General features: G+C 34.3%; 13 protein-coding genes and 2 non-coding genes across 21 annotated transcripts; 8 read left to right on the top strand and 7 right to left on the bottom strand.

The window, feature by feature from the left end:
- Positions 1 to 51,571: 51,571 nt before the first annotated feature.
- On the top strand, positions 51,572 to 93,162 carry LOC149908077 (uncharacterized). The gene is made up of 4 exons (XM_090102643.1): positions 51,572 to 51,655; positions 81,044 to 81,722; positions 87,913 to 88,117; positions 91,211 to 93,162. Exons 1-4 carry the CDS (start codon positions 51,620 to 51,622, stop codon positions 93,006 to 93,008), a joined length of 2,718 nt encoding a protein of 905 aa, XP_089958769.1. The 5' UTR covers positions 51,572 to 51,619; the 3' UTR covers positions 93,009 to 93,162.
- On the top strand, positions 59,172 to 60,547 carry LOC149908078 (uncharacterized). Its single transcript, XM_090102423.1, has one exon. It carries the CDS (start codon positions 59,172 to 59,174, stop codon positions 60,108 to 60,110), a length of 939 nt encoding a protein of 312 aa, XP_089958549.1. The 3' UTR covers positions 60,111 to 60,547.
- Positions 93,163 to 114,465: 21,303 nt separating the features above from the next.
- LOC149908076 (uncharacterized) lies at positions 114,466 to 117,320 on the bottom strand. The gene is made up of 3 exons (XM_090103204.1): positions 116,932 to 117,320; positions 116,602 to 116,848; positions 114,466 to 115,753 (listed from the first exon to the last, which is right to left on the bottom strand). The coding sequence occupies exons 1-3, from the start codon at positions 117,208 to 117,210 to the stop codon at positions 115,500 to 115,502; spliced, it is 780 nt and encodes a 259-aa protein (XP_089959330.1). The 5' UTR covers positions 117,211 to 117,320; the 3' UTR covers positions 114,466 to 115,499.
- On the bottom strand, positions 117,245 to 118,997 carry LOC149908075 (uncharacterized). The gene is made up of 4 exons (XM_090102641.1): positions 118,301 to 118,997; positions 118,038 to 118,209; positions 117,318 to 117,666; positions 117,245 to 117,252 (listed from the first exon to the last, which is right to left on the bottom strand). The coding sequence occupies exons 1-4, from the start codon at positions 118,306 to 118,308 to the stop codon at positions 117,245 to 117,247; spliced, it is 537 nt and encodes a 178-aa protein (XP_089958767.1). The 5' UTR covers positions 118,309 to 118,997.
- A 12-nt stretch (positions 118,998 to 119,009) lies between these two features.
- Positions 119,010 to 150,728, top strand: Gli (carboxyl ester lipase-like protein Gli). Of its 2 annotated transcripts, XM_090103203.1 has the most exons (15): positions 119,010 to 119,692; positions 120,686 to 120,835; positions 121,220 to 121,357; positions 121,755 to 121,901; positions 125,742 to 125,898; positions 126,391 to 126,602; positions 126,963 to 127,133; positions 127,517 to 127,718; positions 127,967 to 128,154; positions 132,475 to 132,767; positions 139,560 to 139,755; positions 147,603 to 147,718; positions 148,406 to 148,441; positions 149,515 to 149,665; positions 150,218 to 150,728. In XM_090103203.1, exons 1-15 carry the CDS (start codon positions 119,387 to 119,389, stop codon positions 150,389 to 150,391), a joined length of 2,637 nt encoding a protein of 878 aa, XP_089959329.1. In that variant the 5' UTR covers positions 119,010 to 119,386; the 3' UTR covers positions 150,392 to 150,728. The 2 variants fall into 2 exon arrangements, with proteins under 2 accessions (XP_089959329.1, XP_089959328.1); XM_090103202.1 differs by lacking the exon at positions 148,406 to 148,441.
- On the bottom strand, positions 129,215 to 129,294 carry TRNAL-UAG (transfer RNA leucine (anticodon UAG)). Its single transcript has one exon. It is a non-coding gene; the product is annotated as a tRNA-Leu (tRNA).
- On the bottom strand, positions 136,618 to 139,114 carry LOC149908073 (uncharacterized). The gene is made up of 5 exons (XM_090102413.1): positions 138,926 to 139,114; positions 138,550 to 138,762; positions 137,395 to 137,514; positions 136,706 to 137,115; positions 136,618 to 136,635 (listed from the first exon to the last, which is right to left on the bottom strand). The coding sequence occupies exons 1-5, from the start codon at positions 138,972 to 138,974 to the stop codon at positions 136,618 to 136,620; spliced, it is 810 nt and encodes a 269-aa protein (XP_089958539.1). The 5' UTR covers positions 138,975 to 139,114.
- Positions 150,729 to 158,257: 7,529 nt separating the features above from the next.
- Positions 158,258 to 174,734, bottom strand: LOC149908071 (armadillo repeat-containing protein 3). Its single transcript, XM_090103220.1, has 17 exons — positions 174,580 to 174,734; positions 174,010 to 174,237; positions 173,648 to 173,809; positions 168,213 to 168,437; positions 167,249 to 167,449; positions 166,726 to 166,885; positions 166,189 to 166,338; positions 165,561 to 165,688; positions 164,994 to 165,095; positions 163,272 to 163,393; positions 162,389 to 162,518; positions 161,679 to 161,829; positions 161,055 to 161,172; positions 160,253 to 160,303; positions 159,661 to 159,808; positions 159,125 to 159,286; positions 158,258 to 158,487 (listed from the first exon to the last, which is right to left on the bottom strand). Exons 1-17 carry the CDS (start codon positions 174,721 to 174,723, stop codon positions 158,302 to 158,304), a joined length of 2,568 nt encoding a protein of 855 aa, XP_089959346.1. The 5' UTR covers positions 174,724 to 174,734; the 3' UTR covers positions 158,258 to 158,301.
- Positions 174,735 to 175,633: 899 nt separating this feature from the next.
- On the top strand, positions 175,634 to 178,381 carry LOC149908070 (17-beta-hydroxysteroid dehydrogenase 13-like). Its single transcript, XM_090103200.1, has 6 exons — positions 175,634 to 176,108; positions 176,439 to 176,576; positions 176,913 to 177,104; positions 177,352 to 177,481; positions 177,717 to 177,893; positions 178,176 to 178,381. Exons 1-6 carry the CDS (start codon positions 175,875 to 175,877, stop codon positions 178,319 to 178,321), a joined length of 1,017 nt encoding a protein of 338 aa, XP_089959326.1. The 5' UTR covers positions 175,634 to 175,874; the 3' UTR covers positions 178,322 to 178,381.
- A 311-nt stretch (positions 178,382 to 178,692) lies between these two features.
- Positions 178,693 to 180,639, bottom strand: LOC149908069 (uncharacterized). Its single transcript, XM_090103201.1, has 2 exons — positions 179,547 to 180,639; positions 178,693 to 178,999 (listed from the first exon to the last, which is right to left on the bottom strand). Exons 1-2 carry the CDS (start codon positions 180,554 to 180,556, stop codon positions 178,696 to 178,698), a joined length of 1,314 nt encoding a protein of 437 aa, XP_089959327.1. The 5' UTR covers positions 180,557 to 180,639; the 3' UTR covers positions 178,693 to 178,695.
- A 383-nt stretch (positions 180,640 to 181,022) lies between these two features.
- LOC149908068 (oxysterol-binding protein-related protein 1-like) lies at positions 181,023 to 197,411 on the top strand. 2 transcript variants are annotated; one of them, XM_090103195.1, is made up of 15 exons: positions 181,023 to 181,347; positions 183,011 to 183,171; positions 185,121 to 185,318; positions 188,342 to 188,486; positions 188,872 to 189,017; positions 189,602 to 189,750; positions 190,043 to 190,103; positions 190,465 to 190,585; positions 191,032 to 191,168; positions 191,966 to 192,076; positions 192,187 to 192,279; positions 192,551 to 192,620; positions 193,158 to 193,277; positions 193,688 to 193,871; positions 196,565 to 197,411. In XM_090103195.1, the coding sequence occupies exons 1-15, from the start codon at positions 181,206 to 181,208 to the stop codon at positions 196,671 to 196,673; spliced, it is 1,947 nt and encodes a 648-aa protein (XP_089959321.1). In that variant the 5' UTR covers positions 181,023 to 181,205; the 3' UTR covers positions 196,674 to 197,411. The 2 variants fall into 2 exon arrangements, with proteins under 2 accessions (XP_089959321.1, XP_089959323.1); XM_090103197.1 differs by lacking the exon at positions 196,565 to 197,411 and adding an exon at positions 195,488 to 196,398.
- A 1,391-nt stretch (positions 197,412 to 198,802) lies between these two features.
- LOC149908067 (oxysterol-binding protein-related protein 1) lies at positions 198,803 to 219,596 on the top strand. 2 transcript variants are annotated; one of them, XM_090103199.1, is made up of 10 exons: positions 198,803 to 199,212; positions 202,373 to 202,519; positions 214,283 to 214,503; positions 215,058 to 215,173; positions 215,704 to 215,846; positions 216,216 to 216,416; positions 216,785 to 216,980; positions 217,241 to 217,357; positions 217,550 to 217,764; positions 218,026 to 219,596. In XM_090103199.1, the coding sequence occupies exons 2-10, from the start codon at positions 202,485 to 202,487 to the stop codon at positions 218,132 to 218,134; spliced, it is 1,353 nt and encodes a 450-aa protein (XP_089959325.1). In that variant the 5' UTR covers positions 198,803 to 199,212; positions 202,373 to 202,484; the 3' UTR covers positions 218,135 to 219,596. The 2 variants fall into 2 exon arrangements, with proteins under 2 accessions (XP_089959325.1, XP_089959324.1); XM_090103198.1 differs by having other exon boundaries at positions 198,803 to 199,295.
- A 2,898-nt stretch (positions 219,597 to 222,494) lies between these two features.
- On the bottom strand, positions 222,495 to 262,511 carry LOC149908065 (17-beta-hydroxysteroid dehydrogenase 13-like). Of its 2 annotated transcripts, XM_090103193.1 has the most exons (8): positions 262,397 to 262,511; positions 257,048 to 257,116; positions 234,737 to 234,896; positions 231,267 to 231,418; positions 229,536 to 229,713; positions 226,153 to 226,338; positions 224,566 to 224,748; positions 222,495 to 224,256 (listed from the first exon to the last, which is right to left on the bottom strand). In XM_090103193.1, the coding sequence occupies exons 1-8, from the start codon at positions 262,486 to 262,488 to the stop codon at positions 224,182 to 224,184; spliced, it is 1,095 nt and encodes a 364-aa protein (XP_089959319.1). In that variant the 5' UTR covers positions 262,489 to 262,511; the 3' UTR covers positions 222,495 to 224,181. The 2 variants fall into 2 exon arrangements, with proteins under 2 accessions (XP_089959319.1, XP_089959320.1); XM_090103194.1 differs by lacking the exons at positions 257,048 to 257,116; positions 262,397 to 262,511 and adding an exon at positions 248,437 to 248,596.
- On the top strand, positions 243,709 to 243,796 carry TRNAY-GUA (transfer RNA tyrosine (anticodon GUA)). Its single transcript is given in 2 exon segments — positions 243,709 to 243,745; positions 243,761 to 243,796. It is a non-coding gene; the product is annotated as a tRNA-Tyr (tRNA).
- A 9,921-nt stretch (positions 262,512 to 272,432) lies between the features above and the next one.
- LOC149908064 (venom allergen 5-like) lies at positions 272,433 to 286,790 on the top strand. Of its 3 annotated transcripts, XM_090103215.1 has the most exons (8): positions 272,433 to 272,544; positions 272,647 to 272,762; positions 274,674 to 274,755; positions 281,168 to 281,289; positions 284,166 to 284,247; positions 284,510 to 284,688; positions 286,044 to 286,141; positions 286,621 to 286,790. In XM_090103215.1, the coding sequence occupies exons 1-8, from the start codon at positions 272,478 to 272,480 to the stop codon at positions 286,724 to 286,726; spliced, it is 852 nt and encodes a 283-aa protein (XP_089959341.1). In that variant the 5' UTR covers positions 272,433 to 272,477; the 3' UTR covers positions 286,727 to 286,790. The 3 variants fall into 3 exon arrangements, with proteins under 3 accessions (XP_089959341.1, XP_089959344.1, XP_089959343.1); XM_090103218.1 differs by lacking the exons at positions 281,168 to 281,289; positions 284,166 to 284,247; positions 284,510 to 284,688; positions 286,044 to 286,141; positions 286,621 to 286,790 and adding exons at positions 275,343 to 275,521; positions 276,431 to 276,528; positions 278,199 to 278,524; XM_090103217.1 differs by lacking the exons at positions 272,433 to 272,544; positions 272,647 to 272,762; positions 274,674 to 274,755 and adding an exon at positions 280,675 to 280,770.
- The last annotated feature ends 1,568 nt before the right edge of the window (positions 286,791 to 288,358 follow it).

Below are 288,358 nucleotides of genomic sequence, written 5' to 3'. Positions count from 1 at the left end.
TACCTATGTATGTAGGTACTCAGTTTTCAAATCGTAGGAAAGTATTAACATATTTCAGTGTTACTATATGACTTATGATCGGATTCCTACTTTACATATCTATGTAAAGTATCTATGTAAGTACCTAAAAATTATATATCTATATAATTTTTATTTTCAGAACGTCTGATGCATACTACTTTTTTGTATTTAAACTTTTTCAAACCTTACTCAAATCAATTTATTTCAGAAACTATAGTGTTTAAACGATCTTATTGCCTCTATAATAATATAATATCTGCTAAACAAATGTTTGATTTAGCACGAGCACAATATTCTAACTAACCGACCTGAACTAACTTGAGTATCAAACAGGAGCAGTCAGTAATGAAATAAAGCACGGCACAAACACGGCACTAACTCTGTTTTCCCTTTACTTGATAACCGAATCCGCTTTAATCATGTTATTTTAGATATGTGTTTAAACTAGTTCTTCATAGAGAAACAAATTAGGTGCCGTACTTCTCCTCATAGATTTTTATTTTCTTGTTTTTTGTAAGCTGTTGCTTGGTGTCTTTGTACTCATAGATTGTTGTTTAAATTATCTAGTTTTTTTTTGCAGCTGTTGCTTAGCTAGTAGCTTTAATGTGAAATAGAACTGCTTCAATTCATTGCTTATATTTGAACACGAGCTCAGAATTATTATGTAAAGTAAATTAAAGTGAATTATAAAGAAAATTTTATGATTTTCTTATTGGTAGGTAATAACATATACTTATTTTGATGGGTATATTTAGAAACCTATTAATTTCGTATCCAGTTTAATGACTTGATGTATATAAACTTAATATTCTTTGTTTTATCAATATTAAAAGCATGTTGAAGCATCAGTCTGCAAGAAATTAACAAAGTTTTATCTCACACACGAGTTAGTAAAATATTCTTAATAGAAGTAAGTTTAAATTTAAATCTCGCTTATGGTTCGTTTACACGAAGCTAGTCCAAATGCTTAGTAGACAAATTAATTAGCTACACAAAACGCTTGATAATAACTTATCAAGTATTTGTAAACGTTATCAAGTGATGGAAATATCTTAGAAACTAATACAATATAAAATTTTGTCCCATGTGACTCCGACTTCTTCCGTACTTGTTTGTTTAAGGAGCGTGCTTCGAACGCGCTAGAAGAAAAGGGGTATCCAGTAATATGAAATCGATTGTAAGGGAAGACATAATCGCAATTAAAGAACATTCATTCAGCAAATTAGAGGAGTAAGCTTTTATTTATTTCCATCTTCCTATCTTACAAACTCATTAATATTCACGGTTTTCGTAAGATTCGCAACGTCTCTACAATTAACTATGGTTCTGTGACCATAGCAGAAACGTATATTGTTAATTACATATACTGTAGCAGCTAGTCATTCTATTTTTTTCAATTTATTTTCGCAAATTACTGAACTACTCTGTTAGTATGCATATTATTTCTAGGAGATAATATAATCTGTATTTTATTAGTTCTTAAACACAGTTTAATAACCTGTAGCCCAGGTGGCTAATAAATAATATTTTCTTACATTTACTGGTGTATCAATATAAGCAAAAACGACACCTTAGCTCCATCATATATTATAATACTGAGCGAATGAGTGTAAGTATAAATTATTATTAGCCCCTCGCGACCCGGTCAAGCTTCGCACGCTATGTACAATGAATATAATTTTTTGTTGTCTTGATTGATGAGTCTCAAACGTTTTTATTATTTGCACATACATGATACAATATGCGAGTATTAATACAAATGTGAAATACCTTTCTGAAATAAATTTACATACCGATGATTTTCGTATCATTTTTTTTATTGCGTGTTTTAGAAATGCGAATAAAAAAAGCACATAGACGTGGAGAATTATTCCATCATTATTTTGGGATTAACTTTTTTATGAACAGGTATAGATAGACGAATACATCCATTCTAAAGGAAAGTATAAAGTGTACTAATAGCCAGTACTGTTCCCATCTAAACGCACCTCGCGTAGATATCATAGTGACGTGTAACTTTGTCAAGGACTACGGAACAGAATTAAGTAATCAAGGCGTCGGCTTGTAACAAAGTTCTGCCGTGTTACGAGATAATGAGAGGGAAGTTATTGCGGTTCTTTGTGAAACTGTAGCATTTTTATACTGGGAAATGTAGTGGGATATGACCACGTGTAGAAGTTGTTTGGTAGTAGGCGATTTGTTTTTGTTTTAGATTGATTGTTGAAAGAAAACATTGCAGGTGTAACTGGGTCGCAGCTTATCCAGTTGGTCTTCTATCTATACTTTTTAACAGAGGAATAAAATGTAAGCTACATACACACTACACAGCTGCAAACCATTGATTTAGAAAAGTTGTTGATAAATATTAAATGGATCGTTAGGTTAAAATGACGTGTACATACATCATGTTACAGGAATTGAACTAGTAGAGTTCTAAAATTATCATCAGCCGTAGACTTGAGATTGGCTTAAGTAATTCACACAAGGATCACAGATTTTTCCAAAAGCATTTTTGTATTGTTACAAAAACTTCAAGGTAAAATTTAACTAAAAAGCTCAATAGTTAAACAATTGAATGAGATACAACACAATTTCAACAAGTCCCATTCATCCCCACGTGACCAGAATACGCGAAGACATTGCAATTTATTGAATTAAGAGCCGTGTGCAGCTGACGCGAACCTTCTGGAACAATTGGAATCGATAGCGGGGAAATGTGGTTTCGTGCTTTCGGTGAATGGAGTATTTTTTTAAGGGTTATATTGGTTATTATATATTATTATATTATAGTATTTTTAACATGCTTTTATTAGCTCATTGTACACTTCATTTATCAAAAATTGAAGGATTGTAATGTTATAGTTTTGTGCTGTTAGCTTAGCTTTGTCGTGAATATGCATATTAACTTCACTTGTATGTTTGTAAGACTGTATGTTTTTTGTAACCGACTCCTATAGACTCGATTTTGGCCCATTTTAAACGGACAGATTTAATTCAAACTTCGTACATTATCATGGATCTGTGACAATGTAATAATTTTATGATTTTTTAACTAGTAGGTATTTATTTGGAACCAAACATTAGAGGACTTTTAAATATGATAAGCTTTATTTAAAAATTCTTACACAACGCCCAAATGTTTCCTAATTTAAATATTTAATTGAAATTCACTTTATAAACTAAAAATGTTACCGTTCTGATAAAGTAACAATACAATGTTTTACATTTTTAGTAATAAAGATGTTTTTTTTCTTAATCTTAACATAATAATTGAGAAAGCTTAGGGATTCAACTCAAAATTAAATATTGTACTTTTGATCCTATTTTCAGAGCGCGGGGGTCTCACCGGAAAAACCGTGACCCAATTTACGCCACTCGCACTTCCATCTCGCTGTAAAATATAAAATTAGTTATTTAGACGTAATATTATCATTCTATTATATCTAGAAAGCATTAGGAGATCAGAAAATATCTTATTTTATTTAAGTTATCTTGTAAGTTTGTGAGGATGGGTGGACGTATGTGTCTTCTTTCTCGGGAAAACCACCGAACGGATTTTGATAATACTCGTTAGTGATATAGTATATGTAGCAGAATAACACATAAGCTATACTAATACCTACCTTTACCTAGTGTCCGTGGTTGAACGCATACATATTTGCAATACCTTCACATTACTCCTTGAAATAATAGAAATTAAACGCTATTACTCCAAAAATATGTAAAAAATGACGCCCAATTTATCCCGAAAACAAACAAAGGCGAAACGTTCATTTTAAACATCACTATACCATCCATTAAAATGCCATGACAGTACAAGCCGAGAATAAATTGGAGCCTGCGTAGGACGAAATATAGCCCTACAAAATCGCCCGAACCCTCCAAGTTTTTAGATCACATACTCATAAAGTACCAGGTAACTTGTTGCAGGGTTGAATAAAATTGTGTGCTTTAAAAGGGGTCGTTTTGGCACCTGTGTCTTAGATTATGTAGGGTCCTGGTTTATTTTATTTTGTAGGTTGTAAATTCGATGAGTTTTAGTGTGACAAAGAAGAACAATCGGACGTTGTCACGTTCAACTATCGTTAGTAAACCGACTTTACAGACAACCAATTTTTTATTTAGCAACATAGGTACCCTTAAAACAATTCGTACATTAAGAGCCTACAGTCCACTAAGTATATTACCATAAAAAGTATATACCATTTGAATTAATATAGCTAAAGAGATCACGTGACTACAAATATTTGCAACAACATTCTCATAAAATATTCTAGTAAATCCATGTAATTCATCTAAGTGTACTTCGTATATTTACTTGGCGTAATAAAACAAGGGAAACACAGCATTTGAATAATTCTTTATTAAATCTTTTATAAGATATATTAGAATATGATATTATGTTTATTTAAAGCAAAAAAGATATATAATAAAGCTCGAAGTATTTGAAAAGTTTTTGGGTTACAAGTTACGCCTGCTAGACACGTCCAAAAGGTAGACGTTACATCTTGGTATCTATCTATACATATAATAAAATCGTAGGAAAGTCAAAACTGTACATTGAATATTTTTTTAAAAGAATACATAATCCATGATCTATAATCGATATAGAAGCCAAAAACATAGTTTTTAGAATTTTTGTCTGTTTGTCTGTTTGTCGGTTTGTCTGTTTGTCTGTTTGTCTGTATGTTTGTCCAGGCTAATCTCAGAAAGTACTGCACGGATTTACTTCAAATTTTGCATGAATATTACTAACAGGTCGGGTCAGGCTGTTATATACATATTATCATGCTATCACCTTCGGGGGAGGAGCTGTGAACCTTTATTTTTCTTACGTATTCCGTGTACTACGACAGCGTACAATATAAAGACTCATGTTTAAATGTTGTTTTTGAGTAAGCCATGCTATTGTCTACCTTTACACTATAAAAACTACATCATTTAAGTAATTTTGGCAGAGAAACAGTATAATGAATCTTAGTAGTATAAAGACAAATTTAAAACAGCGCCATCTATGAGATTTCATTAAAATTAAATCAATTTACATAATATTAACGCTCCTTGGAAATTCATAATTTAAATATTATGATGTTGGTGAGTTTGTTTTTTTTTAAAGTTAAATAAATCTATACATATAATAAAATCGTAGGAAAGTCAAAACTGTACATTGAATATTTTTTTAAAAGAATACATAATCCATGATCTATAATCGATATAGAAGCCAAAAACATAGTTTTTAGAATTTTTGTCTGTTTGTCTGTTTGTCGGTTTGTCTGTTTGTCTGTTTGTCTGTATGTTTGTCCAGGCTAATCTCAGAAAGTACTGCACGGATTTACTTCAAATTTTGCATGAATATTACTAACAGGTCGGGTCAGGCTGTTATATACATATTATCATGCTATCACCTTCGGGGGAGGAGCTGTGAACCTTTATTTTTCTTACGTATTCCGTGTACTACGACAGCGTACAATATAAAGACTCATGTTTAAATGTTGTTTTTGAGTAAGCCATGCTATTGTCTACCTTTACACTATAAAAACTACATCATTTAAGTAATTTTGGCAGAGAAACAGTATAATGAATCTTAGTAGTATAAAGACAAATTTAAAACAGCGCCATCTATGAGATTTCATTAAAATTAAATCAATTTACATAATATTAACGCTCCTTGGAAATTCATAATTTAAATATTATGATGTTGGTGAGTTTGTTTTTTTTTAAAGTTAAATAAATAATTCATATCTTCCCAGAGTAAATTTCAGGTGCGCTTATATTTCATGTGAATATACTAAATTTTTATAAGTGAGGGTAGATGTTTATTATTTGATGTTAGTTACAGTTATATAGGTAATAGACGTAGTATTTGTATTCTCTTTGGGTAATAGTAGATAACAGTGATTGTGTTCATTGGTTACATTTTTAAAAATCTTCGGCTTTTTTTTAATTTTCGCCTTCTTGCGTTCCCACAAAAGGTAAGTTGTAGCTTTTATATTTATTGTTTATTATAATTATATAGTTAGACTGTGAGTTAGACTCATGTTTTTAATTAGTTAAAGTTATGACAAAATAAGAAAATGATGAAATTTTATTTTTATCATGTATAACTTTTACAAGACTATATTATACGCCCAAAGAAGGTCACTTTAGTTCTTGATTAAACTTTATTTGTTAGTAGCTTTTTATTAAAATTAGGTACACTTATCTTTTGATTTTTTTTTTTATTTACAGATTCAATGTTCATAAAAATTGACGATTTGCGTGAGGATGTAGTGGAAATTAGTAACCTTGCGCGTGGTCAATCAATATTCAATACATATTATAATAAAATTCTAGAAAAGTGATGTCTGTACAATAAAAATATGTAAAAAAAATAGCAGGGGTTATTATTAAATCGATCTCAAACCCAAAACTGTAGTTATAATTTTTTTTGTCTGTTTGTCTGTATGTTTGTGCTCGCTAATCTCAGAAACGGCTTATCCGATTTAGATGCGGTTTTCACTAATATATTGTGGTAATCTTCATTTAACATTAAGTGTTTATTTCATGTTAATCGGTTTGTAAATAAAAAAGTTATGACCATTTAAGTATTCACGGCGAACATTTGCAAAGGCATTCTATTGTACACTATACAGTGTACGATAAAACGTAAGTTATCTGTTATACGCTACAGTAATTATTCCTTATAAATGTCCAGGTGATCATATCGAAAGTCCCCAAGGGTGGGGGGGTAAGCTGAGGTAGTAGGGGGGAAGGGGTCAAATTAGAATTATGCTTACTTCTAGGTAAATTTTATACATAAAATGTCCTTTAAATTATGTCGTATTATATTTTTAACCCCTTTTAACCATTTTTAACCATCAAAAAGATGGGTGATAAGTGTTTGACCGCTATGTTTGTCTGTTTGTGCCACCGTAGCTCGCTAACAGGTAATACGAATTAGATGCGTGTTAGGCAGCATATTTTCCGACGCTGGTTCTTAGATAAAGTGTATCAAAATCGGTTCATCCATTTATTATACCTAGGTAAATAGAGGTAAAAGTGGGAATGTGGGAAAAAATATTAGTTATATTTTTATCCAATTCGGTTTATCCATTTATTAGATTACAGCGGTGAAAGTGGGAATGAACAATAATCGAATGTGGTCAAATAATATACTCAAGCGGCATATCAAAATATAAAAGAGCAACGTGTTTTATCGAAATCGGTTCATCCGTTTATAACATTTAGGGGTGACAGTGGTTAGATAAATAAACCAAATGGAGCATCAAACGACAGGATATGACGTGTACATATAGGTATAATTAGATAATATGGTTTACATCAAAATCGGTTCTGCCATTTACTAGGTGTGGAAAGAGAAGGGTTGAAAGTCTGTGAAAGAAGAGGGGGATATGGGAGCGAGAGGATAGCCACACCCTGGAAATTTTGAACTCTACTCAAAGCCACATAGGCCTGGCTCTTGGCAATTTTTTTTCCTAAAGATACCACTTCTTTTGCCACTGTGATCCATTACAATTTGTGCACGGTTACGGCCCAACTTAAAAGATGTCAAGGAGCCAAACTTATAGATATCAATATGATGTAGGAATGTATGTAGAGGTAGGTCTCGCTCACTTGAAAATATCACATGAAAATAAGAAACCGAAGTTAAAAATTAAAAAGAAAAACCCAACGCAACGAAGGAAAAGGAATAAATAATAATTTTACAAACTTCCCGACGATCTTTAAAATTAAGTACCATTATAAAAAAAATATAATTGTATATGATATGATAATGATGGTATGGCAGCCCCGATGACTTTGTTTTTTTATTTTTATAAATATTTAAAATGGTATTTATTTTTAAAGATCTTCGGGAAGTTTGTAAAATTAGTGAAACTTTTATTACATCGTCTCAAACTTTTTGGTCTGTGTAGCGCATGTCGCGTGACGGTCGGCTGCCGAGTAGGTATAAAGCAGTGTTCGGAGTCATTAAATCGTACAAATACGATAATTTTGTGCCTAAGTTTCACTTTTACCGTGGTTTCATAAAACCACACAACATTTTTTCCTTTTTCTATGCACTTTTCTTCGTTGCGTTGAGTTTTTTTTTTATTTAATTTTTATTGTACGGTCTAAACGGTTTAGTTACTACGGCGTGAGACAGGAAAGATCTGAGCGCTGAGACAAACGTCAAAACGCAAAGGAATAGAATCCGCTATCGATACTAATTATTGTCTTAAGCGTATGATGTTTTGATAAGGATTTGTTCACCTTACCAACGACGACGACGACCACGAACAAAATTTTCATCCAGTCGTAATTTAACAAAATTGTGCAAAACACAATTAAAAATAAATTATTAAAATTTCCTGTCGTTCTGGTGATTGGAATTTTTATTTTTGAGATCAACGAATGAAAAAATAGATTTTTCGTAGAAACGGTTATATATATATTGTCAAAAACATCCATACAAGGAAGGAATTTATTTTTATTTTTTAGCTCAGTTTAGTAATAAATTTTACTAACAGTTCGTTTAATTATTTATGGTAGTACGTGTTTATTCAATAAAAGTTAAGTAGTAACTACCTACTATGCAGTCACTATTCCACGCGGACGAAGTCGCGGGCACAGCTAGTACATATAATAAATCTGTAGAAGGGTCATTTCCGTACATTGAAAATATTGAAAAAATAAATAGCAGGGGTGTTACTGGATCGATACCAAACCCAAATATGTGATTAAAAAAATTTTTGTCTGTCTGTCTGTCTGTATGTGAAGACTTCATGTGAAAACTACCGGTTCGATTTCGATGAAACTTGGTATAATTATACCTTATTATCCTGGGCGTAAAATAGGATACTTTTTATCCTTGAAAAATACGTAGAAAAAAAATTAATCTTAATTTTTCAGTTTTATCCATAGACGTTGTTCTGTAGAACCGCGAACACGTTGCGTTCTATTATAGGCCTAGCCGTATTTGGGTCCAATAGATATTTATAAGATGTTATTGTCAGAGTTACTCAAAATGGAGAAATAAACCATCCACGCGAACACCGACATCCGCGCGGACGGAGTCGCGGGCGGAAGCTAGTTTTAAATATATTTCGCAGAAAGTATCACACTAAACCCGAGATACTGTTTCAAATTTTCATTAATTCTTTATTGGTCTTTCAAATTTAATTAATAAATAACTTCAAGACTGATTTGCTGGTTATGGGTATAATTTTATGTTTAATATTTTTTTTTTTAATTTTATTTTTTATTTTTAATTCGATAAAAAAAAAACATTCAAAACTTACCAGTATAATAGTTGATAATATCATCACTTGAGATTCTTCGGCATTATACTTTATTTTTATTTTAACACTAACTGCGCTTCGCGGTTTCACCCGTACTGTTCCCCTCCCCTCCCCTGGCTCCCCTCCTGTTGGTCTTAGCGTAATGAGATATAGTTTATAGCCTTCGTCAATAAATGGACTATCTAACACCGAAATAATTTTTCAAATCGGACCAGTAGTTCCTTAGATTAGCGCGTTCAAACAAACAAACTCTCCAGCTTTATAATATTAGTATAGATGTCTATTGGGATCACTATTACAAAATTATAAATAACTTAAGTGATCACGTTATTTCAAAAATGAGTTCAGCTAGAAACATGAAGCTATGTAGATTGTAGGTATCGATTTTATTGATAGTGGTAAATTGGTAAAAGCAATTTTACGTTCAATAAAGTCTAAAAGTTTCACATTCAACTACAGCAGTTGTCGTACGATTTTTTGATAAAATGTTTGGACGGATGCATTTTTTTTCTTTCTATTTTAAATTGCAAAACCGGCTTTAGATTGTTGCTCTTTTCCACTAGAGCTTACGTTGAAACGTGTAATTTTAAAGAAAATACAACTAGGTAGTTCAATCAATTATTTGAAACACAATTTAAACATTTGTTAAGTAGGTATATTATGAAGTTTATCATCCGCATAGATTTATAAAAGTAGATTTTTTAAACAGTAATTAATTCCGGCTCGCCACTTGTAACGATATTATTTTAACAAAATATGTTGCATGTACCTAATACTAAATCAACAGTAAATTAAAATACCTTCATCATAATTCATAACAATTCCAATTCGGAATATAAGAAAGCGACCAATATGACAACAACAACAACAATAATAAAATCCAAGTAATCCATTACGATCTAATGAAATGTCTAGTTGCATTCGACTCGTAAAAATACCCTCATCTTAATAAAACATATTCATTTTGCAACTATTGGAAACGCGTAGAAAAGGCCCACTTTATACAACAGTTAGATAGGTAAGTAATGTTTTATGATATAATTAAAAATATACCGACCCATAATCTTTCTTTCTTTCATATTGAGGCAGTTGTATTTAAATGCTGATGAATCCGACATTTTGTGACGGCCGCCATCTTTGACCGACTTTCATCAAACATAGCTAGGAATCACTGTAAGGCGCGGGACAGACACAAGCGGCGCGGCGCGCATCGGGCGCACTGCCGGCGTGCATCGGGTGCGCTATTAGCATTTTGTATGAAATAACTTTGGAAAGGCGGCGCAACCTTGGCACAACCGTGGCGTGCCGTCTCGACGTCTTTCCAAAATTCTTTCATACAAAATGTATAGAAAATGTATAGAAGGAAGAAAACAGATTCAAGAGGTGCGCTTATGGCACGCCCGCGCCCGCGCCCGCGCCGCTTGTGTTTGACCCGCGCCTTAAGAAACTGGCTTTTAAATGTCAAAATTGCATCGAAAATCAGAACATACTTTATGAGCTATGATGCCACATAAAAACTACATACTTAGATCGAATAACATCGATTTCAAACTTATAAAAACCACCCTTTTTCCGCCGGGTTATAAAAAATGCCCACATCTTAATAAAACATCATTTTACAACTAAACTGAAAGCGGATTAAACCATCCACCCCATACAGAAACTAGCTTAATTATGTATGACGTAGTCAGATAATCTAGAAAATGTAAATAACTATTAAAAATACCCTAATACATGTTCATTTATAACTATTGGCATAACGTTCAAAGCGTCCAGCTAGCCAAGGAATGTATTATGATGTAATATGTAATTTCTGCCATCCAATTAAGTTGATTGCATCGTTCGCACTAAGTGCCAGCCATTTACTCTGTCAAACACCGTGGAATATACAATGGCGGTTATGTATTGTGTTTTGTTCCATGTTTTGTTCGCTAATCTCTGAAGTAATGTAAGTTGTTTGTTAGTACGATTTTTGGCTAAGTGTGCGTGTCATTACCGAATGTAGATGTGGCATGGCTAATTAATTGGGTGTTCTTTTGGTGAATGGTGGCTTTATGTGTAGTACCTATGTCATTTATTGTAAAAATATTAATGTGCTTAAATCTCAATACTTTTTGTCATAGAGTTAAATATAAGGAAATGTTTACACTATTAATATTAAACAGGTGAAAATTTGTCTGTCAGTCTGTTACGATTCCACGAATAAACACAGTACAGATTTGAATTGAAGTTTGGAAAGAACTATTTTCACGGGTAAAACCGTGAGGCACAGCTCTATGCAGTTTAAAAAATCTGGATTACAGTTATCTTTAATGTATATTTTTTTATTTACTCGTAGTACCCTTTACATAAATAATTTGCAAACTTTAATTATTAATTACTAGCGGTCCGCCCCGGCTTCGCCCGTGGTACATGTTTACGTTTTCTCTACATAAAAACCATCCTCGTACTTCAAGGAATATAATAAAAAAAGAATTATCGAAATCGGTTCAGCCGTTCTCGAGTTATGCGCTTACCAACACATTTTGCGATTCATTTTTATATATAAGAAGACTAGCGGTCCGCCCCGGCTTCGCCCGTGGTACATGTTTACGTTTTCTCTACATAAAAACCATCCTCGTACTTAAAGGAATATAATAAAAAAAGAATTATCGAAATCGGTTCAGCCGTTCTCGAGTTATGCGCTTACCAACACATTTTGCGATTCATTTTTATATATAAGATTAAATTTTGTAAATACTTTACAGATTTATTTTATATGCGGTTGAACACTTTCAACTAGGGCATTCTGTGGTTTTATGGACCCACAGCTAGTTATATTTCCTGAAGTTGAAATTAGCTACAAAATACTCGTTTATTTCTATCTAGGGTCGCTTTATAATGGTATTAAAAGTAAAGAATTGTAAAATTTAATTAGTTTATTTTTTTATGATGTTTTAGGACAAAATACTGTACTTATTAAAGAACAATTTAATTGCATATTTCCATGGAAAGTTGCTGAATATTTTTTAGCCCAGGGGTCCTGGGTTCGATTCCCGGTGGAGACGAAGAGAAAAAAGGTCTCGGTCTGGTAGGACACAGAAAGCTGATCACCTACTTGTCCCTAAAGAAAATCGATCAGTGAAACAGATGTATAATGCATCTGCCCCTTACCCCACTAGGGGACATGGGACTTCACTTACTTAATTGCGTTATGTGTAGGTAATACATCATCAACACTACAAAGCGAAAATGAAAATATAGAAAATGAATAGAATATAATTTTGCGAGACTTTAATATAAATTTCACGAAGCCTCAAGATTACTTTAAGGGCCTAATATTACTCGTAATTCTTTTAAGGACTCTTAGCGTTATTCTAGCCTTAGCCTTCAACTAAGCCATTTAACAATTTTCTCTGTTATAAGAAAATGAAAATTATTTTTTGTGACATAAATTCTTTATGACAAACAAACATAATTTAGATATTAGCATAATGTCCCTGATAGCCTATTTAACACCTTTGAATGTGCATTTCCGAATAATTTTTACGGACAGATAATCTGGTACTATCGATTTATACTGGATTAATATCAGTTTTAAACATCATTTTACCATTAAAAAGCTACAGTTAACAACAATATCCCTTTAAACACGTTGTATCTCTGCCAGGCAGCTAACAATAAAGCGTAGGTATGCGTAGCATGCGAAGCGTAATAAATTAAACGTTTTCAACAAAACTAAATAAACGAATATTAAACAGACCGTTCGTTAATAATAATTATTAATTATTAATTAACTTAAAGCTATGGAAACATTGCAAAAACAATAAAAACGAATAGCCTGTATTTTGTTATTGGTACATCCTATTTAAATTATACAAACTCGACTCGATAAACACACACATAGATTTCTTCTGAACCGAAAAGCAAGAGAAAACTACCTTTCTCATTTAAGAAAAATAGCAAAGAACCTATTTCTTGTAATTTTTTCCACCAAATAAATACATCTTAGCACACTAAACAGACATGAACATAAGTTTCCAAGAACTAAATGTGGTGCTTTTAAAGACCTCAAAACTAACGGGGAACTCGAAACAAATGGCATGCATTTGTGAGTGTAGTTTATTTAAGTCGAAGATTAAGCGGTGACGGACAAACAGTGGCGCGAACTTTCGTCGTTTGTCACTGTTCTTGGACACGTTTAATAGAATTGAAGTTACTTTTTATATTGCTCGGGTAATGTATTGAACCTTCGTAGAGGTTAACATGTTTGTCTGAACGTTTTAACTGCACTTTTAGTGTTCTTAGGCATAAAAAAATAGTTTTATTTGATAAAAAAAAAATTGTCTCAAAATTCAGGACAGGATTGGAATTTTTAGAAAGGATAAAATCAAAAATTTATTCTTCGATTTAGTAAATTATTATGTCCCATTGTATGCTTAAATCTTTGAAACTACGCAACGGATTTTGATGCGGTTTTTTTAATAGATAGAGTGATTCAAGAGGAAGGTTTATAATGTATAATAACATCCATTAAATAGTGGAGAAGTACTGTTATTTTTGAGGTTTCTAATGTGATGTCGTAAATAATTACATTTTTTCCGCTTACATTGCAAACGCAGGCTGAACCCTACGAGTTTTTTCAAAATAATGTACTAAGTATTGTACACATTGAAAAGGTCTACAGAAAAGTCCGTGATGGTATATGTCTATCTCTTATGGATGTCACGGCTAAAGGTAGGTGAGAACATAAACTTAAGATTAGCCGGCTAAACTTAGGTTTATTTTCGACGAGGTGTTAATGTTAGTTTATTCTATCTTTAGCCGGCTAAACTTAAGTGTAACCGCAGGCCCGTGGCTAAAAATGTCGGGGTGGGTAGATTTGGTTAGCGCCGGGCCGGTGGAGGGCTTGAGGGGCCCGCACAGTGCCAGAAAACACTCGCCCTGTTCCTTACATGTATTTTAGTAACCAAATCTACCCACCCCGACTCAGGGCAGAAAGCTGGTGGCTAGGTTAGGTTAGGTTAGAACTCTTAAGACCCGCACGAGCCGAGCGAGCGCAGCGAGCGTGCTGCGGCAGCAGCCGGCGAAGTGCCAGAAAACACTCGCCCTGTTCCTTACATGTATTATAGTAACCAAATCTACCCACCCCGACATTTTTAGCCACGGGCCTGCGGTTACACTTAAGTTTAGCCGGCTAAAGATAGAACAAACTAACATTAACACCTCGTCGAAAATAAACCTAAGTTTAGCCGGCTAATCTTAAGTTTATGTTCTCACCTACCTTTAGCCGTAACATGGATAACCCACAATATTTTTTTTGTCATTTACTTTTTACGACAAATAATGGCTAATTTTCGAAGCGATTTTAACCAATACAGCATTAATCCTTAACCAATTAAATACCTTGAATACATTGTTCATTTAATATAGATCTATATGGCCCTTTACACCGTATGATTTAAGGGAATATTTTCGAAGATATTACAGATTTAAAAAGTGCGGGACGTAGCGTTTGCGGCGGTACTGGCCGGACGCCATTGCACCCGTGCGAAGCCGGGGCGGGTCGCTAGTGTTATTATATTTCTTTTTTTGTTTTATTTCAGATCTTCATACACGAGTAACGAATACCTACAAGAAAGCAATAAATTCAAGACAAATATAACATGCATAACAATATGAAGACACCAGAGGAACAAAACAATCCTCAAAGCAACTACATACAAAACCCTGTAAGAAATATATGTATTCATGAATTCATAGTGTCAAAATAAATCTCCATAAAGTACGTTGTCCTACAATAGACGACACAGTGCACCCTGCACCTGAACTTAAGTAAATATAAAGTGACACTTCTCAAACATTTCATACGAAAACCAAAAGAACGAGCTAAGCACACATACCTAGTGCTCTTGAGACGTTTTCCCGTATTTTAATTTTATTTTGTATCACGTGTGTCTTGGTTAAACTTTCGGAGGATATATTGTTTATGTCTTTATTGGAAAGTTGAGACTTTAAAATAATTACACATTTCAGAAGAAATATATTGATGAAGAGTATCTAGAGCTATACAAATAATGGACAACTGGATACACATCTTTATTAGAAATTCTTTTTTTTTATTGATGCAATAGGATACTTGCAAAATTAAAAATGTAACAACGACTAAAAAGTAATAGAACACACGTCTTAGTTCCAATTGTTAGCTATCTTTTATCAAAATATTAGCGTATTCATATTTATTCTGTAATTAAAACATTAAATCGACACAAAAGTTGACCTTTAACAAAGCATCGATTAAAATTGATTAACTCTCTGAATTATTTCAATATCTTTAACGGGCCTTTCCAGTTTCAATGAAAAGTAACACCAATCATTATAAAATCGTTTCTCAAGTCGAGTGCTTTCGATAAATTAGAGCAATATAATTTTGAAGCGTAATTAATAACGTCCAATAACGATCCATCGTACAAAGTAATTTCATTAAGGGCTGATTTTTCAATCGTTGGTTAAAACTTATTCGTCGAATAACGTATTAAACTACCATTTCAAAAATGTATTCTAATTACCTGTATTTGACAGTTTTCAGGTGACATTTTAATAAACTCAAACTCAAACTCAAACATTTATTTATTCAATTAGACTTCTTCTAGAAGCACTTTTGAAACGTCATTAAGTACATGTTTTTAACATTACCACCGATTCGGAAAGCAGTATCTACGGAGAAGAATCGGCAAGAAACTCCATAGTTGCTCTTTTAAATCATGTCAGATTTACAATTTTACAAATTACATAATATGTAATATCATAATATATTATCATAATATACCAAAGAACTGTCCTGTGGTTTTTACGCGACAACCCTCCATGGGTTTTTATCTTCCATATATTCCTTAATACTGTAATAGGCTCTCTTGACAAGTACATTTTTTATATAAGATTTAAATGTAGAACTATTAAACTCTTTAATATTATGAGGAATTCTGTTGTAAAAGCGTATACCTTGGCCCATAAATGAATTTTTAACTTTAGCTAGCCGGAATAATGGCATTTCAATTTTATTTCTGTTTCTTGTGTCATAACAATGTCTATCTCCTACTTTTGTGTGTAAGTAAGCGTTATTATGTACATATAAAATATTATTAAATATATACTGCGACGGTACAGTAAGGATACCAGTATTCTTAAAGAGATCTCTTAGTGAGTCTCGAGCACGCAAATTATATACAGAGCGTATGGCTCTTTTCTGTAATATGAATATAGTTTCTATATCTGCAGCCCTGCCCCATAGCAGGATTCCATAGGACATTATGCTGTGAAAGTAGCTAAAGTAAACCAATCTAGCCGTTTCTTCATCGGTGAGATGCCTTATTCTTCTAACTGCATATGCAGCTGAGCTGAGCTTAGCAGCGGTGGTGGCAACATGGGCCCCCCATTGAAGCTTCTCATCTAATGTCAAACCAAGAAAAACAGTCGATTCCACAGGGTATAATACCTCCCCGTTTAAAATAATATTCCTTTGCACCTTTTTTACATTTGGGAGGATAAATTCTACACAATTTGTTTTTTTTGTATTTAATAGTAAATTATTAGCATTAAACCAATTGGATATGCGTAAAAGAGCAGAGTTTACTTCGTCAACATTTGTGTCATGTCTATCCACATTAAAAATTAATGAGGTGTCATCTGCAAACAGTACTATTTCACACATATCCTGCAAATAATAAGGTAGGTCATTAATATACACTAAGAACAAAAACGGTCCTAAGATAGATCCCTGCGGAACACCTATGTTAATCGGCGCACCGCGAGATTTCTCTCCATTAACGACAACGGTTTGTACCCTGTTCTGAAGATATGAAGCTATGAGATCCTGAGCTAAACCTTTGATACCATAAAAATTTAGTTTCCGTAATAGAGTGGAATGTTCTACACAGTCGAAAGCCTTAGAAAGGTCGCAGAATATCCCCAAAGCATTCTTTGAATTTTCCCATGCTTTGTATATATGTGATAAAAGAGCTACTCCGGCATCAGTGGTAGAGCGCCCCTTTGTGAAACCATACTGTTTGGCGTGCAGTAAACCATTTGATGCAAAATGACTATTTAATTGGTTTAAAATTAGTTTCTCGAAGACTTTGCTCAAAGTTGGTAATATGGAAATTGGCCTATAGTTATTACTGTCTTCTTGGTCACCACTTTTAAATAAAGGAATAACTTTGCTAAACTTTAGTAAATCAGGGAAAATACCACAGTCGCAACACTGATTAAATATAAACGCTAGTTGATTGGCAATGTTTTCTATGATATTATTTACTAAATTTACAGACATACCCCAGAGATCACATGTTTTTTTTAAATTTAATGTTTTAAAAGTTTTAACAATTTCATCAGCAGTCACGTGTCGCAATTCAAATAATTTGTTACACTCAGCAACGTGATCCCTCAATAAAGACTCTGCAAGCGCTGAAGACGAATTTAAATTCTTAGTTAAACTAGCAGGGACACTACTAAAGAAATCTTCAAAAGCAAGCGCAACATCAGCACTTTTGTCAATGACCCTACCAGAGTTGACAAGTTTTATGGTACTATCGTTTGATCGGATTTTGCCCAATTCACCATTAATAATTGTCCAAACCGTTTTAACTTTATTGTCAGAGTTGCGTATTTTGTCTCTGATATACAAACTCTTGGCGGTGAAACAAACTTTTTTAAATGTTTTTGAATAATTTCTAACATAACTAAGAAATGATAAGTCTTTGTTATATTGTTTCATACCATATAACTCGTAAAGAACGTTCCTGCATCTGTGTATACTAGGAGTTGCCCATTGGCTGAATGGTAAATCCTTGGTAATAGTTAAAGATTTAATTTTAAATATTTTTTCATATTCACTATGAATGAACTTAAAAAGATTTGTAAACATTTCACAAGGATTTTTATGAAAGGATTGATTATTCAGGTCAGGTAGTTTATTATCAATATTATTTCTAAATGTATGAATGCCTTTTCTAGTTATAGGCCTAACATTAATTCTTTTAAATGTAGGTATGCAATCCCATTCAAAAACTACTTTCTGGCCACAGTGATCCGAAGTTAGCGTGTTGAGAATATATTTTTCTAAACATTTGCAATCACAGTATATATTATCAATACAAGTTGCAGAAGTAGGTGTTATTCGTGTAGGCTCATCAAAAAGTTTATACAGATTAAATGAATGAAACAAATTAACTATTCGTGTTGCCGTTTGTGTGTGTGAAAGTAAATCAATATTAAAATCACCACATACTATTACCTTCTTTTTACTCCTGCCTAAACGCTTTAATATTTCTTCCATGACTGTCTCAAACAAATTATAGTCACTGGAAGGAGGTCTGTATACGCAAACAATAATGTAACGCTCAAGCTCAACACAGGACAGTTCAATGGTGCGTTCTACAGAAAGGCTAACAATGTCAGTTCGTTCCTTGCATTTTAAACTATTGTGTACAAAAATAAGAGAACCTCCATGAATAGCATTTGTCCTAAAGTATATACTTTTTAATTTATAATTATCAATATTTATTAACAACTGACATTGTTTAAGCCAATGTTCTGTTACACAAAATATTTTAATTCTATTATGATTTAAAAATAATTCTATTTCTAATAATTTGCTAGCCAAGCCTTGAATATTTTGATGTACAATGGAAAAAGGCTGCTTAGCTGTTGTCTTACATACTAGTTTAAATCTAGCTTAGGGCTAGTTTGTCTATCAACACTTAACCTAGGTTGATGTATATAATTACTACTACATAAAATTATAGTAGATCGATGGTCTGCTACTGAACATGTATCAGACTGGTTAATAATTTTATATGCTATTAACATAGCAAGTTCTCTCTTATATCTAGATGGCAGATACACTGTATTCTTTGTCAAACAAAAAGATTTTATACAAGAATTTATGTCAAAATATATAAATGCATCACTATGATGATTTGTTAAATTATATAATTTTAAATTGATATTATAGATAAACATGTTTTGATTTTGTGTCAAACCAGGCAAATATGGCAATGTACACAACATAAATTTGCATTTTGTCTCACTACTAATTTTCAACATTTTTTGAAATCCTATATCAATGTCATGTTTTTTTAAATTAAAACTATCTCCGTATAATATAATAACAATACTATTTTCCTTAAAACTAAAATTATCTAACGAATTCATGATATATGTAAATGAACTATTAGGAGTGCAAAAATTGGTTACTTTATGCCCTAAGTTGTTAAGCAAAGCGCCAAATTCCTGACCTATATTATCTGACAACACAACAATTTCCTGCATGGAAAGATGTTTTGTTTTACTAGATGAAATTGTTGCCGTTGGTTGGATACTATGCATGTCAGTGCAGTCAAGGGTCTTATGGGGCGACGGTTGCTCATTGTCACTTATGGAACACTGACATACATAATTATTGGTCATAGACTCGAAGCGATCCATATTTTCATTGCTTAACTTTATTAAGTAATCTGCCTCTTTTATGTGTTCAGTAATTTGTAACTGGGTATTCTGGGTAGTAATTTGTAACTGGGTATGTAATATTATCGTGTAACACTTTATTGGACGGATAAGTTTTAACCAAGGATTGAAAAATCGGCCCTTAATCACGTGAAAACGGTTAAGATCTTGTGAAAAGGATTGATAACTTTTTGAATTACAAACTTGATTACAAATGATAATTTTTTTTAAGAATATCTTGTGAAAAGATTGACAACTTTTTGAATTAGGAATGATAATTTTTTTTAAGAATATCTTGTGAAAAGATTGACAACTTTTTGAATTTGGAATGATTTTTTTTTAAATGAATTTTTGTTTTTTTTATAGTTGAATGGGCTAATAATTTTTTGATGGTAAGTGAATTTCACCGGCCGTAAGCTACGGAGCTTTGACCTCTGAAATTATGTTGCTATTAATCCAATTAATTGAATTTGTTTTTGATTTGTAACATCTCACATAATTTATAATTCATCTGAGCATGTTATTTAAAATACTTAGATTTAGTAATAATTCATAAATATAATATATCATTGTGATTTTATTATCACAGATTCTGTTCAAGTATTTAACGACACATAATAATCATAAAATAGAATTCATTCATCTCTTGGCATTTTGGTAATCTCTTATATTGTGCTTTATCCTCTAGGCTCTAGGTATATTAATTATTCTTTATCTAGATCAGTTTATTTTAAACAAATTATTGAAACATCTATGGACCATACTAATATTATAAATGCGAAAGTAACTCTGTCTGTCTGTCTGTTACTCAATCACGCCTAAACTACTGAACTAATTTGCATGAAATTTGGTATGGAGATATTTTGATACACGAGAAAGGACATAGGCTATCTTTTATTACGAAATATGTACCACGGGCGAAGCCGGGGCGGACCTATAGTACATCATAAGCGACATGTTGAAAGCCCGTCATATTCAATAAACGATCATGTAAAAGGGTATTCGTGTAGCGAGATATAAACATAAATGGCTGCTAATGGTTGTTAATGAAATGAAAAAACTCTCTGTGATTGATTAACTAGCGAATCAAATTTAAAAAAATCTTGATGATGATACAAAAAGAAAATGCTGCGTTTGCGAAAACGATTGGAACAAGATTACTAATTCATTGAAATAAATGTCTCTCTAAACCTAATAAGAAAATCTTCTTTTTCTCTTCGTTATTCATAAAGAAATAGAAAATTATATATATCAATTTTTTAATAGTAGAAAAAAATCGATCACAAGGCGGGATTCGAACCCGGGCCGCCGCCATTCCGGGGCGATGTCAACTCAGCCACCCGTGATCCCAAACGCCTCGTGATCGAATTTTTTTTTATTCTTATAAAGCATTTGAATACCATAACAAACAATTCATAAAATTATATGAGTCCGTACGTATATGCTGGTATATGTAAACGTTAACAAAATAAATTTGTATGTTAGGGGGTTGCTCAGTATGACCAGATGTTACAAGGGGGAGAGTCAAGGAAAACGTGACGTTCGCAGCTCATTAAAACGCATCCCGAATTTGTAATGATGACTATATTTTGTCATCCTACTACTATTATAAAGGCGAAAGTTTGTAAGTATGGATGTATAAATAAAAAATAAAAAATGATGTTTGTTACTCTTTAAGTTGGATTAAAGTATAAGTAACGTAGTAGTAGTAGTAGTAGTAAAAGTAACTTGGATTAACACATAGGTTAGGTTTTATCCCGGAAATCTCACGGGAACACGAACTATGCGAGTTTTTCTTTGTAAACGCGGGCGAAGCCGCGGGCGGAAATCTAGTGTAATATAAAAAATAAGGGTTCAAAGACTAAGTGGTATTTCCCATTCATTTCTCTCGGGAGAAATTTAGTGTCACATCTCAATCATCAGAAACCAAATGAAATTTTAATCTTTGATTCTTTTGGTACTATTCTTAAATACCTAGTTTAAAATTAAAACTTTATCGTATCAAACATAACAGTACTCATATTCTATAGTAATATTGATTAACTGAAGAGTTTGTTTGTTTGAACGCGCTAAACTCAGGAACTTCTGGTCCGATTTGAAATGTTTTTTTCGGTTTTAGATACCTAGCCCATTTATCGAGGAAGATTACATGCTATATATCATCACGTCAGGACCAACAAGAGCGGAGCAATGCGGGTGAAACCGCGGGACACAGCTAGTAAATTATAAATGATCAGTATGAAAAGTGTCTTGTAAATAAATCTATCATAATATATTGTTAAACATTTTAGCTTCAAAACCAATTCAATTAACATTAGCTTTTTGGTATATAACTGAATACATTTTGTGAAACTCCATTCATATCATAATAGTATTATAACTCCACTGTTCGTATCCGCACACATGTGGAGCGAAAGTTTTATTAAAATAATATAATACTCGGGGTATAGTTTATTTGTAGTATTCACTTGGAGTTGTATCTAATAGTTGTATGTATGTATCTAATAGTTTATTATTTGTAGGTACTATGTATATTTTACTGTACTATGTATATGTTAGTTTTGCTCTGCGGTTTTTCCCGCATTGCTCCGCTCCTAGCCTTCCTCGATAAATGGGCTATCTAACACTAAAAGAATTTTTGAAATCGGACCAGTAGTTACTTAGATTAGCGCGTTCAAACAAACAAACTCTTCAGCTTTTTAATATTAAGTATAGATTACAGGGTATTGTATATTCGTATCTACACTGTTTTATTATAATATTGTCTATTAATTGAAGAATGTATTCAGTATACAATTAAACTGCCTCTATAAAGTGTTGATGCCGGAAAAAAGACTAAACTTTTTTATTTGACTTCACAATTTTGGAAGTGGGTAATAAAACTAAATGAAGCTTATCTTCAAATTAAAATTCACTTCATGATTTATATACTGTAAAAATTGTGTCGTATAAATCACTTGTTCGTGGATATCACATAATAATAGTTTAAAAAAACTAAAAAACACGCTTTTTATAGAAACCGAACTAAAAAATGGAATAATTTTATCAAATTATTGTATTGTCATCGGTCCTCAATAAATCTACAAAGTTTGAACGAAATCTGGCCGTTTAAAGTGGGTCAAAATCGCGCCCAAAGAAGTCGGTTACAAACATACAGGTGAAGCTAATATAAAGCGTGTAAAAATAGAGTAGGTATGAAGCAATCTAAATCCTTACTATCTTACTAATATTTGTATACGTAGTATATTATTATTAGTCTGTGCTAATATTATAAATGCGAAAGTTTGTATGCTTATATATTTGTTACTCATTCACGCAAAAACTGCTGAAAAGATTTTCCTGAAATTCGGCACACATATAGGATTTGGATTAACATATAGGATAGATTTTAAGAAATAAATCCTACGCGAACAGAACTGCGGGTTTTCCTTTGACTACGCGGGCAAAGCTGCGGGTGAAAAGATAGTAATATCTAAATTGTCCTTCCGTATGAAAACCCGAAAACGTCTATTCAATAAAAAAAAAGACTAAATATGCATATAACCATATAACCTAGGCATACATTAAATAAAAGAGCAAACTAAATTGTTTGAGTTAATAAGACCCTCTCAGCGGTCGTAAATTGGCTTAACGTGCACGCGCGGATAATTTTGTTACTGTTTTTAGTGAAACCTATATTGTTGCTCGCTATCCTATGTAACGGCATATCCTCTCTAGTTTATTAGACATAATTCAATAAACATACATTAGTGACTAGTTTTGGCGAAGATGAAAGGTCGTAGTTGAGCTCTTTAATAATTCATTAGGGTTTCTCTTAGATCTTGATATGTTAGATATGCATGAAGTTAATGCTTCCTAATAGTATAATGGGTCAACTGACATTATAGGTACTTATTTTAGAGGAAGGATTTGAAGGAACACTGTTTATATTTTTACTTTATGAAATTTTACGTCGGTATTCGAAATAAATTGGATTATATGCTATCATAAAAAAAACTAAAGTACTTATATTTGGTAGTTGACTCAATATACTAAATAACGTATCGAAAAAATTACAAATTAATTCTAAATAAGGAAATAAATCGAATGTCGATATATTTCTTGAAGATGTTCATTATTACAAACAATTTGAAAGAAAGCACAAAGTTGATTTGTGACCATTGAGATAATATTAATATGGAGTCGATACCGCCTACACCACTTATGTTCCACTCAACATACGTCATGTGGCGTAACTGCACTCAGTCGCTTGCTCGCTCATTGGCGCGAACGTCACGCTCATTTTTTATTTGTTTTAAAGTGAAACGCATCAAATATGCCTACGTGTGTGTTACGATATTGCACAAATAATACAAATAATACGGAAAAGTGCAAAGGAATAACTTTTCAATCAGTAAGTAACTAGATAATAATTTTTAAAACTTAGTTAGAACAAAATTTTTGGCGGGCGACATTTTGCGTCATTTGTCATAGATTAAAAATTTAAGATATGACATTGGGCATGAAATAAGTGTTGTTAGTAATATTTGCTGGCGTATATTTTTATAGTATAAAATAATAATTTTACATATTTAGAAAAGCATAGACTGGTTGTTAATTGAAAAAAGGTGAAATCATGAAATATGAAAATCAATTACTTAATCACCAATTTTTTTTTTGTTAATTGATTTTAATCAATTTTAATTGATATTGTATAAGCTGCTGACTTGAACGTATAATTGAATTATTATTTATTTATCTGCACTAATATTATAAAGAGGAAAACTTTGTTTGTTTGTTTGATTGTAATAAATAGGCTCATAAACTATTGGACCGATTTTGATGAAATTTGGCACAGACAATCTTTAGACCCTGAGAAAAAACATAGGCTACTTTTTATTGCGAAATATGTACCACGGGCGAAGCCGGGGCGGACCGCTAGTTCAGAGATTAATATTTTTTCTATTCAAGGTTTCCATGTCTGGGCCGTGAAGAAAGGGAAAAATGGGTAAAATTTGTCCAAAACAACCGCAGTGAAGAAACCTGGTTACCATCCGATAGAACTTGCGTCTGTTCATTGCATTTTCGCGATGAGGATAAATATACCACAAAAGCGGGAAGGCGTATTCTAAAGAAGTCTGCTGTTCCTTGTATTGATGTTAGTAATAATAATAAAATTTTACGGATTTGTATAACAAATAAAATATTATTTTAGCCATCACTAACATTATTATTATTATATTTATTTTAGCCGAAGGTGTGCTACAATAGTACTGGAACAATACAAGCAATTTCTGAGCCGGGAACATGTTCTGAGGACGATGAACTAAATATAAATAAACACAATTTTTACACGGCTTTTATTTTTTTTCTAAAAAAGGCTCAATTTGTAAGGAATGAAACTTCCCATAGCCCTGACTGAACCTCCTCATCCTATATTATATGCCAGATATTGTTAGCCCCGCGTAGTAAAGTCAGTTTATATCTAAAATAAATATTAAGTAAGTACAAAGAAAATTTCAAGTCAACGTGCATGTAAGGAGTGGCACCCAATAAAATAGACAGAAAGAAACAAAGTGTCGCCTCTATAGCGGTGAGTCAGTGACATCGCATAATCTATGACTGTCTAGCCGTCATTCGCGCGCCCCGCGCCTCCATCTTGGCGCACAGATTTTGTTCGTGGTGTCTACTCCATATTAATATTATCTCAATGTTTGTGACTTACTTCATTTAAACCGAAAAGGTTTTCTCAGTTTCTAAGCATTCAACTCATTCTAGGACAAAGAGAAATCTTTGATAATAAATTTTCTCGTACTGCAATCGGTCGGTAATAGAATTTCCACGGGATTTATCGTTCCACTCTAGACAAGAAAACAATCATAATTTAGTATCAATCATGGGAATGAAAGGTCTGTGAAAATTTTGACAGAAAGCACAGATAAAACTAAAATTTAATGCAAAATATAGATAAACGTTGTTATGTCTTTTTTTTGTTATTTAGGGGCTTTTAGGGTGATGAAAAATAGATGATATCCGATTATCAATCAATCAATCAAATCTTGTCCCTATGTATGCTTAAATCTTTAAAACTACGCAACGGATTTTGATGCGGTTTTTCTAATAGATAGAGTGATTCAAGAAGAAGGTTTTAGTGTATAATTTATTAGGTTTTAGACAAAGTGGGCGAAGCCGCGGGCGGAAAGCTAGTTTTATATATAAGATAATAAATTAATATTTATACGCATTTAATTTTCCATTTTTAATGTCTATAGTTACGTGTCATATATTATTTAACTGTGAAATTGCTTCACTGCGGTATAATAGAACAATCTAGAAATAACAGCAGCTGCGATTACCGAGAATTGAGCATCAAATTATACAAGTAAAGTTTAAAACTAAAATTCAGTTTTAATTTCATATCACCGTGGATTTTCAGCGGTAATCGTTGCAGTTGATTTATTTGTCACAAACTTTGTAAATAACTTTTTGCCGGCAATTAATTTTCAAAGTTCTGTTAGAATAGTCCCATTTGTAGGTTAAATTAAAAGTTAATATTTTAGAGTTGCATATAATTGTTGTTTTAGGGCTTCTACAACTGTTTGACGAGATAGGGGGTAATCTTTTTACAGAGATCTTTTTTAAAAGAGAATTTTAAACATTTTTACTGGTTTCTTTGTTTCAATTGAATTTTGGGCGAGGCATTTGTTAAACAAACTTGACTTTTCATATTCTAATGACCATAGTTTTAAAATAAAAACATGTTTTGTATCCAATAGTTACGATCCTGAAATACTTTTCTTTCTATTGTAAGTATATATTAAAGAGTTTAGTAGTGCTAACTGCTAAATTTAAAACTTATGTAAAAAACTGTATTAGTTCAGAGAGCCTATTACAGCATTAAGGAATATATGGCAGATTAAAACCCATGGAGAGTTGTCGCGTAAAAACCACAGGACAGTTCTTTGGCATATTATGAAAACATATTATGTAGTTACATATTTTGTAAAATTTAATTGTAATACTGATATGATTTAAAAGAGCAACTATGGAGTTTCTTGCCGGTTCTTCTCCGTAGTTACTGCTTTCCGAATCGGTGGTAAACGTTAAAAATAATATGTAATGACGTTTTAAAAGTGCTTGTCGAAGAAGTCTAATTGCATAAATAAATGTTTGAGTTTGTTTGTTTGTAATCATTAACCTTTATCAAACGTTACGTGAATTCGATTGCAATTAAACTTTGACAAATCCAAGATGGCCGACGGGATTTTATGTGTATAGTTACATGATGAGTCGGCCCTTGTAGATGTATCGTGTTTATCCCAATTATACACCAGCGTAATGAATCCCCGGGGGCGAAATTCTCATATTGTCAGAGAAACCTTTGTTTTTGTTTATGGCTTCGTGTTTGAGACGAAAGAGCAATGTTTCTGTTCGTGGTTATATAATTATTATAGGAAAGTTTGCGTTAAATTTATTTTAGATTTGTGTTTAATTAGGATGGAAAAGAAAATTGTAATATTTTCGGTCTTAATACCTACTTAGATTGTATTACGATATGTTTTTTAATAGCTGCGCCCCGCGGTTTCACCCGCTTGACTCCGCTCCTGTTGGTCTTAGCACGATGATATAATATAGCCTACCTATATCCTTCCTCGGTAAATGGGCTATCTAACACTGAAAGAATTTTTCAAATCGGACCAGTAGTTCCTGAGATTAGCGCGTTCAAACAAACAAACTCTTCAGCTTTATAATATTAAGTATATAGATAAGTCTTCATCGAATTTAAGATTTCCCAGTTTGTTAAATAGATACTGTAACTTGAGGCTTAGTTAATTTAGTAAGTTTGATGATGATGATTTTGAAGTTTATACATATGTATATGGATGAGACAATTACAATAAATGTCGTTTATGTATTGCAATTAACTTTCTATATTCGATTAATGCTCGGAATAAGGAAGCGCAAAATTGTGACAATTTTTTACTGATGAAATCTTCTTTTATTCGTGTTTTCGAACGAAAACAATGTAAATTTATGGATATATCAGAAAGGAAGTAATTCGGAATGATATCGACGTTGAACAATCAACTGTTTTGTTATTTGGTAGCTATAAATTTATGGCCCTGTGATTTGAAGAGCCTTTGATATTGTGGCATATTTGGAGCAATTGGGTCAATTTTGTAGCCCTCTTGAAATTATACAAATGTTAAAACAGTATAGAAATGGTTTTAAATCATAAGGCATTATGGTTCAATTCAGGAAGTAATTTGAATTGTGCATTAAATATACTATTGGAGAGTTATTTAAAAAAATACCTTCCCATTTTTTGTTACTTTATATCTTGTAGGTATACGGTATACCTATAGTTAATTTTAGTATAATTTAGAAAACCATCCCACTAAATCCCACTTCAAGACAAATCCCATACACGACATAACTGGTGCGTTCAACATCGTCATGTCAACTTGTTTATGGATACATGATGGATACCATCAATTTAACAGTAACTCACGAACGATATTTATGTTTATTTCATAATAAATTACGTACAATTTTGTTGGACTGGTTTTGCGGGAAATCTGGGTAATATTTCCTTGCTTATTGTGTGTGTTGATGTCTTCATATTTGGTTTAGTTTAGCAGCGTACAGGTGAAAATAATATTTACTTAATTCATTGAGGAATAATTGAGCTGATTTAATTATAATTGTTTAATAAACATAGTCATCCTAAAAACATCCTAAATAACATTGTTTTGCCGTAAAAACAAACTCAAACTCAAACTCAAACATTCATTTATTCAATTAGACTACTATTTAGTAGCACTTTCGAATCGTCATTACATAAGTATTTTTAACATTTACCAACAAGTATTTTTAACATTTAACAACAGACTTCTGCATAAGAAATAGCTGTTTTATAAATATAATACCTATTTATTGTGATGTTTGTTTTATTTTCCATGAATTAAATGTTATTATTATAAACCATCACGTTTTGACTTTGATCCATAGATAAACAAAAACTACAAACAATTACTTCGATAATTATGTGATATTGTTTTTTTGTGATATTGTTATTTTTTCTGCTTTGTCCATTCATGTTTGTACCTACAATGAAGTATAATAAATAAATAAATAAATTATTAAAGTGCACAATTACCATTAAAGAGAATATTATAATGTTATGGGTCATTAAGCAAGCCTGAGTGTAGTACAGTTTAGCATAATACTAAATGAACCCACATTTAAATTTATTAAACGACAAAAGATAAGAAAAGAAAGGAAAAAAGATCACAATGTGGATAAATGTACCCTTTCTGGGATAAGTGATTTAGCCGACAAATAAATTACTTCCTGCGCGACTAAATTTAATTTTGAACGTAAATTATGTGCCTTTTATTTTCGCTTGGGCCTTTATTAATTTCATATTTTTCATTGCATCCGAGATGTAAAAATTAGATTTTCCGATTTTCGTAACAATTGTGTTTATTAGCTTCTCAAATATTTAAAAGCGGCTTGAAAAGTATAATGCACTGTTCTATTTACATGTATGAATTTCCCGTGTTACAGCCAGTTATAAACCAAAAACCTCCGATACGGCTGCACAATTTTTATAATTTTATTTATATTATATTCGTTAGGTCTGACTATTGTCAGTTATATATTATATACATGCAAACGTTGTCCTGGTTGCCCTATTGGGCAGGTTAACGTTTGTCAGATGTTTGTAAAATATGAAATTCTCTCTTGTTTAAACTATACGCCATTTATACAATATGACAAAAATATATCACATAACTTTTAATTACCAAAAAGTTGTCGTGAAAATCTAAAAACACGTAAAACTAAATTTATTTCACGTAACGAGAAACTAGTTCAACTAAAATGTGCAATTCGAAATAAAACTGTATCAAATTAAATAAGTTTAAACCCGAATTAATTCCTATATATGCAGATCCGTATAATCCTACTTTTTTCATTAAAAAGTAAAAAAGCGTGTCCTTATGTAAGATTTTAGTCGGTATATCTTTTTATGGCTTCTAAATTAATAGATCGGGCTCCATACATAATTTTATGTAAAGATTATATCCATAAAGTTAAGTAGCTAAAGAATTATCATCCGTATGCTAAGTTATACGCAAGTATTTGAATCTCAGATAATATCGTAGTTAACTGATGTATTAATTTTATGAATAAAATTAATACATCAGCTTATTAATAGCTTATTAATTTTCTTTAATTAAATTTAAAGTACTTTAATAATTTGTCTTGTACTCGTGCCTTTAAAACACCAAAACTTAATTAAGGCACTAGAAGCATGTGAAGAATTTAATATGGGTATTAACGTTCTCATACGTTCCAATTACGCGAAAATCTTTTTATATCCATACTTGTGCAAATCCGTATATTCAATACGAATAAATGCAAAATTTTACGATTAAAAAAACAAGTACTGACTACTGAGTGAAGTAGGTATGAAGTATGGGCTTTACTTTTTTATTAATGCAAATAATTTAATGGACTTTTTGTTATTACAAGAGGAATAATTATGTATTGACGCGGTAGTCAGAAGTGAAGCTTCTTTGGCAAGTGAAATTTACTCTCAACGCGCCTAAAAAAGTTTCACTTCAAAATGGCAGGATAAAAATGACCTGCATATTAGAGGAAATCTTGAAGCAAGCAAGTTATATCAACTTGCATATTACGGTACTTGAAAAAGCTTACTTTGAAAAAGACATATATAGAATCAATCTACACCATACCCCACCAGAGGTCATGGGCAATGGGCATTAATTCAATAAAAGTAACTTTCTTTCTTTCTAAACGAGGCGAATCGAACATATGCCCAAAATATGCAGCCAAATGCAAATTATATGAAAACACGAGGAGAGTAAACACGGCTGTTTGATATTCGTGTTTTAGAGCGCCATTAAAAAGCAGTAAAGGGGCGAAGGCTTCATTAAGTCCCGTCAGAGTGGCCGCGACGTGACGGGAATATCGTGGCAACGGTATGGAAACGGTTTCAGAACGGTACGGTATGGTATGGAAACGATTTTTGAACGATACATGAAACGATATTTTGGAATAAATTTGTGAGGGGATCTATTTTAAATTTTTTTAAACGTCGCAACGTCTATCTTTTATAATTGTTTATAATTATCCTTTAATTCTCTCTAACTTATCTCTAATTTGTCAAATAAACTTTTCTCATATTTGCCAATAACTTCATCGAAACAACAATCTGAGCATTCAATAAAGTATGCGAAATCAAATCTTATAATACTGCTTACAAAGGATCGGCCATCCAGATAGGGTCACTAAGTTTGCAACATGACAAGTGTAATTATTGAGAAAAATGGCATCGACGCCGTGACGGATACCGTGACGTTAGTGTGACAAACAAATTTCAAAATCACTTTCTTGAAGTGAAACTTCTTTAGGCGCGTTGAGAGTAAAATTTAAAGGTCGCGTCATGGCAATACCGTCACGCCATGGTGTAAGGCAACGATTTTGGTATCTTTGAGTCTTGCCAAAGAAATTTCACTTCAGACACGTGTGCCGACACACGCTCTTTTTTATAATATATATTATTATAATACTATGTCATAACTAGCTTTTCACCCGCAGTTCCTTTCACGTGATCAAAGGAAATTCCCTTGGGAATGATGTATTTCACCTATTTGTTCAAATGTTTTAACGACGCGACGGTAAAAAGTGCCCATGTCACTTCTCTACTTAACTAAGTACCTCCAGCCAAAACAATTTTACCAATAAATCACACCATTGCGATGTGAAAGATAGACAAACACACACTATTTATAATATTAGTAAAAATAAGTATTATAAAAGAGTAAAATAAGTAGTTAAAAACCTATTAATAACATCTCTACCTAAATCATATCTCATAACTGTGTTGCGAAATCATCAAAACAATAGATTGTACTATTCATTTGGTCCAGTCGCCATTTTTCATAAATCTCTTTGTGTTTGCCCAGTCTGATAAATACGAAAAAGTACGGATAATTCGTTTTCCGTTGGATTCAAAGAATTGTGTTCATTTATTTCTATTTCATGCAAATATTGAACGTTGGAAGCGGAAATAAGTGTGTGTTCACAATTATTAAAATACGACAATTCTAATGTTCTCTTGATATATTATGCGTGTATCATAGTTAGAAATGTAGGATTTTGCATATTCGTAATAAGATATAAATCTTAAAAATGTAATTGTTTTATATTATAGTCATCTAGAATACATAATACTATCAAATTTATTGCAAAATAAACTTTTTTAATCAAAGCATCCTTTTTTATATAAAATTTGATAGATTGATTTTACTTAGGTACCACAAGCTGTGCAATTTACTTATTCAGCCGAGATGCTACTGTTATGCCTTCATTTCGGTACGCGCCCATATGCGACACTGAAAAGATTTTAAAGCTCTATGTAGAGCTACGAAGGTATAGACAGAACGATCATTTTTTAGTTTTTAAGTTTTGTGTGTGTGTTTTTAGTGTAGTGTGTGTGTGTTTTATGTAGTTTTAGTTTGTAATAAAATGTATGTACCTGCAAATTAGACCTGTATATTCCTTGTGTTTGTCTTTCTGAGTCGTATAAACTTTATTTTATTTTTTATTTACTCAGTGTTTTTTCAGTCACACTAAATTTATAAAATTTTTACAATGTATTTAAACAGTTTATGGTGATTAATAAAAAATACTTCATCTGGATTCGATTGTATTGTTATTAAATTAGATATTTTTTGTTGTAAATGCTTTCCTTAACTAATAACACCATCCTGACGATCATATTTCATCCCAATAGTTACTATTCAGATGACTTATTTGTTATAAATTACCTTTACACAAAAGTAACTAACGTGAGAAGGCATTATCAAATATGAAACCTCGTGAGAAGACTATTTTTCGGTCTACCTACCTTCATAAAGCTACCCATCTCTTTCCCCCGCTGTCTCGTCTATACCTTCCTATATCCCGGTATTAAATCGAGCGCGGTTTCAAAGGCAATATTGCGACTTTGTGGGGCATTTATTAAACGTCCAGGTGCACCGAATATTAAAACCTTACAGCGCGTTTTATGTTGCGTCTACAGCGATCGTTCTGACTTTCATACATCAAGGGCTTTTTCAATGTCCAAGATGGTATAGGTACAACTTTAAATTTTTGAAGAAACTATGTATACATTTTTGTAATATCAAAAGAAAAATAAATCGGATTTGTATGAAATTTTGTATGCAGGTAGGTTATGGTCTGGATAATCTGGCTGTTTCTTATACGGGTTAACGGGTACTACGTGAGTATAGCCGCTGGCTCCAGCTAGTCTATCTCTTCTAATATTATAAGGCTTAAGGGTCTGTTTGGTTTGTAGTTAATCTAAAAGTCTATCTGTGAATAGGTAGGTGTTAATTGTTCATTCAACAATCAAATTCATTCTTCTTATTAACCTAATTATAATATCATCATCAGTTGTATAATTTATTATTCCTACAGTAAAGTTAGACGTCTGATGGTGATATATGATATCTAATATTTAACTCGTCCAAGATGTCCTCTGTCCTCGAAAGTTAAAACCAAGAAATGTTCTTGATTAATCGTCACAGATTTTAAAGTAGGGTACAAACTCCAACTAAGTGACACGTTGCCTTGTCAACCCTTGTCTTATGAATAAATACTACCAATCATACTGCATTTACATTAATTTACCGGTAAATTTATTACTAATTCATAATATTTCAATCGAGTTAATCATTTAGTCCCAATTGAAAATACGCAAAATATGCCAATTGCTTAAAAAATTTCTAGAATCACAGATTATATTTTAGTAGTCATGTTAAAATTCTTTGCAATCAAGTAAAGATTTAATTATTTAATGGAGTCTATTTAACAGTCCTTATCGCAAACATGCTAATCTCTTACCTTCAAAGAAAAATCGCAAAGAAAATATGTATAAAATGCACCACTAATCGCTTTTCTGTCTAGAAGGCATTAGTATACCGATTTAACTCTATTGTCTTTCATCGTGTGTATTTTCTATGCAACCTAAGAAAATAGATGTGAAAGATCTCCTTCCATTCATACAAAATTATGCACATCTGAATGCTATCACCATAAAATGCATCCTGAAAATTCCCGGAATAGCGGGAAATATTTTCGCGTTATATGCAAGCTCTTAAATCGATTACCTCGTACTTCTGTGCGATCATTCCCTTGATAAATATCTACATTAGCATTAAACTATGTAAATTGGGGTACTTGTTGCGCCTGGCTTATTGCCAGAGTATAAATCTGATACCCGGCGTCGGCTGAGTTTCACTAATTCGCACTGAAACTTGTGGTTTCAGGAATTTGGAATGCTCCAGAGAGTTCTGAAATAGGCTTCTTAATTGGAAAAGGCAGGTCAGCTGTTTTATTATTCGTTCGGGTTAATTGTTTTTGTTCGATGGTAACTTGCAAACTTTAAATAGTCACATTATGCTGCAACTTTCTGCGTGCATGCGTGAAACAACGGCAAATAAGGTTTTGTTTTTACTTCAAAATAGTTCCTATGAAAATATGCTTTATAGTAATCCTAAATAACAGGATAGTAACATGTTTATCAGATGTAAATTAAATATAACAAAAATTCATTAATCGATTTCATACATAATAACCAGCCCATAAGCTAAACATTTCATATAATTCGATAGAATTAATTTAATTTTCTAATAAACTGAAGAATCTGAAGAAACTGAAGAAATCTATAATAAGCATCTCTTAACGAAATGCGCAGACAATTTATTCAAAAGTTGTTAATTAAAATCTAAACTAAACACGCTCGAGCCACATCGTATCTATTCAACCAACCCACAGAAAACTGTATAGTGTATACTCTGATAGATAAATAAAATAGCAAAGTAAATAATGAAGTTGTTCCATGAATATTATAGTTGGAGCCACGTCGACAAACTTTCGATGTCACGGTTCAAAGTTGCGGAAATAGTATAACCATAGTATAACTACGGACACAGCGGCTTAGAGTTGTGGTCACAAGTTCTAGAAAGAAAGTCAACTTTGGTGGCCGTTAAAATTTGGTGTCGAAAGTTGGACACTGAACGGGCTTAAAATTTAACGCGCTTGTTCAATTTAGATGCTATGAAGCTGGTGTTTATAGTGGGAATTATTGTGTTTGATGGTGGCTTACTTAGATTGAAGTTTATTTATTTTGTTCAAAAGATCAAAAAACACCTTAAATGCAGTTAATTAAACGCTTAGGCTAAGGTAAAATGTGATGAAAATGAGTGTGCGTTCGCATATATATGTGTACACCTACTGTATGTGAGTCTGAATACTCTATTCTTAACGCGTATTTGAATATAGACGGTAGGTATCTAATATTTATTTACACAAAACTATTCTAAATTTATCTAAACACAACGCAATTAGACATTTCCAATATTAATTACTTTTGCCAATGCAAATATTATGGTTTCATATACGATATTAATTAATTCTGTAAAAGACGATCCGCCTTGAAACTGAACGCAAATAACGTAGTAATATAACCTGCCAAATATATTAATATATTCGGTTGAAATGTAGATTATACAAGGAGCAATGTATTAGTCAGTTGGAACGTTGTTCAAACAGATTTGCAAACAAATGGATTCATGGCAACTAAGAGAAACTAATTCTGAACTGCCAATAACTGCTCAAATGTATGATCCGGCGTGCATATGAATTAGGTTAGATTTACAGAGCTTACAACTTTGAGACATTGAAAGTATGCATACATTATTTTATAGTCCTCTGAAATGTTGTCAGTATCTTATTTTCGGATATGGTTCTATCTTACGTTTTGATACTGTTTTAGCATCTATAAAAGCATCATATAAAAGTACCTAAAACAATCCGCCCTGTATAAAAATGAATAAAGAAAATGAATTGATATTATACTCTCTAATGAATACACATTAGAGAGTATAATATCAATTGGCAAAAATTGCAGGTATATATATCCCTCTGAAAGTAAGCCATCAGAAAACATGTTTTGAATGGAAAACAATTCTGTAAAACAAGCCATTACCATTGAACCAAACGTTTGCCAAAATAAAACAGTTGAAATGAATATTTCTTTCCACTATTTATTCTGGCTACTATCTTGATAACGCAAAACTTTACCCCATAAACTACGCTGCCAAAAGAAATTCAATAACATTTAAGTGCCATAAGACGTTCTCAAAACTTTCTTATCTACAAAATTACCACGATTAAACTGCTATTGAAAGTTGAAAAAATAAAGAACACTTTCATGAGGATCCTCCAATAAGTCCCCGAGTAATGAAAAAGCTGTCAGTGTTTAATTAGCTACCCTTTCGAACTCTTAAAACTTGTGGAGTGTGCTGTGAATACAAATATTTTTGAAAAGAAAAATGTATCTGAGGGGCACTCGACAGTTCTCTCATTGGGTGCTAAGTGCAACTTGAAAGTTTATCTTATTTATTTCCAACTGATTAACTATTTAAAGGATTCATATATTTACGAGTTAGGTAAACAAAAAGTATATTCTGTTAGTATTATTTTTAAAGTGAAACTTTTATTACATCGTCTCAAACTTTTTGGTCTGTGTAGCGCATGTCGCGTGTATCGCGGCTGCCGAGTACCTAGGTATACCTACTCGGCAGCCGACCGACACGCGACATGCGCTACAGAAAGCAGTGTTCGGAACCGTTCGAACAGTTTCACTTTTACCGTGGTTTCATAAAACCACACAACATTTTTTATAATATTATATTATTATAATATTATATTATTATACTACCATTAACATTAACTTTAGATTATAAATATATTTTTTCCCCGAAATCCCACAGGAACGGGATCTACACGGACGGAAATAAAATAGTCAAGCATTATATAAATACAAAGGAGAATGGCGAAACTGGGCCTAACAAAATTAGGGCCTTACAGAAATCATAATATATTTAAAATTCATTATGTTATTTTTAATAATTCTTGGTAAAATATTGACTTCTGATTCTATGGGAAGACAAATGTTTGAAAAAAAAGATAATGTGTTCACTAACGGCATTGTTTTTTAGATTTCTATGACTACCGGTCTTATCAAGCAGAGATTGTCAGTGCTGTCAGGAGTAAAATAGTCGATATATCGATTAAAACGAATGAATATTTATTTTCATTTTTAGTTTTATATAAAATTCAAATGCTTTATAAATCAGAAATATAAGTTAACTGCGTTACATATTTTATTTTTAACTTTTTAGCACGCTATTTATTTAGGTAATTCTATACATTTTTACTCATGGCGGCCGCACTTTGTAAGAATATTTCTGAAATGTAGCTGGCCGCTTCAATTTTAATTACAATGTCATGTTTGTCGTTTGACTTTTGACATTTGATTGAGGTTTTTCGTTTCGTGGTTAACTTATTTTCTTCATCTTTATCGACTTTCGCTACGTATTGCACACCGGACTTTGATTACCTGCCTTTACGACTCACTACTGCTACCCTACCTGGACACCGACTTTGCATCCGATTTTTCATTTACAAATATGAACTGCATCAGCTGTGCTAATCGTAACAATGCTATACGTATGCATTTGTTACAAGATAACGCAATAATATCAATTATACAAAGGTGGGCTGCTCCTCTAACGGTTAGTGGATTAGTATTATCTAAGGTATTTAGAGTACTAGCTATTGAAATCAAACAAAAACGTAAACACACATTGTTTTATATATATACTAGCGGTCCACCCCGGCTTCGCCCGTGGTACCTACATGTTTAAACTATCCTATCTCTCAAGTTGGATTGAACTCCACATGGTGTGCGAATTTTATTATAATCGGTTAAGTGGTTTAGAAGTCCATTGAGGACAAACATTGTGTCACGAGATTTATATATATTAATATATATAATATATTCACTTTCTTTTGTCCAATTGTAATATTAATTAATTATTTGTAGATCACTCACTCTGATCACTTATGTGATGCATGCTGGAAACTTGCAAATGATTCTTTGAGGATTGAAAATCATGAAGATGACACTGTAACTCTGGGTCATCAACGTGTATGCATTTATTGTGGACGTTCTGTATTGCGCACACGGTTTCATTTACTAAGAACTGATTCTCAACGCGATCAAAGAATTAGAGCAGTGATATTAGAGTGGATATTACATCGTCATTTAAGTTATTGAGTGTTTTGATAATATTTTAAGTAAAAAGTTGCCAATAATCTTCTTTTTAAATCTCAAAGTAAAAATGAATGGTGTTTTAACAAAGTATTTCTTTACAGATTGGAAATAGGGCAACATATCTATGTCATTCTTGCTGGGTGAGGGCTCTCATAGGAAGGGAAGCAATAACAGTTTATTATTGTAATTGTTTAGTAGGAAGAAGAACTGTAGTTCTTTAAGAACTTTATGTGTGGTTGCTGCTGTCACGTTATGTGCATAATATGGTACCTTAGCTGGGCAAGGTATCAACCAGATTTAATGCCGCCAGCACAGTTTCTGGATGATGTGTTAATTGTTTATGATGATAATGATGAATAAACGATTTATGAAAAAACGTGTTTTATCTTATATATATAAAAATGAATCGCAAAATGTGTTGGTAAGCGCATAACTCGAGAACGGCTGAACCGATTACGATAATTCTTTTTTTATTATATTTCTTGAAGTACGAGGATGGTTTTTATGTAGAGAAAACGTAAATATGTACCACGGGCGAAGCCGGGGCGGACCGCTAGTTTTATATATAAGTACCTACGATGTTTTGGTAGGTACTCTAAAAGAATAAAAGTTCGATCCAATATCTCTATTACCTAACTGTTCTTCTGTTACACTCTTTATTTAAATAATGTATATTATAGGATGTAAACTTACCTCTACTTAGAAAGAAACAAAGCTATTCATTGAACTCGAGCAAACCTAACCTCAATTTTAGTGACGTTACATGCTCAATATCTCTGCTATCCCATAGAATAGATCTTTAATTGTTATATTTATAGAATCTGTATATTTTTATCTATTTAACCCCACATAAATCATCAGTGTAACGATCAGGCCCAAAGTCCTATGGGAGTTCGCCATTCTCCTTTAGTCATCAATGTAAAGAAATTAATAATTAAATAGTTTTATAAAATTTCAAGAGCATTTGGCTGACAGACAGCTTATGCAAGGGGAAACTTTTGTTGATGAACAAGACTTAAAAGTTTCTCGGGAAGTTCATTTGAAAGTCTTAAGTTATAAATGAAATCAATAATTTGAAAACAACAACAGAGACATTCAACACTTACCTGTCACTATATTTTGTCACTAGAAATTAATTTTAAGATAGAAAACTGTAGGTATTTCCATGTATTTGCTATACTATATGTATACTAGCTGCGACCTTCGGTTCCACCCGCGTGGCTCGGCTCCTGTTGGTCTTAGCGTGATGATGTCTTAGACTATAGCCTTCCTCGATAAATGGACTATCTAACACCGAAATAATTTTTCAAAACGGACCTGAGTAAGTATATATATATGTAATTCCTGATATTAGGACGTTGAAACAAACAAACTCTTCAGCTTTATACGATTAGTCTAGATCAGCTTCTATGGACTTTTCAACGAATTTTAAACTCGATTTACGCACACGAATAAATCGAGCTAAAAAGCCGTTAAAAAGTTACTGTCGCAATGTACTAATCTAATTGTGTTAGAACTTCGGTTTGTACGAAAGCAGAAACCATGTGGTTTCTACTTTCGTACAAACCGAAGTTCTGTAGTTATTCGAGCCCTCTGAAGTTCCTAATACGTGCCGAAATACGATGCTTTTCAAGTCTAATCACTGGCTCAAACTAGCAATGATTTACAATTCGACAAAGTTTACTTTTCATTACAACAAGACTTTGTATTATTTGCTATTTTTTTTCTTAATATATTTATGTCATGAATTTGAATGATAATTTGTAAATACAGTAGTACCGTACTAATAGTACCGTACAAATTCAATTGAAATTAAATTATTTTGCTTAATCCTTAAATAGTGGTGATAACCTGATAATGAAAATTATAATAATATTATAATCATTCAATTATTTATTCTTCCTAGAAATACTAGAATAGTGTAATGTAATAAAACTGTACCTACCTGCACTATACTGGCAAACACATTACTTTTTCTCTAATATTTTTACACTCACTTAAATTAGGCTACAAGCCAAATGCACCAAATATCAAAATATGACGTCATCGTTTCCACATGGCTATAAACTCAAAACTTCCTCACACTCATAAACTCACATTTTAGTACCATGATCCATTCTTGTAGCAACTTAAATCTCACCCAATTAATATCAACAGGGCAATCTAAACTTTGCGCTTCTTCCAACTCGAGGAAAAAACGTGCCAAATAAATTAATGCGGAATTAAGCAAATGAATCTCTCCATCCCTCTGTTTTCGTCGAGAAATCTTAATTAAGACGGTGATGTATACCCGCCTTTGCGTTTTATAGTCATTTGGGTAATTATCATAGTTATAAGACTAAGATAATTCTCACTAATAGTTCGAGAATTCTATCAGAGAAATAGATTACGCGGCATGACCTGGATCCTTATCTAGATCACTTTAGTTTCACTTTTCCAAAAACAGGGAACATTATATTATGTGCTAATAACAAACTAGTCAGAGTAAACAAATGTTCTCAGTTAGTGCTGAAAGCAGTAAGTACAGGCATTGTTATTAAATAATGCACAAACATTTTAAAGAAACTTTCATTTTTTTATATTGGTATATAAAAAATGAAAGTTTCTTTGATAATCACACTTTTATAAAATCTTAATAGCATTACCATAGAGTGTTCCTTATATAGCAGTGGTGGCTCAGTGGTGAGACCTCGGACTTCGAATCGATAAGTCCGGGGTTCGAGACCGGGCGAGCGCGCAGGAAATAAATTGATTTTTCAATTTATCTGCGCATGTTGTAACATCACCACTGCTCGAACGGTGAAGGAAAACATCGCGAGGAAACCGACATGTCGAAGAATCAAAAAGTTCGACGACATTGTGTCATCCGCCAACCCGCACTTGGCCAGCGTGGTGGATTATGGCCTGTACCCTCATAGGAGGCCCGTGTCCCAGCAGTGGGAACATATATGGGCTGATGATGATGATGATGAGAGTGTTCCTTATACCCATATCTAAACCATTCCATTAACCATTAACTAATATAACTACGTACTTCATCATACTTATATTATATCTCAATAGTTGTTACCTACGTGATATATGTACATAATATTCAAAGCATTATATAACTAACTAGCTTACCACCCGCGGCTTCGCCCGCTATTTCTAAAACCTAATAAATGATATACCAAAACCTTCCTCTTAAATTACTCTATCCAATAAAAAAATCCGCATCAAAATCCATTGCGTAGTTTTAAAGATTAAAGCATACATATATATCCAAACCATTGCATTAATACAAAAGGACATAGGTACAGAGAAAGCGACTTTGTTTTATACGATGTAGTGATTTAACTTCTCTATTTCACTATTTATTCACATTTAATCCGTGTTAGAAATCAGAAGAACAGCGGAAAAGCAGCCTTTGAAAGCCATTACCTAACAACACGAATGCTTTCATAAGAACTTCTTAGAATTCGTTTGAATCGATGCAGTCACGCTTTTTATGATAAATCGTCCACTCAATGGATGATCTGTTATGAATTACTTTTTCTCGTTTATACTGCGAAGAAATAAAATGTTAAAATACAATGCATTTTTGTAATAAGCTTTTAGTTATGTAGGTATGCATGTTTAGTGTAATCTAATTTTTCAGGGGTGTGTCAATTCACAATAAATCATATGCGTCACGAGAGAAAATTACATTGAATTATTAAAAGAATACAATAATAAATCATGTAGCGTCCTACTTTATTAAATACTTAGGTACTTTAAATACTTCCATCACCTTCACCTTAGCGTAAGCTAAAGCTTGCTAATACATACACTAAGACCTTCACCCCGTGCGTCGAGTCATGTTTTCTTAACAAAAAACAACATGCAAAATATGATAATTTACATTACATTATCTCTTATATATAAAATTCTCGTATCACAATGTTAGTCTGCATACTCCTCCGAAACGGGTGGACCGATTCTCATGAAATTTTCTGTGCATATTGGGTAAGTCTGAGAATCGGCCAACATCTATTTTTCATATATACCACGGGCGAAGCCGGGGCGGACCGCTAGTACTCTATCTAAATGTAAACAAATTATTATATAGCTACTGAAAGACATTACTCAGGTCCAGCTTGTACAAATACAATGAAATAGAGAGACACACATAAAATCACATTGCAATAAATAAAATAGAACAACGCAAAGTCAATCAAAAAGACCCACATAATATCATATGAACAATAAGGAAAACACTTTCAGAATTCCCAATACGTTTATAACATAATATTATAGGGTCCGTTCGACCCAAGGGCAAAAACATGCCATACTAACCCTTCAAACTAGATATTACAAATTATTTTCTTACCTCCTACTTCAAATAAAACTTTTTTTGTAAACGTTTCATGCAGTGAATTTTGAGAAGATTGTACGTAACGGTGCATTGACATCAAACGAGCGAATGCTAATTTTAAACCCACTATGTCAAATTCTTTTACTGTAAACAGGCGTAGAGCATTCGCTAAAGTAAAAGATTCTTACAATGTTCTAATACTGAACAACATACTGAATGCGAGTTTTCGATTACACTAAAAGATAACGGAAGAATGCTCTTGCTCTAGCTCTATGTTCATTTGCTAAATTAGTACACCAATTTTTGCGTCAACCATCTTCTAAGTAAAAATTTTATATTAATTTTTAGTCCTTCAAACTAAACATTACAAATCATTTATCTTTTATTTCTATAGAATTTATTTGGTAAACGTTTTATGCAGTCAAAACAATTTAAACTAAGTTTAAATTAAGTTAAAGACCGTAATCTGTTTGTGACAGTTCAACATTAACTGACAAGTTGAAACAAATCTAAAGATAGCCATACAAAAGCAATAAGCAATATTCGGTTATAATTATAATCGACTATAGAGCTCTAGTTATTTACTACTATCAGTAGTAATTTCTTATTTTGACATGCAATAGTAACATATTCTAAAAACATTAAGTACTTTAAAACTGAGAAGAAACAAAAAGGTAAATAAATTATATTTCTTAGGGCCGATTTTTCAATGCTTGGATACAACTTTTCAATAAAGTATTACACGATAATATTAAAATGTCACGTAAACTCTCAAATACGGGCAATTAGAATACGTTTTTAAAATAGTAGTTTTATACATTATTCGACGAATAAGTTTTATCCAAGCATTGAAAAATCGGCCCTTAATGTATGTACTGTGGAGCTTCCCTTATTTGAGCTTTCATTGAAATATACTAGTAATAGAAGTATATAACTAAAGATACAACTAAATATTAGATACTTAAGTCTTCTTCTGATACATGAATATTATTGCATACTTAGATAAATATTTTGACAGATTTTAACAAAAAACTTCCTTCCTTCATAATACCTAAAATTTAAAGTTACATTTTACTACATTGTACCTATGTCAATAAATTCCATACACGCGATTCAATTTCATTAGTAGACGTTAAACTTTCGTAATAAACTTTAAAATCCTTTAATAAACTTCAAAATCGTTCGCAAACTTAATAATCTTTCCGTGAGTAATAAAAGTGAAGTGGCTTTGTTAGTTTTTTCTTAAACTGCGATATTAATCCGGTATATGAAACGAGTTGTTAAATTTTATTGTTTTGATCATGTTTTTACGGTGACATAAAGTATAAGTGTTCCTAGTGATAGCAAAATAAGAGCACTAAATAGGTACTAGCTGATGTCTGCGGCTAGGTTGGCGTGGTTACAGAAAAACCCATGGAATTTATATGTTTCACTACGGTAAGATAGGCTTCGAGTAGGCTAGATAAATTTGATATTGCAATTAATTAATATTAATAAAATAAATGCATTGGTGAAAACTAGATGCTTATTGCGTTTTGTTCTGCTTTTTATTGAATATTGTTATTTACTTTGCATTATTTCTAGAACCAGTCTACAATCGGTAGAGACACCGTTGAATATACAAAAAAATTATCGGAAGATATAATCCCTCCTTTTTTGAAGTGAATTAAAAAATAAGCTTAGCAGAATATAATGTGGTTAAACGATATTGAAACTTATGAAGTGCTTGCACAATGTTTTATACAGATAAAGTTTCTGAACGCATCGATCAAAGATACTGTTCAAAGTTTTACGTTATGTAAATATAGCGATATAATCCCTGAATCGCGCAATTAAAGTGTTGAATTTTATTAACTACTAGCGGTCCGCCCCGGCTTCGCCCATGATACATATTTACGTTATCTCTACATAAGAACCATCCTCGTAATTCAAGGAATATAATAAAAAAAGAATTATCGAAATCGGTCCACCCGTTCACGCGTGATGCCGTGACCAAGGAAAACGAGTTTCATTTATATATAACTAGCGACCCGCCCCGGCTTCGCACGGGTGCAATGCTGATACTAAATACACTACAGAAAAACTGTGAACGTTGTATATAAAAACATAGCGGCCCGCTCCGACTTCGTATAGATAGCCTGGCGGCCGGCCGGCCGGTACCGCCGCAAACGCTACGTCCCGCAATTTTTAAATCTGTAATATCTTCGAAAATATTCACTTAAATCATACGGTGTAAAGTGCCATATAGATCTATATTAAATGAACAATGTATTGGAGGTATTTAATTGGTTAAGGATTAATGCTGTATTGGTTAAAATCGCATCGAAAATTAGCCATTATTTTTCGTAAAAAGTAAATGACAAAAAAATGTTATATATAACATATACCATCGCGGACTTTTCTATAGACCTTTTCAATGTGTATAATACTTAGTACATTATTTTGATAAAACTCGTAGGGTTCAGCCTGCGTTTGCAATGTAAGCGGAAAAAATGTAATCACTTTAGAAACCTCAAAAATAACAGTACTTCTCCACTATTTAATGGATGTTATTATACATATAAACCTTCCCCTTGAATCACTCTATCTATTAAAAAAAACCGCATCAAAATCCGTTGCGTAGTTTCAAAGATTTAAGCGTACAAAGGGACATAGGGACATAAGGACATAGGGACATAGGGACAGGGAAATCGACTTTGTTTTATACTATGTAGTGATAGTGATATTATATAAGATCATATTCGTATTTGCATCTATCAATAAATTTAAGTTTAGCAAGATCCTTGAAGTAATTGTGCAAATCTGTGGTAATGGTAATTTCACATGTTCTTAATTGATAAATATTTCATTCTGTTATACCCTGTCAGTCTGTTTATTAAGAACCTACTATATAAATGAGACTCAAATCACATAAAGAAGCAGCATCAACAATCCAAAAATGCAAAATGCAATTAAACACAAGCTAAAGAACATTTTAAACGCCAATAATAATTTATGTTACAATACGTCACACAACACTAAACATGATTCATCTTAAAAAAATCTTATCCCCAGCTATAAATTTAAACCTATCATTTCCTTAAATAGTTAAATCCATATCTTTGAAATTTTACACCAACTGTTCAAAGTTGGAAGCAAATTCGCGATATTAAACCGACATTCCTCGAGACGAAATATTATATCCGAGCTTTCAGCCGTTCAGTTTTAAGAGAACCAATGATTTATTGCGAAAGCAATAACGTGAATAGATATTTTTCGTACAATTTATATCTTAAGTTTTAAGAGTTAATGTAATAGCGCAATTTATGGTTTTGGTTTCACATTGTATTGTAAACAACGGGACCTAGAATCATAATATTATTATGTTAATGTTTGAGTGTAATGACCCCGAATTTCTTCGTTCACTCTATGGTAGGGATTAATCAAGTGTTAGACGTAACTTCTGATTTGATATTTATGTGGATGAATAGTTGTCATTTTAGTTGTCACTGTTTCCTGTCCGAACATGCTTAGCTGTTGAATAGTATAAATTGCCGCGTTCCTTTGACTCGTGGCGCATTCGTACGAATCGTGCCTAGGGGCTCGGACGCTGTTTATACGACGTTCGTTCGACCCAACTACCCTCACTTTACTAATAGTCGTTGACTAGCTGCGTTTTGTTATCAACTACCTACATCAATTAGGTAGCTGTGTAGAATCGCAGTACATTCTTATTACATTCAAACTAATATTTAAACCTCTCTCGCTGTTTTATTTCTTACACAAGGGTAACTTATACTTTAAAAAAAATATTAGATATCGTCTCAACATAACAGCAAATTTTTTTCTCACATTTACCAGAATATATGATTCACGGCTAACTTCGTAATAGCAATTTAAAACTACACCATACATATTATAACATCAATTAAATCAACTTAAGCGCTTGCAGAAAACGTTATTTACTACTTTTGCACGCCTCATAAGCGAAGCGTTGAGGTGGGTACTACTGTCACTTCGCGCAAAACATCTGATTTTTCAAACTTAAAATGTCTTTATGTATCATACATTGCACTTGTAAGATAATACATACACACACATATTAAGAAAAAACACTATTTTTAACGTTCATGATATTTTTGATGTCATTTTTGTTATTTAAACTAGTTAAAAAACAGTTTAAAAAAGTTCTGTCTTGGACGTCCGTGTGTATGTGCGGATGGTGTCCGTATGTGCGGATCCTTTTTAGGGTTCCGTAGCCAAAATGGCAAAAACGGAACCCTTATAGTTTCGTCATGTCCGTCTGTCCGTCTGTCCGTCTGTCCGTCTGTCACAGCCGATTTACTCGGAAACTATAAGTACTACAGTGATGAAATTTGATGGGAATATGTGTTGTATGAACCGCTACAAAAATATGACACTAAATAGTAAAAAAAAGAATTGGGGGTGGGGCCCCCCATACATGTAACTGAGGGATGAAATTTTTTTTTTCGATGTACATACCCGTGTGGGGTATCAATGGAAAGGTCTTTTAAAATGATATAAAGTTTTCTAAAAAACATTTTTCTTAAAGTGAACGGTTTTTGAGATATCAGCTCTCAAAGTCGTAAAAAGTATGTCCCCCCCCCTCTATTTTTATAACTACGGGGTATAAAATTCTAAAAAAAATAGAGGTGATGCATGCTAATTAACTCTTTCAACGATTTTTGGTTTGATCAAAGTATCTCTTATAGTTTTTGAGATAGGTTGATTTAACTGTAATTTATTATATTTGCTGCTACGGAACCCTTTGTGCGCGAGCCCGACTCGCACTTGGCCGGTTTTTTTCTTGTTAACACGATAGCGACCGAAATACTTTACTAATCGAGTCTTTTTTTTTCTCTTACGCTTGAGTATGCTCAGGAATAGAACCCTTTCATTTTTCAGGGTCTGATTCGATGTGGTTTAATTGTTATTAAATAAACAAAAATAATAATTAATAAATATTTATTAAAAAAAATTATGAGGCGTGCACTTTTGGATTTTCCAAATTATTTAAAAGTATGTTAATATCAGATTAATACATATATGAATTTTCATGATTATTAGTTTCAGCAGAGATTAACAATAAACATTCAAAATTTTACAAGATATATTTCACCGAGTTTCATGTTATTTAAATACTTCACCTTTCTTGGAAACAACATGAAACTCTGCCTGTATTTTCTTATTAAACACAAACTTATCTGTTTCTCTTAACGTCTGGGAATGATAGTAAGTATCAATTTTAGTTGCTAAGTCCACAGACGTTATTGTCTGAACGATTAAACTTCTATAGAACTATGAAACTTTTTATGGGCCGAGTTATGATCACTAAGTACCAATTAGATATTATTCTGATAGCTCTCTTATTTCAATGACAGCTTGTAAGTTGTATGAAACTTTAATATATTTTATTCGAAAATGATACTGGCCTCCGCTCTTCCACTCATCGTGCGAAACACTATTTGATGCTGATCTTCTGTGGTGATGTGGTACCTTCCCCGGTGCAAGCTGGCCTAATTCGTTCCGAAGTATCTAAACATAATATAATTTAATCGAAGGAAAATCAAAACCGTACATTGAATCACTTAATGAAGAAATGGAGTAATTTACCGAAGCCAAAAATATTATTTTTAGAATTTTCGTCTCTATGTCCTAAACCCAATAATTACTGCATGGATTTAGTTAAAATTTTGCATGAAAATTACTAACAGGTCAGGTAGGTAAGCTATTTATAATCACGCTAAGACCAATAGGAGCAGAGCAATACGGGTTAAATACTCGATACTTAAAAGTGAGAACAAAGGGTATCCTATCTAATATCGTCTCATTAAGAATGTGCAAGGAACAAATTTTCTACAGACTGTGTTATTATGTTTATTTATGTTACTTTATTAACATAAAAGCATCGGAAACTATCAATCAGGCCCAGATTTAATATGTACTTGTGATCGACGTTCACGCGAGAATCGTATAATCTTTTGGTAATTTATAAAACACGATATTTAATATAAAATTACAATTATTTCAGTATAATAATCTGTATGATTTTTCCTAAATAGTTTTATAATTATGTATTGGTAATGAATTTCTATAATTTTCTCTTAATTCGAAATTGGTACTCGTTCCATAAAACAATGTGCATTATAATTTTCATTTGTATTTTATTCCTATCCACGATAATGGATTCGTAATACATTATTAATTAACTATTTGATTAATTCATTATGCACTGAAATGTTCTGTTAGTTTAATATCGCTTTTCCTCTGCATATGAATTATGTAACAGAGGAACTTTATATTCTTCCATTTCATGCATTCAACTTGGTTTATATAGCATTGAAGTGAATAAGCTAAGGCTTCTATAAACATTTTAAATGTGGGTATCAAGGTTTAACACACCGTTATTTTTTTCCTTATGAATTTGTCCGTTGTTTCTCCTCTCAATTGCTTTGACTATAAATAATAACTACTTTACTTTTTACACATATTTTTAAAAAACACCTATTTCCGTGAAAAGCAGCAAACATTAGCACCGACCTTGTACATCTTATTTTATTATTAGAGGAATCTTCTACAGTCTACACACATAAAAAATCGTATTTAAAGAAAATCATTATTAAAAACTAGTCGTGTCGTTGTCTTGTCGTAGTCGTATTGTATAAAGCGTGAACGATAAGGCGGTTCCATCAATCAGAGCGCTGGCCGCAGACCTCAGGATGGGGATGTCACGTGTTTTTGTAAGCTCTTGCTGGCTCTATCATTTGCAATTGCCAATAGTTTACTATTATAATTTCTGAAGGAACAATAGGTACATATGAAACATTGTTTTTTAAACAAATAACTTATTTTTGTAGATACAAGAGATAAATACAATGTTCATGTTGATCATGTTAGTTATAAATATGTACGTAACTATACAGAAATCGGGATATTATTTATCGTACCTATATTCTCTGGTGCAAAACAATGGGCAAACCTAGAATTCACTATAGAAAATGTAATGCTAAAAGTAAACGAAAAAGAAACTTTGAAATTGATATCTTTATTTATATACTTAGTAGAGTAGGACAAAATGTGTCTGACTGAATTAATGACAATATTCATACAGACAATGAGGTGTTTGATTGCTCATTCCACGTGCAATATATCAATTATAGTCACTAAGGAAGTTCGTGATACCTTTACTGTAAATCTTTAACGCGTATAAAACTTTTTGAGCTCCGAAGTCGGTTCCATTTATCTAGCGAACTCCAGGTTTTTGCTAAAAGCCGATGGGCTACGAAGAAAAATGGTGAATCAGTTGTGGACATTTGAAAACGTTACAGTTTTCCAACGAATGGACGACTAGCCGGCGTTGTTCCTGAATTCAGTGGAAAAGTTCGTTTAAATCGAGTTCGGAAAATTTTGGTTAAAATTTAGCAGAATATTACGTGTTGGATTTGATGCGTTGAGCTGAGAATTCGTTTGGTATTCCGGCTTAGTCAGATGTAATCAGAAAATGGTTTGACTCGTTCCCTCTATGTAAAGAGATTCGTTATCTGTGCATTTGCTTAATAACTTCTTGATTTTTATCAGGCGCTCTTTGAAGGATGAATTTTATTGAAATGAGATGAGATTATTTAAATATGAATCGTGTGTGCACACTTTTAAATTAATTTCATATGTATATATTTAGGCAAGCAATGCATATCCGTTTCTTTCTTCATCAAATTCAGTCTTTAGTTACTTTTCTATCGGACTAAAATGAAGTCAAAATAGGTTTATAATTAAAAAATGTACTAATAAATATGAAAATATCAACAGTTCCAGCATAAATTATAAACTATTTATCATAATTTAGCAAATGAAGAGAGTCAAGGTCGTTAAAAGCGCTGTGATCATCCGATATTTAAAAGCTGTGTCACGTCACACTAAATTCAATATGGCGCACTCTAGAACATAATTTCTTACTTTTTGATGACAAACTTTCGTAGCCGGCTTTCAGAATTTAGATTTGTTTGATATTAGGTATATAATACTAGCGGTCCGCCCCGGCTTCGCCCGTGGTACCTACATGTTTATGTTTTTTTTTTTCATAAGAACCAACCTCGTACTTCAAGGAATACATTCCGCAGCGCACGTGATGACAGAATTTTTATTAAGGAATTTTTTACACTTTGGGTTACATTATTGCATTTTTGCAATATAGCCTGTGTTGCTTAGTGAAGATGCAGCTTTCTAATGGTGAAAGAATTTTTGAAATTGGTCCAGTAGTTTATTCGTGAAAACCATACATACATACATACATAAATTACAAACCTTTCCTCTTTATAATATTAGTATAGATAAATACAAACTTCTTCTTTAACTCATGTAAATGTATATATGAAATTAAACGAACTTGCGTAAAGTGCAGTACATACTATACTAATATTGTACGCCGTAGAGGTTTTGAGTACCAAATGACAGTAAACTAAACGTAGAAAAGACAGGTTGATATTCATTATAAGATCGCTATCATCATCTTATGCTATGCTAGAGTTACACAACATGCACTTGATATATAGTGCTTTCGAAAGGCTATATATATCAAGAAGCAGACAAAAGGAATAAACGACCACATTGGCAGGGTTTCCAGCGTGATTCCCGTCTATACCGAACTGAATACTTGATAACGTTATTGAATTATTAATGTAACATCCTAGAACTTTCAATGCACAGCTTGAATAACATAATTTTATATTCCTCTACAATTTGAATATAGCGGTGATACTGTGAAATACGTGAGGAATTTTTTCTAGATTTTGATTTTACGCGAATATTACCTATAGATTTAGATATTATAGATTTAAACGGATTCAAAGTGTGCGAAACGTCGGGATAATAATATAATGAATAAATCGTGTTTAAACACCCGTTAAAAGATTAAATTTCTAAATACGTAGGGAAATTTTATCGACCTTTTTGTTGGTCGTATTCAGTTCATTGGTCTTGTAATTAGTCTTGGTTAGTTCTATTTGAAGTTGATCTCGGTTGCCGATAGACTGAGACAGAAAACATTGATTAGTCGTAATACATATATGTTAATGCTTTTTTTAAAACTAAGGGGTAGTTTAACACCATGTTTGATTTACATTTCTTTCATTCGAATAATATGTAGCAATTACAATTGTTATCAAGTTACCGTATTATCTATTTCAAAATATTATGTTTAAATATTATTTTTTATATCTAGTGTCTGTTTCATAATATGCATATTAATAATTTTTATTTTTTCAGATCACCTGGCTTGAAGGACTGACGAGTGATGACATCGCCCTTTTTATGCATTGTACTTTTCTTAATTCAACATTTACAATAGTAAGTAAATCAAATAAATAGTATTTATAACTATTAATACTTTATAACTATTGTTTACGGTTAACTGTCCACTAAGTTACTTTATTTCTATTCCACCTACCCCATCCCAAACTTTATATACGATTTTGTAACTTTTTATATAAATATTGGCAATAAAAGACACTCTGTATCGATAACTTTAGTTACAAACACGTTTTGAGGATAAAATAATTCGACTCAATATTTCCGAAGCTTGGTTCGAACAATTACCAGGGATCCCGGGCAGAGTCGGAAATAATACGTTTCTAATAACGTGTTCCGTGTTTCGATATTACGTATTGAGTCTTTGAGTTGCTTTTAACAGGGTTTTTGATATAGTGTCTGGTTTTACACGAGAACATTTGGAAATAAAAGACTTGCGAATAGAACTTTGGTTTGAAAAGATTGCAATGAAACAAATAAAGTTTTAGGTACAGTGGTGTATGGAAAATTACTTAAACATATTTTATTTGAACAGGATCTTGAACCAGAGACTTCAAATGTGCTGACTAACCCTGAAATAATTTTTAAAATCGGACCAGTAGTTCCTGAGATTTGCACGCTCAAACAAACAAATAAACAAGCTCTTCAGCTTTATAATATTAAGTAAATAGATTAGTATAATTCCTTTTCGTTCCAGATCCAATATTTCCTAGAAATAATCTTACATTAATTAGAGCTAAGTATGGAGCTGAGAATAGTGAGACAAATTACTATGAAATGTATAAAAGAATTTCGATTAATAATCTTCATTCCCTAGAATGACAGTCAAATAGCCGCATGTCGCTTGATACAAAATGAAATTGATTAAAAGAAACGGTGGGATCGCTAAAGCAATTTAAGCCGAAACCAAACCGAACATACCGCAGCCTTAAATCAAACCGAAACTTTGTCGGCTCGAATTCGTGGAATATACATTCTGTTACAAATTATTTGTAAAGAAATTGGGGCTCCTGTTTATGGCCCCTGATTCTGGTGTACATCTTACTCCGGACACAATTTGTTTCAACAAACTATGCGAAAAATGGAATTGAAATGGGACACGTGATGAGAACCATTCGTACAGGGACTGCTTCTATAATTTTCCGAGAAATAGTATGCATGTTTATAAATATTAAAGGTAAAACGGTATATACACTGGAAAATATAAATTTCTCTTTACTAGGTTGTTTAATAAGTTGCAATTGCTGTAAACAAATGTATTATGACCGCTTTTACATTAGCACCTTTCCGTTTTAATTACATTTCGGGTTTCCAAAATTTAAAATCCGTCCCTGGCAAGAGCCCAACAAAATAAACAAACCAATAAATTCCAGCAACAACAGAATACTTGCTACAAATTTTCGGAATATTGAATTTTCCCCTGTCCCTTTCTAATTAGTCGTGTGAAAGCAAGACAAACTGAATTACACAGATTATGCAAGCCGTGATCGCTCGGAACTATCTTCATTTTCAATTTCAATATATCTCTGTGATTGAAAAGAATTCAATTACGGTTTCATCTCCAATATCAGAGCACGTAACCGAGTTATTTTTTTCGTGCGGAAGCTTCTATTAAGATTGGATTGATTGAGATATTATTATTGATCATGATTTACACTTTTTAGTTCTCTGTGATGTAAGTATTTAATTTTGCGTCGAATTTAATAAATCGCTTAACTTCTTACGATCTATTGGTCACCATGATGTGTATGTTATTATCAGGGATACGAGACCTTTTAAAAAGTACTAAAATTGTATCATCGATAATGAAGTTTAGGGAAAACTAATTCTAATACTTATGATAATAACTGAGTAAAAAATGAATGTATTATTTCATTATTGCACCATAACTTCTAAGCGTCCAAGGCTCGCAATTTATAGAGGCTAGCTCATTTTTTTTTTAATTAACATCTTATCTTGTTCCTGTAAATTAAACATATTAATGTATAAGGTTATGTAAGGTAGAAGTTAGTTTGTTTTTTTGAATGCCCTAATCTCAGGAACCTTCAAATCGATTTCAAAAAATTATTTCACTGTACTGAATGTGTGCATTGTACATGATTCCTGAGCGCTATTATTATATTTAATAGGTATGTACCACGGCTGAAACCGGGGCGGACCGCTTGTATTCTATAATTATGTAGGTGATCAATTATTTGTACCATCTATTATATTATTATATGCCACCTAACATAATAATCAGAAATAAGATTAAATGGATTTAACAATTTTATAAATGTTGATTTATTGTAATCTTCTTATCTTCATACTGCAGCAGTGGCCACCGGCATCTGCTTAAATAAAACATTTTAATCTATGAAATGTATAATTTTAAACGAGAGTTTTTCAACTATTTTTGTTTCAGGTAAGTGTCGATGACCCCGTGCATTCTTGAAATTAGATCTCATGTTTTTATTTGAGAATTTTTGTAATTAATTCGCTGTTTTACAACCGGTTTTTTGAGAGTTGATTTTCGATTAGATTTAGATGTTTTCACAGCATTTAAGATGTTCTTGACGTGAAATACTCAATTCAATAACCGGCCAAAAGTTGAAAATAGTATGTGCTATATGCACTAGTAAAATGCCCTAGACTACCTACACCTTTTTCTGTAAAGTAGCAAAGTTTTAATAACAAATAATTTAATTCAATACAAAACTTATCTTGATTCTATTTTCAGCTGACTACACGATAAGGTTACGTTCGAAATCTCTAAAGTACTAAGAACTTTCGGAATTATCAAAACCCTTCAATTTTGCGAAGTTTCGAGTTAGGTAAGCTCGTCACGATTCCAGTACTTCGCGCCAAGGAGAATAATTGTAAACCGAAGGACAAATATAAACAAATGGGACATGGACGGAATATTTTATAGTAGCGTTTAGTGGAACATCTATCCTGATTAAACAGTTCATAAAATTAATTAGTAGTTAATTCAGAGTTACAATTTTATTTATGTTCTTATGATTTTTATGAAAACCTAGAACTGTGCGTTTAAATAATAATCAACAATTGTGCAGCTAATGAAAATGTTTTCAAAGACGCCCTCTGTTTTAAATGCCTGGTTCTTAGATTAAGGATTGGTCTCCGCGCGCGCGCTACGACTAGATACCGCCCCACCTAAAAACAATAGCTCTGTGAGTGCGGCAACCATAGAAATCTAAATAACAAGACACTAGAAGTCGTAGGGTCAGCTCATACCGAGACGCGACGCTGCGCGCACATTTTTCATAGAGCGACTCAGAATATACTTTATTCACTACACGAAAAGATACACATTGCTACGCCGCGAGGCACCTCGAGGCGCAGCGCTGCGTGGTGCAACGTAATCTGAATTCTCACAATGTAATGTGTATCTTTTCGTGTAGAGAATAAAGTATATTCTGAGTCGCTCTATGAAAAATGTGCGCGCAGCGTCGCGCCGCGTCGCGTCTCGGTGTGAGCTGACCCGTAAGCGTGCGTGACCTTGTCGCCACTCAGGTGATTTGCACATCACCAGTGCATTCGTCACTGTTCAGTTGCTCTGGAGACGTATGAGTGTATACATGGTGTGTTTCAGCAATTCCCATTGCGGATATTCTTCCACAAGTTGTAATTATACTTATAAAGGAATAATATTTCATCGGAAAATATTTTTTTTTAGAAACAATGCCGTTTTTCCTTAAAATTATAGAATATTTACAAGTATTACGAGTGTCACCATAGTAATCGAAATAACAATGAATGACACAGTCGACCATTCTTTATCACGTTTGTTCGTATTGGACCAAAAAGTCTCATATACTTAGGGATGTTATTCTAAAATAAACCGTAAATTCGTGCGTTAGGATACATATTCAACAGCTTAATTTAATAGATAAGTTAGTTTTCACTAAAATCAAGCTGTCCAATAAAAGGCATAGTTTACTTGTGTGTACTGTTTAGCTTTCGGTTTGAATGTGTTGATTTTGGCGACAGCGGTTTTCATACGAATTATGACATTACAGCACTTCTATGTGTCTTGTTATTTAGATTTCTATGGCGGCAACTCATTTCTGTAGTGTGTGTTAGGCAATTTGTAAAGACGCTAGTGTGTGTGAAGAATTGGGCTGCCAGCTACATAAATTTTACCTCATAAATGGGAAATCTGGCATCTTGGAAAGAAGTTTGAAAAATATTTTTTTCATCCTGACCTGGCCGGGAATCGAATCCATGAACATGTGACTCAAATCCACTTGCGACGCTACTATACTATAGTCACAAAGGTTGTTTATAAGTAAAAAAGCGGAAATAAAAAAAAAAACATATTATATGAGTCAGTTAAACATGGTTAAACAGAAATAAATTATTGTATTATACTTTTTTATACATGTGTTAGTAATAGTATTGAAAAAAAAAAGTTCAAATTATTGCTAAAATATTTCCTCAACCACGTGTATTTTTTTGGATATGCAATACGGCAACACTGAATGGCGTCGTATTTTCGTAGAAAAATGTTTCGAAGTAAAGGAGAAATTTCGAATAATACGATACTTAATGATGATACGTGATCCCTGGGTCTTTCTTATTTTTTGTTGTATTATTTTTAAATAGTTATATGACACAAATAGGCATTTTACTTCAGATTTTGTTCAAAATCTTTATAAATTATCGGTTCACCCTCTCCACACAATGCATGTGACACGACTGGCTTGGGTACGCCGAATTCGGCGTACTTTAAGTTGCCGCATTTTTCAAGTAAGCCGGCGGTATCTAGTCGTAGCGCGCGCGCGGAGACCAATCCATAATCTAAGGCCTGGTTATTATTAATACTTAATATAGGTAATATTACTGAGCATTTCCAAGTACAGTCACACAACACTATTTCAGTCACATAATTATTCATTCCAATAATAATGCATTGTTTGCACCAAGTTTGCACTATTCTGTTTAGTGCTCCAATAAAATCAATAATTAATTTATAATTGATTATTCAATTCGATTATATTATAATGCATCATAATTCCTTTCCATCAAGTTCTATAAATAAAACAAAAATACATTACAGGATTAACATCTCAAGATAATACTAATTCTACTAATATTATAAATGCGAAAGTTGAGGATGTGTGTGTGTGTGTGTGTGTGTGTGTGTTTCACGCAAATTCTACTGAACCGATTACTATGAAATTTAACACACATATAGAGGGTAACTTGGATTAAAACATAGGCTAGGTTTTATCCCGGAAGTCCCAAGGGAACGGGAACTATGCGGGTTTTTCTTTGAAAACGCGGGCGAAGCCGCGGGCGGAAAGCTAGTCTTTACATATAAAAACAAAACAAGAATGTTTTGCGAGTACAAAATCGCTGTTCATATATTACATGGAATAGTCCCTAAGTAGAACAAAAGGTCAAAAAGACCCGAAATAATCGACCCTTGATATAATTTAGCCATTCCTAAGATAATTGCCGACCCGGCCATTATATGGTTGTGTTGTAACCTCACGTTTAGATAAAATTGAAAAAAAAAATATACTTTAATGACTGAAAATAAACAAAAGTAATGTTTATGGCACTGTATACTTGTTGTAATGTTTATGTCTCTTATAATATGTATAACTTTAATTATTTTGCATATAAATAGGAGGTAAGATATTATAGATATGAGTTATTTTATTATTTTGATTAATTTAAACTAATATTATAAAGCTGTAGAGTTTGTTTGTTAGTTTGAACGCGCTAATCGCTAAAAGGATTTACTGGTTCGATTTGAAAAATTCTTTCGGTGTTAGATAGCCCATTTATCGAGGATACTATTATAAAGGCGAAAGTTTGTATGGATGTTTGTTACTCTTTCACGTAAAAACTACTGAACCGATTACAATGAAATTTAGCACACATATAGAGGGTAACTTGGATTAACACATAGGATAGGTTTTATCCCGGAAATCTCACGGGAACGGGAACTATGCGGGTTTTCCTTTGAAAACGCGGGCGAGCCGCGGGCGGAAATCTAGTAGGCTATATAATTATCAGCGGGTAAAGCCGCGGAGCACAGCTATTATACAAAACTGTTGATATTGTATTCATCATGTTGATGCCGAAATATCCTTTTCCATACTACCATAATTTACTAAGATGGATTACGGAATCTTGCAAAACAATATCACATTATACACACAATAAATGATAAATTGTTCGCATAATAACGATTGTAGACTATGTTTATAATATATCCGGTATTCCCTATGCGGAAGTAATCACAAACCTCGGGATCGGAGGTTGTTATGTCAATTAAATAAGACCGGCAAAACATCGCATTGTTTGAATGTACAGAGGGTTGCATAATCTCTTATATGATACTAGATTTATACCCAAGCTTCGCCTGCACTGTTTTAAAGTTAACTAATTATATACTTCCTTCAAAAAACGATTTTTTTAGTTTCCACAATAATTGATAAGTATTGGAAACAACACAGACAGACGTGGTGGATTACAGTGTATTAGATGAAGTACTGATTTAGCTATGAACAGCTGAAGCAGACTAAAAATTATACAAGTCAAGATATTTATTACTAGCTTTCCGCCTGCGGCTTCGCCCGCGTTTTCAAAGAAAAACCCGCATAGTTCCCGTTCCCGTGGGATTTCCGGGATAAAACCTAGCCTATGTTACTCGTGGATAATGTTGCTTTCGAATGGTGAAAGAATTTTTAAAATTGGTCCAGTAGTTTATGAGCCTATTCATTACAATCAAACAAACAAACAAAGTTTTCCTCTTTATAATATTAGTGTAGAAGTGTAGATTTAATTGTACATTATTTAGTAAGATAAGAGTTTGTTTTGATCTATCACAGCTTGGAATATTTTTAACAGACATAAAAATAATAATACATCCATGTAAATCCTCTTCCGTTCGGACAACGTTCGCGAGTAGACGTGTGTAGCAGTTTCTGTATTTCGTAAAAATCAAATTTCAAAGTTAATTATTTAAACACAAATAATAGGATAGCATACGAGCAAGAAGTTCAACGGTGATTGTGAAGTTGTTAAGGTGAAAACCTCTCGCTACTTATGTGCTCCTAGTACGACGGAACTACGTTTACGTGCATATTCTTGATTTGCTAAATGAATGAGATCGCCTGCTGATGGTTCTCTCTCTTGCTGCCGAAGATAATTAATGAAAAGGTATGAATGAACGATTAAAACCATAATAATTAATTTTTATAATCACATGTTGGCGGCATTCAACCTCCTACGGACTTATGATATCCTGGTACCTGAACCGACGACGCCTTACAGATATTATTAGCAAATGTGAGAGAAATCATAAGTGTGTTTATTTTTGTTAAAGTAATTATTATAAGAATAAAAAATAAAATTTTACATCAGTTAACCTCCCGATTGTTCATGTCATCTTGGTAGTGTGATCCAACTATATGGCCGGAAAGGGAACAAACTAGTGTGCTGAATGAAACAATCATACTGGGTCAATTTCCACTTTTTTATAACGCCTATTGACTTGTGTTACCCTAGTACTACAAATTGATACATTCACAAAAAAATGCCACTAAAACGTAGCCCACCAACTAAAAAAGCATTAACTGCACCTCCTAGCTTAGACAAATCTGCCTCGGATTCCCGCATCAATGAGTTGGCTGATAACAGCTCACAGTCAAGTTTTATTACTCAGAGATTGAAACGTGGAAGGGAGGATGACTTAAGCACCGAATTAAATAAATTAAAAGAGGAATTTATGGCTATGTTTTCTTCATTCATGGCTTCGCAACAGTCGGAGCTTCAATCCATCAATGCGACTATTAAAGAGATACAGCAATCAAATAATAACATCGATAGCTCCATAGCTATTCTTACTAGTCAGAACGAGGAGTATAAACGAAAAATACAAGAAATGGAGATTCAAGCCAAAAGGGATAAAGAATACATTACTTTGCTTGAAGAAAAAGTCGAAGATTTACAGAGGGATAGTCTGAAACGAAATATTGAATTTAAAAATGTACCCGCGTTAACTAATGAAACAAAGGAAGATTTAATTAACATGACTTTACAACTCTCTAAAAACATCGACTGTAAAATCGAAAAATCCGATATTAAGGACATTTACAGAGTACGATCTAATAATCGAAATAACGATTCTAATAAAAATTCTCGTATAATTATCGAACTAACTTCCACCATGTTGAAACGGGATGTTTTGAGGATGTCAAAATCGTTCAATATTAGAAATAAAAGCAAACTTCAAGCAAAGCACTTGGGCTTTACGTCAAATGAAGATACTCCTATTTTTGTTACCGAACATTTAACCCCTAAAGGTGCCCGGCTTTTCTTTTTGGCAAGGGATCTCACTAAATCTAAGAACTTCAAATTTTGTTGGACATCGTTTGGTCGGGTCTTTGTGAGGAAGGACGAAACTTCTCCAATTATTGTTATAAAAAATGAGTCTCAAGTCCACCACCTCCTGCAGCAAGTGTCCCAAGCATGACTAGTAGGCAAGATTCTCTTTTACTTACTTTTGTGTCTATCTTTTGTTTCTTGTATTAATTATTATAATATATTAAGCGAACAAGTCTGCGATGTGCTAGTTGTATTCTATATAACTATTGTAACTTTTTCCACTAGCTCATCAGTAAATTCTATTTTGTATACTTTAATGTTAGCATATTACACACAACTCACTACTCATACCCTAAATCTAAACCTCATACCACTCACACACAAACACACTTACATATTAAATACAGATATTCACCTCTATTACACTCTAGAACGCCTCTATCTATATATTGTTTTCTTGATTGCTATTAATTTGCTTTCATTCAAATCAATGATTGCTCATAGTAAATTACGTTGTCATACTTACGTTGATCTCAATATAAACCTACTCATAGTACTAATTAATGTTAAACTGTATTATCTATTGATAACCTTGCCACTGAACATTCTATTACATTTGATTTTTAAAAACTTAAGTCGTTATGTAAATTCTAAAAAAAGAAATTTATTATGCAATATTGATACCTTTACTTTGCACAATTACTTTTATAATGGATAAAGTTGATTCATTAAATACAATTACAGAATTGGATCAGACTGAATTTTTTACGCAAGTAAGTTGTGATATTCAGGATTTGGAAAAAAACATACGCATTAAAAAAAAAATGACCTGACTATAATATGTCAAAACATAAGAAGCATTTATCGTAATATAAATGATTTCCTAGTAACAATGTCGCTTCTGAATTTTGACTGTGATGTATTAGTCCTGACGGAATGTAGACTGGACAAAGATAAACCTATACCTCAAATACCTAATTATGTTGCTTTGGAATCAACCAAATATTTTAACCAAAATGATGGTGTTGTAATTTACGCTAAATCTCATCTTAAACCAGAATTAAAAGAAGTTAAACTTCAACATGCCTCATGCATACAATTAATGATTACTGATTTTACCTTATTGGGAATTTATCGCTCTCCATCGATTCAAAATGCGTCGGCTTTCATTGAGTCCCTAAATGATTACTTGGAAAATATAAAATCATCTAACATAATTATCACCGGAGATATTAATATTAATCTTATCCAGAGTGCTAACGAACAAACATATGACCGGAATAATAAAAATTACTATTTAAATATGCTAGCTACTCATGGCCTAGTAGCTGGCCATAAGTTACCCACAAGGGAATCCAGCTGCTTAGACCACATCATATTGAAAGTAAACAAGGAAGTGTTTCTTGCTAATATTGCCGTATTGAATACTACCGTAACTGATCATTTATCTGTATTTTTGAGTGTCTCAAAAATTATTAAAAATTCAAGAATAAATAAAAAAAATGTTGAATATATTGACTACGACGACGCTTATAATAGACTTCTTAATAAAAATTTAAAATCATTGCTTTTTTGTGATGATCCTAATATAGTAACAGAACGTATAATAAAGTACCTTACAGAATCATTAGAAGAAAGTAAAATTACTAAACATCTTCCGAGGAACCAACGTACTGTCAAGCCTTGGATAACAAAGGGCATTCTTAGATGTATCCGAAACAGAAACAAAATGCAGCTTCAACTTCGATCTGATCCACACAATGAAATTTTGAAACTTACCTTTAGACGATATAGAAATCACTGTAACAACTTGATAAAAAAATTAAAACGTAAATATGATAGACAATTACTTGCAAAATCCGCTAAGAATTCGAAGAAATTATGGAAATCTATTAAAGAAATAACTCACTTTAAGACAAATAAATCGCATTGTAAAGACCTACTTAACTTAGAACAAACGTCTACTGATTCTCTTAACTCTGTGAATTACTTTTTTGCGAATATTGGTAAAACTCTGGCAGATGATCTTTTGAATAATCCTCCATCCGTCTCTCCAGATAATAACAGTTTTAGCTTGCCTGCTCAGCCAAGCTCATCCTTTGTACTTTTAGAAACAGACCCTGGCGAAGTTATAAGTGTAGTTATGTCTCTTAAATCTGACAGTGCCCCTGGCTGGGACAACATACCAACAAAATTTTTGAAATTATGTATAACTGCTATTGCCCCTCATATTAGCCATCTTGCAAACTTGTGTTTCAGGCAGGGCGTCTTTCCACTATTCTTAAAAAAATCAATTGTTACCCCCGTGCACAAGGGTGGGGATAGGGACGATATCAATAATTATCGGCCAATCTCAGTTTTACCTGCTTTATCTAAAGTTATTGAGAGACTCTTAAATAATAGATTGTTAAACTTCTTTGAAAAAAACTGTATACTCTCGAATTCACAGTACGGATTTAGACATGGGTTATCCACTGAAGATGCAGTTTTGGCTCTCACATCTTCAATCATAGACCAACTTGACCTAGGAAATAAGTGTTTAACTGTCTTTCTGGACCTAAAAAAGGCCTTCGATACCGTCTCTTTTCCCACTCTTGTTCACAAATTAGAGCGTGTAGGAATTCGGGGAACACCTCTTAAATTGTTAACGGATTATTTATTAAACCGCACCCAAAGAGTTAAAATTGATAATCAAGTGAGTCGGGATATGGACATTACTTTCGGTGTACCCCAGGGTAGTGTCCTTGGCCCGACTCTGTTTCTAATTTACATTAACGATCTTACTAACCTTCCTATTGATGGTGGTAAAATCATTTCGTACGCAGATGACACCGCTATAGTGTTTTCTGGGCGCTCATGGAATATGGTGTACTCAATTGCTCAACTGGGTCTCTCAAAGATTTATGATTGGCTTAAATTGAATCTACTTACATTAAACATTAAAAAAACGAATTATATTTGTTTCTCAATTAACAATAGAACTCAACCTAATAATAACTTTTCTTTAAAACTTCATGAATGTAATAATATAAATAACTTGAATTGTAATTGTAATTTAATTGAAAAAGTCTCCTTTACTAAATATTTAGGCATAATTTTAGATTATCGCCTCTCTTGGTATTGCCATCTAGACTATATTAATGAAAGAACCCGAAAATTTATATGGATTTTTAAAATGTTAAGACATATAACCACTCCTGAACTCATTAACCAAATTTATAAATCTCTTGTGCAATCTGTAATTAACTATTGTATCCCTATCTGGGGTGGAGCAAATAAAACTAAACTCTTGGACGTAGAACGTGGCCATCGTTGTCTACTTAAAGTGATGTACTTTAAACCGCGAAGGTTTTCAACTTCGGAACTATATAAAATCTGCGATGTTCTAACAGTTAGACAGTTGTACATTCTTTTGGTTACTACTAAAATTCGTAAAATGGCTCCTTTTGACAAATCAACTGAAAATAGAAGGAGAAAGAAAGACGTTTTTAACACTATATGTACTAAAACAGTTTTTGCTAAACACCAATTTAAAGCAAGGTCCATCTACCTCTATAATCGTCTTAATAATATTTTGGATATTCATAGACTTAATCATCGTGATTTTAAAAAAACAGTTATTCATTATTTAAAAACACTTTCCTATGAGGATACTGAGGCGCTTTTACACTACATTATATAATATTCTGTAATAGCTTAAACATACCCAAACACACACACACACACACACACACGAACGCACGCACACACACACACACGCACACACACACACACACACACACACACACACACACACACACATTCACTCACTTATACACATACATCTGCACACGTATTATATTTGTAAACTTTAGTTAAGGAAGTAGCGGGTCCTCCTGACACAGGTTTTTGTAAACTTACTAGGAGGACTCATCCACTTTCTGTTTTTGAAAATTGTGTGTATGAAATAAATATATTTTTCATTTTTCATTTTCATTTTTTCAATTCGTATTGAAGCATTAGTATCGTTTAAGTAAAAATTGTTTTTAAGCTTTGATATAACAATAGTAGTTTCTTAACGCATTGGTACTGTGTTTGAACCTTTTCATTCTTAAACCATAATGAAGAATTGTAGAAACATTCTGATTTCACAATTTAAATTAAGACCCCTATTCAGGTACATACTACATAATAAGAGGAACAATGCCAAACATTTCTAGACAACACAGTACAATCCCTTGTCATTTATAGTTCACTAACATGCAAGTCTGACATTATGCAAAACATGTGCAAATGTAGGAATTCTTCAAGTCCCCGGACAGCGCATTATCTCCTGAATAAACTGCTGGGTCAGTGTAAATTGTATGCAATTGTTAGTGAACAAAAACTTTTAACGTTCTGTTTAACGAAGTAAGAACATACGATATTTTATGACGAATTTGTTTCGAAGGTTTATCAAAGAAATTTGATAGACGAAGCCTAGTACATACTAAACCTAGTACATAAATAAAAAGCTAATTTTCGTGCATAGTTACTATAATATACTTTTTATTCACGTTAAAACACTCCGAAATAAGTAGCAGAGCACCGTAGCACACCGTAGACCATTCGTAGCACGGGGGCTACACATGTGAAAGAAAATTTAAAAATAAACTATCAAAATATGTTATTATTTTATTTCATTGTTCAAAAACAAACAATCAATAAGTTTTAATTCAATAGATTCAATAAACTTCATAACAATACCCCATAGTGTGAACACATTCCTCATAGTAAAATTGGATAAAGCAGAATTACGTCTCCAAGAGAACCGCATCTGCCCGCTGCTGGGGATTAACCACATTTATCATTTTGAAAACGCAATTAGCCGCTACAAAGAATATTTAAAATACTGTATATTAAATAGGGTCGTTTGTCTAGTGTTTTATACGGAAGGAGGTCTTGGAAAAAACGAATTTATACTGAGTATAAATCTTTTAATGAAATGTACATTTTTGTGGACTAACATTTATTTTTGTAGAAAATGTACTTCGTATTTCTACTTAGTAAATATCCAATGCATACAATCATTTTACACGATTTAAATTAAAGAAATATACCTTATGGAACTGTGCTGAAAAAATCATACGATCATGGTTTCTAGAAATTCAAATACATTATTTGACTGTTTGATATTAATAAAGTGCATAAATAAAGATGGTTTCATTTATCTCATTTATCAATATTATTTTCCCTGCTAGGTCTTCACGTGATGAACCTAGTATTAAACTGAAGGTTCTTCTATGGACTATCAGTTCTTAATCTACACTAATATTATAAAGCTGAAGAGTTTGTTTGTTTATTTGTACGCGCTAATCTCGGTAACTAATGTTCCGATTTGAATAATTCTTTCGGTGTTAGATAGCTAAGACTAAAAAGAGCGAAGCACTGCGGGTAAAATATCAGAGCACAGCTGGTTACCTATAAAGATTAAAACTACAACATACTACTACTACATCATGAAGACAAATAAAATTGGTTAAAGTCAGAAACTGTTTGAATATAAATGTGTTGCGTCCCAACACTAAAACTCCCAATACGGTTCACGTAACCACATCAAAGGGTGCTCCTAAGTTAGATAATTAAACGTCAAACGTATCTATTCCAATGTTTGCAATAAAGCGTAATTGCTTTGAGTTATGTAACTCCGTTTTATGTTTGACAACTATTTCAAGAGGTGAGTTTTCATTATCTCGTATATTATTATAGCTTAATATACGTTAGAACCATATTTTTGACCATCTACAATTGAATTACAATAGAATAATATATGTTTTTTGCATTGCATTTTATCGTAGAGACATATTTTCAAGTATTTCTTCTTATATAAGTATACAGTTATTTCGAAAGTACAATTCAGGTACATAATATGCTAAATGCAGGTGCGTAGAGTGCAAGGAAACGCAGTCTAGATTGAAGAACATTCAATTTGCTGGATAGTAATTATAGTATAGCTTCTTTATAGAAATACATAGATGCAGTAGTTTTAATTGTTTTTAATTTTCAATATTTAAAATAAAATACAAAATAGTATTACTAAAGTTTTCACTGAATAGTTTAAACTGTATTCACTCTCATACTAATGTTGTAGTTCTTATCTATTACAAGCGACAGTATAGCTCTAATGAAACTAAAATATCATCAAAATAAGTTAATAATTACAATTCTAAATGAACTCATTGCGCCTCAGACCTTCATAACGCGGTCGAAGCCACCACAATCCTTCTATATATATAGTAACTTTTAAAAGATAATATTTAATAGCATCACTATTATCTATAAACAGCAAACTAAGGAGAAGAAAAAGATTAAAATGCACTTGATAGATAGCGCTAAAAGGATACTCTACATTTTCATAAACACTGGAAAAATTGTGAGTTGGAAACTCGATTACTTAAAATGAGTAAACATACCTCTTATATCATAATAATTAGTTTATATGAACAAGGCAATAGATGCTTCGAAAATATACTATAATATATACAAAATGGTTAAAAATATTTGAAAACAAACATTATTTTTTGAGTCAGCTAATAAATATACTTAGTTCCAGTCTGGCAGAAATATGGATAACCCATTTATTTTTCAAGCATATAAATTAGTGAAATATACAATTTATTTCTCCATAACCCACGAGGGAAAATACTACTTCAGTTTGGTCCCAAACGTTTGAAACTTATAACAATAGGCTCAAATGGCATGAATAAAAACTTTTGTGAACAGTGCCTTTTTCTTGGTGAGTTCAAAGTATGAGGAATGTGATTATCTGAAAACTAATAGACTTGTATTTTTTCTTTTACTGTTTTAAATCTATACATGTTGTAAATCTATTAAGGTTAAGTAAATATTAAGATAAAATGAAAGTTATGTCAAGAATCCTAAAATACGTAGTTTTTTTTTATATTTGATCGTCAGAACTCAGAACGCAGTATATAAACGCAGTAATTAATTGTTTTATTCAATTATTGTTCTAGATGAACACATTGTAAATATTATAGGATAAGAATCAAATCAATAAATATAATATGCTATAAAACAACAACGAATTCATTCATCTCAAAAAATCATAATTTAAAAAATTCAACCAATTTCATTTAAAATGCAACATACAAAAGAACTCCAACTAAAAAGCAGGTTGAACTAATACCGTTTAATAATCTGGACGTTAACACTGTTAAAGAATAATTCCATGCTGTTAACAGCTGAATAGAAAGAGTTGAACCCTAAGGGAAATCATACAATAAATAGGAAATTTTCTCCGCTTGCAAATTCGCTTCAGGCGATACACAACTTGGCTCAAAGGAATGTTATAAAGTGTGTCCGAGACCACATTTTTAGTTATGTAATGATGTACTAGTGTTGACGCGTGGTTTTGCTCCAGCTTTGAATATAGCTTACTTTTTATCCGAGTACTATTTGTATTTGTACTGCTATGCACTGCTATGTACTATCTCTATTTTATCTGTTTTTACAACCAACTTAAGAATACGAGCTACGATGCTAACTTTTGTCAGGATAATTTATTAAAAATTCTCTTTAAAACACAACAATAGATTGGAAAACCACGGGCTATCGATGCAACCCAAAAAAAAGGAATCCAACGCTTCGCGTTTGACAAAATATTGACGAACTCAATTATTGATGAAGCCAAATTCTGTTTGCAATACAGAGGTAGGCGTTCATTGCTCGGGAACGCTTATTAATTTATCACCTTCAAAGCCGATTTCACGAATGAAACAGCCGTTGGACATGACATTTTGTGAGCTAACAACCGATTATTATGCTTTGAATATTGTTTATTTTGTGAATTAGAATTTTCAGATGAATGACGCATATGTGCGTTATGTAAGGCGTTATGTTATTATTAAAATTATTATCAAAACTAGCTGTGACGCGTGTACGACCCGGCTTCACCCGTAGCTACTTACTACCGTACTACTACTTTGATACAAATATAGTCTACAGCACTCAGGGATCACGTACCTATCCAACGGTGAATTTTTTTTTTCAATTGGTACAGAAGATATTAGCGCGTATACACGAAATACTCTTCATGGTTATGTGAAGATACGTTTCGAATCTGGCCTCTCGACTAAATATTTCACAGGAAAGTAGCTTTTAGCCCGCGGCTTAGCCCGCATGCACTTCACGTTATCCTGTGACATTTCCATCCTCTATTTCACACGCCATCCGCTTTTTTTTACCAAAACTAGCCTTGCAGAGAATCTAGACTATCTGACTACCAAATACGTATTATCAATATTTATTCAGTCTTTCAACCCTGAAAGAATAATAAAGAAAGGCAAACAGATAGTCACGTACGCATCTATACTAATATTATAAAGCTGAAGAGTTTGTTTGTTTGTTTGTTTGAACGCGCTAATCTCGGGAACTACTGGTCCGATTTGAAAAATTATTTTGGTGTTAGATAGCTCATTTATCAAGGAGGGTTATAGGGTATATAATATCATCCCGCTACGACCAACAGGAGTGGAGCCATGGGGGTGAAACCGCGCGGAGCAGCTAGTTTAAATATAAGTTGGGATTGTGACAAATGTATTTCTGGTGCAATTAATATATTTTTCGCTTGTAATATATATAGTCTATATGTTATCATGTACGTCCTGCTGTTTACAGTGACATGTATATAAAACCTTGCATATAAATTCCACTTATATTCCTTAATAAAATGCAGCCTGTAAGTAACAATATCAAAAGCTGACTCTACTAACATTATTGGTTGTTAAATTTTCTACAAAAGGAAGGTAATTTTGCAGTCTTACGTGCTCATAGCTGATCGGAGATAAAAAGTTTTACCCACAAGTGGTTTCAAGCATGTTTTTCTATTTAACAAAGTTAACATCGCTCCGATCAAGGAACTTCGTTAAGTTGAGTATTTCTATTAGAGATACTTGTTCTTGAGTTTCATTGAAATTTGCAACCTCTTTGGAGTTTTTAATTGGGCTATAATGATTATGGCATGTTATAGACTTGGGTTAAATAAAGTTCTTACCTTTGTAGGGAATATTTTTCAAAGTATACTACATATTATATATCTAGTGTGTGACCACATAATAAGGCTCTTTGTTTTGTTCTAATTTCTAAATCGTAACTAAAGACCATGGGCATCAAAAGCGGTCATAGGTTAGGTTACACCATGTTAGCCACGTGCGAATTTTATTCCATTATCAACTATAGAATTCTCAATAGGAAGATTTTCGTAGAATTTAGATAATTTGACACTTTAAGAGCGTATACGCACTATGCGGGTAGCCGCATTGCGGGTAGCCGTCCGGCTGACCGCAATCACAATTATGTACGTAATATTCATTTCTATGCGCACTGTGCGGTCTGCGGTAGCCGCATCGCATAGAAATGAATACATATTACGTACAAAAATTGTGCTTGCGGTCAGCCGGACGGCTACCCGCAATGCGGCTACCCGCATAGTGCGTATACGCTCTAACAGTATAAAGGGTAACATATCTACATTACTCGTGAATTTGTTCGTATTACGCACTAAATTACGTACTAAAATACGCACTAATATCGTATTGTTTTTAAAATTATATCGTTTTATTATACTACAATTTATAATAACTTCATATTGGATTATGTTTCATTTCCGTCTAAAAATTCAGTCTTTATACCTACAATTTCTTCCAATGATCTATACAACTATCTATACTAATATTATAAAGCTGAAGAGTTTGTTTGTTTGAACGCGCTAATCACAGGAACTACTGGTCCGATTTGAAAAATTATTTCAGTGTTAGATAGCCCATTTATCGAGGAAAAATAAATTTGGAGAAGTAGTACCTAATGACAAAATGTTTACTATTATTATTTACGTTTACGAACTTTGAAATAATATATAGTTCTATAATTTAGAATTTATTTACATAATATTATCACTACATAGTATAAAACAACTAGCTTACCGCCCGCGGCTTCGCCTGCTTTGTCTAAAAGGTTTTAGACAAAGCTGGCGATAAGCTAGTATTAGATAAATATAGATATATACACAATATTTTACAACCACTACTATTAAATAGTACGATTTCAAAGACAATCTGCCCAATAAATCAGCAGATTATTATTAATTATGGATGTTATAGTCAAAGTCCGATACACAGTCTCTTCGCGGAAGGACTGGTTTACCCTAGGTTTGGCCAAAGCCATCAGGCAATCCCCGAAATACATTTCAATTTCGCCCTTTGCCTGAAGTATTTTTAGTCAAACCCAGGAGCTCCTAACTTTTCAGTCAAACGTCGAAAGTAAATTATTCTGTTTCGGTTTTGGCCTAGTCAATCCTAGAAGCGACTGCAATTCTCGGTCAAACGTTGATCTGAACATGTTTAAACAGGTTCATAATGTCTCTCGCGGACCGCGGTGTTCCGACTAGGAATGGGTCGTCGACGCATTTTTCATCAACGAGACTAGACCGTTAAATGTCGTTCATCAACTTATTTATTTATTTTATTGCACATCGCACAAAAGGCGGGCCTAATGCCACACGGCATTCTCTCAAAGCATCTCAAATATAAAAGTGAAAATCACGTAAGCTGACCAATCAGGTGTCAGAACTGGCAGAGTTAAGCGGTTCTTAACACTTGAAAGCTGCTTAAATGATAAAATGCTTCCAAATATACGAAGATAAGACACTTCATACCTATATCGGAGTTTGACTCGTCAAACCCCGATTTAATAAAATTGTGTTTTGACGTTTGCCTGACCAAATTAGTCTCTCCCAGGTTTGACGAAAATTGTTTAGTCAAAGGCCGAAAATTAACATTTGTTTGGGCTTTGACTAAGTCATTCAGTCTGACCTGAGGATTGACCAGTCCAACCTAAGAGCGCCGGAGCTTCGGAGTTTGCCTATAACATGTATAAATAATTTATGAGAGATAGCCAGATACGACTATTAATTACCGTTATTAGTTATGTTATTTGTACGTGAGATATTTATAATTCTCGGGTAGGAGTTTAATGTATTCTTTTATGGATTTATTGCGACGTTCAAATATTGTTGTTAAGGAATAGGTATATTATATTATTATTTTAAATTTTTCATGAAACTGAGCAGTTAAATCCCCCATATTTTTAAACTGCGATTAAGTAGCCGAAGAAAAAATATAATGTTATAATTACGATACACAAGTAAAAGTTTGTTTCAAGAGAATAATTGTTATTTACCTACATACAAATCCTATACATATATTGCAATCACATATTTCACACCAGACATCTTCATATTCTACGTCATTCTATGTATTTCTTGAAACGTCTTATTTACCCTTCCACGAAAATAAGTAAATATCCTATAATTTCCCATGAAATACATCGAAACACGCAAGTAAGCCTGTTATATTACGCTCCAGTAATTACGGCATTCGTCTTCATTCACGCTGAAGATAAAATACCAATTATTTAAGATTATTTATCTTTATAGGCTAGAGTATGGACCGGAATACGTTCTGTCGTGTAATATATTTTATCCTATCAATGAATTAATAAATAAATTACTTTAATATGGTAAGAATATCTGTAATAATTGTTCTACTGATTATTATTATAATAGACTAGCCACTCGTACCGACTCTGCCCCGGATGACACGGCATAAAAAATACAGCTAATAGATAACAGATAAAATTACTATTAAAACTGGTTCAGTAGATCCAGAGATTGCCCTTTATATCGTCACAAACATTACGTTTGATAATATTACTATGGATTGAAAAATCATAAAACTAAACTTAGATTCCTTATAGTTAATTTTTTAAATGTAATTCCATTTTAAATACATTTAATAAAAAATATTTCAAGATAGTGTTTAAAACAGTGACCCCTCAAAGCAGCAATATCCCTTGTCCAGTTTTCAGCTTTCATTACTAACTAGTATATCAACGTTCACAGCACCATTTAGCGCTGCAACGATGATTAAAGCGCTTCAAACTAACGGCTCGCTGATCCCAACCTCGTTACCTGCACGACACTCCATTACGTCGCCGAATTTACATTGTGGTGTAAGGAGTGGGTGAAAGCGCTTTAAGGTAGAGGAGAAGCTGAATTCGAACAGCAAGTCAAAAGTTAGTTAGTCACTTCTAGGGAAGCGCGCTCCATCTTAGACCACATCTCAGCTTACCATCAGGCGAGATCGTGGTCAAGCGCTTCCCTATCATACAATAAAAAAAAGTCACTGGAACATTTTTTCTGAATCTACGTGTGTTTTCCGATGTTCAATCTTAGGCTACATTTTAGCTTACCATTAGCGCTTCCCTTTTGTCAACAAAAAAGCTTCTCGTTAGACGAAAAAAATTGTTAGTAATTTAATTTTATTTGGCAGTTATACACATGATTTAGATAGTGTACAGTGAAATCTAACTGAAATGAAGAACCATTGAAGCCTTCATTTTAGTGCTAGTGCTTATAGAAAAGATATAATCAACAGTAATTTATTTGAAAACACAGCTTTGACACATTTTTCTCAATCAACTTATGAATGTTTTTGTTAAACGATATTTTACTAAATGTTAATGACAATGAAACTAAAAATCAGTCCTTTTTTGCATTGCTTAGCGTAGAAACGAATTTATATGCCATCAGCTCTACATCTGTGACCTATAAATAATAAATATTTCAGGGCATTTTTCACACACGGCACGATCTGATACCATACTAAGTTTTTCACTTGTGTTATGAAAAGCAGATAACTGATAAACATTATTATTATATAATTTTAAATATGTACTTATATAGATAACTAGAGGTCCGCCCCGGCTTCGCCCGTGGTACATATTTCGCAATAAATGGTAGCCTATGTCCTTTCTCGGGTATCAAAATATCTCCATACCAAATTTCATGCAAATTGGTTCAGTAGTTTAGGCGTGATTGAGTAACAGACAGACAGACAGACAGAGTTACTTTCGCATTTATAATATTAGTATGGATTAACACCCAGACACATAGCAAACATCTATGTTCATCACACGAATATTTGCCCTGGGTGGGAATCGAACCCACGACCTCTGGCTTGGAAGGCAGGGTCACTAGAAACAAACCAACCGGCCAGTCATGAATGAATCACCTATGGACATGCGGTAGTTGCCCCATATCTTACAGCAGACCCTATAAATTGATTGCAAATCGCAAACATCATTCCTTTGTACCACTACAAAGGTCTTTGCCATGTAATAGAATAGGACAACATGTCGTAACTCATCTGAGGTAAAGCGTTATAAAACAATATACTGGGACGTCTTCACTGCGGAGTTTGTAATTTATGATGAGCAGTCATTTTAAAGGATTTATATTGTAGCGTCATTGCAGATGAGAATGGAATTTAGAAGGTTCCAGAACAATTTGGTGACAGATAATTTTTCTGTATTAAGGATACTAAGATGGTTTGATGATAAGCAATATTGGTCAAATGCTTTCAATGAAAAAGTCGTATTCCAAGATCAAATGTAGCTTACTGGATCATAAGTTATTTGGTCAATAATTTTTGGAGGGGATCAAAATACATTTAGGTACTTATTTCATAATCATAAACAATATAAATGATGAATATTATTCGTAAATCTGGAATAAAATTTTTTAATTAAAGATGTACTTATATTTTTAAAGAAAAAACACATGTTTATTTTCTCTAGCAGCATAAAAATACGATGTAAAGTGATAATTTTGTAGTGATTAGAAATAATCCTAATGTGGGTCACAGCTCACGCGCCGCTAGACGGCCTCAAGCGGATAAACTCCATGTTAATCATGACACAATAACCTATTAAAATATTACGTTAATCCAGTACTTGCTTGAAACATTTTTAATAAATATTACCGCATAACTTCTACTTACTTTGATTAACCCTTCTTTTGTAACAAATTCTTTTTCCCGAAGAGCAGCTTTCAGGAAGAAACTTAAATAATATTTTGATTAATTACAGTAACTAATCTGTCTCTTTCAGTTATATTTAAGAAAGAATAGGCTTTATTATTACTTAATGAATTCCATAGTATAGATTAGAGAAGTCTCAGGGACTATTAAACTTTTTATTTCAAAAGATTCACGATAAGTTAAAATTAAATCGTTAAATTGGGACAAAATCGAGTCTAATGGATTCGGTTACACACAAACATATAATTATCACATAGAAAGATACACTAACTCATGTTTGTGGAGTTGTGTTATATCGACGAAAATTTAATTTCTTTATTATGGTTTTATAAGATAAGTGCATTTATGCTACCTCATATAATCATAAATTTAAAACTTAATTGGATTATTTCTTCATTTTAAATTTATCAGTCAATATGAAGTATAATAAATTTTTAATAATATTATCGTCGCATTTTAAAATCATCAATTTCGACCCTTATCGACAGCTGTGAACTCAATAAAACTTTATCCTAAAATTTATTTTAATAAAAAGTCAAATTTTCGTTATTTGAGTTACACTTTCGTTTTCCTTATCATACTAATCAGTAAATGATCAGAGTTGTAATAACTACCATTATTTGCATGATATTATAATGCAATCAAATGTCTTATAAGAGAGAAACATCTATAGAAAGTAATTTATATTCAAAAGCTAAAAATACAATTATACAGCTGAATATAGTACTACCTGAATCTATATTCAGGTACTATTACCTACCTAGGGATAGTCTATTGTGATTGTGTTATTCATATAAATAATTCTAGTATAATAATTCTAGTTATTTTCTAAGCTTTTATTTTATACAATAAGCCTTTTCTTTGATTAAAATGGTTAGTGAAAATGATACGTAGATATATTATAATATGGTTCTAAGAAATACATTGTGTTTAATTAAATTGTTTAAGAACTTTTCAATTTTCTGTTTCCCTAGTTCATAATTAATTTCATTCAAGTTAAGAAAAAACTATAAACTCTGTAAATGTTTTTCATATTAAAAGAATTTATTAACATCAACGCCGCTCGATCCCATCGGGATGATTTTCCTATCGCAACGTTGTGCTAAGTGACAGTCGATTGGCATAACTTTTTATATTAATATTCCCGGATTAATAGCTGAACTATTCATAAAGGAGAATGTATACTTACCCATTTTAAAGATATATAGTTTATTTTTATTTCTGTAATTATTTATTAAGATAACAATGCAGATAAAAGGCAGATGGCAGCTTTAAATTTGGTCTACCGTTGTTCTTATAGTTATGAAATGATCGAAAACCTATGTTAACTTTTTCAACTCTGAGAAGTTCGAATCTCGGTGTATATTTTCCTTTAATTGCAAGTAATAAACAATAGAAAACTACGTAAAGAGTAGCAGAATTTGAGCTTCTGTTGTTTCAGACGCATTGATCTGATAAACCACTTTCTAATTTAATCGAGTGACCATAAAATTTATTAACTTTCCATTGAAAAGCATAGCATTTGTAGAGCACGCCGTCGTTGGGTTCAACATAAGTACATTCCAAAAGCAAGGTTTTAATCATAAACTAAGCTGAGTAAGTAAAGCGGTCATTATAAAACCTAAAGAAATGTTCAGCCGAAATTGTCAACCAAGTTCCAATGTGCCAACTCTAATCAACTGCCGGCCATTACCGATTCAATCACACGCCAAATTGCTTTGATCAAAAATTCTAGCTGAGCTGTGCAGATGTCAAACAGTTGAATCTAGACCATCGGAACGCTTTCATTATGAAACGGTATTGCTACTCATATTGGGTGCGAAGTTTATGGGCATTTTTATATCTTGGAAGGTGTTTTAATTTGAATCTTCAGTTGGACTCTAGCTTTAGATACTAAGGCTGGATATCAGGGTTGTAAAGCATATTTATTTAAATGGAGAGCAAAAATGTATATGTTAGTTATAGTGAGCTTGTTTAAAACAAAATGAATGGGCTGTATGAATAACAAAACAAATTTTATATTTATCAACATTAAAAGTGTGAATTGAGCTAATGCCCGACTGGCATAATATAATATACTTGTTTCCTTTTTAAATCCACATCTGGCTATCCTGATAATTATTATGACTTACCTATATGTATTTATTTATATATATTTTTTTACTGTCTAAAAAAGTTCAAAGTTTCAGTTAAAATCGATAAGGACAAGTGTCATCAAAAGCATTACCAATTGCCATAGCAATATATTTCGTATAATATAATATCGTAATTAATAAAGACATTTCACAACCCCGCTCAATAAATTTACCTTGACTAACATAAGCTAATTGCTAGGAGCGAAGCCGGGAAGGGTCGCTAGTATATTACCCTTAACGTATTATTTACTTTAGTACAGTAAACAACATTATTTCGTTATCGATGTTCGCAAATAACATTGAACACTGGCCGGAAGCTATGTTATCATAGTTTATTAACAGCATTGAAAATTCACATTTCACATTGTTATCGGCTTGTCATATTATATTCGTATACTAGTTTGACACGCGACCCTGTCGACTATAAAATTAATGAGATCAAAATTATATATTTGTTAATTTATAAAAAGGACTGCTCCTTTGATAAAGCTCTACAATAGTTTTTTAACTAAAAATCCATCCATCTGGTTAGATATGCAGTAACTTATTTATTTATTTATTTATAACTCAATAATTTTCGATGTTTAATGTTTATGCTAAACCAAAATAAGCAGGTATATTATTTACCTGTAATGGTGCATTTACATCAAACGAGCGAATGGTCATTTTAACCCCACTATGTCAAATTCTATTAGTGTCAAGCGTAGAGCATTCTTTCGTTGTTTCGAAAAGATTCTATGCAATGTTCTTATACTGAACAACACTGAATACGAGTTATCGTTTACACTAAAAGATCACGTAAGAATGCTCTTGCTCTAGCTCTAGCTCTATGTTCGTTAGATGTAAATGCACTGTAAGTTATGTCAGAATTAAACAATGAACTTATACTTGGTGGCCTTATGGCTACGCAGCAAATCTGAAAAACTGTAAAAACAAAAATGTAAAGTGTACAATATTGATAAAATTTATTATATTATTTTTTGCTCTATATTATGAGTATTATCTTCATCGTTATACAAAATGTACCTACTATCTATATTTTATTACCTATAATTCATTTTTTGTTGCTTTATTTCCATAGCGATTCATGCAATAATCTCAAACATTCCATCCTTTCTTTAACTACATTCTTAATAGTTAATACCCTTTAAAAAGTGAAGTCCCATGTCCCCTAGTGGGGTAAGGGGCAGATGTATTATACATCTGTTTTACTGATCGATTTTCTTTAGGGACAAGTAGGTGATCACTGATCAGCCTTCTCCAGTGTCCTGCCAGACCGACTTTTTTTTCTTCATCTCCACCGGGAATCGAACCCAGGACTCCTCGGTTCTACGCTCACGCCTCAACCACTGTACCAAGGAGGCGGTCAATACTTAATACCCTTTACATCTAATGAAATATTATTTCTATCAATACATTCCTAATACCATAATCTAATGAAACAATACAACGTTATCTATTTAAATGGAGCTGTTAAAGATTGGACTCAACGATTGGATTTCGCAAATCGAATGCAAACTCCACTTTCCTTGGATAATACAGAGCTGGGTCTGTTAAGTCATTTTATATAAACGTAGACCAAGAGCTGAATAAGAAATGTTATTAGTCTTGTGACAATATAATTTCTTTTCATTATTTATCTTTATGCGTAGAAGCAGTGCTTTGTAAATTTATATGATGAGCATAAAGATTAAGTTGAAGTTAAGCTTATAATTTTGTATTGTTATCTATATCTTTATGGTACTGAAATTGAAAATATTAAATTAAAAAAAAACCATAGCAATAGCTCCACTTGCTTTTATTTTCATTTTAAATTGAAGTCCTAAGTTACGACGGGTTTTGAAATATCATCAGCATGAAAGTTTAAGGAATGAAGGGATTGAAATAAAAAGTATCATATTAAATAACTAATTTTATTTCCTTTACAAACACACACAATTTACATATCCATAAAGAACATTATAAATACTTATTTATATGTTCCTCTTTCTTACTTTGTAGCAGCTTTTGAGTTAAATAAGAATTGATTAAAAGAAACAATACAATTCAAATTTAACGCCTATTTAACTATTTAGTTATTTACAAAAAGAGTCAACCGGCTCTCGGACTAAATTATAATAGATCGATGCAGATACGATCAGGTCGAGGGCTAACTGCAGATACACCGATATCATCTACACCTGCGAGTGAAACCACTCGTATATCCCTGAATATTATTAAGGCCATTAATTAAACTGTTATTTTCAATTACTCGATTTTCCTTTGAAATTGAAAATGCAATATAAACACCGCAACGCTCTGATTATGAAATTGTATTTAATAAAACTTTTAAATGTGGCAATTGTGAACCGTTTTTATTGCGTTAGAATTAATTAAACCTCGTTATGAATAATGTTCTGACCACTTTTATGGTGGAGTGGTGAAATTTTTATATTAATTATGCCTATTGACTACAGTGATATTAGTGTGGAAGTTTGTGTGCATGTTTATTATGAAAATATGTAGGTGGATGCAATTGTAAAAGACAGTTTAATATTGAACCATATAAAATATCCTAGTAACTACCTACGTATGTGAATAGTGCTACAAGGAATCGATTGCCAAGATGACAAATTAAATTTTACCTAAGATTCGCAGACCCTAAATAATTACGGAAGTATCGAGAAACTAAACTAACCTTTCGCTCCATTTTTACCAACTTGATATGCAATTGAAATATAAATCACTTAACCTTAAAAATTAAAACTTTGTGATGTTGTTTTCACAAATTCCTTTATTACGTATGCATTTATCATATCATTCTCATCCCTGTTGTAGCTTCCTATCAGTTATTATAATAAAAATTGTGAACTCTACAGTATCAATAATTATAATGCATTTTTAAATAAAGGATAGAAAGGGAGGTTTGGGGGGTAAACTATTTCAATCAAACAACGTCCCTGACCTTCGATATAATTGTATATTTCCACTGCATACCAATTACCTGAATACCAGATATGGCAACATTCTGCGGTCATAGCAAATACGCGATATATCTACCTATCAATGGATTATAATTGTATTAATATATTATCTATTCGCCACTACTACTACTATGATTGAATCAGATATTTCTAAGTTAGTCAATTTTTACTAAGTTAGCATTTGGTGAATCTTCTTAGTTAAAATATAAGCTGGCGAAATTTCACACAGCAATTGATTTTCTATTTAATAATGTATCGCTCACCATTCCGTATGTATTTTCGTTAATTTTCTTAATTTTTATACAGTACAGTATATCAAATATATTTGGTATTGTTATAATTTATTAAACCTATTCAAATTATATCTTGATATAGCTGACAAAGCATACACATAATAATAAAATGTTACTTTATAGAATCACACACATATACAAAAACGCACACTCACACACACAAGCAGATAAAACACACTGGGATTAAAAGTGGGATAGTGGGATCTTCTGTTATCACAACAGTCGCTCATCGATGACAGTCAATCACTGAAAATATCACCCCACATTTATATGCATTAAAGTTTACATTTTGTTGTATTAGGTGTTCCAGAAATTACACTACCCACAGCCTATTTGAATGCACTAAAGTACAATAGGGCACCATATTCTTTAAATATATTTTTACAATACATAATAGGTATATGGTTACCTGTAAGAGCGCTACCGTCGAAGAATCGTTGTTAATCATATGTTAGTATCATTTAATCTTCGGATTTATTACGTGGCCATTATCGGCTTTATAATAGATATCTTAGTAAACGATATTTAATTTCCTGAAACAAAGAATTATAGAGGAACAATCGCGAACTTCAAAGAAATATTTTATGACGCAATTAACGTAATATTTTTTTTTGTATAGGTACAAGGCCAATTGCCTCAAGCCTTCATTCAGAAAATCCCTAATTGCTATGAGAAATAAAGAGATTTCATACACCACTATAGAATAGATATAAGTAAGAAGAAACACATTTACATTTTTTTATCCTAAGATATATGCAAAAAATAATGTAAGTAACTGTTACAAAAGCAGGCAGGCAACTGAAAACCTTATTTTTTTCTACAGATTGAGAAAAGTTATTGTGATTGTGCATTTTTGGGAAATTTCTCTTAACTATTGTCATTATTTGTAAGCTAGGTACTACCTATCGAAGTGATTATTTTGAAATAGTGTAAGATTTTTTGACTTAATAATATTCTTAGAATAGTCGTAACTTCTACTTCTAGAAGCGCAACAGCTATTATAAGATTTTTGTGTAGAAAAATTAACGTGATACAAAAAAGAAAGAGTTTAATATTAATTTAAAAGGACGGATTTAAATAAAATATAATTAAAGCTAGGTCTTAGGAAAGTGATCATGACTTTCGTTATCAATCGTCAGTCATATATTGCATTATAAATAATAATAACAATAAAGATATGTCGAAAGTATTGTCTGTCTAAATAACCTTAACGAAAATACATATTGAAGGAGCTTATATTAATAAAACATGTGTCGCATCGTTATTACTGTTTGCCGCCAAGATGCTTTTATGAGGAATTATCAGCATCTATTCTTCGAATAGAAAGAGTTATAAAGATATCCCTACTTAAAAACGGATCAATCATTTTTATCTTTCCAAAGTTATTAAGAGCAATAAATCGATATCAGCCTTTATCTCTTAATCTAAACATCAGTAAATCCCTTGTAAACGATAATATTTTAGTATATAATGTAATTTTTCATTAGGAATAACATAATTTGAAAACAACAGTGGTAAGTGAAATTGTAATATTTGCAATATTCTTACGATCCTGTTTAATACAAATTACGGTGTTTCTTATTTTATTCGCAATTTAGTTCCTTCCTATAACTCCAATTTGTGGTAGTTAATTTTTCATTCATAACAATTTTTTTCATTATATATAATATCTTGCACTTAAATTATCCAATCAAGATCTAAGCATATCCCTTTATCATTTGTTCTTTACTATATTCCCTTATCTTAGACATAAACTAATAATCATTTTCCGTTACAGATCAAAATGAAATTCCTAGTGCTCGCAGCCTGCTTCGCCGTGGCCCTCGCCGGCCCCGCCCGCCTCATCCCCGAGAGCGCAGGCCCCGTGGTCATCGAGCCTGAAGAGATCGCCGTCGGACCCGGCATCGTCAAGCCCGAAGTCATCAACCCTGGCCCCGCTATCATTGACTACGAGCCTATCTCCGTAGGCCCCGCTGTCATCGACCATGAGCCCATTTCCGTAGGCCCTGCCGTCATCGACCATGAGCCCATCTCCGTAGGCCCTGCCATCATTGACAATGAGCCTATCTCCGTTGGCCCCGCCATCATCGACCCCGAAGTTGCCGCTCAAGAACAGAGCCCCCTTGTTCAAGTCATCATCAACATCAACTCCAAGAGCCACGTCATCGAGATCCCCGTTGACGCTCCCGAAGCTGGCCCCGCAATCGTCCCTGAGCTCATCCCCGAACCCGTGGACGTGATCGACGTTGAGCCCGTTGATGTGATCGATGTTAAGCCCGTTGATGTGATCGATGTTCAGCCCGTTGATGTGATCGACGTTAAGCCCGTTGATGTCGTCGACGTGAAACCCGTTGACGTTGTTGAAGTCGCCCCCGCAGAAATCGGAACCCCCACCCTCCCCGCACCCGCTCCCATCGTCGTCGACCCCGCTCAAATCCTCCCTGAACAACTCAACTAAATACCAGTATTTAGCTGTAGGAACTGAGAACACTCAAATATTAGATGGTTTGTTAAGTAACATAAGTACATTTTTGTATTAAACTTTTAAAACATCTAGTTCCTACTTTCAATCATCCGTTTTGAGACGCTGTGACAATTCCCATTGTGGTATTTCGATCAATACAATGGTGCATATTTGAATAAATACTTGACTATTTATGTTTCGATTTTTATTTATAGTTTGGAATTTTACAATTTTAATTAATGCTGTATTTAAAATTAGTTGAAGGATTATGGCATTATGCAATACGATAAAAAATTACATTTTCTGTTGGCAAGCACTTTTCATTATTAAGTTACTGCCAATTTATATAGTCCTAGGCTTCCTCAATACTACTCATACTACTCACTATCTGATAAAAACAGTTTCTATTAAAAATGCAAATTTATATTTAGATGCATTCATTTGTTTAAGCTAATAACACCGATAAGAAATAGTGTGTACGCAATCAAACTAAAAATAGGATCGGACTCAACGACATAATATTGTGACGTCATAATATCATTTAATCCAAAAGAAGTAGTAATCTTTTATTTCATGTCAGAGACTTAATATTGATATGCAAAAAGGGTATTGATGTAAATCTATTTTTAAAAAGTCATTTGCTTGGCCACGTCATTGATCATCTTATTTTTGTGAAGTCCCGTGTCCCCGTAGTGGGGTAAGGGGCAGATGCATTATTCATACATCTGTTTCACTGATCGATTTTCTTTAGGGACAAGTAGGTGATCAGCCTTCTGTGTCCTGCCAGACCGAGACATTTTTTTTTCTTCGTCTCCACCGGGAATCGAACCCAGGACCCCTCGGTTCTACGCTCACGCGTCAACCACTGTACCATAGAGCAGGCTCCAAGGAGATGTTCGTTTGCAAAAATAGCGGACCTAAATCTGACTTCTGATATATATTGTATAGATTCCAGACATCCTATAGACAGATGTTGCCAACCAGTTTTGTGGTCCCCCTCTCCCCACCCCGGTAATTAAATATGGCATACAAAGATAAAAATAAAAATTTCCAAAATATGCCGTATGGGGTATCAAATGAAAGAGCTTATTGAGTAGATCACGAATATAGCATACTATAACATTTCTTACACTTTCTCTAAGATTTTTTAAAAAATTTAGGAAAATGCTCCATTTTTGAGTTAACTTTAAACCACTATAGATTGAAAACTCATGAATATATTTTTTAAATTATTATTTTAAATAATTAACAATAGTCCATTGTTTAGGCTACGCGCAGACATACAGCGTTCTGCGTTCCGCGTTCTGCGTTCTGCGTTCGTCAGTTCTGCGTTCTGCGTTCTAGCGCACACAGGAGCCGTTCAAGACTTTTGCGTTCTATTTCGTAACTCTCCGCACGTGAAACATGTCTCTCGAAAGTTCATCTTCCGAAGATGAAGCCTTGCTTTTGTGGAGTCTAGAGGAGTCAAAAAAAAGTAGAAAATGTTGGGTACACCCTATCAACACGAAACGAGATGATATGGGAGAATTTAGTATTCTTATGCCTGAGCTGCTTCAAGATGAAGAGAGATTTTATATTTATTTTCGAATGTCAATAAATAGCTTCAATGAGTTACATGACTATGTCAAATCTGAAATAGAAAAACAAGATACCAATTGGAGAAGACGGACCAGCCATAGCGAGAACGCGAGTTCTTTGTAATTCTGTACAGAGAACGCGAGAACGCAAGCGTTCCGAATGACCGCCGCGGTCTAACTGCGTTCTGTGTGCGCCGGCGCTATAGATCCTTCACATTACAAAGAACGCGGAACGCAGAACGTAGAACGCGGAACGCAGAACGCTCTCTGTCTGCGCGTACCCTTACGATTCAATAGTTCGTAATATAATATAAGTGAGCTATATGTATGTGGTGGAATTGATGACCCCACAAAATGTTTTAAATTGCAAGGCGCAACTTTCACTGAATTCAAGCTGATTCAAGAATGTTCTGCCATATTTTTCATTCTATCAAACACAACGACAGTGCAGGGATAATTATTCTAAGCCCTGACACCGATATTTTTGTATTAGGCCTTTATTTCTGGCATAAACTTGAAAATATACTCGCCATATTTGAATGCTCCCCCCACTCCCCCATGCAACTATTTCACTGTACGAACTATTGAATCGTAAACAATGGACTATTGTTAATTATTTAAAATAATAATTTAAAAATATATTCATGAGTTTTCAATCTATAGTGGTTTAAAGTTAACTCAAAAATGGAGCATTTTCGTAAATTTTCTAAAAAATCTTAGAGAAAGTGTAAGAAATGTTATAGTATGCTATATATTCGTGATCTACTCAATAAGTTCTTTCATTTGATACCCCACACGGCATGTTTTGGAAATTTTTATTTTTATCTTTGTATGCCATATTTAATTACCGGGTTGGGGAGAGGGGGACCACAAAACTGGTTGGCAACATCTGTCTATAAGATGTCTGGGATCTATACAATATATATCAGAAGTCAGATTTAGGTCCGCTATTTTTGCAAACGAAACTCCACTGAGAGTCCGGTCTACCAAGGAGGCGGTCTTATTTTTAGGTAGATCATATTATTATTATAAGTCTGTGGCGCCTGTTTCACGCAAATTATTGATTTGAGTGTTTTATCTGTAGCTCTACCATGAGTTTACGCACACGATACTCGCTAGCGATTGTAGTAAGCGGTTTGTATAAAATTTCGTACAGCGCCCCTAGTGTGCCGCAGCGGAACTAAGATTTATCGTGATTCGCTAGTTCAGTATATTTTATTGATATATATGTCAATGTGTAATCAAGAAATTAAGAAATCCATCTTCAGAGATTTTACGATTAATTCTAGTGAATTATTTGTATTGAATTAATAATGTAATACTGAAAAATCTCCAAAATTTGATAATAGTTATCAATAAATCTATATTTTTTTACATGAATATAATCGCTACATAGTATAAAACAAAGTCGCTGTCTCTGTCCCTACTCCCTATATCCCTATGTCCCTATGTATGCTTAAATCTTTAAAACTACGTAACGGATTTTGATGCGGTTTTTTTAATAGATAGAGTGATTCAAGAGGAAGGTTTTAGTATATAAATTATTATATTTTAGACAAAGCGGGCGAAGCCGCGGGTGGAAAGCTAGTTAATTATAAATCTATATGTTAATAAAAATCAATAAAAGGTTATCACATTTCAAAATGCATTAGTATTCATTATTTCTTATTATATTGTAATTCATCAAAAAATATTTAAACTATAATTTTACTCATGGAATCATGATTAACTATTCTTGTTTCAAAAAGTAAAAGAATGAATACAGTTTTAACAATCATAAACTCCGATTCAGGTTAACACCGTAAGATATGATACATAATTCGTAGGAAACTTAAACATCTCTACTTTCACAAAGGGTCGTGGAGCCGTTCAACCTTTTATAAACTTTATTTTCCCTTGCGCCTTGTTAAATTTAAAAGCCAACTACGAGGATAAGTAATTGAATTACATCGACGATCTACTTTCTGTAGAAGCAAAAATTTTTAATTCCATAGTATAAGGTTATACGGATTTTTTCTTTTCATATAATGGATACATTTTATAGTAAACATAATGTATATGAAAAATGGAAATAATAAGAAATTTGATTGAATAGAAATTTATTTATTTCTTCATTTCAACATACAGAAGTGACTATACTTTCCAGACTGATAAACACAACAACACAGGTTATATTACATAAAGAACTTGATACGTACAAAACATTATTTGTTAAAAGTAAGATCTGAAAAACAAAATAGAAACCAACAACACCAAGCACAGGTAACTCCAATTTAAAATTTCCAGAAATCAACTCGCAACCTTCTAAGAGTTACCCATTACTACACTGAAAGGTCGAAAGGATCTCAAGACATACAAAAGAAACTTTATCACTAACTTCTTAATAGAAATAAACCAACTTCCATTTGAACAAGGAAAGCAATTGAAAACAAATTCCTTTTAACGCTTCTACCGAACTTGTTGTTAATAATTAAGTGCTTTTGAGTAGGTTTCAATTATCAGATCAGTACGAGATTCGATCGTTGGTTAAAAATAATCTTTGGTTGCTTCAATCAGAGAAGTAATACAATGTGAAAAAAGAGCGTGTTTGCCAAGCACACATGTAAGAAGTGAAGCTTCTTTAGCAAGATTCAAAGATACCAAAATCGTTACTTTACTTCAGTCTCCATTACGTGACAGTGATGCATGCAGACCTTGAAATTTTATTCTGAACGCGTGAAGATCTTTCATTTCAAAAATTACCAGGTTGCATGGTGAGGTCGAAAGTCATGTTCTTATTCTGACCAGACTTTAGGTTCAGTATTATATTTTCTTTCGGGCAAAGTTTTACTCTGTCTCTGGAGTCTTGGCTATTTTGTGATTTGGCAGTATTTAAATAAATTATTGTTTGCATTATTTTTCCACTGTAATTTTGTTTATTGGTACTGAGCATTTTATATCTGTCGCACTGATAATTTCTTACAATGGGCAAAGAAGAGAATTTTTTCAATTTCTACGTCTACCAGGAGAACTAGAACATTTTGTTATTGACCTTCACATAAATCATATATATTATAATATTATTTCATCCCTTTCATATAGAGATGGTGTATATGTTCCGACAATTTTGATACATTATAACTGAGACAGATAGTGACTACCTTCCCTTACCTTATTTCTTCTAACAACACGAATTTTTATATCCTTCTATTTACATTCTTACCTTTCATTTTACCAGAAAACGTAGAAATAAGAAAAATCTCAGTTGTTAAAATGATCACAAATTAGTTTCCAAATTAACTAATTTCGCTTAAAAACTCGAATAATGGAAATTAAACTGCAGCGTTATGCAAACGTCCAACCAACTCAGTCCAAATTCTTATAAACACAAAAGAGCTATAGAAATTAATTAAACCATCCACCGCAGACTAATCTCATTCCGGCCAGCAATTACCCAGCATTTACTGCGAAACAACATTAACTCTGCTCTTACAAAGTCAGCGCTTTAACCTTATCAAAATCACTGTGAACAATCTTGAAAAACTTTTGTCGGGTTAGTAAATAATGAAGCATCAGTGGTTGTCTAAACTAATAATCTAAACTAAAATGAGGAAGAAAAATAAGATTGTCATAGAGTTAAACAAAATAGGAGGGGTTTTTCAATTCGACTATTTTTAACTTATACTATGTATATTTATTTGAAGGCTGCTGCTTTCCGTGTGATCTCATTTTTAGGTCTATTTCTGAAAATTTTAAGACAGTTTAGTTGTAGAATTTATAAAATAATTTTGTTTATAAAATAATTATTATGTTAAATGTGTGATTAAACTAAAAATGGTTTGAACTAAAAACTAATCGACCGAATTTAAAAATGATAATATCTTCAGTAGAAAGCTTCATCTTAACCACATAATATCAGCTTTACTTTATTTCCTAGGTTACTGGGCGCTCTGAAACACTCGTTTCATGATTTTAAATCAAGTTCTAACGTCGATTAATAATTTAAGTCAGTAAAATAATTATTAACAAAACACCAGTATAAATTAAATATACTTACAAAAACATAATCATAAAATTACATATTTCAAGCCTTCAAAAGAAATTATTATTGAACACCTGTGACAATCGTTAACAAAAAGTTACCAGACACCTTGACACACATCCTGCCAGTTTAATATATTTTCTGTTCAATTTGTTTGTACTTAGTTACTTAGAAAAAGCTTAGAAAATAATTATCTTTAGTAGGTAATAATTTCCTACAATATGTAGGTTGCCTGGAAGAGATTAATTGTTAGTAACGTTTTCTGTGTTGTATAATTTTTAACCGACTTCAAAAAAAAGGAGGAGGTTATCAATTCGGCCGGTATGTTTTTTTTTTTTTTTTATGTATGTACACCGATTACTCCGTGGTTTCTGAACCGATTTACGTGATTCTTTTTTTGTTCGATGCAGGATGGTGTCGAATTGGTCCCATAAAAATTTTATTCGGATAGGCCCAGTAGTTTTTATTTTATGAGCATTTTTGTCTGTATTTGTAAATGTTGCAAGTGCAAGTTTGAAGTCGGTTGTTTTTAACGCAGTTATTGACTTGTGTACAATATTTTTAATGTCTTTTATTATACGCAGATGCAGAATCTGGAGAGATTGATTGTGGTTGGGAACACGGAGGGCAAAACATCGCGCGGTCGTTCACCAACACGATAGACATACCAAATCAAAAACAGAGACCGGTGCAGATGGAGGTAAATCATCCGCTCGATACAAGCCTGATGCTGACCACGAACATCAGACATGAGGGACTTACAATAGAGAGAGATATTATTATTGTTATGTTATCAGCATAATAAAAAAGAAAATAAATAAAATTAAATAATATAGAACTTTTTTTGGTACAGAATCATACTAATATTATAAATGCGAAAGTTTGTGAGGATGGATGTATGTTTGTTACTCTTTCACGCAAATACTAATAATAAAACATTTTGAAGAGGCGATGGGAATATATTTTAAAATTACCTTACTTCTATTAACCTGGTTTTTAAATACTCATTGTATTACAATTATTATAGAAAAGAACTCACTGCACTTAATACAAAAATTTAAAACCCTGTTAACTTTATGTTGAAGGATGTGTGTTACTATTCCACGCAAACAATACTAAATAATTTATCTGAACTAAATATTTTTGCATATCAAATTTTTATAATCATTGAAGTAATGATTGATTACAGGTATTAAACACGACCTTTTGATATATTACCATTGACAATACCCATAAATAATAATATTATATACTAGATTTATTTATCTGTGACAATAATTGATGGTCAATAAATATTATAATATACATTTTGTTTGGTGTTATTTAATCGGCGTTTGAAAAACTTTCCCAACCATAAAAATTAAACTATAAACTTGATTCGTATAAATGATAATCTTTTATAGCTTCATATATTTATATTTTTATGTATTTGTTTTTGTTGATAAATTTCAGAAATGGATATATAACTACTAAGTATTCTGTTCTTTAAAATGTAAAACTTGACGTCTCAACTTAACATTTTTTTGTTGTTAATTTTAAATGTTAGAGGACAATAATTTTTGAAATAATAGATTATGACATGCAGTAGATAATATTTTCCACTGCGTATGTAATACCTAAGTCTAGAAATAAAACATCACGTTTCTAAAATGTTTGACTATAAAATCAAAGTGTAAACATTTCCTCGGAGTAATATGAGTTCTATTTTTTACTTTTTTGAAGTGAAAACTTCTTTAGCGGCGTTGAGCACTTTTTCTGTAATGGGTATAAATTCTTAAACTCGCGTCAGGACACGTGACTGATCGAAAAAGCGTAAGACGGATACCATTCCAAAATATCAAACATGCTCAACGTTAATAATCAAGTTTTCACTTCTGCCGGCACTCCCGGAGTGCAACCCTTCTTTTTTTTCTCGAGTAGATCCGGGGCAAGTGGCTAGTGAATATTGCACAAATGTGGCTAACCATTCATTTCCGTAATATCGTTTATTTTTGTATTAATCTCACTAATCACACTATATTTACGACAAACTTGATAATGCCAAAATAATCACGTTGCCACAAATTCTCTTGACAGGATGTTATACAGAGTGTACCAATGATATTACTGATTATCTTGACTCATATCTTTGCATGTATGTTTGCTCGTATACTTTTTATTTAATCCTGTGCCGCACAGTTGGATCCTTAGATAAAGAAATAAAATTATCACTAGGATTAATATAAGATGAATTATCTATAATAGAATAAAAAAACCGGCCAAGTGCGAGTCGGGCTCGCGCACAAAGGGTTCCGTAGCAGCAAATATAATAAATTACAGTTAAATCAACCTATCTCAAAAACTATAAGAGATACTTTGATCAAACCAAAAATCGTTGAAAGAGTTAATTAGCATGCATCACCTCTATTTTTTTTAGAATTTTATACCCCGTAGTTATAAAAATAGAGGGGGGGGGACATACTTTTTACGACTTTGAGAGCTGATATCTCAAAAACCGTTCACTTTAAGAAAAATGTTTTTTAGAAAACTTTATATCATTTTAAAAGACCTTTCCATTGATACCCCACACGGGTATGTACATCGAAAAAAAAAATTTCATCCCTCAGTTACATGTATGGGGGGCCCCACCCCCAATTCTTTTTTTTACTATTTAGTGTCATATTTTTGTAGCGGTTCATACAACACATATTCCCATCAAATTTCATCACTGTAGTACTTATAGTTTCCGAGTAAATCGGCTGTGACAGACGGACAGACGGACAGACGGACAGACGGACATGACGAAACTATAAGGGTTCCGTTTTTGCCATTTTGGCTACGGAACCCTAAAAAGTAAACAAAGTTTGCTAACAATTTTCATCGTCGAAATCTAACAAAGTAACATAAGCGTGTTATTGACTATGATTATAAATTAAAGCCTACTATAAAATTGACGAATATCTTAATGATAGGTCGATTTATTTAAAAATTAATATTTTGTCGAATAAATGACTACCTACTTAAAATAAATTAATAATTTAGAACATCCTGTGTATGAGGGAGTTCCCGCTATTTATTTTGAATTGTTTGAACTATATGTTTTTAGTTATAACTACATATTTTATTTCGGAGTAAATAGTACCAGAAATCTTATTCTCTCATAAAATACCGATCTATCATATCGGGAATATTTATTTCTACAATATGCTACTGCTTTTCACAGTATGGTTTCATGTTTCTTAAGTATCTTCTTGCTACTATTCCATTCAAACTTATTTTCCAATAGTTTGAACAATAATATCAAATTATATTTAAGTTCTTCAAACATTGAGAAAATATATCATCACGAAAGATATTATTAATTGAATATTCTTAGTTGAAAAATTGACTGCACCATATTAATGTGATTTGTAATAGTTCCACTAAAAATCTTAAAATTTAACGCTATTTCATGATTAGTTGCCAACAATTTTCATCTATTTCAGACAAAAAGTTATAAATTTTAACAATAATCTGGTATTAATCAATCGATATAGAGTAAATTGACAGGCTGGTTTAGGCTATCGGTGCAATAAAGATAATAAGCCCTAAACGTATTTGTTAATTTATTAATTATACTCGCAAAAGATAAAGTTTTGTATAAAACATGAAACTCGCAATGAGAAAGCACAGTTTATATTGGATATAAACATTACAACAAATCAAAGAGAGGTAAGAATATTATAAAATATTGTCACCAATTAAAACATAATAAATTAATTTAAATCATTGAATTTTTGGCATAAAACTTATTGCGTAACCTGACTTAATATTTTGTAAAGAATTATACTCTGCTAAAATAATCACCACGTTGTTTAAGTTTATGTAGCTGCATATGCACTTATTTTTTTCTTTTATTTTCAGGAGAAGAATGAACACTTTATTTGTCTTGGCGGCTTTGGCTGCGGTGGCTGTTGCGGTTCCTGCCAATCGCTTCATTTCGATTGGACCTGCATTAGTTGAAGAATATGAGCCAATCTCCGTTGGTCCCGCTATCGTGAAACCAGGAGGCATTTCCGTAGGACCTGCCATCATCGACCAATACCAACCAATCTCCGTTGGCCCCGCTATTGTGAATCCAGGAGGCATTTCCGTAGGACCTGCCGTCATTGACCAATACCAGCCAATCTCCGTTGGACCTGCAATCGTTGACCAATACCAACCAATCTCCGTCGGTCCCGCTATTGTTAAACCAGAAGGTGTCTCCGTTGGACCCGCCATCGTTGACCAATACCAACCAATCTCCGTTGGACCCGCTGTTGTTGATCAATACCAACCAATCTCTGTTGGCCCCGCTGTTGTTAAGCCAGAAGGCATCTCCGTTGGACCAGCCATCATTGACCAATACCAGCCAATCTCTGTTGGCCCCGCTGTAGTTAAACCAGAAGGCATCTCCGTTGGACCCGCCATCATTGACCAATACCACCCAATCTCTGTTGGTCCCGCTGTTGTTAAGCCAGAAGGCATCTCCGTTGGACCCGCCATCATTGACCAATACCAGCCAATCTCTGTTGGCCCCGCTGTTGTTAAGCCAGAAGGCATTTCCGTTGGACCAGCCATCATTGACCAATACCAGCCAATCTCCGTTGGCCCCGCTGTTGTTAAGCCGGAAGGCATCTCCGTTGGACCGGCCATCATTGACCAATACCAGCCAATCTCTGTTGGCCCCGCTGTAGTTAAACCAGAAGGTATCTCCGTTGGACCCGCCATCATTGACCAATACCAGCCAATCTCCGTTGGCCCCGCTGTTGTTAAGCCGGAAGGCATCTCCGTTGGACCCGCCGTCATTGACCAATACCAGCCCATCTCTGTTGGCCCCGCTGTTGTTAAGCCAGAAGGTATCTCCGTTGGACCCGCTATCATTGACCAATACCACCCAATCTCTGTCGGCCCCGCTGTTGTTAAGCCAGAAGGCATCTCCGTTGGACCAGCCATCATTGACCAATACCAGCCAATCTCCGTTGGCCCCGCTGTTGTTAAGCCAGAAGGCATCTCCGTTGGACCCGCCATCGTTGACCAATACCACCCAATCTCTGTAGGACCCGCTGTTGTTAAGCCAGAAGGCATCTCCGTTGGACCCGCCATCGTTGACCAATACCACCCAATCTCTGTAGGACCCGCTGTTGTTAAGCCAGAAGGCATCTCCGTTGGACCAGCCATCATTGACCAATACCAGCCAATCTCCGTTGGCCCCGCTGTTGTTAAGCCAGAAGGCATCTCCGTTGGACCCGCCATCGTTGACCAATACCACCCAATCTCTGTAGGACCCGCTGTTGTTAAGCCAGAAGGCATCTCCGTTGGACCCGCCATCATTGACCAATACCAGCCCATCTCTGTTGGCCCCGCTGTTGTTAAGCCAGAAGGCATCTCCGTTGGACCCGCCATCATTGACCAATACCAGCCCATCTCTGTTGGCCCCGCTGTTGTTAAGCCAGAAGGCATCTCCGTTGGACCCGCCATCATTGACCAATACCAGCCCATCTCTGTTGGCCCCGCTGTTGTTAAGCCAGAAGGCATCTCCGTTGGACCCGCCATCATTGATCAATACCAGCCAATCTCCGTTGGACCTGCTGTCGTTGACCAATACCAGCCCATCTCTGTTGGACCTGCTATTGTAAGGCCAGAGGGAATCTCTGTTGGACCCGCTGTTATTAAGCATTGATGATCTATACTCGATAACCCCAAGATCGTTCACTTTAAAGAAACAAATAAAAAGAACACTATTTTTCTCTAACAACTAACTTTTCTTTTCAGTAAATAGAAACAACTTATAAAATGAACTAATAATAATTAGTGATCTGATCTATGATTTTGTGTACTCGCGTTGTTATTGTTTTGAAAATTATATTTATTGAAAATTAAAAAAGTGTGTTCATATTTTATATCCTTATAAGTTTTATGTTTTTTCATCAAATAATTATTAAAAGTATATATTCATATACTTAAATTTGCCACAGTATAAACTTTTAGAAACACCAAAACAAGCATAATAGAATATAAAACAACTAATTTTAGCAAATAACATTTTCAGTGAACCCAACATTATTTCTTTATTTCCGTTTCGCGATCGAATCAAAAATGAATGTCGTATCGCGTGTAAAATGAAATGAGTTTCCCGGCGAATATTATTGGCTAATGCACTTTATGAAAAAGTAATAGATCGGTTTATTCTTTTACATTCACTAAGATCGTTGCAATAGTCTTATTACATTTTGTTTTTATCTAGACACTATAATTTAAAGATATCTTATTTCATAATTATAAACTAGCCACCAGTAAATAGTATTATGTAATTTATCTGTTTATTTTATTTTTCTACTACATACTCCTATGACTGTTCCTTGACGGTCAACGTGATTGATCATGGCCTGTACCCTCATAGGAAGCCCATGTCCCTTTAGTGGGAACTGTATGGGCTGATGATGATGATGATCTACACAAACAAACTACAATAAAGTAATAACTAATAATGATTTGATAACAATTAGGTACAAGCTTGTCTGTGCCAAAATATCTATTAAATATCGTTATCCCCCATACATAACGAATGTTTAATTCTTTGTAAGCACATTACATATATAATCCATCAACTAATTATAAGTTAATCAAGTTAAACTTGTTCCATAAACACAATGCTAAGTTAGCACCATACCGGTAAATTCGCTTCAAAATTTGACAGATGTGAAGAAATACGCCGCGTATAAAATATTTCGTAAACATACGGCATTCAATAATGTATTTAGATGACGCGATTTTTTTTTATACGCTTATAATAAAATATGTCAAGTTTCGTACGTGCACAATGTACGTATGTAAATATACGTAATGAATATCCAAATAATATTATCTACCTTTGAATTATTTTATGTCTCTTTCATGAATTTCATTCCACGATTAATTATTATATTAATCAGTTCAATATTTAAATTAAAAATATTTGCATACTTATAGAAAAACATTTTATTCATATAATTGACAAAATTATAATTACTTAAGCTATATTAATTGCAATAGATTGCACGGTAGACCGGACTCTCAGTGGAATTTCGTTTGCAAAAATCGCGGACCTAAATCTGACTTCTGATATATATTGTATAGATCCCAGACATCCTATAGACAGATGTTGCCAACCAGTTTTGTGGTCCTCCTGCCCGCACCCCGGTAATTAAATATGACATACAAAGAAAAAAATAAAAATTTCCAAATCATGCCGTGTGGGGTATCAAATGAAAGAGCTTATTGAGTAGATCACGAATATATAGCATATTATATACATTTCTTACACTTTCTCTAAGATTTTTTAAAAAATTTACGAAAATGGTCCATTTTTGAGTTAACTTTAAACCACTATAGATTGAAAACTCATGAATATATTTTTTAAATTATTATTTTAAATAATTAACAATAGTCAATTGTTTACGATTCAATATTTCGTACAGTGAAATAGTTGCATGGGGGAGTGGGGGGAGCATTCAAAGATGGCGAGTATATTTTCAAGTTCATATAGTATATAGTTATTTTCATCAAATCCACCACATAGCTCACTTATATTATATTACGAACTATTGAATCATAAACAATGGACTATTGTTAATTATTTAAAATAATAACTTAAAAAATATATTCATGAGTTTTCAATCTATAGTGGTTTAAAGTTAACTCAAAAATGGACCATTTTCGTAAATTTTCTAAAAAATCTTAGAGAAAGTGTAAGAAATGTATATAGTATGCTATATATTCGTGATCTACTCAATAAGCTCTTTCATTTGATACCCCACACGGCATGTTTTGGATATTTTTATTTTTTTCTTTGTATGCCATATTTAATTACCGGGGTGCGGGCAGGGGGACCACAAAACTGGTTGGCAACATCTGTCTATAAGATGTCTGGGACCTATACAATATATATCAGAAGTCAGATTTAGGTCCGCTATTTTTGCAAACGAACATCTCCTTGGAGCCTGCTCTACGGTAAAGTATAAGTACATGTGCCATTTCGCTTATTAAAAAAAATAGAAATCGATAGATATCGACCCAAATATGCCATCATGTGGCCATCATACACTAAAATATTGCCTGCTACGTCTTATAATTTCGTAGCGCCTTGTAGCTCGTAGCGTTGTCCGTAGCGCTACTATTCTCGTCAAAATGTCAAACGATATGTACATTACCAAGAAAATAAGCTGGAAGCAAATGAAACGGGCGCACGAGGAACGTTTTATGAATTCATAAGGTCTTGATGAAGTTTTTATTTTGTTCATTAAGAAGAAAATTTGATTTGATTATTTCACTCACGGAGAATGGGGCAGGTGAATAATTTATTTGGGGGTCAATGCGACCTTGTTTGTTATATGAATAATTTGCATAATTTTGTAGTAAACAATAGTAAAAGGATTGAAAATGTGAAATTTGTATAGGAAAATATTAGAATGCATTGAAATGTCGTTTAATTTAGGTAGAATCAAAGATTGTATGGTAATAATCTTGATTTCTACCTTTTGAGTTTTTAAGGTATAGGTTCCATCCATTTAGTACCGTGGTTCACTGGAATGGGTTGGAAACTCTGTATACCATATAAAACAGATAAACAGTATCCAATCCAATCGTATACTTACAATTACAAATGCATATAATATATTATATTCGAATTGTAAAGATCAAAGGACATGACCACGAATGCCCTAAACCTCTCAAGTGTACATAACTCAAACTATAATCCAAAAAATCTCACTTGATTCTCCGTAATAGTAGCACATAAAACAGGTGGGGTTAGTGAGCCTTTAATAATAATAATAAATGGTGCTTAAATCACCCGCCTGATGCCTCTGCGATGAATTATGGTATATAGTGTGAGATGTAATGAACATTTTACGATGTAATTCGTCGTAGGGAAATGATAACTCATTTTAAACTCGATTTTGTGAAAATGCTATTTTATAGATAGAGTTTGCAAAAATAAAGCTCGTGTTAAATAAGAAGAGCAATATTATTTTGCTTGATAATTAATTAAGAGCTTATTTTTATTTCTTATAAATTTTAAGCTATTGCATAGCTTCTATCGCGGGCCTTGAGTGCGGGGACCGAATCCAGAAATTCCGTAACGAAAAATCCTCACGCTCCCCACTCCGACGGGCGCGGAGGTGTGGCTTGAAGGCATAGCATGCAATAGCTTTACCGCGGCAGTCCCCGAGTGCCACACGTCTTTTATGATTTAACAATAAATTGACCGCTAATGCCGCCTTGGTGACTCGATATAAAAACATAAAAAATCTAGTTTTAACTAATGGAATAAAAGAATACAAAATTGGTTAGTTGTACCTAAATAAAAAAAAAAAATCCCAAAAACTAACAAAGAAAAATCATTTGTTCTTAAATGTTAGTTTAGACAGAATAGAAAACGTCTCTTACACTATAAAAGTGGTACAAATAGGCCAATCGCGTCCTTCTTATAAAGTACGCGGATTTCTTATAATCCTCGGAATCTCTCCGGCATATTTTACGATGGCGGTATATTTTATTTCCATTTAACCTGACGTGAATTATATTTCAAATGATATATTGTTTTATTTAATCGCATTTAGCTACTGATAGTCTGAGATTCTGGTTGTATCTGGAGAATATCTCTTTTTATCTAGTGGATTCTGACAATCTGGAAGCAAGTAAAACTTTGAAATTAAATGTAATTGGACTTCAATACGAGCTTTGGTTTCCTTGTAAATCTTGTTTGCCAATCAAAACGTTTTCGAATCATAGAATACCTACAAAGGCTACTCAGCTGATTATTTGAAATCCCGACACATTCTTTTCATTTACTTTTTTAACATCAGAGCAAAACAATCTTAGAAGATGTTTCGATATCACTCACCATTATTGTCTTGACGTACTTACATTCTATATAATATCGTAGCTAGCAATGCCATCTCCAATACTCAAAAAAATTTTAAAGCACCAGCTCTAAACGAAATGACCGTCACACAGGCAAACAATAAACCAATCACGGTACAAAATCAACACGGCTAGCAAACATCGGACAATTTTTCCGCTTTGTCCAATCCCAGTTCATTCTTTCCTGGTCTATCACCTGAACCTTACCGTATTTGTACAGCGAAATTGAGAACGTGCTGTAATTGAATTGTAGCTGCTTCGAGCATAGACTATACATATGCTTCCAGTGTCGTATGGTCTGGGATTTATGCCTTAGGGCTGGCGCAGATATGGCGGAGCGCAGCGCAGAGCATTTTTCACTGTCAAACTACATATTATCGACACTGTCCTGATTAAAAAAATATTCATAAGCGCAGCACGCTCTCTACGCTATCCCATGTGATCGCTTCGATGCTCCTCCGGAATAAATTGTTATTTTATTTTCAATATTAATTGCATGAGATGTCGATAATTGCATGACCGTGAAAAAAACTCTGCGCTGCGCTCCGCCATATCTGCGCCGCGGCCGGCCCTTTAGGTTTACTAGTACAATGTTTTGCGTTGTGGGAAATAGAATAATTACGTTGAACCCTAAGGATTAGATGATTTCCTGGTACTTACACTGTATTCTGCTTTCATCATCATCATCATCATTCCAGCCTTTCAGGACGTCCACTGCAGGACATAGGCCTCCCCCAAAGATTTCCAAAACGACCGATCACCAGCGGCCTGAATCCAGCGGCTCCCCGCCACTTTGATCAGGTCGTCTGTCCATCGCGTTGTAGGCCGTCCCACACTGCGACGTCCTGTACGTGGTCGCCACTCAAGAACCTTTTTGCCCCAACGGCCATCGGTTCTGCGGGCTATATGCCCAGCCCAGCGCCACTTCAACTTACTAATACGGTGAGCTATGTCGGTGACTTTAGTTCTTTTGCGGATCTCCTCATTTCTGATTCGATCACGCAAAGAAACCCCGAGCATAGCCCGTTCCATAGCTCGTTGAGCGACGCGAAGCTTTTGCACCATGCCCGCGGTTAGCGACCACGTCTCAGATCCATAAGTCAACACCGGTAACACACACTGCTCGAAGACTTTCGTCTTCAGGCACTGAGGGATTTTGGACGAAAAGATGTTGCGTAGTTTCCCGAACGCTGCCCAGCCGAGTCGGATTCGACGATTGACCTCTTTCCCGAAGTTGGACTTACCTAACTGGACGCTTTGTCCCAGGTAAACGTATTCGTCAACAACTTCGAGAATAGAGTTTCCAACTGAAACCGGAGTGGGCACAACATGGACATTTGACATGATTTTCGTCTTGTCCATGTTCATGCTAAGGCCCACTTGTTGTGAAACTCTGTAGAGGCCACCGAGCATTGTATTGAGGTCTTCCAGGGATTCTGCCATGACTACGATATCGTCGGCAAATCGAAGGTGAGTAATGTACTCGCCATTAACATTGATGCCAAGTCCTTGCCAGTCCAGGAGCTTGAAGACATCTTCCAAAGCAGCGGTAAACAGTTTCGGAGAAATAACATCTCCTTGTCGGACCCCGCGCTGCAGAGGAATTGCCTTTGTGCAATGCTCCTGAACCCGGACTGACATAGTGGCGTTTTCATACAGACTTCTCAACACTTCGATATACCGATAGTCAATGCGGCAACGCTGAAGAGACCTCAATACGGCCCAAGTCTCGATCGAATCAAAGGCTTTTTCATAGTCCACAAACGCCAAGCATAATGGCAGATTATACTCCTCCGTCTTCTGTATAATCTGCCGCAGCGTATGTATGTGGTCCATGGTGCTAAAGCCTCTTCGGAAACCGGCTTGTTCGGGAGGCTGGAAGTCATCAAGCCTGCGTTCGAGACGATTCGTGATGACTCTCGAGAACAGCTTATAGACATGGCTCAGCAGTGATATTGGCCTGTAGTTCTTCAACAGGGTTTTGTCTCCCTTTTTGAAGAAGAGGACAACCATACTGCTGCTCCATGCTTTTGGCGCAGTGCCCTCGAGTAAGGTGGAAGTGAATAACCTCTGTAGCACTCTGAGGATTGGTTTGCCACCCGCTCTCAGAAGCTCAGATGTGATTCCATCCTCACCCGGCGCCTTGTTGTTTTTAAGCTGTTTGAGAGCCATCCTAATCTCGTACAGGCTGATGTCCGGGATATCTTCGGTGTAATGTCGGGTTAGTCGGGCTCTAGGATCTTTCGCCGGACTCGCAACAGGCTTAGCAATGGAGGTGTAAAGGTGTCCATAAAACTTCTCGACCTCGCCTAGTAGCTCCGGTTGAGACGACACAATTTTGCCACTATCCGTCTTCAGCTTAGTCAACCGGCTTTGCCCAATAGATCCATCTCTTGCGAACACTTTTGAGCCTTTATTTCGCTGTATCGCTTCTTCAATGTTTTTCGTATTGAAGGAGCGGATATCGTGTCGCAAGGACTTTGTAATTCGTCTATTGAGCTGCCTATATGACTTCGCTTCATCGGAAGTATTCAATAGCAAAGAGCGTCGCTCTGCCAGGAGCTTGAGGGTATGGTCGGAAAGTTTTTGTGTTCGATTCTTACGGGGAATCTTGCAGTGATGCAACCCTACCGTACGAATCGTTTCGATAAGCCTGTTGTTCATATCGTCCACAGATACGTCATCGCCTAGGCAAGCGAAGCGATTTTGGAGCTCGAGTTGAAAGCTTTCGGGGTTCTGAATTTGGGTGCGGAACGGTCGAAGAGTTGACTTAATCAAGCGAGACCTTTCGAGTTTCACATCTATATTCAATGTGCCTCTTACCATACGGTGATCGCTGCCGGTTTTGACCCTGTTGATCACAGAAACATCATTGAATATATGTCTCTTTGTAGTCATGATAAAGTCAATCTCATTCCTCGTTTTACCGTCGGGGCTTATCCAGGTCCACTTTCTATGCGGAGATTTCTGGAAAAAGGAATTCATCATGAAGAGTCCTTCTTTCTCCAGAAACTCAGCGAGCCTCTGGCCCCTCGGGTTGCGCTGCCCAAATCCAAATTGCCCCACTCTCAACTCATCATCGCCTCTTTTGCCCAGTTTCGCGTTGAAATCCCCCATCACAACATTGAAATGTGTTTTCGAGGTGTGTATGGCTTTACTGATGTCCTCATACATTACCTCCACATCTTCATCTGAGTGTGCCGAGGTCGGAGCGTAGACCTGAATAATCTTTAAAGAATATCTATCAGATATTTTGAGGATCAGGTACGCTACCCTGCTCGACACACTTTCGATGGATATGATGTTGTTAATGAGGGGTCTGCGAACGATAATCCCTATTCCACCTTGGGACTGTTGGTCGCCCTCCCGGTAGAAGAATAAATTACCGGATGTCAACGTTATCGTGTCCTCCCCCTGTCTTCGGACTTCTGATAACCCTATGACATCCCAGCGTAACTTACTCAATTCTTCTTCCAGCTCAACAATCTTTTCGTCCGTCCTCAACGTGCGTGCGTTGTATGTTACCAGGGCCAAGGGTCGTCGGGAGTGGTAGCCGGATCGCTTCCGGTGATTCTTAGCACCCCCCGCCCCGCCGTTACCATGGCCGCTACCGTAGCCAGGAATAGCGGAGCTGCCGGGTACTAGGGGCCTGGTTGTTGTTGCACTATTCATGTGTATTTTTTTTATGTGTATCTTTTTGGGGGGAAAGAATGCCAATACTCGCCACGCTTGGCAGGCGGGTTGGCGAGCGCAGTTGATGGTGGGGGAGATCATGCATAACGCTGCTGCCCGTTTGCATGTAGTTAACCCTTAGTCGCCTTTTACGACACCCACGGGTAGAGATGGGGTAGTGCTATTCTAGGCCGGCACCACACGGCACTGTACTGTACTGCACGGTATTCTGCTTTGGAATCGTTTAATTATGTTTAACCCCAGATTCTCGGATGAAAGGTTTTTACATTTCTGTGTAGACTGTAGGGTTTTGTAGCTACCAAACTATTCTGATTTATTTACTTATTAAAGTTTGACTAAATATGAAATACGAGATGCCGCTTAGATGGAAACGACAAATATACATATAATTTGCTATTATCAATTCAAGCCTAGAGTGAACAGTTACCTTCTAGGGAAGCGCGGGAAGATGGTACCATCTTAGACCACATCTCAGCTTAACGTCAGGCGAGATTGTGGTCAAGCGCTTCCCTATTCACAAAAAAAACATTACTTACATTATCTTTACTATAGTCTGTAAGTGCTAAGTAATAATTAACAAAATAAAAAGTATTACACCCCTCATTTATACCGGGAGTTAAACGAGAGGAATATAGAGAAACTTGAATCAATTGGACACTGCAGAGCATTAGTCCCAATCGATGTCGATTTAACTCTACACCACTTAGGATTTCAATTAATGAGCAACATGAAGAAAATTACTAACTAAGACTTAATAATTGTATTTTTAGTGTGTAGGAAAAAAAATAGAATTATTTTCTTACCTCTTACTATAACTATCTCTAGCTACTTATACCTTAAATATAATATGTATTTTGAGCGAGCAAATGCATTTTTTTAAATCAAATGGATTGTTTATTTGCATGATAATATACTACAATCTATAATTAATATTATAAAGCTGAAGAGTTTGTTTGCTGGAACGCGCTAATCTCAGAAACGATTTGAAAAATTATTTCACTGTTACATTGTCCATTTAACGAGAAAGGCATTATGTATTATATTTATGCAGGTAAAACCGCGGGGCACAGCTATTGTCGTGTACGAAAATACTAATTTAGTGCCCACTATGAAAAAATATCCGAATATTATACAACATATACAGGCCGTTTAAAGTCCCCAAAAATATCCGAATATTATTCACATACAGGGTGTTCCGAATCTCCAACGTTCCCGGATAATTCGGTTACGCTTTGCGATCCTTCACACTAATAGAATCGGTTGGTGTTGCCAAGTGACATACGATAAACAGATTTCAACTTATTGGACTTGCAAATTTGTTTTACCAGTTTATTTGAACGGACAACGGATTAGGCTTTAATTTAAATCATTTCGTGTTTCCTTTTGTGCAAGTAATTGGTAATTATACAGCGCGTGAAATATCTTTCGTGCTTTAAAATTAATAGGTTTATGTTGCTAATAGACATTAATAAAGAAATAAACACTGTTATTGTGTCAATTTTTCATGTTTAAAAAAAAACAGATTAAAATCCTACAGTATGCAATATTGACCTTATAATATTATGTAAGATTTTTTAAATTGATTTGAGGTATTAAATTTACAACTTAAAATATTATTTACAACATGAAACTTTCAATATTTTTACCTGTACAAAATGTTCAATTTCAATACCTATAAAGTATAAAATACATAAAGAAAACTACATCATGTATCACTTTACCATTTCTAGGAGATATTTCATTGGTACGATGAATTATTGCATCTATCCGTTTGATTGCATGCATATAGAATCGGGTTTCGTTCTATTTCCGCGATTTTTATTCCAAAGTATTTCGGAACGGAATGTTATTTGATCATACTGTATATTTACGTTGTTTTAGTAGTAAAGATGATTTATATGGCTTGTTAACTACGTAATACATAATTTATTGATAATTAAGAACATGTGCGATTTACACATAACTTGCTTTTGGAAAAAAAGGTCTTTTGGCATAAAAAGGTAGTTTCGCTTTTGCTTTTTTTATAAAACAGTAGGTGCCAAGTAAAACTTTTTATTTCTATTGATCACCAACAATCACTTCACCTATAAATGAAGGTAGGTACAACTTCTCGGAATGAGTGTTGAAGAAAGACAATTACCTAAAACTGATTTCGTTCTAGGAAAGACAATCTAAAACAATTGTTGAAGCCGGACGGGAAATTAGTGGAATTAATTAAAAGAATTAAACATTGTGTAGGTATAATGAAATTCGAAAACTCTCTTTCGTAAATTCGAAATCTCCGCCTGACATTTAATTATGTATTTACTTCAGCACTATTATATCTTCTTATATATAAAATTCTCGTGTCACAATGTTAGTCTGCATACTCCTCCGAAACGGGTGGACCGATTCTCATGAAATTTTCTGTGCATATCGGGTAAGTCTGAGAATCGGCCAACATCTATTTTTCATATGTACCACGGGCGAAGCCGGGGCGGACCGCTAGTATTACTATAAAATATTAAGTACATTACAAAATTGCGTTCAATTAATAAAGTCTACCGTGTAAATAATGTTGTCTAGGTATAGTTACCTAGTAATAGAGAAATAAAAAGTTATACCTTATTGAAAGCGATTGCTCAATATCCCCTTATTACGTGAATTCAAACTAACTTTTAAATGAAATAGCACACAGTTTGAGCGAAGAGTATCAATAGTCTCATTAAAACCGAGGCAAGTTCTACTTTCCCGCTGAAAATCTTGAAACTCGAAAATTGAGCTTTTATATCAGTTTATAACTTGTTTAATAAGCCTTTTTTGTTACAACTGCCTCAAAGGATTTTTAGATCTGAGCTTCAATAAAAGTTGGGAAAGTTTTCCTTGATTTTCTTATTCGTAGAATATCATATCATTGCTATTTGCTTTTACGGTTATTTACAGCTTTTGAGACTTTATAAAATGTTGAATTGTGAATTTTATACAAGGTGAAAGGTAAGACATTTGAAAAATTTAAATAGGAGAAAAAAATTTGGACTTTGTATGGAAATCTGTCAGCTGATTAGCGAAGTTTCCTTACAAAGTCCAATTTTTTTTTACGAATTCAGCAAAGTTGTAGAACAAAAGTTGTTCAGTTTCATGAGTAGAAGCTCCTGTCTAAATTTTTCAGCCGTCTTACCTTTCACCTTGTATATTACGAGAAACATCACTTCAAAGTCGCTTTCTCTGTCCCTATGTCACTATGTATGCTTAAATCTTTAAAATTACGCAACTGATTTTGATGCGGTTTTTTTAAAAGGTAGATAGTGATTAAAGAGGAAGGTTTTAATATAAAATTTATTAGGTTTTAGACAAAGCGGGCGAAGCCACGGGCGGTTAGCTAGTTTATAATAAATTCTTACAAATTACTTTTTTATTCCCTTTAATAAGAAAGTGATATTAGGTAACCAGAAAATTATGCAGTGTAGATAATTTTGATTTTAAAGTTCATATTTTGATATCTTATAAACTGACACTTCATTCAACATACATGACCTAATATTTAATGTAAAACCTTCACACAACTAACATACTAGCCTGACCAAACCGCAAATCCACGGCTTCTCAACTAAAACGAATACAAATGAATATTACATAAATGCCGGTTTACAGTGAATGCGATACAATTGAAATATAAACCTAGGCCACGCAGGTACCTACCAACCAACCACCCTCAGTAATCCTTCAAAGGGTCGGCCTCAGATTATCCGTGAAAACATACGAACTTTAACTCGATTCATTTCGTATTAATTGCTCGCTTTCAGTGTTAAATTACAAGAATGCTTGATGAACAATGGATAGCTTACTGAAAAAACATACGGGGGAAGTCAGGGCTTTCTGTCAATAAGCTACGTCATTTTTCTTTTAATTCAGGAAGCTAACGTAGGTATATAAGACGTTTTATGATATGGTTTTACAACTGTTAATTGGGCACAATAATAATGTGATTTAGATTTAGATTATATAGTTTCAAATAGCAAAACGATATTATGTAGATCACGTGATATTAGGATGCTTTGATCTTAAGATGTTAATATGGCTTCCACGATAAATAGCTTATACTTCTCGATAACGCACCTGTAATCTCTTTGTATTTCCCTCTCCCACACCTTCTCCCTTTGTGTAACAAATCTCCGTATTTTCCAATCGATGGCACGCATATAAATCATGACTAAATTCAACTCTAGGACGAATTATTAAGGCTCCACTATACCGCGACTCGTATAATCCTGCCACAAAGGAAAGCTCCAACGCTCTGGATTTCACGAATGTTTGCGAGTGTCATTTAAAATATTGTGGTTTGTAAAGGAATGGCGACAATGGACAGGCCTTTGTCAAAGACTTGGCCAGATCTATGAAATGGCATGAAAAAATGCCTCGAAAATATGCAGCTTTCAGTCGTAGGGTTATTGGGTTGGAATATTGGAGTGATCTCTGAAATTTGGTTTGGGTTTCGAAATATAGTGAAGAATAAGAATAATTATATGCAACTTAAGAATGTAAATATTTCAAAACTACCTCATCGTGGCATAGATGTATAAATGATGTTACAATTTTTGTTAGCAATTCATTAAATCTGTTGTTATACCCTTTTCCTCAAATACTTAATTTTCTGCTGCTTTGTATACTAAAAAGTGATAGACAATTATTCATCTATCTATTAATTAAGATTTAAGACTAATTCGAATGAATAGATTGAAGAAGAATTTATAATTATTAAACACAATCCCGCACTAATAGAATGAAACCAATAAATTGAAACAATATCCTAAAATCAAACACATATAGTAGACTGGGGTAGAAGCCTTTGAAAATAATGAAAAGATAAAAAAAATCGCAGTCGGATGAAACCCATTAGAAAAGGAGGGGAATATGATAAAAATGTAAGGAAAAATAAATTACGGTCAATCCGAGTTCGGGAAGCGGGAGGGGGGAGCTTTTAAGAGAAAAAAATGGTTTCTCTCGATTTCCGACAAAACTACAAGTCCTATAGAAAAAAGTTCAATGGCAAAGTTGTAGGTAATTAAAAGTTCTACAACTTTTGTATTCACAATTTTTTCACATAACCTAAAAATTTAGGTGAAAAATTCAAAAAACCAAGTTTTTGGTCTTTTATTTCTATCTACTTCAAAATTTATTTTTTTTCTACGAAATTTGGTGGAAACTTACTTTATTATGTCCCAAATACACTGTAATTTATTTGATTGAAAATATTTATTTTTTCGCCTTATTTTGAATTAATACCAAAAAAACAACCTAATTTTCAATCGAAAAGTCACCCGTCAAAATATCAGTTTTTTTCAAAAACTTGGGGTGCCTTTTATTCATTGAAATCTCTACTTTCATATGGTGTAAAAAAAAATAAACACCACCATAGTAAATGTTCTCAGGAAATGCATACAAACAGTGTGATAATGAGCTTTTACTAAATCAGGCACACTTCTTGAACTCTATATCTTCTCTTGTATCGGCTTTTCGGTAATATTTCAAAAGAAAAATAATTATCTGTTCTAAGTTTAATATTTTACAGCATATTCAAAAGCAAAATGATGTCGATAAAAACATTTCAGGTAGTTCGAGAAGTGTGCCTGATTTAGTAAAAGCTAATTTTCAGACTGTTTGTATGCATTTCCTGAGAACATTTACTATGGTGGTGTTTATTTCTTTTACACCATATGAAAGTAGAGATTTCAATGAATAAAAGGCACCCCAAGTTTTTGAAAAAAACTGATATTTTGACGGGTGACTTTTCGATTGAAAATTAGGTTGTTTTTTTGGTATTCATTCAAAATAAGGCGAAAAAATAAATATTTTCAATCAAATAAATTACAGTGTATTTGGGACATAATAAAGTAAGTTTCCACCAAATTTCGTAGAAAAAAAATAAATTTTGAAGTAGATAGAAATAAAAGACCAAAAACTTGGTTTTTTGAATTTTTCACCTATATTTTTAGGTTATGTGAAAAAATTGTGAATACAAAAGTTGTAGAACTTTTAATTACCTACAACTTTGCCATTGAACTTTTTTCTATAGGACTTGTAGTTTTGTCGGAAATCGAGAGAAACCATTTTTTTCTCTTAAAAGCTCCCCCCTCCCGCTTCCCGAACTCGGATTGACCGTAATTTATTTTTCCTTACATTTTTATCATATTCCCCTCCTTTTCTAATGGGTTTCATCCGACTGCGATTTTTTTTTGTTTCAAAAATTATCTACTCTAGTCTATAGGTACAGTTGATATATCTTACTTTTGATGACATTTAAAACTAGTTCAAATTAATAAAAACTAGAATGATATTATGATAAATACCACATTCCAGCACACAATCCATTCTTGAATAAGAATACAATACCCTAAAATCGAACACATCCAGATACAATCTTAAAAACCTCTAACCCAGTTAAGCAAACTACAATATTGACAGAAACTAATTGATTCACGCAGGTTTACTATTGTTTGAATAATGCTGTCCCAGCGGAGTAGAATCATTGATTAATGCTGAGAGAAACCTATCAAATGTAGGCTCCGTGATTGGTTTTTGCAGATTTATTATCTATCAAATCGAACCGTGTTCATGCGGTGTTCGTGTCGGTTTATCCATTTTGTACATTCGTTGTTGGTAGGACAACAATGTATTTTAACGACTGAAGCGTTTTGCCACAATGTGACGACATAAACGGAATTATGAATAATCTGTGTAGCACCTAAATCAGTGTTAGCAAACATAAATACCCTCTCTTTGAGGTATTTTGAAGGGTCCACTAGCGCTAAATCCGTTAGATACTAGATAATAAAATAGGCAAGCTTGGACTTCGAACCTTCTTAAAGGTCCACGAGACATAAAAATATATATTTATTCAATAAATATATAAAGTATACTAAAGCTGCGTCAAAGTGAAGCCACTAAAAGTGAATTGCTAACAAAAGGACCTCTCGCCCGCCAACAAATTTTGCCCACGTCACCGTAGCCACGTAAAAAATCATATCCATTACGATAAACCTGGGGTTACATTACTTTGCCTTTTGAAGCAGAAGATATAATTTTATTAGAATTTTAAACATGAAAATTATTAAAGTAAATTTTAAGACTTTTCTAGAGGTATGAAATTTTTCTGATTCATGAAACAAGGCAAGGATGTTATAATGTTAAAGTTTATTTAATACTAGAGGTCCGCCCCGGCTTCGCCCGTGGTAAATATTTCGCAATAAAAGGTAGCCTATGTCCTTTGACCTTTCTCGGGTATCAAAATATCTCCATACCAAATTTCATGCAAATTGGTTCAGTAGTTTAGGCGTGATTGAGTAACAGACAGACAGACAGAGTTACTTTCGCATTTATAATATTAGTATGTCTATCCAATGAAAAAAATGTTAAGGTCTAAATTAACACTACAGTCTAAAAATGTTTCGCCCCATTCATTCTAAATTTCCGTCCGTCTTCATTAATTTGATTCTTATCACCAAATTGATAGTAAACAAGATAATATGAAAGGTAGGTTTAAAGATAACTTCATAAACAAATAAAGTTTCCACAAACAATAATCAATCACAAATTTATTATACGACTAGCAATATTTAAGGATTTCGTAAAAGTAAGGAATATCCATTGAATCTAACCCGAGCCTTTGAACTCAAGTCGACGCGTTCTCGGATTCCTGAGTTACGAAGGTAAAAACAAATAGGTATGCCTATTTCCAACAATTTCACGCTTATATTCTTTTAACTTTCCTTTCCGGGAATTTTTCGTCCACTATTCTATACATAATTCTATTATAATAATTTTCACATTTGAATTGTGAAGTGATATTTTGTTCAAATAATTAGATAGGTACCTATGTCATGTTTTATTTTGCAAAACTTTTAAACGTGGGACAGCTAAAATTGTTGAATTATAATATTTTCGAGTTTTTGTAAATTGTTATAAAAATATATAACTACGAGATAAGGTAATATCACTGTAATTCGTAATTAATCATTAAATTCTATATTTTCTGTAATTTTCAAGCTGATTTATTTTAAAGTTGGCAACCCTTATTCAAGATCCAATTAAAATCGCATAACCTCAAAGGTTAGAATTTGAATGCTCACCCAATTCCCTTGTATTGAAACACAATCAATGACTTATATTATACCCTATATGATGTAGGTATTGCACGTCTTGTCTTTCTGTGCTATACAAATCAGAGATTACGACTGGGAGCCAGCTATACCGGCATTAGTTATGTATGAACAACGTGAAGTAAGAATAGTTACGGACGATATTGTTTTCGTTTTTTCTATTGAATATCGAATATGAGAACGATGAAGCTCTTTTTGTAGGTGCCTACATTCCCTTTGGACCTTCTTCTTATGATAATTTTACTGTGAATTATTAAAAATAATGTTTAATACACTCAATAAAATTTATGAAGAAAATTTACAACAAAACTAACCTGCGGTGTGACATGTCAGTCAGTCACACCGACTTTTATTACATTATACACTTATATCCTTCAAAGGAAATTGAGTGGCTCTTCAATTTCCCCACAGCAAACTTACCTATCCCATGCAAAACAAATTATATGACAAAGTAACGTAGGTATATAAAAATTCAATCCCCATGTTACCCGTTTACCGACGATCTATAGCTTCGTTTCCTTGATTAAATTCAGTGGTTAGAAGACACGTTAAAATTTCCCTCGAGAATCGGGATCAAAGCTATCTTTAAAGAGGAACTTTCGATGCACTTAGAAAGATTTAACGCTAAGCGCATCGCGTTAAACTACGTTGGGTATTTCACTTTGTGGAGACATTTGTATTCAAGTACAAAATGAACTAATTCTGCCGCGGATCGAATGAAAGAAATGTACTGGGTTGGGAAACTCTTTGTGTACGTAATGTACGAGGGAATTGGAAATTTGCTTCGGGTTAAGTACTTTGGTGAAGCGATTTTGTTGCTTAACGTCTGATTTATATATCGCTAAATATAAATAATAAAAAAGCCCTCTAATGCTGGTTAGACCATTTTTGCAATGAAGCTGTATACTGTCTAAGGAGTAAAATGTGAAGGAAAATTATTAACAAATAATTACATACCTACTTAAAACTGAACACCTACAAAAATATGCTCCTTAAATTACCGCATCACATTTTCGCGGATCCGTGTGGAATTCTAGATTCGCGCACAGATCAAACCCAGTCTGTCAAACTGATAGCAAACATTTCTATCGATTTGACCTGCATACCTCCCAGTCCATGAATTTAGACTTCAATTGAGTTTGAGCCACAGTTTAAGCTGGCAATATAGCTATGCCTTTTGCAGTGTATTAACATAATATTATAAGTCAAGATAGAAGGCTATGGAAATTTAGGCCTTATTAAGAGAACTAGCTTCCGCCCGCGACTCCGTCCGCGCGGAAAAATTAAGATTTTTTTTCTACGTATTTTTCCAGGAAAAAAGTATCCTATTTTATGCCCAGGATAATAAGGTATAATTATACCAAGTTTCATCGAAATCGAACCCTTAGTTTTCACGTGATGCCTTCACATACAGACAGACAGACAGACAAAAAATTTTTTTATCACATATTTGGGTTTGGTATCGATCCAGTAACTACTATTTATTTTTTCAATATTTTCAATGTACAGAATTGACCCTTCTACAGATTTATTATATGTATATAGATAAGGATAACAATAAAATTTACGAGAGTATTTTATAAAAAAAGTAGAGACCGTTAAATTAGTAAGTAGGTACTTAGTATTATATTTTTTAATTCTGTAGTACCTTGAGATGTAGGTACAGTAGGTACTGGTAGGTACATATGTCTTAAAATTTGCAATTAAAGGATTTCAGGCGTAAGCTATTCACCCTTCATGTGCTGGTTCACTCTGGGCACTTTCTATCCTCTGCCGTATCTGCTTATCTGTTTTTTATTCGGTTTCTCCAATGGATAGTGGATCTCAAGGAAACTTTTAATAGGTACATTTTATTTACGAGCGAAAAGCTAGGATTGGTTAATTAGTTTAGGGTATTAATAATTAATTCGATGCATAAAATTAGTGTCACAAAAGGGAATTATTTGCATTACTTAATTGTTTACCTCATTTTATTAATCATTTGTGTTAAGATGGAACCAAGATTTAAATGTCACCGCAAAAAACATGCATGCAACTATCGCCTTTTCTCCTCGGAAATACAGCCTAGCATTGCAAGCCTATTCTTGCAAACAACACTGATTTTGACGAGGAGTATAAACGCTAAAATTTTACTTAATTATTCGACAAAGGAGCCAGTAACAAAGTGATGCCATCCAATTAAAGGAGGCCTCTTGAGGGGTAACATTTGATGCAACCTCAAAGATCTCTACGCAATGGACTTCTCCCGCCATAAAACTCTTTTTAGATTAATTAGACTTTGTACCTTTACGGCGCGTCATAAAGTTTTATTTAGCGAAATGGCTTGTATTTCAGCCATGTTTTTAAGTTTTTTACTTTATCTTGTGTACATAATAAACATTGTTGCGTGCATTATTCTTATAGTGCAGTGTACAGTGCAATGAATATTTGAACATTTGAATTTTTAATAGTTACGAATTTATATACATAGTTTGATAATTCTGTACCTACGGGTACGTACTCATCTGAAAAGTAGGTAGGTAACAATATTATTTACGTAGTCACATACAAGGTCATATTCTATCATTGCATACAATATTATCATGAAAATATTATGTTGCATGTACGTTGCATGTCTCCATTCAACTTCGTCCAGCTGTTGACATAATAATATAAATAATTAGTTATATAAAGTAAATGTATACAGCGGCTAATACCTACCTAAGTATATTATTACAATATTTCAGATCACTTGGGAATAATCAGGAGATTGAGCGGCTACAGAACATAGGTCATAATCTAATTATGGAATTTTGCGTGTTTGAATAATTATTATGGCTCTTTTTAAATTCGTTATATTTAAACACATTTAGATTTTTAAGCTATTGCATAGGAGTCGATACATATCTATCAAACTCCGGTAAGTCCATTTTAACAGAAATGTGGGAATCGAGGTATTTTTAATAACTTAAAAAAACAATATGTTTGGACCTTTATAATTTATGACGGATATAATATAAGTAATACATTAGAATTATTATTTTTACGAAGAAAAATAAATGTATTAAGTACTTGATGATTATGCCACTAAATTATATTTAAATCTGGACATACAGGCGTTTGATATGTACCAGCAAAACTTACCGGGATTTGAAAAACATCGTCTTGGACATGGACGTATAAAAAAAGACGGACGGTATATCGCCTAAACATTGAGTGAAGCCTAGTAATGGCGGCGAAGCATCCTTGTGTGTGTGCCATGTTGCCATGGCAACAGCTGTGTTGATGTCAATGGCGGCTGTATTTTTTTCTATAAATTTTGCCGTAATAATTTTGTCATTAAAACATAAAAGAAATAACTTGCTTCCCTGTGGAATGTAATCCCTTGTGTTTTGTTATTTAAAATTGTACTGTTGCGACACCATTTAACCACGCAAGACGGCATTTTAAATATTTTTTTTGAAACAGTGACGCAGTTAATCAGTCGGTAGTTCACGACGTAATGGCGGCCGACTAGCTTACTATGTGAGAGTGTGTGCGTGTTTATTGTCTTTACACGATCGCTAGCTTACTATGGTGGCTTCACGTTGTTTGTTCGTAATACGGCGTCCGTCTTTTTTTATACGTCCATGGTCTTGGACTTACAGAAGTTTGAAATATCTCTAATGGACTTACAGGGATTTGATAAAAAATCAGTTTTGGGACGTACTGAGGTGATGGAAATGGGTAAATAGTTCGTCGCGTTGTAAGTATTGGACATTAAAATAAAATATGTAAATTAAAAGATACAAATTATTATTATTATTAACCTTTATCATCCCACTGCTGGGCAAAGAGAGAGGTCAATAAATCAAAACGGTTGAAAAAATCTCAGTACGGCCCTGGGCTTCATGGCTGGGAATTACTACTGTGCGTGTGCTGTGCGTCTAGTTTCATTTATCTTTTAGCTGTTTTCTGGGCCTTGTCTGTTTTAGCTTTTGGTATTGTTTTTTTCCTTGCTTTGTCTACAACCACCACCTCTATAGTAAAACTGTTTTCTTCCATCATTTATCAATAAAAACGATTTAAAAGCATTGGTCACACGTGTTAGCTTCAACAAAATTAAGAGAAATGGCAGCCATCTTAGTGCCATACTGCGCTGTGATTGGTCGAAATGGACTTGCCTGAGTTTGATAAACCACTGTCGATGGACATATCGGAGTTTGAAAAAAAAAATTTACTTTAAACCTTATTTTAATAGAGATACGATTGACTTACCTAAATTTGAAAAGTAGAGACTGGTTTAGTTTTACAATTCAAAATTGGCGCCATTGTTATCTCAATTTTGGCGGGGAGTGGACTTACCGGAGTTTGATATGTATCGACTCATTTATTTATTAGCTTCTATCGCGGGCCTTGAGCGCGGGGACTGAATCCAGAAATTCCGTAACGAAAAAACCTCACGCTTCCCACTCCGACGGGCACGGAGGTGTGGCTTGAAGGCATAGCATGCAATAGCTTTACCGCGGCAGTCCCCGAGTACCACACGTCTTTATTATTTTGTATAATATGTATGTATTTGTATTAGCTGGTACCAATTATAGCCCAAAACTTAATTTGGAGGGAATATTAAGAAACTGAAAATGACTTTGATATTATGATATGATATAGATTAGATGATAATATGATAATATTATTTTTATTAGGAAATGTTATAAAAAAATAGGCAGGTGTGCAAATTATTAAAAATAAATAAATACCTAATTAACCTGTGTAATTAACCCTGTGAATAAACCCGCCTAATTTATTTTCAACTGGCCACATTATTTATTTTCAACTGGCCACATTGAACTCAAATAAATAGCTCTGGACTAGCAACACTGTATCAAAGTGTTGCGTTTAGAAATATTTCACAGCAAAAGTCAAAACATAAAGAAATATTATGTAATTTTTATTTAATATAATTTCCTATCTACATAATATCTCCATACTATTGCTTTTTTTTATTCAACTGAATCAAATAATTAGAATTTTACCACAGTTCTGAAATTCTAGGAGAAGTCGTTTCAAAACAAAATTAATTTCTGAACGTAAGCGTTCTTCGTTCCGTAATCCGTTGACGTTTAACAAAGTTTCGAAAGAGCTTCACGAACAAAGAATATACTACTCACCTTCGGCGAGAAGAATGACAACTTCATACAAAAAAAAAGAAACGAAGACGATTGATCCGCCATCTAGTTGGTACCCCCTTAAACTATTTACTGGCGGGCTTTTCAAACTTTAAATAGTCGCATGACTTGAAAATTGATAAAAATTTTATTCTATGATCCATCAGGTATGAAAAAATATGTACTTACACACAAATTATATGTATTTAAAGTACATATTTTTTCAAAGCTGATGGAATATCAAGTTCAAGGAAAGGTTTTGCTAAAAAAAACAGCAAAGTGTTCTAGGAAATGTTTAATAATTATTATAATTAGTTTAAAAATTAACATTAACATTAACTAGAATAAGTACCGTTTATATTCCAATAACATTATCAACAGTACATCACATCAGTGATTCTTATTACTACAGGATAAAATAATTGAATGAAATGAACCAATTTTTTATATTTTTAGGATTTTCTTCTAAAATATTCACAAAAATCTTCAAAAATTCCAAGCAGTTTTGTCGCTGACAAAAAATCGTTCGTGGCCGGCCTCCTTAAAGCTCAAGACATACTGCTATCGAATCCGTGTCGGAGGCGAAGTGGGATAGTTTGTATCCTGAGATTGTATGAACCCTGCCACATTGGCTGAAATGCGTGCCGTTACCGAATCTCAATCTCACTATCCCGCTTCGCATCCACCACGGATTCGATGGCAGTGTATCTCTGGAGCTTAGTAGTGGAAAAGTTATACAACATGATAAAGGGGTTTGGGTAAAGTTGGCGTCGTGATGAACTTTCGCGGCCCGTGATAAAATTTGGATATTTTAAATGAGCAATATATTGTGAGCAAAAGTTAAGTATTATGAACATAAATCTCGTAACGTATTAGGAACAGAGATATTTGGTTTTGTATTATTCATTTGCCTAGAATTTAGATTATTTATTATAAGATTTTTCTGAGATTCTTAGGTTTCTCCGTTATTTACGAATTCTAATCCAAACGATGTTTATAAAAGCTTAAATACACGCAAGATATTGCTCTTTTTAAAATATCCAAGTTTCATCACTTGCCGCGAAAGATCATAACGACGCCACTGGCCCATACAAAAATACCCAAACCCCTTTATTTATAATTTTACACATGTTTAAGAATTTTAATTTTTTTCTTCAACGCTGCTGCCGATGCCTCGTATTCAGAAAGAAAGCTTGAAACTTATAAGCGCTTATAAGCGCTTATCGGCGCTTATAAACGCTGGTAACCCGCGCAGGAAAATATATGAACATGCGCTTATAAGCGCTGATAGGCGCCGACAAGTTTCAACAAGTTTCAACAAACTTGTCGGCGCCGATCAGCGCTTATAAGCGCATGTTCATATTTTCTGAATACGCCCTTAGCAATTTTGCAGTACATGCCAGCTGCCACAGAGTGACTTAAAACCTGAGCTGCGAGACTAACTCTCATTTTTTGTTTTGAGTTAGTAGGAGCTAAGTGTTCAGTCCGAAGTTTTGGGGCAAAAACAAAATGGTCATTTTGTGAATCAAGGTCATAGAACTCTTTTATGTGGGTCCATTTCGCAATACCTGGAATTAGAAAAAAGAGCCTTATAAGTATGTATGCATTTATGTACCAAAATAATTATATTTTAATCATTACATGCAGTCAGAAATATATATAATTTTTTCAAAATCAAAGCGAGCTAAGTCACGGTACAAGCATAGCTAGTTACTGCATAAAATGTATATAAATCACACAAACATACTTCACACATCACACATCCATACTAATAATATAATGCGAAAGTAACTCTATCCATCTGTCTGTTACTCAATCACGCCTTAACTACTGAACCAATTTGCATGAAATTTGGTATAGAGATATTTTAATACCCGAGAAAGGACATAGCTACTTTTTACCCCTGGAAACAGGATAGGTTTTATCCCGGAAATCCCACGGGAACAGGAACTATGCAGGTTTTTCTTTGACTGCGCGGGCGAAGCTGCGGGTGGAAAGCTAGTACATAATATAATATACTAGGGGTCCACCCCCGCTTCGCCCGTGGTACATATTTTGCAATAAAAAGTAGCCTATGTTCTTTCTCAGGGTCTAAAGATTGTTTGTGCCAAATTTCATCAAAATCGGCCCAGTAGTTTATGAGCCTATTCATTACAATCAAACAAACAAACAAAGTTTTCCTTTTTATAATGTTAGTGTAGACAAACACTGATTATAAAATTAGCTTCTGCCCGTGGCATATTGATATTGATTACTTATGACATCCAAACTTTAGCATTTATTATATTGCATTGCGTTATTTACATGTGGGTAAAAGCCTGCTCCATCTGGCTCCATCTTTCTTTTCCATGTAAACCACAGACTGCGGCAGTACCTAAATTATATTATTAGAAGAATTATGATTAGTGATTCTTACCTTCACCAACTTTTCCATCAGAACTGATATTGGTTTTAGATTTGATGTTGTATTTCATAAATAAATTTCTGAAGCATTTCAACAGATGAGGGGCATCAAAAAGTGTGACAACATTATGGTTGTAGATTTCAATTTGAGGATTTTCTGGAGTAGCTCCTAGTGTCCCTAGAGCTTTTCTATTTACTCCATCCATATCACATACTGTTGCTGAAACATTTATATTGACTTCGAAGCAGTGGTAGAGAACCTTAAAATATAAAATAATAATTAGCTCTGAAAACAGTGAAAATTTAAGAATATAAAAATAAAAGTTGCATTTAATTTATTTACCTCTTTGATCAAGACCGAAAGTCTGTCTGCAGTAACAGATGACCCAGATAAATAAAAAGCAACTGGTTGTTTAATTTGTTTACGGATACCACTCAACATGAAAACAAGAGCATAACATGCTACTTGAGATGATCTACCCTGTAATCCGTGATCCTGGTAGCCATCAATTAAATCATTTTTGTTATTGTATAATAAATGCTTCCTTATTGATATTTCATCAAATGACAAAATAAATTCATTGTCTTTTTGTTTCAGATTTTTTGAAACTTTTTTCAACATTTCAAATATTTTTTTATTTATTCCCACCTTTAAATCAAAAAGCTGCAGCAATTTTTTTAGAGATGATGGTGAGGGCAGTATTATTAATCTCCGTAGAAGATTATAACATGTTGGTGGCACCTCGTCATTCTTTAATTTGGTAATTGTATTTCTTAATTTGCATATTTTTTGCATAAATTTCCGACATTTTGTCATATAATATCTTTGTTTTGAGATTGTCTCATTAGGGTCAAATTCTTGGGGTAAATGTGATGAACCAGGCTTTGTGTCAACTTCTTCTTTAGAAAAGGAAGGACCAGGTGTTGGATCAACCCTTCTTTGTGAAGCAATATTTATAACAATATTTGTTTGTTCACAAAGAACGGACCTTGATGTACCAGGTGAAGCATCATCCTTATTGCTTAGAACAACATTTCCAGAGTCAGACAACCTGCTTACGGGATTCAGAACAACTCTCTGTAAATAAATAAATAAAAATTCTTATTTAAACAATTCAGGTAAATCACTAAGAAATTAAGGATGCCATAATATAAAGCTATATGTATAGTATAGCATAGTATAAAAGTATAGCTGGGCACCACAACGTATGTGTAATGTAATATTATATCACTTTCATTGGACTTTAGTCCGAATGTATCAGTATTGTGCTGTAATATGAAGCTTTACATTATAGCAGCAGCCGTCTTGTTTGTATGTTGTAGCTGTATTGTAAGTATAACCTGCGCAGATAAAGAATAGATCTGAAAATGGTGGCGGATACTTATTAGACGCCATTTACAGATCTATACTCTATCTGCACGTCTTATAACATAAAACAGAACATTTACCTTAACATCCTCTGGTACGGCTGATCTTAGCAGCTTTTTAGCATTATAATCCCTAAATGAGCATGGTTTAAAATGTTGATCACACAGCATATAGTGTTCTGTGAAGAGTTTTCTCAGGAATTCTGAGGTGCGGTTTTTATCGGGGAAACAATATTTCGCCCACAATTCACAACTGAAAAAAAAGTTAAGCAATGTAGTTCAACAGATCAAAATGTCAATATTCATACAAGTTAACAAAATAAGTTTTAGTTTGTTTAACATACCGAAGCATGTTAGTTGTTCACGGTCGGGGAAAACGATACAACTTAACACGCGAGTCCTTAGCAGGAGAACGTCCGCACTTCACACACTTCCTTTGATTTTCCTTCATTTTGGGAGTCTCTATCTCAAACGAAAGAATCACCACACAGATTAGGTTAGGTATGCCGCACAATGTAATATTTGCTAGTAAACGGAGGAGCGGAACTCAACTCAACGTTAATACTACAAATTATCACAAAAACAAGAACCAAAACCTATCAAAAACACCCAACAACGCTAGAAAACACCACGCAACAAATGAAAACAAAAATCCGCCATTTGTCAAGCTTTGGGTTGCCAATTTCGTACTTCGAATTCCACTTACTATTCCACTAAGTCTAACATTTGCAAAAATAAAGTTTATTAGCAGTAGCAAATTTATTGATATGTAATAACTATGTATCTTTATTTATCTCTTATATAAATATTTGCACTTAGAACTTGTTTATATTTCTTAATGAAAATTTTATACTTGTTCTTTGCTTACTTTCTCCCCAAATCAGGAATTGGCATTTTCATTTGGTAATACAGAAGTTCTATAATTTTTTAGTGTTGCCGTATCATAATAATATATTATTTTTTTATGACCACACTTGCTCGTACTTCCTGTGCTCGTACCCCCAAAGGTATGTTGCATAGATCGTGGAACAAAGTGAACGCCCCCTGTTCACGAATCACGAAATGATAAACAAAGCTGTGATAGTGGGCGTTGTCACACATTATTTTACTGATAATTCATAGATTAAAAATCTGATAAAGCGGTGCCGTTGTTTCGCGACATTGTACTAGATAAAATTGGAACTAAATTGATAAAAACAACATACAAAACTTCATTCGTGGTGTTGGTGAATCACTTGTTTCGACTCATGTTTTTTACGATTTTGGGTTTAAGACAAAGTATTATCCGATAAAACTTGCGGCAGAATTGACGATTATATGCATATGATTATATTTTAATTCATGAAAATGTTGTATTGCGCACAATAAATTATTTTTAACATGATTCATCGAAGTTTCTTATTGGACCGTAAAGTTAGTGTTGTGTGAAAATGCATAGAAAAACATTGATAACATTATTATTATGTGCAACTGTGAAGTGTCAGTCTAATAAAGACTTATACAATGGACAATTTAAAAATGATTATTACAATGTGAGAACGCAAGAGGCATCTAGGGACCACAGAATACCAAACCCTGGTGACTCAGACTATAGAACGTATGTGTACAATAACCGAAGATATGGAGCGGATCCTTCGAGATATAACCCGTATAACCCTAATATAAACCGGCCTGGAGGATTTCCCTACAATCCTATTGTGACTAATCCCTTGGACGAGCAGTTTAAATTCAATTCAGTATGTATTCATTACCCTTGGGTAAAGTTACATTATTATGTAAAAACAACATTTGAAGTTCTATAATTGTATTATGATTACATATAAATTTATAAATGTTCAAACTGATAAATTTAATTTATCAGTTTTCTCAGAGTAAATTAATTGTTACTTGTGTATTGTAAATCAATGTGTAATGGCTATTATATATTATTAGTAAGAAATTTTTGTACATACTATAAAATGTGCTTGAAATACACTATTCAATATTTGTTTTTTTTTGTGATTTACCATGAATCTCACCAAGCGATTTATCTCCTTAATAACACATTGACAACATACATTTCAAGCAATTTATTTATCAATTAATTTTTGCTTAATTTAGTTATGTCTAAAAAATACAAAAACCGGCCAAGTGCGAGTCGGGCTCGCGCACAAAGGGTTCCGTAGCAGCAAATATAATAAATTACAGTTAAATCAACCTATCTCAAAAACTATAAGAGATACTTTGATCAAACCAAAAATCGTTGAAAGAGTTAATTAGCATGCATCACCTCTATTTTTTTTAGAATTTTATACCCCGTAGTTATAAAAATAGAGGGGGGGGGACATACTTTTTACGACTTTGAGAGCTGATATCTCAAAAACCGTTCACTTTAAGAAAAATGTTTTTTAGAAAACTTTATATCATTTTAAAAGACCTTTCCATTGATACCCCACACGGGTATGTACATCGAAAAAAAAAATTTCATCCCTCAGTTACATGTATGGGGGGCCCCACCCCCAATTCTTTTTTTTACTATTTAGTGTCATATTTTTGTAGCGGTTCATACAACACATATTCCCATCAAATTTCATCACTGTAGTACTTATAGTTTCCGAGTAAATCGGCTGTGACAGACGGACAGACGGACAGACGGACATGACGAAACTATAAGGGTTCCGTTTTTGCCATTTTGGCTACGGAACCCTAAAAAAGCACAATAACACTATCAATGACCAAATTGCTTCTAGAATCGAGACCCCAATAATCCAGATGCATTATTCCCCGGAGTTCTTGGTGGGTGGAGAGAGGATCTGCAAGGGAAAGAGAGGCGAGACTCAAGGCAGCTGAAGAGAGACATCTTCGTTAACACTAATTATGGACAGGTGCAGGGGTTTAAGGTAAGTTTATTGTTGCGTTATGAATTGCTTTAAATACTTTTATATTATGTATACCTAATTCAAAAAACTCAAGTACACAAAATTTAAAACTAATACCACTATAGGTGGCAAGTAGTGCTGGGTGTATTTTGGAGAAGCTGCACATGCTTTCTGTTGCACCTGTATTAAAAGTATTGCTCAGAAACCTTATATTTTACTTTGGGGCCAGGTTTGGGCCAGTGTTAATTAAATTTGCCTCACACTAACTGCTTTTGTGACTTTTTTACAATATTTAATGAAAGGTGTTATTTTTTTTTAGATAAAAATAAATAAAAACAATCAGTCGTCAGACTGAGTAGATACATTATAGTCTTACATATACTTTAATATGTAACAATCTTTCAGGTATACCTTTACGACAATCCAGATCCAGATTCAGGGTATCGACCGTGGTTGACACCTGTGGAGAGAATACAGGGGGAAGTGTCTGTGTTCCTGGGGATACCCTACGCTCGACCACCTGTGTTGGAAGGCAGGTTTAAGGTAATTTAATGGGAAATCATTATTTTGTCGCTATTAGTAAGTAGTTTTCTAAACATTATTTTATTTATTGATGTGGCTTTTTTTTTCAAAATAAAAAATAAGCACAAACTTACAAAAATTTTAAAGAGTGTAAACCATACATGAGGAATTGATACTTAATATCTTATACCAACACGTATCTAAAGCTTAGTGCAAACCATATAATATGAGGAATTGATAATATATTTTACTGAAATGTATTTAAAACTTTAAAAGCACATATTTGTAGATGTATAAGCCATTTATAAGGAGAATGGAAACACACATTAATTTTATTTATAGGTATATAATTAAAATGGGACATTTTTTTGTCTGTTTTGATCTCCATTTGATACTTAAAGCATATGAAACATTACAGCCTCCCCGTCAACACCCCGGCTGGCAACTAATTCAAGCGGTAGACTGGGGCCCGGCTTGCCCGCAGCCAGTCAGGTTCACAGGCGCTACCAAGGGAGTGCGGGATATGGACGAAGACTGTCTCTACTTGAATGTGTTCTCGCCTAATGTGAGTTTTTTGTCATTTTTTGTGGTTAAATTGTGATTGCGATACAAATGGTTGAGTAATGTGTGTGTATATTTAAATTTTAATGAATTTTGGCTAGAATTCTTATATTTTCATAAAGAAACGAACGAGTACTACCGTACGCTTCTGCGACACTTTTTACCCCGCACTACCACCTTGTGGAATAGTCTTACCCCCTTTTGTATTCCCGCCCGTGTATCACTTGAATACCTTTAAAAAGGGAGCCTACATCCATCTTCGACAGTCGGTAACAGCCTCACAAAGGTAACTTTGTGAGTGCTCATGGGCGGTGGTAATCACTTCATTAGGTGATCCACCTGCTCAGTTACCTGCTCTTTTATAAAAAAAGAAAGAGGTTCACAAGGACTATTAAAAGGTAGCGCTATATGGACGAACATGGGAACATTTATTGGCTGATGATGATGATGCATTCCCGCCTAATGATATATTATTTAGAAATTTTTACGTATTATATACAAATCCACAAATATATTTTATTAATTAATGTATTCAAAAGGAATATTGATCACCACAAACATAATAAATATTGTCTATCATTATGCGGCAATATTTAAATCACTATAATTAATTGGGGACACATTTCAACAAATCCCGAACAATTGAGACAAACGAAATCGCAAAGTTAATTACAATCACGGGTCATTAACCCCCCACTCATTGGACGATTAATTCACTGAATGAGTTAAATGATTCATAATTACTTCATTGTTCGTTATTGTAGGCCTTAAACTAACGTGATCTTGCAATTATATGCGGCAATTTGGACGTCAAAGGGTTTTAATTGCTTATTTATTCGGGAACTTGAGGCTTATTATAGCAATGCGGTAAATGGTAGAAGAGTTTAGTAGCTTTAAGAAATTATCTTTATCATAATTCAATACAATTCACTACATATAAAATAGCGACATGCTGTCTTTGAAATGTTTTTATGGCCAAATTTAGACTAACATGTTGACTTCATTTAGAAACAAGTGTATGTACTTACTTGTAGGTTCTGGCTGTTTTAAATATATATTTATAAAACCTTGAATTATTATATCAATAGCATGTTGGCTTCATTTAGAAACAAATACTTATATGAATAGCTATAACAATGTATTGCTTATGAATATGGAATTGATATGGGATATTGTTTCGTACAATCAAAAATTATAGTCGGGCAAATTAACATACAAATTAAGCGCACTATAAACATGATACTAATAATTAAAATTCAAAATTCCTTAAGAAACTAAGTACAGCTTAGTTTTTTACTGTATTCAAAATAATTTGTGGCCCATTACCGTAAACCCTTAATAAGTTTTAGGTTTATACTCTGTTTATTTATTTATTTATTTATTTACACACACCCATAGAACTAACTATCATTACAGGTTAACCTAATTCGACAGAGTTCTTTTATAAATTAAGAAAAACAAACATATCTCATAAAAATATAAAAATAAACACGTTGTAACACAAGAATAGCCTATTAAGCCTCAATAATTCATAAACTTAACATTTCTGCTGATAGCATAATATATTTAGTAGTACCTTTGAAAATTCGCTCAAACTACAAGAAAACACATCTATTATATTGTGCAATTCGTTAATTGTACGAAATGCACAAATAACAGGCGATTTGGCTAAAAGATTAGTTCTCGCTACTGGTACATACAGTATATTGGGTAAGATTCTTTTTTCTAAATAGTGGTCTGGAACCTTTAAATACATTTCCTTTAATATTCCGGGATTGTATTCTTTGCCCCTTAAAACCCCCACCAAGTATGCCACCAGCTTAAATTCGCGCCTTACCCTTAACTCATTGTACCCCACCATGCCCAGTACAAACAGTGTGGGATACATTAGGGGATAGAAGGGATATACGCCATAAAGCTTCATGTACAGGTGGCGCATGAATTTATTTTGTACTCTTTCCAACATAACCGTGTACTTTGCTTCGTGCGGTGCCCATATGACCGCACTGTGTTCCAAATAGCTTCTGACAAGACTATTGTATAAGGTTTTGACTACCGTTATGTTGGTGAACCCCTGTGACTGCCTGAGTACAAAACCTAATTTTCTATACGCTTTTTTACAAATTTGCGTAATATGTGCTCGAAACGAAAGGTCAGCCGTGAGATTCAACCCCAAATCCCGTACTTCTGTAACTCTTCGTATCGGCGCCGCATCCACTATGTACTCATAATTTAAAGGTACCCGTGCGCGAGTAAAACTAATGATGGAACATTTACTTACATTAAAATACAACTTGTTCCGATGACTCCACTCCACTATACTATCTATATCCTGCTGGAGCCTTTCGCTATCCATTTTATCCCTTACCTCGAGCAGCAATTTAAGATCATCTGCAAATAATAAACATACTCCATGCTTGATGACCTGCGGCAGATCGTTTATCATTATTATGAATTCGAGAGGGCCCAAATTACTACCCTGGCTTACTCCCGATAGGGTGTAATATGAGTCAGATAAACAACCCTTGTAATCAACATACTGCTGTCTATCCTTTAAGTAACTACTAAAAAATTTTAAAAGATGCGGTGTACATCCCAATAAAGCCAGCTTATTCAATAAAATATCATTATCGACAGTGTCAAATGCTTTTCTAAAATCAAAGTAGGCAACATCCACCTGATGACCAGAATCTACTGCAGGCACAACATTTGACATGAAATTTAGAAGATTAGTAGTAGTACTACGACCAGGCCAAAATCCATGTTGGGCATCAGATATCAGACTACTAATTTGCTTCTGCATGGCACGATATATTGCAGCTTCAAATACTTTAGCCGGTGTCGATAAAACAGCCACTGGTCTGTAGCCACTGATATCCGATTTAACCTTTCCCTTAGGAACTGGAATGACTCTAGTAACCTTCCATTGAGCCGGAAAGGTCTCGAGTCGCATGCAAGTGTTAAAAATATATTGCAAAGGCTTCGCTAGTATCCCACTACAATCTCTAAAAAGAAACGCCGGTATCCCATCGGGACCCGCCGATCGTTTTGGCTTAAGAGACGCTAGTGCTTCTTTTACATCCTTTAAACTAAACGCATCAATATGTACTCTAGTGCTGGCGTACTCTTCTCCTGAGGCGCACTTTACTGCCATATTTACATTTAACTGGGGTGGCTCACTTGTGTAAACAGATCTAAAGAATGCTGCAAACTCTCTGGCACATTCCACATTCGTCAAAATATTACCATTTTTTAAAATAACCTCCTCCCTAGCACAACTCGATATCGATTTACAATAACTCCAGAAAGATTTTGGATCATGTCCAAATTGATTCTGTATTTTAATTAGATAATTTTTATACGCAGTGTCTATTGACTTTTTAATTCGCGATCTACAACACGAGAATTCCTGGTAATCGCTATCTTTTTTGGATTCCTTATATCTCTTATGAAGACTAGCTTTCAGTTTTAAATCCTTTATTATGCTATTCGTATACCACGAGGGATATGAGCGTGCCGTAGCAGATCTATGTTTTCTCCTCGGAACACATTCTTCAAAGATATTATTTATAACAGTATAGAAATACGAAATTATTTCGTCCACGTCCTTGGTCGCGTACAGGGCACTCCAATCAACTTCTGCAAGTTTAGAATAAAGTGCGTGATAATTTGCCTTATAGAAATTCCATTCTTTAATCCATCCATTCCGTTTTTTTAATCCATGACGTGACGGTATTGCGCTGACGCGACCTTTAAATTTTACTCTCAACGCGCGTAAAGAAGTTTCACTTCAAAACGATATTCATCATTTTAATTTATTTTTATTCATTATTTGTTTTCGCAGACGGAAGCGGGTGCGACAGCTCAAAAGTACCCAGTAATGGTGTACATTCATGGCGGCCAGTTTACCTCGGGAGCGTCTAACCTGTTCCCAGCTCATATGCTAGCTGCGTTTTATAATGTTGTTATTGTTTCTTTTAATTATCGGCTGGGGGCTTTGGGTGAGTTGATTTGTTGTAAGTTTTTATTAAAGTGAAATTTTTATAACATCGTCTCAAACTATTTGGTCTGTGTAGCGCATGTCGCGTGTATCGCAGCCGACCGTCACGCGACATGCGCTACACAAAGCAGTGTTCGGAACCGTTCGAACAGTTTCACTTTTACCGTGGTTTCATAAAACCACACAACATTTTTGTATGTTAAGTTACAAGTGACAAAACTCAATTGAAATATAATCAATGCTAATCAGTAGCGATTTATCCTTCTAATGTGTTTATAATTATTAAAATTAGTCAACTGTTTGGGTAATGGACAAACAAACAAATCTTTATTTGTAGTATTAGTTTAATAATTTATTAATTTCAGTTATGCTACGATACAACTCGATTTTTAGAAAAAAATCGACAGATACCTGCTTGTTTTATTTTTTTCTTAATTTATACTTACCTTCAATTTTCACCAAAATTACTAATCATATTAATTCCCACTTCCAGGTTTCCTATCAACAGCGGACGAGAACTCGCCCGGCAACTACGGTATCCTGGACCAAGCGATGGCCCTCCGCTGGGTCAGAGACAACATAGCCCCTTTCAATGGAGACAGCGAGTCTATCACATTGTTTGGACCGGGGGCTGGGGCTGCGTCAGCTGGACTACTGGCTGTGGCACCGCAGACTAGAGATATTGTGACTAAGATCATTGCACAGGTATGGGCAAGGAGATTTTGATGATCTGTTAGCAGAGTGCTGCTTATGTTAGGTGCAATAAAGACAGGTTTATGGCATTACTAGCTGTGCTCCGCGGTTTATGGCATTGCTCCGCTCCTGTTGGTCTTAGCGTGATGATATATAGCCTTCCTCGTTAAATGGGCTATCTAACACCGAAAGAATTTATATATCATCACGCTTGGACCAATAGAAGCAGAGCCAAGTGGGTGAAAGCACGGGGCGCAGCTAGTGTTCTGTATGTCTATTTAAAATATTTTTGTATAATTTAAAAAAAACGCCTGCTTGACATATTATTACGTCTTTAAAAATAAAAATTACAAAATCCCCAAACCTTTACAGAGTGGATCAGCATTAGCCGACTGGGCGTTAATCGAAGACAAATTTCGGGTTCAGAACACGTCACTCGTCTTTGGTAGGCTGCTGGGTTGTCCGATAGACTCCTCGTGGAAGTTGGTCAACTGTCTCCGTCAAGGCAGGAGCTTCCATGAGCTGGGGAATGCGGAGTTTCAGGTAGCTTATCTTCTAGGGTTGTTGAAAATTCATAATATTAATGTTAACTATATTCATTTGTGTTAATCAATTGCGCTTTTATAGCAAAAAAAAGAATACATAGAATAACGTGCATATTCGTACACGCACATAATACATTTACCCCCATAAACATTTACACGAATAAAGTGTAACGTACACTTCGTACATCCGAAAAATAATATTAAACTTTTTTTATGTATTGATTAAATTTTTTAACAATACTTATCCAATTATTTCGATGGATATATTCATAGCCCTATTATATCGATTTTTTTTTGTATTCCCACTAAAAATAATATTTATAATTCACTAACTATCAATAATTGACCCATTTTGTGTGAAAAAAAAAATCCGAATTGCAGCCGCAAGTGGGCTTCATACCCTGGGGTCCCGTCCTGGAGAACAACTTTACGTTCCCCGGTGACGGCTGGTACGAGGGCTGGCGCGAGAGGGACTGGCACCTGCTGCGGAACACCCCCGAGGAGCTGATCTCCAGGCGGCTGTTCAACCCGGCACTGCGGTACATGACCGGAGTTACCACGCAAGAGGCGGCATATTATTTGTGTGAGTGGAGGAAGAGATATAATAATTTATTGGTCTTGGTATTAAATTAATTAGTAAATAAAAGAATTGCCTAGTCAATTGCACTGACTGCGCATGGTGTTATTTAAATCAATATTGCAAATGCCCAGAACCTTTTATATGTCATTAATATGCAAAATTTACCGTTTGGCCAAACATTCAATACTTTTTGGTGCAGTATCATATGTATTTTCACGCATGTATTATAGTAACATACACTATTATTGCAGACAACAACCACTCCCTGGCCCCGGACTACGAAATAACCGAACAGTGGTTCGACCAGAAGGTCCGAGAACTAGTTCTCCGCTACAACTACACGCTGAACCCGCGCGGCGTGTACGACGCGGTGCGATACATGTACACCTACCACCCCGACCCGCACAACGCGAGCGCGATACGCGACCAGTACGTGCACGTGAGTATCTGACACGTTGTGACACGTATAACACGTCATGGGACTCGCTACATGTACACCTACCACCCCGACCCGCACAACGCGAGCGCGATACGCGACCAGTACGTGCACGTGAGTATCTGACACGTTGTGACACGTATAACACGTCATGGGACTCGCTACATGTACACCTACCACCCCGACCCGCACAACGCGAGCGCGATACGCGACCAGTACGTGCACGTGAGTATCTGACATGTTGTGACACGTATAACACGTCATGGGACTCGCTACATGTACACCTACCACCCCGACCCGCACAACGCGAGCGCGATACGCGACCAGTACGTGCACGTGAGTATCTGACACGTTGTGACACGTATAACACGTTATGGGACTCGCTCCATGTACACGCTGAACCCGCGCGGCGTGCACGACGCGTGTACGGCGTGTACGGTGCGCTACGTTATATACATGAGTTTATGACACGTATTTTGCGAAAAAATACATGCTTTTTATTTAGGCTAACCCATATAACGCTAATTTAATCATATAATAAATGTTTTGCGGTTTTTTCACGCATTTTACACTCGATACAGTCAGTACACATAATATGTGACGGGTGTTGTACGCTTTTTGCGAAAAAAACTTTTTTTTTCACGTATTCCTTAAATAATTTATGTGTCACAGTAACTAACATGACTACGTAGAATATTAGCTCTATACGACTATACGCGATCATAACGTGTATATATAGAGTACTTTGTTCGTTTATCATTAAATTTGTATGATGAAAAATAAATTTTAGCGAAGAATATGAACCCCTCCAATTATATGGCATGTTAATAAACATTTTCGAAAATGGGAGCATATCACGGGTCACAATATTTTCAGTTCAATCAATCACTTCACTTTAAGATACAAGTCTTCCTGTAAATGTAACATTTTAATACAATGAACAATGATTCTGACCATGTTGATTAAAATTTAAAAGACATAATGTTCGTTTTAGTTGTAATACATATTGTGGTAAATATGCAATCAACAAAAATAAACCAAAAAATAAAATAAAATAACATTCTGACAGCGGTGGGATTCGAACCCACGCCCTTTCGGACTGGTGCCTAAAACCAGCGCCTTAGACCGCTCGGCCACGCTGCCTGATGGCGGAGTCGTTAGATTTAGCGACAACACTAAAATTACACAATGACTAAGTGTCAAAAGAGATCCTACACGCTAAGTACTTAATTTTTTCTTTGACAAATTATTTTGTTTTATAATTTATATAACTATACTAGTGTACACACGTAAGAAGTGAAACTTCTTTATGACCTTATTTTTCAAAAAAATAATTTACATACTATATGCAACTTTACAGAAATACGTCGAATCATGCGTGGTAGGGATAAGAAAAAGATGGCGCGTAACGGAAAAATGTCACGCGTAACGAAAAAATGTTACACTAAATTTTTTTCCAACCCCGATAAAGAAGTTTCACTTCAAATATGCTCATCTATACTAATATTATAAAGAGGAAAAGTTTGTAAGTATGTATGTATGTATGTATAGTTTTCACGCATAAACTACTGGACCGATTTCAAAAATTCTTTCACCATGAGAAAGCTGCATCTTCACTGAGCAACATAGGCTATATTGCATTTTGAAAAAAAATAGAGATCCTCACCAAAAATGCAATAATGTAACCCAAGGTGTAAAAAATCCTCAATAAAAGTTCTGTCATCGCGTGCGCTGCGGAATCTATGGAAGATAGAACAAAAAAATGTTCTACGGTATTATAGAATGGATCAATATCTACAAGAAAATCCGCGATACCATATGTCTATCTTCAGTAGTTATGTTACTACAACAACTTTTTTACGTTTTCAAAGTAAATAGAAGTGCCGACAGTAATCAAACCATGTTATCCATACACATATATTAATCCTTATCCCATTAAATGATGTTTTACTATAGACTGTTTCAATACCAGCAAAATACTTTTTAAATGAAAAGAATTGGATATTCCATTCAAAAGATATAACGAATTTTTAAAAGTGTCAATCTACAGAAAATAGTAGACCGTATACTGTTCGAGCAGGCCGTAGTTCGGGACGGGGTAAAGGTGATTTTTATGTGATTAAAAATTAAACCTATTATAGTCCGACCTATAGTAGACTTTTCACTGTCACGATATCTTTGCGGGTGAAACCGCAGGGCATTGCTAGTAAGTAATAAGTTGAGGTTGCCTTACCTGGCCTTATTCTATCATATTAAAATTTAGGAACATAGTTAAAACATTTTGTTCCAGAAATCATCTCAATAATAATTAAATAACGTAGAGAAAAATGCTATATGAACAAGTAACTTAGTTCAGTGAAAATAGATGTCGCTATACGCAATTGAGTCGAGTTGAATCGCGCTAGTGAAATTTTTTGTTGTATACTGATATAATTTTTGAATGGAAAGACATGACATGGGACCCGGAGGATGACATGGACAGCTTCCTTTGATAATGTAATTTTTGAAAAATCTGACAGTTAGTCAGATTTGTATATAATGTAGTGGAAGTTGATTATAATGACTCCGAAGCTGAAGGGATTATCATACACGCCAAACTGAGAGAAAAAAGAGGCCGCCATAGCCCATAGGTAGAAAATAAACAATCCTGCTGTTTTTGTAACTAGGTAGTAGGTACATATTTATTTTATTACTAGCTGTGCCCGCGACTTCGTCCGCGTGGAATAGTGACTGCATACTTAGTAGTTACTACTTACTTCTTAACTTTTATTGAATAATATACATACCATAAATAATTAAAAGAACTGTTAGTAAAATTTATTACTTACATAAAAAAAATATCCTTAATAATTTTAAAGTTTGTCTGTCTGTCAAGACCCTTTTTCTCAGGAACGCATGAAATTCAAGCTGAAATTTATATCGAATACTTAAATCTAGGGTCTATCGTAGGTCTTCATCTATCTTCTATAATATAAAAATGAATCCCAAAATGTGTTGGTAAGCGCATAACTAGAGAACGGCTGAACCGATTTCGTTAATTCTTTTTTTATTATATTCCTTGAAGTACGAGAATGGTTCTTATGTAGAGAAAACGTAATAATGTACCACGGGCGAAGCCGGGGTGGACCGCTAGTATGTATTAATCCCTCAGTCCCGGAATCACAGACACAATAGAAAATCTATTGTGTCGCGGCCCGATCGGGCCGCTCGGTGGTCAATGGGTTAAATATGGTTGGTGGTATCTGCAAAGTTTTATGTGTTATTTATTGACTCCTTAGAATTATAATAACTAGTCATTAGGCAATAAATTAGTCGGGAAGTACAAATAAAACAAACATTTATACATCACTAGCTTTCCGCCCGCGGCTTCGCCCGCGCAGTCAAAGAAAAACCCGCATAGTTCCCGTTCCCTTGGGATTTCCGGGTTTGCGTCATTTTCCCGGGATAAAAAGTAGCCTATGTCCTTTCTCGGGTATCAAAATATCTCCATACCTTTGAACTGAAAATTGGTTCAGTAGTTTAGGCGTGATTGAGTAACAGATAGACCGAGTTACTTTCGCATTTATAATATTAGTATGGATTTTTATGTAATTAGATCAGTACTATTTTCTCTAAAAATCTTTGAAAAGGCCTTTTGTTATAATATTAATTATATTGCTCAGGCAAAAATATACTTAGAAAATTTTCATTGACTTATGTTAGTCAATAAATAGTCTACCTTTCCTTCTAACAACATTTGCTGTTATAGGTATATTTTTTCAATATTAACTTTATTATATCTTCATACTTCATAAATTCGTATCAAGATACCACTGCATTATGTACTTATATTAATTAGCGGGTTCCAGATGTAACCCAATTTGGCGCTCTTTAAATTCATTAATTATAATGTAAATCTATTGAGTCTTGATTTCTAGAACAATATTTTAAAATGAACTCTCAATACGCAATCGTTTTTTATAACATAGGTACATGGAAGATATGTGACCTACAGTAATATGTATTTTAAGTCTGTACAAAGGCTAATAACAAGATATTTGATTTGTTTCCGCTTCGGCTTGTACATAATAACTCTCATCTATACTAATATTATAAAGCTGAAGAGTTTGTTTGTTTGTTTGAACGCGCTAATCTCGGTCCGATTTGAAAAATTCTTTCGGTGTTAGATAGCTCATTTATCGAGGAAGGCTATAGGATATATATCATCACGCTACGATCAACGGGAGAGAAGTCACGGGGGTGAAACCGCGCGGAGCAGCTAGTAAGTTGTTTAAAACAAGTATGGCTTCTAAATAAACAACTAACATCTAAATTTCTCCCCAGCTCCTCTCAGACTTCCTATACCGAGCACCAACAGACAAAATGGTGAAACTCCTCCTGGAACAAAAGGTCCCAGTCTACATGTACGTGATGAATACAACAGTGGAAGCGTTCCGATGGCCGCAATGGAGACAATACTCACATAATGTGGAACATTATCTCCTAGCTGGTGCACCGTTTATGGACCCTGAGTTCTTCCCCACAAGGCACAGAATCGAACGGCAAGCTTGGACGCCGAATGATAGGAACATGAGTCATTTCTTTATGAAGGCGTACGCGGATTTTGCGAGATATGGGTAAGTTGGAAAGTGTGAAGTAAAGATTTAAGCGCGTCACACACGGTGAAGATACTATAATATTTTATCTTAAGATATTGTTATATTTTATATTACAGTATCTTAAGGGTGCGTATAAAGCAAAATTACCAATCTTCTATTAGATGATACGTGTAATATTCAAGACCAAATCTAAAAAATAAAATATATATCAAACTAGATGATATGTTCAACGATTCTGTTTAATCAAAAACATAAAATATTAAAATTTACTCGATAAAAAAATCGTTGAACATATCATCTAGTTTGATATATATTTTATTTTTTAGATTTGGTCTTGCATATTACACGTATCATCTAATAGAAGATTGGTTATTTTGCTTTATGCGCCCCCTTAACGCATCCGGTATCAGCGTTCGGACCATCATTTTTCTTTTTGTCATTGCGTACTAAGACCCCTGTAGAACCGCCATCCTGTTACAAATGACGCGAAATTTTGTGGGTCATTTGTAACAGGATGGCGGTTCTACAGGGGTCTTAGTACGCAATGACAAAAAGAAAAATGATGGTCCGAACGCTGATACCGGATGCGTTAAGTTACTGTAATCTATCTATACATATAATAAATCTGTAGAAGGGTCAATTCTGTACATTGAAAATATTGAAAAAATAAATAGCAGGGGGTGTTACTGGGTCGATACCAAACCCAAATATGTGATTAAAAAAATTTTTGTCTATCTGTCTGTCTGTATGTGAAGACATCACGTGAAAACTACCGGTTCGATTTCGATGAAACTTGGTATAATTATACCTTATTATCCTGGGCGTAAAATAGGATACTTTTTATCCTGGAAAAATACGTAGAAAAAAATTAATCTTAATTTTTCAGTTTTATCCATAGACGTTGTTCTGTAGAACCGCGAACACACGTTGCGTATAGGCCTAGCCGTATTTGGGTCCAATAGATATTTATAAGATGTCATTGTCAGAGTTACTCAAAATGGAGAAATAATCCATCCACACAAAGACCGACATCCGCGCGGACGGAGTCGCGGGTGGAAGCTAGTATAAAATATAACAGTATCTTAAGATAAAATATTATAGTATCTTCACCGTGTGTGACGCGCTTAAATTATATATGGATTTTAATGTTTTTAGAACCTGTAATTGAATGAAAAACAATAAAAATAATATGACATCGTGTATGTAATTTAAGCAATTTGATAAAATTCAAAATTATAAATTAAATAAAATAATAATTTATTCAGTATCGAAAAATCAGCTTATTTTTAAATTTTGTCGTATTTTCAAATGTTATTTTACATAATATAAGAGTTGTTAAGGAATGAGGCGGTTGGAATGATGTTTGAATGCAATTTGTACAAGAATAATTATGATTAACCAGTGTAGCCATTCAACAACTTATTATATTTCTTATTTAACTGGTTATATAGATATTTTATAGTTAAATGCTATCTCAGAACATCTAACCCATAGACTATATACTTAATACAGAGATAGATGCGCATCTCTAGGTACGAAAAAAGGGGTGTTGGTTGACGCCCGGGACCAACAGAGGGCGCTTTTAGTTCAAAAAAAATCCGGCAGGTAGCGTTAGTGTCCTTTTCTCTATTATGGTACTGAAAATAGTAAACTTAGGAATTTCATTAAATGAAAGAAATATTAATTAAAAACATTTATTGCTTCAAACACATAATTATTTATACCGTATACATCACTAAACAAACCAATGTTTGGTCACAAAGTATTGGAGTATTCTTAAAAACGAAACTTATTTTTAGCAAAATCATAAATAGCAGGTTTTATGTTATAATGAATCAACTATAATTTAAGTACTTTTTCATTTTTTTTAAAATAAACTTTTAGAGTTTATTTTAAAGCCTGAATCAATGATTATTTGTTGATAATTGATATTTATGATTTTCTTCTTTTTAAATAAAACTCTAAAGCCTGTTGTTTAACCTGGTCATTCTTATCAAATTTTGATAGCTTTCCGTTTATTATTCTATTTACTCCCTTACACCAACTGTGAATAATTAAATTAATCGCGAGATTATTAATAAAATCAATCAATTCATCTTTATGTTTTTTACACGAAATAACTTGATAATTACATGCACAATTCAACATCAGCTTTATTTTTTTCTTAATAAATTTTGATTCAGGACAATCACGTAAACATGCAACAGTTATATAAAAAATATCTGTCATTAAAGTAATGAAGTTTACACTTGGGTGAAATAAAGATTTTTTGGTATAATCAATTTCGTAATTAAAAGAATGCAAATCAACTTCTGATCTACATAAATCATGCATGCAATATTTGCAATTCCTAAAAATCTTTGTTTTGCATTTCTTAATTACATACCCAATAACATACTTTTTTGCCTCGGCATACACCAGTTTATCATTATTTTTTATTTGACCCATCACATTCAATAAGCCATCAATATCACATGCAAAATCATCATTATTTGAATCAATACATTTTTTATCATTTAATAGATTCGCCATTGATTTGAATGCATTATTATCATCATTTTCACAATTGGCTCGCGGGGAGTGCGATGAGTTAAAATTATTAATTATCAATGTTTTAAATGCATTACAAAATTGATTGCAGGAAGGATTTACATTTCTAATTCCATTACTTCTAATACCACTAAAGAAATTTTCTAAAGGATCTTGATTAAAACTTCGGGTTGTTAAACTTTTGATATCATGCTCAGTACTCAAATAATGCCATAATTCTATAAATGTTTTTATATTTTTTTACCCAATTTTTCACAGAAGGAATTGATTCATACTTTATTGATTGAATTCCATTTTTTCTAACTACTGATTTGAATTTAATTGATTCTAAAATCGGAATCAAATCATCCCACAATTTGAAGTGAAGGGAGTTATTTTTTAAGCATTGCTTGTACTGCTTTTCTGACAATTTGTAAGAATGACCATTAAATGTGTCAAACAATTTATCGAAAATTAAAAGAAAATCTGCAGTCCCCTTGCATTCTTCTGGAAGCACATTATGTCCTGAAAAAAAAAAAAACAATATTTAATAAACTGTCAATATGACTAAGGTGCCTATAAAATCGTTTTTGCTATAATCATAGTTATTTTCACATTATCATATTAATTTATTTTGTGTAAGTAATTCATCTGTAGTGAGGTATTGCTTAGTACATTGTAAATAATGAAAGATATAATCAGGTTAATATCTTACGTGCTAGAAATCTCATTGCACTTGACACCCTCTGACTGAAAACTTGTGCAGCATATTTCACTTTCATTTTAGGTATTTTTTCTTTGATGATATGCATTTCTGTTAGCTTATTCAGTAGCCTTATTTCATCATCTCCATCATCAATGTCAAGTAAAAGCTTTAAATGTTCCCATTTAGCACATTTTGTTTCTCCATTTTGCAAAAACTCTGCATCTTTTTTTAGTAAATTATTACGAACTCCCTTTAACAAATGCGGTGTGTCAAACAACGGGAAAACTTTCATGTTTTCTATTTCAAACGCATTTGATTCATAAATGATCCCCCGTTGTTTATATTTATTTTTTGTGTCTTCTTGGAGCATTTTTATTACTTTTACGTTCGATGATGCTTGGTCACAAATGGTGGCCACAACCCTGAACCCAATATGTTGAAGTTCTTTTATAGCTTCTGTTAAAATTTCTTTTAAATCAGATGCTTTTGTGCAGCTTTTGCAAAATGTGAAACTAATGGCCTGTTTGCTTTTACTTTTTATGCCTTTTATCATCAAGACTAATGCATGATCAGCCAGAGTTTTGTGTCTCCTATCATTCCCCATGTCTTCAAATCCTATGATTTGGCCAGTTGTTATGTTGTACTCTGTTCCTGGTGCCAAAGATATTTCGTCGAATAAAAGTGTAACAAGCTTTTTCTCCGCAGGCAAACTTTGAATAACACTTTTAAGCTCTCTTAATATAGGTTCATTTAGCCCTGGTTCCACAGTGAATTTACTGAGCATAGTTTGCAAGCAACGTTTCGAAGGCAGCACAAACAATTTTTGCAATAATTTATAAGCTTTTGGGCTTTGCTTTAAAATTGTCAGAGACAAAATTTTTTCTGTTATGGTAAATCTTCTACCCTTTGGTTTTTTCAAACATTTGAACTGCAGTTTGGTGAAAGTCTGTATTTCACTAGGTAGTTTTTCAATTACAGACAAAAATGATTTTGAAAATGATAAATTTTTTGCAGCGTAAATTTTCTTTTTTTGAGAGTTATATTTTTTTGTTAGCTTTTCCAATTTCTTTGTGATCTTAAAAATGAGCTGGTTTTCTGGATTCTTTTTTGGCCTCAAACGTTTCCGAGAACCTGAAAATAATATTTATATCCATTAATATTAAAATTTTATTATTTTAAAGAGGTGTTGTGTATTTTAATAACACATTTGGTGAAGGATGAAGGATTTAATATAGAGCAGAATAATAACCTGTTATAAAAATCAGAAATATGTTGCTTCTAAAACATTATTGCCAGCTACTGATAGCAGTTGGTGGGCAAGCCCAAATACATTGACAGGCTGCCTCATAGCCTGTATCCTTGTGGTTGAGGGAAATTAATATTATGTAAAGTAACTATAATTATACTAACCAGTTAATTCTGATGTGATAATAGCAGCAGATGTTGAGGATGTAGCAGAGGATGTTGGTTGCAACATATTATGTTCTTCCATGGAATGTTGGTTGGTTGATTGGTTGACTAGTTGTGGTTCTGTAAAATAATAATATGTATAATTACATATGTGTTATTTGTAACTTAAACATGAAGTTTGCAGAACATAACATCACTGTCCCCGGATAATAAAATGATAACTGCAAAAACATAACTTTTCAAGAAAAATAACAAACCAATAAGTGACTATAACTTGCCAAGCAATAGACGCAGAGAGATAAAAAGACTCAATGGTAGTTAATTTTTTAACCTTTTATTATGTTTAAAAAAAGTTTTAAAAACATTATCCAAACTGAAGATAATCAATAATTTAAAAGTTAGTAGCATTTGTCTGATGTCTTAATTTACTAATAAACACATCATTTTATTCTCGTTTATATTGGACAAATGCATTATTGGATAGTATCCAATGAACTTTTATTCTGGTGTTTTTAAATAATACAATATTAGAGTAGTTAATGAACTATTATAAACACAGTAAAAATTCATAAAAATCAGTCTTCCTGATCATCATCTTAATCATCATGTAGATGGACTTACCAGTGGTGCGAAATCATATTATTTTTCCATTTTTTAAGAGAATAAAATGATCATTGCCGATTCGTTTTTCCACAAATATTATTGTAAAAGTTATTGTCACGTAAAGAAACTTATTCACTATCATTATAGATTACAGGAGAAAAATTACAAATAAAAATTGTATAGAATTAGGCTACATAAGTTTCAAATATGGCATAACAATAAAACTATAAATATTTATATTATCATTTTATTCTCCGGGGACGGCAACATAACTGTGCTAATGCACAAAAAAGGGATAATTCCCTATGCACTTTTGTAATCTTATTATGTCTATCTGATATTATAGGTACTTAGTATGTATGTCTATATGGAACTTTCAATATATGAATAGCACATAGCTATTAACTATTTAAATAGCATTGTGTTATGAGTGTATTAAAACAATCATAAAATTAATAACAAAGAAATCGAAAACAACTTAAAAAGTTAAAACCCATGGTCATATTGGTAAACAATTTGGTGAATGAAAATATTGCTTATATATTCACTTACCTAAATTTAATGTTGGAACTGCATTTTTTGTCAATCTGTGACTTGGTAAACAGTAACCTTCCAGAAAGTGGTTGTTACATAATCTAATGGTGTTAAAAATATAATTATCTCCTTTCTCCTGTAATGTTGCAGGAAGCACACTTTTCCAAACATTGAATTTTTCTAAGACCTCATATGATTCAGTTTTGGGATTTGGAAATAAGTGAAGTGGGCCTGAAAATACAAGCATGATATATAATTCATAATAATCTAATTTCATTTGACTGAAATTGCGTATTACTTGATTAAGTTTTCATTCAATAGGGATTACAAAATACAAAGCCATAACCGAAAGGTTTTGCTACTGTAAAGTCCGAAAATATTTATTTGAACTTACCATCATTTTTGCACCCAAAAAAGCAACGTAATCGCGATTTTTTAGGCATTTTAATGTTTGAATCCTTTAATCCTAATCGAAAGGCAAGTCAGTAGTCCAGGTATAGCGCCAAAGTAGATCAGAAAAGCAGTAATCGGTGTCCAAATTCAAAGCCAGGTGGTTTCAGATAATAGTCAGGGTCCGTAATTCCGTCTGTAGATCGCCAAGTCGTAGAAAAATAACAGAAAACACGAGAAATCGCAAATAACAAACCGATAGGTACCAAGAAAACGTAGGTAACGAACTTTTCAAACTTCAACAAATCAACATCAGTCATTAGCAATGTGTTGCTGTTAAAAAAAAAGTACTATTTTCAAAGTAGGCAAAATATATTTAAAATAAATTTACATGATTATTTCAATGTTTCTAATATTCTTACAGTCTTCATTAGTATTTTAAATTTGATAAATTTATAAAAATTATACCTAGTCTAACGAAGTACTGCCATCTAGACAGATTTACATGAAACAAACTTTAAAATCAGGAGGTCCTGGATCGTTAGATGGCGCTAGCTTTAGTGTTAAATTTTTAAACATAGGTTTGTTCGGAAGTTTCATGCCCCTGATCTAACCTTATCACAAACACTACATTGCAGCAACCCAACCCGTTCCCGCATCCTGGGCATGCACTTCGAAGTGGCTGAAGCTGGACAACTGCGCTACCTGAACCTGAACACGACCTTCAACTCGAGCATCCAGCTGAACTACCGGCAGACGGAGCTGGCCTTCTGGACGGTGTACCTGCCCAATGTTGTGGGCCGCTTCGTGCCTACCTACCCGCCGATCACTGAGGTGAGATACCGGTGTTGATAACGGTATCGGTAGCGGTATTGGTAACGGTATTCGTATTGAATTTATATTTTTGGTTTTTATGGCATTCAAATGCTTTATAAATATAAATTTATAAAGAATAGAAAAAATTCGATCACGAGGCGGGACTCGAACCCGCATCCTTTCGCGCCATTCCGGTATTCGTATTTCTAACAATATCGATACTGTTAACTTACCTTAAAAATACTTGAGTTCACTTCGTGCTAACTGCAGTGCCTAAGCCTGAACACGACAAACAACTGAACAATAATACCGGTATCGTGATACATATCGGTAACGGTAACGAATGATAAACATTTAATAATTCATCTAGATTGTTTATAAAACGCTTTTGAATTTTCATAATATGTATTAAAAATAAATTAAAGAACCGTTCTACCGATTTCAACAAATAGTTCTGTTGTGGACTGTATAATTTTGGGTTCGTGGTCGAAATAAAACCCTTCCTTCGACATACATAAGTACATATATTTTCTCTTTACAATTACAATTTATAATCCTAATCACTATTACTTATTAACTACTTGTCTGTAATAAGGACTTGCTCTAACTGATCACTATTAGTACTTATTCGCTACTGGTCTGGAGTAAGTACTTGCTCGAACTGAATTCCATTTGAAAATTCGGGCTATTTATATGCGTCGCCGGTGGGGAGATTCAAAGCGGCCGCCCGGCGGCGAGGCACAAAGCGGCGGCGGCATCCAAAAGGCGGCGAGACTCAAAGCGGCGGCGGCATCCAAAAGCGGCGGCGAGACTCAAAGCGGCGGCGGCTGTCTTGCATGTGCCGCCTAGGCCACGCCTCCTCCACGTGTAAACGCAATGCACGTGGCGTACTGAATACAGCGCGATAGGCGAAACCGCGGTGCGCCTCGTCGAAACCGCGGTGCGCCTCTCTTCCACGTGCAGCGTTAATATTCCGCCTCATACACGTGGAGCCGCTGCGCGGGGAGCCCCGTTACCGCCTGCGTGTGCTCGTCCTTTACAGTCCTCCCCCCGGCGTAGCTTGCGTAGCCTCCTTCATCACGACGAGCTTGCTGACGGGGCGTCTGAAGATCCCGCTCTTGGTCTTCACTTCGGCTACCCGCACAGCGTCGTCCGGCCCGGCGTGAACGCGCACCACGACCCCCATGGGCCATGTGTTGCGCGGCAAGACGTGGTCCACGATAATGACCACGTCACCTTCCTCGAGGCGTCGCGTGTCCTTTCGCGCCTCCCCCCGTGGCACGAGCGTCGGTAGGTACTCCTTGATCCATCGGCGCCAGAAGTGGTCGGCGAGTGCCTGGCTGGCGCGCCAGGTCCGTCGGTCTGCTTCGTCGCACGGCCCCGTCGTCGGCAGTCCCGTTGAGGAGCCCAACAGGAAGTGGTTGGGCGTGAGAGCTTCGGGGTCGTCTGGGCTCACGCTCACGTGAGTCAGCGGCCTCGCGTTCACCGCGAACTCCGCCTCGGTGAGTAGAGTCCGCAGCACCTCTTCTGGCGGCGCCTTCTCCCGTAGTGTCGCGCCGAGCGCGGTTTTCACCGACCGCACCAGCCGCTCCCATGCACCGCCTTGATGCGGCGCACCCGGCGGTATGTAGCGCCACTCCATCCGGTGGCGCAGCGCTTCTTCTTGTAGCGCCGGCGCCCACTCGTTGTACGCCTTCTTCAGTTCTTGATCGGCGCCCCTGAAGTTTGTACCGTTGTCTGAGTACATCAGACGAGGCCACCCTCTGCGAGCTGCCATCCTTCTCAGCGCCATGATGGCTGAGTCCGTTGACAGAGATGCGACGAGCTCCAGGTGCACGGCTCGCGATGTCAGGCATGTGAACAGCGCGCCCCATCTCTTCTCTCTTCTTCGTCCGATCTTGACCATCATTGGCCCGAAGTAGTCGACCCCGCAGTTGGTAAAGGGTCGATGGAACGGGTCGAGGCGAGCGCGCGGCAAGTCCCCTTTGGCTGGGACCTGCGGCATTGCTCGGCGTACTCGGCACAGCGCGCAGTTCTTCTCCACAGCGCGCACTGTAGGCCGCAGGTGGATGACCCAGTAGCGCTGTCTCAGGTCGTTGGTGACGCGCTCGCGGTTGGCGTGTCCGGCGGCACAATGTTCCTGTAACACTATTAGTCTGGTTATTCTGTGCCGGCCGTCGAGGATTACCGGCTTCTTCATTGTGTCGGGTGCCGTGGCTGCGTTTATGCGGCCCCTTACTCTCAGCACGCCGTCTTCCATTACCGGGTCCAATTTGTACAGTCTACTGGATCTGCTGATGGGGCGCGCGTCCTTGATTCGCTTTATGTCTTCTCCAAAGCTGTCGTTCTGTGCGCGCTGCACCAGCAGTCGTTCGGCTTGCTCCAGGTGGCGACATTCTAGTCTCGTCGCCGTGTGTCTGATGCGTATGTCGATGAATGCGAGCACCCTTGCTGTTGCTCCCACCAGTGTGCGGAATTTGGAGAAGCGCTCTGGATCCGGCAGCCATTCCATCTTCCGTGGCAGCTCGCTTACATGCAGTACATCAGCCTCGTCCGTTGTTTCTCGAAGTTCCTTCTCCGTGGGCCACTGGTTCTCCGTCTTTGTCAGGAATTCTGGACCCTGGAACCATCGATCATGTCCCGTGGTGAAACTTAGGCGGGTGGCGTCGTCGGCAACGTTTTCATGAGTCGGCAGCCACCGCCACTCTTCCCTTTGTGTTAGTTCTCCAATCTCACCTAGGCGATGCGCGACGAACGGCGTGTATCTCTTTGCATCGTTGCGCACCCAGTGCACCACCGTCGATGAGTCTGTCCAAAACCAAGTACGAGATATGTCATACCTGTGCTCTCTTCTTATCTGATCGGCGAGTCTGGCGCCGATCACCGCCGCCTGCAGCTCTAGGCGCGGGATTGTCTGCGCGCGCCGTGGTGCCACCTTTGCTTTCGCCGAGACGAGTTTCACTTGTATGCTGCCGTCCGTTCGCCGCATACGCCAGTACGCCACGGCTGCATACGCTTGTTCACTGGCGTCGCATAGCACGTGCAGCTCGATGTCTTCGACGTTGTCCGTTGCGTAGCATCGCGGCAAACGTAGCGCGCCGACCGCTTCCAGCTGCGCCAGCCAGCCCGCAAACTGTTCGCCCTCTTCTTCAGGTATTGGTTCGTCCCATGAAATTTGGAGGCGCCACAGGCTCTGCAATATGATTTTAGCACGGATGGTGAAATAACTTAAGAGGCCTAGTGGGTCATAAATTGACATTACCGCACTTAATGCTTCGCGCTTGGTTGGCGGGCGCTTGCGATCTCGCACCTCCACCGGTACCCTGTTCATCGCTGTGTTGAATCCTAGCGCGTCTTGCTCGGCGTCCCAAATTAGCCCGAGGATCTTCGGGGCTGGCTGCGCTCCTCCCAGCTGCGTTGGTGTGCTGGCGTGCAGTTCTCGTGGCACGTCCCTCAGCACGCTCCTATCGCTGGCGTTCCATCCTCGTAGCTTGAAGCCTGCCGCCGCGTGCACCGTCCGTATTTCTTCGATTGCTTGTCTGGCTTCCTCCGCGTCGGCGTAGCTCACCACCAGATCGTCCATGTAGTGGCTCTTCGTTATCGCTTCCAACGCCATTGGATATTGTTCTGCGTGCTGCTGCGCATTATGATTACGGATGTAATGCGCCATAAACGGAGAGCTCGCTGCGCCGAATATCATGGACGTCATCTTGTAGTGCTGTGGCGGCGTGTCGCGTCGGCTCCCCCTCCATAAAAACTGCTGCGCTGGCTGGTCTTCGGGTCTTATTTTTACTTGTAGGAACATCTCCTCTATATCTGCCGTGACTGCCACTGCCTTTTCCCTGAATCGAAATAATATACCCGGCAGTGATAGTAGCAAGTCTGGGCCCTCAAGCAGTTCGTCATTTAAACAAGTCCCGTGGCTTTTGGCTGCCGCATCGAAAACCAATCGCTGCTTCCCTGGCTTGTTGGGATTGGTCACAGCGAAATGCGGCAGGTACCAGCACACGCTGCTCTCGCCTTCACTGCCGTCGCATGGAACCGCATACCTTTTCTCAAATAAGTTGTTCATCTGCTTGGTGTACTCGGCTGCGAATTCCGGCGCGGCGTCCATCTTGGCTTCAATCTTCAGAAGTCTCCGCAGCGCGGCATTGTAGCTCGGCGGCATGCGGACATTATCCCTCTTCCATGGCAGGCCGATTTCATACCCGCCCGGCGTCTTCTTCGTAGTCATCTCGACGATTGACGTTGCTCGTCGGTCGGCTTCACCTATGCGCGGTCTACTGGCTATGTTCAATGATTCTATCTTGAAGTGTTCTTCCACCAGGTTGTGTAGCCGTAGGTCCGCTTGCTGCTGTTCTCGGACGTGAAGCACGCAGTCCCTTTCGACGATCATTCGACGCGGCGTTGTCCCATGTATCACCCAGCCGAGATTTGTCTTGGAGGCGGCAGGTTCGTCGGCGCCGCCCGTCCGAAGTTCTCTTGTCACGATATGCTCCCAGTGGTCGGTACCCACCAGGACACCCGCGCGTGCTTGTTCGTAACATACCTCATGTTCCGGTATGTCGCGCAGGTGTCTGTACCGAAGCAGGGAACCCGGGATGGACTGCTGATGCAACTGTAGCTTCTTCATTGTGCGGGCGCGCAGGTCGTGTAGTGTCCCGTCGCTCTGCCCCCGCAGCTGCACCGTCACCAGTCGACTTCCTTCTTCAATCTGCTCCATGTTCGCCCCGTGGATGCGGAGCGGCGTGGCGGGACCTTCGGCGCCGATCTGTTGCGCCAGGTCCTCATCAATGAGGGTGATGGTGGAGCCCTCATCGAGCAGTGCGTGCGTCGATACCTCCCCCCGTGGGCCGACGACGGTAACTGGACACATCTTCAGCAGGACGGCGCGGGGCGGTGCGGTTGCGCGGTCAGCAACCGCCATGACGGTTTCTTCGGTCGACGCAGCAGGCTCTTCTCTTCTTACGTCGTGCAGTGATGAATGATGCGGGCGGCGGCACTGGTTCACGCCGCATGGTTTCGCTCGACAGTAGATGCGCCGATGTTTCTTCGTGGCGCACTTGAAGCAGGCGCCCTTTTCCCTCACCAGCGCCCACCGCTCATCCACCGACAGCTTGGCGTAGCGCGGGCAGGCAACCATGGTGTGGTCGCGCCCGCAGCATAGGCAGAAGTCTTCTTTCTTCTCTTCTTTCTTCTCTTCTTTCTTCTCCTCTTCATCACCACTGCTGGAAACTGTGGCGTATACTGCCGACTTCCTTCTTGGTGGAGCAGGTCGCGCTGCCGCTGCTGCCGTGGTGTCTCTGCGCGCTGGCGCAGTGCTGCTCGTCGGCGCGTATGTGTAGCGGAGCGCCTGGTCCGCCTCTCTCATCAGGAAGCGGGACAGCACCACAATTTCCGGATCTGCCGTACCTTCCTGTGAATATGCATAGTCGCACCATCTGGACCGCAGGTGCGGACTTAGTTTGTCCAATATCTCCCTTGCTAGCATAGGATTGTATAAATATCCTTTCCTATCTATGGTTTGAAGTATGCATACCACGTTCTGTACCTTCACCGCGAAGCTGTTGATGTCCTTGGCCGCTGCTCCAGGTCGCGGCAGCTTCCTCAGGTCCTCCATGGCCCTGTCGATAATTATCTCGGGCCTCCCGAAGCACTGCTCCAAGGTTTTCATGACTGCTTCAGGTGATGAAGCAGTGTGAAGCAGCGCTGCCACGGCGTCCCTTGCTTCCCCCTTCAGGCATGTACGCAGCCGCTGGATGTTTTCTGCGTCGGACACTTGGTACATGCTGCTTGTGTCCCGGTAGGCTGCTCGGAACGGCAGCCACTCTTCGATCGCACCTGAAAATATAGGAAGGTCCGCGTGGCGTAGGCGCGGTCGCGCCATCTTCTCTAGGGACGCCGCCAGCTGCTCGATTCCTGTTCTTCTGGTCGGCGTCGGCGATCTTCCTCTTCTTAGTTCGGATCTCTGGTGTCTGTCATCCTTCGGCACAGGATGTGACTGGAGCCACTCGTCCACCTTGTTTCGTTCTTCTGTCGCGGTGACGATATCTTCCGGCAGGTCCTCGTCTTCCTGTATGGCGGACACCTCGAACTGTAAGCGTTTATTTAATAGTTCTTTCTCAATTTGTAGTTCTTTTCTCTGGATAGCGGCGAGTCGCTCTGCCGCTTCTAATTCCGCCGCCTTAATCCGCCGCGCCGTACTCGCCGACGACCGCACCGATCTAGCGGATCTCGCTGGCGAATGCCGTCGCGGTTGCGGCGGGATCTCCATTGTTTCTGTGGCTGACGTCAAGCGTGCGTCAGACGGCGATGCTAACGGGTCCAGCACCAGCCGCCGCATTCGTTCTTGCCGCACACGCTCTGTCTCCTGGCTCCGGTCTTCAACTTCCACAGCGTCACCCTGGCTGCGGGTTACCACCATGCCTAAAGAGGTGACGCACCGCAGGCTTATACTGGCAGACTCGTTCCGCTGACCAGCACCCCTGATTCCCGGCGCGTACCACTAGGTCACCACTGGCGGCCCGTGTCTGCCCGTAAAAAACCTTACGACTCACCTTATTGGACTAGTACCAACAGCGCGGCCCCGTCGGTAGGTACCTGACTCGCCTGGTGACGATCAAAAACACCAGCAGGCTAGTACCAACGTTACCGGTTTGTCGATATTCGTCCCTCGAAGGTGAGCTCGTTGCCGATGCGTACCTCTCTTCGGCAGGATCTGGTCTTCCACGTGCAGCGTTTCTTCCTTGAAGTATCCGGTGCTCGTTGGATCACACGTTGTTATCCGGCGATCGAAGGGTCACACGTTGTTATCCGGCGATCGAAGGACCACACGTTGTTATCCGGCGATCGAAGGACCACACGTTGTTGTGGACTGTATAATTTTGGGTTCGTGGTCGAAATAAAACCCTTCCTTCGACATACATAAGTACATATATTTTCTCTTTACAATTACAATTTATAATCCTAATCACTATTACTTATTAACTACTTGTCTGTAATAAGGACTTGCTCTAACTGATCACTATTAGTACTTATTCGCTACTGGTCTGGAGTAAGCACTTGCTCGAACTGAATTCCATTTGAAAATTCGGGCTATTTATATGCGTCGCCGGTGGGGAGATTCAAAGCGGCCGCCCGGCGGCGAGGCACAAAGCGGCGGCGGCATCCAAAAGGCGGCGAGACTCAAAGCGGCGGCGGCATCCAAAAGCGGCGGCGAGACTCAAAGCGGCGGCGGCTGTCTTGCATGTGCCGCCTAGGCCACGCCTCCTCCACGTGTAAACGCAATGCACGTGGCGTACTGAATACAGCGCGATAGGCGAAACCGCGGTGCGCCTCGTCGAAACCGCGGTGCGCCTCTCTTCCACGTGCAGCGTTAATATTCCGCCTCATACACGTGGAGCCGCTGCGCGGGGAGCCCCGTTACCGCCTGCGTGTGCTCGTCCTTTACAAGTTCATTCATATTCCAATCTACAACAGTACTGACACCATTAGTTAGCTAAATCAATACCTAAACTTGACGTATTTCATTTGTAAATGATAGGTAATAAAAATTATAAGAAACTAGGTTTCCGCCCGCGGCTTCGCCCGCGCAGTCATAGAAAAATCCCGCAAAGTTCCCGTTCCCGTGGGATTTCCGGGATTGTGTCATTTTCCCGGAATAAAATTAGCCTATGTCCTTTCTCAGGTATCAAAATATCTCCATATCAAATTTCATGAAAATTGGTTCAGTAGTTTAGGCGTGATTGAGTAACAGACAGACAGACAGAGTTACTTTTGCATTTATAATATTAAGTATGGATTATGACAAATACATTTTTAGAGTTATAAATACCTAATTATTAAGAGTTATTATTAATTTCCAGTATTGGTGGGAGCCGAAACAGCCTCTACAAATAGCCTTCTGGACTGTATCCAGCGCTTGTCTTCTGCTGATCGTATTATTAGTTGTGTGCTGTATGCTTTGGAGAAACGCTAAAAGGTAGGTTATTATATATTTTATATTGACGTGGCCAGAAAATCCTTATCCATCTATAATATAAAAATGAATCACAAAATGTGTTGGTAAGCGCATAACTCGAGAACGGCTGAACCGATTTCGATAATTCTTTTTTTATTATATTCCTTGAAGTACGAGGATGGTTTTTATGTAGAGAAAACGTAAATATGTACCACAGGCGAAGCCGGGGCGGACCGCTAGTTAATCATAAAATTAGTTAATCTAGCTAAATAATAAAAAAAGATCCAAATGGGTTTGGATAGGCGAAGCACGAATTTCAATAACATAGTTATTTTAAAGTATATCTAATTATCTAAATATTCCTTAGTCAATGCTGAAATGTATTTTACAGTTATGTAATTTCAGTATGTCAAAGAAGTCTGAAATCGTGTTAATTATTTTTGTATAACTAACATTTTTAAATATTTAATTATCATTACGAACTAACTGTTTATATTATGTATGTATTATAATTATTGAATATGTTTATAAATTTATAAAGAATAGAAAAAAATCCATCACGAGGCGGGACTCGAACATTGGCGTGAAAGGATGCGGGTTCGAGTCCCACCTCGTGATTGAATTTTTTCTATTCTTTATAAATTTATATTTATAAAGCATTTGAATGCCATAAAACCAAAAATATCAAATTGAATATGTTATTAACAGGGCTATACCACCAAAATGGAAACTATTACCGGCCATGTATGTAAACTAATATACTATAGTCTGTCCACTATAAGAATTGCTTTTTGACAGTTCGACGGGTGATACCAGAAGTGATGTTCAATAGATTATCGATTGTGATACCATTTCAATTATAAATTCAAAATATTAACATAAATCGAATCAGGTACGTAAATAATAATTACAACGTAAACGTACTAATAAGATATGTAATAATAAGACCACATATCTATGCATTGTATGTTAAAACTAAACTAAACTAATATTTTATTATTTATTGGTTTCTATCTTACAATTTGGTTGTCTTTACGTTTAAATTATATAACATAATAGAAGATATTTTCTGTATTGGATATAATATACAGAGTATTTCTATCGATTATTATAATCTATCGACCCATCATTGAATAATTATGTGTAGACATCACTAAGTGGGCGGGACCTGTCCATGAAAAACGATAATTATTTGTATGACATTTTAACATAGACAATACAATCCTTTATAGGCGTGAAGCTGTCAAAAAGCAAATAATATAATGGACAGAGTATAACGCTTATTGTGCACCCGCCTTTATCCAACACACACTTTACTTAGTATTTGATTCCACATATGATTTAATTTCATAACACGTATTCTATGTAAATAAGAAAAACGTTTGCCTTTGTATGCACGTTTTTCTATACTAATATTATAAAGAGGAAAGGTTTGTATGTATGTATGTATGGTTTTCACGCATAAACTACTGGACCGATTTTGGTGAAATTTGGTACAGATAATCTTTAGACCCTGAGAAAAAACATAGGCTAGTTACCTTTTATTGCGAAATATGTACCACGGGCGAAGCCGGGGCGGACCGCTAGTGTATATAAACAGATTTTTGTTAGTACATATAATTATTATTAACGCACTTTCTTTTTCTATATTTTTTTTTTATCTCAAAGGAACAAATAAAAAACTTCACTTTTCTTACTTTACTACTTGTTACGAAGACATGCAACTTATATTATTAACATAATTTATTTTTATTTATGCACCTTTACATATTTATTAACATTATTAAAAGTATTTAACTATATTTTTGTCTCAACAGAGAAACCGACCGATTCTACAACGGCGACATATTTATCGTGCCCGAACTAGACAGCGGCATAGACAACACGACTCGCTCCAGAGACAATATATACGAGTATAGAGATGTTCCCGTGAAAACACCGCAGACACCACAGACTATGACTAGAACGGTGTGTTATTTATTATTTTTAATGTATAAATAATAATAATAAGTGTTACGTTAATTGAAATTTACACTCTTTATGAAGTGTTAATTTGCGTCTATAATACATAAAACCAAGAGATAGAGATCTTTTAATTCAGTATTTTCTTAATAAATATTTTGTTTTTCTTTCCTTATAAGTATGCATTTTTGATATTAATAAAAAATATCTCCTATGTTACTTGGTAAAAATGACGCTTTGTTATGTAAAAAATAGATCGATTAGTTTGTGAGTTCAATGCTAAAACAAAAAACTTCAATATTAGTTAAGATAAACATATTTCAATATTATTAAATCGCCGAAAGTCGATATATGTATAGATCACTCGAATGCGAAACCCACACAAATTAATTTTTTGAAGTGAAACTTCTTTGATAGTAAAATTTCATGGTCGCGTCATGGCAATATCATGGAGTAAGACGATTTTGGTATCTTTGAATCTTGCCAAAGAAGGTCCACTTTTGACACGTGTGCTCGGCAAACACTATCTTTTTCCTAAATGAAAAATTATTCTTCCAGATAAGCCAACCAGCCACAATCCAATCGTCCCGCGCGCCATCAGAAGCGTCCACAGAGTCTGCGATATCGCTCAAGGAAGTTTCCAGAAAGCCAGATCCAAGAGGCATCTCCCCCGTGCCCAGAGCACGGTCGAGGACCAAACTCGTTGATGGAGTGCCACAAACCACTGTTTAATAGTGTTTTAGAAAAAATATATAGTAAAACCTACTTGGAGTGGGTTTTTTCAGAAAAAAATGATATAAACCTCTTTGAAAACAAAGTTTTTCATCTAAAAATGTAGAGGTTTTCGACCATAACCAGGACTAAAAACGTTGATGGAGTGCCTTAGATCACTGTTTATAAAAAATGTGTAAATGTACTGTTTCAGAAAAAAGATTGCAATTTTATTTTTATTTTTAAATTGTTTGTGAACACATGAATATATTTTAACTTTTTCCCTAGCCAAATCTTATTGGAAGTTTAACATTTTTATTTTTTTCCATTATAATTAAAAATTATTGTGACCATTAGTTTTTAATGCATGTCTCCCATAGATTCTAAATCTTATTGCTATTTTATTCCGTCATTTTTATTAGGATTTTTTTTTTATTCATAAATGAATTTTAGATTTTTGCATTTGGCAGCTGTTCGTTATTGGCGAATTATAAAATAATTTAGTGTTAAGTTTATTAATTACCACCGTATTTTTATAAAATTAGATCTCTTGTAAGCAGTATAAGATCCGGAGTTTTTAATCGGAATTCATATTATTATTTATGAACACAATCAAAAAAACTAGAAATAATTATTAAGTCTCTACTTCTCAAAGTTTTAGCGCATTTGTCTCGTTAAAATTTGGAGTAATCACGTGTAATTTTTTTTTTATGTGAATTATTTATTAACTCCGGGTCCAAATGTTCATTGAACAAATGTAATGCCATTACCATTTTTACTTTAGATCTTCCAACGAGATATATTTTTATTTTGAGCGTTTTTAACTGTTACCTTAAAGGTACGATTCATATGAAATGTGCTATTTTAATTTTTTTTCTTTTTTTATGTTATATTTTTATGCTTTAAAAACGTGCATGATTTAATTTTTTCGATATATTTACTTCAATGTTTTTTCTATTACAGTTATAGCTTTTATTGTATTAGGTTATTTTATCAACTTGATTTTTACACAATTATTACACAAAATAGAAATATGTAATAAAAAGTGATAAATATTAGATTTTCTTTAGTTTTCAAAAGATGTAGTTCGCACCTAAATTATATGATATCGCTTCGTTCTTCGATGAAATTATACTATCATTTTTAAATTAAATTCTTGTACGTGATGAAAATTGTTAAAATTAAGTGATTTAGTATAATAATTATAATATGTAGTGGTATGTTTGTGATCGTCCTGTCCGTCCAGCGAAGTGCAATTATTGACTTTTGTAGTATTTATTACAGACACTGCCAGCGTGTTTTTGTATATATAGAAAATAAAATATTTTTTTCTCAAACAATTGTGTTTTATTCATTTTATAAGGTGTATCATCCTGCTCCCATTGCCAACGTGAAAAAGCAAACACCAAATTTAAAATAAAATAGTTAATAAGAAAATATTTTACAGTCATCAGGAATATTACATTTTTCAAAATCAACTTAGTTTTTGAATTTGTCCATTATACAGGGTGTCCCAGTATTGGTATACTGAGCGCGAAGGGACTTGTTGCATACACTGATCACGTAAAAATGCTTAAACAACAAAATTGAATCAAAAAATTTTTGCTAAATTTTTCCTGAAAATCCATGTTTTTTTCTCGAGTTTCGCGCAGCCGGCATATACCGCTTCGCTAATGTGAGCATTTTGTCTATGAAAACATAATCTTAAGCTGGTAGCAAAGCTGGGCGGGTTGCTTGTTATGGGTGTACACATAGAGTTTTAAGAACTCATCTATTTTTTACGTACTCAGCGTATGCAAAACTATAACCTCCTTTGAGCTTATTACACCAACTAAAGTACCATTACCACTACCATTAGGAGAAAATAATATTTCAAGTGCTTACAATAATAATTGTTTCAATGACTATCCAGCGTGATGACGCTATTTAGCAAATCATTAAAAAACTATTCAAGACTAAATAAAACAAACTACACTCACAAATAACACTACTGACCAACTAAAACACTACAAACGACGAGTGGGGGTCTTCAAGCGTAGAGTGAACAGGTACCTTATGACCTTATTTTTCAAAAAATAATTTACATACTATATAGCAACTTTCGACCCACCCATACAAAATACCCTCCGCTGCAGTGCAGCCTTACATAAAATACTGGTGTCGAAGATCCTCAGCAGACGTACAAAAAATCTTAATCTATAAAACCATATTAAGACCTATATTAATGTACGGCTGCGAGACATGGACACTAACACAAAAGGAAGAAGGCAAGCTCCTAGTCACTGAGAGGAAGATCTTGAGGAAGATGTTTGGGCCAGTGCTAACTGAAGAAGGAATTTGAAGGAGGAGGAAAAACTTGGAACTTGAAGACCTAATGGCTGAGCCAAATATCATCGGTGAGATTAAATCGCAAAGACTCCGATGGCTCGGCCATGTAGAAAGAATGGGGGAAGATCGAGCAGCGAAACGAGCGTACCTGGGACGGCCATCTGGACGCCGTCCGGTTGGGCGTCCTAGGTACCGCTGGAAAGACGAAATCGCCAAAGACCTGCGCACCCTCCAAATCGAAAACTGGCAAGAGATGGCGCAGGATAGAGTAAAATGGAGGCTCTTATTGTCGGAGGCCAAGACTCACTTTGCGTCCCTGAGCCACTCCAAACAAACAACAAACTATATGCAACTTTACAGAAATACGTCGAATCACGCGTGGTAGGGATAAGAAAAAGATGGCGCGTAACGGAAGACGAAAAAATGTTACACTAAATTTTTTTCCAACCCCGATAAAGAAGTTTCACTTCAAATATGCTCTAAGTTATAAGTTGAGGTTGCCTTACCTGGCCTTATTCTATCATATTAAAATTTAGGAACATAGTTAAAACATTTTGTTCCAGAAATCATCTCAATAATAATTAAATAACGTAGAGAAAAATGCTATATGAACAAACTTCTTGCTGTAAACAACCATAGCTCTATTCCTTCTCTTAATCTGCTAAATACCAATCATACAACGAGGTCAGTGACCTCAGGAAAATATGAAGTACCTAGAGTCAACAATTATTTTGGAGATCGAACTCTAGATAAACGTTTACCATATTTTCTCAATAGCTTACCAGAGTACATACGAACAGAAGCAAATATTCACAAATTTAAAAGATTATTAAGGAAACACCTTCTTCAGTCAATAGAATGCTAAAACACAAGCTCATAAATAGATATACCTACCTATTCACTTAATATTATATTTTATAACAGATAATACAGTGAAACTTGGTTAAGTGGGACCTGGATAAGTGAGAAACCTCCATAACTGGAACTCATGCTGAGGTCCCAACACTTTGGCACTGAATTACCTCTGTTAGTGGGACGAGGTAAACCTCTATATCTGGGATTTGTTCTTTCGATTTATCATCATAGTTACCTCTATAACTGAGACAGCGAGTAAATTTTATATGCATAAACCTCTGTAACTGAGATAACATTGTTTGTTTACTCATTCTTATTCTACCCACAAATTCCACACGTAATTCCAAGTACGTAAGTACAAATTTTGAGCTTCAATTACCTTCAGTTTTAGTTTCACTTTACTATCATACAGATTTTTATTTGAAAAATGTCAAATTATTATTGGAACCCTCTGTAAATGAGACAGATATTTATTTATACATGTATATCTGAGACACTGGGTAAGTGGAATACCTCTATAAGTGAAACGAAATTGCAGGTCCCTTGATGTCTCACTTAACCAGGTTTCACTGTAATATGATATAATATATTTAGTTATAGATAGATATATAGATATTTTATATAATATATTTAGTTATAGGCTTGATCCCACAGTCAAACTGCATGTGCAGTTTTGTGGGACTTAGACTTAAGTTATTGTAATAATTTGTAAGAATAATTTCAAAAAGTAACTTAGTTCAGTGAAAATAGATGTCGCTATACGCTATTGAGTCGAGTTGAATCGCGCTAGTGAAATTTTTTGTTGTATACTGATATAATTTTTGAATGGAAAGACACGACATGAAGAGCTTGGGAGTTTGCTTGGGAGTTTGCTTTTGAGCTTTATAATCTTTGAAAAATCTGACAGTTAGTCAGATTTGTATATAATGTAGTGGAAGTGGAAGTTGGAAGGAAGATAACTGAAGGGATTATCATACACGCCAAACTGAGAGAAAAAAGAGGCCGCCATAGCCCATAGGTAGAAACTAGAAAGCATTTTGTAGAAAATAAACAATCCTGCTGTTTTTGTAACTTGGTACATATTTATTTTATTACTAGCTGTGCCCGCGACTTCGTCCGCGTGGAATAGTGACTGCATAGTAGTTACTACTTACTACTTAACTTTTATTGAATATACATAAGGTAACGGCACCAGTCGTGGACAAGCATCCAGTAATGGACAAAATAAATATAAAATTTAAATATTCAGACCAAAATTAACGTTATATAATTTGAATAAAAGTTTGGTTCATAGGCTATCAAAATACGACACTTCATGTTATTCGGCCAAAATGTTTGAAGATGGCAGAACGTTATGTTTAGTTGCTGCGACTCGTTTCGAAGAAATCCGTTTTTACTAAGGAAATCCTTAAGGAAGTGAGGACACAATTTTGGTTACTTATAAGAATTTTTGTATAAATGTCATCAAAATTTGATATTACTTTTATTTAGGTATAGTAGTTAAGTGTACGAAATATTAGGTACACGATTTACTATCATGATAGGTTATGTTGTTTAAATAAAATTCTTCAGTGTCCATAACTGGATTTAATTCTATGGATATATCTGGGGGCACGGCAGTGCCCCCGCCAAGTCGAGCAAAAAAAAAGCGGCACGGCCGTACCATCCTTTTCTCGAAGCAATTCGGGCCTTTTTCGACCCCCTATAATTCGGTTGTGGATAAAGCAAGAAACCTGAATCTTCAGTAACTAATCCGGCATTGTATAAACACGGAATATTTAAAATTTCAGTCAATTTGAACCAGTAGTTTAAGAATGACAACTTGTTAAAGTTTCTAAATTTTGTCACTCACTGACTCACCGATCATCAAAAGTCCAAGGCACTTCTAGCAGACTTAGAAGCTTCATATTTGGAATACATATAGAGTTTAGTGTCTTAATCATGGGAAAACTTAAATATTTTGTAATTTCGGTCCAGTTTTCCAAATACACCAACTGCATCAATAACTTTGTAATCCCATATAAATATATGGGATTACAAAGTTATTTATGCAGTTGGTGGTTGGTGGTGGTTATAAATTTAATAGGTGTAGATAGGTACCTACCATATGAGGCAAGGGAGGGGGTATAGGGTGGGTAAGGGTGTGTTTAGCCCATGAAACTGAACAACATTATTACTTGTAAAATGGTCGACGTAATGAAAAACACATCCCATCAAAAACATCCTGTAAAAAACCCAAGTCTCGCAGCCCAGTCTTTCTACCGTCAAAAGTTGTGAGATCCATGTAATACCAAGTCGGTTAATCTATTTAGTGTCTACTTGAAGGACCTTCTGTCTTAAGTTATTACATAAGTTATTATCATGCCAATATTAAAAATATTTAACGTTTTAAACAAATAGATCGACTTGGACATCGCTTGATTTGATTATTAGTATGTATCACACTACACAGCACGACGGGCCAACCAACAGGAACGAGAGTTTCAATCGCGTGAGGCGCGAGAGACTAAAGAATCTAATATAATCTATGAATATAATATTGTAATATTCATTTTGTTTTCATGCGATGTCCAAGTCGATCTATTTGTTTAAAACGTTAAATATTTTTAATTTTGGCATGATAATAACTTATGTAATAACTTAAGACAGAAGGTCCTTCAAGTAGACACTAAATAGATTAACCGACTTGGTATTACATGGATCTCACAACTTTTGACGGTAGAAAGACTGGGCTGCGAGACTTGGGTTTTTTACAGGATGTTTTTGATGGGATCCATTTATCCAGGACATATTATGTCGAAAATAAACTTTTTTTTAAAGGTATTAACACTAGAGCGCTCGCGCGGGGGACATAGGACACCCAGTGTTTTATATTGCTAAATATTTTTTCAAAGAATCGTGCTTGAGTGTTGTTGTCTCAGGTATTCCCCGACTACCAATCACCGGACATTTTAGCAGCGTGTCAGCTTCCTTGGTGCAACGAACGTGTACTCTGCGAAAATATAAAAGTACATGGGTGACGCATGTCCCCCGCGCGAAATTATTAATATATGGGTAACTAAAATCGAAATAAAATACTCATATTCGAGTGCTAGGACATACCTATTTTTTATTGAAAATAAAATTTTATTGGATAAGAACAACTTATTCTTAAACTTTATAATTAGATGATTATTTTTACCAAATTTGTAGTTTCCAAAGTAAAAAAAAACTGATTGATCACAATAAGTAAAAAATTAGTTACTTTTCACAGAGGTTTATGTTTAGCTCATAATTTACTTAAGTAAAATGAGAAAATATTGATATTTTTTTGTTTCATCACTTAATTAAAAATAAAGTTGATTCATAAATAAGTACTTCGTTTACTTTTTAAACTACGATTTTTATGAAAAAAAACGTACTTACGTCATAATGGGTGACATATTATGTAGGTAACCCACGCGTGCACTCAAGGAAAATTTTAGGCGCGAGCGCTCTAGTTTTAATTACATGCGCTTTTATGTATTGTCTTTTCTTTCTGATTAATAATATAGCAGAATATAGCTATCACGACCATTTCAAACAAAGGGCTCCAATATTGTACAACAATAATTGTCGATGACTGAATTTGCTTTGGTTCCTATAATGGACATTGATATTTTTTGTTAAAATTACACTAATAGGTCCAACAACATAATATCTATCTAAACATGAAGAATATATTTTAGAACAATGGGTCATTATGTGCTGTGCGACTCGTTCTCGGCTTCATTCTCTATCACTGCGTAGAGAAGTCGCATACTGCGTATTGTAACGCATCTATCATAGAGAGTTCTCTGATGAACTGTTTGGATCGCTGTCTGCTGCTAAATTCCACCACCATATAGCACACACGCTTAATTTTCATCCACACCATCTTGACAACAGTTTAAAAAAAGCTTTTTGCCTCGTGCTACAATTTGGAATCCATATCGATGGACCGATCAGATTGGCTGCTGGCGGATTCAGATTAGCGATTCACTTCACGAGTATAGCGGAATGCCAGGAAACAGAGAGATATGGCGGAACATCGTGAAGCGGGTAACATCTACCCCCCCAAACCTCATGTTGACCACGTTCGCTCTGACTAGAATGATATGACGAAGAAGAAGTCCCAAAATGGATGGAATGGCAGTACATACTTTTTTTAGTTAAATTTTTCATCCCTGACTTATTGAGAAAAAAAAACCCATACCTGTTAGTGTTTCTTAACGGACATAACTCGTATCAATTAACGATGCATTTGTCCAATTTTTGCCTAGAAAATGGAAATTAAGACTGTTTTAAATAATTAATAAACTGTACTATTTTTTATAAATCCTACATCCCCGATTTATTGTATTCCAATCATCATTTTCAAGATTCTATTGATAACAAAAATGAATCCCAAAATGTGTTGGTAAGCGCATAACTTGAGAACGGCTGAACCGATTTCGTTAATTCTTTTTTTATTATATTCCTTGAAGAACGAGGATGGTTCTTATGTAGAGAAAACGTAAACATGTACCACGGGCGAAGCCGGGGCGGACCGCTAGTATGTATTAAATATGGTTGGTGGTATCTGCAAAGTTTTATGTGTTTTTTATTGACTCCTTAGAATAATTATAATAACTAGTCATTAGGCAATAAATTAGTCGGGAAGTACAAATAAAACAAACATTTATACATCATTATTTATTTCACAATTAGAAATTAATGTTAACATCCATTCTTTATTACGTATTTTTAGGTTAGTGTTCACACCGACACACATCCACCAACTCTCTAGCAGTACAAGGCGCGCTATTCCCGCAGATTTTCTGCGCGATCGGACTCTCTCGCGGTACAAGTGTTCCCGGGGATAGAGTGAGGTCCACTACGTAGTTGGCCCGGAGTAACCCGGCTGGGTAACTTTCTTCTTTGTCTGTTGTTTCCGTCTGGAAAGGGAAGATTTTTGTTACAATTTTTAAGAAAAACAATAGGCAATAATAATTATTATCAGTACGAAAAATACGACATACACAATACATGTTATGTCATGTTAGTGAAACTACGCAGATTACTAGTCAGACAAACACATACAAACACTCGGCTAAGTTGAAGCTTTTCAGTTTTTAAATACTAGAACCAAACACACTTCGGCACAAATTTTACAAAATCGCACCGGAGAAGATATCACACCCCCACAGAAGATATGGATTGTGTGTCTTCTGATGTGAGTGTGTGTCTTCTGGTGTGAGTGTGAGTTTGTCTTATAGTGTGAGTTTGTATCTTCTGGTGTGAGTCTTCAGGTGTGAGTTTGTGTCTTCTGGTGTGAGTGTGAGTCTTCTGGTGGGCGTGTGTGTCTTATGTTGTGAGTTTGTGTCTTCTGGTGTGAGTGTGATAGTCTCCTGGTGGCCGTGTGTGTCTTTTGGTGTGAGTGTGAGTATTCTGGTGTGAGTGTGAGTCTTCTGGTGTGAGTTTGTGTCTTCTGGTGTGTGTGTCTTCAGGTGTGAGTGTGTCTTCTGGTGATATTGTGCGTGTCTTCTGGTATGTTGAATGTACGTAGTAACTATTTTTTATATTTATACGCACTATCTCCGGCACGGCTATCTCGCACCAGGCCCGAGTGCCCGCTCGGTACAGCGCGCACGGCAGCCCCACGCGGTCCGCGAGCACTTTGTACAGCACGGCCCGCTCTAACATCCCCCCGCATTTCACCCACCCGATACCCACTACGCAAGAGCCTAGCTCTTCCTGTAATTAAATGAAAATACGGTTATTAAAAATACAAATTTGATGAGAAAAATTGCCTAAAACCTAAATATCCTCTTATCCTTTAGGTAAAACAAAAAGCACATAGAGCCCGCCGCACACGCTAGCGTCGCCGACAAAGCAAATACAAATCACCCAGTTTGATTAGGAACACAAAACTTCGACAGTCATTCGCTTCTGTTACCAGAATTTATTAAAACGAATTTCAAATATTTATTCTAGAAGAATTAACGTGAATATGATTGCGCGATGATTGTGCTGATTTTAATGTTTTTTTTTCAATAGATAGAGTGGTTCACGAGGAATAAAATTTTTTAACTTTCATAAAACTATTGCTTTATAATTCCCGCACTAACCATCAAATCGGATAAGTGCAAGTTGACACTGGGCATGGTGCAGTCCTTTTCTTGCGACAAACCGCACATTTGTTCAGCTACGAACTCTGCCAATAGTTGGGCTCGGTTCTTTAGAGATGATGATACTTCTTCGCATTTGTCGCGGTATCTGATAGATGTTTTAGTGTAAAATATAAGCTAAGAAAATATTATAAATCTATACTTATAATATTATAAAGTATAGATTTGTAATATTTTCTTGAAGTGTTTGTTTGAACGCGCTAATCTCATGAACTAATGGTCCGATTTGAAAAATTCTTTCGGTGTTGGATAGCCCATTTATCGACGAAGGCTATACATGTATCATTACGTTAAGACTAACAGAGCGGAGCCACGCGGGTGAAACCACGAAGCGCAGCTAGTATACAATAATATTGCTTTCCGATAATAATATTCATGTGATCGAATCATAGTGCAATTCTTGTCAACTTACGGGGGTTTAAACATATTTTTTTATCTAAAAAAACATATATTTCACATTTCGTTTACTGGTTCAATTTTACAGCAAAAATAACATTTTACATAGCAAATAAAGGGTAGCAATAAAACTGACCTTACTTCATAATGAGCATCTTCAATCTCGAAGTAATGTAGAGATTTAGCCCTGTAAAAATTCATAAAATCAAATATTAAACTAGGGTTCTACTTATTAATAACGAGTTCGTCCTAAAATCTAAATGACAAATAAGACCAGAGGAGGTAGTTAAAATAATCTGAATTGTTTAAAAAAATAAATAGGCTAGGTTCTTAATTACTGCTAAAGGGTTAATTAATAGTAATTAAAACATCTATAATTTGTAACTACATTCTTGCAAATAAATACAATTTGAATTTGAATTTACTAGCTGCTTTGCAGACGGGGAGTCCTTTTTGCCACCATTGCTATCTTTTTTTTTGAAGTGAAAACTTCTTTAGCGGCGTTGGGTATAAAATCTTAAACTCGCGTCAGGACACGTAACCTGGGGCCTTAGACAAAGTAACAATTAAAAAACGATAACGAAGTTAGAAAAGGCAAAAATGTATGAGATTGACATACGCCGCGTTAGATCACGTGGTCTATCTAATGTCAATCCCATACATTTTTCCTTTTCTAACTTCGTTATCGTTTTTTAATTGTTACTTTGTCTAAGGCCCCTGATCGAAAAAGCGTAAGACGGATACCATTCCAAAATATCAAACATGCTCAACGTTAATAATCAAGTTTTCACTTCTGCCGGCACTCCCCCAGTGCAACCCGTCTTTTTTTTTTGTTTTCTGTTCTGTGTTAGATTATTAAGATTTATATTTTTTACATGGTGGCAAATAAAACACTTTTTTTCTATTTCTAATTGATAAATCATTATTTTACAACTTACGGATCACCAAACCAAATCTTCAATCTCAGTAAATACTGCCGCAAATTAACGTCATCGGGCAGTTTGGGCAACCGCAGCCGACTCGACTGCGATATCGCGAGACGGGCTTCTGATTCATCTATAATATTAAATTAAATATTATAATGATAAAAGAAAACCTTTAATAGTAGGTGCTAACCCAAAAGCTCTGACTATTAGACTATGCAATCACAAAGCTACACAAAAAATGCGTAAAATATCCTTACATAATCTATACTAATATTATAAAACTGAAGAGTTTGCTTGTTTGTTGTTTGTTTGAACGCGCTAATCTCAGGAACTACTGGTCCGATTTGAAAAATTATTTCGGTGTAAGATAGCCCATTTATCGAGGATGGTTATATATGTATATATCATCACGCTAAGACCAACAGGAGCGGAGCAATGCGGGTGAAACCGCGCGGAACAGCTAGTGTATTATAAATTGTGTCTTTTTCTCTTTCTTTAGCATCGCAACGGACCTTTTTTATGGAGACAGGATGTACATATGAATCTTTCCGAAATGTTTATAAATTTAAATAAAATGTGATATGAATGAATATAATAAATTTTCTTCTAACAATAATGAACTCAAGCTTCACATACAAGGCGTCCGTATATCCATATTAGACACAGCGTCAAACGGTTGGTGAAACATGCAGATATACACTGGGTCCGTGTGAGGGGGAGTCTTGTTCACGAGTGATTGGATCGTGGGAAATGGACTGTTTAGGCACTTTTGGACGTAGAAACCCTCCTGCAGATAATAACGATACACTTATAAGTAGTAGTTTTTACAAATTAATTTTTTAATAAGTACTTATAGATAATAAACTGCGTATACTTTCAAAACAATAACGACATAAAACTTCCGATTATTATTAATCTATTTCTATTTTTGGGGACACTTTCGAAGCTATATATTATTACGTAATAGTATTTATTACTTTAAATTATGGAAGTATAATGAGATATGCAAAAGTGTGAGTAAAAAGGAAAAAAATCTCCAAAATCCATAATCAATATTAATATCGATTACTTACTTAGAACAAATAAATAGTGAATTTGATGATAGATATAGGTATATATTACTAGCTTACCGCCCGCGGCTTCGCCCGCTTTGTCTAAAACCTAATATAAAATAATTATATACTAAAACCTTCCTCTTGAATCACTCAATCTATTAATAAAAGCCGCATCAAAATCCGAGATTTAAGCATACAAAGGGACATAGGGACAGAAAAAGCGATTAGTAGTGATGTGTTTCTAATGTATAACGCGATATATTGTGATAAGTGATAAGTAAATGAAATTACCTGAGTAAAATCATTAATATCCAATCTCCCAGTGTACGCAAACTTGGCAGACGGATGTTGCCGGAATATCGCTTCTAGCGCCGGCTCCCACGCACTCACTACGTATCTTGCTTGCTTGTTTTCTACCATGCTAGATAGATAATTTTCAATTATTATATGAAAACAAAGGTTTGGATGACGAAAATAATAATATTTAAAAAGACGTGTGACACTCGGGGACTGCCGCGGTAAAGCTATTGCATGCTATGCCTTCAAGCCACACCTCCGCGCCCGTCGGAGTGGGGAGCGTGAGGTTTTTTCGTTACGGAATTTCTCGATTCAGTCCCCGCGCTCAAGGCCCGCGATAGAAGCTATGCAATAGCTTAAAAATAATTTTATAAAGAAAATTTTTTGGAAGTCTAGATTCATGTTTGGTCGGTAAGTTAGGTTAAACGCGCTTTTCTACGCGGCTTCGCTCGCATTCGAATGGTAAGCCTAAATTATTATCATATCAGCCAAACATAAAAATTCGCACTAAAATCGATTTAGGAGTTCAGTGACATATTATAGGAAACTACCTGTCCCGGCAAACGTTGGTCTGCGTACTTTTATCACTTAGGAGTATGAAAAATAGATGTTGGCCGATTCTTAGACATTAGGCAAACAAAATTTCATGAAAATCGGTGCAGTCGTTTCGGAGGTGTATGGTAACTAACATTGTGACACGAAAATTTTATATGATATAGAGATTAGCTGCGCTTCACGGTTTCGCTAGGCTCCTTCTTGGTCTTGGTCTTAGCGTGATGTTGATAATTTTTCAAATCGAACCGGTAGTTCCTGAGATTAGCACGTTCAAACAAACAAACTCTTCAGCTTTATAATATTATAGTATAGATATACGAACAAATGTATAGTCCCCAAGTCCAGATACACATCAGCGCCATCTTCCGACACGCTGGCGGCAATTAACAAACACAACGCGGTGCGGAGACCCACGTGCTCTATGCGTAAGTTTTGTGATACCACCTTTGGAATATAATTATATATAATATATATACTATAATATATATATACTAATAATATCTGGTAACTATATATATATACTAATAATATCTGGTAACTATAAACTTAAATATTATTTTAAACTAGCCACTCTCTACGGCTTTGTTAAGATAGTTTTTTTTTGTTGTAGTTTTTTACGATTATTAATTACTAGCGGTCCGCCCCGGCTTCGCCCGTGGTACATATTTCGCAATAAAAGGTAGCCTATGTTCTTTCTCAGGGTCTAAAGATTGTCTGTGCCAAATTTCATCAAAATCGGTCCAGTAGTTTATGCGTGAAAGCCATACATATATACATACATCATTACAAACCTTTCCTCTTAATAATATTAGTATAGAAGTATAGATTACTAGATTTCCGCCCGCGGCTTCGCCCGCGTTTTCAAAGGAAAACCCGCATAGTTCCCGTTCCCGTGGGATTTCCGGGATAAAACCTATCCTATGTGTTATCCAAGTTACTTTCTATATGTGTGCTAAATTTCATTGTAATCCATTCAGTAGTTTTTACGTGAAAGAGTAACAAACATCCATACATCCATACTTATAAACTTTCGCCTTTATAATAGTATTAAGATTAAGATTAAGATTATTATCCAAGATAAATAGAATAAAGTAAAAATTATTAAAATATTTAATGAAATAAACAGTAATGAGTTTAGTTAGTGGATTGTAAATTCATAATCGTGCGAAAGACATGATAATATGAGAATGAATTTTTTCGATTTAGGTACCTACCTACATAGATAAAAGGGTAACCGAAAAGGTTTCAGAGACTTAAAAATGATAGCATTAATAATGATTGAAATGAAATGAAATGAAATGAAATGAAATGTATTTATTGCCACAATAATTTGGATACAAAAAAAACTTAAAATCTACTTAACCTAATAACAAAATTGAAAATAAAAATAAACAAAAATAAGAAAATAAAATAAAAGTATTTTTGTGGTAAAAGGCCCAGACTCAGCTATGCTGTTTGACTCGAGAGTACTTACTACAGCGCTGATTTTCAGTCTGGCCTTGGAGTTGAGGTTCGCCGCCAACAATCTGCCTACGTAATTATCTACTATATACTTATATATATATATTATAACAACGGAAAAACAATACAATAAAAAGGAATCGTCAGTTCACTACTATGTTACGTTCACATATTATACATAATACCACAAATACATATTCAACGCTAAAGAGGTTGAGTTTTTAATTATCACCACTAATCTGTTTTTTTATTAAAAAGATCTTGAGTTTTTTTTTAAAAGTTACATATGCCATATCTAATCTTAGTGGGGGAGGGAGATCATTCCAGATTTTAGTGGCAGAAAACTTAAACCCTCCTCTGAAACCTGTAGATCGGTGTTTTGGAATGGTCAGTTTATTATCTGCTTTACTTCGTGTATTTAGTTCATGCGAATCTTTAGCCCACGACAGTTTCTCATACAGGTAAACAGGCTTACCAGTTCTAATAATCTTAAACATTAGGCCCGCTAGATGAAGCTCTCGTCTTCCCTTCATCTTTAAGATGAAGGGAAGACGAGAGCCTCTAATAAAGGGTAAAATAATACCTCCTCTCCATTTTTCGATGTAAATAAGTCCTTAGCCATTTCTTCTTTCATCAGTCCACTAATCACGGTGCACGTCATTATTTTCAAACTGATGTCTATACGCTGGGATTGTAAAAAAAAATATTAATTTCATTAAGTACTTATATTCGCGTGTGTCTGTATGTTCGCGATAAACTCAAAAACTATTGAAAAGTTTTTTATTCCGTCATAGCCTACAAAGAGCGTGGTTTTCCAGTAAGTTTTAAATAAGTATGGTTTTGTAGTTTTTTTCCAAAAACAAACATACATACATCCGTACCGAAGTACAGTATCAACCTGGAAAATGTTAAGTAATACGGACTATTTATTTATTTACTAGCTGTGCCCCGCGGTTTCGCCTGCGTTGCTCCACTCCTGTTGGCTTTAGCGTGATGATATCTATAGCCTTCCTCGATAAATGGGCTATCTAACACCGAAATAATTTTTCAAATCGCACCAGTAGTTTCTGAGATTAGCGCGTTCAAACAAACAAACTCTTCAGCTCTATAATATTAGTATAGATTATAATATGTAGTAGATAATATCCACCTGTAAAATATTAAGCAATTCTTGCATAAATTCAGCGTTAAGCATCGCTTTAGTGCTAACATGGTAGTTCTGCAAATTGATGTAACATTGCACTGCTAGTCGTTGCGCTTCTATCGGATTGTCTTTGACTGAAAATATTGTGTTTATTTATATAGGAAAATATATACTTTTATCAATAAATAGTTTTCAAATAGGCTAGTCAAAAGTTTCTCGGAAAATATTTTTTTCTTTGACAATTTGGTCATGGAAATATCAAATTTCCCAGGATTTTTTATTATTTTATTATGAACTAGCTGCTCCGCGCGGTTTCACCCCCGTGGCTCCACTACTGTTGGTCGTAGCATGATGATATGTAGCCTATGTAGCCTTCCTCGATAAATGAGCAATCTAACACCGAAAGAATTTTTCAAATCGACCAGTAGTTCTCGAGATTAGCGCGTTCAAACAAATAAACAAACTCTTCAGCTTTATAATATTAGTATAGATTAGTATAGATTAAGTTTATGATTGCTGTCGAGCACATCTTATATACTGCATTAAAATGCTGATAACTTAAAATTTTGCAACATAGGCACAAACCCTATTTATTTACCCTACATTATAAATCTTTAATTTCTTAACCACTTACACTTCTTATTAATATTCCTCAAAGAAGCAAAGGTCTTAGGTTCGATCGCGCTGTAGGCAGCTTTAGGTATAATTCGACATAATTCGGACAAAGCACGGAGAGCGTTCATCCTTATGTAGAACCAAACTGCTGCGTCGTCTGCTAATATGGCTGAAATTATTTATTTATTTTGTAATTTGGATAAAAATGTTTAAGAAACGAAATAATTAGGTATCTGGTTAGTTATGATAATGTGATGAAGACTTGCTTAACTAAATAAGTAAATTAGGGCGCTTTTTATAAGATTTGGTCCAAATGCTTTATTTCAATTGTAATTTTGGATCTTACCAGGAACATTTATACCAAAATTAATTACGAAGACTGTCATATACTTTCACAAATATAATATCAGTTTGTCTTTTCTAACAGATTGCGTAGTCTCGTATTCGTATAACATAGTACTTCACTTGCTATTTACTTCTGCTTTTCGTCAATTTGCTGCCCAAACCCAGAATATGTATATTTCTAGGTAAGAAACGGTCAAATAAACAAACTTACCACACAACGCTTCTATAATGTTGGTATCGGACATTCTCACAGCGGCCGGCAATAACTTCGTCATGTTGGCAACACCCATAGCAGCGTCCGCTAACAATTCAACATTTGAGCTTAGCAGTTGGTGACAGAATACTAAGTCTGTACCCGTTTCGTATAGAGCCTGTAAGAAAAGAAGGCAGAATGTTAACATTATTAGATCGACAAGCAAATAATCTGAAATGGTAACATTATAAGCTGATTTGCTTGCCGATCTAATATTTAGCTTTGATACTATGTAGGTAAATGCGCTCATATGACAATTACAGAAATATCAAAAGATTTTTATGTATAAGGAATGCAAGCAAAGTTCAAGAAATTTTAAGTTGCTGAATTATAGAGTGTACGAAAAAGTTCAAGATTTACATTAGAAAATATGGACAGTAATTTATTTTGCTCTTTGAAAGAAGTCACTAGTAATACCCTACACTTTTCCATACTTTAAAGATTCCTTTATATCTATGCAGTTAAAGAGAAAAACACTAACATCCCGTCCATTAGAAGTGAACGACATCTTAGTTAGCACAGCAAGGCAATGTGGCTTCATAGCCGGTAGGGCCATCTCTAGATACGCCAGTAAACGTAGAATACACCCAGATTGGTACAAATGTGCTGCGTTCTCTTCTGTTTCTACGTAGTTGCGTAATACGCCTAGTACTTGGGTATGGACATCCCGGAATTCGTAGGACTGGAAGATATATACAACTATAGGTATACAGTCAGTTTTTGGGAGTGGAGATATAGCTCTTTTTATCTCTATTTGTATTCTTTTAAATAGCACTCTCTTATGTTTCTTTTTTTCTAGATTATATTTATTTATTGCACGCCTCATAAGCGAAGCGTTGAGGTGGGTACTACTGTCACTTCGCGCAAAACATCTGTTTTTTCAAACTTAAAATGTCTTTATGTATCATACATTGCACTTGTAAGATAATACATACACACACATATTAAGAAAAAACACTATTTTTAACGTTCATGATATTTTTGATGTCATTTTTGTTATTTAAACTAGTTAAAAAACAGTTTAAAAAAGTTCTGTCTTGGACGTCCGTGTGTCTGTATGTGCGGATCCTTTTTCTTGTTAACACGATAGCGACCGAAATACTTTACTAATCGAGTCTTTTTTTTCTCTTACGCTTGAGTATGCTCAGGAATAGAACCCTTTCATTTTTCAGGGTCTGATTCGATGTGGTTTAATTGTTATTAAATAAACAAAAATAATAATTAATAAATATTTATTAAAAAAAAATTATGAGGCGTGCACTTTTGGATTTTCCAAATTATTTATTAATATTCCGCCTTTATTGTAACTAAATACCATGTGTTGTACAAAAATCTAATTTCACGCTCTTTTTGGCAGTAGGACTAATAAAATGCAACGGTGTGGGTTCGATACGGATTAAAACAGCCATCACACAAAATACTTCCAGAAAACAACGAAAACATACCTCAAGTATATCACAAAGATCCAGTACTCCTGTAGAGGCTCTAAACGACTTCTGCACGACCACGTCCTTGTACCTACATATCAATTGGTCCACGGTCTTTAGGGCAGCGTGTTGTATCGCTAAGTATTGGCTTTGCATTAGTGCGAGGAGAGAGGCCCAACTGAATTGTTGGTTCTTTGTCACTTCAGATGCGCACACTGGGTCTTCTAGTAGGTTACTTAGTGTCTGGAATGATTGGACAATGTCTTATTCTACTTCATTGTAAGCCTAGTTATTAGCAATGCTAATTCTATGAATCTGAATGGTTTGGTTGTTTATCCATTTGAATACGCTAATCTCGAAAATTCGGAGAAAATACAGGGCAACTACGAACTCTCTGGTAAAGGGCGCAGATAAAACCGCGTCTAATCGAGTCCGACTCAAACCAAGTCGGGAGTAGTTGGATGATGAAATTACATATAGTAAAAAACTGCTAGTCAGGTAGATGGGACGGTCATCTACTCAAATGAGACGATTACTAATAAATATAATATTATTTTACTAACTAGCTGTTGCCCGCGACTTCGTCCGCGATTCGGTCGTTTTTCGTCATTCGTCGTTTAAAAAAAATACGTGACACTTTATTTTTGAATGTTCTTAATTGTCTCTTATAAAATTAAACTACATTAAAATTGAATACTCTGATAAGAAAATCTTAAAATCATCGAAAATCATAGACATCGAATATCTGAGGAAAACATGAATGAATGTGATTTAAATTCTACATTTCTTAGTTATTAAAATAATAATCTAAATTTAATGTAGATTAACAGTTTGAGCGCACCATTATAGAATATGTACCTAAGTAATAAATTACGTTAGTTTACATAGTAACTTTACTAAAAACACGATGACTTTCTTTCGCGCTCAGTACCACAAACTAAGCATGTTTGTGGTACGTGGCCCGCGTCACTTTACCCCCCACGAGTTCCCCTCCGTTGCTATGCGAAAATACATTCGTCGCCCTACTGTAGGAAAAATTGTAATACTGTGGCCTGGGCGTTATAACACGCTCAGGGAATTCCTGAGTGCTGATAGACTTCCGTCTATCGGCATTTATACCAATTTTATATTAATATCACCATCTTGAGGAAAAGCTTCTAATGTCGATTTAAAACGCATATATACGGATTAACCTGATGAATTAACATGTTCTAAAATTGTGAAATGAGTTCAGTTTTAAATTCGAGAAATATTGATTTCTTGTATTCGATTATTCGTCGTAGTCGAATACAAAATATATTTAAAGAAACTTAGGTTGGCCTTCAGGCAAAAGGGATCCTATCAAATGATAAACTTGACCTTGTATCTTAAAAGTAAGAATGAAAGGAGCATCTGATAATTGTTGAGCACCAAAGGATCATTTAAAACGCAATACTATAAGAGCTAATATTGTCTAAGAACTGTTTAGATTGCACATGTTCCTCTAAAACTTAAAAGTAGTGATTTCAAAGGTTCCGGCGTATCTTCAAACGAAAGCCGACTCCTTACTCCACTTTAAAGCATTACAAAAAGAACATACTACGTTAATATCGCCTATACAGAAGATGATCTGTAATCAATTGTGAGGTTATAAGCAAACCCACTTTTATATTTGTCGGACCACACCACCGAATTTGTAGATTGATCTTCTATGTTTACCTCTAAGTCATTAAGACTATGTCGAAATCTGTCTGCAGTAAGACGGGCCTCTCGCTATTCGTCTGTTTCAAGAGACCAATAGTTTCAATTCTTAATCTTTCATTAAACAAACTTATTAATCGTTCTTGTCTCAAATAATGGTAATATTCGCGTCCCTACTCTAGTCATTGCTTATGCTCATGTTCATCTTCGAGAGATCGAATAATATTATGGTGCACCCTATTATTTGTCAAACGGTCTTCATATTGAGTAAAAGTTTCAGATTCTCGAGATAAAATATGACGATCGTGATCAGCTGTGAGACGTAATTCCCTCTCAGTGAGGGTTTCGGTCTCACGGGATAGTACAATATGCCATTTGCGATCAGCTGTGAGACGTTATACCCTCTCAGTGAAGGTTTCGGTCTCACAGGATAGTACATGCCGTTCGCGGTCAGCTGTGAGCCGCAATTCTCGTTGTGAAGCGGTTTCAGGTTCGGCATAACACATGTTGTTTTCGGTCAATAGTAAGCCTCTTATCTCTAACGATCCTTGAGAACTCTTATTTCTCATTTTCTTAACTTTGCTTGAATTTCGATATAAAGATTTTTTAGGTGGCACTGATGCGGGTGAATAAAAATTAAGTTAAAGCCTGATTCCCACGACATGTTTGCTTCACAAATCCGACCGCGCCACACCACACCACATGCCATGGGAATCGGCGCGCTTGTCGCTCGCCAGTGCTTGCCATACGCACACATGCCGTGGGAACGCTCAGTTTAAATCGCGACGGATGGCGACAAGCGCTTGTCGTCTGCCAATGCTTGTGAAGCAATACATATGTATAATAAAATTGTGGAAAAGTGATGTCTGTACAATTAAAATATGTAGAAAAAAATTAGCAGGTGTTATTATTATCGAGAAATCGAGAGAAACCATTTTTTTCTCTTAAAAGCTCCCCCCCCCCCCCTCCCACTTCCCGAACTCCGATTGACCGTAATTTATTTTTCCTTACATTTTTATCATATCCTTTTCTAATGGGTTTCATCCTACTGCGATTTTTTTTGTTTCAAACATTATCTACCCTGGTGTATAGGTAAATTTTCCACATAAAATGTCCTTTAAATTATGTCGTATTATATTTTTAACCCCCGACGCAAAAAGACCGGTGTTATGTGTTTGACCGCTATGTATTTCTGTGTGTGTGTGTGTGTCTGTCTATGGCACCGTAGCTGGCTAACAGGTAAACCGAATTAGATGCGGTTTTTTTTGTTAGGCAGAATATTTTCCGACGCTGGTTCTTAGATAAAGTGTATCAAAATTGGTTCATCCACTTATTATACCTACATAGGGGTAAAAGTGGGAATGAAAAAAATGAAAGTTATAATTTATTTTTAAAGATCGTCGGGAAGTTTATGAAATTATTTATTCCTTTTTCTATACACTTTTCTTCGTCTAAACGGTTTAGTTACGTGCTCTCTCTCTCTTCAGCCTTTAGTTACCTACGTGCGTGAGACAGGAAAGATCTAATTTGGATTTATTGCTGGATTTGATAAAAACTGAGTATCGATTAAGCTGATCAGTGCAGGCTACACCATAGATTATTAAAAACATCCGTTTAAGAAAGGAAGGAAATAGAATTTGCTCCTCTCCCCCCCCTGGTTCCTAAAAAATAATATGACATAATTTAAAAGAAATTTTACGTAGAATTAGTTAGGCATTTCTTTTTTGATTTTCGATATTATATACTAATCATAATTTTTAATTACATTATGTAGTAACTATTTGGTATAGGTTAGGCATTTCATTTCTTGATTTTCTTTAATAATTTATCTTAAGTAGTAATTCAGCATGGGCGTAGCCACGGTGGGGCTGGGTGGGGCGCTTACCCTGGCTTTGATCTGGTAGGTACTAATTGTGAAGGGGAGTGGGCGTGGGCGTGGGATTGGGACTGAACGTGGCATATGGCGTGGGAGTGCGAGTGGGCGCGGGAGTGGGAGCATGAAAATAAAAATGATTTTTTATTGTTGCCCCACCCTGAGCCCATGGTCATAGGTCCCATAGTCACTATTCCACGCGAAAGAAGTCGCGGGGACAGCTAGTAGACAAATATAATCAGAAAGCTTTGAACTCCTAAGCTCAACCATAAAAGATAGACATTTATGATGTCGGGAGATATTTTTTATATAATATGGAGAACATTTCCTTCATACTTGATTTCTGTGTAGCTTTAACCATTAAGATACACGCATTAAGAACGCACACGCGACGAAAGCTTAAAAATGGAGTTGCTGCTCTGCTCACGAATATGAAAAATAATAGTTATTTAGGAAATATATTTCATGTGCAGAATTGACCTCTACAGATTTAATATAAGTAGGTATACATATATTTAGATTCCAATTTCCATGTAACGTTAAATTCGACTATACAATAACTAACAGACAACGCAGGTTACTCTCGTTTCCGTAAGTTGAGGCGGCTACATATTCGGTCCTAATAACATGACTTTTTGTGAACGAAACGACAGCGCGGTTTAATTCGATGGCAACACCATCAGAAAAAAGGAAATATTTTTAACTTTGAAAAAATATTATGATTTACACTATTATTAATACTATTTTAACATTAACACAAAATATAAGACTGTGAGTGTGTAAAAATAAATCCAGCTAGTTTCACATCACACTTATGTTTATAATTAGGTATACGACATGAAAATATATTAATTACCAAGCAATAATCATACAGATAAATACTGAACAAAAGTATTAACAGTCAAAGTATATTTTTACTAACAACATGTAAATGATGAAGGAATAATAATTATCAACGAACTAACCTTTTTGTATTAGAGTCCCGCCTCGTGATCGAATTATTAAAACACGAAGATTTTTAAAAATGTAACCAATGAACACAATCAATATTAGATTAACTGTAATGGTGTCTAGTTTGACTTAAAATAATATACATCTACCCTCACTTTTAAAAATGTAGTATATTCACACGAATTATAAGCGCACCTTATAGGGAAGGGAAGATTTATTATGGGTTAAAGAGTTAAATAAATAAATAACATAATTATATTTAAATTATTAATTTTTAACATTGTGTTCAGTAGTGTTAACATGTAAATTGATTTGATTTTTACGAAATCTCATAGATGGCGCTGAATCAAATTTGTCTTTATAGTACTAAGATTCATTAAACAGTTTCTCTGCCCAAATTACGTAAATGACGTAGTTTTTATAGTGTAAAGCTAGATAATAGCATGGCTTACTCAAAAACAACATTTAAACATGAGTCTTTAGATTGTACGCTGTTGTAGTACACGGAATACGTAAGAAAAGTAAAGGTTCACAGCTCCTCCCCCGGAGGTGATAGCATGATAATATGTTTAAAAAAACCTCACTCGACCTGTTAGTAATATTCATGCAAAATTTGAAGTCAATCTATGCAGTACTTTTCGAGATTAGCTCGGACAAACATACAGACAAACAGACAAACAGACAAACAGACAAACAGACAAAAATTCTAAAAACTATATTTTTGGCTTCTATATCGATTATAGATCATGGAATATGTATTCTTTTAAAAAAATATTCAATGTACAGTTTTGACTTTCCTACGATTTTATTATATGTATAGACTACCTCACGCCCGCTATTTCCACTGCGTTTATTATGAAGCGAGAAATAGACACTTAAACTTTATTTAGCTACCTATTTCCTATTTAGCTGATATAGAATAAATGATAAGTACTTAAAGAATTCATACCTGTAGACAATTCTTTTGAACATCAGGATCTAGACTGTTCTTCATCCTACCGCACAGGCTGTTCAATATATTCGCTGACACCAGCTGCTCACATCCTAGCGGTTCGCGAGTCAATTCTGATAGGACGAGGGACGCAAATTCCAACACGAATACGTCTTCTATCTGAAATCATAAAAATTTAATTTTAACTTAGGAATGATTACAAATAAACGGTTATTTTGTAAATAGTTCCGAATAGAGAACATTAGCTTTCCTGACAGAGAAGGCTTGGAGCCACAATGGAAAACTTGAAAAAATGTGCAATAATTTTGTTACATATTTATTTTATTAAAAAGAATTATTCTTTATAAAGATTATCATACCTTCACCAACATAAAAGCGATTTTCCTCAAATTTTGGGGATTAGCCAGTACCTGTTCTGGCCCTTTAGGTAACTGACAGAGTTGCGCTAAAGCCTTCAGAGCAAACCGTTTGATGTTCAACTCTGGATGTTCCACGTGAGGTAAAATGTATTTTATAGCGTCCAAGTCGAACAGGACATAACGGTTGTGCATCTCTTGTGCTGAGAACTTGGTTATTGCTCGAAGAGTCTGTAATAATTAAGTGTCGCTTAAACGAAATGCATTTTAGTCTATCATGTAAGCTGTTGTTTTCTTTCTTCCTGCCTTTATTTTTTATAGGTGCCTTTTTTGATACATTACGTCATTGAAACGTTACTAATACATCTTTTAAGCAATTTTAAACCCAATGGTTTAGCCGGTTTAGGTATGTTGCGTTGATGATGATAGTCTAAATAAATTCAGAGTAACTGCAAAATAAAGTACCTAGGTACTTAGGTACCTACCTAAAGGCAACTTAGCCACAGAATAGTAACTACTTAGTAGCTAGCTAACTAAGTTAAGAACTATAATATTTGTAAAAAAAAGTATAACCTGGCATAATATCTCCGGTTCAGCAGACTCTAACAGCAGTATTGAAGTATGTGCACTCTCCGGAGTTATATTATAGGGATGGAAAGTTAAATCCTTCTTTTCCGCTGATCTATTTTCTCTCTCCTTTTGCAATGGTTTCGCCATGATTTAAAGGTATCAACGGTAAAAGGCACGGCAAAAGGTATTAATAAATAAATCAAAGTGTTTCCAGTGGTTTGCAAAATAAGGATGATGACGGAGAGTGACATTGCAATTAGAAAATTGTGCCAACAAATTTTATGGCTGGTTCACACTTTGATTATGGCTGGTTCACACTTTGATTAGTGCGAGTGCAGGTGATGAGTAGTACTACGTGTGGACAGCGACTGTTTAGTGCGAGTGTTTAGTAGGCTGTGTAGTAAAGTGAATAGAAGCGTGTTCTATTTTTTTGCGAGTGGACTGCGAGTAGCCACGTCCCGCGCGCCCTCCCTTCCCCCTCACTCGCAGTGTGCCTGCCTAAACACGTCTGGACAGGAGTGTTTAGTGTTTAGTGTTTAGCGTAGTGTGTAGCGTCGCGAATTTCACCATTGTCCTGCACTCGCACTAATCACCTGCACTCGCAGTTGAATTGGACACTACTCGCACTACACACCTGCACTCGCACTCATCACCTGCACTCGCACTAATCAAAGTGTGAACCAGCCTTTAGTGCGAGTGCAGGTGATGAGTAGTACTACGTGTGGACAGCGACTGTTTAGTGCGAGTGTTTAGTAGGCTGTGTAGTAAAGTGAATAGAAGCGTGTTCTATTTTTTTGCGAGTGGACTGCGAGTAGCCACGTCCCGCGCGCCCTCCCTTCCCCCTCACTCGCAGTGTGCCTGCCTACACACGTCTGGACAGGAGTGTTTAGTGTTTAGTGTTTAGCGTAGTGTGTAGCGTCGCAAATTTCACCATTGTCCTGCACTCGCACTAATCACCTGCACTCGCAGTTGAATTGGACACTACTCGCACTACACACCTGCACTCGCACTAATCACCTGCACTCGCACTAATCAAAGTGTGAACCAGCCATTAGTTAGGAACAAACTAATTTATTTTTTACATTAGGTATAAATCAAGAATAAACATTTTAAGAAATTGCAATTGTTGTTATGAATTAATTTATTGCAAATTATTTATTGGAGAAAATCTAGAGATAAAAATACGTTTCTAATAAAAATAGGCCACATGTTTTCACGGCATAAGAAAAGAAATCACCACTGACTTTGTCAAACCTTGTCACAACATTTGTATTATTTACTGTGTATTTACTCAATCTATGCGTAAAAAGAACATATTCGTACGTTTTGTAGGGTACTTGGCGCGACGGTTCAGGGTGCTACAGGAGGTATGGATACTCCCGTGGTGGGGGAGAGGGGGGTTAGTTTCGGTACCCTTGTTGACTTTGGATATAGTGATTCTGGTTACCAAGCTGGTGTCGACGTGTGCTGTTGCGATTGTGAGGGTGTTCATACCGCCGACTATGAAGAGCTTGTGTGGAGAGACTGTGCTGGTAAATACGACGATTTTTTAGTAGCCGTATATTATCCTGATATTTTTATCAAGTATATTTTTATAAGTTTATGATGGATAAGAATGCTGAAACTCTATCTTGGCAATTTTTTGCTGGTCCTCTGGATATCATCTCATACATTTGTAACCATCGCAGATAACTTTGAAAAATAACGAAAATCGCAGAACCAGGGAATGCTTGAAAAGCCCCGGTGCGATCGCCTTTTTATAAACAAGACAGTGCTAGAAATTAAATTTTATACACTACTAGTAGGTAGACGAAGAATACTAGTAATAATGACAAAAATATCATAGGTATCTTTGTTTTCAGATAACTGGAGCAGGCCAAGGCATCGGTCGCGAGCTCGCTCTACAATTTGCTGAACTTGGTGCAACCGTTATCTGCTGGGACAACGATGCACGACGGAACAGAGCGGTTGTTGAAGAGATACGGAAGAAGGACGGCGATGTAAGATAATATTTGAAAATGCGAATTCCTTATAAAAAAAATCTCTACGAAAACATCGATTTTTCTATAGATCCTATTCACTCACGCTAACCTATATTCTTTACATTGAAATACGCTCTGTAGTGTATTAAAATAAGTGTGCTAAAATGCAAACAGAAGTTAATTCCGACCACATATTGAGAATTACCCGCAACGCGTATTCAAAATATATTCTTCAAAACGTATTGCACTCAGTTAAGAGAACATAATTCGTTACTTGATATCATTTCGATTTCTTCATTTAAGGTCAATAGCATCCGAAGCCATTTCTATAATCAATCACATTCCATTTTACAGTCATACGGCTTCACGATAGACGTGACCATGCGGGATCAGGTTGCGTCGCTAGCGGTTCGCATGCGGCGACAACTCAGCGAAGTGACCATGGTCGTAAGCAACGCCGGGGCGCTCACTTGTGCGCCGCTCACACATCTCAGTACTGAGAGGATTGGGAGACTGATTGAAGTTAATCTGATGGCGCATTTTTGGGTGGGTTTGATGACAATGTTATGTATATTTCCATATATTTTTTGTAATAATCTTTTCTGCAACTACTAACTGTTTTTTCGCAACACGAAAATAGTAGGTAACATACCTGATACCTCGATTCTTAAATTCTAGTTTAAAATTTTTATACATACTTAAGTGCTTTTTAGTTGGGGTTTAAAGACAGACTTGCTGCTTCTTACGACTATCTTGTTACTTACAAGTAATTTCTACAAATCCTTATCTACAGTTGATCGAAGCGTTTCTGCCAAGTATGATAGAGAAGCGTCACGGCCACATCGTGGCTATAAACTCTAGTTCTGGACTAATGCCTTGCTCCGATATGGTGCCGTATTGTGCAGCTAAATTTGGATTAAGAGGTGATGTTCCATATTTTTCATTCATTTACCTATCAAACCTCACAATACACACACAACTATACATAATATAGAACAATAAATTATTTTTTTACGTAAAATAAATATTTGTTACTTTACAATGATTTCGAAACATACCCTCATTTCTCAATCTCGATAAAGCGCACCCAATACACAGATCAACGTAGTAAAATAACTTAAATGTGATTAAAAATATAATATAAGATTAATTTTAAAGGTCTAATGGAGTCGTTATCTGAAGAGCTACGCTTGGACACTTGGACCAAAAATATAAACACGACTTCTGTGTACTTAGCTACGGTGTCCACGGGGTTATACCCACCACCGTCTCACCGATTCACGTGGTGGTACTCGGAGATTAGTGCTAAAGAAGCCGCTAGGATCATTATTGAAGGTGTGCTTTTAAAGCAACGGAGTGAAACTCTTATTGATAAAAATCTGCGTCTTTCATTACCTATTACAATAATTTCTTCTTTGTATTCCTACAAAATGATTAATTTTAATTTAGATTTGCTTGAATACATAAACATCTACTTCTGAGCATAACATTTCATGATTTTTGGAAACTGCCTCACTACTGACTTTAACGAAGCGGAGTATATTTTTTGGAATTTTTTTTTTATCAATTTTTATTAAAATAACTTCTACTAAAATAAATTATTAACCTCTATTTCAGGAATTCGTAAGAACCGCAAGTGCATCAGCATACCATCGTTCATGAAAACGTTTATTGCAATACACAACCTTATACCCTACAGAATAAGGATTATATTAACAGATTTCTTCAACTACCCACATCGAGGATGGTTTTGCTTTTGTTAAGAATAATATAGAATTTAGATACATTTGATATTTACTTCAAATTTATAGTGAGACTTATCTTTTTTACAATGTATTGTATTTTATAATGGTGTGTAATTTTTAGTTTAATAATATGTTATTTAAATAAATTGAAATATTTCTAATGTTGTTTAATATTTTACCTTATTTTGAAATACAATATTAAATTGATTTACTGTTTGATAATATAATACTTAAAGTAACATACCAGCTAAAAAATTATAAAACCTTGTATAAAATCTGATAGATTTATTGATCAGCCATTTTTGGTCCAAATTCACATTAAAATATTGTATCTTGTTCATTTCTTAGGGTTTCTTTGGTGTATTTAAACAGTAATTATACTGAAATTAAAATCATAAGCAGCCATGTTCATTGAGCTCAATACTATTCACAGATTGTCCGCACTTCTCGCACATAACCATTTCTGCATGATCCAACATATGTTTGTCTCGTTTCTTCTCATCATTAAACACCTTGGAGCAAACAGGACATCTGCTATTGCTGTGTAGTAGCGAATGTCGTAACAAAGTGACTCGTGTAGAGAAACATTGGCCGCAGGTTTCACAGAGATGTTTTGAGTCTTTACCGTTGGTGTGTTTGTGTACATGCTTGTACATTTCTTTACGATTTATTGTCGAGAAACTACATACTTTGCACCTGGAAATTAAAAAAAAAATTATCTGTGTGACAAGAATCTTTTAAAATATCAAACAAAAAAGAAGTATGGCTTGGATTGAAGTTTGTCCGAGATAAATATACAAGATATAGTTATTAAAAAAGTTAATTGAATCATAGAACAATATGCAATACGATTGACGACGCGGTTGGCGCAGTGGTAAAGTAACTGCCTACTGAGCCGACGGTCCCGGGTTCGATCCCCGGTCTGGGCAAATATTTGTGTGATGAACTCAATTATTTGTTCTTGGGTCTGGGTGTTATTATCTATATATGTATTTATTAAATATTATATTTATCGTCGCCTAGTACCCACAACACAAGCCTTTATTGAGCTTACTGTGGGACTAGGTCGATTTGTGTAATAATGTCCTATAATATTTATTTATTTCATTATAAATCAATCAGACCAATTTTGCAGATTTGGTTATGTATACAAGGAGGCAATCTTAATATCCATAATACATATAACAAAATACAATACTTAATGGTAAACTAGAAAAAAATATTGTTTATAGAAAAAACTAACTTATAATGACAGTTATTAGGCTTATTATGTTCCTGTTTTCTATGTTTAGTTAACGCTTCATTTCCCACAAATGTATGCCCACATATATCACACATCCTTTGTTCAGCCTGCAACACATGTTTCTTTGCGTGTTTGTATAGCTGGAACCGCTCTGTGAACATTTCCTTACATTGCTTACACCTATACATAAATCCCATAGATGCTATATGATCAATGTTACAGTATTTTGTATGTGCTAATAGTTTTTCCTTATCTTCAAACTTTCTGCCACAAGTACAGGTTAAAGGGGCTGTTATATTGTGTGTTAAGAGGTGTTGAAGCATCTTCTGTTTGGAGTCAAACAGTGTGTTACAAAGCACACAAGTTCGGCTTGCACTTTCGCATATACTCAAATGTTGTGATAGAGTTTCAATGCTATCCAAACTTTCCTTACAAGCAAAACATGAGTGAAGATTGTCCTTCTTTGGTTCCGATTCTTTCATCAATAACTCTTTTACAATTTCTATATCTGAATCCAAAACATCAATGTTCATGTTGACAGATTTCTGCTTATCCTTCTTTTTTGGGCTTTGCTTTGCTTTGGCCAATTTATCGCCTTCCGTTCTATCTAACATATTTACTATTACAGGTATATCTTCCTTACCTAAATTGTTTAAATACTCCTCTATGTTAGATGTACTATTCAGAAATTCAAGGAGTGAATCTGAATTGTATTCAGGATCGGGAAGCGGCGTTATAAAAGTTTTAGTTTCTGTGTTTTTTCTCTTATCCTGTAAAGTGGATTCGAGCCAATCTTGCGAGCAACGCGCATTCAGTTGAAAATTATAAAAATTATTAAGCTGCGATACACAAGATTCACAAATACCTTTCGGAAGATTATCAGTTTGGCTCACAGTCATGGATAAACATGATTTAATATGTAAATGTATAATAGGATCCTCGTATATTGAAACATGTTTGGATTCTACATCTAAACAAATTCGACAATAATTTTCAAAGTTATGTTCCATTTTTAAACGGCAGTCCGTAGTGAATAATATATGGGTTTTTTTATTTATTATACACAGAACTACAGTAATAAAATCAACTATAAACTAAAATAATTAACATGTAATTTAAAAAAAATAAAATCGTAAATGTATTTGACGGTAGCACTTCAAAAGTTTGTTTGAATTGAATTTGAACTTTATTAATTGTCAAATGATTGTTGAACGAAATGCAGTGTGCTTAATTTCTTTTATAATTAATAATAAAATATCTGAAGTTAAAAATTCTAATACATCGAAGATTACAAAAATTAATGCTATAAATATATTTACTCTCGTTTCTCGTAGTACACGAACAAATATACTTACTTATTTAAATAATAAGACATGTTCATAGTGTATCACAATTTTTGAACGAAAAGTTATCATTGACATTGTCAAATGTCATATGTCATTTTTGAATTTTTTATTTCCATTCCGCAGAATTCAATCTTTCGGTGCAGTGGCGTTTTATGTGGGTAGTAAATATTTTATTAAAAATACGGATAAGTCCTATTTTATATAATTTAGAACTCCAGTTACAAGATCGAGAATACAGTTAGATATATAAATGTGACGGGATAATTTACGTTTTGAAATAAAGAAGCAGTTGATACTGCGCCACAATATAAAAATGACCACAACAAATGAGAATACGGGTATGGAGGCCGAAGAATCGCTCTTATATTCAGCACGCCATGGTGAGATATCTGTGGTCAAGGCCCTTTTAGAAGCGAAGAAAGAGGGAAAACTGACTCTAAACATTAATTGCAAAGGTACAATTTTTTAACAGAACCTGTTTATTTACATTCAATACTTGTTTAAGCTTTGTAATGTTATGATTATGCATGAATGTGAAATATGCTTTCAATTATTCACATTCTATGTGTTTTTTTATACAAGTTCATGCTTCATTTTATTTTATTTCTTTGTATTGAATGTAATATAATATGTTATTTGTCTGTACAGTCTAGATTCTAGCCAATATATTATTTTAACATTATCATTAAGGAAATCCGTTTAAATATTTGGGTTGGCTTTAGTTAACTGCCGCACGAATTTGTTGGAAATATTTATATTTTTAGTTAGCTAGGTAATGTATGATTGTAATTCCAAAATATTATCGTTAGGAAACTTGTAGTTTTTTAGTTATTAATTTTTAAAGTTAATAATTTTTTGTGCGAAAAAAGTGCATTTATCCGTTTTGTTGTGCAAAAAAGCGGACCAAGACGTTCTATTTCACTGTACTGTGACTTTACGCTGCGACCGGCGAGTGCCAAAAGCGATTTTAGGGCGATTCCTACTCAAACAAAAAAAAATCTACGTAGGTAGGTTAAAAAACTATTAAACTTTTATTTTTAATATCCAAATAGGTAGCGAGGAGCGAAGCGACGAGCGTGTTAGGTTTACTCTTGAACTGCCGCACGAGCCGAGCGAGCGAAGCGAGCGTGCCGCGGCAGCGGCCGGCGAGTGCCAGAAGCGACTAAAGGGCGATTCCCACTCAAACAAAAAAGACGTGTGGCACTCGGGGACTGCCGCGGCAAAGCTATTGCATAGCATGCCTTCAAGCCGCACCTCCGTGCCCGTCGGAGTGGGGAGCGCGATGTTTTTCGTTACGCAATTTCTGGATTCGGTCCCCGCGCTCAAGGCCCGCGATAGAAGCTATGCAATAGCTTTAAAAAAATCTACGTAGGTTAAAAAACTATTAAACTTTTAGTATTCAAATAGGTAGCGAGGAGCGAAGCGACGAGCGTATTAGGTTAACATTTGAACTGCCGCACGAGCCGAGCGAGCGAAGCGAGCGTGTCGCAGCAGCGGCCGGCGAGTGCCAGAAGCGACTTTAGGGCGATTCCCACTCAAATAAAAAAAACTACGTAGGTTTTCACAACTTGTTTGTATTTTATTTATGTATCGTAAAATTTTTGTTACACCAATTCCATACATTTTGAGGTTAGAATAGGAAAATTGATTTTTCTCCAAAACTATTGGTTTCCTAACTTTTCCCTTTTGGTGGGAGGGTCCTCCCCTCCTCCCCCCCATCCCCCACCCACAAAAAACCTATAATTCGTGCGGCAGTTCTCTAAAGAAACCCCAAATATTTCTTATTCTTATAAGTAAAATGGAATGGATAAACAAAAAACAACAGTAATATTCATTATCTTGAAACTGAGACATAATTAACTATGTATGAATGATATTATCTTGAAATATAGTACTTTATACTTATAGTATTATTTTTAACATTGGTTTCATTGTATTATCACAATATAAATGTAATTTTAATTCTTAATATTGTTAGATGGTTTATAATTCTATAAAACGTAATCTAAAAAATATATTAAATATTAAGCATATATAAAAATATAGTTATGTGGTACCTATAGAGTTTGCATTTACTATATGAATAATTTAAATATACATATATCCTTATTTATATAGGTAAAAGCAAGACCAACCTAGGATGGACACCGCTTCACTTGGCAACATATTTCGCGCATAAAGAGGTAGCGGAAGCCCTGCTAGCTGCTGGGGCTGATGTGGACGAAGTTAACGAAAATGGGGACACTGCACTGCACAAAGCATCGTTTATAGGGAATGAAGTGAGTACGGTATAGCTATAGTATGTGTGTAGATTAGAGTTAAAATAGCAAATTGAAATTTAGTTTAATAATTGATTTGATATCACATGTTGTATAAAATACCTTGATTTGTGAAACTGCTCCTTTTTTAATACTCAACTTCTTAAGAAGAAAAACTTAAGCATGTATTTTATTATTTATCAAGATTTAGAAGGGTGTGTCAGAATAAATAAGTAATACCAATAGGGAGATAAAGAGTGCTAAGAAACAGAATTTATGAATAATTATCAAACAAGTATATTTTTAAGTTTAGTGGTTTTGTTGTGTTTTGACAAAGACCAAAGTGGCTGTCTTATAAATCCTAAACATGTCTAAAAACAATATAATTTAAGATTTTTTATAATTTTATATGTATGTATTTTGTAATCTTATATATAAAAATGAATCGCAAAATGTGTTGGTAAGCGCATAACTCGAGAACGGCTGAACCGATTTCGATAATTCTTTTTTTATTATATTCCTTGAAGTACGAGGATGGTTTTTATGTAGAGAAAACGTAAACATGTACCACGGGCGAAGCCGGGGCGGACCGCTAGTTTATAATAAATAAATAAACTAGCTGCACTTCAAGGTTTCACACGCGCGGCTCTTCTCCTGCTGGTCTTAGTTTAATGTTATATAGCCTTCCTCGATAAATGGGCGATCTAACACCGAAAAATTTTTTCAAATCGAACCTATCATTCCTGAGATTAGCACATTCAAACAAACAAACTCTTCAGCTTTATAATATTAGTATAGATTTGTAATAATTATGGATGTGAGTCAGCCCGCAATTATTTGCATGAGAAATGTTATATCGTCACACATTTTTATGTTAATGTCGTATAATAGCCAATTTATTCTGAATTTATCTTACAGCTCGGTATAATAAAGAATTCATTAAGATAAGTTAAAAGAAAACATGTGGTTAAAAAAAAAGCGGAATTTTGTAATTCGTATTTTATTTCCAGTTATTATCTGTATAAACTGTTTAGGGTCCTTTTGTATACCAATACAAATAGTGAAGTCCCATGTCCCCTAGTGGGGTAAGGGGCAGATGCATTATACATCTGTTTCACTGATCGATTTTCTTTAGGGACAAGTAGGTGATCAGCTTTCTGTGTCCTAACAGACCAAGATATTTTTTTCTTCGTCTCCACCGAGAATCGAACCCAGGACCCCTCGGTGTTACGCTCGCGCGTCAACCACTGTACCGAGGAGGCGGTCATACCAATACAAAAGAATCCTAAAAGGTTTTTACAGATAATAACTGGAAATAAATTCAAATTTCAATGGGATGGTTCCCATATGACTGATTTTGTTATCAAAAATATTCACTTGGCTCATAAATCAATTTGTTTGCATAATCATGCAAAAGCTATCTTGCATAGGTACATTGCAGTATAGTTTGCATAATAGACGTCTCTAGACTCTAACGACACTTCACAAGCAACAGCTGCTTATGAGCGTGCCAAAGAAATCTTTGCATACGACATAAAAACTTAGTATCTTTAAGTATATCTTTACTAATACTACTAGCGGTCCGCCCCGGCTTCGCCCGTGGTACCTACATGTTTAAACTATCCTCTCTCTCAAGTTGGATCGAACTGCACATGGTATGCGAATTTTATTATAATCGGTTAAGTGGTTTAGGAGTCCATTGAGGACAAACATTGTGACACGAGATTTATATATATTAAGATAAAGCCGAAGGTCTAAATTTTTTGTCAACTCAAATCTTAGAAACTAGTTTGAATAATATTAAATTGTTTTTTCTATTTGATAGTCTATTTGCCCGCGATAGGCAATATAACATCACGCTACAACAAATACGTATAGATGATTAAAATTTATAGAAGCTTCTAGCCAACATAACTTCGATACAATCAGAGATATATCTATAAAACATACCTCCATTTCACACATTCCAGGACCTAGTGATCCTTCTCCTGAACCACCAAGCTGACGTAAACATAATGAACGGGGAAGGCAAAACACCCGTGGACGTGTGCAAAACGCAAGATGTGCAACGCTTGCTCGAAGCCGCGGATCGCGCGATGCGATATGAACGTGAGAGGAAATTACTTAACGCTGCGAAGGAGGGAAGGGTCGATGAGCTGCAGGAATTGGTGAGTTGGCGGGTTTAGGTTGCTTTTCAACCAATAATGTGCAAGGATCTGTTCATTCAGTTTGAAGTTTGAAGCGATACTATTGGTTCTTTACAAACGTAGTCCTCGCTACACATCCTCGTTACATTATTGGTTGAATAGCACCCTTAAACCGGGTTTTTTGAAGTGAAACTTTAGACGTGGTTAGACTGAGAGTAAAATTTCAAGGTCATGGCAATATTGTCACGTCATGAAGTAAGGCGACGATTTAAATATCTTTTAATCATGCGAAAAAAGTTTCACTTCTGACGAACGTTCTTTTTTTGTTAGGTATGGGTAATGGATAAAGGGATAGTAATAAAACACCGCATGGGTAAAGGGTCAATAATATGATTTTAAAACATTCTTGTTAGTAGTTTACAATCACCCCTATTCACAATTACGCACCCTGACTATATTTTGATTTAAGTTATATTATTGATAGACGTCAATATGGAATCAGGATATCCAGAATTCCATTGGTAAAAATGTTGACATCCATCAGTACACGTTCAATAAAATATACCACTGTAGTCACTGTACATTAGCATTCATTGGCAGAACACTGTAAATACTTTACACGTAGGTAAAATACGCCAAATACGTAAATCTTTAATTTCAGTTTTAATTGACACTTGACCCAGATTAAATTTACATGTCTCCCGGAATTTTAAGTTGATGACCACGTAGGTACTAATGTCAATATATGTAATAGTGGCAATATGATAGGTACTCAGGTAATTAATAATTAATAATTAATAATTAACTCCTGTTGCGAGTGAGCTAGGTGTAATCTGTTTTATGCGTGAGAGTGCAGACGCTATTTTAAAATAAAATATTGCTTATATTTAAGCTTACTATCCTGCCATTAAATTGAATGCCTATCGGTATTTTAAAATATAATATTCCTGGAGTGTCTTTTTCATACTCTACTAGCGGTCCGCCCCGGCTTCGCCCGTGGTACATATTTACGTTTTCTCTACATAAAAACCATCCTCGTACTTCAAGGAATATAATAAAAAAAGAATTATCGAAATCGGTTCAGCCGTTCTCGAGTTATGCGCTTACCAACACATTTTGCGATTCATTTTTATATATAAGAATTGCTTGTCATACCATATATTTTATTCTAAAAACTTTATTTTTATTTTACGGTTAACACGATACGCTTTTTTTTAAATAAAATAATTTTTTTTTACTCACACTATTATTAATTTAGTTATATTCATTGAAATTTTTAACACTATTTTCTTATTGTTCTTGAATCGCTACAATATAATATTACTTATATTTTATCTTAATCTTAGTCATTCGGACCCCTCGAAAGATCGAGTTTGTTCTACTTTTTGCATTGAAGTGTCTAAAATCACACTTTATTTCCCGAGGATTTCTTCAACATCTTAAACTTAACCTGATACATTTCAACACAATTAAATACTTATGCACAAGCATAATTAGATTTCAATACTACCCACATATACCGTTAAGAAACTATAAAACTAAGTCAATAACATGATCACACTTAATGACCTTTACTCAACCACAAAAGTATCTATTTACGTAATAGGATGTATTATACAGATAGATATATATTTAAACATCTCATTAATAACACGTTTGAGGTTTCATAAATTAATTTATTTATAAATTAGTTATGCAAATGATTCATTTCACGCGTACGTTGTATTGATATAATGTGGGATGTAGGTCAGTGTTTTATATAGTTTTTTGTTATAATAGTTTGATGTGTATCGTAGAAAAAAACATCGTGAATGAAATTTTTCAAATATCATGTTGTTTTGCCATTTTTTTTACGCGAATCTGCTAAAATTATAGTCATACTTGTTGCAGCGCTGCCTGTTATGATTATTTTATTCAACTATGGAAGCTTTTCCTCTACATTAGCAATAGTTAGCATATTTTTGTTTTACATATTAATAAGAAATTAACGAGAATGTTATCTTAATTTAACTTTTATCAAAATAAACTTTCTAAATTTTTATGTCTTAGTACTTAGTTAATTCTTATCTACTTATCTCATTATAACTAGAAAATAATTATACTTAGGGAATTCGTTAAATGTAGGTATCATGATAAATATTCAACATATTTCTACATCTAATTTGATTTGGAAACAAAATAAAATAACGATGACAAAATATGATGTAATAATAATAATATGTAAAACATGTACTTTGGTTACTCTTATGTGGGCAAGGCATGGTAATAAAATATATTATTGTATAACTAATGAATGCTTTTAAAACTTGTATAAATATATCGAAGGTATAAATAACTAGTTAAGGTTATTTTCATTTTAACGATATATAATCTTTCGTCATAGAAAAATGCGGTTTAAACTTTGGTTACTCTTAGGTGGGCAAGGCATGGTGATAAAATATTTTATTGTATAACTAATGAATGCTTTTAAAACTTGTATAAATATATCGAAGGTATAAATAACTAAGGTTATTTTCATTTTAATGTTATATATTCTTTCGTCGTAGAAAAATACGGTTTAAACTGTGACCTGTAAGTTGCGATCATTAGCCAAATCTCCTTTTAATTTATTTTATCAAGTATAAATGAAATAAAAAGGCCCGGCGGTTCATCAGTGTTCCACTAGTCGGGACGAAACATGCATTCATCTAACTTGCTCTGTAAGACAAAAACTTCCAAAAAAACAATGCCTATTACCTATTACAATTTGTGGAGGTGGTACTATAAAAAACGTACATACTATAAAAAAGACCCACACATCCACCTATATACACCATAAACAGAATTTATTACACATAAAAAATAGTTCCTTTTACGCACGGCAGGGGCGCTTTTCAAATTTCCATACAAGCATTTCTATGGAAATTTTAAAAGCGAAGACAATACGAATAATTTGATGATAGTTTTCCTCGAGCTTCAAAAACTACTATTGCACAATGTATTCTTTTTAATAGTATTTAAATCAACAAATTTTATGAACCTTTTCATTTTAAGTTGTTTTTCAGTTAAGCGGCTCCAATCCCCCAAATATAAACTGCGTGGACGCACAAGGCAACTCCTGTCTACATTGTGTTGCATATAGAGGCCATGCGAGACTGGCTGTGCTTTTGTTGCAAAACGGGATTGACACTACTTTGAGGAATAATAGTGGTAAGTGAATATGCAAATGAGCAATGGATCTACAAATAGTCATGCGAATAACTTGTCTTATTCGCATATGCATATTTAGAATCCGTCCAATAGTTTTTGATAGTTACCAACATACATCCATTTATGCTTTCGCATTTATAATACATATTAGTAGGATATTTCTTACAATGTTTTTCCCTTAACAATTTAATCAACTACCTTACATTGAAAATACAGTAAATTTTATCAAAATCAATTACAATTTTCAATTAATAATAGTTGTTTCTATAATTTTGCTCTTTAGATGGGATACAAATGTGTCATTACATTTTTTTTCATGTATAAATGATTTTTTTAACATCTCATGTTTACAAAATTATGATTTAAATATTTTATTATATTCCAGGTCGCCTAGCAATAGATCTGGCGAAAGACAACGAAATGCGCGAAGTTTTAAGCGTCCGACCGGTGCAAAAGTTACAACGTACTGCGGCCCGCTTCGAAGGACCATTGCTCAAACGGTCTAGGTTTCTGGGATGGAGACCCGTTTGGGTATGTATTTAATTATTATTTTAATTAAAGTTAAAGAAGAAGTTTATTTTCATACTGAAATTATGAAATAATTGTTTCGTGATATAAACAGTTGTATTTTTGATGGTTTTTGATAGAATATATGCTTCATATATTATTATGATGTGATGTAGGTGGGGTATATCTTTATATTCATATAGGAATATATTATATTATACTATATGTATTTATGATGTATTTAACATCATTTTTAAGGTTCGTTACTCATCTAGAACATTTTTTTTGCACAATAATTATTTTGATAAATTTTAGAGTAAAGTATCAGAGTTAAAGTATCATATTTCCTAGAATTCATCATTATTAAAAAAAAAATGTTGTGTGGTTTTATGAAACCACGGTAAAAGTGAAACTGTTCGAACGGTTCCGAACACTGCTTTGTGTAGCGCATGTCGCGTGTCGGTCGGCTGCCGAGTAGGTATACCTACTCGGCAGCCGCGATACACGCGACATGCGCTACACAGACCAAAAAGTTTGAGACGATGTAATAAAAGTTTCACTTTAAAAAGAGTAAATATGATATTTGAATTTATTTAACCTCGTTCCAGGCGGTATTACAACGCGGTGTGCTCCTGTACTACGGATCGCGCGCAGAAGCGGCTCGCGAAGGTGGTCGGTGGCGGGACCGCAAGTATGTGGATGCTGCTAAGATCACCGCGCCTGATACCGAACCTGCGCTCATTGTCGTGGCTTTTAGGTGAGAAATTACACTTATAACAAGCAACCACTTAAAACAACAACTTAAAACAACCATTTCGTGAAATGGCCAATCATGAAATGAGCAAATTTACGATATGGCCACGACATATACAAACAGACGCTATAGCCTGTTAAAAATAGGTCGAGCATACATATAACGTACGTACGTAAAAACATAGAGGAGAAGCCAATATACAGTTCGATTCAAACTTAATAATTATAAATTGAATAAATTGCTAATTTGATAAATCTTTATTTTATGTGTTCGCGTTCATCGTGGTGGCGTTCAGCGATGGAGAGTTGCATCGGCTAGCGGTTCAGCCGGGGGACAGTATTAGTGCGTGTAGACAGGTATAGTGTCTTTATTTATTTCTCTTTTGCATGATATTAATATATAGAGAAGTTTTAATTTGGTGTTTCGATTTGTTACGCAAGACTATAGGTAAACCTACTTTTTCATTATTTTTTTTCTTTTTACTCAAAAATATATCTAGTGTTGTGATGGGAAATTTTGGCAAGGTTTTAAAAAAGTCACACTTGAATACGTTCAACTATTCAAGTGCAAAAACAATAGTTATGATGGAGTTTTTATTCTGTGAACCAATATAGGAGAGATAAAATATTTTTTTTTAATTGCAGCCGTTTTAAAAAGTTTGTGATAAAGAAATGTTTAACGATATTATTTATTAGTTTTTTTTCTATTTTTTTTCAGTCATGGATAACAGCATTCAAAGAGCATATAGCATATTCCGGTCACTACTTGTGGGCGGGAGTCACACCGGATTCGGCCAAGGAAGCCACAGAGGATCTGGAGGACGAATGTAAACCACTGGGTAAGTTAAGTTTTGGTTATTCATTGTTCGCTGTGTTGGTTATTTGATGTGTTATAGTAAAATTACATTTGGTTTAAAAGACAGAATTAATATTTTTGTTCAATGTTAAGTTAAGAAAAGAAAGAATATAGAAATGAACTTTTCATGAAATTATGTAGTATGTAGTAACTAGTAAAACACTAAATTTAATTTATCTCTAAAGAGATTATGTTTGTGCCAGTTTAATTTAATTTATAATGAATTGTATTATTGTAGTAAATAAATAAATAAATAAAATAAAATAAAATTTTGTTGAACAAGAAACGTACAATTTTTTATGTATATCACTCAAATTAGATTTCATGATCATTTTTTTAAATTCATTGTTTAGGGCATATTACCTATCCGTTCCAATAAGCCTTGCAACAAATAATTCAATATTATTTAAGATGCAAATGAATTTCCAGGCTCAATGCAAGACGCGTTAACAACAGCCACAAACAACTTGGCGCTCTTGGACACGCAGCTTCGAGAATGTTCCGCCATATTGGCTGCTTTGGACAAAACGCCGCAAGGACATTCGTTGCTACACTCTGCTTATATGGTGAGGAAATAGTCACTGATATTTTTTGACGTGACAACGTCTTATAATTCGATAGAGCCGGCTGCACGCACGAAAAAAAATGACTCATGCGGCGTTACCTCGCTCTGAGGCGTTCCATGTAAGGCTTGAAGTGCAAGCGAGAGCTCAGAACGAGCGACAAAGAAGCACAATCGGACGTTGTCACGTCAACTATCGTCAGTAAACCGACTTTACAGACAACCAATTTTTTAATACAAATAATAGCCACTTGTTAATTGTTATTTATTTGTACAAATATGGTTAAAATATTAGCTTGTTCAATGCATTGTAAAGAATAGGTATTTTATATAACGATTATATTTTTTAGAGATTTTCTGTCTTTTTTGATCCGCCTAATCAAGCTGGTAGAGAATATCTTTGTCCGGTAGTTTTCATTATGCAGAGTAATTCGGTATGATTTTTTTTTAAATGAGTGATGTAGAGTAGTGCTTCTGCCCCCAAGGTTGTTAAATAATAAAGCCTTTACTTTAATCACTTTTAATCCTCTTTACAATATGTGTTGTTTAAGCTAGCCGTTATGCACTACTGACTAATAATTCTAATGAATGTAAAAAGCGTCGGGGAAACAATGTGGACGCACACATATACAAAAAGCTCGATCAGCGAATTGCATATGTGTGTTCCTACAAGTGACATTAATGATAGTAGTATCTGATCTCTGTTGCAATGGTCCTTCGAACCGGATCTATCTGTTTCCCTCATTATTTTTTTGGTGTAAGATAAATTATTTTTCATTTATTTATTTATGTGTTTTGCAGCGGTTCCAACACGCATGCGGTACTGGGCAGACAGCTCTGGGTGCGCTACGTCACTGCGCCGCGCTGGTTGCGCAGGCGCGGGATAGAGACGCCGCAGCACTCGCTAGAGAGGTACGTGTCTATATCGCTCTACCACTCTCCTTCTCTTCCATTGTCATAATAGCCTGGATTATGACAATTGACGTACAGGATTGGTGCTCATTTTATTTTTATAAACACAGGTAGAACGTAACAGAGTGCTAGAGGAAGCTTTAGCGGCGCTGGCTCGAACGCATCACGCTTTAGAGATGTCGGTAGCGGAAGAATTGACTAAAGTAAGTGCACATTTTTGAATTGGGTAAATGAATCAATAAATATTATTTTTTGTACTTTTCCCATTCAATTCTTATATTTGTTACTTTTTAGCATTATAAAAATTACAACATTTTTCCACAACAGAAAATTTTCTAAAAAATAGAAAATGTTTTAGTGTCAGATGGCACTTTTGCAACGACAACATACGCTTTCAAATAAGCAAATATTTTTGAATATTTTATCACTATATAGCGATTTGGTTGCAATGTAAGTAGGCGCTACTTGTTTCAGAGCAAACGAAAGAAAAAGACGCCTCGTTCGAACAACGAGTCTAAGGAAAACTTCTTCGACGTGTATGACGGTATGTGGTTTGCCATCAATCATTTAAATACATTTTATCATAAATTTTAAAGATCACGTACATTTTATTGTACAATTTAAAGATCACGTTCATAATATTATATACTTTTCATCATAGCAATAACCAGCATTCCTTTCAAACAAACTAGTGGTGTTTTTTTTTTAAGCTATTGGATAGCTTCTATCGCGGGCCTTGAGCGCGGGGACAGAATCCAGAAATTTAGTAACGAAAATCCTCACGCTCCCCGACGGGCGCGGAGGTGTGGCTTGAAGGCATAGCATGCAATAGCTTTACCGCGGCAGTCCCCGAGTGCCACACGTCTTTTTTTTATTTCAATGTATTTTAGGCACATTTATTTAGAGATCTTACTTATTTATTACCTACTTCTTAATACCTAAGAGCGAAAGGTATTGCGTTATTATTATATTTTGTATTATTTTTTCAATATAGGTACGCTTTTTCGTTGAAATGTTTCAATAACACGAACATACGTAATCTTGACAGTATATTCCAACTTTTTTCTATAAATCCTCGCAGAATCTTCAGAAGAAGACGATACATTAGTGACAGCTGGTCTTTCAAGCCCTTTGGGTGCGTTAAGTCCGTGGGGCAGCAGTCCGGATCTAACACGACGCACTCCGATTGGCAGTGATAGTGGTGAGCAAACAGACATACAGAAATATTTGTATATTATTATATAGTTATGGGAATAAAGTATAGATTTAGAATTTTGGGCAATGTGTTAGTAATTTTTTTTTCTGAAGTTTGGTGTAAGGTGTAATTTTAAAACCTTCAATGCTATATTTTTGACCAAACAAGAAATTAGTGCTTACTTGTTTTAAATTTATGAAACTTCGCAGATGATTGAAAATTGGAAAAACATCTGTGATGAATAGCAGTAGACATAGTTAAAACTGCATGATCGAATTTTTTGTTGCCTTTTAAGAGCCTAATCTGTATCAAACAGTTACCGGCTTTGCAGAAGCTGCCTGATTTTTGCCTATGATATTGCCATTTTTATTTCCATTTACAAATATACTTTTTTAACAAATGTATATTCAAACCAGGTGACATAACACCAACAAACGAGCCAGCCGACTACGACCACCGTCTCTCCGGGTCCTTCACATCGGGGTCTCCACAATCACTACACACTGCGATAAGTCCAGCAAGTTCAAGGGGCACTTTGGTATCGCAAGGCGGACACGTGTATAGAAACGCTAGGTCGCATAGGAAGAATACTACTCCGAGGTTTGTATTGTAAAAACATAGGAAAAATGTCCTATAGGACCAAAAGAAATAGTCCATCGTCAACTTTTCGGGAATGTGTGGTAAAGTAAGGTATAAGGTAGAATTTGATATTTTTGGATTTATGGCATTCAAATGCTTTATAAATATAAATTTATAAAGTGTAAAAAAAACGATCCACGAGGCCCACCTCGTGATCGTTTTTTTTTCGAGTCCCAACTCGAACCCGCATCCTATCTCGCCACCCGTTATAAGGTATATAAGTATTCATAGCTATAAACTGCTTCAATCTTGTTAGTTCTATAGGCGCAAAGGAAGAATACTACTCCAAGGTTTGTATCCTATGAAAAAATGTTTTTGACGCATCAGTCCAAAGAAAATGATCCATGAGCAACTTTTCTGGCTAAGAGACCTAATAAGACATAGTAGGTATTGCTGCATACTGGAACGCAAGATCGTATAGGAAGAATACTGTTCCAAGGTTTGTATTGCTAATAGTCAGAATTATATAGCATATGGAGTTATCCCATGTCAATGATGAAAGCACTACTAGATTAACAGGTTTGTTAAGTTACATAGGAAGATTATTGCTCCGAGGTTTGTATTGCTTTTAGTGTAGTAAGGAGCTATAGCTACAAACTGCCATCAATCCTGCCAGCTCTAAAGGGGCATGGGGACGATGATACCATTCTGAAGTTTGTATCGTTGGTGAAAGTTTTATTGGCTTATGAGTCTAGAAGAAATGGTCCATAGTCAGCACTTCTGGAATACATGGTCGAGTAACAAGAGTATTTTACCTTTACTAAAGTTTACAAAGTCATAAAGGCGGTATAGATAAAAACAGCTACAGGTTTGTATCTCCTTTAGCCTTATATTTTAATCATAAATACTTGTAAAACTTTACATGAATAAAAAAGCTTTGGAGTATGACAAGAGAAATTTATTATGGTTGCAGCCCAGGGACATCGCTTATGGTTAACAATAATTAGCTTTCGGTAATTATTACGATTCCTAAACGCCAATTATTTTATTTTACTTAATAAAAGCATTTATTAAAGAAGGATTTCACAAAGTTGCTCAAGTTTGTATTGTTATTAGCCCAATAGAAAAATTGTCCAACAATTTTTATAACCTTTATCATTGGCTTTATCATTGTAAATATATCAGTGGGTAAAAAACTAAATGCAAATCCTAATGTATTTAATTTAGTAACTGGGTATTATATAGGTTTAACAATCGGATTATAAAAAAGACGTATTATCCCTACTAATCCCTACTAATATTATAAATGAGGAAGTAACTGTCTGTCTGTTACGCTTTCCCGCTTAATTCTCTCAACCGATTTTGATGAAATTTGGCACAGACAATCTTTAGACCCTAAGAAAGAACATAGGCTACCTTTTATCCTCTTATCAAAACACCACGCGGGCGGAAGCTAATTAAAACTATGATTAAAAGTAAACTTTTGACGTAACGGTGAATTTCAAGTTTAACCGCCATAAATATTTTATTTGAACCACTTATTTTCATGCCTGAAAGTTTTTTTTTTTCATTGAACCCCCTGTATGATTTAATATTTCATTCATTTATTAATTTATTTTTATTTTCTTTTGTTCCAGTTCAAAATGGTCGCTTTAATTTTACATTTTCAAGCACAAATGACATTTGATAAGCATTTTATGGCATTTGACATGTGTTTGCGCAAATTTTATTTTTTGGTACTGTTTCCATATACATAGTCGAATTGATTATAGTAAACATCATGTATATATTAGTAGTTTTCATTAGAACGTCTTGGATTGTGATAGTATTTTTTTTTCTTTTATTTTATGTTATTACGATTTAAGATGTTGTCGTGGTGTTATTTATGTCGCAGGACAATTGTATTATTTCGCTGTTTACAAACGGTCGGCATTTTGTAATATGCCGAGGATTTTTCCAAATGTCGACAAGGCCACCTATTTTTGTGTGTAAAAAAAAACATGAACCTAACCCACCCCCTTATCCAAACCAAAAATTTCTGATTACGAATTTTCTGCAAATTACAACGGAGAAATAATACAATTTGCCTGACATATACACTCACATATAAACACAATATAAGCCAATATATGTATTATAGTTTGACCAATAGGAATTAAGTACGATGACGAGCAAAATGATTTTGATTGGTTGTGTATATGTGTGCGTTTATATCATTCATTTACTAAACCTGGGATGGTAACATTTGTCGTAAATTTTAATTATGGTTTATTTTTTATTTGGTATTTGTTTTCTACTTAATTAGAATCGGTGTAATATTGTAAAAATTGGAAAAATATCTGTGATAATTATTATGTTATGTTGCGTATAAGTTGTATATATTATGTTGCTTTTTTGGAAAATTATTGCCTTATATGGTGCTTCGATTAAATTATATTAAGCGCACATTTTGTAAAATTGGATCTGAATAATGTGATTGTGTGAGGTTTTTAATACTATTAATAATTAATCATTCCAAATTATGACTTTAATAATAAACCAACTCAGTGTAATGCTTTTATTAAGAGGCTTTGATTATTATTGTATGGAAATTTATTTGCAGTGACAGTTGACAGAAATAATGAAGAAAAAAAGAGACAGATGATGAAAAAATATGATTAATTGTTTTAGATTTTTCGTTTGTTGGTTTCATTTGATTTTCTTTTCTGTTGCAGCTCAAAATGGTCGTGCAAATTTTTTCTAAATTTTAAACGACTTTCGGCATGTTTTTGGAACTTGACAAGCTATTTGCGCAAATTTTGGAATAATTTGTTGCTTATTTAGTTGTACAATTGGCAGAAATTTAATGTTGTTCTCAATAACTATACTCATTTCAGTATATGGACTATAATGTTAAGTTTGTAAATCTTTGGCACAACACAATAAAAATAGGTGAAAAATTATCGGTATACGAATCACTGACAATATTTTTCTTCGTATTCTTTTACTAATGACTGAATATTCTCTTTATGTTTACTTTGACCTGTCAAAGTGACATTTCTCGCATATGATCGCGCCTAGATTATTTCAATTTGCTATAAACTAGGAAACTGACTAAAAGCAAAAACTGTGACATATATGTTGAAATAAATAATATATTATCATAAAAATTTCAATAAGAAAATATTGTTTGATTTGGTTTGGTTTGGTTTGAATTTCTAATTTTTTTTTAATGCGGCCAAGCAAGCTTTCTCCCTCGCACAATTAATGACAATTGGTCGTATGCCTAATTTCTCGATCATAATATGACTAGTTTAATTTGTGTATATTTTTAGATCTCTTTATGTCGTGTGCTTTAAAAATTTATACGTAGATACTAGGACTGGATTGAGTTTGGTTATTGAAAGCAGAATAATACAAAGTTGATTGAAATCCGGATTTGAATCTCAGATTTTATTTAAAAACATCTTTTGATGTATTGCTTGTTAATGTGAACTGTTCGATGTTTTGTCTACCCTATTACGATATTGTTCAGTTCTTTCCGTGTGCAGTTTCAGGAGATCTTATAAAAGTACAATATAATAATATTAGAAGAAAAAAAATATAATTTAAATATAAGGAGTGATTTTACACGGAAAGTTATAAAATTGTACACGGAAAGTTTCAATGTTAGACTCCTTATTCAATTATATTTTATGAGCCACCATATTCGTTGTTTTAACATTGACATAAATATTGTCATAGGTTTAAAGAATAGACTGAGTGTCAAACAATTGGGCATAAAAGTTAGAAAGAGATCGATGTTTATAAATGCTAAATGAAAAAGAGATAGATAGTCATCTCGCAGTCGTATTTGAATTTATAAGAACTCAGTCAATTCTTTTTTGTGGTAATTTCAGATACGATTTTGAAAGCTTTTTAATAAAAATAAAAAAAAACTTTTATTTAATAAATATCATATTATAAAAAAAAATCGTGTCTGTAGAAACCAGGTTCAATTGTTTTCTTGATCTGCATTAAGATCTTTTGCACATTCTAAGGTGTAAGTGTTGTCTATCTATCGATAAACATTCAACAATAATATCGATAAGACTACATCACTAGTGTTGTAAAATTCCAGAACTTTTGATAGACGTTACAACTAAATATGGTCTGAAAATATCGATATTCAGACAACACTATTAAGCCGTATTAAATTACCGAGGAAGCAAGTATTAATCCATTTATAACGTATCTGTGTGGAAGATCTTACATAACATTGACCATTAATTTCCATGTTTTGACGTTCTATTTTAGTTTTTGTGTATGGCTTCTGAGTACTTAAAAGGATCTTTAAAAACGACGCTTTCACATATCCTTGTCCCTTTCTAACTCGTAGATATTTTATTTTATAAGAGCAAGATGAACAGTATTAACTGCTCTTTTTCGATATCTTTTTTAAAAACAGATAAAAAATATATCTTTCTCTTTCTAGAGGATATAGAAAGGGACAAAGCTATGAAGAAGGAATCTTTCTTGACCCATAGTTTGTTTTCTTGCATTAGAACTATCCTTACATGTGTTTCAATATGTAATTGATGCATTGTTGAATTATGTTTGAAAATATCAAAGTATTGACTGAAGAGCTGTGTCCATCTTTACTATAACAATTTTTCCTTTATAATTTATATAAAAGCACAAAATGAAAGATTGATTTTAATATACTTTCTGACATTTGTAATCGGCTCTTTTTATTCTTTGATATTTCCGAGCTTTTGTAAAAATGTGAATGTGATTGTAATATATATACCTATATAAATACGATGTGATATTATAATTAATTTTATTTTTATTACCAATTATTTTGTTAAGTTATATTTTGACCATTTTTTTGTATTAAATGTATCATTTGATTTACTTTTTTTTTCATTTTAATTATCTCATGTAAAAAACAGGTTTATAAATAAGAGATAGAGAAGCGACCGATTTGACCTTCCCGACCCCAGACAATATTAGCCGGTAAAAACACCTTTGTAGCCGAAATCAATACTTCTATAACGATATCCAAAGCAAATAGCACCTACGAAGTATAGCAATCCTACTCAATGGAATAGCGCTATATCCATAACGATCCAAAGAGCTTTTATTTACGTAATCAAGCGGGATAAATAGGGGAAACGAGGTGGTGGAATGGTTAAGTAACTATATGAATTATTCGGCTAATGTATAGGAAACAGAGTGAATTCGATACGCGATCTAATGTCGGCCCACGTTGGGCGCCATTAAGCTGTGGGTGGCGTGAGGCGCCCGCCAGTCTCGGGGATATAGCCACTAGCCAGTTGCGCCGCAGCGCTCGCCCAGTGCACACGTGCTTTACGTTTTGGACTCTCATTTAAAAAATATCGTGAGTTTAAATATTATGTAATTAGATCGGTTGGTAATCGTAATTCATGACAGCGAGTGGTGATTTGATATTGCTGTAGCCAGGTATCGATTTCAAGTTTGAGGTTAAGGGTAGCCGGTAAATTAGGACGTAAGGGATGAAGCGATTTAATAACTCAATGAACAGAGATTATACGATTCATACATTTCATTTGATTTAATAACGTTGTTCACTTTATGAATAGATCCTCTTCATAGTTTATTTTTAATGAAAGAGGTATATGGCCTACTTAATTATCAGGTCATATGGGTATAAAAAACATTTAAATATAGACTTAACAGTTAACACCTGGGTAGGGATAGAGACCTTTAAGCATAGGCATAATATTCTATTTTATATTTTTCTCTATTGACACAAGTCAGAAAAATGTAGCTATAACTGAAATACTATGTTTGTATGCACAATGATATATCTGCAACATTCCCATTGTACACAAAATTTGTGAGACACATCGGGGTCACTCGAAATGCCACGGCCATTCCCGCATTCTTAAACTTCGCTCATTTTTCACAGACGTGACTAAGGGTGCGTGCTATACATTCTACTTACCTACAGGGTAATATTTTCTCTTTTCTCTCATAATATGTAACTCTAATGTTCGAAAAGAGGCAATGAAATAGCTATTACAACAAAGTTTGCCACTAAAATTCTTAGAGCGATATTCAGAATTCAGAATCATATCGATATAAGTTTTCATATAGACCTCACCTCACCTTTAACAATAACTGCTTTATGCAATCGAAAATAAATAAAATAGAGGTACTGCAGTATCGAATAAAATGGAAAAATCTTCACAAGGTCCTCCGAGGTTATTCCAAAGGTATGAATAAGTCTGGCACTATTCCAGTAAATGAGTCATATTTTGTTTTACACAGGGGAGGATATGCGCTTACAGTACTTGGTGCAATCCTGCCTTTGCTCTACACAATTTAATTCAACACAAACTAAAACACAACATACTGAAGATTTGCTGGATTTACATCGAATAATGTATAGCTAAGCTCAGTATTCTCGATTTTAGGAGTTAACTTGACCGTTAAAGGAAGATTTTTGAAATCTTTGGAAAGGTTACTGTCCAGCTTTTGGAACATCTCTTTCTTAACAAAAATACAGGGAGCTAAATAATGTATCTAAATTCAATTTTAACTTGACAAGCTGATCTTTTGGGTACTCTATATTGAAAAGTATCTACGCGAAACTCAATGATAAATACCGTTTTTCTCTTGTCGTAGTCTTACCCTATCCCAAGTCCTTGGTCGATGTAATATGTAAACTGTGGTATAAAACCGGCCTATGTAATATAGACTCTGACTCACACAGGCAATATAATCTACAAGTGTGTAATAAACACAGTGAGTTAAGAGTTTGTCTCACACAATATTTGTGATTACTTGTTTTAATAAAAAATAGAGCATTTCTCTACAGTTATCCGAATCAAATATTATTCATATTATTTACGATAACCTTGTAAAATATATTTCTAGAATACTAAAAAGGCACTTCAAATGTTATATAGAGCATTTCTCTACAGTTATCCCAATCAAATATTATTCGTATTATTTACGATAACCTTGTAAAATATATTTCTAGAATACTAAAAAGGCACTTCAAATGTTATTTTAACATTCATAACTGATGAATGCTGTAAAAGTCTAATCTTGCTAGATGAAAAATACGCTCAAGTTGGACGTTGCTTTTAATTAATACAACGTGAATTCATTTTGCTGAAGAAATGTTGAACTTTTTCCCATCTACATGTTCCATTCCATCTAGATCTAAAAATGTCACTGTATATATAAAATAATTAGTTAGTATTTTAAAGAATTTTCTGTTACTAAACTTGTCACGTCGTATAACAACTTGATTCTTCTTATTACAATGTTGGAAATGGGTCAAGACGCAAAAGAAATCTTAAATCCCTTAGGAGGCGCCCACGATGTTTCTTTTTTAATTTCTTTAGAGTTCAGATTATCTCAAGGCTTTTAATCTTTTAATGACTTTGGATTTAGTTTCAAAGGAGGTAAAATTGGTCTTAATCTAATCTGATGAACCTTTTTAACTTTGATTATTTAGGCAAATACAATTATTATTGTTGTTATTTAGGAAATTATGTAGAGAGCTTTGTATACATAGTTTCCATACCACAATCAACCTACCTACGATAAAAAGCAACATATTATTACAAAGAATATCACTCCGAGATAGGTATTAGGTAGGTCCCTTACATATGGAATATGAAAAAAATTTGTCGCATTTTCCCTCGAATACATTCAGCACTGAAGGACCCTACGCCTACGCCTTTCAGATGAAATACACGTATATATCAGGTAGTTATACAGTATGTACCCACCCTAAACGGGCCGTACCCTTGTGTCCCTGACCTACTTTGGTAATGTCAAACACATTTATCAAAGTGTCCTTTGTAATGGTTTATCTGCAGATTTTTTGCAAGGGTATTAGTTATGTCGTTTGGTAAATGTTGAGAATCAGGGGTATGTTAGATAAGGGCTCTAACGCAAAAACAATCTTGTTTGTGAACAATACTGCCTTATAAAGTAGAAAAAGTTGAGATATAACACAAGATATAAAAGTCTAAGTATAAAGTCGTATAAATCAGGTACTCTACACTACTATAATACCTACTAGGTATACCTACATCGATCAGCCGTAATTGCAATTACTCTACAAAAAATTGATAACATGACGTTTTTAAAATCATAAAGAATGTTATTTTACAGGAAAATTAACGATAAACATTCGCGTTATTTACATTACCTACTGACTACTGTACTTTGATTAAATCTTATATATAAAAATGAATCGCAAAATGTGTTGGTAAGCGCATAACTCGAGAAAGGCTGAACCGATTTCGATAATTCTTTTTTTATTATATTCCTTGAAGTACGAGGATGGTTCTTATGTAGAGAAAACGTAAATATGTACCACGGGCGAAGCCGGGGCGGACCGCTAGTTTTTCTATAAAATTACTCGCCGAATAACTCGTAGGCTCTGACGAATAATATTCGATATCTACTTTAGCTTAAAATCAGGTTACCAAATTATTTTAAACTTATTCAATGCAAATCAATCACCACTCGCTCATTTATTATTTACACCACAGTTCAAATTCTAGAATGGATATAAAATAAATGAAAAACAAAGGCACAGATTAAAAAACTTGAGTGGAGTGTTTGCGTGGACTGAATACAGTGGCTGGTGTCGGTGGTTGTAAGATGGAAGATAATGCTCACAGGCAGTACAAATATAGGTAAGTTATTATAAGCTCTAGTTAAAGACTACTTACTACATAGCCATCGTAAGAAGTGCAGTAGATAGAGACTCCTTACCGACTACGATAATCGTCTGAAATAGACGTAAATGGCCAATGATGATGATGAGTTAAAGATATTTTAATATACCAACTCGTTAGGATTTGTAGAGTAGGTTCATATGCATATTTGCATACATGTGTTCATAACGGGACGGATATAGTAAAGTCTATATTATAATAATTAATATTACCTACGCAGCATGCAGAACTTAGTACCTACCAAGTACCTACATAAACTTCTCTCAACTCTTCCAGACCATGTATCCAAAAAAACTACACAGAAATAAAATCAATTCATCAAGCCTCAAGGTACCTACATTTTCTCTAAAGAGTTAGGCTATATATTTTGAAAATACTACAATTCTTTTGTATTTAATTTAGATTAACTAGAATTTACGATTACTGTATAGGTACAAACGTATACGAAATTGCCAATGGCAAATCAAATCATTTGATGTACGTATCGCCTTCATTCCAGAGTGTGGTGAAAATTTTATATATCATTACGAGCGCAGCTCAAAAGCTCAATTTTAAACTTTAATCTCTGGGCAAGGATTATCTCCAATAGTGGACGTCCTTTGACTAAGTAGATAGTTAAAGAGTCTACTTATAAACTCAATTGAAGGGTGTTGACACACTACACTCTTAAGCAATAAGCATTCACTTGTAGAACGTCGAATATTTGCCGTCTTAAATTTTATCGAAGAGCATTTCTTATATGCCACTTGACTTTTAACGTCTAATTTTTAAAACCTCCAAGAGACACCTCCGAGCTTCGAGATAAAAAAAATAGTGTACGAGGGCAGTCCCAAAAGTAGCCGACCTAACCAAGAAAAAACAAAAAATATGGAATAAATTATATTTATTTCTCTACATAGCTTCCTTGTAGTCGTTTACACTTTTCCCAGCGGTGCTCTATAGCTTCAATGCCGCGTCTGTAGTAGGAACCGTCGAGCTCTTCAAAATAGGCATTAACCGTAGACTCAACATCTTCATTGCTTGCAAATCTTTTCCCACCGAGCCATTTTTTTAAGTTTGGGAACAGAAAATAATCAGATGGGGCCAAATCTGGTGAATAAGGTGCATGAGGTAGCAATTCAAACTTTAATTCTTCGATTTTAGCCATCGCAATGCCGGAGGTGTGGACTGGCGCGTTGTCCCGATGAAACAAAACTTTTTTCTTTGATAGATGAGGCCGTTTGATCTTTATTTCTTCACTTAGACGCTGCAACAAGTTTGCGTAATACTCGCCGTTGATGGTTTTTCCTCTTGGTAGATAATCTATGAAGATTATCCCACGAGCGTCCCAGAAAACCGATGCCATGACTTTTCCTGCCGATGGAACCGTTTTTGCCTTCTTTGGGGCTGATTCTCCCCTTGCAGTCCATTGCTTTGACTGTTCTTTCGTCTCCGGTGTGAAATAATGAACCCACGTTTCATCCATGGTAATAAATCGACGCAAAAACTCTGCACTATTGCTTCGAAATTTTGCCAAACACTCGACTGAAACATCCTCACGACGCTGTTTTTGCTCTAGTGTGAGTAATCGCGGCACCCACCTTGCGCACAGCTTCCTCATGTCCAAGTTTTCAGTTAAGATACGATGTACTGCACTTTTTGAAATGCCTACCATTTCTGCTAGCTCGCGCACTTTTAGTCGACGATCATCCAATACAATTTTGTGGATTTTTTTTACCATTTCAGGCAAAGTCACCTCATTTGGTCGCCCACTTCGAGGTTCATCTTGGCAGTTCGTTCGGCCACGTTTGAACTCGGCCACCCAATATTTTACCGTTGTAAACGAAGGAGAAGACTCCCCCAATGTAGAATCTAGCTCTTCTTTTATGTTAGTTGGGCTGAGGCCTTTCAAATGAAAGTATTGAATGACGTATCGTAGACCAATTTTTTCCATATTAGAAAATTCTCTGACAACGTTCACTTTCAAGGACTACAAAACAAATGACAAATGACCTAGCGTGTTCGAATTCCAAATTTAAAATCCGCATTGATCAGACTTTTTAAAAAGAGTATTTAATCGAATAAAACTGCCAGTACGTAAGTCAGGTCGGGTAATTTTGGGACCGCCTACGTACCTAACATTTAACCGAACAGAAGCGCAAACCAGCGATGCGATGTTTGTTCTGTTCTTGTTCTTTTGCCTTCTTCGATTCTGTTTTTACCTTTATTACTTACTAGCGACCCGCCCCGGCTTCGCACGGGTGCAATGCTGATACTAAATACACTACAGAATAACTTTTAACGTTTTATATAAAAACATAGCGGCCCGGCCGGCCGGTACCGCCGCAAACGGTACGCCCGTACGCCCCGCAATTTTTAAATCTGTAATATCTTCGAAAATATTCACTTAAATCATACGGTGTAAAGGGCCATATAGATCTATATTAAATGAACAATGTATTCAAGGTATTTAATTGGTTAAGGATTAATGCTGTATTGGTTAAAATCGCTTCGAAAATTAGCCATTATTTGTCGTAAAAAGTAAATGACAAAAAAAAGTTATTGTGGGTTATCCATAAGAGATAGACATATGCCATCGCGGACTTTTCTGTAGACCTTTTCAATGTGTACAATACTTAGTACATTATTTTGATAAAACTCGTAGGGTTCAGCCTACGTTTGCAATGTAAGCGGATAAAATGTAATTATTTACGACATCACATTAGAAACCTCAAAAATAACAGTACTTCTCCACTATTTAATGGATGTTATTATACATATAAACCTTCCTCTTGAATCACTTTATCTATTAAAAAAAACCGCATCAAAATCCGTTGCGTAGTTTCATAGATTTAAGCGTACAAAGGGACATAGGGAAATAGGGACAGAGAATGCGACTTTGTTTTATACTATGTAGTGACTAGCGACCCTCCCCGGCTTCGCACGGGTGCAATGCTGATACTAAAATTTACAATCAAGAGGTCATAAATTCACAATCAATATTGTCCCCTAAAATTAATCTCCACCTCCACCAAAACACAACAATAACCGATTCAGTTGTCCATAAGAAACATAAGCATCAAATTCCAATAATGGAGTGTCGGGAATCTTCGACATTATAATTAACCATGTTCAATGTTCGTCCCCTCAGCCTCAGTTAATCAAGTCTGCAAGTGACGTAACAAGTTTATCCCACGCAATTTGCTCGCAAGATTGTTTATATCCCTGTTGTTAACTTTGTAAACCCGTCTCATAATATTGCTTTAAGGAAATTCTTCTCTCGTTGAGGGAGACAATTTACTGTGAAAATGCTTTTAGATGAGATTGTTATATCTATGAATTATCCTAATTCTTTTCATCATAAGGTAAATTAAACAGTTTATGGTAATGTAAGGTAAACATAAAGGTAAAAACAAATAAAAATGTAAGGCAAGGAATAAGGTAAGAGAAATATAGATTGGAAGAGATGGAAACATGCGCTGGTGAAAATTTAACCTTCCTATAACGAATCTCGATTGCGATATATTTTTAAGAAACCTGCATTGTTTATTATACCTACGAGAACTAAGAAATATTACCTATTAACTATTTAGATATAAGTACACTCCAAAATACATACGAGACGACGCTCTCTATCGCAAGCAGAAAGCTTTAACTACATTACTGACTTCGTTGTCGTTAATTAAACTGAGTTTCAGATGTTAAGAGAAGTTATCCTTCCTGTTTGTACCCTTGTTTGTTTGTAATTATAACTTCCTAAAAGCCACTACAACAACTAGTTTACACTAAAAGCATAGTTTACTAAAAGTTTAGTAAAAGTAAAAAATATTACTAAAGCAGAGACGTTTCATGAGTGCGTCAGTTATACTATTTGTGAGTCCGGTCCCTATTTCTATGTCATTAGGTCCTATGTCATTAGGACTCCAACGTTGACATTTAATACAATAGCAACTGCTATGGCTATAAATCAATACGTCTGGCTTTGATTTACAGTATTCACATCGTATACCTACATGCAGCCTGCAGCCGTCGAAATTATTCATGTGCAGCATATGCCACTCGTACGTGCCTTGTTTTCGGACACAATTGAATTTCTGTTTTTACAAACCAATATGTAACGTTCATGCTGAACATTTAACGATACAAGTATTCTCTTGTTTAGAGTGAAATAGAGGATACATATTATTGTGTTTTATGTGAAAAGTTGTACTTTATTGTACCCTAAAATATGTGTGTTTATAATGTCTAAATTAATAACTACTAGCTTACCGCCCGCGGCTTCGCCCGCTTTGTCTAAAACCTAATAAATTATATACTTAAACCTTCCTCTTGAATCACTCTATCTATTAAAAAAACCGCATCAAAATCCGTTGCGTAGTTTTAAAGATTTAACCATACAAAGGGACATAGGGACAGAGAAAGCGACTTTGTTTTATACTATGTAGTGATTATTTTGTCAATAGAGAATTGTAATAGAGTGGTGATATAATTTAACGTAAATTTAAGTTTGCTCAGCTTATATTATAACCTCCTGCGGGTAACATCTAATTTGTAGGCTTTCTTTCATAATTTTAATTAGTGTTTTTTCAGTCAGAATTTAAGGAAATCAGCATCGACTAAAAGCAAATGCAAACAATAAGAAAACAAAAAACATAAGTACGGTATTCAACCTCAAATGAAGGGTCTATTATTCAAAGTATACGGTCGAACAAAAGAAATAAAAACGCTTTATTCAGCAACGAAACCAATTACAATTACGGGAGTTGGAATTGAAAGGATTACTAAGTGAACGTAGTAGGTACTTAGATATGATTCTTTTAGATAGACCAGAATAAGTTTATAAAATAGAAAAAAGGTATTATTGTTTCAAGCTCTAAATGGATTTTAGTATAGCGTAGTTTCTAGCCATTTCTAGTGGTCCTTGATTTGTAAGTAGGTAGAGGATAGAGCAATAAACCATTTTCGAACTGTGAACTGAACTTGGCTACATTTTCTTCAATATAGCTAGTGCACTCACATTTGTTTTCTTAAGAAATAACTGAATTAATCTACACTAGGTACGTATTCAAATAAATAAAAAAATCTTTATTTGGAAGAAAAAACAAATCTTCACTACATAGTATAAAACAAAGTCGCATTCTCTGTCCCTATTTCCCTATGTCCCTTTGTACGCTTAAATCTATGAAACTACGCAACGGATTTTGATGCGGTTTTTTTTAATAGATAAAGTGATTCAAGAGGAAGGTTTATATGTATAATAACATCCATTAAATAGTGGAGAAGTACTGTTATTTTTGAGGTTTCTAATGTGATGTCGTAAATAATTACATTTTATCCGCTTACATTGCAAACGTAGGCTGAACCCTACGAGTTTTATCAAAATAATGTACTAAGTATTGTACACATTGAAAAGGTCTACAGAAAAGTCCGCGATGGCATATGTCTATCTCTTATGGATAACCCACAATAACTTTTTTTTGTCATTTACTTTTTACGACAAATAATGGCTAATTTTCGAAGCGATTTTAACCAATACAGCATTAATCCTTAACCAATTAAATACCTTGAATACATTGTTCATTTAATATAGATCTATATGGCCCTTTACACCGTATGATTTAAGTGAATATTTTCGAAGATATTACAGATTTAAAAATTGCGGGGCGTACGGGCGTACCGTTTGCGGCGGTACCGGCCGGCCGGGCCGCTATGTTTTTATATAAAACGTTAAAAGTTATTCTGTAGTGTATTTAGTATCAGCATTGCACCCGTGCGAAGCCGGGGCGGGTCGCTAGTATTATATATAAAAACTAGCTTTCCGCCCGCGGCTTAGCCCGCGTTTTCAGAGAAAAACCCGGTCACGTAGGATTTTCGGGACAAAACCTATCCTATGTCCTTTCTCGGGTATCAAAATATCTCTACCTATACCAAATTTCATGCAAATTGGTTCAGTAGTTCAGGCGTGATTGAGTAACAGACAGACAGCTGACAGAGTTACTTTCGCATTTATAATAGATAAATATTCCTTGAAGTACGAGGATGGTTCTTATGTAGAGAAAACGTAAACATGTACCACGGGCGAAGCCGGGGCGGACCGCTAGTTTTACATAAACTTCAATTCCGATGGTATCACGAGTCTTCTAGGTGTGATGACCCATTTATTATTATATTTTAAATAAATAATTCCTTTATTCAACAAGACAGGATTATTAAAATATGGTGTATTTCACATTTTTAATTAATTTTGTGCATAATTACACCACCGATAAATGATAATATAGTATATGTCGGCGCAACGACGTTATACGACTACCCTCAAACTACTAAATAATTATAACTAGCTAAAATTTTCTTTGATCTTTTTAAATAAGTGATTGATTAATGTAATGAAATAATTAAATTAACGAAATAATTAATGTTTGTTTTTTAAAAATGATAAAAATTCATTGTAAAAATTCAAATGGCAACACTCAAACTAATTCTTTTTTTTTTTTTTTTTTAAACACTTTAATGTGCTGTCAACATAACAAAAGTGGGTACAATAGGACTTAAACTAGAACAAACAACACAGAGGGCGGCCTTATTACTAACAAGTAATCTCTTCCAGGCAACCAACAGATTGTGTGAAAAACAATATTACTACAGCGGAGGTAGGTAAAAAGTTAAACATAAATTATAGATGTTACTAAAAAATTCTTGTGAGTCATGGCTTGCTTTAAATGCGAGCGCCCGACGGCACAGAGCACATTCACTCGCCGCCCGCCGGCTCTCTCTATAATTTCCACGTAGATTAAAAAGGCAGTAAAATACCTACGGGCGTTCTACTTCGAGTATGAGTGCCTGCCCTGATGATGGTGACGTCAGCATCACTGACGTCACTCTTTTTAAAAATAGCCTTTGGGACCTTCTTCCGTCATATATATTACCTATATAATACTATAGATTTCAGTTTTCACTAAACAATAATATCCCGGTAGATATTATGTTATCTAGCTACATTCACGTTGGAATAACGTTGGATCTGTTCGATTCGGAACGTATAGAGAAAGATAGCTCAATAATTATAATAACTGTATAGTGTATATGTAATATAAAATTCAGTTTAGTTCAGAGAAAATAATTAATAACCGTACGTATAGGAGAGAATAAATAGACGTGTAGGAGACACAAAGAAGTAATTTGATTCCGTCTATCTCCATTTTCTAAACAATTTAATATTCTCTTTCACAAGACCTCAAGAGTCGAGTCACAAGCGTTCACGTGTGTGGAACGAAGCAAACATTGCTCTTTCTGTTACAAAGAAAATTACTTTGCGGTTTATGGTTGAGCTCTAGGTATATTGCATCAATTTTCAACTCCTTTGTCAAGTACAATATCTTATTGTTATAAAAAATGAAGATGTTCCCACTCTATATCTTACCAATATATTTTATTATGTTAGCAGTTTAAATTCGGAGTCGTTTCTAAATTATTTATTACGATTTAAGATATTTTTATAAAATCCACATCAAACTGCAATCAGTAATTATTTGTACATCTGTTTACGGAAATTATACAATCCTCGGATTTGTTATGATGGAAGCCCTGAGCGGGAACTCCGGGCGGCAGTATTGATCGCCGGGAGTGACCTTGAACGAAGCGCCCCGGCTAGGGCTCTACGCCGTACTTTCGCATCTCAGGTAGGGTTGTCAGTATTGGAAAATAAAATAAAATATTTATTTCACAGTGTTTTGCCGAATTAAATTGTCGATTACATATTTTATAATAGTTACCTAGTTATTCTTCATCTTGTCCCGAATTCGGAGTATAAGTCCCAAATGTTGATAATGGTCGTAAAATAGAAGAGTCAAAACACATAAAAAGCGTTTTTTATTACATCATAGTGTTCTTTACGAGCCTGATTCTCAAATAAAACTACAAGAATATTATTTTTTCTACCCTAATTGGTCCATATTTTACAATAGACGTTGAATTCGGCAATTACGTAAGGAATAATGACGGGCCAGGTTTCCGTCGTGTTCTCTAACTAGCTCCTGAAAATGAAAGTAATTTAACATTCAAGTAGAGATAAACTACGATAACATGGCGCGCCCCTCCAAATTACTGTTTCAATGTGTGTAGTGACATCCTTACGAAGGAGTTTGTATGTAGTTGTACGTATTCGTCTTTAGTACTTTACGTCCAGATTTGTTGGTCAACTAATCATAAGTTGCCGAGCGCCCAAGACAACGCACGTGTCGTTTTCATAGAATACGTCAATGCAGCGCCATTACTAATAATAATGAGCGATTAGAGCGTGACTAGTCGAGCAACAAATCCGAGGATTTGTTTTTGTTTGCGGCCGTCTCATTACGCACACATGCGTTGTGAATCTTGGTGGTGCATTGTAAATACTTTCACAAATACTTTCAAACGTTTTGAATTTTGGAGGGGCGCGCCATGTTATCGTAGTTTATCTCTACTTATGTAGACGACTAATGATAAAACTTTCGGAAAGGTTTTTCGTCGGTTCGAGTCAAATCACTAAATAGTATAAAACAAAGTCGCTTTCTCTGTCCCTATGTCCCTTTGTACGCTTAAATCTTTGAAACTACGCAACGGATTTTGATGCGGTTTTTTTTAATAGATAGAGTAATTCAAGAGGAAGGTTTATATGTATAATAACATCCATTAAATAGTGGAGAAGTACTGTTATTTTTGAGGTTTCTAATGTGATGTCGTAAATAATTATATTTTTTCCGCTTACATTGCAAACGCAGGCTACGCGTTTTATCAAAATAATGTACTAAGTATTGTACACATTGAAAAGGTCTACAGAAAAGTCCGCGATGGTACCTATATGTCTATCTCTTAGGTATGGATAACCCACAATAACTTTTTTTGTCATTTACTTTTTACGACAAAATATAATGGTTAATTTTCGAAGCGATTTCAACCAATACAGCATTAATACTTAACGAATTAAATACCTTGAATACATTGTTCATTTAATATAGATCTATATGGCCCTTTACACCGTATGATTAAAGTGAATATTTTCGAAGATATTACAGATTTAAAAATTGCGGGACGTAGCGTTTGCGGCGGTACCGGCCGGCCGCCATTGCACCCGTGCGAAGCCGGGACGGGTGGCTACTGGCTAGTTTGTAATAAAAGTACAAAAGTATTATAGTTACAAAAACAGCAGGATTGTTTATTATCTACAAAATGCTTTCTACCTATGGGCTATGGCGGCCTCTTTTTTCTCTCAGTTTGGCGTGTATGATAATCTCTTCAGTTATCATCCTTCCAACTTCCACTACATTATATACAAATCTGACTAACTGTCAGATTTTTCAAAAATATAAAGCAAACTGAAAAGGAAAACTCCCAAGCAAACTCCCAAGCTCTTCATGTCGTGTCTTTCCATTCAAAAATTATATCAGTATACAACAAAAATATTTCACTAGCGCGATTCAACTCGACTCAATTGCGTATAGCGACATCTATTTTCACTGAACTAAGTTACTTGTTCATATAGCATTTTTCTCTACGTTATTTAATTACCTATTATTGAGATGACCCTATGTCCCTTTGTACGCTTAAATCTTTGAAACTTCGCAACGGATTTTGATGCGGTTTTTTTTAATAGATAGAGTGATTCAAGAGGAAGGTTTATATGTATAATAACATCCATCAAATAGTGGAGAAGTACTGTTATTTTTGAGGTTTCTAATGTGATGTCGTAAAAATTTACATTTTTTCCGCTTACATTGCAAACGCAGGCTGAACCCTACGAGTTTTATCAAAATAATGTACTAAGTATTATACACATTGAAAAGGTCTACAGAAAAGTCCGCGGTGGTATATGTCTATCTCTTATGGATAACCCACAATAACTTTTTTTTGACATTTACTTTTTACGACAAATAATGGCTAATTTTCGAAGCGATTTTAACCAATACAGCATTAATCCTTAACCAATTAAATACCTTGAATACATTGTTAATTTAATATAGATCTATATGGCCCTTTACACCGTATGATTTTAGTGAATATTTTCGAAGATATTACAGATTTAAAAATTGCGGGACGTAGCGTTTGCGGCGGCGGTACCGGCCGGCCGCCCAGCTATATATTTTATACCCGTGTGAAGCCGGAGCGGGCCGCTATGTTTTTATATACAAAGTTCACAGTTTTTCTGTAGTGTATTTAGTATCAGCATTGCACCCGTGAATTTTTACAGGCATGAATGAAATTCTTTGATGATAAAAGAGAAGGGAAATTTACGTATTACGTAAATAGTTTAAAGTTGAGGCTTGAAACATGCATTTTCATTTTGCTGTGAAATAAATTTGTGTATATTTATTACTGGTGAAATATAAAAGGTATTATGTAGTTAGGTAATTTTTATAATGTATTTGTCTTCCTTTTTACATTAAAGTTCATGTAATTTTATATTGTAGTCGCATCTTCAATAACTTAAAAATATAAAATATCAATCGTTATCAATATTATATCTATATCTATACTAATAATTAAAAGAGGAAAGGTTTGTAATTATGTATGTATGTATGGTTTTCACGCATAAACTACTGGACCGATTTCAAAAATTCTTTCACCATTAGAAAGCTGCATCTTCACTGAGCAACATAGGCTAGGTTTTATCCAGGAAATCCCACGGGAACGCGGGCGAAGCCGCAGGCGGGAAGCTAGTCTTATATATAAAAATGAATCGCAAAATGTGTTGGTAAGCGCATAACTCGAGAACGGGTGGACCGATTTCGATAATTCTTTTTTTATTATATTCCTTGAAGTACGAGGATGGTTCTTATGTAGAGAAAACGTAAATATGTACCACGGGCGAAGCCGGGGCGGACCGCTAGTCTTATATATAAAAATGAATCGCAAAATGTGTTGGTAAGCGCATAACTCGAGAACGGCTGAACCGATTTCGATCATTCTTTTTTTATTATATTCCTTGAAGTACGAGGATGGTTCTTACGTAGAGAAAACGTAAACATGTACCACGGGCGAAGCCGGGGCGGACCGCTAGTTGCTTATAAAAGGTCACACTAAATTGAAGTCTTTGCATCACAATGTGATCAAATTCGGGATGCTGAGTTCGTTTTGGTCGCCTTTTGTATGTAACGAGTCCGTGAGAGAATTTTTTAGCCTTTATTTACAAAAGAATATAACATTTTATTTGTAAGAAAAATGAATGTAATTTCTTGGGTAAATTGAAAGGACTATAACACCACCTTTAATTTTTCTAAAGGAAAAAAAGGTCCTCGCAAATATATTATGGGTACCTACCTACATTCAAGATATTTTCATAAAAATATCAAATGTTGGTCATTTTAGATGTGAGCACCCTTGTGTTTCAGATATAATTAGATGATAGAGAGATAATTAAATTCTTTATTGATGTGATGATAATAATAATTAAAAATTCACAACACAGTAAAGTTCTCGAAAGGGCCTCTGCGTGTTGGATCCGTGTCCCCACGTAAGCCTTCCAAAGGACCGGGTACCTTCCTTATGATGGTACCCGAGTATTATGGAATTAAAAATTCAAAGTAAAAGCAAATGACAATCATAATTCACTGTCTAATTTAAGAAAGAAGGAAGTTCTCTAAAACAGTGTTCCTTGTAGATATTATAGCTTCCTAAATTAGTAAACAGAACCAAATACCTAATATTACTTTAATAAATTACTAGAAATAGATTTTCTGATACATAATCTGGCCATACATTTACCAGGACATCTCTTCCTGTGGCCCAATTCAGCCGCGGTGACTTTTCCCTGTGGTCAGTGTTGAAGAACTGCGTCGGCAAGGAACTGTCAAAGATCACGATGCCGGTGGTTTTCAATGAGCCGCTGTCGTTTCTGCAGCGAATGCTGGAGTATCTGGAGTACGCTCATCTGTTGAGGATGGCCTCAGAACAATCGGATCCGGTGGCCAGGATGGAATATATTGCTGGTAGGAAATCGAACACTTGAAAGGTTACAGCCAAGACATTGTAATGTTAATGTGAATGCTTTGCAACGGCTATCACTTGTGTCAGCGGTACAGACGGCTTTTATTCTTAGAAATAATATCTCATATTTCTTAATTATTTTCTCCGTTGAAGCTATTGTTATATCTCCATTATACCAAACGACAACAAGTATACAAAATTATATGAAAAATTGGTTGTCTGTAAAGTCGGTTTACTGACGAAAGTTGAACGTGACAACGTCCGATTGTGCTTCTTTGTCGCTCGTTCCGCGCTCTCGCTTGCACTTCAAGCCTTACATGGAACGCCTCAGAGCGAGGTAACGCCGCATGAGTCATGTTTTTTCGTGCGTGCAGCCGGCTCTATCGAATTATATGACGTTGTCACGTCAAAAGTTCAATCAACTTTGAAGTTAAAATATTCCAATTAGCACACAATTACATCCAGTCTTCATACGATACATTCTAGACTCATCAGACCGATTCCCTCATTTAATTTTCAAGTCATAGCAGCAATTAACAATTCCGTATGTCACTAGCGTTCGCAGTAAGTGCGTTAGCGTCGAACTGGGAGCGTTTGGGGAAGCCGTTCAACCCCCTCCTTGGGGAGACGTACGAACTGGAGCGGCCTGAGTTCAGAGCCGTGTGTGAACAGGTTGGTTCATAATTGGTTTATATTTAGGATTATAGAAGGACACCGTGCTTTTATCAGTCAATGAAGTGATTCTTGAATGTCTTATTACATTTAAATAAAACTAGCAGGATTGTTTTCAATGTGTTTACCTTTACTTGGCGAGTAATTAAATCATGGTAGATACGAAAGAAGGAATTATATTCCTTTATTGATCCTAAATTTTTATATATATTTTTATATATATTTTTATATATATTTTTTATAAGAATAATAAGCACACGTGTCTCATTTACCCTATGTATAATTTGGATTTTATTCTAATGTAAGCCTTAATCAGTAGAGCATGTTTTTCATTTTGTTCAAATATAAAACATTCTTTTTTATTGGATGCCATTTGTAGATTGAAAAGTCGCCGTTTCTCATACCTATTACCTATCACATATTAGAAATTTGTAAATAAATGCTCATGCAATAAGCACTCATGAGATTATATAGTTTGTCCTATATTTATATTAAAAAGTTATATTTCGTATACCTACTACTATATTTAGGTATCACACCACCCACCAGTATCTGCGTTCCACGCAGACAGTCCCCACTTCGTGTTCCATGGTTCCGTACACCCAAAACTGAAGTTCTGCGGCAAGAGTGTCGAGATACAGCCCAAAGGTCACGTCACGGTTGAACTGCCCAGGTAATTTAACTGTAACCTAGTTTGGGATCGATCCAAATCGAAGGCAAATTGGAATTGGAAATGCAGTGGAGTTGAAGAAGTTTTGCTATTGGATATTTTGGACTTATTCCTTACTTCTACTAAAAGTACCTACTGATCGAGGTTTTGCGTCACTTACGTTTAATTGCGTAATTCGGTAAAATCTAAATTGTAATCTAAATTTTGGAAAAAGCTCTTCAATTTTCAATAATTCATGTTTTATAGGTTAAATAAAATGTCTATCTCACAGTGACAACATAAACCTTAACTTAAAAATATATACCTATATAAGATCTGTTCTTATTCAATTTGTGTATGCAGTAGAGACAATTCCTATATACCTAACTATAGGTGGGGAGAAGCCTACACATGGAGCAACGTGAACTGCTGCGTCCACAACGTGATCGTCGGCAAGCTCTGGATCGAGCAGTATGGCGCTATGGAGGTCACCTGCCACGGCGGCGCTGGGCTCAAAGCGAACCTTTGCTTCAAACCCGCTGGTTTCAATAATAGGGATCTGCATCGGGTTGATGGGTTTATTACAGATCCGAGGTAAGTGTTTGCTTGTAAAATAAAGTGATAATTTTGAAGGTAGATTTTTTTAATTGAATAAAAGGTACCTAGAAAAGTACTATAATTCAAGGCAATTAATTAAGGATTAAACCACTAACCTGAGTTAATATTATAGAAACATTGGCAGGTTTAATAATTTAATTAACAATAAAATACTAAATAACAACCTCATTTTCCTTTGCCAAAAGCTTTTATAATTTGTTTTCGGGCACGCTTTGGAAAATTTATGACTGATAGAGCCTTTTTACGTAGGTACTAACTTAATTATTTCCGTAATTGCCATGGTTTAGGGAATGGTTCGTGGAATTTCAATGGAATTGAACTATCTTCTCTATAATAAATTTCAGCAAAAAGCGCCTCCGTTTCCTGTACGGCAAATGGACGCAATACATAAAATGTTGCACGGCCTCCGCATACGAACAGTGGGCGAAAGACCGTGGAGATGAGGCGACGGGACAGACGCCGGCGCATACGCCCAAGAAGGTGCTGGCTAAGTTGAACAGCTTTAAGGTGGGCGCACTAAGGTCCATGTCGATACAAGATGTGAGTATTGGTTTTTCAGACTAGCAAATTACTAGACTGAGACATATTCAAAACTCATAGTATAAGGAAGAATCTCTGTTTTTTAATTTTTAATGATTGTAAATTTTAAATGCTCTCTGCCTATAAGTATTGGTCCGACTATTTAAGATTTTGCCCAAATTTACATCTTTAAGGTTTTTTATCTTCATCATTTTCCGATTATTTTGCTCCTATTGCTTATTGACGAAATTTATATTTCATTTCATATTACGGTTATCTAGGCTGAAGAAGCGGAGACATCAGATGAGGTCCCAAAACCAGATGACTCCTTCAACATTGACATTCCCGGCTCCGTGACTCTTTGGGAAGCTCGTCCTAGACCCAGCACAAGCGCACAGGTACGTTGAATATATCTTGTTATAGTTATCATTAACTTTAACCTTTAGGGCTTTGGAAAATTTCATTTGCATCTGATTTATCGATACTTTTATCAGAAATGGACTTCAACAGTCGTTGTCTACCTCTACGTTGTATCTATATAGTACAACGTATATACAACTTCTTCAACCTAACGCAACCTAATCTTCCAGTACTACCAATTCACGGAATTCGCGATGTCCCTCAACGAGCTAGAACGCGACATGAAGGGCCAGCTCTGTCCCACGGACAGTCGGCTGCGGCCCGACATCCGCCTGCTCGAGCAGGGAGATATAGACGCAGCGGCCGTAGAGAAGACACGGCTAGAGGAGAAGCAGCGAGCAGCTAGGAAGATGCTTAAGAAGTCGCCGGATGGATGGCAACCGAGGTAGGTTACAAAACTAAATAGTTATGAAGTTGGGAGGGAGTATGGCTCATGATTTTTTTTTCTTTAATTGCTATGTGGCCAAGGATGGTCTCGGTCTGGTAGGACAAAGAGGGCTGATCACCTATTTGTCTCTAAAGAAAAAATCGATTAGTGAAACAGATGTATAATACATCTGCCCCTTACCCCACTAGGGGACATGGGACTTCACTTATTTACACTTTGTAAGAGCTACCAATTAAAAGTGTTTTATGTAATTTACAGGTGGTTCAGTCAAGGCACAAATCCGTACACGAAGCAGGAAGACTGGCTGTACAATGGTGGTTATTGGGACAGAAATTACGAGCATCTGAAGGATATCGATATATTTTAATTGATTTCAGGCAATAGCTTAAAATATTTAAATTATTTCCAGAAGAAAATACAGCTTATTCTAAAAAGCTGCTTGGAGCTAATCAAAATTAAACTTAATTAAGGATTAATTTATTCATTAAATTTATACTATTTTTTTATCTTGCTATACTGATTTATTTTTCACTGTTTCAAACATGTAACAAAGTATATATTTTTCTATTCTTTCTCTTCATAAGCCTATTATTCTCTTCCTGTTATTTTTTTTCTTGTCAATAGAACTACACTAAGAATCTTTCTTCTACTAAGCTTCCTCTCCTAAACAAATAGTTGTGTTATTTTATGTTTATATTAGATTATTAAATAAAAATGAAATGCTCAAAATTAAAACAAAATATTGAAATTCCCTTTTTATATGAAAAATATATTTTTAAAGAAATTAATTAGCTGACTCACATAATATAGACTTGAAATAGAGCTAAAGCTACCTTAGTTTTATGTATTTTAAACAAATCTTTTTAAAGTATTAAATAAATAGAGTGTAAGACAAACTCAAAATATAATTCATTGCATTTAACGCATTTTATTAATTGTATACTAACGCACAAATTTATATTAAATACAATATAATTATTACCAGTAAAATTGATAAATAAGTTTTTATTTTTTTTATGTTACTTTAAATTTTCGTTTTATTTTGAATAAAAATAGCATTTATTCTTAATTGTAAAAATATCATTGATAGCGTAACTATCTGGTATTATCAATATTGTAATAATATAAAAAAGTTGTTATAACAATTTAATGTGTATAGATTCTGTATACGCTTAAAATAAAAAAAAATATATTATCTGTTTGTAGCGGGGCCATTTTATGCAGTGCCAATGCGCGAGTAGAAAAATTATATTGTGTACATTAGTGTGTAGAAAAATTATACGTAGTGATTAATAAAAAAAACTTTGTTTTGCTAGAAATATATGTTAAAGCACGAAATAAAAAAGTTATTACAATAAAACCGAATTTTCATACAATAATGCACTTTATGAATATTCACTTCTCTAAGGAACTAAGTAATACGCAGTAGAAAATTCACTTCACTAATACGCAGTAGAAATGTGTTCCTTTTTGTATTGAATATCATAAAAAGCCTTGGTCTGGTATGGCATGGAAGTACTGTCATCATATATTTTTAGAAAATACTAACAGGCAAACAAAAAATAAGAAAATTAAATACTTACATAAGTACAAAGAACACTGCAAACATGTTACCATTGCATTTAGTGGAGCGTTCATAAATCTGAGTCAATTATTGTAAATATTTTATTATGGAATTAGACTCTGTTTTTTTTTTAATTACATAACGTGAAATCGGATTTTCTGTACGAAAAATGTAGTGCAGTTGACTCTTGTCATAGCTAATCTATTTTATTATTGGATAAGAAAAAATATATTATTATGCAGAAAAAATCTTTTTTAAAATAACAGGCATAGTATTAAATAAAATATGTATAATATTACATTTAAAGCATAGCTTTTAGAGCACCATTGAAAGTTAAGTAAATTAATATCAATAATTATTTTAAATAACTAATATGTTGTAGTGAAAAATATAAGCGTATAATAAGGGCACTGCAGGATTGTCTACTAAATTAATTCTATAAGACTTAGTTTTATTGTATCTTTTATTTAACATATTGATTATAAAACCTAAGTTATATATTAATTTTATTGTTTGTAAATACCTATAATTTGTATATAAGCTAATAATTATGATCTCCAAAATTTAGTAGCTATATTTTTACAATAATGTGTAGCAAATGTTTAATGTGTGTCTATATGAATCATAGATTATAATATAGAGCTATGTTGTCTGTGAATAATGAGGTGTCTACACGATATAAAATTCCAACTAGTGAGATAAGGTTGGGTCGCCTAAGATCGGACGCATATGCCGAAAATTTAATACGTACTGTATTTTTTATTTTATTTCTCATGATTCGATGTCCTTTTTCTGTTGCGGTCAACTGTAAATTGATGACAAAGAAATATTGTTTAACCCCTAATTTTTTGGTTTGCGTAGATGCTATCTATCTAAGCAAATTTAGAGCCTAAAAAGCAGACTTTTTTCGACTTACCATAGTGAAGAAAATAACAGTTCGGCCGAAGATCGGACTATGTAGTATCTTCACTTCTATGCGTTTAATAATAATGTTAACATTAGGAAAACATCCGGACTTACGTCCATACATTGAGCATCAATGATTGAGTCAGGAAATTCCTCAAAAAATTTGACAAAGAAGTTTTTTTTTTTATTGCGTTTTTTTAGTCCGGTCTTCCCTCCTCATCCTAATTAAGTTTCTCAAACTTTTATCCTCCGTGTTCTAGGACTAAATAATGAAAATGTACCTAAGGTCTGATAGTCATAGCGTCATTGGATAGTTAAATATATTAAAAGTTAATAATTATTGCGCATTATTGCATAAGGCGCAGTCAAGAGCTAAACTTCGGTCCGATCTTCGGCATTGGGAGGGAAGATCGGATCTTGGGTTGTGAACGTCCTAGGCGTAATCAAAGTATACAGATGGAAAGAGGATTCGCTAATTCTGCCCCAAAATAATTAATTACATTATTTCAATGAAAGTACTCTCCACAATGAGCCATCAAAATTTTGTAGGTAAGATCGGATCGACGATTTTCGCCACAAAATACACCTTTTCTGCTGAATCACCTGTGTACACGTCCCGTCTGGTCGCTGGCCGGCCGCAGAGTGAAGAGAGGGGCAGAACAAAATGGCGGATCTAGTAGTGTTGGTAGCAGTAGAGAATATTGCCTAGTTTGCGAGTTATTCCATGCATCCGATCTTATGTCACATCCGATCTTAGGCGACCCAACCTTATGTGAAGTCTAGTCTTTATTTATTTGTTAAATTAGAACTTAGACTCGTACCGTGGTAGAGGAGTCAAACTTGGTGTGTAGTAAGACTGTTAGAAAAATTATTATCTTCCTCAAATAAATCTAAAGTACTACGGAAAATGTAATGAAATGTGTATGGAATCGCCAAATATCGCATATTATATGTAAACAGTGGTATAAAATTTATTCCAATGAAATAAGTTTTTTGCATTTGGTATTAGGACGGCTCATATTATCAGGCTATTTTGTTTAGTTATGTTTTGAAACCCCCAAGTCGAAACTATCTGCCAAGTAACTGCTAGGTAGGTACTTATATCAGACCCGCGGGTCTCAATGTAAACGTTTATTGATTAAATAGCGAATTATATCATGCAACTGTTGTTTTATTTTACAAATCTTTCCTACATCGTGTGTCAGATAAAATAAAATCAATATGAGCTTTTCCTCAGAAATAATTCATATTATGTTTATTCAGTCAAGCAACAATTAATATTCTTATGTAGGAAAAATAGTATTTTTTTAGCGGTCAACTAGCTTACTATGGTGAGAGTGTGTGCGTGGTCATTGTCTTTACACGATCGCTAGCTTACTACGGTGGCTTCACGTTGTTTGTTCGTAAAACGGCGTCCGTCTTTTTTTATACGTCCATCATCCATGTTCTTATGTATTTTTTTTTAACTTAGGTGGTTAATTGTGAATGAGGTTACGTCATTTATTATGACAATACACTATTCACTTGTAATGTACTGGAAGTACCTACTAATTTAGATAACATGCACAGATTGAGATTGACCGCAAATCGGAACACTATTTTTTACAAGCAATAACTACCTAATAAGAAAATCATGAAAATGTCTGAAAAATACAAATAAGGACGGTAGCAACCGCAGTATTGTGACATTTACCGTTAGATATTTTTGCGAAGCGCGAACACATTTTGAAACCCAAAGCGGTCATTTGGCACTTAGCTTAGGTAGCCTATAGTCACACCCCGGACACTCCATACAAAATGATCGTTTTGACAGTCACACTGTAGAGACTGCAAATGTGTGTGTTAACGCTTTATGGTTGGCACATTTTTGACTAGCGTAAAAAAAAATTCGCGTTTTTCTGATGAAATACATCCGTAAACAGCACAATCTAACCATTTTCTACGAAAAACGATAATCACAAATCCAAAATAATAAAATTACTTTAAGTCAATTTGTTATCAATATTCGTTGCGTATCGTCCCTGTAGAAAAATATGGACCATTTTTAGACTGATCGTGCGGGGGAGGTAAGTGTTTAATTTTGGCGGGAGGAGGAGAGTGTCCGTTCTGTAGCGTTTAGCTACTATTATGTATTCTGTGCTATAGTTATTATTCTGTGAGTTAGGGTATAATTTGTTGTCAGAAATAATTTAAGATTTAAACTATAATTATGATGAAAATTTATAATGATAGGTAAAGGTAATAGGAATAAAAGACGTTTTGTAATTATTTCTTTATTTGTCTATTAATCACACATTTATCACATTCACGTCACTAGTATAAAATATAATATATAAAAATCGTATACAAAATGACACAATACAGAATCCAAAATGAGAAAATAACGTATTATTGTGAAAATCTTATTCTGTAAATAAAAAACATGGAAAAAATAATTCGTTCGTTTTGATTCAAAACAAACAATTACGTTTTTCCTTGTAGCATTGTTATCATAATATCGTTATTTACGAATAGCATCAACTATTTTAACCGACTTAAAAAAATGAGTAGTTAGGTAACTAGTTATGAGTAAAAAGTATTTACGTATACATATTTTAAAGTGAAACTTTTATTACATCGCATCGTCTCAAACTTTTTGGTCTGTGTAGCGCATGTCGCGTGACGGTCGGCTGCCGAGTAGGTATAAAGCAGTGTTCGGAGTCATTATCGTACAAATACGATAATTTTGTGCCTAAGTTTCACTTTTACCGTCGTTTCATAAAACCACACAACATTTTTTTATTTATTCTACAAAGAGCGAAGAGAAGAAACGCGTTGAACAGTAAAGTATACCTACTAACTATATAATATTATTATAGAAATTATTAAAATAACGATCTTCACAATAATACGGCGACATAGACATTAAACCTGTCAAAATACCACAGATAATAAATATAATGGCACTTCATACAAATGTGATATGGTAGTAAAATTTACAAATTCAAAAACATTTAATTTAAAAGCTTCGATTAAATGCCTTTACAAAAAATGTTCTTTATAAAAATCTTTTGATATTTTTCATAGAATATATGAAATATAGGTAGGTCCTTAATTGGCTCAATCATTCTTCTTAAAACTAACTTAATTAAGTCGTTTGAATTTTAGGCTTGTCGATTTCGATATAGAAAATTGAATAACAATATTTATACAAAAGAAATTCCAAAATGGGACTTATTACTAAAGTATCACACTCTCATCCCCTCTACTTTATATGTGCGTAAAGCACTCTTCACACACGCAAAATCAGCTTCAATTATTTGCAATTCACATCTTTGCGTGTGAAATGGCATAACATCAATAACTCCAAGAAAATGTTATTTAATGTAAGGTTACTTACTATCAAAAATTTATCTTATCCTGCCAGGATCTTTATTTTTATTAAGACATCAAAACTTTTTTCAGTGCAATTCGAGCTACAATACATTTTCTTGAGCAGTTGAATCTCCTTTACTTGATGCTTATAAATAATTCTTGTATACGTAACAAAACTTAACATTTAATAATCAAAAGACGGTACAATTTTCGTTGTATCAACAAAAATTGTATAGTCTATCGATTTCGGCTTCAAGCCTGTTATAAACACCTAAAGTAGTGTATGAAAAAATTATTATTTTACCATGATAAAATAAATATTTTTTGTATTCATGTCATTCCTTACAAATCTTTTCTCTGTCACGCTTGACATCCAAATAGGTCCACTTTTGCAATTTTATAAAACCCTTAAATTTGGGCTATTTTTTATATTCAACCAAATTCGGTTGTTCAAATATACACTCCTAGTAATTGTTTCTTTAATTACCAAAAATACAGTTATCAATAAAATCATTTCAAATCCCACCCATTGCAAAATATCCTTACTTGGCCTACATACAAATAAATGGTCCCATCCCATAGTAATTAGTTTACTGCGCTTCTAAGCCAGAGTCAAGGAAATCCTTCAAGTGCAAGGGAACAGGCCGGGGGAACATTCTGAACATCTGTAATATAAAATATATCATATTAAGCATCAGAAAATCATAAAATGTCTACGACATGACATAATATATTATATGTTTTGAGATTTGATCCCAATATTTAACACGAAATTTCTAATTATTACTTAACTAAACTTAGACTTAACCACCTACAAATTGTCCAAAGTTAAGTGGGACCAAACGAAATCATCAAACTCGCATTCCCTAGTCAAAAATTCTGAGGTAACGAACACAAAAAATACCGTCTAATTGATCCTCTTTTTTGAAGTCAATATACAATATACATATAAACATTACACAAATAATCCTTACCTGGTTAATATAATAAAGAGAGCTTGGTATCGTGATCTCGGAGTAGTTCCTCCTCACAGCATCCAGGATGTTGTCAGCAGCTTCAGATGGTGAGATGATCTTCATCAGAGACGGGAACTTGATCTTTGGGTTCTTGCAGAGACCCGTGTCCACTATGTAGGGGCAGATGCAGGTCAGCTTGATCTAAGGATTACAAATGGAAGCTTTTTCGTACTTATTGGTTGGTTTTTAATTACTAATGGGGAGTTTTAGTAAGATGATGATACGATTCTTAGATGGATCAATCATTATTGCTTTAATTAAATCATTTGAAATGCTTTTATTCAAGCAACCCAACAGGAAATTATATGGTCACTTGCTGTTCTGACCATTTATGTCCTATTTTTTATATCGTAACAAGCAGTTTATTATAATTATTATGATGGTCTACTCTAACGTAATTACGTTTAAAGGTGAGTATCGACTTCGCGCTCCAAGAGAACGAACATTGGCGCGCGCTCCAGCCGCGTGAAATGGATACCAGTTTGGAACGCGCGCCAAAATGTTCGTTGGAGCGGTCGAACACGGAGCGGTCCGTTCCGTTGGGTGTCGGTTTTTTACCGCGCATCAAACGTGGCGCGCGCGCCAATGGAGACGGGTTTGTCGTATTTTTTGTGTTTGTTGCGCTCCGAGTAATAATTATGGATAACCAAAGTTGCCGTAATTTAGATTTTTTATTTATTTAATTTATTGCCGTTTATTCAGCTATATGGTACGAAAGAAGTTTTGTAGAACAGTAAAATTTCTTCGTATCATAATAAATCGCTTAGAGAAGATGCTTGGAGAGAAATCAGTAGTGAAATGGTAGTCCCTGTGCCGGAGTTAAAGAAAAAAATGCTGCTGCTGCTCGTACACGATTAGCTTCCATGATGAACGGTCAAACACTGGAACAGTTGCCACGCGCGCCAGGTGCGCTTAGTTGATATACTTCAATTATTTGGAACGCGCTCCGCGGAACGCACTCTCGGCGCGGTCAATCATGGCGCGCGCGCCAGGAGCGCGAAGTCGATACCCGGCTTTATATCTGTTATTACCTGTTATTTATTCTCCTATTTTTGTACCTAGTGGCTAGGCTAGGACTATTTTTGTGGAATTAATATTAGCAAAAAGTGCCAAAGTGGTTCACGAAGTTTTCGAACTAAATTGTCTAATTTGCAACATATTATATTCATCTTTAATGTGTACAAAACGATATTTTTATGATTGATAACACATCTAAACAAGAAGAAAAGTGCTCTTTCGATGCCTAAACGAATAGCATAATATTATTTGTATCCAAACCCAATACTAAGTGTCATAGTTTCACTAAAAAAAATTGGTTGTCTGTAAAGTCGGTTTACTGACGATAGTTGAACGTGACAACGTCCGATTGTGCTTCTTTGTCGCTCGTTCCGCGCTCTCGCTTGCACTTCAAGCTTACGGAACGCCTCAGAGCGAGGTAAGGCCGGCTATATCGAATTATAAGAAGTCAAAAATGTATAGAGGTAGGACATGGCCACTATGTGCCCGTGCTGCGCTATATCAATGGGAGCAGTACTATATACACACCCCGCTAAAGTCCCTCGGGTCCTCCCGCAGCTCCTCGTGCAGCGCCTCCATCATGCCGCGCACCGCGAACTTGGTGCCGCAGTACGGGACCAGGTTGCGCAGCCCGAGCACGCCCGCCATGGAGGACATGGCCACTATGTGCCCGTGGTTGCGCTCCATCATTGATGGTAAGACCGCTTGTAGCAGCTGAAATGATTGAAACGAAGGAAATCTTAATCTTAATACATATATATGAATCTCGTGTCACAATGTTTGTCCTCAATGGACTCCTAAACCACTTAACCGATTATAATAAAATTCGCACACCATGTGCAGTTCGATCCAACTTGAGAGATAGGATAGTTCAAACATGTAGGTACCACGGGCGAAGCCTGGGTGGACCGCTAGTAATATTATATTAATTAAGAGAATGTAATTAAACAATGATGCTTTTTATTTTGTTAGAAGGCTTTGTTCCAATTAATAAATAAATCAACGATGAACGACTAGCACAATAATTTGTTTCTTTACTGTGATAAATCTATACTAATATTATAAAGCTAAAGAGTTTGTATGTTTGATTGTTTGTTTGAACGCGCTAATCTCGGGAACTACTGATCCGATTTGAAAAATTCTTTCGGTGTTAGATAGCCCATTTATCGAAGAAGGCTATAATATATATCATCACGCTAAAACCAACAGGAGCGGAGCAATGCGGGTGAAATCGCAGGGAACAGCTAGTCTAAAATAAGTTCCATCTATTTCTATACGGGTGCCTAGTCATTTTAAATTTTGTGTCAAAACTCAAATCGTTGTAGGTACCTAGTTAACCTAAAGTTGAAACTAAAACTTAGATATTATTTTTAATAGGCTCTAGACACCGTGAAGTTTGTATGAAATTGTTAATGATAACATTACATTTCTGCAATTAAATATCTGTGCCAAAGCCAACAAGTTTATTGTGGTTTATTTGTCGTGTCAAATATCAGTTTTGACCTTGAAAGGTGAAACCATTCGGTTTCATTGCCAAAGGTGAATCTTATAAAATAAAATAAAATCCACATGTATTTTACTGCACCGATTTTCCTTCTGTTTTCACAAATGAGAAGCGTGGGTCCCGAGGAAGGTAGTAAATAATTTGTTAAGTTTTGAACGATAAAGGCGAACCCACGGGCGGAAAGATAGAGCCGTATATTCCAGAATTACTGTTAAATGGCTGCTTATATGATTGACCATTGAAAATCTTTAATTTTTGTTATCTTTATGGAGACCTAAGTGTATAACAGGCTACACGATTAAGTCTTATTTTAAATGCTAACTAGCGTCTTAATTAATTTATAATTAGTCTTAAGTATTTTCCTCAATTTAAAAGTGTAGCTGAGCCTACGTTTATTTAAATTAAAAATTATAATTTAATTTAATATGTGAGAATTACTTCCCGTCAAACCGCCTATATAAAATATTAAAATAAGAAAAACGAAGGCCTTATTAAGTAGGTTATCTGATACTCAGTAAGTCAATACATTAACCACTCATATTATATTCCAATTGTGGTTTGCCACTTGTAATTATTAAAATACTAGCGGTCCGCCCCGGCTTCGCCCGTGGTACATGTTTACGTTTTCTCTACATAAAAACCATCCTCGTACTTCAAGGAATATAATAAAAAAAGAATTATCGAAATCGGTTCAGCCGTTCTCGAGTTATGCGCTTACCAACACATTTTGCGATTCATTTTTATATATAAGATTTGTATTGCGTAGTTTCTTGTCGATTGTTACATAAGTCAAACATCCTTTGCACTTAGTTCTTGTAATGCCTAATTGATTCTTTAGTTTCTTCGTACTCTACAACTTAAAATAATTTGGAAAATCCAAAAGTGCACGCCTCATAATTTTTTTTTAATAAATATTTATTAATTATTATTTTTGTTTATTTAATAACAATTAAACCACATCGAATCAGACCCTGAAAAATGAAAGGGTTCTATTCCTGAGCATACTCAAGCGTAAGAGAAAAAAAAGACTCGATTAGTAAAGCATTTCGGTCGCTATCGTGTTAACAAGAAAAAGGATCCGCACATACAGACACACGGACGTCCAAGACAGAACTTTTTTAAACTGTTTTTTAACTAGTTTAAATAACAAAAATGACATCAAAAATATCATGAACGTTAAAAATAGTGTTTTTTCTTAATATGTGTGTGTATGTATTATCTTACAAGTGTAATGTATGATACATAAAGACATTTTAAGTTTGAAAAATCAGATGTTTTGCGCGAAGTGACAGTAGTACCCACCTCAACGCTTCGCTTATGAGGCGTGCAATAAGTGCCTACTGAATATATTACAATCTCAGTGTATATTGAACTAATGGTTTGAAAACTTTACTATTATTTAAAAAACACGGAAAACTTAAAATTCAAATGATTTATTGTGATTCACAGGTTATAAGTAAAGTGTTGTTTAAGTACTGGGTAGTATGATAAGTATAGGTGCTGCAACTAAAAATACTTAGGTACTTGTGAGCTGAGATAAAACTGTGTAAAAATTATAATATTCGGCACATATTCACAACTGTGACAAAAAGTATAGAGCCACTATAATAAATACTAAATAGGTTAAACAAAATTTGGAAAATCCAAAAGTGCACGCCTCATAATTTTTTTTAATAAATATTTATTAATTATTATTCTTGTTTATTTAATAACAATTAAACCACATCGAATCAGACCCTGAAAAATGAAAGGGTTCTATTCCTGAGCATACTCAAGCGTAAGAGAAAAAAAAAGACTCGATTAGTAAAGTATTTCGGTCGCTATCGTGTTAACAAGAAAAAGGATCCGCACATACAGACACACGGACGTCCAAGACAGAACTTTTTTAAACTGTTTTTTAACTAGTTTAAATAACAAAAATGACATCAAAAATATCATGAACGTTAAAAATAGTGTTTTTTCTTAATATGTGTGTGTATGTATTATCTTACAAGTGCAATGTATGATACATAAAGACATTTTAAGTTTGAAAAATCAGATGTTTTGCGCGAAGTGACAGTAGTACCCACCTCAACGCTTCGCTTATGAGGCGTGCAATATCACAGATAGTGTAATATGTAATAATGTAAGAAACTACAGGTCCAATTTGGAAATTTCTTTCAGTTTACGATAGCTCATTTATTCAGAAAATCTATAGGCTTTATATTATTACGACAAGTAAAATAGGAACGGAGCCATGTTGATAAAACCGCGGGGCACAGCTAGTATACTAACAACAGTAGGTCCTAAATACGCTTAAAATGTCCCGAAATCCCTAAATTTAATTAATTCAATGGGTCTGTACAATTTATTGTCTGTCACCTGAATTAAATGTAATAAATAAATTAAATTAAATTATACAGCTTACCCACAGATGAGCAAGCACATTAACTTCAAAGGCAGTGCGTATCTCCTTTTCATTGGTCTGCAAGAGCGGCTTGCAGGGCATCAGACCAGCATTGTTCACCAGGATGGTCACTTCGCCGACCTCTTTGCGTATTTTCTCTATTAGCTCGTTGATTGCTTCGCGATCTGTGACGTCACAGCTGGAAAGAGATCTCTTATGTAGATAATGTTTGGGAGTACTGAGATTGTGTGTTATTACACAACAATACAATAGGGTGTTTTGTTGCTTTTAGGGCTTTTCACGTAATTATTAAAATTCGTTGATCGTTATGGAATTTTGTGCAGGAAGGCAGTATATGTAATTAAAAGTACTTCTAAAGTAAGGTACTTCTAAAAGAAGTCTAATTGAATAAAGAAATGTTTGAGTTTTAATTTGTTAATATGTAGTTACTCTGTAAAATTACTTCTTAGGTATTCTGCTAGAGCAGCTAGACTGTACCCGAAGCTTCTATGGTAATATTTGAAAAAACAATCGTGTGTTATGTAATGTTAACATTTATTTCAGCACCAAATTTATTTATTCTTGACAAATCTATATCGTTACATCTTCATCCTGACAGATTCCTGTCATCCATCTCATCATCAAATCAATGATATTGAACGTCGTTATTTTGAAATTTTACCTATTAATTGATTACGAATTGATAACAATTTGAAAAGACTGACCATAAGGTCAGTCTTTTCCAGTCTTTTCCAATGGCGCATTTTTTAGCGAGTATATAAATCTTTTTTAGTAATAAAAGCATCAATCGTTGCTTATAATTATTAGTCACATGTGGGGAAAAAATCATTTATAACCAGAAATTATGGCTATAAAATTAACATGATTCTGCCGTCAGAATAGTACATATATATACATACAAGGAAACATGAGCAGTATTAAGCTTTAAAATATAGTAATAAAGTAAATTGCAAATTGTCACTATTTTAGATAGGTTGTAAATTGTAATGATATCTATTATCTTGACCTGGAAGAGAGTCATTACTCATTAGGTATATTATGTAGCTCAAGTTTAAACACTAGGTTCCTCAACTTTTTTAAGTACATATTTAGTATTTACCTTGACCAATAGAATTTAATTCTAAATGTGGTATGTGCATTGTGCATGCATATAAAATAAACATAAGAAAATAACCTAATTACAATTGATTAAAAATTAAAATTATGAATTATAAAAAATGCACTAGAGTTCATACTAACTGTATAATGTTTGTTTTAAAATATAACTACAAGTTATAAAAATGCAGTTGTAAGTGTTCATGTACTAAGTACCTATATGAATAGGTATGATATAAAAATATCACCGTACTATAAATTATAATCTACCTATAGGTAAACTGTCAAAAAATTGTAGACTGTACCAAACCAATTACACGCGGCAAGTCTGATCGATTTTCTTGATGATGCATTATAAACCTGTAAACATGCATCTGCAGTTGATGCACAAAGGGATTCAGGTATATTCATTATTCGCACTACTACAGTAATTATTTAGTAATCTGTGCTTCTATTATAACGATACTGCTCATTAGTGCTACATTTGGTGGGTTCATCAAATGATAATTATAGGCATAATCGGACGAGTCATCTCAACATAGACTGAGCTGGATCCGCCTTATCATGACCGAATTATGGCTGTATCAAGCGCCTTTTAAAGCGATGGATTAACATGAACAACTTAACAGTATTAACCGATAGCTATGCGCCTTCCCCTTGTTCTCCTTGACAAGTTCCACGGTCTCCTGGTTGCCGGCTGGGTTGATGTCCACGCAGACCACGATACTGCCGAGCTTGCCGAAACGCATCGCCATCTCCCGGCCCATGCCGTGGCCGGCTCCTGTTATCTAGAAGTATTTAGATATTTGATATAAAGATATTTAATTACTATTATGATTTTTAACGGATTTAGAACATTTATTCCTTATATTATTTAAACGAAGTTACAACTCTACAGAGTTTTCAAAATCAGGTTCTACTCGGTATTGTGTGATTTCATTGCCACGGGAATTTATTTTGACCGCGCAGACAAAGTCACTGCCTATTAGAAAAAGATTCTAGTTGGAAGGAGTCGGGGCAAGTCGCTGATCAATACATATAATAAAATTCTAGAAAAGTGGTGTCTGTACAATGAAAATATGTAAAAAAAAATTAGCAGGGGTTATTACTAAATCGATCCCAAACCCAAAACTGTCGTTAAAAATTTTTTTGTCTGTTTGTCTGTTTGTCGGTTTGTCTGTTTGTCTGTATGTTTGAACACGCTAATCTCAGAAACGGCTTATCCGATTTAAATGCGGTTTTCACTAATATATTGTGGTAAGCTTCATTTAACATTTAGTGTTTATTTCATGTCAATCGGTTCATAAATAAAAAAGTTATGACCATTTAAGTAATCACAGCGAACATTTGCTAAGGCATTCTATACATGAATTACTTTATTACGTAAATTATACGCTAAAGTTATTCCTTAACATGTCCAGATGATCATATCGAAAATTCCCAAGCGTGGGGGGGGGGGTGGTTATGCTGAGGGGGTAGTAGGGGGCGTCAAAGGAACTTTATTTAGATTTTTGCTCATAAGTCTAAAACCTGCACAAATAGCATTATGGTTACTTCTAGGTAAATTTTTTATATAAAAGGTCTTTGAAATTATGTCGTAGGTATTGTATTTTTAACCCCCGACGCAAAAAGAGGGGTGTTATGTTCGCTATGTGTGTATTGCGTGTCTGTCTGTGCCACCGTAGCTCGCTAACGGGTATTATACGAATTAGATGCGTTTTTTTGTTACATTAGTTGTTTATATAGGGGTAAGTGGGAATGAAAAAAACGAATGTTAGTTGTTAATGTAGGTTGTAGGTTATACCCAAGTGATATATCAAATGAAAATAGACGACATGTCAGAAACAATTAGTCAAATTTTATCAAAATCGGTTCATCCATTTATTTGATATAGGGGTAAAAGTGGGAATAAATAAGTAAATGAATTTTATCAAATATACTCAAGTGACGTATCTAATGAAAGACATGACGTGTAAAGTACAATAAGACATATTTTATCAAAATTGGTTCATCCATTTATTGGATAAAAGTGGCAATAAAAGTTGTCAAATATACCTAAGTGGCATATCAAATGAAAGGGCATGACCTGACGTGAGAAGTATAATGAGGCATAGGTATTTAATCAAAATCGGTTCATCCATTTATTATAGATACTATATAATAAATGGATGAACCGATTTTGAGGGGTAAAAGTGGGAATGAAAAAAACGAATGTTGTCTGTTATACCCAAGTGATATATCAAATGAAAAAAGACGACCTGTCAGTAACAACAAGTCAAATTATATCAAAATCGGTTCATCAATTTATTTGATATAGGGGTTAAAGTGGGAATAAATAAATAAATTTTATCAAATATACTCAAGTGACGTATCTAATGAAAGACATGACGTGTAAAGTACAATAAGACATAATATTTTATCAAAATTGGTTCATCCATTTATTGGATATAATATGTAGGTATAAAAGTGGGAATAAAAGTTGTCGAATATACCCAAGTAACATATCTAATGAAAGGGCATGACCTGACGTGAGAAGTATAATGAGGCATATTTAATCAAAATCGGTTCATCCAATAATTATATGTAGGGCAAAAGTGGGGATGAGAAAAACGAATGCTGTCTGTTATACCCAAGTGATATATCAAATGAAAAAAGACGACCTGTCAGAAACAATTAAGTAGTCCAATGTTATCAAAATCGGTTCATCCATTTATTTGATATAGGGGTAAAAGTGGGAATAAATAAATAAATTTTATCAAATATACTCAAGTGACTTATCTAATGAAAGACATGACGTGTAAAGTACAATAAGACATATTTTATCAAAATTGGTTCATCCATTTATTGGATATAGGTATAAAAGTGGGAATAAAAGTTGTCAAATAATATACCCAAGTGGCATATCAAATGAAAGGGCATGACCTGACGTGAGAAGTATGATGAGGCATATTTAATCAAAATCGGTTCATCCATTTATTGATTTATAGCGGTAAAAGTGGGAATGAATAATCGAATGTGGTCAAATAATATAAACAAGCGGCATATCAAATGACGTGTGAATTACAATTAGTCATGTTTTATCAAAATTAGTTAATCTGTTTATTACATATAGGGCACCTTAGGGGTGATAGTGGGGAAACATAATCCAAATGGAGTACCAAACGAAAGGATATGACATGTACATAATATATAGGTATGATTAGACATGGTTTAGAATTTAGATCAAAATCGGTTCTGCCATTTACTAGGGGTGCAAGGGAAAAGTTGAAAGTCTGTGAAAGTAGAAGGAATATGGGAGCGGGAGAATAACCACATCCAGGAAATTTTGAACTCTTCTGTACCTAAGTTTTATAGCTCAGTTTAGTAATAAATTTTACTAACAGTTCTTTTGTGTTATTATTTATTTTATTTCTTAACTTTATAATAATGTGTAAGTACTTATAATTTAGTTGTATATGATAGTACGTGTTTCAAGACGTGTTTACTCAATAATTGTGTGTTAAGTGGTAACTACTATGCAGTCACTATTCCACGCGGACGAAGTCGCGGGCACAGCTAGTACTCTAATAAAAATCTGACTTGAACTTATTCAAACGGTACGTATAACGTATATGTATATGTTTGGCCTTGACACTCTCACTGGGTAATAAACTTTACAAATGAGGGAATGCATTGCAACTTGACTGAAGCGATGCAAAACATGTTTTTGTGTAAACATTTCGTCAATGTGACTCCACACTTACACCATTTTGTAATAGGTAGTTTGCTGCTAAGCGGTACTTACAACGGAATTTGATTAGGTATCGATGTAAAATGTAAACAATTTATTAATAACTACAATTTTGTGTGTTTGTATGTAGTTTTCTCAGAAATAACTGAACCTCTTTAATTTCGTTTTCACCAATAAATAGAGCAATATGTAGAGTGAATACAAACAGAGCATAATATGGTTCTATGCTTATGGTTATATTCTAAATATTCGGAAAATTTTGAATACAACTTTTTGTCTACAATAAAATTAGGCATTTGATACAACAAATGTAAAACATTGGAACCCCAAACCGTCTATGAAGCGATTTAATTCTTAAAAACACTACTTTACTTACAAGCACAATCTCCCCACTAACGCTCTTCGGCTCCGGTGGTACGAAGAAGCGGTAGATGCAGTAGAACCACGTGGCGTACATCTTCACGATCAGCACGAGGATCTCTAGCGCCATCATGACGCCCTGGTACACCTTCATTGTGATGCCTTGTTCGTCCGTCCTAAACAAATAAATTATTGCATTAGACAATTTAATCATCATTTTACACTACTAGAAATATATTTTACAGATCGCGTCATGTAAAAAGAACGGTGACAGTCAAGCTACGTATAGATAGGCGATTTATCTATTTGGTGGTTATGAATAACAATATGCGAAGCCACTATTCGCGAGGCTAGTTCAAAAATAAAATAATAGACACAAAGTTTCGTGCGAATCTGTACCCATGCCAAGCTACTAGTTATTATTCTGTACCCATGCTCAAACACACCCCATCACATTTCTTCCAACGTTCTTTTTACGTGACGCATACTGTAACTCTTTATCTCAGAGATTTTAACAGTAAAACAATTTTGCATATTGAAGAAAGTATGAATGATTATTCTTATTTAATTAATTATCGCTACATTAGTAATCCGTATTTAAAGCTAATTTTATATACCTAATGAATCACAAATTATGTATTTTTATACGTAGTTTAAAACAAGAAATGATTTATTATCTTATGAATATTGTTTATCCAAATGCATGAATGGATGTTGTAAATGATTCACGCGTTAGTTAAATCAATGGTTAAAATATTCGATTGCTAAACGTTGTTTCCTCAGTGTGTACAAAACAATTACTTGAATTTGAAATCAGCCTTGTATGTAGAGTGCTAATTAGTCTTGGTTATGTAATTTTGAATGGCTTTTCGCATAGAGCACAATGCGTTGTTTTTCTTTTCCTTCGTTGAGTGGAAAGCTTTACAACATAAAGAACATTTTGTGGAGTAGCTATGGTTACAATTATTTATTTGTCATGCTACATGTATATGAATTTGAATGAAAAGTATTAAATAAAAGGCGTTTCCTTTCCTAGACACATAGAAAAATAATTTGGAAAATCCAAAAGTGCACGCCTCATAATTTTTTTTTAATAAATATTTATTAATTATTATTTTTGTTTATTTAATAACAATTAAACCACATCGAATCAGACCCTGAAAAATGAAAGGGTTCTATTGCTGAGCATACTCAAGCGTAAGAGAAAAAAAAAAGACTCGATTAGTAAAGTATTTCGGTCGCTATCGTGTTAACAAGAAAAAGGATCCGCACATACAGACACACGGACGTCCAAGACAGAACTTTTTTAAACTGTTTTTTAACTAGTTTAACCCTCAACTACCTGACCGGAGTCTCTCAGACTCCAGCAGTCTTATTTTTGTCTATATCTTTACAAGCAAGTGTCCTTGAACGGTGTGCGTCCGTGTACCTTCGCCCCTCTACCCTCAGTACCGCGCCTGCACTCGTCGAGGTCATACGCGCGCGCGCTGTGTTTTGGTGAGTAAAAAACTATGTCGTGGAGTCTGAGAGACTCCAGGTAGGTAGTTACGTGACTTTTTCATGAAACTTTTTTGTTTTGTTTGAGTTCAAAATGACCTCGAATGATAAAAATATTGAGCGTTGGTTGGAGGAGGACCTTTCCTCGAATGAAGAAGAATGTTTTGATGAACAGTGCAGTGAACACGAGGAAGATATTGAAGAAAATTGTGTTCTTCCCTGTGATTCTGCATCGGATACAGAGATGCAGATGCAGGATGTAGTTATGAAGCACCTGAAAAGTTGGCAATACGCAAGTACTGCTTCACATGTGACCCGAAAAAAAAAAACGTAGGACGCAGTACTTGTGTTTCATATGTAAGAAGCCTACATGCCTGCAGTGCTCCTACACGGCGTGCTCAATATGCCAGGAAAAATTGTAAAGTTTGAGCCTTGCAATTTTATAAAAAAAATTCTTTTTTGCCAAAAATTTGTGTCACATTATGTTGATTAGTTACTAAACTTTAAACAATTTATGAAGAGAGTCCCTAATTTTTGTTAGTTTTTTTAAAGATCTCATTTAATAAAAGTGTAAAACTTTTGAAAAAATTTTGCTTACTTTAAAAAAAAGTGTAGTTTTTAAGTATAAGCCATAAGGTTATATATATTTTTTTTACTTTTAAGAAATAAAGAAGTGTTCAAGCTATAACATGTTTCTTTAAATTTATTTTCATTTATAATAGTTTTTGTTTATTAAGAGTTCAAAGTATGGGAGTCTGAGAGACTCCAAGTAGGTAGTTACGTATAAGATTTTAGGGTCAGGTAGTAGAGGGTTAAATAACAAAACCGGCCAAGTGCGAGTCGGGCTCGCGCACAAAGGGTTCCGTAGCAGCAAATATAATAAATTACAGTTAAATCAACCTATCTCAAAAACTATAAGAGATACTTTGATCAAACCAAAAATCGTTGAAAGAGTTAATTAGCATGCATCACCTCTATTTTTTTTAGAATTTTATACCCCGTAGTTATAAAAATAGAGGGGGGGGGACATACTTTTTACGACTTTGAGAGCTGATATCTCAAAAACCGTTCACTTTAAGAAAAATGTTTTTTAGAAAACTTTATATCATTTTAAAAGACCTTTCCATTGATACCCCACACGGGTATGTACATCGAAAAAAAAAATTTCATCCCTCAGTTACATGTATGGGGGGCCCCACCCCCAATTCTTTTTTTTACTATTTAGTGTCATATTTTTGTAGCGGTTCATACAACACATATTCCCATCAAATTTCATCACTGTAGTACTTATAGTTTCCGAGTAAATCGGCTGTGACAGACGGACAGACGGACAGACGGACAGACGGACATGACGAAACTATAAGGGTTCCGTTTTTGCCATTTTGGCTACGGAACCCTAAAAATGACATCAAAAATATCATGAACGTTAAAAATAGTGTTTTTTCTTAATATGTGTGTGTATGTATTATCTTACAAGTGCAATGTATGATACATAAAGACATTTTAAGTTTGAAAAATCAGATGTTTTGCGCGAAGTGACAGTAGTACCCACCTCAACGCTTCGCTTATGAGGCGTGCAATAACTATAACACTTGCAATAAATAGATTATCATGTCCCATTTGAATTCGGGACAAGGTTTTTGCAACGCATAATGAGTATGCAAAAGTTATGTATGAAGAAATAGGGACCCCTCCGGATGCTGCTTTATATTACATACATCGTTTCAAGTTTCAACTATTATCTGTATAATAATACTAGCTGGAACCTGTGCTTGCTTGCATAGTACTGTGGTAAAAAGTATGTGCTAATTCTGACTATGTATAAATAATTTATGTCTGCACCAAATTTTATATAGATTCGATCAGCTGATGTTGCGTGTGAGATAAATAAACATAGAGCAATAACATTTACACCCATACATTCTTAATTTCGCGTTTATAATGTTATTAATTATAGTATTTGTAGGAGGTCATGCGTCTTCTATTGATATTCAGTGTATTACGACCTATATTGAGACACAAAATTGATCACATATTTGCTGCAATTTCTAGACGTCCGCGTCGTAATTTCAACTTAACAATATCACTCTCATCACAATGTATGAAGCATATAATGTGATGAGGAATGCATTGTGTGTTGAATCCATTATCTAGTATAATATGTAACGTATCTCCTGCGTCTGTCTATAGCTACATATTATGGTCGTGGTTAAAGTTCAGTCAGAATTTGGAACAAACAAAAGAGCCGTTTTTCCATACAAACGTTGTCCCCTATTTCCTCCCTGGATTGTGCCACTATTTTTTTTTATTATAATATTTTTTTTATTATTAATCTATGGTAACTTTAGCCACGTTTTCCTTTTTGTCATATCTTAATTATTATAAAAGATATGAACCTTCCAAAACGTGAGAAATAGGACAGATTTTCCGTTATGTTCCGTCTTCCACAAAACTAATTTTTGGACATTGTATAAAAAAAGCAAAACGTAGGAACATAGCCTATACTTTTCTCTACTTAATTAAGAAAATAATTAAGAAAAAAGTAATTAAATCGGTCCAGTATTGGAGGAGGAAATAGGGGACTACGGAACGTCGAATTTGCGTAATTTTCCTTGGTATTTTCGGCCCGAGCTGCAGTTGTCCCTGTCGCGCTCTACGGGGGAGGCTTGAGCCTTGAGGCATAGCGCGACAGCAATAGATAATAGAAAAGCCTAATTTTGAATAATTCTCTCACTAGTTTTGTTGGCTCTTAAAATATACCTACGCATAGAAATTAAAATACACCACTATAAGTTGGCATTACCGTCTTTACCATAGGGGCACAGGGGGCCAGTGCCCAGGGCCCCCCATCGTCTGGGGGCCCCCCTGGAGGAGATGTAGGACTGACAATTTTTCTCACATAAATCTCAAAATATTTTATTAAAAAGCAATACACTTTTCTCGTTGCAAGAACGTCAGATCATTTTCAGATTTATTCGAATCAAAACATCTGGTATAGGAATAATTCGAGTGATTCGAACACCATTATAATTAACTTATCAGACATTTACTCCAATTATTTATTTACTTATTAACGTAATATAATATATTTTTACTTGAATTATTTTGGGAATTATGAAAATTAATAACAAGTCTAAGTTTACAGAATAGCATACAAGGGCGTTGTGACAAAACTTTAATCTCTGGGCCTCTAGACAAGTGGCAGAAACGCTAGAGAATAGAATCCGCTATTGATACTAATTGATATAAGCTTATGACGTTTTGCTAATGTTTCGGTCACACTACCAAGGACGACGACGACCACGACCAAAATTCCCATCCAGCCGAAATTTGGTAAAATTATTAAAAACACCATCTATACTTAATATTATAAAGCTGAAGAGTTTGTTTTTTTGTTTGAACTCGCTAATCTCGGGAACTACTGGTGCGATTTGAAAAATGATTTCGGTGCTAGCCCACTTCTTTGGCAAGATTATAAGATACCAAAATCGTTGAATTACTCCATGACGTTACGGTATTGTTATGATGCGACCTTGAAATTTTACTCTCAATGCGCCTAAAGAAGTTTCACTTCAAAAATATATTAAAATTTCCCAACCTTCTGTTACTAGGAAAAAAAATTTTCCTAAAAGTCAATAGATAATATATTATATAGGTTTTTCGTGATTTTTACCGAAACGATAAGTTTTATCATATAACCACTTTTACCCAAATTGTAGATCATAAAATTGTCTATACAAAAGAATCAATACATTATTTTCCTAAGATGTAGCTTCCTACCATTTTCTAAGATATAACAATTTATAAACTCATCCCATCCTTATAATATGCACACGTTTCTTAACCCGTGACGCGTCCTATGTACAGACGGTTGCTCATAACTAAAACTGTACTGTAGCGTCCTGCGTAACAACGACTGTTCATAACGCGGCCAATGACTTTGAAGGTCACCTGTAGTTCTTACAAGTGAATGTTTCCAGTATAAAAAATATTTCTCTATGCCTTAAACATTTATAATTCGAATCGACACGACTCCGAGACAGGCAATAGAGACCAAAACCACAAAATAAAAAAAAAAAGTGAATCATTGATTGAGTTGCGTCATCGGCCATAGTTTGTGACATTTGTCTTGTTCAACGAATATTTGGATTGTGAATTATGCCGAGAGGAATAATTAGATGAGTGATAATTGAGACGTATATTACTGGAAATTTTACGTAGAATACGTTTATGATATTGGTTTTAGGGATATTTGAAGAATACTCAGTGAAAAAGTGTCTCAACTTTTCAGTGCGGAAGACGCAAAATGGCGCTTTTTTTCTTGTTTGTGAATAATGGAGATTTGTTATTATTCATAGTGAAATACGTTGTGTTAAATGTGTGAAAATATAAGTGAATGTACATATTTGGCAATCGTGTAGTGATATGAAAACGTGAATATGATCATTTGATGACTCAGCATTATCATGTAAGTGTTAGTATGTAAGCAATTAAAATTAAAACAAAAGAAAATCAATTTTTTATAATTTTATAGAAAAAATATATCGTCATGATTACATTTTTATGCTATAACTAGTTTCTTCCTCTTTCCAAAAATATATCATACATGGCATATAATTATAGAACAATAGGGTAAATAAAATTTTCAAACTCGGTAGTCATAAAAAAGCTAGATTTCGTGAACTCCCTTGACACTATCGGGATCGGTGCCGGCTGTGCGCCGGACGCGTCACGGGTTAAATCACTTCACACCTTGATGATTTTATGATAAAACTGATCGTTTCAGTATAAATTATAACCTGGAATATGTTTTTTAATTCACGTACCGGAATGACAGTTAATTTTGTATTTTATTTTTAGTAATCCTTTGAACAATTTTACTAATTTACTGCTGGATATGAAATTTTGTAGTTTTAAAGGTCCTAGAATTTAGTGAACTCTGTTCACACCGGACCATTTCTATACGAATAGATGACAAGCGTTTTGACTTTTGCCATTTGCCTAGGCCTTGAATAAATTACGTCAATAACGCACGCAATAATTTTGATCAATATGAAACGGCTACGAAAGAAAAAATCCAGATGCTAATTAAAAAGATAAATTTGAAAAAGAGAAAGGTAATTTGAAAAAGTAATTCTTAAAATATTTCTTAATTAAATTTAATTTAAGTCTACTTTGGAGCGCCATTACAGCAGCAGCGTTTCAAATGAATTATATATAAAAAAATAAGGAAAAAAGTTTCCTCAAAAGACCATATAATACAAGATTGGTCAGAAGTAACTTTTTTGTAAAATGTATAAGAAAAATGGAGCAAAAATTTAACAAAGAAATTTTCTCGTTTCTTATTACTTCTTTAAGTTTAAATTTATGGCAAAAACATATATAATTGTGGGAAAAAATTTGTATTCCTAGTTTGATTTCTTTATGTTTCAAAGGGCCCCCAATTCTTGTGTGCCCAAGGGCCCCGGCATAGTCTAAGACGGCCCTGTAAGTTGGTTATAACACTAAATTATAATTACAATCGAATAGGATTTTTGCACGCCTCATAAGCGAAGCGTTGAGGTGGGTACTACCAGTACTACTGTCACTTCGCGCAAAACATCTGATTTTTCAAACTTAAAATGTCTTTATGTATCATACATTGCACTTGTAAGATAATACATACACACACATATTAAGAAAAAACACTATTTTTAACGTTCATGATATTTTTGATGTCATTTTTGTTATTTAAACTAGTTAAAAAACAGTTTAAAAAAGTTCTGTCTTGGACGTCCGTGTGTCTGTATGTGCGGATCCTTTTTCTTGTTAACACGATAGCGACCGAAATACTTTACTAATCGAGTCTTTTTTTTTCTCTTACGCTTGAGTATGCTCAGCAATAGAACCCTTTCATTTTTCAGGGTCTGATTCGATGTGGTTTAATTGTTATTAAATGAACAAAAATAATAATTAATAAATATTTATTAAAAAAAATTATGAGGCGTGCACTTTTGGATTTTCCAAATTATTTTATTAATAAACACAAATAATAAAGTACCATTAAACAAGAATTCCTGTATACCTACTTACATACTTGAACTGTAAAATAATCAATATGGTGATGATACTTTTTTTCCAATTCCGTAGGTATCACTTTAACGATATTTATTTCAGAATAATGGAATGGAATAATGTAAAATCTATAAAATATAAAAACTTACGTAGATATAATAAAAACAGATATATGTATTATGTATGTATTATTTAATTGTATTAGAAAATACTAACTCTAAGTATATAGGGGAAACTATGTGACCTTGCGTGTTGCGTGCTATTAGTTAGTTCTTTAAAGAAACGAATCTTCAATGGCGGCGCTTATCATTCCCTCTCGCTCACACACGGCCGTACGGTATGCAAAAAAAAAATGGAAAAATAAAATCACTAAAATGTATTTGATTTTCCCTATAATAGTTTTTATCATAAATTTACAATGACAATTATGCATTTGCGAAAATAAATAATGTTTTATTGGAATTTGACAAAATATGTTCTTTGGGAAAAGTTGTTCAGTTTTATGGGCTTATTACAAGTATTATGGGGATTTTATTATATTCTGTATACGTAAATATGATAATTCATATAAATACACAAATACAATAACAAAAAAGTTTGTCAACAAACAATTTGAAATAATTAATAAAATAATTATCAATTTACGTTATTTTTATTTTCTTTTTTGATGATCCTACCATCTGTCAAAGTCAGCTTTGGCCGCCATTGAAGATTCGTTTCTTTATTGAACTGACTATTATCTTGTTATCCGACTAAATGATAGATAAATCTTTTCTATCAATTATATACACACGGCTATAATTTACTTACAGCATTATATCCGCTATCTTTCAGATAATGAATAGAGATCTACGCTGTTTGTTTTTGTACGAAGTACCTAATGCATTTGGTTAGGTTATAAATATCGTACAAAGTGGTTATGTTATAAAGGGTGTCCCACCACTGGTTTAATAAGCGCGAAGGGACTTGTAGTTTTACATACGCTGAGTACGTAAAAAATACTTATCTATAAAATTCCAGAAGCATTTTTTTTCAAATGCATGAATTCTTAAAACTCTACGCTAGTCTTCTTATATATAAAAATGAATCGCAAAATGTGTTGGTAAGCGCATAACTCGACAACGGCTGAACCGATTTCGATAATTCTTTTTTTATTATATTCCTTGAAGTACGAGGATGGTTGTTATGTAGAGAAAACGTAAACATGTACCACGGGCGAAGCCGGGGTGGACCGCTAGTTCGAAATATAATTAATATCAATAGATTATAATATAAATAGGCCGGGAGATAGTGACACAAAATTTAAAACAAACATAAGTGGATAGAATAAGAAATAAATATCATGCGTAAAAATTGCAAAACGACTTTAATAATTTTATTGATAAAGAACTAGAACGTTTATAAATATTGAAGTGGTATTTCGACTTCATCGTCACACCTTCGATAGCTCAGTTGGTAGAGCGGTGGACTGTAGCTGGCTGTAACTGATATCCATAGGTCGCTGGTTCAAATCCGGCTCGAAGGAAATTTTTGGCAATTTCTATTTTTCTGTTTTCTTTTAATTTCCATGCATGCTATGATTTTCATTCATAATTTTCAATAAATTTTCGAGTAATGTGAAATATTTTTTTATAAAATATTTATGAAGAGGTGGTACACATACGCTGAAAACTCCTTACGTGTTTTTTACTAAAATATTTAAAATTAACTTAACTAAGTATAAATCAGCATCAAAATAAATCATTGCTCTCTTTTATTCTTCAGACATTGAGGGTAAAATCTAATTGCAATACTTGATAAATATTTAAAATTTATCTTGCTTTAATTTGAAAATTGAATGCATTCAATTATTTTGGGCTTTTTATTAATTTGGATGAAACAACACACGCATATTCTACCAATATGTATACGAATACTATGTGTGACCGACTTTGTTCAACTATACAGTTGAACAAAGTCGGTCACAACTCACAACTCACAGTACTCGGAAGACCTATGTTTAATGCCATGCGCATTATCTGTTTTATATTTTTTATAAAAAAATCCCTTTTTGCTTTCAAAAAATCATATCAAATCCAACGTTACTATCACCTAAATTCTAAACCATATCTAATAATAACACACACACGATTTTAATCAGCTTATCAACGAACGGACAGTTATGTACATATTTAATTATAACATGAAATTAATATTTGCAATCTTTTAATCATGACCTGATTCCAATGCACAATAATATTATCATTTAATAACCAGCTTTTCGCCCCTTTCTGACGTGTGCACGATTTCACGATAATACCCGTTCCGGCCCATTAAACTATTGTACTACTATCAAATACGGTGGCCTGGAAGAGATCGCTACCTAGCGATAAGGCCACCGTTTGTACACATTATTTCCTATTAGCTGTACTTTATGTGTCTCTATTTCTTTTGTGGTGCAATAAATAATTAAATAAAAATAAATAAATAATACAATTTGTATACTTATCAAGGATCGATGACAGTAAAATAATTTCATGAGTTTATCTTATCAATGTGTTTTTACTTTTCAGGTTCTTTATTTACTAGCTTTTCGCCCGCAGCTTCGCCCGCGTAATCAAAGGATACAGGATAGTTCCCGTTCCCATGAGATTTTCGGGATAAAAACTATCCTATATGTTAATCCAAGTATGTGCCAAATTTATTGAAAATCGTTTCAGTAATTTTTGCGTGAAGGAGTCAGAAACAAACATACAAAATTCGTATTTATATAGGTAACTAGCGACCCGCCCCGGCTTCGCACGGGTGCAATGCTGATACTAAATACACTACAGTGAACACACCACACAAAAACTGTGAACGTTGTATATAAAAATTACAAACATAGCGGCCCGCTCCGGCTTCGCACGGGTATAAAATATAGTATAGCCGGGCGGCCGGCCGGTACCGCCGCAATCGCTACGTCCCGCAATTTTTAAATCTGTAATATCTTCGAAAATATTCACTTAAATCATACGGTGTAAAGGGCCATATAGATCTATATTAAATGAACAATGTATTCAAGGTATTTAATTGGTTAAAGATTAATGCTGTATTGGTTAAAATCGCTTCGAAAATTAGCCATAATTTGTCGTAAAAAGTAAATGACAAAAAAAGTTATTGTGGGTTATCCATAAGAGATAGAAATATACCATCGCGGACTTTTCTGTAGACCTTTTCAATGTGTATAATACTTAGTACATTATTTTGATAAAACTCGTAGGGTTCAGCCTGCGTTTGCAATGTAAGCGGAAAAAATGTAATTTTTTACTACATCACATTAGAAATCTCGAAAATAACAGTACTTCTCCACTATTTAATGGATGTTATTATACATATAAACCTTCCTCTTGAATCACTCTATCTATTAAAAAAACCGCATCAAAATCCGTTGCGTAGTTTTAAAGATTTAAGCGTACAAAGGGACATAGGGACATAGGGACAGGGAAAGCGACTTTGTTTTATACTATGTAGTGATATAGACCATAGTTTTGAAAATTGTAATAGTTTCCAAGTTCCAAACCAATAATGACATACACTAAAACTAAATTATGTTAACAAAGTGCATAATAACAGAATATTATAAACGGGTATCCAGCAAAATCAGGAAGTTATAGAAGTATATTTGGTGCGAGTCCAGTTCAAGCTGTGACGTCATTGGTTAGACAACCCGCAAACTTGTATTTGTTATTTAACTACCGACTTATCTTCGCGAATTTTAATTCGATTTTATAGGGATTAAAAATATATTGTATTTAATTAATTACCTGATTAGATAAAATATTTGCAAAGTACCTATTGTAGTAGGCAAAGGTAAGGTTGGTGTTTTTCACTCAAAGTTATTCAGATAAGTGATTACGAACGAACGAGTGGTTAATAATATTATGTGGAATTTGGAAAGATGAAGATGAATTGGATGAATGTTTTGAGTTGGTTTTGAGATGGTTTTGAGTAAACTTTATTGTCTTTCGACATTAGGATAGTGGCAGCTATTTTTTAGGGTTCCGTAGCCAAAATGGCAAAAACGGAACCCTTATAGTTTCGTCATGTCCGTCTGTCCGTCTGTCCGTCTGTCCGTCTGTCACAGCCGATTTACTCGGAAACTATAAGTACTACAGTGATGAAATTTGATGGGAATATGTGTTGTATGAACCGCTACAAAAATATGACACTAAATAGTAAAAAAAAGAATTGGGGGTGGGGCCCCCCATACATGTAACTGAGGGATGAAATTTTTTTTTTCGATGTACATACCCGTGTGGGGTATCAATGGAAAGGTCTTTTAAAATGATATAAAGTTTTCTAAAAAACATTTTTCTTAAAGTGAACGGTTTTTGAGATATCAGCTCTCAAAGTCGTAAAAAGTATGTCCCCCCCCCTCTATTTTTATAACTACGGGGTATAAAATTCTAAAAAAAATAGAGGTGATGCATGCTAATTAACTCTTTCAACGATTTTTGGTTTGATCAAAGTATCTCTTATAGTTTTTGAGATAGGTTGATTTAACTGTAATTTATTATATTTGCTGCTACGGAACCCTTTGTGCGCGAGCCCGACTCGCACTTGGCCGGTTTTATTTATGAAGAAATATGAAGAAATAAGTACCTAGGTAGTTCTGTAAAATGAACCTACATCATGTTGTATTAAATAATAAATTATCCTAATTGATTTTTATTATTGCATCCTTATCTTTACTAATCGTTACTTGAGAAACTACTAATGTTTGTTTGTCTTTCTTCACGTCGGTCGTAACGAAATTTTATGATTTTTGAAGCTAAAGAGTGAATTGGCGACCTACTTTTTATTTGAAACTTAGGTTACCAGTCTCTATAATAATTATGATTTCTGCTATAAAAGAGAACTCTAACAGAACAAGGGCTTTACATAACGCCAGCCTTATGGAACACCTCTAGCTTCCTGTGAAAACAAGTTTTTACTATAGTTACGTGGTATTAGCAGTAGAAAATGTTTTAGTACAAAATGTTCTTGAACTAAATCGATCACGCACTGCAACGTCTATTGACTCACATCCTTTGAAATTCATCCAACAAATATATACTAAAATTGTTGTTATTACGATATGATTAAAAAAACTTGAGAGAGTTCGTTCAATGATTAGTTGAAGATTGTTAATTTCAGATAGCTGTTGTTAACTCGTTAGTGAAATAGTGAATTAAAATGCTATTATAGTTAATTGGAGCTGTAGATATGTATTTACTTAAATATAATACCTGTATGATAGTTGATACATTGTTCAGTGTTTACGCAAAGATAACTCTGGATGTTGTCTGCTTCTTTTTTAAAACAGAATCGATTAACGTAATTATTATTGTATTGTTTCTATTAGCATAGCAAGAACATAATTTTGACTAAATTTCTTCCAAAATAGTGTCTCCACATTAAAATTCATCCACTATAATACAAACTGTACATACAAACACATCCACACGTTTTTTATTTCTCATGAGTAGGGACTTGTAAGGAATTAACATAATCAATAATCTTAATCTATCTATATATATAAAAAAAAAACGTTTTCCTTGGTCACCGCATCACGCGTGAACGGATGGACCGATTTCGATAATACTTTTTTATTATATTCCTTGAAGTACGAGGATGGTTCTTATGTAGAGAAACGTAAATATGTACCACGGGCGAAGACGGGGCGGACCGCTAGTTATAATAAAAACCCCGGGACTCGAGTTAGGTATACTAATTGGTAATAACCACCTATTGCTTAATTAAATAATTGAAGGAACAATAATTAACTACTTACACATATTTTATGAAGGATTTTAATACTTATTTCATGAATTTAAATTGAAGAAAAATAATAATTATTATTTTTCTTTGTGTATTTATAAATTTTAATGTCATTTATTTTTTGTTTAAAAATAAATCTTTATGAATTATCTGTACCTATTATGTAATTACAATTTAAAAATTTTCACAAAATTTACACGTGGGTTCTTACTTAATCTACCTAATTAACAAATTTATTTCATTATATTAATTTTGCATTACCATAAATGTAGACTTTCGAATCACTGGTTTGATAATAATAATTACTTAAATGATTCAAAACATCTAATTTTGACAATCATTAAAAACACGGAATAAAAAATAAAAAATAAATCTACAACTCACTCAAAAAACAATACATTCTGTTTCTTCCCTGATTGAACCATAGACACGTTTAACCACATCACTTTATGTCAAAAACGAAATGTCAAAAACGCGTTTGCCGCGCTTCACAACGCGGCGCTGGTTTTGGAGTGTGCGAGTCTAATGCGCGGTTTAACTTTCACTAGTGCAGTTGCATCGGTTGCATAATTATCGGAAACATTACAAAAAAAATTGAACGCATCCTTCCCGTGGCCGGATTGTTTCGTAGATAATTCGCTTGTGATTGTTTCGAATGGGTTTCCTTTTTTGTGGTTGCTCACGTAAATGTCAATTTTCCCGCCAATTATTTGTTTATGCCAATGTCAAGTCTACAAGTATAAAATATTCACAAAAAAAGTATCATAATGTTTATTATAATATTAACATAAATTAGAACCTACCTTCCTACAGAAGATAATAATTGTGACCCGCGATTTTTATGCTAAGCATGATTATATTAATCACATTACATACATTACGTTTAATTATTATGCTTAATCCATAATATTTTAAACATAATCAAGTACATAAGCTGCAGTAAAAATTGCTAAAATATAAAACGTGTCATTCTTGCGATAATTGATTAACGCAAATGAGTCTGTGCTATTAGCACATTACTCCATTATACAGAAAAACAATTCACACGCATAAATCGCAAGTTTTAGCACAGATAATATACATAGGTACTACATGTATTAGTGTCGTGTGAACAGATCAATGGTAATAAATGAAATTGAACGCAATTGTTATACGCAATTTTAAGACTTCGTAAATATATTTTTTTCTGCTTGTTTTATTTCCGAACAGAAAGCAATGATAGTGTACATAAACATACGTGTGCGTAAATTTGTCGAACGTACGATTCGTATTGTAAATGTACGACTTGTATTGTAAATGTGCGATTCGTATTGTAGATAGTCATTAGAAAGAAGGTAAAATTTTGTACACCGGGTTAATCTTGAACCTTGCGTTGGAAGATAAAATGTAAAATCAAACATAAGTATTTGTTTTAATTATTATGCACGTCACATAGGTACGCCTTTGTTGTCTCTTTATTATTGAAAAACTAAACAAGTTAGTGATAAAATAAACAACATTGCAAATAAAGAAAATTAAATATCTCTATGCATAATGCAGATGAATCGAGATAAGAATTTTAATGACATTTGCAATACCTACCTATCCTTTTAAGAAATCACCTTTTATAAGTAAGACCTTCGTTCTTTCCAAATTAAAAAAAAAATGCTCTTGAAGCTATATTTGTTCTAGTTGTTTTTCTTGATAAAAAAATTTACATTTTTATGTACTTATTTTTATGTGTATGTCGTAACTTGTAAGTATGTATTACCTTTATCTATGAATATTAATATTATACAAAAGGTTTGTCTCTGGATCTACTGAAGTGATTTTGAAAATTATTTTATCGTTCGTAAGCATCTTGACGGATTAGGTATCATAATTCCTTAAACAATGGGCAAAGTCTGAACAAGCAGCTAATATATTACTTTTTCTGTCCCTACGTCCCTATTATAGGTAAGTATGCTTAAATCTTTAAAACTGCGCAACGGATTTCGATGCGGGTTTTTTTAAATAGATAGAGTGATTTAAGAGGAAGGTGTTAGTATATTATTTATTAGGTTTTAGACAAAGCGGGCGAAGCCGCGGGCGAAAACTAGTATATATATTTCATTAACCTCACAATGTTCACCTATTTACCCAATCTGCTTTCGACAATGCTACCAGTTAGAGGTTGTTCCAACAAAATATTTGTCTAATTATCTTAGCTGCAATCTTCTGTATTGCATCAATGGTAATGTGTAAACGTGTAAACAGAACATAAACGTAATATTCATGTCGTAACTGGGACAAACATAACATATCATTAACTGTGAGAAATGTATCTTCTCTGTTTAAGGTTTTTTGTATGAACATTTCTATTGATTTATCTCGATACTAGCTTACCTCCCGCGGCTTCGCCCGCTTTGTCTAAAACCTAATAAGTAAATTATATACTAAAACCTTCCTCTTGAATCACTCTATCTATCAAAAAAAACCCGCATCTAAATCCGTTGCGCAGTTTTAAAGATTTAAGCATACAAAGAGACTAGGGACAAAAAGCGACTTTGTTTTATACTATGTAGTGCTGAGAATGTAGACTAGAAGCATCAGAAGTTACTATTAATTTATGTTATGACATATTATGCTTTCTTCCTAAAAACTGTTTCCAGTTACTGTGAACTATTTCTCAACAGAATTTTATGAATGTTTCGTGTATATTTCATAGGTATGGGAATATATCGTAGGTATGTAGATATTTCATACCGCTTCCTGATTAGGATGTATTAGCTGAACAACCCGGTAAATTGCAATGAGGTTAAAATTGAAACAATAACACTTTAAAAATAAAATATATTATATAAGTTAAGGGATTAATGAAATAAGTTATACAAATATATATAAAACTAGCTGCTCCGCGCGGTTTCACCCCCGTGGCTCCACTCCTGTTGGTCGTAGCGTGAATCGTGATGATATATAGCCTACTAGCTTTCCGCCCGCGGCTTCGCCCGCGTTTTCAAAGAAAAACCCGTTCCCGTAGGATTTCCGGGATAAAACCTATCCTATGTCCTTTCTCGGGTATCAAAATATCTCTATACCAAATTTCATGCAAATTGGTTCAGTAGTTAAGGCGTGATTGAGTAACGGACAGACAGACAGAGTTACTTTCGCATTTATAATATTAGTATGGATAGCCTTCCTTGATAAATGAGCTATCTAAGGCGCGGGACATAATACAAGCGGCGCGGCGCGCCGCGGGCGCGCTGCCGGCGTGCATCGGGTGCGCTATTGGCATTTTGTCTATACTAATATTATAAAGAGGAAAAGTTTGTAAGTATGTATGTAAGTATGTATGTATGTATGGTTTTCACGCAAAAACTACTGGACCGATTTCAAAAATTCTTTCAACATTAGAAAGCTGCATCTTTACTGAGCAACATAGGCTATATTGCATTTTCAAAAAAATTAGAGATCCTTACCAAAAATGCAATAATGTAACCCAAGGTGTAAAAAAATCCTCAATAAAACTTCTGTCATCGCGTGCGCTGCGGAATCTATTGAAGATAGAACAAAAAAATGTTCTACAGTATTATAGAATGGATCAATATCTACAAGAAAGTCCGCGATACCATATGTCCATCTTCAGTAGTTATGTTACTACAACAACTTTTTTACGTTTTCAAAGTAAATAGAAGTGCCGACAGTAATCAAACCATGTTATCCATACACATATATTAATCCTTATCCCATTAAATGATGTTTTATTATAGACTGTTTTAATACCAGCAAAATACTTTTTAAATGAAAAGAATTGGATATTCCATTCAAAAGATATAACGAATTTAAAAGTGTCAATCTACAGAAAATAGTAGGTATACTGTTCGAGCAGGCCGTAGTGCGGGGGTCACGGAGGAATTCTACCAATATGCGTCTTGACGGAACACAGTGGGGTTTTGGTCGGTAGGAATCCGACATAACCCACGGCCCCTCCCCTGGAGGCCGTGGGTATCTATGAAAGATTTTCCCACTAAAACAAAAAAAAAAATCAGATGTTTTGCGCGAAGTGACAGTAGTACCCACCTCAACGCTTCGCTTATGAGGCGTGCAAAAAAAGGCCGTAGTGCGGGACGGGGTAAAGGTGATTTTCATGTCCGACCTATAGTAGACTTTTCACTGTAAAGATATCGCTATCTATGCGGGTGAAACCGCAGGGCATTGCTAGTATGAAATAATTTTGGAAAGGCGGCGTAACCTTGGCACAACCGTGGCGTGCCGTCTCGACGCCTGTCCAAAATTCTTTCATACAAAATGTATAAGAAGGACGTGGTGCAAAACAGATTCAAGAGGTGCGCTTATGGCACGCCCGCGCCCGCGCCGCTTGTGTTTGACCCGCGCCTAACACCGAAATAATTTTTCAAATCGGACCAGTGGTTCCCGAGATTAGCGCGTTCAAACAAACAAACAAACAAACTCTTCAGCTTTATAATATTATTAGTATAGATTTAATTATCATAGCGATACTAATACAGCGCATCAATAAGCTCTTATTTGTTTTATAACTATATAGTTAGCACGAAACAAAGATATTCCCTGACTCTATTACCTGTGATTGTATTATTCCGTTGTTTACGACATGCTAAAAAATATAAACACGTTTTTTTATTTGAATATTTTTCTGTAGCATGTATTTTTCAACTATTGTATTTATACAATTTATTCTGAGCTTTTATTCGTTCATTCTTTTCTAAACAATGTACAATGAACATCTATTTTTGGAGTTCTGTATAGAACTACTTAGTTCAATGAAATCTGTTCGACGCAGTTTTGAAAATTACATAAATAACTTCGTTAGTTGTGTAATGTGTATCTTCAGATAATAATTATTGTGTGGTCTATGCTAAGAGCATTATGGTTTAATACTCTGGTCTATGACTGTATGATATCTTGAACATCTAAATAGGACGCGTTCCCATTTGAATCCCTTCTTTCGAAACAAACTTGCGTGCTAATCTGGTTCTAAAACATTCAGAGTCAAAGGTCACAGTCGACTGTGGTAAATTTACATAAATGGCACTGTCTAGTCACTGGATGCGTATCGGATAAGGTTAATCGTGTGTGCGTGTGCCCATTGCGTAAGTGTGCGTGCGTGTGGTGCTAAATTGGGCAAATGTACGGTGACATTGTTGTTCAGACTTCAGATTATCTGTGTATTTATATGTACCTAGGAAGATAATGAAATAATAAAAACTGATAAATTTAGAGTTATTTTTAGAACGTTGGAGTTAGTAATTAAGAATGGTTGCCTGTTTGTTTTGCCTGAAAATTTTAAGTGTTGAATAATTTTGGGTTTATTTTATTAAATCTCATGAGAGACACTCAATAAAAATTGAATATTCATTTTTTTATTTCAGTCTTGTGTAATTATAATATTACTCTACAATAACGGACTGCTAGCTACTAACACCCTTTTTAAGGTAAAAACTAAAAACTATACATTTCTGGTCCATTTTTATCATTTCATTGAATCAACCAGGATTTGGTCAAACAATAAATTTTGCGATAACATCGACTGTGCGCAAACTTTCCTTGATACGAGCGGGTCGATGACCTCTCGCTTGATAAGTATCAATGACATGACACAGCTTTCATTCATATGAAAGATATTGAGTACGATGATTAAATATAATATGTGGGTAAAAATAAATATGTGGCCTGCCGCCTGATGAATACAGTAAAATAAAAAAAAAAGAAATGAATTATGGGAAGTGAACTTTGACATAATTTCGAATTTTGAAAACCATCGCTGCACCAATGACAGCTATAATTTTTTTCAAAAACAAATGAATCTTAAAAATCTTATCAGATTCTAGAATATCCTTGAGTCTAGATATACCTAGTAGAAATAAATACGTAGCCACGTAGGTAGGTAACTAGGTACGTAGTATGAAAACACTAGCTAGTCTCGTTTCGAATTGTCATTGTTTCCTCACAATTAAATTTCAACACCTGACTGGTTCTATAATTATTATTGAGCTATATAAATCTGTTTTTTCCGTTTCAATTGAAATAGTGATGCAAATGCGATGCAAGTTAATTAATGCTCTTCTTAGTTCTTACTGATCCGGTATATTTATTCTAATCATTTATTGAACTGCTCACGATTGATAATTTTACATACATATATTACATTTCATTCACTTTCAAATTATTATTTTTCACTAATTACACCAAACGATTGAAAAAGAATCACAAGGACTTCTTGTCTTTTTAAAAGCTCCTAAATGTCCAAAATCCAAATGAATGACCCTGATTTCGAAATGGGTTATTAATTATTATTACTTATTAATAGGTATATACAGGGTGTAATCGTTAAGTGTGCACAAGCGATTATTCCGTAACTATTGCAAATATCAAAAAACTTTAAACTGATATCGAAAGTACTTAACCTAATGAGTAAAATGGCCATAATACATTTTTAAAAATAAAACGAGAAATATCCAAAAATGTTACATTAAACGCTCCCTTACAATTTATTTTATTTCATTTTGTATTCATAGCAGATTTTTCAAGTGACTCATACTAAATGTATGGGAGGGTTTTAAGTTAATTTTTTAGATATTTCTCGTTTTATTAAAGTGAAACTTTTATTAAATCGTCTCAAACTTTTTGGTCTGTGTAGCGCATGTCGCGTGTATCGCGGCTGCCGAGTAGGTATACCTACTCGGCAGCCGACCGTCACGCGACATGCGCTACACAAAGCAGTGTTCGGAACCGTTCGAACAGTTTCACTTTTACCGTGGTTTCATAAAACCACACAACATTTTTTTTAAATGTATTATGGCCATTTTACTCATTAGGTTAAGTACTTTCGATATCAGATTACAGTTTTTTGATATCTGTAATAGTTACGGAATAATCGCCTGTGCACACTTAACGATTACACCCTGTATAATAACAGAAACTTGAAAAATGTTGATTAACGTAAAAAAACTAATAATATTGAAAAGTTAGGGAAATTATTAGACCTCATGAGAATTTTTGTACTATGTTCCTACCTACTACATAATATTGTGTACCTAGTTCTGATCGAAATAATAATACTTAGGTATACCTACGTAAGGAAGTTTTATAATTGATTGAAGCGGAAAAATCTTCGATAATCATAAACCGATTACATCACGCAGTCGGCAGTCTGTACCTACGCATGTGTGCAACCAAAAACAATTCAAAGGACCAATGACCTTGATGCTCGGATTGTTTGCAAATTTTGAACTGTTTTGCTTATAGTTGTATATGTTACGGCTAAAGGTAGGTGAGAACATAAACTTAAGATTAGCCGGCTAAACTTAGGTTTATTTTCGACGAGGTGTTAATGTTAGTTTGTTCTATCTTTAGCCGGCTAAACTTAAGTGTAACCGCAGGCCCGTGGCTAAAAATGTCGGGGTGGGTAGATTTGGTTACTATAATACATGTAAGGAACAGGGCGAGTGTTTTCTGGCACTTCGCCGGCTGCTGCCGCAGCACGCTCGCTGCGCTCGCTCGGCTCGTGCGGGTCTTAAGAGTTCTAACCTAACCTAACCTAGCCACCAGCTTTCTGCCCTGAGTCGGGGTGGGTAGATTTGGTTACTATAATACATGTAAGGAACAGGGCGAGTGTTTTCTGGCACTGTGCGGGCCCCTCAAGCCCTCCACCGGCCCGGCGCTAACCAAATCTACCCACCCCGACATTTTTAGCCACGGGCCTGCGGTTACACTTAAGTTTAGCCGGCTAAAGATAGAACAAACTAACATTAACACCTCGTCGAAAATAAACCTAAGTTTAGCCGGCTAATCTTAAGTTTATGTTCTCACCTACCTTTAGCCGTGACATATACACTTTATAGTTCCTTGAGGCGTTAAAAATTTTATAAAGAGGAAAAATTTGGTTGTGTATTTGAAAAGAATAGGCTCGGAACTAGGTACATAACAGATTTCAAAATCATTTCACAGTCAGAAAAGTACATTCATTATTCATGAGTAACATGGATTCGATTTTTTCTTTCATCAATAAGAATTAAGAATCCTCAGCTAAGCTTGTGGAAGATGCTTAATGTGTGCTTCTGTCTTTTTGAAAACGATCAAACATTTCTCAATTCACAACGTATTTTCTAACTTTTAAAGGATTACAAATATTATAGTATGGTACCTACTTTCTAAGTGCATTAACATTATTTTATTTTATTCGAACCTTATTAACATTTAAAATAATGCAAATAGATTTAAATATAGGTACTTATTCTTTTAATTACAAATATCAAAGGTCAATTTCATGCGATTTTCCATAGTAATTATATTTTTTTTCCATTATGTTGAAAATAATTAATCGAACAAAGGAAATCAATTTATATAAAAAGCGAATGAATAAGCATTTATGTGCACATTTAAAAATACAATTTTAATAGCACTGATAAGAAAATAAATAAGTCTATGGATAAAAAAAAATGGTGTGCGTGTAGTCGTGTACTAACTACTAGTGTACACACGTAAGAAGTGAAACTTCTTTATGACCTTATTTTTCAAAAAATAATTTACTATATGCAACTTTACAGAAATGCGTCGAATCACGCGTGGTAGGGATAAGAAAAAGATGGCGCGTAACGAAAAAATGTTACACTAATTTTTTTTCCTACCCCGATAAAGAAGTTTCACTTCAACAACGGTAGGTAGGTACATAGCTACCGTTAATGTTCTAAACAGACGCATCTAATAGCTTCACCTGTATGTTTGTATGTATAATGTAACCGACTCCTTACATTTTGGTCCATTATACCTACTGACAGATTTAAATTTTAATTCAAACTTTGTACCTACTCTTATAAATGATCAGTGACAATACAATAATTTCATGGGCTTTTCTTATAAAAGCGTGATTTTTTTTTCGGACTAAGAATATTTATTTTAAAATAAAATTAATGTTTTAAACAGGAATTAAACAGCTGTTAAGCAAAGCTTTGTTGTGGACTTAAGGTTAATTAAAAATTATACATAAAATACTTACCAAGGTGCTTGTTTTATTAAATTTTGTGCGTTCCCATTTTTCTGTGTCACTGTCGTCGCCATTTTCAATCTGCAACAAAAAATTTACAATAAGTTCATAGTTCATACGTAGCCCATCATTATTATAAACAAATATGTAGTTACTACTTAATCATCATTTTTATTAATCACAAGATACAATTGAAATATTTTAACGATATTTCCTTTTTTGTATGATGTTCTTTTGAACTTGATATTATTTTATTATTTCTTACCATTTTATTACTTACAGGTACATAAAAAAGGTTTATTGACACAAAATTGTTGCGACGAATTGTTTATTAAGTTGAGAATGGTTTATCAGTAAAACCAAATCTTAAAATTACTTGTATTGGTCATTATTATTATAATTAATATTTAATATGTAATCGTAGTTGAAAAAAATTAAGCAAATGTGCAGTTCTAATAAAGAAATATCATGTTATTCTATGTCGTTGTTACTTACTAGGTTACGTTGTTGAATTTTGTTGAACTGTCAAATGTTGCCTATTAAAATGGCTCTACTATAGATCATACTTTTCTACGAGTAGGTACGTCAAAATTGATTCTATTGAGATAGTGAGATTAAGAGAATTTGAATTAAATAAATCCACTTTTGGTATGTTGTTTTCAATTTAAATTCCTAACTCTATAGCACAAAAGCTTATAAGCAGTTACTCCGGATCCTATTTATTTCCTTGAAGTTAACTATAACTTTTTATAAGTCTTGTTTTAGCACATTAAATCTGGGGGCACGGTAGTGCCCCCGCCAAGACAAGCCAAGCGAGGCGCACGGGCACTACCTACCTTTTCTCGAAGCGCTTCGACGTTTTTTTGAACCCTCATAACTTGGGTTTGGATTATGCTAGATCAACAAAATTTTCGGGATATATTGTCAATAGCGGACTTATTGAACATATTAAGTTTTAATTACATTAGCTTTTATACTTCAGATTTTATTTATATCTAAAAAACGCTAATTTCGTCACTGACTCACTGATGATCATCAAAATTCTTAAGGTATTTCCTAATGTCCTAGAAAGCTGAAATTTTGTATGTAAGCTAGTATTAGCACACAAACAACAAAAAAAATTATAAAACTTGTAACTTTCATCCCCCAACCCCTTAAACTAGGGGATGGGAGTTTGTATGAGACCTGTAATTTTAAATTAAATTTTGATGACGCTAGAGGTCTAATCTAATAATCTAAAACTTGGTTCCCCTAGATATATATATGTATAGGTACTCCTTGTTAAAAAAAAATTGTTACAAACAACCTACAAAAAGAAATGAAATCCCACCAAAAACATTTTCATGTAAAATGTTGCCAAGACGAGCCCATATGACTCGCACTGTCAAAAAGTTATCAGATCTCATGTAGAGCCAAGCTTCTAACACTACACGCCCTAACTCTACAAGGCCTAACTTCACAAACTCTACACCTTAGTCAAAATATGTGGCTTGGCCGTTCGTTACTACAAGAACTATTGTATAACACAAAAGTAATGAACAGTGAATTAGTTTTTCACCTTACGCCGATGTGAATGTAGCGAAATGGCCAAGCCACATATTTTGACTAACGTGTAGAGTTTGTGAAGTTAGGCCTTGTAGAGTTAGGGCGTGTAGTGTTAGAAGCTTGGCTCTACATGAGATCTGATAACTTTTTGACAGTGCGAGTCATATGGGCTCGTCTTGGCAACATTTTACATGAAAATGTTTTTGGTGGGATACTGTTTGTTTACAAGGCTGAGACGATCACGTAGCTTGACATGCAATTTACATGATTGCTAGTTTTCGATGGTCTACACAGAACAGCGAACAACAATATTATAAAAAAGGTGTACCTAGATTGTTTTTTTTTTTGTTGATTTTAATTTTTAATGTATTTTTTTTTAAGTTAAAAACCTCTTTATAGAAAGTATAAAAATATGTGTTAAATTGCATATGTACTCCATATTTGGATAAAGTATAAAATGGGATACCAAATTTTCTTCCACATAATAATAAATAATTTGGAAAATCCAAAAGTGCACGCCTCATAATTTCTTTTTAATAAATATTTATTAATTATTATTTTTGTTTATTTAATAACAATTAAACCACATCGAATCAGACCCTGAAAAATGAAAGGGTTCTATTCCTGAGCATACTCAAGCGTAAGAGAAAAAAAAAGACTCGATTAGTAAAGTATTTCGGTCGCTATCGTGTTAACAAGAAAAAGGATCCGCACATACAGACACACGGACGTCCAAGACAGAACTTTTTTAAACTGTTTTTTAACTAGTTTAAATAACAAAAATGACATAAAAATATCATGAACGTTAAAAATAGTGTTTTTTCTTAATATGTGTGTGTATGTATTATCTTACAAGTGCAATGTATGATACATAAAGACATTTTAAGTTTGAAAAATCAGATGTTTTGCGCGAAGTGACAGTAGTACCCACCTCAACGCTTCGCTTATGAGGCGTGCAATAAATAGATAATTGATATATATTGATGACGATTTTGGATTGTAAATTCTCAGTCATCTGAACGACCTTGACTTTTAATGGCAACTGGAATGGATTGGCAATGGAAGGGATAACTACCTATAATTATTATTTATTATTTAATTCATAATATTTTTAAATTATTGCACGCCTCATAAGCGAAGCGTTGAGGTGGGTACTACTGTCACTTCGCGCAAAACATCTGATTTTTCAAACTTAAAATGTCTTTATGTATCATACATTGCACTTGTAAGATAATACATACACACACATATTAAGAAAAAACACTATTTTTAACGTTCATGATATTTTTGATGTCATTTTTGTTATTTAAACTAGTTAAAAAACAGTTTAAAAAAGTTCTGTCTTGGACGTCCGTGTGTCTGTATGTGCGGATCCTTTTTCTTGTTAACACGATAGCGACCGAAATACTTTACTAATCGAGTCTTTTTTTTTCTCTTACGCTTGAGTATGCTCAGGAATAGAACCCTTTCATTTTTCAGGGTCTGATTCGATGTGGTTTAATTGTTATTAAATAAACAAAAATAATAATTAATAAATATTTATTAAAAAAAAATTATGAGGCGTGCACTTTTGGATTTTCCAAATTATTTTAACTTAGGTATCCATTATAATCTTATTATAATATATTATTAATGTTAAATATTATAACTTATTTATTATTTTATTAAGTATACATAACAATTATGAGTATTTTATTATAAATTTCGTATTTTATAAATATACTATTAGGTACCTTTTTTATAAGTGGGGAAATCGTTACGACCATGAAGGCATGAACCACGGCCTCCGGGGAAGAGGCCGTGGGTTATGTCAATATGTCGGATTTGGGATTCCTAACGACAAAAATCCCACTGTGTTCGGTCCAGCCGCATATCTAATGTGTTGTTGTTTTTCACTACAATGCGCAATGCAACAAGCCATTAAAATCATATAATATCGAAATATTTTAAAATTAGGTATGCATTTCACGTCCGAGTCCGTTAAATTTAACTGAGCTTTGTCAAGATTATCAACGTATCGCACTTGGAGCTTGGAAGTTCCTTATTCACTATATCCGTATATCCGTATATCCGTATATCCGTATATATATTATAAAGGCGAAAGTTTGTAAGGATGTATGGATGTATGGATGTATGGATGTATGGATGTTTGTTACTCTTTCACGTAAAAACTACTGAACCGATTACAATGAAATTTAGCACACATATAGAGGGTAACTTGGATTAACACATAGGATAGGTTTTATCCCTGAAATCCCACGGGAACGGGAACTATGCGGGTTTTCCTTTGAAAACGCGGGCGAAGCCGCAGGCGGAAATCTAGTATCCGTATATTTCTTTAACATATGATTTACCTGTATGTTTGTATGTTATCGACTTCTTTAACTCGATTTTGACACTTGACTAATTCAAACTTTACAGTTTACTAGCTTTCCGCCCGCGGCTTCGCCCGCGCAGTCAAAGAAAAACCCGCATAGTTCCCGTTCCCGTCGGATTTCCGGGATAAAATCTATCCTATGTCCCGGGGTAAAAGTAGCCTATGTCCTTTCTCGGGTATCAAAATATCTCTATGCCAAATTTCATGCAAATTGGTTCAGTAGTTAAGGCGTGATTGAGTAACAGACAGACAGACAGAGTTACTTTCGCATTTATAATATTAGTATGGATACCAAGAAGCTTAGGTATATCTAATACACTGGAGATAGCACTATGACCATTAAATTGTAACAAGAAAATATGACGTTGAATGACGCCTGTATGTTTTTTTATCCCTTTCACACCTAATTTGGCAAGTTGGTGTGTGTTGTTTGTGTGTTGGTTTGTTGTTTTAAAAACTATAAAATTTATTTTAACTTAATATAATATCACTTGTTCAATTTTCTTTCAAGCTACTTAATTATCAAGTAAAATTTCGGTTCTTCTTAAAATAACTACAGATAAAAAAGAGACACTTTAATAAAGTTATGACAACATTAAAAAAGTTTGTACCTATAGGTATCTACCTAACTTGCTGTTTTATTGTAAACCTTTTTCTTTGAATTTAATTTCTGGCAAAATAGTTCTTTAGATTTATTAAATGAATAAATTAATTTTATGTAAATTTGAGTGCTGAATGTCATCGAAATTACTTACTAGTTTTACATAATTATTGAAAAACACAGTAAGAAGTTTAGAAATACTACCTACCTACCATTAATGAAAATGTTTACCATTAATACTACTACCTACTATATCGTGAATTATAATACATATCTATACTAATATTATAAAGAGGAAAGGTTTGTAAAATAATTATGTAAGTATGTATGTTATTTTTTTTTTTTTTTTTATTTTATATGTATGTATGGTTATATGTATGTATGGTTTTCACGCACAAACTACTGGACCGATTTCAAAAATTCCTTCACCATTAGAAAGCTGCATCTTCACTGAGCAACTTAGGCTATATTGCATTTTGAAAAAAATTAGAGATCCTTACCAAAAATGCAATAATGTAACCCAAGGTGTTAAAAATTCCTCAATAAAACTTCTGTCATCGCGTGCACTGCGGAATCTTTTGAAGATAAAACAAACCTAATTAAAGCTTGGTTCCTGACAATAGTTAAATATACATTACGAAAGTTTTTTGCTATAGTATATTAAATACATTCAATGCATTGGCATTACCATTAGATAACAAGTAACAACAAAAGGCAGTAGGTAATAGGTATATAATATCAAATATTACCTGTGGGAACTAACGTCGGAATTAAGTATAGCCAATTGACGACTATCAAAAATCATGAGTATACAAGAAAATTCTCATAAAGTAATTACCTTCCAGAATAAATCCTCTTGTTGTCGTTGACAGAAAAAGTAGAAAAAAGTTGCGTCAAATAAGCGCGGGAAAATTTTGGCGCGATTATCATGCGCGTCTACTACGGAGTAAACGCGCTGGATAACTGAATGACCCACTCGCGAATCATTGAAATCAGTGACAAGCGGCAAGTTTATCGGATCAGGGTCCAGCTGTTAAAATCTGCATGATTTATTACCATTACGTTTGTTTGAAATTCTATTTTGTTTAGATAGGATTTCTGTAAAGTTGATAATAATTATTAGGCACGCACCTTTGTATTTGTTTTGAATTTGACGATAATACCACAGTATTACAATATTATTTCCTAAATATATGGTAATACTGTGATAATACACTGTGATAATACTATACTAGTAATAGGTATAATAATTAAGGTATTATTATTTTTATTGAATACCACTTTTTAATAGTATTATAATGTAGGCAAACTCCAACTATCAACTCGATTATCCTCATATTATCCAATTTTATAAAGATTTAAAAGGTTATTTTGGTGACAATGAACTGAACATCATAATAAAAAAAAATACAATTAGATTAAACCTTAGATTAAACAGCTAGATTTTGACCAGTTGATTTAGAAAAAATAACACACCCTATAATAGCAATCGATATGTCGCCAACAAGAAAATACCTAATATGTGGAAAGTAATTACCTGAAACTTACGGAAACGGCTTTACATAATTTGAAAATTACTTGATACTTGCTTCGAAGAAATGTAGGTACCTACCCAATTATAGGTATTGCTACTTCATGGTTGAATATGCTTTCTATTTTTATACTTTTATCCGTAGACAGAGAAACCCTTTTATCTGATCACTTTTGTCTATGGCACAATAGAAAAAGAAAAAAATTAACATTTAAAATTAGAACGCGACAAAAATTTTGATTTCATCGCGCCGCGGCCGCCTCGCGCGGTCATTAAACTCATAATATTTTCAATTTTGTTTATTTTTAAAGATGGATTTAAGCAGTGATGCACTATTGTATGTACTGGAAGCATATTAATTATTATATTGATGAGAGAAGTGCGTGATTTTAATTTTTATAGTTTATACGGTAGCTGCGTGTTGGCGAATTGTCGTTGAACTTTTGATTCTTCGACGTGACCCTCGGGGGTTTTCTTCGCGATGTTTTCCTTCACCTTTCAAGCAGTGGTGACTGGTGATGATATCAACATACACATATAACCCGAACTCTAGTCTCGAACCCCGAACTTATCGAAAATCGATTTGAAATCCGAGGTAAATATCCACAACATTATTTTCAATATTCGAATTTGTAATGAAAACTTATAAATAGCTATCTTGACAATGAAGGAGAGCAACTAAAGTTTCTTGTCGGCTCGAAACAGGAACAGCTTTATGAACCGGTAGTAAATTATAAATGATGTATTTTGACGATTTATAAGCGCATCTGAAGGAATACTAAGTAGTTAAATTAATTAATGCTTGAGTATGAAATTGAATGATATTTAACAAAATTCTAATTTTTAAGTACATTATATCTATTATAAGGTTATTAAGTTATAGCATACTATTCTAAAGTTTAATGAAGTAGATTTCTTTTTTTTCAAATTATTTATTTTCATGAAATGTGAATAAAGGTATCTACAAATGGCATATACTTATAATTATATTAAAGTTACAAAATTATTATGATAGGTAATCGATTAGAAAACAATCATATCCAATACGATAAAAATTCAATTCAAATAACAATTATAGTATGTAATTATTTTCATGCATAAACATTATTTTATTCGTAATTTTTTTTAAGTAACCAGACGTTCAAGTTTCAGTCTTTTAAGGATTATAAAATTTGTAAAGGCGGGTCCACACTGAGCGAGCAGCCTCGCGGAGCAATTGCTGCGCGAAGCAGCCCGGCCAGAGGATTTGGCTCGGCTAGCTAGCTACTAGTTATTATTCTGCGGCTCGGCCAAGGAAAACCCGTGACCAATTTTTCTAGGTTGAGGCACGTAGGTACTATGGTTACCTAAGGGTGCTTTTCCACCAATAATGTGCTAGAATGTGTAGCGAAAAATGTGTTTGTAAATAACTAATAGTAAATCGCTTCAAATGCTAAACGCTTCAAACTTTAAATTAAATGAAGCGATATGATTGGTTCTTTACAAATACATCCCTCGCTACGCATCCTCGCACATCTCTGGTGGAAAAGCACCCTAGTGAATAAATCAATGCACAATATAATCGTATTTTTTTGGTATAAGGCCTTACTAAAAGTAGATTTTGGCATTATGTGTGATATGCAGTGCTAATTCGACAACTTTTTTGGGTTAAGAACATTTTTTTTAGTCTTTAGATGTCTGAGCACGTTAACGTTAATAGTTGGCATTTTTTTTAAAAGAAAGTAAGAAAAATATTTTACGTTAATTAATATTATTTGAACATAGAAAATTGAAAAAAGATAATAGATATTAAAAGTAAAAATGTTGTGTCAGTATTTATATCTAACGGTAAAATCCCTCAAAAAGTCTTTAATTTCTAAATACCTAATACAATCAAATACCTACCTTACCAATACAGATGAAACTATATTATCGCAGTAAATAATAATGTTTATCTTATCTTATATATAAAATTCTCGTGTCACAATGTTAGTCTGCATACTCCTCCGAAACGGGTGGAGCGATTCTCATGAAATTTTCTGTGCATATCGGGTAAGTCTGAGAATATCTATTTTTCGAATGTACCACGGGCGAAGCCGGGGCGGACCGCTAGTCTTATATATAAAATTCTCATGTCACAATGTTAGTCTGCATACTCCTCCGAAACGGGTGGACCGATTCTCATGAAATTTTCTGTGCATATCGGGTAAGTCTGAGAATCGGCCAACATCTATTTTTCATATGTACCACGGGCGAAGTCGGGGCGGACCGCTAGTAATTTTATAAAAAAATAATTATTACTATCGGACAAATTGAAATAAATAAGCTTTCTAGGTGACTCGATAACTCGAGAACGGCTGAACCGATTTCGATAATTCTTTTTTTATTATATTCCTTGAAGTACGAGGATGGTTTTTATGTAGAGAAAACGTAAATATGTACCACGGGCGAAGCCGGGGCGGACCGCTAGTTAATAATAAAGAAACTGTTTCAGTTGGACATAATATGTACCTTAGCTTCGTTCGTATCTATACATATAATAAAATCGTAGGAAAGTCAAAACTGTACATTGAATATTTTTTTAAAAGAATACATAATCCATGATCTATAATCGATATAGAAGCCAAAAACATAGTTTTTAGAATTTTTGTCTGTTTGTCTGTTTGTCTGTTTGTCTGTTTGTCTGTATGTTTGTCCAGGCTAATCTCGAAAAATACTGCATAGATTGACTTCAAATTTTGCATGAATATTACTAACAGGTCGGGTGAGGCTTTTTTAAACATATTATCATGCTATCACCTCCGGGGGAGGAGCTGTGAACCTTTTTTTTTCTTACGTATTCCGTGTATTACGACAGCGTACAATCTAAAGATTCATGTTTAAATGTTGGTTTCGGGTAAGCCATGCTATTATCTAGCTTTACACAATAAAAACGATGTCATTTACGTAATTTGGGCAGAGAATCAGTTTAATGAATGTATTAAGTATACAAATTTGAAACAGCGCCATCTATGAGATTTCGTAAAAATCAAATCAATTTACATGTTAACACTACTGAATACAATGTTAAAAATTAATAATTTAAATATAATTATGTTATTTATTTATTCTTCCCTTCCCTATAAGGTGCGCTTATAATTCGTGTGAATATACTACATTTTTAAAAGTGAGGGTAGATGTTTATTATTATAAGTCAAACTAGACACCATTAAAATTAATCTAATATTGATTGTGTTCATTGGTTACATTTTTAAAAATCTTCGTGTTTTAAAAATTGGATAACGAGGCGGGACTCGAACCAGCATTCTTTAGTGGTCGAATTTTTTCTATTCTTTATAAATTTATTGTTTATGAATTTATATTTATAAACAATAATACAAAAAGGTTAGTTCGTTGATAATTATTATTCCTTCATCATTTACATGTTGTAAGTAAAAATATACTTTGACTGTTAATACTTTTGTTCAGTATTTACCTGTATGATTATTGCTTAGTAATTAATTATATATTTTCATGTCGTATACCTAATTAAAAACATAAGTTTGATGTGAAACTAGCTGGATTTATTTTTACACACTTACAGTCTTATATTTTGTGTTAATGTTAAAATAGTATTAAAAGTGTAAATCATAATATTTTTTCACAATTAAAAATATTTCGTTTTTTTTGATGATGTTGGCATCGAATTAAACCGCGCTGTCGTTTCGTTCACAAAAAGTGAAGTTATGAGGACCGAATATGTAGCCGCTTCAACTTACGGAAACGAGAGCTGCGTTGTCTGTTAGTTATTGTATAGTCGAATTTAACGTTACATGGAAATTGGAATCTAATTATATGTATACTTATATACTTATATTAAATCTGTAGAGGTCAATTCTGTACATGAAATATATTTCCTAAATAACTATCACGAGGTGATTAGGGATCGACACTGACGCCAAAAATTTTTGTCCGTCTGTCTGTCTGTATAACCGTTATAGAAACAAAAACTACTCGACGGATTTAAACGAAACTTGGTACAATTATTTTTCATATTCGTGAGCAGAGGAGTAACTCTGTTCTCCATATTATATAAAAAATATCTCCCGACATCATAAATGTCTATCTTTTATGGTTGAGCTTAGGAGTTCAAAGCTTTCTGATTATATTTGTCTACTAGCTGTGCCCGCGACTTCGTCCGCGTGGAATAGTGACTATGGGACCTATGACCATGGGCTCAGGGTGGGGCAACAATAATTGTTTTTATTTTCATGCTTCCACTCCCACGTTCACTCCCAGGCCCACGCCAACGCCCACGCCCACTCCCCTTCACAATTGGTACCTACCAGATCAAAGCCAGGGTAAGCGCCCCACCCAGCCCCACCGTGGCTACGCCCATGCTGAATTACTACTTAACATACAATTATTGAGTAAATACGTACTACCATAAAATGTAATTAAAAGAATTGTTACTTATTAAAATTTCTTACTAAACTGAGCTAAAAAACTTACGTACCAACTTATTAAAGAAAATCAAGAAATGAAATGCCTAACCTATACCAAATAGTTACTACATAATATTGTAATTAAAAATTATGATTAGTATACAATATGGAAAATCAAAAAAGAAATGCCTAACTAATTCTACGTCAAATTTCTTTTAAATTATGTCATATTATTTTTTAGGAACCAGGGGGGGAGAGTAGCAAATTCTATTTCCTTCCTTTCTTAAATGGATGTTTTTAATAATGTATGGTGTAGCCACTGATCAGCTTAATCGATACTCAATTTTTATCAAATCCAGGAACAAATCCAAATTAGATGTTTCCTGTCTCACGCACGTAACTAAAGGCTGAAGAGAGAGAGAGGGAGCACGTAACTAAACCGTTTAGACGAAGAAAAGTGTATAGAAAAAGGAATAAATAATTTCATAAACTTCCCGACGATCTTTAAAAATAAATTATTATATCATTTTCATTCCCACTTTTACCCCTATGTAGGTATAATAAGTGGATGAACCGATTTTGATACAATTTATCTAAGAACCAGCGTCGGAAAATATGCTGCCTAACAAAAAAAAAGCCGCATCTAATTCGGTTTACCCGTTAGCCAGCTACGGTGCCATAGACAGACACACACACACACACAGAAATACATAGCAGTCAAACACATAACACCCATCTTTTTGCGTCGGGGGTTAAAAATATAATACGACATAATTTAAAGGACATTTTATGTGGAAAATTTACCTATTAGAAGTAACCATAATGTTAATTTGACCCCGCCCCCCCCTACTACCTCAGCTTACCCCCAAACCCTTGGGGAATTTTGATATGATCACCTGGACATGTAAAGGAATAACTGTAGCGTACATATAACAGATAAATTACGTTTTATCGTACACTGTACAGTGTACAATAGAATGCCTTAGCAAATGTTCGCCGTGATTACTTATAAATTGTCATAACTTTTTTATTTATGAACCGATTGATATGAAATAAACACTAAATGTTAAATGAAAATTACCACAATACATTAGTGAAAACCGCATCTAAATCGGATAAGCCGTTTCTGAGATTAGCGTGCACAAACATACAGACAAACAGACAAAAAAAAATTTAACTACAGTTTTGGGTTCAAGATCGATTTAATAATAACACCTGCTAATTTTTTTCTACATATTTTCATTGTACAGACATCGCTTTTCCACAATTTTATTATATGTATTGATGATGATGATGATTGATGATTATAACACTCTCAGTCCGTTTTAACTTAATTTTTATTCACTCGCATCAGTGCCACCTAAAAAATCTTTATATCGAAATTCGAGCAAAGCTAAGAAAATGAGAAATAAGAGTTCTCAAGGTTAGAGGTAAGAGGCTTACTATTGACCGAAAACAACATGTGTTATGCCGAGAACCTGAAACCGCTTCACAACGAGAATTGCCTGTGAGACCGAAACCTTCACTGAGAGGGTATAACGTCTCACAGCTGATCGCAAATGGCATATTTTATCTCGATAATCTGAAACTTTTACTCAATATGAAGACCGTTTGACAAATAATAGGGTGCACCATAATATTATTCGATCTCTTGAAGATGAACATGAGCATAAGCAATGACTAGAGTAGGGACGCGAATATTACCATTATTTGAGACAAGATTATTTGAGACAAGTACGATTAATAAGTTTGTTTAATGAAAGATTAAGAATTGAAACTATTTGGTCTCTTGAAACGGACGAATAGCGAGAGGCCCGTCTTACTGTAGACAGATTTCGACAGTCTTAATGACTTAGAGGTAAACATCAATCTACGAGTTCGGTGGTGTGGTCCGACAAATATAAAAGTGGGTTTGCTTATAAGGAACCTCACAATTGATTACAGATCATCTTCTGTATAGGCGATATTAACGTAGTATGTTCTTTTTGTAATGCTTTAAAGAAGAGTAAGGAGTCGGCTTTCGTTTGAAGATATACCAGAACCTTTGAAATCACTACTTTTAGAGGAACATGTGCAATCTAAACAGTTCTTAGACAATATTCGCTCTTATAGTAGTGCGTTTTAAATGATCCTTTGGTGCTCAACAATTATCAGAGGACCCTTTCATGCTTACTTTTAAGATACAAGGTCAAGTTTATCATTTGATAGGATCCCTTTTGCCTGAAGGCCAACCTAAGTTTCTTCAAATATATTTTGTATTCGACTACAACGAATAGTCGAATACAAGAAATCAATATTTCTCGAATTTAAAATATTACAATTTTTCCTACAGTAGGGCGACGAATGTATTTTCGCATAGTAACGGAGGGGAACTCACGGGGGGTCGAGTGACGCGGGCCACGTACCACAAACATGCTAAGTTTGTTGTACCGAGCGCGAAAGAAAGTCATCGTGTTTTTAGTAAAATTACTATGTAAACTATAACGTAATTTAATACTGAGGTACATATTATATAATGATGCGCTCAAACTGTTAATCTACATTTAATTTAGATTATTATTTGAATTACTAAGTACCTAATGTAGAATTTAAATCAAATTCACTCATGTTTTCCTCAGATTTTCGATGTCCTCCGATTTTAAGATTTTCTTATCAGAGTATTCAATTTTAATGTAGTTAATTTTTATAAGAGACAATTAAGAACATTCAAAAATAAAGCGTCACGTATTTTTTTTAAACGACGAATGACGAAAAACGACGTAATCGCGGACGAAGTCGCGGGCATCAGCTAGTAGGAAATAATTACAAAAAGTGAGATTACCATAAAAATATGTTTTTCCGTGCCTACGTAGGATCAACACCTCACTAACTTACCAAAACCGACCTTATGCCTTTCACATAAAGTTCAAAATTATACCAAATAAAACAAACAGCCAGTCATCTCAACGCACACTAATCGGCTAATGATAACCATAGTAATGCTTTATCTATTCCACAAAACGATTTAATAATACGGTTGCTCTTACGAAATGCTTGTTTTGTCACTTTGCGCACGTTCACGGCATAAAATTGATTTCTTACGCCCATTAGTTAGTTATGTACGATGACGTTATGACAAATACGATGATAGACAAGTATACTTGTCTATCATCGTATTTGTTATGATATTATGTAAATAAACAACGTATGTATGACGGGTATTCCCTTGAATTTGTATGGTTAGTTGTACCCCTGTCGAAAATTGTTGGTTCAATTTTAAGGCGTTAACATTGCAGTTTTAAGAGGCTTTTTTCAAACTTGTTATTACTAAGAGTTCTAACAGACGAACGGCAAGTTGTGAACGGCAGAGGCTACTTCAGCCGTCGCCACCTGTTGACGGCAGTCGTCGAACGGCAGCAGTCAATATGTCGTTGATGTCGACAGCTGCCATCGACAAGTGGCGACGCTTGCAGTTTGTCATTGACGGCAGACTGAAAACGTTTGACGTCATCCGTTTTTGCGTGTCGACGGCAGCCGTCGACATATTGACTGCTGCCCTCGACGTGACGACGACTGCCGTCGACATGTGGCGACGGCTGAATCAGCCTCTGCCGTTCACAACTTACCGTGCGTCTGTTAGAACTCTAAATTGATTTGATAAAGTGACATGCTTTTAAAATGTGACATGATCAACTTAGGCAAACATACAATATTTTATTTCGGCTTTAGCCCATATGATGTAAAGCTAGGCAAAACTCCTCTTAATTTTATTTAATTGAAAATAAAATTAATCCAACAGAATTAAACATAATGAGGTCTTGGATACCATGACGTAGTCTATTTATTATAAAATTTAAGGTAATAATCAACAGAATAGTGTGCAAAGGGTACCTAACTGTAAAATGTTATCGTAGCCCGTAGGTACATAGCAGACTGTATCGATTAGGTATATACCTACATAACATTTGCAAACGCTTAAATCCACATAGATAAGATGAACAGAAGCAACTTTATAAGATCAGCAAATTTGCAAAAATATCTGGCAGACAATAATAATAAACAAAATTGATAACATTGCCATGTTCGTAACAAATTAATATAGGAAATGGAAAAGAGAAAAGTAAAGAAACAGCTGACTTGCCTTTAATATTCATACTAGGTACACAATTTTAACCATAATGTAGTAAATATTTACGTTATTATTATCTGAGCAATGTTAACAATGAGCTTTCGCGCTATTTTAAATAGTGTAGGTACGATATTACTAGGTGGACCGTACATACAAGAAATATGTGAAATAATGGTTTTGTATTTTAATAGCACTAATAAATAGAGGAATCTGATTATATTTTATGTGGAATATAAAAATTGTGAACGTGATTCGAAAAGTGAGCCGGCCCGCATAATTCTTCATTGTATTGACATTCGTTTGGTCTAGATAAGTATTTTTACTCAGAGCATCCTTTTCACATCCTTTTACATAATATAATTATGTACCTAGTTAAAAATATAGTAATTGATTTCCACGTATAGCAAATGTATATATTTTAACAGAACTGAAACTTTTCTGTAAACACAAACGCAAACATTTATTTATTCAATTAGACTTCTAGATGCACTTTTGAATCGTCATAACATATTTTTAACATTTACCACCGATTCGGAAAGCAGTTTTTATGGAGAAGAATCGGCAAGATACTCCATAGTTGCTCTTTTGAAATCATATCAATTTAATTTGGCAAAATATGTAACATATATTATCATAATAAGTAGGCCAAAGAACTGTCCTGTGGTTCTAACGCGACAACCCTCCATGTTTTCCGCCGTAGAGGCTTTAAATCTAGAAGGCTCTAAGACAGTCAACGATAAAATTATCGGTCCGATATAATTTAAACAAGCTTCTGTAACCTCAGTTAAATGCACAAGTATAACGAAGATGGCTAACTCAGTTTCACTATATAACGAAGCCAGGAGCCAAACGGTGGTTTAACTGAACGTTGGATACAATGGACTCTCGTGTTGTTTTAACATCGTTGTTATTTTTTAGCTGCATTGCTTATGTTCAACCGGCATGTAAGAGAATTCATTATTTTATTTTCATTATTTTAAAATTTTTATATTAGTATTTATAGAATACTAACTTACTGTGTGTGTAAAAAAAGATTTTATTTCTAGCATCATTACCATGTAGAAAAATTAGAACCATTGTGAACGGGCACAATCAAAGGAGATTACAGCTAGCTGAGGGCAGGGTCCACAAACAGCCGGCGGCGTCAGAGATGAAATATATGGTATGAAATATTTTATCTATACTAAAATGTATTATAAAGCTGAAGAATTTGTTAGTTTTTTGTTTGAACGCGCTAATCTCAGGAAACTACGCAACGGATTTTGATGCGTTTTTTTTAATAGATAGAGTGATTCAAGAGGAAGGTTTTAGTTTATAATTTATTAGGTTTTAGACAAAGCGGGCGAAGCCGCGGGCGGTAAGCTAGTTTAATATAAATTAATGTCACAATACTGTCGACCCAAGAAATATTCATAACTAGCTGTCCGCCCCGGCTTCGCCCGTGGTACATGTTTACGTTTTCTCTACATAAGAACCATCCTCGTACTTCAAGGAATATAATAAAAAAAGAATTATCGAAATCGGTTCAGCCGTTCTCGAGTTATGCGCTTACCAACACATTTTGCGATTCATTTTTATATTAGCACAAGCTTGAAAATTATTGTTATAATTATTATAATAATTCATCAATGTATAAACAATTTCACAAACGGAAACTTTATTATGATAATATTCTTATTCATGATCATTTAAATATTTTTGCACAGATAGAAGGATAAATTAAATCAATACATGCCATTACGTTTACCCGCATTAGATAAAAAACAAATATATGTAGAGTATCTAAATGGCAAAAAATAATACAAAAGCCTTAAAATCTTAACTGAAGGTTGTGTCTGTGATTGTAATTTGGTAGGGAAATGACAAACATAAGTACCAACGTATTATATTTTAATATAACACCTGAAATTAATGAGTAAGTATATGATTAAAATTTTACGAAAATATTTTTTTTTTAAATGTCTATCCTGTCAAATAAATGCAAAGAAATTCATTTGGGGAAAGGAAAACGTTACTGTTTTCAAAGCAGTTCTTAAAATATTTACATGATTTATAAGCTATTGCATTGCTTCAATCGCGGGCCTTGAGCGCGGGGACCAAATCCAGAAATTTAGTAACGAAAAAACTCACGCTCCCCACTCCGACGGGCGCGGAGGTGTGGCTTGAAGCTTTACCGCGGCAGTCCCCGAGTGGCACACGTCTTTTTTTTATAAAATAGCCAGGCATTTGACTGCACCACTAGGTACCTGATGGTAAGCTGTAATACTGTAGTCTATGAAAGGGCATGCATGCCTAGATAGAGCCTTGAATCACTTTTTGTCTTGTAGCAGTTCATATTTTAATGCACATGTGACAGATTTTCAGGATTTTCTATATATTTTTCTATCATTATCATTTATCAAATTAAAAAGCTTATATTCATTAGTTAAAAATATTTATATTGTTTAATCCATACTAATATTACAAATGCGAAAGTAACTCTATCTGTCTGTCTGTTACTCAATCACGCCTAAGCTACTGAACCAATTTTCATAAAATTTGGTATGGAGATATTTTGATACCCGAGAAAGGACATAGGCTACTTTTTATTCCGGGAAAATGACGCAATCCCGGAAATCCCACGGGAACTGGAACTATGCGGGTTTTTCTTTGACTGCGCGGGCGAAGCCGCGGGCGGAAACCTAGTACATAATAATATATTATTTACTTATTAAATATATTATTACTGTGTTTTCAGATTACTTGGTTATTTTCTTCGTTGTTAATATTACATTTTTCGTTATTTTGGTATTTGTCAGCTATTGCGTTTTGCAGAATATTTACATAATAATAACATTTACAGTCTTATCTATAAATTACGTGTTAAGTTTGTTTTTTACGCATTTCCTTGTATTTAAAATAAGTTGAATTTTAACATGTTTCAATATTGTGTAGGTAACTAACTACTTTACTTAATTAAAATCTTAGATATAATTTTTATGAACTTCATGTGTGTATAAAATATTATTTAAGTATGCATGTTTGTTTGTAGTTGCTGTGTTTTTAATAATTAACATTTTTTTTATTTATTTAGATATGGGATGAGGAATTGGCTGCAAAAGCTTCAAAATGGGCTTCGAGAAACAAATTTGAACACAATCCCGACAGGACTATTGGTAATATCCTGTTAAAAATAATTTGACTTAATTCTGACTTGTAAATAACTGTGTATTGTCCAATTATAATTGCATTTTCCATATTTATACAACTCATGAAGACACTTTTCTTTCTTTCTTGATATTTATGATGAATATCTTATATATAAAATTCTCGTGTCACAATGTTAGTCTGCATACTCCTCCGAAACGGGTGGACCGATTCTCATGAAATTTTCTGTGCATATCGGGTAAGTCTGAGAATCGGCCAACATCTATTTTTCATATGTACCACGGGCGAAGCCGGGGCGGACCGCTAGTCTTATATATAAAATTCTCGTGTCACAATGTTAGTCTGCATACCTACTCTTCCGAAACGGGTGGACCGATTCTCATGAAATTTTCTGTGCATATCGGGTAAGTCCGAGAATCGGCCAACATCTATTTTTCATATGTACCACGGGCGAAGCCGGGGCGGACCGCTAGTTTTTACTATAATATCTTATAGTTAGTTCTAGTAATTCATTTTGTAAACATATTTTAATCTTCCTTATTGTCCTTACTTTTTTGTGTGAGTTTTTAAACAATATTTGTTTTTTGTTGTCTAGGTTCGAATAGATTCACAACAGGTGAGAACATATACTGGCAAGGTTCTATGGATAAAAATCTCAAGTTTAACCCGGAAAGTGCTTTGAATTCGTGGTTCAATGAACATAAGGACTATACATACGGACCATTAACTTCTGAACAGATAGAATCTAAGAAAATGGTTGGACATTATACACAGGTAAAATGTATTATTTTTTGTGTGTTTTTTTTATTATAGGATATCTTAACGAATGAATTTTCATATTCTTAGTTGACTCAAATTTGATGAGGTTTTGTAGGTTTTGCTTACTTATTAATATTTCATGCAAGAAGCTTATATCTAATACACTGGAGATTTCAGTATGAACATTAACTTGTAACAAGAAAATATGACCTTTAATGACGCCTGTATGTTTTTTTATCCCTTTCACACCTAGGTAGTTAGTTAGGTGTGAAAGGGATAAAAAAACGTACAGGCGTCATTCAACGTCAATTTTCTTGTTACAAGTTAATGTTCATACTGAAATCTCCAGTGTATTAGATATAAGTTTCTTGATTTCATGTGCTAAACAAACGGATTTAACAAAAATTGCATGAAAACTTTTAATCCTTCGTCAAACTCTTTTACGTGCCAGCTCTACATTCGTTTTTCGATTTATTTAAACAAAATAAAATTGATAGCTGCAACCAGCTTGTCTATTACTTTGCTTCTCCTTGAATTTTATACATCAAAAGCGACTACCTGATGTAGACGTTTTACATTAAAACCAACGGCCGTATACAACTTTTTTTTGACGTGACAACGTCTTATAATTCGATAGCGCCGGCTGCACGCACGAAAAAACATGACTCATGCGGCGTTACCTCGCTCTGAGGCGTTCCGTGTAAGGCTTGAAGTGCAAGCGAGAGCACGGAACGAGCGACAAAGAAGCACAATCGGACGTTGTCACGTTCAACTATCGTCAGTAAACCGACTTTACAGACAACCAATTTTTTTTTGTCTCTACAATCGGAACCTACGCTCGTGCTCTCACTATATTAATTACTAATCGATCATACTTAAAAACAAAGATAAGTAAGTTAATTTTCTACTGTTTAATGATTTCAGATGGTCTGGTCTGATTCTGTGTACATTGGCTGCGGATTATCTTCTGAACAGAAAGACGGATGGATATACTACTATTTCGTTTGCAATTATGGGCCAAGGTAATATTTATGTATTAAAATTAAGATTTATAAAGATAAATATATTAAAAATCATACGAAGAATTTTTAATCGTGCTTATCTTCATTCCAAGGAATAGACGAATAGTTCCAAATTTTTAGATTTAAAATTTTACACTGGTCCCAGTCGGTTGGACTTTTTATTTTTCAATCAATAACATTCTCGAATTCATCTGAGTAGGTACACACAAAAAGGAGTTCAGTTGGAAACACACGAACAGAATAAAATATATTATACTAGATTTCCGCCCGCGGCTTCGCCCGCGTTTTCAAAGGAAAACCCGCATAGTTCCCGTTCCCGTGGGATTTCCGGGATAAAACCTATCCTATGTGTTAATCCAAGTTACCCTCTATATATGTGCTAAATTTCATTGTAATCGGTTCTGTAGTTTTTACGTGAAAGACTAACAAACATCCAAACATACATCCATACAAACTTTCGCCTTTATAATAGTACTAGCAATGCCCTGCGGTTTCACCCGCATAGATAGCGATATCGTTACAGTGAAAAGTCTACTATAGGTCGGACTATAGGTTTAATTTTTAATCACATGAAAATCACCTTTACCCCGTCCCGCACTACGGCCCTACTTTTTTTTGTTTTAGTGGGGAAATCTTTCATAGATACCCACGGTCTCCGGGGGAGGGGCCGTGGGTTATGTCGGATTCCTACCGACTAAAACCCCACTGTGTTCCGTCAAGACGCATGTTGGTAGAATTCCTCCGTGACCCCCGCACTACGGCGTGCTCGAACAGTATACCTACTATTTTCTGTAGATTGACACTTTTAAAAATTCGTTATATCTTTTGAATGGAATATCCAATTCTTTTCATTTAAAAAGTATTTTGCTGGTATTGAAACAGTCTATAATAATACATCATTAAATGGGATAAGGATTAATATATGTGTATGGATAACATGGTTTGATTACTGTCGGCACTTCTATTTACTTTGAAAACGTAAAAAAGTTGTTGTAGTAACATAACTACTGAAGATGGACATATGGTATCGCGGACTTTCTTGTAGATATTGATCCATTCTATAATACCGTAGAACATTTTTTTGTTCTATCTTCAATAGATTCCGCAGCGCACGCGATGACAGAAGTTTTATTGAGGATTTTTTTACACCTTGGGTTACATTATTGCATTTTTGGTAAGGATCTCTAATTTTTTTGAAAATGCAATATAGCCTATGTTGCTCAGTAAAGATGCAGCTTTCTAATGGTGAACGAATTTTTGAAATCGGTCCAGTAGTTTATGCGTGAAAACCATACATACATACATACATACATACATACTTACAAACTTTTCCTCTTTATAATATTAGTATAGATTAAGAAGTATTAAGATTAAGATAAGATAGGTACCTAAGAATGAGATAGAGGTGTAGGTAGTACTTTATTAAATGTAGAGTAAGTTCGTCTTATAATATTATGAGATCTGTTATCTAAATTATTATTACAGTGTGAAAAAAGTTATTAAAGTGAAACTTTTATTACATCGTCTCAAACTTTTTGGTCTGTGTAGCGCATGTCGCGTGACGGTCGGCTGCCGAGTAGGTATAAAGCAGTGTTCGGAAAGTTTCACTTTTACCGTGGTTTCATAAAACCACACAACATTTTTTTTTTATTATTTTTGTTTTATTTCAGTGGAAACTACTTAGGAGAAAAGCCTTATCCGTCTGGAACACCGAGCGGCCATCTTACTTGTTCTATAGATGATTGCAAACATCCTTTTGGTGATAAATGCTATTGAGAAGAAGAATCGTATTTTTATAGAATTAATGAAATCAATGCCAAATTTGTGGAAACATATTTTGAAACCCACCTTTTGCTGTAAACGAAAAATTAAGAGATCGATACAGTTCATTTCTAAATAAAAATATTAACTGTGTATTGAATGATAAGAATAAGATGGTATTGAAATAAGGATGTATGTATTAGATATATGAATATTGAATACCTAGTGAAATAAAAATAATAGGTATAAGATATTGAATGTTTTATTTACTCTCCAATTCTTAAACTATCACGCCTGATTATTTATCGGCAGGGTGCAGCTGTTAAAATCTGCATGATTTATGCCATTACATTTATTTGAAATGCTTTTTGTTTAGATAAGATTTCTGTAATTTGGATTTGACGACCTAATTGGGACAGATATTTAGATAATGTACAGATAATAATATAATACCATATTAGTAATTAGTATAGTATAATAATTAAGGTATTATTTATTTTATTGAATTTAATAGTATTAAAGTTCTCATTTTTGAAAAGCTGTAGGTAGGCAAACTCCAACTAATCGATTTTCCTCATTTAAACATTACCCAAAAAAAATTTCAGTGTTTTTCGATTTAAAGGGCCATTTTGATGACTATAAACTGCGTCGTCAGATTTAAAAAAAATACATTTAGATTAAACAGCTAAATATCGAACCAGCCGATTTTGAAACAACACACCCTTTAATGTATTGACTACAATCGATAGTGTTGCCAACAAGAAAATATCTAATATGTGGATTTGAAGCCCGAGGTAAATATCCACAACATTATTATATACTAGCTTTCCGCCCGCGGCTTCGCCCGCGTTTTCAGAGAAAAACCCGTTCCCGTAGGATTTCCGGGATAAAACCTATCCTATGTCCTTTCTCGGGTATCAAAATATATCTATACCAAATTTCATGCAAATTGGTTCAGTAGTTCAGGCGTGATTGAGTAACAGACAGACAGACAGAGTTACTTTCGCATTTATAATATTAAGTATGGATTAGGTTATTAAGTTATATTATCTAGTTATCTATGGCATGTTATTCTAAAGGTTAAGGAAGTAGATATTTTTTTTTAATTCAATTTCAAATTATTTATTTTCATGAATACAAATGACATAATATACATAATTATAATTTAAATATTAAAATAACAAAATTATTACAATAGGTAATCGATTAAAATACTATCACATCTTTAAATTCAATTCAAATAACAATTATAATAAATCTGCGGCTATAAAAATTCAAACTAAATGAAGTGATATGACTGGTTCTTTGCAAACACATCCCACAACAAGTGTATGATGTCTGGGTACGTTAACGTTAGTTAACACTTTTTTAAAGATTTAGTGAGAAAAAAGTGAACTTTCATTAAATGTGATTATTTTTCCGACCCAAATATCGACCAATAGAATTGCACCATTCGACGTCACGTGGTACAACCTACATGGTATTATACTGATAATTTTTTGAAAATTTTCTCTGGTCGTTGACGTCAAACTGACAGGTTCAATTCAATTGTGAAATTATTGGCCGACATTTGGGACGGAAAAATAATCTCCCGAATACCACACGAGCTTCAAAATTATCTGGCATTTCCCTCAAGGTTCCCTGCAAACAAATAAAGTCGTCAAGTTTTTCAGGAAAAATCGCTTCGCGCTCGTGATTTTTTAACCTTGACTAAAAACTTGACTCCTTCATTTGTTTGCAACAAACCTATCGGAAAATACCCGATAATTATGAAGCTCTTGTGGTATTATAAGTGAAAATACATAATATAATGTTAAGAGTAAAAATGTTATCGCATCAGTATTTTCATAATAACAAACGCTAAAATCCCTCAAAAAGTCTTTAATTTCTAAATACCTAATACAATAAAATACCAATCCATCTAAACTATCTATATCGCAGTAAATAATAATGTTAATAATTTTATAAAAATTATTAACGTTTCTAGGTGATTTAAATTGTGTCGGAACGACATCATCGTCTGCAAACCGATAATTTTAAAGCCGTTCGCATATTATACCTACTTATAGGTACTACATCACCTTTGTGAATTCGATTTATTTTTAAATCGATATTAATGCCGTTAAATGATTAAATTCTTATTAATTTTTATTCAAATTTCAGATTAGTGGCAAAACAAAGACACAGCACAGACTCATGTATGATGTAGGTGCTCGACGCTTCACGTTACATTGACAGTCGATTGACGATAAAACTATCGGTCCGATGTCATTTAAACGAGCTTCTGTAATCTCAGTTAAATTGTGGTTACATTCACAATTAGTTTTATCTAATTCCCTAACTTGTGTCACTATATAACGAAGTCAGGAACCAATCGGTGGTTAAATCGAACGTTTTAAAGAAGTCTGTTAACAATGGACTCCCGTGTTTTAGTATCGTTGTTATTTTTTGGCTGTATTGCTTGTCAAGGAACGAAGGCTTGTAAGTTAAACATTTTTTTTAATTGTTTTATTTATCTCAATTATAAAATTATCAATTTTACTACCTACAGACTAAATGTAGCGCCTTAGCGGCTCAATTTTTAATATTAAAAATTTAGTATTAATATTCTACTTTCTAATTCTTAAAAAAAATATTGAACAATGTACGAAACATATTGTTTTATACAATACAATTTCAATAGGCGGGTCCACATAAAGCGAGTAGACTCTCGAAGCATTGGACGTGGCTCGTCTGAGAAAAGCTCGCTGTATGTAATAGGCTTATTAGAAAAAAAGGCGATAAATCGTAAACTAAGTAGTTGTAGTAGTAGGTCGTAGGTGCCTTAAGTTTAAAGTAAATGAAATACCAGTTTATAAAGTTAAAATTTTCTTTCCAGCTGCAACACCATTAACATGTGCACAAATCAAAACAATAGTAAACGGGCACAATGAAAGGAGGCTCGAGCTCGCGCAGGGCGCAGTCTTCGATCAACCAGATGCTTCAGAAATGAATGCCGTGGTATGAAATGTTACCTCTTTATAATAACATGTTCCTTATAAATAATAATATTGTCCTGAAATATTTATTATTAACCGACTTCAAAAAAAGGAGGAGGTTATCAATTCGGCCGGTATGTTTTTTTTTTTTTTATGTATGTACACCGATTACTTACTCCGTGGTTTCTGAACCGATTTACGTGATTCTTTTTTTGTTCGATGCGGGATGGTTTTGAATTGGTCCCATAAACATTTTATTCAGATAGGCCCAGTAGTTTTTATTTTATGAGCATTTATGTCTGTATTTGTAAATGTTGCAAGTGCAAGTTTGAAGTCGCAGTTATTGACTTGTTTATGTATTTATTAAGTGTTTACATTTGCCGTTAGTCGCGTTATATATTATCGTCGCATGATCTATCTATAAATTAAGTCCAGTCATTTAAGCTTAATTAAATTGGGTAAGAATCTCGGAATTCGAGATACCCAGCTGTAAGTCTGTAAATACTTGTATATTGACACCATAAAAGTTGTCTTAAAACCTACTGGTAATATGGTAGGGTGTAAGCAACTATTAAATTGCAAGGTTAAAGGTCACAAAAATCGTATTTTTGCGCTTTTTTGGAAATATCTCATTTCCTATGGGTTTTTTGCTATTTGTATTTATTGTCAATTCTGTAGCATACAAATCTACAAATTTTGTTTAAAAATTTTTTTATATGGTGAACCATTTTCGAGATACAGAGTGGAGAGCGCGCGGTCACAGCTTCACTTCAGGTCAACCGGTGCAGGTCGAAAACGCGCCATAATACCTATAGTTGATGAACTATCGATAAATCAATGAATATAAATATTTGTCAATTTTTATTAACTACTAGCGGTCCGCCCCGGCTTCGCCCGTGGTACATAATATTTACGTTTTCTCTACATAAAAACCATCAAGGAATATAATAAAAAAAGAATTATCGAAATCGGTTCAGCCGTTCTCGAGTTATGCGCTTACCAACACATTTTGCGACTCATTTTCATATATGAAAAAGAAGATTATATTATATTTTATCATTATCTTCATGCATTAAATTTTTATCAATTCAATAATACTGATAAGTGATAACCGTTTACTAAAATTAAAAAATAATTATTAGAGAAAAACTTAAATCATAATATAATTATATTCCCATTTACACTAATGACATTTTAAATAGAAAATAGTTTAGTGCCTCTTTAAAATAATATTATGTATGTGTACCTATAATATGTACTATTTTAACTATTTACTAATATTTTTAGTAAGTATGTACAAAGTAGTTATATATCTTTGGACTTTGAAGTACATCTGGGGGCACGGTAGTGCCCCCGCCAAGACGAGCCAAGCGACTACGCCCACGGGCACTACCTACCTTTTCTCGAAGCGCTTCGACGTTTTTTTGAACCCTCATAACTTGGGTTTGGATTATGCTAGATCAACAAAATTTTCGGGATATATTGTCAATAGCGGACTTATTGAACATATTAAGTTTTAATTACATTAGCTTTTATACTTCAGATTTTATTTATATCTAAAAAACGCTAATTTCGTCACTGACTCACTGATGATCATCAAAATTCTTGAGGTATTTCCTAATGTCCTAGAAAGCTGAAATTTTGTATGTAAACTAGTATTAGCACACAAACAACAAAAAAATTATAAAATTTGTAACTTTCATCCCCCAACCCCTTAAACTAGGGGATGGGAGTTTGTATGAGACCTGTAATTTTAAATTAAATTTTGATGACGCTAGAGGTCTAATCTAATAATCTAAAGCTTGGTTCCCATAGATATATATATATATATATATATATATGTATAGGTACTCCTTGTTAAAAAAAAAATTAAAAATTTAATCGACATATATTGAGATATATACTTCAGATCAGATCATATAAATATGAATGAATAGAAGTGTTGCGAACGTCTCCTGCCTCTTACGTCCACACAGTAGCTAAAAATAAAAAAAAAATTGTTACAAACAACTTACAAAAAGAAATGAAATCCCACCAAAAACATTTTCATGTAAAATGTTGCCAAGACGAGCCCATATATATATGACTCGCACTGACAAAAAGTTATCAGATCTCATGTAGAGCCAAGCTTCTAACACTACACGCCCTAACTCTACAAGGCCTAACTTCACAAACTCTACACCTTAGTCAAAATATGTGGCTTGGCCGTTCGTTACTACAAGAACTATTGTATAACACAAAAGTAATGAACAGTGTATTAATTTTTCACCTTACGCCGATGTGAATGTAGCGAAATGGCCAAGCCACATATTTTGACGGTGTAGAGTTTGTGAAGTTAGGCCTTGTAGAGTTAGGGCGTGTAGTGTTAGAAGCTTGGCTCTACGTGAGATCTGATAACTTTTTGTCAGTGCGAGTCATATATATATGGGCTCGTCTTGGCAACATTTTACATGAAAATGTTTTTGGTGGGATTTAATATTTAGTTTATATAAACAACAAATGATGCCTTTTTGTGATATTGTTCTTTTTTTCTGCTTTGTCCATTCATGTTTGTACAATGAATAAAATAAATAAATTTATTTATTTTTAGTTATTTTGTTATTTGTGATCTATTGTGTTTTGCAGAATATTAACATAATAATAACATTAAAATCTTACCTTCATGAAGATCTATAAATTACGTGTAGTTTGATTTTACGCATTTCCTTGTATTTAAAATAAGTTGAATTTTAACATGTTTCAATATTGTGTAGGTTATTTACCTACTAATTTACTTAATTAAAATCTATACATTTTTAATGAACTAAATGTGTGTATAAAATATTATATAGGTATATGTAAGTATGTATGTTTGTTTGTGGTTGTTATGTTTTTAATATTAACATTTTTTTTATTTAGATATGGGATGAGGAATTGGCTGCAAAAGCTTCAAAATGGGCTTCGAGAAACATATTTGAACACAATCCCGACAGGAGTATTGGTAACTGCCTATTTCTTTTTAATTAAACTTAATTATGACTTGTAAAATAAAATAATAATATGTGTATTGTATAATCATTGCATTTGCCATATTTATAAAACTCATGAAGACATTTTTCTTTCGTTCTGGATATTTATGACGAATATTTTTACTATAATATTTTATAATTAGTTCTAGTAATTCATTTTGTAAACTTATTTTAATCTACCTTATTGTCCTACATTTTTTGTGTGTGTTTTTAAAATTTTTTTTTATTGTCTAGGTTCGAATAGATTCACAACAGGTGAGAACATATACTGGCAAGGTTCTACGGATAAAAATCTCAAGTTTAACCCGGAAAGTGCTTTGAATTCGTGGTTCAATGAACATAAGGACTATACATACGGACCATTAACTTCTGAACAGATAGAATCTAAGAAAATGATTGGACATTATTTACAGGTAAATATGTTAATAATTTATCTATTTTTCTTAAAAAAAGGTCTATCTTATCGAATGACTTTTTATGTCGCTTTGTATAAAATTGCATGACGTCTCATACGTACATATATTTTTTAAACAGTTAATTTGCTAAGCAAGACGAATTTTACAAGCTTAAAAATAATGAAAATAGCATGAAAACTTTTAAGTGCGTCACACACGGTGAAGATACTATATAATATTTTATCTTAAGATACTGTAATATTTTATATTACAGTATCTTAAACTGAACCTTCTTGTTACAAATGACCCGAAATTTTTTGGGTCATTTGTAACAGGATGGCGGTTCTACAGGGGTCTTAGTACGCAATGACAAAAAGAAAAAAAAACCGGCCAAGTGCGAGTCGGGCTCGCGCACAAAGGGTTCCGTAGCAGCAAATATAATAAATTACAGTTAAATCAACCTATCTCAAAAACTATAAGAGATACTTTGATCAAACCAAAAATCGTTGAAAGAGTTAATTAGCATGCATCACCTCTATTTTTTTTAGAATTTTATACCCCGTAGTTATAAAAATAGAGGGGGGGGGACATACTTTTTACGACTTTGAGAGCTGATATCTCAAAAACCGTTCACTTTAAGAAAAATGTTTTTTAGAAAACTTTATATCATTTTAAAAGACCTTTCCATTGATACCCCACACGGGTATGTACATCGAAAAAAAAAATTTCATCCCTCAGTTACATGTATGGGGGGCCCCACCCCCAATTCTTTTTTTTACTATTTAGTGTCATATTTTTGTAGCGGTTCATACAACACATATTCCCATCAAATTTCATCACTGTAGTACTTATAGTTTCCGAGTAAATCGGCTGTGACAGACGGACAGACGGACAGACGGACAGACGGACATGACGAAACTATAAGGGTTCCGTTTTTGCCATTTTGGCTACGGAACCCTAAAAATGATGGTCCGAACGCTGATACCGGATGCGTTAAGATACTGTAATATAAAATATAACAGTATCTTAAGATAAAATATTATAGTATCTTCACCGTGTGTGACGCGCTTAATCCTTCGTCAAACTCTTATACGTGCTAGCTCTACATTCGTTTTTCGATAATAAAATTGCCAGCTACAAGCAGCTTCCTTGCTTGCGCGTCCTTTTTTACACTAAAAGCAACTTGCAAACATAGAAATTTTACATTAAAACCAACGGCAACCAGCAGCATAAGATTTGTTTGGTTGTATCTACAATCGGAACCTACGCTCTCACTATATTGATTATAGGGTTGGCGGTCTATAGTAGGTCTAATTTCTAATCGATCATACTTAAAAATAAAGATAAATAAGTAAATTGTATAATGATTTCAGATGGTCTGGTCTGATTCTGTGTACATTGGCTGCGGATTATCTTCTCAAGAGAAGGATGGCTGGATAAACTATTATTTCGTTTGCAATTATGGACCAAGGTAACTTTCAGCATTTACCCGTACTTATAAAGTGTGCATTTTTGTTGTTCTTTTACATCGCAACAAAGCTGTATTGTAATGTAATTTTTATATCTAGAGATAGTTAGGAGGCTAGTTTTATTATGTTTGTTAGTAAAATTAGTTTATCCAATACTAGCTTTCCGCCCGCGGCATCGCCCGCGTTTTCAAAGAAAAATAGCCCGCATAGTTCCCGTTCCCTTGGGATTTCCGGGATAAAACCTACCCTATGTGTTAATCCAAGTTACCCTCTATATGTGTACTAAATTTCATTGTAATCGGTTCAGTAGTGTTTGCGTGAAAGAGTAACAAACATACACGTGTACTCATCCATCCTCACAAACTTTCGCATTTATAACATAAGTGGGATAGGAAGTAGGATAGGAAAGGATTGGCTCTGTTATCTAAATAATAACAGTGTGACAATTTCTTTTTCTTATATTTCTTTTTTTCAATTTCAGTGGAAACTACTTAGGAGAAGAGCCCTATCCGTCTGGAGCACCGAGCGGATATCTTGCTTGTTCTGTAGATGATTGCAAACATCCTTTTGGTGATAAATGCTATTGAGAAGAAGAATCGTATTTTTAAAGAATTATGTAGTCGATTCCAAATTTTTGGAAACATATTTTGAAACCCACCTTTTGCTGTAAATTAAAAATTACGTACAAAACAGTACATCTCTAAATATAAACATTCACAGGTATTGCATGATAAGAATAAGATGGTATTGAAATAAGGATATAAGTATCAGATATATGAATACCTACTGAAATAAAAATAATAGGTATTAGATATTGAATGTTTTATTTCCTGTCCAATTGTTAAACTATCACGCCTGATTACGTTTTGATAGAATTCCTGAGAAATGTACCCAAAAATGCTTAATAAATTGCCACAAAAGCAAAACTTATATTAAACTAGCGGTCCGCCCCGGCTTCGCCCGTGGTACATGTTTACGTTTTCTCTACATAAGAACCATCCTCGTACTTCAAGGAATATAATAAAAAAAGAATTATCGAAATCGGTTCAGCCGTTCTCGAGTTATGCGCTTACCAACACATTTTGCGATTCATTATATACTATTATATACTCTCTGCTCAAACTCAGATTATAATAAAAAAAATAGTAATAAAAATATTGACATAATTACACAGGTCAAAATAATGAATCCTTCGGCTCCCGAACTAAATACTGTGTCTCAGGAGACAGAGGCTTCTCCCAATATTGATCATAATAATATTATGTCTATAAACTAAACTAAACTAAAAGCTCTAAAATAACAAAATTATAATAATAATTTAACTTCTTTCCATATGTAAACCATTTGCATCAAAGCCGATTCTACACAAAAGCTTTTATTGTACAATTTCATCTGGTAACTACACCATAAAGCAAATGATCTTATCAGTCACATGTACTCACGTGCTATAAAGTAATGCTAAGGTTAATGGCCTTACAAATACCACAATTTGCTAACAAACTATATTGCACGAAGTGTTAAAAGTCCGGTATTTTGTAAATTTCTCCGTGTAATGAGTCGGGTTGGTTAAGACTATTATACACGCAATAAAATATGGTAAAAAAGAAGAAGTATTTTATAGTGAACTAGCTTACCGCCCGCGGCTTCGCCCGCTTTGTCTAAAACCTAATAAATTACACACTAAAACCTTCCTCTTGAATCACTCTATCTATTAAAAAAAACCGCATCAAAATCCGTTGGGTATTTTTAAAGATTTAAGCATACAAAGGGACATAGGGACATAGGGACAGAGAAAGCGACTTTGTTTAATACTATGTAGTGATGAAGCAATGACAATTTTAACCGAAATTTCTGGCACTGTCGTTTGACATGGAAATTCCATGTAAAACGACAGTGCCAGATTTTAATTTCCATGACGGAAATTAAAATTTGTTACTTTTGCTAAAAAAAATGGTGTAAGCTTCTAGTTTCAAAAAAAATTACGCAGGATTTTTTAGACATGAGATCTTTTGAGATGATAATATGTATTATAAGATAATAGCTGAAATTTCTTAAGAATTATAATTTATTTCTTTTAAAAAAACATTGTTTTTCATTGCATTAGTACCTTTCCTTAGGGATCGTTATTTATCACTACCTTCGTATGAGCCGATTGACTAAAAATTCTGACTCTTATAATTAGCTAGCTGCTCCACGCGGTTTCACCCCCGTGGCTCCAG

This window comes from Colias eurytheme, chromosome 6, assembly GCF_061535395.1.
Source record: "Colias eurytheme isolate Ceu_HAF_F1 chromosome 6, ilColEury1 Martin Lab GWU primary, whole genome shotgun sequence".
NCBI classification, from domain to species: domain Eukaryota; kingdom Metazoa; phylum Arthropoda; class Insecta; order Lepidoptera; family Pieridae; genus Colias; species Colias eurytheme.
This window is presented reverse-complemented; position numbering and strand designations above follow the sequence as displayed.

Excerpts from the sequence above, each read along its gene's own strand:
- LOC149908065 (XM_090103193.1), bottom strand. The coding sequence starts at position 262,488 with ATGATAATCGCGCCAAAATTTTCCCGCGCTTATTTGACGCAACTTTTT. Across the intron at positions 234,897-257,047 it reads TTAATAAAACAAGCACCTTG|GACGGACGAACAAGGCATCA; the intron begins GTAAGTATTTTA and ends TTATTTGTTTAG. Across the intron at positions 224,749-226,152 it reads ACCCGAGGGACTTTAGCGGG|ATCAAGCTGACCTGCATCTG; the intron begins GTGTGTATATAG and ends TGTAATCCTTAG.
- LOC149908067 (XM_090103199.1), top strand. The coding sequence starts at position 202,485 with ATGGAAGATAATGCTCACAGGCAGTACAAATATAG. Across the intron at positions 216,417-216,784 it reads GGGTTTATTACAGATCCGAG|CAAAAAGCGCCTCCGTTTCC; the intron begins GTAAGTGTTTGC and ends AATAAATTTCAG. Across the intron at positions 217,765-218,025 it reads CCGGATGGATGGCAACCGAG|GTGGTTCAGTCAAGGCACAA; the intron begins GTAGGTTACAAA and ends TGTAATTTACAG.
- LOC149908068 (XM_090103195.1), top strand. The coding sequence starts at position 181,206 with ATGACCACAACAAATGAGAATACGGGTATGGAGGCCGAAGAATCGCTC. Across the intron at positions 189,018-189,601 it reads TGGGATGGAGACCCGTTTGG|GCGGTATTACAACGCGGTGT; the intron begins GTATGTATTTAA and ends ACCTCGTTCCAG. Across the intron at positions 191,169-191,965 it reads TGCTACACTCTGCTTATATG|CGGTTCCAACACGCATGCGG; the intron begins GTGAGGAAATAG and ends TGTGTTTTGCAG.
- LOC149908069 (XM_090103201.1), bottom strand. The coding sequence starts at position 180,556 with ATGGAACATAACTTTGAAAATTATTGTCGAATTTGTTTAGATGTAGAA. Across the intron at positions 179,000-179,546 it reads CCTAATAACTGTCATTATAA|GTGCAAAGTATGTAGTTTCT; the intron begins GTTAGTTTTTTC and ends TTTAATTTCCAG.
- LOC149908078 (XM_090102423.1), top strand. The coding sequence starts at position 59,172 with ATGCCACTAAAACGTAGCCCACCAACTAAAAAAGCATTAACTGCACCT.
- LOC149908076 (XM_090103204.1), bottom strand. The coding sequence starts at position 117,210 with ATGTTGAAAAAAGTTTCAAAAAATCTGAAACAAAAAGACAATGAATTT. Across the intron at positions 116,849-116,931 it reads TTTCGGTCTTGATCAAAGAG|GTTCTCTACCACTGCTTCGA; the intron begins GTAAATAAATTA and ends TTATATTTTAAG. Across the intron at positions 115,754-116,601 it reads TGATGGAAAAGTTGGTGAAG|GTATTGCGAAATGGACCCAC; the intron begins GTAAGAATCACT and ends TTCTAATTCCAG.
- LOC149908073 (XM_090102413.1), bottom strand. The coding sequence starts at position 138,974 with ATGCCTAAAAAATCGCGATTACGTTGCTTTTTTGGGTGCAAAAATGAT. Across the intron at positions 138,763-138,925 it reads TTTTGGGTGCAAAAATGATG|GCCCACTTCACTTATTTCCA; the intron begins GTAAGTTCAAAT and ends TTGTATTTTCAG. Across the intron at positions 137,116-137,394 it reads TATCACATCAGAATTAACTG|GTTCTCGGAAACGTTTGAGG; the intron begins GTTAGTATAATT and ends TATTATTTTCAG.
- LOC149908075 (XM_090102641.1), bottom strand. Across the intron at positions 117,667-118,037 it reads CCGTACCAGAGGATGTTAAG|AGAGTTGTTCTGAATCCCGT; the intron begins GTAAATGTTCTG and ends ATTTATTTACAG.
- LOC149908071 (XM_090103220.1), bottom strand. The coding sequence starts at position 174,723 with ATGGCGAAACCATTGCAAAAGGAGAGAGAAAATAGATCAGCGGAAAAG. Across the intron at positions 167,450-168,212 it reads ATCTTTGTGATATACTTGAG|TCCTACGAATTCCGGGATGT; the intron begins GTATGTTTTCGT and ends TATATCTTCCAG. Across the intron at positions 159,287-159,660 it reads TGCACTTATCCGATTTGATG|GAAGAGCTAGGCTCTTGCGT; the intron begins GTTAGTGCGGGA and ends ATTTAATTACAG.
- Gli (XM_090103203.1), top strand. The coding sequence starts at position 119,387 with ATGCATAGAAAAACATTGATAACATTATTATTATGTGCAACTGTGAAG. Across the intron at positions 119,693-120,685 it reads AGCAGTTTAAATTCAATTCA|AATCGAGACCCCAATAATCC; the intron begins GTATGTATTCAT and ends AATTGCTTCTAG. Across the intron at positions 126,603-126,962 it reads TGACTAAGATCATTGCACAG|AGTGGATCAGCATTAGCCGA; the intron begins GTATGGGCAAGG and ends AAACCTTTACAG.
- LOC149908070 (XM_090103200.1), top strand. The coding sequence starts at position 175,875 with ATGCGTAAAAAGAACATATTCGTACGTTTTGTAGGGTACTTGGCGCGA. Across the intron at positions 176,577-176,912 it reads TACGGAAGAAGGACGGCGAT|TCATACGGCTTCACGATAGA; the intron begins GTAAGATAATAT and ends TCCATTTTACAG. Across the intron at positions 177,105-177,351 it reads ATCTGATGGCGCATTTTTGG|TTGATCGAAGCGTTTCTGCC; the intron begins GTGGGTTTGATG and ends CCTTATCTACAG.
- LOC149908064 (XM_090103215.1), top strand. The coding sequence starts at position 272,478 with ATGGACTCTCGTGTTGTTTTAACATCGTTGTTATTTTTTAGCTGCATT. Across the intron at positions 272,763-274,673 it reads CGTCAGAGATGAAATATATG|ATATGGGATGAGGAATTGGC; the intron begins GTATGAAATATT and ends TTATTTATTTAG. Across the intron at positions 274,756-281,167 it reads CAATCCCGACAGGACTATTG|CTGCAACACCATTAACATGT; the intron begins GTAATATCCTGT and ends TTTTCTTTCCAG.
- LOC149908077 (XM_090102643.1), top strand. The coding sequence starts at position 51,620 with ATGCATTGTACTTTTCTTAATTCAACATTTACAATA. Across the intron at positions 51,656-81,043 it reads TTAATTCAACATTTACAATA|ATCAAAATGAAATTCCTAGT; the intron begins GTAAGTAAATCA and ends TTTCCGTTACAG. Across the intron at positions 88,118-91,210 it reads AGAGATATTATTATTGTTAT|GAGAAGAATGAACACTTTAT; the intron begins GTTATCAGCATA and ends TTTTATTTTCAG.